The sequence below is a fragment of the Sceloporus occidentalis genome, unplaced genomic scaffold, assembly GCF_023333645.1.
Source record: "Sceloporus occidentalis isolate IW3139 unplaced genomic scaffold, rSceOcc1.0.p SCAF_5, whole genome shotgun sequence".
NCBI lineage: Eukaryota > Metazoa > Chordata > Lepidosauria > Squamata > Phrynosomatidae > Sceloporus > Sceloporus occidentalis.
Genome location: NW_028316985.1, coordinates 3,454,287 through 3,683,809, shown reverse-complemented (window position 1 = coordinate 3,683,809; position 229,523 = coordinate 3,454,287). Strand labels below are relative to the sequence as shown.

Below are 229,523 nucleotides of genomic sequence, written 5' to 3'. Positions count from 1 at the left end.
GTCACAGCCCCTTTTGACAGGTAGAAACATTGAATCTCTCAAGAGAAGCCTCTGTGATATAATAATAATAATAATAATAATAATAATAATAATAATAATAATTTATTTATTTATTTATTTGTGTTTCCCCGCCTCTCCCAATTGGATCGAAGCGGGGTTACAGACTAAAAAATCACCATACATATAATTAAAATTCTCTAACCAATATAACAATTAGATCCAACATTTTGGATGGCTTATGACTATTGGTTTGCAGAATTGGTTTCTGCAATCTTAGAGAACCAACTGAAACTTCACTGTTGATTCCCTGGAATTGCAGAAACAGCCCCTGTACATTATTCTCCATTGCCCAAAGGGACAAGAAATGGCATATTTGCAGAATCCCCATCAGTTGCAGAATGACAGTATTCAGTAGAAGGATGGTGTAGTACAGTGGGTTCTTGGTATCCAAGACCCTCTGTACATACCAAAATCTGTGAATGCTCAAGTCCCATTATATACAGTGGCATAGTGACATGATGTCCCTTATAAAGTAGCAAAATCAAGGTTTGCATTTTGAAATTTATACCTTTTTGGAAAAATTTTAAGCCATGGATGATTGAATCCTCAGATAAAGAATCTGTGGATATGGAGGGCTGACTGTACAACCATCAACCTGAATCCTGTTGTTATTCCTCACTAGAGTAAACCCACTGAATCCATGGGATTTACCTAAGTGCTGACTTACACTTCAACACTTGATTCAGTGGGGCTACTCCAGTTGAGACTAGAGGATGCCACCATGGTGTTACTGCATGAATGCAGATTTCCACAATGCAAGCATGGTGAGGGAGCAGCCAACAGACTTACTCCCACACCTGCAAAGCTTCAGCACACTGTGAAGGAATAACGAAACTGTCTGCACTACATACGCATGAGATGAGGAGGCAACACACTGTTACATAGTTTCAACTGAAGTCTCCCTTATCTGTAATTCCCTTATCAATAACTGTCCACATGGATAGCTGAGAGAATGACATCTTTGCTTTTTATGGTTCGATGTACACAAATCTTATTTCATGCACAAAATTATTAAAAATACTGTGCATAAAATTGCCTTCAGGCTATGTGTATAAGGTGTATGTTGTTGCTGTGTGCCTTCAAGTCATTTTAGATGTATCATGGGGTTTCCTTAGCAGTTTTGTTCAGAGGAGGTTTGCCATTGCCTTCCTTTAAGGCTGAGAGAGAGTGTGACTCACCCAAAGGATCTCATGACCAAAGAGGGAATCAAACCCTGGTCTCCAGAGTCGCAGTCCCACACTCAGACCACTGTGCCACGCTGGCTCTCACAAGGTGTATATGAAACATAAATGAATTCAGTGTTAGACTTGGGTTGCATCTCCAAGATAATTCATTCTGTTTATGAAAACATTCAAAAATTGGGGGGAGGGGGGGGATCCAAAATCCAAAACAATTCTGGTCCAAAATCCAGCTTCCAAAACATTTTGGATATGGGAGACTCAACCTGTAACAAGATACATAGATGAATTTGCCCTGACTTAGCAGAAAGGTCTTTGTATTAATATCTGATGACAGGACAGGATGACATTGCAGAAGCTGGGACAGAATTTTCCACCAAGAAAAAAAGATTAACAATTAACTGCATGGGGACAGGGCCACCTGGTTTCTGAGACGGGTAACCTTGTTTCTGAGGGCACCGCCAGCGGCCATTTCAGGATGCCACCGAAGAAGACCAGGCTGTCCTTCCACTATTTCTGCTGAAGGATGATTTGCTTTCCCTGCCTCATTCCTCCCCTTCCCTTTTTCCCTTTTACGTCAAAACATTTTAGCAGGCATGGAAAGACTATTCGAAAACCTTCTTTAAAAGTCAAAAGAAGCTTTCTGAAGTCTAAGGAAACTCTGATGAGGAGAATTCTGGACTGATGAGAATCTTCACAGTTTGGGAATTATAGTGCGAAATAAAATAAAATACAATAAAAATGCATGTGCTAATTTTGAGCACAAAATGGCATTTTCTGCCTAGAGAGTAATACAATCATATTTATGATATTTATCATTGTTATATACTTGCTATAAAGCATAGTGGTTTGAGCATTGGAATCCAGGGTTCAAATCCATGTAATCCACTGGGTGACCTTGGACAAGTCATGCTCTCTCAGCCTCAGAGGAAAGGAATGGCAAACCCCTTCTTCTTCTTATTATTATTATTATTATTATCATCATCATCATATTTACTTGTCAAGAAAACCACATGATTTTGCCCTAGGATCACCATAAGTCAGAAACTACTTGAGGACGCACTACTGCAACAACAAGTGTAATATAATACAATAATCCTTTTGTGAAGAAATATAGTCTGGAATTACACATTTCGAGTTACACATTGTTACACATTTGTGACTGGTCTGTGTTCACAATCCTTTGTTGTGGCGAGTCTTCAAGCCATTTCTGATGTACGGCAATATTAAGATAACACTATCAGAAGGCTTTCCTGGCAGAATTTGTTCAGAAGGGGACTGCCCTTGCCTTCATCTGAGGCTGAGAGTGTGTGACTTGCCTAAGGTCACCCAGTGGGGTTCCATAGCTAAGCAAGGATTCAAACCCTGGCCTCCAGATCAATGCTCAAAGCATTACACCATTTTGGCTCTCTGTAGGGAGTAGGTAGGGATTGTAAAAGCCCACCAATCTGGATTTACTGAGCAGCTGCTGCTGCTAGTAACCTTGGTTTGTTCTCCTATTGATCCTATTGATCTGGACAACATTTCCACTTCCATCTGAGAAAGAAATTGCAACCAGGATCCTGCTCATGACTTTCGCACTAGGGACCGCTGGAGTGGAAACATCAGGGAGCTGTATCCCGGTTGACAGGAGAACAGATCCTCTCATTTGCAGCAGCTGCTGCCTAGGAAGTGAGGATTGGGCTGGAAGACACTACTTAACTAAATAACTATGGGAGTTACATAGCAGAGGCTGCATCCACACTGCAGAAATAATCCGGTATGACACCACTTTAACTGCCATGGCTCAATGCTATGGATTTCTGGAAAGTGTGGCTTGTTTGGATGCTGCATTCACAATGCAGAAATAATCCTATATGACACACGTTAACTGCCATGGTTAAATGCTATGGATTTAACATCTACATCATCAACTATGGATTTCTAGGAAGTGTAGTTTGTTGAAGGCTGCATTCACATTGTTGACTATCCTTGGGCCCAGGACAGAACCCTGTGGTCACTTCTTTCCAGGATGAGAAGGAGGATGGCAGGGGGTTGGACTGGATGTCTCTTCTAACTCTACGATTCTATGATTCTATGATTCATTGCTGAGCACCCCTTGGGTTCGGTCAGTCAACCAATTACAAATCCACCTAACAGTCATATTGTCTAGCCCACATTTTACTAGCTTGTTTGCTAGAAAATTGTGTGCAATATCAGTTAGGCCATGATTCTTCTCTGGGTTTTAATACAACTTTAAAGGTGGTGCTGTCCAAGGTACTGAGGTTTCACTGCCTTGGACAGCTCCATTAAAGACACTCCTTTAAAAACCTTGAGTGGATTCATTACCTCATTATTTATTTATTTATTTATTTAGCGCTGTAGATTTCCACAGCGTTGTACATAAAACAATAAATATATAAGAGTAAACCTGCCTATGGTGACACTGAAGCCCCCAAGACCACTGTAATGGGAGGAGTTTTTATGTAGCCGGTGGGATAGCTAGCCACCCGTCCGATGGGCAAGGCTGACCCAATATATTTTGCTGTCTAGGCCAAAAGTCAAGACACAGAGTGAAACTGTTGTTGTTGTGTCTTCAAGTCATTCCCAACTTATGGTGAACCTATCATGGGGTTTTCTTGGCAGAATTTGTTCTGAAGGGGTTTGCCCTTGCCGTCCTCTGAGGCTGAGAGCGTATGACTTGCCCAAGATCACCCAGAGGGTTTCTATGGCTGAATGGGAATTCTAACCCAAGTCTTCAGAGTCCTAACTGCAACACTCAGACCACTACTCCATGCTGGCTTTACAAGCAGAAATAGACACACCAGGAAGACAGCAATACATTTTATTTTTATTCCATTCTTGCAAGTTAGGCCACTAAATTAAAGTCCCTTTTTTCAACAGGTTTTGCCCAACAGCTTATCCTGAAGGTCATATTAGGTATGACTTGAGAAACAGATAAGACACAGATTAACCAGAACTTGTTATCATCACTATTTTAATTTCAAGCCATGATGGTTATGAAGCCAGCTTGCTTCTACAATCTGTCATTAAGATTCACCATAGTTTTGGGGTTTGAACATAAAATTCAGGTGAGGTTATTCAAACACAGAAGTGAAAGTTTCCAAGCTCTTCCTTACAGGAATGCCAAAAAGGAAAGTCAGGGCGGGAACACACAAGACCAAGATTACTCTAGGTGTGTTTCCATCACCATAAACCATGGCTTGTTGTGATATCCAAGCTCAGCCAAACTGCAAGAAGAAAGACAAGTTGCACAAAATTCACCAGAATCATGTTGCTGTTTTATGTGCCTTGAATCGCAAAGGTCTGGAAACCACCAAGCTTTTTGAAGCTGAATACCTGAAGGATCAAAATTTGAGAACCACTGATACAGATGATGGAACCAGCTTGTTTTATATTGCTCCAGAGATTGAGAAATTAACCAGTTGGTTCAAATGATAAGAAAAGAGTTTCCACCCGAACATTAGGAAGAACTTCTTGACTGTAAGAATTGTTTGACAGTGGAATAAGCTGCTTTGGAGGGTGGTGGACTCTCCATTTTTGATGCCTATAAAACAAGGTTTGTCTAGAAACCAAGCCTTATGTTTAGGGAGCTGGATATATTTAGCTTGGAAAAGAGAAGACATGAGAAAAGAAAACCAAAACAAATCAAGAGAATAGCAGCTTTCTCCTTGCCTCTCTGCATGCTGTTGTAGCACTTCAGTTGCTCTTCCCAAGGGAGATGGTTGTAAAAGCATGCCTTTTGCCAAACGGATTTTTTTCAGTCTGACAAAAGACATGCTTTTACAACCATCTCCCTCAGGAAGAAAATGGAAATGCTTCGGCATGTGGAGAAGCACGGAGAAAGATGCTGTCCTCCCAACCTGTTTCGGCTTTCTTTTCTCATTGCAATAAGGCTCTGAGAAATGAAAGGACAGCCTTCTTTAAATATGTCATGATGTCTCAGGTGGGCTTGGCAAAAGCAGCGATTCGAGGGGGGGCACTCTTATGCCACAGGATCCTATGGGGGCATAGTCAGGAAATCACATGAAAGCCAATAGAAATTTGGGTGAAGTGTATCTGCATACAGATGGTGACTGGCTGAGAAAGTGAGTGTAGGAGGTGCTATAAAAATGGAGTAGCGACAGTAGAGGAGTTCTTGCACCTCAGGGCTGTGCTTTGCCAGCCCCTTAATAAGGGTGGCTATGGACATGTTCCAGTATCTTCATGAGCGCCACCCAGGTTTCTTCTGCAGTTGGGATGATCTGATCTGCGGGCAAAACAAAGCCGTAGCGCCCTGTGTCACGGAGTTCAAAAGTGTATGAATATTTGGCCCCATTTTCATAGGTCCAGTCAATGGTGGTTCCATCAGCTTGGTCTGCAGAGGCAGAAAACACATGGGGGAGAAACTTCTAACAAACCCATTTTTTATACTCAACACCTGAGGCTACAAATCCTTTTGTTAATCCTAACCAATTGAGTGACTGGGATTTACTTGCATTTGTTGTTGTTGTTGTTGTTGTGTGTCTTCCAGTCATTTCCGACTTATGGCAGCCCTAAAGCGAACGTATTGTGGGGTTTTCTTGGCATGATTTCTTCAAAGGAGGTTTGCCATTGCCATCCTCTGAGGCCGAGAGAGTGTTACTTGGCCAAGGTTACCCAGTGGGCTTCCAGTTTCCAAAAGCAAACTACTGCAACCTCTCCGGTTTTATTTTTTGTTTCTTCTCATTAATAACTTGTGCCATCTTGACCACATTCTGATGTTCCTTGGCCACATCTACCCCGGTTTTCTCCCCACAAATAGCATAAACATCCCTCCAAAATACACCCAAGTTGACTAGGAGTAGCGTAATGTCATTTCTGGTTACAATAATGGGAACTGGGTTGGTGCATTTGCACCCCTTCAGAGTTGCCCCAAATTGGCAGCTATGGTTCTTTCAGCTCTGGATCATGCCAAGGGGGAAATAAATGATAGTTTTGTCTTAATTTCTGCCATGGGTGAAATGCAGTGACTACTCACAGATGGTGTCAATCATACTTCCGAATGTGTATTTCGTGCCATATACTTCCTCTAAGGCGGTCACAGCCTCTTGGGCGAGTTGATTCTGTATGGAAATGTGAAATGAGAAAGGGAAGTATTAATGTTTGGATGTTACATTATTGTTGTTGCCACAGTTTTATAACCTACCAATGTTACTGACTGGAGTTTTGGACCATCAATGAACCTTACCGCATTAGTTGTGGAACGGTCCAACAGTGTTCTTAAAAGGACCGTTCCTGGAACGGGAGGCAACAGGGAACACTGTTTACCCTACAGCGGGAACGCTGCTGCCGCTGAGTGTTCCCATCCCATTCCAGAAGTGTTCCCAGAGGCAATTTTCAGGAACGCTTCTCAAGCACCAGCAGCTCTCCTCTTATGGATCAAACACAGGCTTTGGCCCCTTTAGGGTTAGGGTTACTGGTTCTATGTAGTATGCAAAGGGATGCAAAGGTCTCTTGTAGTACCTTTAAAGCGAATGAAAGAAACTGGTAGCATGAGCTTTTATAGACTTGTTTAGATGTATGGAGTGGAGGGTCCAGGGAAAGACAGACAGACAGACAGGCTGTATGTGAGAAGAGGCATAGAAATGTAAAATGTATAAGTATCGAGATTATGTGACAAGTTCAGTTTTAACTATGATTGTTGGCAGAAGGAAGGATGTTGCCTAAAACCAAGGTGAGTAGATAAAAGCTCATGCTACTGGCTTCTTTCTTTCAACTAGTTTCAAAGGTGCTATGAGATTCCTTTGCAGACTGTTTTTCCAGACCAACATAGTCTTTGGTCCTTACCAGTTCATCATGATCAGGGGCTGGTTCTTTCTTGTAGCCATAGGGGAACATGAGCATCTGGGAATAACTGTGGATGGAAAGCACGGATTTCACATTCCCATGGTTTAGGATAAAGTCCACAATGGATTTGACTTCACTCTCTGAATGAGGGAAGGCCCCGTGGTAGGTTTCTGCACAGGGATTGCTGCTCGATCCAGGACCTGCAGTAGAATCCAACAAGAAACCAAGCAGTTTGACCCCTCTTTTACAGCCAGGATTTAATGCTATGGAATGCTAGAATTTGTAGTTTTGTGAGACATTTAGCCTTCTCTGTTGGAGAGCTCTGGTGCCTCACCAAACTGCAAATTCAAGAATTTGGTAGCACTGAGCCATGGCAGTTAAACTAGTATCAAACTGCATTATTTCTGCAGTTCAGATGGAGTCGTAGTCCAAGGCTCAAGCCACTATACCATGCTGACTCCCAATTAAACCATATGGCCTTTAACTCACCCTATCCAACCTAGTGCCCTTCAATTGTGTTGGACTACAACTCCCAGCATCCCACAGTCAACACAGCCAGCTTGCTTGAGCAGATTTACAGCACACTTGCCTCCAAAACCTGCATCCCAGTTGCGGTTGGGGTCTACTCCAATGCAGGAAGATCCAGCATTGATGGACCGCGTCTTACGCCACATGCGGTTCTAAAAACCCCCAAACATAGACACAAATGGTTTATTAACAGAAAGACTGTGATTGCCCATGTTGCACAATCTGAAATGTAAATTCCACAATTCAGATGAGTCTCAAATCTCTATAGCATGCCACAAAACAGTGGGAACTTACTGTGGTGTGAGTGTAAGCAAACCCATCGGGGTTCGTGACAATCTCCAGGAAGATGTCCATAGAGTTTAGTTTGGCTGTCAGTGAAGAGTCTTTCCCAAATGAATTGGCAATCTGCAGGAGAAGGAACGATTAGCATTAATTGGCACATTCACTTGCATTGGTAGCATGAAAACCATAATTCAAGAAGGATGTTGAGAAGCTGAACGTGTCCAGAGAAGGGTGACCAAAATGGTGAAAGGTCTGGAAACCATGGAACCCTATGAGAAGGGACTTAGGGAGCTGGGTATGTTTTTCCTGGAGAAGAGAAGGTTAAGAAGAGATATAATAACCATGTTTACCTATTTGAAGGGATGCCATATTGAGGATCATGGAATCCTAGAGTTGGAAGAGACTCCAAGGGCCATCTAATCCAACCCCCTTCTGCCATGCAGGAATACTCGATCAAAGTGCCCATGACAGATGGCCATCCAGTCTTTGTTTAAAAACCTCCAAAGGAGGAGACCCCACCACCCTCCGAGGCAATGTCTTCCACTGTCAAACAGCTTACAGTGAGGATGTTCTTCCTAATTTTTAGGTGGAACTTCTTTTCTTCTACCTTAAATCCATTGCTCTAGGTCCTAGTCTCTAGAGCAGCAGAAAACAAGCTTGCTCCTTCCTCAGTGTTGGACTAGGACTCTGAAGACCAGGATTCAAACCCCAGCTCAGCCATGGAAGTCCATTGGGTGCCCTTGGGCAAGTCACACTCTCTCAGCCTCAGAGGATGGACATGGAAAAAAAAACCCTGAACAAATCTTGCCAAGAAAATCCCATGATAGGGTCACCTTAGAGTCGCCATAAGTTGGAAACGACTTGATGGCACATAGCAACAACATTAGTATATTATTTTAGCATTTCATAGTGTCATGTTTTATCATCCATTTTTGATGATATATTTTGATGTTTCGCCCTATGGTGGAAAGGGCATTATAAATAAATGTTTATTATTACTACTATGACTGCTACTATTTGGCAGGATTACCTTGTCGGCTGTCCATAGTCCTGTGGCCTGGGTGATCCATTCTCGAGAATGGATTCCAGTGTCAATCCAGATAGCCGGACGGTTCTCCCCTCCTGTGCTGAACTGTAAAAGGAATAACAGATCACTTTTCATGGTAAGATGGACTTTCACCAATACTAGGCTGATCATATTGCTAAATGGCTCTGCCATTGGCAGCGGAGGGGTGCCTTCCATGTCAGTAGGGCTTTTACTGGTGGCGCAGTGGTTAAATGCCTGTACTGCAGCCATTCACTCAAAACCACAAGGTTGCGAGTTCAAGACCAGCAAAAGGGCCCAAGCTGGACTCAGGCTTGCATCCTTCCAAGGAGGGAGCTAAAATGAGTACCCAGACTGTTGGGGGCAAATTAGCTTACTTGCTAATTAGCTTACTTGCTGTTCACCGCTATGATCTTTGGAATAGCGGTATATAAATAAAACAAATTATTATTATTTAATCCCTTCCAGCATTTAATCCAGATTTTGAAGGAGCTACCTAAGAGTCTGAAGCACATAGCTTCAAAAACATATCTTGCACTTCCAGCTTTATCACCAAACTGGTATAGAAAGTTCAGAGTTTATTTGGGAGCTAATTATTTCCACCTGGGTTAGCTCCAGAATGCATTGGATTGGAGTCACTACTCCACTGACATGGATGGTAGCAGCCAGTACTACTTTGGGTAATATTTTCCAAGGGGCTTCCTTTCAGAGACTGCGGAGTTTATCACACGTGAAGAATTTCTCTTAATTTCAAATGAAAAGAAAGTGGGGCCAGAACGCATTTACATGAATTCGCTAGTTCAGTGAATTTATGTGATTGCGAATTGCGTTCAAACTGACTTCCCATTGCCCGAAAATAGCTTGCCATTGCCCGAAATTGTGTGTGATCACCTCTCACGCAATAACTGGAAACCCCATGATTGTGTTTGGACTGACTTCCCATTGCCCAAATTTGCATGTGGTAGTCTATCATGCAATAACGTCAAACCCCATGATTGCGTTCGGATTGCCATTGGATTATACTTCCAATTTCCCTTGTCTGATAACATCCTGTTACAATATTCTCTTCCTGGAATCAGGGTTGACATGGAACTAAAGCAAAGGGGGATGCCTTGTTGAACCTTGGCTGCTGCCACATTGCATTGGACACCGCTTTAATGGCCAGGGCTCAGTGCTGTGGAATTCTGGATTGGTAGTTTTGTGAGATATTTAGCCTTCTCTGTCAGAGAGCTCTGTTGCCACAACAAACTACAAATCCCAGGATTCCGTAGACTGAAGCATTTTTGCAGATGCTTCTGGTGGTTGGGCCAGGTTGCATAAGGCAGGAAGAAGAGCAGAAAACACATCTTTTCACGTGCAAAGCCCTTTGCAGTCGACTTGCAAGATTTCATGGGACAAGGCAGAGCGATATTGAAAAGAAGCCAACAGTAATACCCAGCACTCTCAAGTAATCAAAGTGCTTAGCAGATACTCTCTTTATGCAGTTCTTCCAACAACTTTGCAGTGTAGGACATATTGCAAATATAGTGACTTTGTCTACAATCCTTCTCACCTTCAGAACATAGATGGGCCGTCCTTCATAGCTCTGTCCAATTTGGATTTTGCTCACCAGATCTGGATTTTCAGCTACAAAATCATCCATCCAGCTGTAGATCTGGAAATAAAGGCATTTCAGCTTGCCAGTAATCGTGTAGATTTTCTTTGCATTTGGGCTTCTAGAGGAATGGTCAAGTCAATCTATTCCAACAAAAAATAACAGCCTGGAGGCATCTTTAAAACCCATTTTTATATTGCAATATTGTGATGCCCGGAACTGGACACAAGATTCCAGGTGAGGTCTAGTCAAAGCAGAATGCGGAACAGGCATAGCAAAGCTTGGGAAAGTTCCTTTTTTGGACTCTAACACCCAGAATCCACAAGTGGCCATGCAGGCAGGGGTGTTCTGGGGATTACAATCCAAAAAATTGAATTTTAAGAGGAAAATAAGCTAGCAGAAATGAGGTACCTCCTCTATGGTATGGTAGGAAGAGAAGCTGAATTTCCCAGTACTTCTTTCAGACTTCCTGGAAAGCAACATGGTCTCCTTTTCCCTGTCCAGTAGATCCTGTCAATAATAATAATAATAATAATAATAATAATAATAATAATAATACAGTAATTCATTTCAAACATACTCAGAGAACTACCCCAACATGGTCTCCTCCAATTGCATGTGACTACATGTTCCATCATCCTCAGGCAGCACCGCTGCATGAAAGCTATAACCTCAATGAAATGCATGATGTTGTTGTCATTTTTGTTACAGGATGACTCTCCCTTAACTGCAGTTTTCAAATCCAAAATATTCCAAAATTGTCCACATGAGTGGCTGAGATAGTGACACCTTTGCTTTCTATTTATATGATATTTATATTAATTTATTTCATTTGTTTGCCACTTTTCTCCCAGGAGGGACCCAAGGTGGCTTTATGATGGTTCAACAGACACAAACTTTGTTTCATGCACAAAATTATTAAAAATATTGTTCATCAAATTACTTTTAGGATATGTGTATAAGGTGCATATGAAACATAAATTAATTTTATGCTTCCAGTGCCTATTGGCTCTGCTTCTCTCTTTGTGCCTTGGAGGAGGGGAAAAGGCATGGGCAACTATTCCTACTGGATGAAATTTAGGGAGATCTTCCTGTTTTTGACCGATGTCCCACCTTGGGCTCAAGCCACATCCCCTGAGATCGGTGATTGTAATAGGGCCTCACCTGGAGGTCTTCAATCATGATGGTGTAAGGAATGCCCTTCGACTCCAGAAGGACCTTGACAGCTTGGAGGCTCTGGAAGGGGACTCTCAGATCCACTGGAAGGTTGGGCTTCGATGGACCTCTCCAGAAATCAATCTTATTGGTAAAAGAAAAATATATATTACAGCTAGCGTGATCGAGATTTAGTTAAAGTTTCTAGGTTCTAGTTTATTTACAGGTTGACTTTTTCTGGAGACATGCAATGTCCTCCTATAATTTAGGATCTAAATGTTTCAACAAAATATCAGAACTATCAGTTATCATCACTTCCCAAATTTCTTTGAAAAGCTCAGTTGAGAAAGAACTTTTCTTAAAATTCTGATGATCTCAGCACAGTGGATCAGTCAAAGACATCTTTCAATGATCACCTGGAGAAGACATCTTTCGAGTTCATCAAAACATGGTCATAAATATGAACTTTGAATCCTTGACAATTAAGCAACATGTTCGGCAGCTTCAGCTTCCAAGCCGAAAACTACAAAACAGTGTAAAGGTCCTCTTCCTTCTTTTACCTGCAGGTCATCCTGTTCCTCCAGCTCCCTTAGTAAGACGAGTTGCTCCTCACTGTTTGTCTTGATACGGAGAACCTGATCTCTAGAGAAAGGGAAAGAGAATCATAACATTGTAAGGGACCACAATGGAACATCTTGTTCTACCCAATACAAGTTGAGTCTCCCCTATCTGGAATTCTGAAATCCAAAGATATCAATATTTCATCTTGCCATGTGGACAATTCTGGATTTTGGAATATTTTGGATTTCAGAATTCCGGATTACAGAGTTGTTGTTGTTGTTGTTGTTCTGTGCCTTCAAGTCATTTCTGACTTATGGTGATGCTATCATGGGGTTTTCTTGGCAAGTTTCTTCAGAGGGGGTTTGCCATTGCCATCCTTTGAGGCTGACAGAGTATAACTTGACCAAGGTCACCCAGGGGGTTTCCATGAGCTGGGATTCGAACCCTGCTCTCCAGAGTCATCATAGTCCAATGCTCAGACTCAACCTGTATTGCTCTCTTGAGGACTATAAAGCTAAACTTAACTTTTCACCTTTGCTCACCTTTCCTCAGGTTGTACTCACCCAACAAAGACCTTGTGGCTAAAAGCAGCTGTAATGAGAAGACCAAGAAACAAAAACCTCTCCATGATGGGCCAGAAAAGATTAAAGAATCCACCTGTGATTCCTTTGTGATTATATACCGGTGTATACACACGCACGCACACATGCGCACTGATGCAGGTTCAATTTGGACATTTCTCAAGGACATTCCCATCTGGGGACATTATTCATGCCCATGCCAATAACAGGATCAGAGATAACTCTGGAAGTGGGTTAATGAAAAACCAGTATCCCTGAATCCAAAATATTGTTTAGGAGAGCAACGTTGAGGGACATGCTCAAGTCCCATTCAATACAGTCGTGTAGTAACCTATATAATATGGCAAAAACACGGCTTGCTTTTGGGAATTTATATTTTATTAAAAATATTTTCATGCCATGGATGGTTGAATCTATGGAGAAAGAATCTGTGGATATGAAGGGCTGACTGTACTATGACAAACAGAGCATAGTAACCTTAGCCCATAGCAAAATGTAATTCTTGTAAGGACAGTATAGAGTAGTGGTTTGAGCAAGCGTGGAGAAAGTGTGCTCTACAAGCCACATGCTGTTTTTGAGGCCTGCAACATCCTGCATTACCCCTCAAAGTTGAGTTCTTTATACTTGCCAACATTTCATAGATTAAAAACTGGGACACATTTGGCCAACTGAATGTGGTCAAGTTATAAAATGTTATCAAGGAGGATGACTACACAAGCATACCCTCCAACTCTCCCAATTGGCAGGGACAGTCCAGATTAATTCTCTCTCGCCCCACATTTTCAGCACCTTTGAAGCACCTTACTGAGTTTCTCTCCTCCCACTTTCCCCCTTTATCCTCAACGTACTTCAGTTGCTGCAAACTGAGCTCAAAATGCAAAAGCCATTTGTACTCCATTAACTCAGCTGGGTGGAAAGGAGGCGGAGGAGGTAGATTCTTCCCCTCCCCAGGAAGCTCAAGCAAAAACAAACGGTGGCATCATTTCCTAGTTTGTATGTTCTTCCTCATCAATACATTGTGCCATCTTAACCACGCTGTAGTATTGCTTGGCCACACGCGTTCCAGTTCTCCTCTGTAAAATGTTGGAGGGTAGCCAGTGTGGTGTAGTGGTTTGAGTGCTGGACTAAAACTCTAGAGGCCAGGGTTTGGTTCCCTGTTTGGCCATGAAACCCACTGGGTGACCTTGGGCAAGTCACACACTCTCAGCCTCAGGGAATGGCAATCCTCCTCTGGAAGAAACGGGCCAAGGAAACCCCATAATAGGGTCTCCCTAGGATCCCCAAAAGTCAGAAACAACATGAAGGCATACCACTATCACCACAACGGTGCAAACCAGAAGAGGTTTGAGCTCATGGGAAGCATAGTCCAGAAACACCTGGTGTCAAATTGTCCATGCTTGTTTGGTGTCTTCCACAGGTGGGATATTTTTCTTTCTGGCAGTGAGAAAATCAGCAGCTATTGGAGCCCAGGAAGGAAGGTCATGGAGATAAGCTGTTATGAGGTCTGCGAGGACGAAATTTTAATGTTCAAGCCTCAGATGACTTCAAACCAGTGGCATCCCTTTCGGAGTGCGGATCATGCCAGGTGACACACTACGAGAGAGTGACACCTCTGCCCCTCAAACATTTGCCTTTTGGCAGAAGCAGGCTCTGAAATTCACCTGTGTCTCATTGAAATGCTGAAGAGATGGGGTGAAGCTTTGTGGGAGGAGAAAGGAGAGGCCACAGGTATTGTTTTTAAAATCATATTTCAAAAAAGAAATGTTAATTTTTAAAAAAAAAATTAAAAAAAAATTGTTTTAAAAATTCATTTAAACCACCAGAGTTTATGAATTTTTCATTTTAAGTCCATCATTGACCTTCATTTTACAATAATGGATGAACCTATTAATACAATTCCAGGATAATGACAGGATCAGCGTGACATGTATGAATGCCTTTCATGCGATCACGGTCACAAATGGGATAAGGACGGAAGAGTGATGCGCTTCACTCCCATCCCCATCTGATACTCTCTTGAGTCTTGCCCCACTCATACCATCCCTTCATCATTTTGAAGGGACACAGACAATCTCCTCAGCCCATTTCTGCGAAAAAGCAGATATTTGGGGAGCACTGGATTCACACAAATATACCTGAAGGAAGAGGTTCCTCCCTCTTTTAACTGTCATCTTGGCCTCAGAGGGAGCGATCAGGCAGACCCAGCTCCATCAGGGACAGCCTGAAGGACGAGACTTCTCCCTCCTTTAACTGTCACCTTGTATTTTGTATTGTATTGTATTGCAATTTTTACTGTACACTGCTATGATCATTGCGGAATAGTGGTCTATAAATAAAACGTATTATTATTATTATTATTATTATTATTATTACCCCATGGTTGCAGCTAAGGCTGATTTTTGTCTTTAAAGTCCTACATGGTTTCAGTCCAGGTTACCTATATCAACAGACCGGCCCTAAGGGATGGAGGAACATTGCCCCTTTCCTAGCCAGATTGGGGACATGGCAACCTCATGCTGCAGCCACAATCTGGCCTTTTAAGGGCACAAAAAAGAGCCGCAAAACGTGGCTCCTTTTTGTGCCCTCGGAAGGGCAGCATAGCTATATGGCACCCCTTTCGTGCTGCGTAATCTGGACACCATGCGCCGTGTGGAGTGGCATGAGGCGCAATGCCATCCTGGGGGGGTGGAGTCGGGCATGTGTTGTGAGAACGCTATGCCCCAACGCTGCCCACATGCTGGCCTGTCAGGCTGGTCTGTAATGGCCCTAAGTTGGCAACTGTCAGCCAGAGGACTTTTTCTGCCCCTAAACTGTGGAATGACCTGCCAAGAGAGATTCAACAGATAAATATACTGTCTGAGTTTAAAACAGCATTAAAGACCAGCCTCTTCCAGCAGGCCTATCCAGATGATTTTTAAATGGTTAATTTTAAATGATGAATTTTAAATGTGGATTGTTTTAATATGCACTTGTCTTTGAAATATATATTTTAACCTGTATTTGCTCTTTTAAATTGAAGTTGTATGTTTTAACTGATCTTGTATGTTGTATATCAATCTGTTGCTGTTCCCCACCTCGATCCATGGAGAGAGGTATGTGAGAAATCATCATCATCCTCCTCCTCCTCCTCCTCCTCCTCCTCCTCCTCCTCCTCCTCAACATCCTGTGACATTCTGGGATCTGCAGTTTGGTGAGGCCCTAGAGCTCTCTGTCTGAGAATCCCTGAACTGCAGAGCTCAGAAGTCTATTGGATGCTGCCATGGCAGTTAAAAATGTAATCACAGCATCATAACTGTGTGCTGTGGAAGGGCCTTTAATCAATACTCCAGGACAACTTGAGAGAGAAAGAAACAGGATGAATTAAAACCTTTTATTTCAGGAAATGAAGAACATCCTCATAGAAATAGCTTGCCCAGGTTAAAAACAACCCTGCCAACACCATCAATGGGACCTAAACATCCAAGACCTCCAAAATGAAGGCCTGTTTCCAAGCAAAGAGCTATTCGCCCAAGGCCACCAGTTCTTTCTGTATCTTTGGTCTGCAGAAATCCTAAGGATGAGAGAGGGTCTCCTTCACCTCCAAGTCCTGTAGCTGTTCCACGACAGATGTGCTCAGAGCATCAACTTCCTGCCTTTCTACCATTCCAAGGAACCTGTGGATAGTGTCAACTCGATCCATTTCAGCGTTTTCCTGGAACATCGTCGCCAGTCTCACCAGCTGCTTCTTCAACTGGTCCCTGTCCTTCAAGCGGCCACCTGGGATACTGAGACCTGCTATGAACATCTCCATGGCTTTGTACTTCTGTTCCTTCTTGTACAGAAGGAAGTTTCCCCAGGACAGAAAGATGGCTATCTGGAATGGTTTGCTGATTGTAGGGAGCTCGTCCATCAAGCGCAGATAAATCTCTTCCTCATATGCGGGAACCGTCTCTCCGTAGATTTTTGCTAATTCCAAGATGGGAAACACAAAGAGGAGATTGGCTTGGGCAGCGTGTTGGAAGTTCTCCTTAGCAGTCTCCAGCATTGCTGGCCTTTGTTCAGGTGATGCTTCCGGCAGCATATTATACTTATAATACATGCCAAGTTCGTAATACAAGAAATGGAAATCGGGCTCAATGCTTATGGCCTTCTGCAAAATGGAAATGGCTTGGGATACCCGTTGCGGCTTTGTGCGCATACACAGCAAGGCAGCCTCTCTTAGAACAATGGTGCAGAGGCAGTTCTGGACCACGTCCCCCAGGTGACCGTTGGCTTTCTCCTCGTCTTGATCCAGAAGCAGGTTAGCCAGGTATACTTTGGCCTCGTAGTTCTCAGGTTGGGTCAGGAGGACCTCTTCCAGCAGGGTTTTGGCCTGATCCCGATAGTCAGTGGTTTGAAAGGATTCCCGTAAGGTATACAGACAACTGGCTAGACCACCCTTGAATTCCATGTTGGATGGGTCATCCCTCAAAGCCATTTGGAAGCACCTCATGGCATCCACTTTGGCCTGAGAGCCCCCGATCAGGAGGGACCACCCTTTTTGGCCCATAATTTCAGGAGTCATGACCGAGTATAGCAGAGGACTCTTCAGGGATTGGCAGACTCTCCGGATTTCCGCCAGGTAAAATTCCACCTTGGGAAAATTGGCTAAGTAGTAATAAATCCAAGCATAATTGCCATAAGTCACCAGGCTGTAGAGGTCGAAGTTAGTTGGATGGTCCACCTTCAGAACTAACTCTGCTTGTAACAGACTGCTTAAAGCTTCAGCATAACGCCTCTGCGCAGAATATAGAAAAGCTTTCATGGCAAGGTAGATGCTACCATTTCCATAGGATGTGTATTTTGCTTTCTGAGTCAAATATATCAGGAAAAAGTCCAGGTCCAGAAGAGTGTCAAATGTAATGCCCCAGGTGAAATGGCATTGCAGGGTTTGAAGGGTCGCCATCAATATTCTTGCATAGCAAAGGGAAGAAAAACAGAAAGGAAAAGTCAAAGGTAGGTAATAGTTTAATACCATTTTAATTGTCAGTTTTGTACATTTTTAACTGTACTGTGTTTTTTAGACTCTAAAGCCACTTTGGGTCCCAATCTTGGGAGAAAAGCAGGATGATGATGATGATGCTATTTTAAGGTTCACTTTTTAAATGTTTTTAATTGTACAGGTTGAGTCTCCTTTATCCACAAATACTTGAGACCAGAAGTATTTTAGAATTTTTCAGATTATGGCGTATTTGTATTTCCATAATATCTAGGAGATGGGACCCAAGTCTCAATACGAAATTCATCTTTATGTTTCGTATGCACCTTATATCCATAGCCTGAAGGTAATTTTATAGACAATATTTTTCATAATTTTGTGCATGAAACAGAGTTCATGTACACTGAAACATCCAAAAGCAAAGGTGTCACTATCTGAGCCACCCATGAAGAAGGATTTGGATTTTGGAGCATTTCAGATTTTGGAATTCCAGGTAAGACAGACTCAACCTGGATTGTTCTTTCAAACTGTAAGACATTTGGAGTCCCAATTTTGTAAGAAAACTGGGATAGAAGTAATAATAATAAATAATAATAATAATTAGAAGTAATAGAAGTAATCACCACCACTGCCATGTGGTATAATAATCATCATCAAAATGTTTGTCTTCTGTCCAATACCATAATAATTTGTGTACATTGAAACATCAGAACAGTTCAGTTCCCCCATTCTTCCCTTTACTGATCCTTACTTTGACATCCTTTGAGCTTGCAAGGAAATTAAGTCCAAAACTCCCAGGATTGACCCCAGCCGTCCGCACTAAAGGACCTGCAACAGAAGACTAAGCAAGGGATCTTTGCTGGCAGTCAGCATGATCCTTGCATTGAAAAAGGCCTCATTTAAAGGAGTCTGAAAGGTATCAAGGTATCTCACCTGGCTTGCACAGGTGCTGGTAGCCAAAGGCCAAGTGAGAGCTCATATAAACCACAGGTGGGAATTCTCTGGGCCTTCAGAAGTTCCGAGACTACGAGTCCCAGCATCCCTCCCCACTGGCTATTTTGGTGAGAGATGCTGGGACTTGCAATCCAACAACATCTGAAATTTGTAAGATCCCATCGACTGGAAGGGCAAATGGAACATTGCACAGTGTTCCCAAACTGGTTCTCCAGATCTTTTGGACTTCAGCTCCCAGAATTCCTGACTGTTGGCTAGGCTCCCTGGGGCCTCTGGAAATTGAAATCCCAAACATGTCAAGGACCAAAATTTAGGAAACTCTGGGTTAGAGAGTTGGCCTGGGACTTTGCAAACCCAGGTTGAAATCCCAATGACATGGGCTGCCCTTGAAAATTGTCTGGAACCTGCAATGAGTACAAAATGCAGCAGCCAGCCTGATGCAGAATGACCAGAGGCCCTCCTTTTTGCCCTACATTTCAACCTTCTGTCCCGGAGAAATTTTAAAAATACTCCATTTTGAGCATGACTAAGTAGTCCATTGAGTAGCAGTGTTTGCTGTTCCTCTTTGAGAAAGTTGTCTGCTTGGCAGCCTGTACTTGCTGAAAATAGCAGAATAGGATGGGTCCTTCTAAAGCTCTTTTTTTCCTAGGAGCAGCAGTAGGCAAGATTTGCACCCGGAGTTCAGAGTGCATTTGTTTCTCAGAGGGGGAAAAGGACAGCAAATGTTTTAGGAAATGGGCTGCTTCAGGACTCAGTACAAACGTTGAAAGGGTTTCCCCCCTTAATTTCAGCACAATCGACAAATGGAATGAATCATTTAAATGTAGATTCAGTCAAGGGTTTGTTGCTAGTAAAGTACAATTTTCAGTGTTTGTTTTGCTCTGTAAGTATATTGCAAGCCAACAAGGTGATTTTGACAAAGTTCATCAGGAAAAGATGGTTGAGTACATAATAAAATATAGTAGATGTAATATGGGAAAGCTGGTGTGGTGTAGCAATTTGAGTGTGGACTGCGACTCTGGAGACCAGGGTTCAATTTCCAGCTCGGCCATGAAACCCACTGGGATACCTTGGGCTAGTCACACTCTCTCAGCCTCAAGGGAAAGCAAGAGCAAACCTCCTCTGAACAAATCTTGCCAAGAAAACCCCATGATAGGTTCACCTTAGGGCTGCCATAAGTCAGAAACAACTTGTAAGTTGGACGACGACAACATCAACAACAAAGATGCAATATAGTGGTAAATAAACATATGTAGAATTTCTATTAGCATTTTAATCTTTTAGTGTCCTACATTTTTCTTCAATGTCCTACATGTTGTGGTTCCTCGTCCTCCTTTGTGGTTAGAACATCTGGTGCCAGGTGTGCATTTTAGACACTGGTCTTACAAAAGGTTCACTGGCTTCCAATTTTCCAACTCAATTCAAGGTGCTGGTTTTGACCCACAAAGCCCTAAGCAGCTTGGGGCCAGGATATTTGAAAGACTGCCTCCTCTTACTTGAAATCTGACATCTTTATTCCTCTGTTGCATATCCCATCATCTTGTGAAGGCAACACATGCAACGTGGCCTTCTCTATAGTAGTGCCTTGACTCAAATTCCCTGCCCAAGGAAGTTAGGCGGTCCACAACTCTTTTAAGCTTCTGGCAAGCAACCAAAACAGTGCTGCTCCACATGGCATTATGTGTCTGAAATTTCTGTGTTTTCCTAAAATCCTAGAATTGGAAGAGATCTCCAAGGGCCTTCCAGTCGAACCCTATTCTGTCATGCAGGAAGACACACTCAAAGCACTCCCTGTGGCAGGTGGCTATCCAGCCTCACTGTAAAACCCTCAACATCCTTTGTGAATTGTGGTGCCCAGAACTGGACACAAGATTATTCCAGGTGGGGCCTGACCAGAGCAGAATAGAGTGTCACTAATACTTCCCTTGATCTAGACACTATGCTTCTCTTGATGCAGCCTAGAATCGCATTGGCTTTTTTAGATGCTGCATCACACCATTGACTCATGTTCAACTTGTGGTCTACTTGGACTCTCAGATCCTTTTCACATGTACTTTGACTCTTTTAAAATTGTATTTCAGGCTTGTTCTAAAAGGTTTTTTTTAATTTAAAGAGTATTTTAATGTTTTTGTTTTTATCCCTGTTTTAATTGTTTCTATTTGTTAATTGCTTTGGGGAGTCCTTGTGAGGTGGGAGTTGATACAGAAGTATTTTCAATTAATAAACCAAAATACACAACTACAGCACTCCCAGAGCCAGCATGGTGTACTAGTTTCAGCACTGGACGATGACTCTGGAGAGCAGGGTTTGAATCCCAGCTTGGCCATGGGAACACCTTGAGCAGGTCACATTCTCTCAGCCTCAGGGGAAGGCAATGGCAAACCCCCTTTGAACAAGTCTTGCCAAGAAAACCCCATTAAAGGTTCACCTTAGGGTCCCCATAAGTCAGAAACTATGCGAAGGCACGCAACAACAGCACTCCCAAAAGGTGCCCCTCAACCCCTGTTTAAAGCCCTCTAAAGAAAGGGAGTCCACCATCCTGCAAGGCAGTCTGAATCACCATTGTTGTTGAGCCTTTAAATCACTGTCGACTTATGGCAACCCTAAGGCAAACCTATTAAGGGGTTTTCTGAGGTTGAGAGTATATGACTCACCTAAGGTGAGTATGTGACTTCACTCAAGTATGTGACTCACCCAGTGGGTTTCCATGGCTGAGCAGGGATTCGAACTCTGGTCTCTAGGGTCCTAATTCAATGCTCAAACCACGACACCACGCTGGCTCCAGACCAAAAGCAGAAAAAATGGCCCAACCCCAGTTAATTTGGTGCAAACTACTTTTGTACTTTGAATTCAATTTGCAGCAACTGAAGTAATCTGGCTGAGAAAGTAGAAGGAAGAGGAGAGAAATTGGGACATTTTAAAAGCAGCTGAGAAAGTGTGAAGGCAGAGGATTAACTGGGATTATTCCTGCCAAATCAGGACACTTAGAGAATATGTGGTTTCAGCCACCCATTTCCTGCAACCTGAAGTAGAAAGACATATACTTAGAGATCCCCCAGAATCCCAGTGTGCAAGAAAGGAACTTGGAATAATTTGCTTTTTAAAAATAATAATAATGAAAATACACATAATTAAAAAGAACACCTGCTTCTATTCCTGTTATTTAAAAAGTTTTATTTCACATTTTTAATGCAAGAAACAAAAGACTTAGAAAAAGCCGTGGGTAAGCTGTGCCGGCATTGTTCCTGTGGTTTTCGTCTATATCAAAAAACAATTTATCCCAAAGATGGGAAGAAATCCCACCATGGGACAAAGGTTTCCATGGGTTAGGACCAGGATGGGAAGTATGGCCCTCCAGTATTACAACTCCCATCAACCACTGCAGATATCAGCCAGGGATCATGGGAATTTTAGTCTAACATTAAGGGATCACACATTGTTTGTTCTTGAGTCAGATGCTTACGAGCAGAATCGAGTTACGAAAGCATCCAAGTCACAAGGGGTGCATCTACCTGTAGAAATAATGCGGGTTGATGCCATTTTAAGAGCTGTAGCTCCATCCTATGGAATCCTGAAATTGGCAGTTTCACAAAGTGTGCAGGTGCCTTGTCAAACTACAAATCTCGGGATTCTGTTGGATGGCGCCACAACGGTCAAAGTGGTGTCAAGCTGCATTATTCCTACAGTACAGATGCACCCAAGACTTCCACAAGAGAGACTCACAGATGGAACAACACCTCCAAGGATTGAGAGACAGAAAAGAATCATCAGACACTTTTACTAGGGGAGCAACTTGACATAAAACAGGCTTCTGCAGGTTAAAAACAAGACATTAAAAGGATCCCTAAGTTTGCCCGCTAAAAATGAAGGCACATTCACAAAGTAAAAATGCTTGCAAACCCACCATCCTTCCTTTTCTTATTATTTTTGCCATCAGATATCTCAGCCCTTTCTCACACTACACAATTATAGCGCTATAATTCCACCTCAACTACCATGGCAACGTCTGATGCAATTCTGGGATCTGTAGCTTAGCAAAAGGGCTCTCAGAATTGCCAACCAGAGTGTTCTAGCGCTTCTTCGCCAAACCACAAGCCCCAACAGCAGACAACCATGGCAGTTAAAAGTGGAACCAAAGTGCTGCAACTGTGCTGTGTGGACGTCCCACTACAAGTTGAGCACCACTATGAACCACTGGCCTCCTGAGCATTGGACTCTGGGTGTTCTTCTGCCTTAAGCAGGGCATAGATGGCACCAGCTCGCTCCTTTTCAGAGACCATCTCAAACCTATCTGCCAGCTTCCTCAGCCGCATCTTCGCCTGTTCTCTCCTTGTCCCGGGTTCAGGGAAGAGATTGAGACCGGCCATGTATGCTTCTTGGGCCTCCACCTTCTGTCCCTTCTTATGGAGAAGGAAATCCCCCCAGTAGAGATGGATGAGATGTTGGCAGGTCTTGTTGACATGGGACAAGTCCTCTAGCAATTGGAGATAAACCTCTTCCTCATACGCAGGGTTTTTTTCTCCATAGATTTTGGCCAGTTCCAACCTGGGATAGACAAACAAGGAATCAATTTCTGCAGCCCGTTGGAAACAGACCATCGCCGACTCCAGCAGAGCTTCTCGGTCTGAGGGAGACGCTACCTCCATCTGATACCTGTAGCAGCTCCCAAGCTCATAGTGCAAGAAATAGTACTTGGGATCCAGAGTGACAGCCCTTTCCAAAACCGAAATGGCCCGGGACATCCATTTCAGCTCTGAGGAATACAAATGGGCCGCTTTTCTCAAGACGTCGGCGCTGAAGCTGTTCTGGATCACCTCCTCCAAGAGCCTCAAGGTTCTCCTCTCGTCCTTCCTGACAAGCAGGTTGGCCAAGTAGACTTTCAACACGTAGTTTTGAGGTTGGTTCAGAACCACCAGTTCCAACAGTCCTTGGGCTTTTTCCATGTACATCTCTGTCCCAGTGTGTTTGTAGGAGTAGTAAAGAGAGATTGCCAGGCCTGCTAAGTATTCCTTATTAGACCGGTCTTCTCTGAGGGCCTCCTGGAAGCATCTCAAGGCCAGCTCTCCGGTACGGAAGCCCCCAACAAGGAGAGACCAGCCTTTCTGGGCTTGGTTTTCTGCCATTATCATGGAATATGGCTGAGGGCTGTCCAGGGATTGGCAGAATCCATGGATTCGGTCCAGGTAGAACTTGACCTTGTGGTAGTTGGTCAAGTAGTAGTAAATCCAGGCATAGTTCCCATACGTTGTCAGAACCTCCCTGGCATGGTTGGTCGGATGTTCCTGCCAAAGTACTATTTCGGCTTCTTCGAACGTTTGGAGAGCCTCAGAGTAACGCCTTTGGAGGAAGTGTAAGAAGCCCTTCATGGCCAGGTAGGTGGCACGGTTATGGTGAAAGGTGTGTTTCACTTGGTGGGTCACGTACGCCAGGAAAAGTTCCACGTCTATCATGGTATCTATCTGAATGTCCCAGGTGAAATGGCATTGCAGGGTCTGGAGCTTTTCCAGCAATACTCGTCTGCTGCAAGAAAGGATGGAAGGGAAAGATCAAAATTAGACCTGGTGTAGTAGTCTGAGTTTTGGTCACTGACTCTGGAGACCAGGGTTCAATTCTCAGATAGAGCATAAAAACCCACTCTCTCAGCCTCAGATGGCAATGGCAAACCCCCTCTGAACAAATCTCACCAAGAAAACCCCAAAATAGGTTGGCCTTAGGGTCTCCATAAGTCAAACATGACTTGAAGGCACATAACACACACACAAATCTTAGAAAACCCTTTATGACAGCCACTAAAAGAGTGGTTCCCAAACTTTGGTCCTCCAGGTGTTTTTAACTTCAACTCCCAGAAAGTCCAGCCATCTTGGTGAATTGTCAGGAATTCTGGGAGCTGACATCCAAAACTATCCCAACACTTCATCAACCCAAATTTTATACCAAGCAGAAAGTTTTATTGCCAGTGTTTTCTGATGTCCTGGAGAAAAACAAATACACACTGGATCAGTTTTGGTGGGATACATACCGCCATATAGTACGTATTGTATACGTACTAGGGTTAGGAAGGGGCGGTGCTTCCGCACCCCCTAACCCTAGTACGTATACAATACGTACAAGATGGCGGCGCCCCTTCCACATGGGCGCCGCCATCTTTACGTACTGGACGCATAGCGTCCAGACGTGTCACGGCGCCTATGACGTCGCGAGTCCACGCCAGGCGCCTCGCGACGTCATAGAGGCGCCGCAAGAAGAAGCTCCGAAATGGAGCTTCTTTTTTGCTCCGCGCGGGAGCCGCGCGGTTTGACTGCTGCAGCTCCCGCGCAGAGCAAACGGCGGCGGCGGGGAAGCGCCACAAAGCGGCGGTTTGTATCCCGCCTTTGTGTGACATCCTGACTATTTCTTCCTTTTTAAAAACCATTTGCAGATACAAAGGGCTTAGCTTCCTTGGCTCCCCAACCTTCACAAAATCTACCTTGTGGTGGACCCCTTTCTCCTTTTAATTGGGAATTCTGGTTGTCATTCCCCCCCCCCCAGCTCCCCTCTCCTCTTCATTGGACATTGATGCACAAAACTGTGGTTTGCACACATGCCCTTGCAATGTTTAACAGATAAAAAGCAAGACACGTGTGGCCCAGCAACATCAGAGTGTGGACATGGTGACAAATGGGAAATAACACACAAAAGGTTGCAGCAGTTTGCTTTGGCCTGAGCCTGCAGGGAAGGGCAAGCCTCTGCATTTTCCTTTCCGTTCTCCCCTGAGTTAGTTCAAACTAATCTACTTCTCAGCAATCGCCCTGTATGCTCAAAAATGGAAAGTAGGAGAAGTACCTACATATTGAGACTGGCTTATAAAGTTAGCAGACATGACAGTGCTACATTAATTGACACCTTGGCTGAAAAATAAATCTTCCAGAAAAGCCAGAGAAGAATGGCCCCAAGTTAGAAATTATTGGAAAGAGACGTGGCCACATCTAGAAAACACTTAAGAAAATTGTGGGGGGAAAGGACGAAAGGCAACAAGATACAGTAAGAGCATTGAATATATAGCAGGAAAAAAGCAGGAGACATGTAATATGGGGATCTGCAAGTACAAAGATATCCAATGGGATTAGATGAGACATAGAAAAGAAACCAAGAAATAGCGGGAAAGGATAATAAACAGAAGGGAATTGTTATCTTTTTTTCTGTGTCAAAAAGAATATCACTTCCACCTTATGTAAATGATACACAACTGTTGTTACTGTGGGCTTTTTGAAAATGAAAATAATAAAAATTAAATTACAAAAGTAATCTAATTCTGCACATTGAACTCAATTTGCTGCCATTGAAGTAAAAGCTGGCAAAGGACGAAAGTGGGAAGAGGAGGAGGAGGAGGAGGAGGAGAGAAAATGGGACACTTAAAAAGTAGCTGAAAGAATGGGATGACAGAGGATGAATCGGGATTGTCCCTGCAAAAGTGGGACAGATGGAGAGTATGTGGACCCAGCAAACAGACACACATCCTTGCTATTCCTCCTCACTTTGCCATCCTTCAGGCTTCCAGCGAAATTTATCTGCAAAGCAGCTTCTCTGAATCTCCAAATCGCCAATGCTCTCAGTTAAATCTGACCCCAGTTGTCCAGCCTGGAAACGACTTGCAAGGAAGGGACTAGAAGCCCATCCAAGGCTTGCTGGTGCTTCTTACACCCCAAGGAAGAAAAAATGATTCCTACTTTGATTTCGATTTCAAATTAAAGGGAGACTGGAGGCCAGCAAATAATCACTTAAGATGGCTCACCTGGTTTGCACAGGTGCTGGCAACCAGAGAAGAAGCAGGAGTTGAAATGAAGTAGGCATTAGGAAGCACCCCAGAGCAGTTTTTTCAGGGTTGTAATTATTGAACTGAAATAAGAATCCCGCCATTTCCCAAATTGCTAGCATTGTGGTGACTTAAAAGTTCAGTTTGTTGTTCTTGTGTGCCTTCAAGTCATTTCCAATGACCCTAAGGCAAACATATCACAGGGTTTTCTTGGCAAAATTTGTTCACAGGAGGTTTGCCTTTGCCTTCTTTGGAGGCTGAGAGAGCGTGACTTGTTCAGTTTAGCATTTAGAAAAGCAGGCAGGATGACCCAGGGATGGATACCAAAATCTGTGGATGTCAAGTCCCATTATTAATATTATTTCATTGCAATGGCCCTTGGTATCTGCTGAGGTTTGGTTCCAGGACTCCCAGTGGATATCAAAATCCATGGATGCTCAAGTGGCATTATATACAGTGGTGTAGTAAAATGGTGTTCCTTTTACAATTTGGCAAAATCAAGATTTGCTTTTTGGAACTTGTATATATTTTTAAATATTTTCAATTCATGGATGGTTGAATCGGTGGATAAGAAATCCGTGGATACTGAGGGCCGCCTGTTTAGAAAATATAAACAGTTTTAGGTGGGAGCCATTTTCAGTGTCTCATTCTCTGCAATGCTGGAAATTTGGGGACTGGAGGAAAGTGTCACTGGGAGGCAAAATTGTTACTGGGAGCAATGTCCTCATTTTGCCCCCACACCCACCCCATAGCTACACTCTTCTTTAGGAGCCAAAGGATCTTTTTGCAGATACTACTAAAAAGTCAAATGTGCAAATGAAGCCTGAACTCTCTGTGGAAGCCAAGAGGACTAACTGAGTCTCTGGTTTATCACACTGGGGCTAATTTCAGCATTAAAGAGAGAATAAAGTGCATATAAAGCACCCCACAGATAAAGCGAAAATGGTGAGTAATTGCAGGAATGCAATTGTGCAAATAAAGGGATATCAGAAGTGCATTGTCACTGGAATCCCGAAAGTAAAAAGATGCATGTTAATGCTTCTTTGTGACCACTTTAATGGCAGGTTTTGTGTGACGTAGTGTGGAATTGTTTTGTGTAATTAAGCAATTTTCCAGGATATTCACTGGATAAACTCCCAATCTCCTTCATGTGATAAACTTCTCTGTCATACTTTGGGCATATCATGAGAAGGATGGACTCCATAGAAAAGACAATAATGCTTAGAAAGGTAGACGGCAGCAGGAAAAGGGAAAGACTGCATTACAGATGGATAGACTTAATCTAGGAAGCCATGAGCCCTGAATCTGCAAGACCTGAGCTGGATAGTTCATGACGGTGTGACCTGGAGGTCTCTCATTCATGGGGTCATCATAATTTGAAGTCAACTTGATGGCAGTTAACAATGACCCGTTACAAACGGGCATAAAAGTACGGACTGGGTCTGTACTAGGGTTAGGAAGGGGTGTCACTTCTTGACGCCCCTAACCGTAGTACGGACCGAGTCCGTACAAAATGGCGGTGCCCTATGACTACATCATGACCGTGCCACCTCTAAACGGGGCCGCGCAAGGGTGCCCTTTCTGCGGTCCCGGAAGAAGCTCCGTTTCGGAGCTCCTTCCAGCTTTGCGTTGCTGGGCGCAGCCTTTACATGGCTGTGCCAGCGATGCAGAGGAGAAAGGGGCCAAGTGACCCCTTTCTCCTCCTCCCTGCCGCCGCCGGTTGTCCTTGGGGCTTCAAGCCCCAAGGACACCCCTTTCCAGGCCACAGGGAAGCAACCTTTTGCAGCTTCCCCGCGGCCTGGAAAGTGGCGGATCGGGGCCTCGGAGGCTGCCGTTGTGGCAGTTGAGGCCCCAATCTGGCGGGGAAAGGGCCGGTTACAGGCCGCCCCAAACGGGCGGTCTGTAACGCGCCAATAACAACAATAAAGTGTTGTATACCAAGCTGTGTTTTTTAACATTTCTTCAAGTGCTGCATCATCTCCTCTTGTGGGGGGAAAGAAGCCTTCCCTTCAGGGTGACCAGATGTCCTCCTTTTCCAGGACATGACCTGCATTTCAGTCTTCTGGGGATTTGGGGGGCTGTAGTTGGCTTTTGCTACCAGGCAGATGGGTTTTGGAATCTTTGTTGGCATCCTGGCTAAATGTTAACAGCTGTTTAGGGGTATGGAAGAGTTAACTCTCCTATTAATGACTGCTTGCATTACCTTTACACTTTGAAGCTGGAGAAAGAAAGAAAGGCTGAGAACAGACAAGGGAAATGAATTTTTCTCTGTTGAAAACTGGGTGGTTATTCAGACAGTTGTTTTTGTTAGACCGACTATGCAAATAATAAGAGGTGTCTTATTCAAAGAGCTAGGACTTGTACCTAACAGACCTGATTTGTATTTGATTATTTGATTGATTTTTTTATTAGGTGATACTGTACTATACATTTCTGAAAAGGTACTTGCTTTTCCTTTAAAGCATCGATTTTAAGGAGAAAATTCTGTAAAGATGACGATTAGCTTTTGGGATAAAACTGAGCCTATGGCGGGATACAAACCGCCGCTTTGTGGCGTTCCCCTGCCGTCGCCATTTGCTCCGCGCGGGAGCTGCAGTAGCCAAACCGCGCGGCTCCCGCGCGGAGCAAAAAAGAAGCTCCATTTCGGAGCTTCTTTTTGCGGCGCACTGATGACGTTGCGAGGCGCCTCTGGCGCATTCGCGACATCATAGGCGCCGCGACACGTCTGGACGCTATGCGTCCAGTACGTAAAGATGGCGGCGCCCATGTGGAAGGGGCGCCGCCATCTTGTATGTATTGTATACGTACTAGGGTTAGGGGGGTGCGGAAGCACCACCCCTTCCTAACCCTAGTACGTATACAATACGTACTATATGGCGGTTTATATCCTGCCTATGAAAACTTTTGGATGATTTTAGCTTTGTGAACTAATGCAACGTATCTGTATTGTATCTAAGGGGGTCGATGATGTGGATGCATTCGAAGCACATGCAAGGCATGCAAAATTTTATCCTGGGTCTATTCGCATTGATTATTCACACAACCAACAAAAGTATCTTTAAAGAAAATTTGAAAAAAAATCTCCCAAAATCAATAATCCCAGGGTTTGTAGTCTTTGGGGCAGCCTGCCAAAAACCTTTAAAGGACATTTACTCCATTCAGCCAGGACTAGATTGACAACTATTCCCCTGAGGACATTTTCTCCAGCTGCCCCTAGACACTGGAATGACTTGACAGCTGAATATACTTTCCAGATTCAAAACAGTATTAAAGACCAGTCTCTTCCAGCAGATGATTTTTAAATTGTGAATTTTAAATGGGGATTGTTTTAATGTGTGTATATCTTGTCAAGAATGCAAAGGGAACTTGTTGTAGCACCCTTGAGACATACTGTGCAAAAGAAGTTGAAGTATATGTATTTTGTAGACTTGAGTCCAAAACACACTACAGAAATAATCCAGTTTGAGACTGCTTTAACTGCCCTGGCTCAATGCTAGGGAATTCTGGGAACTGTATTGTGAGACATTTAGCCTTCTGTCAAAGACCTCTGGTGCTAGGATAAACTACAATTCCCAAGATTCCCTAGCAGTGAGGCAGGGCATTTAAAGCAGTCTTAAACTGGATTATTTGGACCCTGGTCCTATGCAATCTTATCCTATAGCTTCTTTTGCATAGTTGGCCTCAAAGGTGTGACAGGGGCCCATTTGAAAAGGGCTCTTGTCACACCTTTGAGACCAACCATGCAAAAGAAGTTGTAGCATACATAAGCTTTTGTAGACTTGGAACGAAGCTGACAAAATCTATGAAAGCTTATGCTACAACTTCTTTTGCACAGCGAGTCTCAAGGATGCTACAACAAGATCCCTTTCCACACTGATACATTGCATATTGGTGTTCCAGATAGCTATGTCTGTTTTTAATCAGTACTTAGCAGAACTGTTGTTTGTCAAGGCTTTTAAAATTTTGTAAAGCAAGATGTTAATTGAATTGTTGTTTTTAGTTATTTGTTAGCTGCTTTGGGTCCCATACCAGGAGAAAAATGAGGTTATAAATGAAATAACTAGAATCATAGAGTTGGAAGAGACCACAAGGGCCATCCAGTACAACCCTCTTTCTGCCATGGAGGAATAGTTTTAATGGTTGTGGTGGGGAGAGCACATGCTGACGTTCTAGATCCAGGATTCTGCCAAGATATACAGTAGACTTGGCAGGACATTTCTAGGAGAGTGCTTAGTTTGCCTTCTGGTGTTAAGTGTACCATCCATCGCACCTTTCTGCAGGCAGACTGGGACTCCCAGAAGCTGAAGATCCTGGGAAGGATCTGGTCCACCTCTCCGAAGGCAACAAGTAGGCTGGCCGGGATGCGGTCAGCATGCCACAATACAGAGCAGGATAGAAATATTTTAATAAATTAATAAAACATTATAAAATTCGTGTCAGTGTGTAATTTCGGGAAGAGCAGCTTCAGTTTCTGGCATGTGGTTAGTGGCACACCTGTGTACAATCAGCCCTTCGTATCCATGGATTCAAGCCTCCATGCCTTTGAAATATTTTAAACTCTATAAACTCCAAATTTATATTATTATTATTATTATTATTATTATTATTATATAAATTCCTGCAACCAAACCTCAGCAGATACCAAGGGCTCCCGCTATAAGTCAATATGGAAGCTGATACTTCCTTTCTCCCTCCTCACCAACCAAAGCTCACCTGGATTTACCATGGAGTTGCTGCAGTCTCCCCTCCACAGCCATTCTGTACTTGCTGAGAATAGTGGAGGATTGGAGAAGCGTCTGGTAATGTCTGTGTAACCAGATGCAAAAGGATTACATCTTCTCTGGAGAACCTCAGTGGAGGGGTAATCATTTTGTATCTGGCTACAAGGACATAGCCAGATGCTTCTCCTATCTATTGCTCTGACCAAACATGGAAAAGCTGTGGTAGAAACTCTATGCAGTGGGCCCTCGTCTTATGCATGAGATCTGTTCCGGACCTCCTCATGTAAGGCAAATTCCGTGTGAGGTGCATCTCTGTGCACCCCATTCAACATTAGGGCTTGCCGTACGCGTGATCTCGAGTCCGCGTACAGCGTAGACGTGCTGTAGTAGGTATGGGCTTTGGCAAATAGCCAGCTGTACCTTAGTCCTATCTGTGGAATTATTACACTATGCTGAATCGTACAGGATCATACAGGGTTGTGGTCCTTGTCTCCAAAAAATTCACTCTTAAAAGAGAGAAGGAGCAAGAGAATCATGAACTTTTATTTGCTGGAACTTTACTAAAAATGAGACTTTCTGATGCAAATTCTCCAACACATTGAATAAAAGCATGGGCCTATTGACACAACACAATCACAGGGCTGTTATTCCATTTTAACTGTTGTGGTTTTATCCTGTGCTGTCCTGGAACCTCCAATTTAGGGACAGGGCATTTTGAATTCTTAGCTAGAGTGTTCCTCTAGTGCAATGGTTTCCATAATTTGGTTTTCCAGCTATTCTGGACTTCACTTCCCAGAAGCCCTTGCCAGCCTGGTCAACAGTCAGGAATTCTGGGAGATGAAGTGAAAAACATCTGGAAACCAAAGTTTGGGAATCACTGCTCTAGTGCCTCAACAAACTACAAACCTAGGGATTCCATAGGGCAGTAAAAGTGAAGTAATAGTGCTATAATTGCACAGTGTGAATGGGCTCATGGAGTCCAACAGGGACGAAGAGATCTCCAAGGAATGTCCCCTAACCAAATAAGTTCCCCTCCAACTATGATTTTTTCCCTTTACTTTTTCTTCTGTAATTCCAGACTCCAGAAATCTCATTTGTACTCCTTCAACTCCAAACTCAGTGGTTATGCCACCATGGACAACTTTGGTGTGTATCTGGACCTTGATACCCCGTGGTTTGAAATAAGCTGTAGATGGTGTCAACGCAATCCAGTTCTGAGTCTTCCTGGAATATCTTCATGAGGTCCATCAGATGCCTTTCCAGCTGGTCCCTCTCCGTGAAGTGGCCGCCTGAGATTTTGACGCCTGTCTTGTACATCTCCAGGGCCTGGTGCTTCAGTCCTTTCTTCTGGAGGAGGAAGTCTCCCCAGTGGAGATAGATGGCCTGCTTGCATCGCATGCTAACATTTGGCAACTCCTCCATCAGGTGCAGATAAACGGCTTCTTCGTGATCTGGGCCTCTTTCTCCATAGATTTTAGCCAGCTCCAACCTGGGGTCTATAAAGAGAGCGCCCATTTCCACAGCCAGTAGGAAACAGTTGGTTGCAGACCCCAGTGCTATTGCTCTGTCATCTGGGGAGGCTTCCTCCATCTGCAACTTGTAGCATAAGCCAAGGTCATAGTACAGGAGACGATAGCTGGAGTTGAGCCTGATGGCCATCTTCAGAGCAGAAATGGCTGGGGTCAGCTGTCGTGGCTGCGCACACACGCACAAATGGGCAACCTTTCTCAGGATGTCTGGGCTACAACTGTTGTGGACCACCTCCTCCAGGAGACCTTTGACCCTCTCCTTGTCTTGATGCAGAAGCAGACTGGCCAAGTACATTTTTAATTCCCAGTTTTGAGGTTGCACGGAGACCAGCTCTTCCAGAAACTCCTTGGACTTGTCCCACCTGCAAACAATTCCAGCTTGTTCCCAGGAAGCATAAAAAGCAGTGGCTAGACCTGCTTCGAATTCTTGGTTGATTGGGAGTTCTCTTAGGGCCCTCTGGAAGCAAGCAATGGCTTCTTCTCCATTCTGGAATCCTGAAGCCAAGAAGGACCAGCCTTTCTGAGCCAGGATTTCAGGGGTCATAACTGAGTATGGATGAGGACTCCCCAGGGACTGGCAGATTCCACGAATTTTATGGAGATACTTCTCCACCTTGGAGTAATTGGCTAAGTGGTAATAAATCCAGGCGTAGTTTCCATAAATCACCAGGACTTGGCACTGGTCTTTTATGAGTACCTCTGCTTCTTGGAGACTTCTGAGAGCCTCAGTGTAGTGTTTTTGCAGATGGTAGAGGAAGGCCTTCATGGCCCTATAGGTGCCATGATTATGGTAAGGTGTGTGTTCCACTAGGTGAGTCAAATGTTTCAGGAGAAATTCCACATCTACAGGGTCTTCAAAGGCAAAGTTCCAGGTGAAATGGCACTGCAGGGTCAAGAGGTTCTTAAGTAATGCCCCTGTGCTGCAAAGGAAAGAAACACAGAGAAGAAAACCTAAACTCAGAGATGCATAATACTGTGATCCCTCCACATTCGCTGGGGTTAGGGGTGAATATGGAAAAACCACCAAAAAAAAATCCTATTCTTTTTACATGAGAGACCACCTCTCTAGGAATCTTCAGGTCCTCCAGTACATCTCTATGGTCAAAATCTGCCAGATCAAAATGATGCTGGGGGACCTACAAATGCTAGAGAGGTATTTTCTCCAGGAACTTCTAGGTTCTTCAGAACAACTCAACGTCTTGTAAAGTTGTGCTGGAGGACCTAGAGATTCCAAGAGAGAACATATCAAATCTGCCCAGAATCAAATGAACAAAAATCAAAGCCGCAAATGTGGAGGGTCAAGTGTACCTTTGCAAAGACTTCTAATATGTCACAAGACCAGAGTGAGTTTTCACATACCTTGCAACATTTCACAGATGAAAACTAGGACAGATGTGGCCAAGCAACAGGAGAGCATGGCCAAGATGGCAAAAGTTATTAATAAGGAAAAACAGACAAGATAGAACAGGCTACAGCATTTACTTTTGCCTGAGCTGACTGGGAAGGACAGTCCTCTCCTTTCCTTCCCAGCCTGCTGAGTTAACTGTGCTACTTATGTGCTTTGAACATAGAGTGCATCTACACTATAGAAATAAAGCAGTTGGACAACATTTAACTGTCATGGGTCCATCGTACAGAGATGTCTGAAGACCTCGTAAAACTTCAACCTAGCTCAGGTGTTGCAAAGCTGTGAAATCTAAGGATTTCATATATTTCTACAGTGCAGATGCACCATCAGTTTGCAGGAATTGAAATAAACTGAAAACTAAGGGGGGAAATGGGAGGAAGGAAAGGGAACTGGGACAACATGGCAAATAGATTGATTCCATCAAAGGTTCCACAGCTTTGCAAGACCTGAGCTAGGTGGTGAACAACATGGTCCAGCCTATAGTTACACCTGTTGTTAATGCCATTTATTCTTGCCACTTGCACTTTAAGGAGAGGCACTCAGATTTCTCTTCCAGAGAGCTCTAGTACCTTACAAAACTATAAAGCCCAGCCTTCCATAAAATGCAGTCATAGGAGTGGAATTATAGTGTTATGCATAGTGAGAAAGGGTAACTTCATTGTCACTCAACACCTACAACAGAGTAGGGCCTACCATTTGAACTACACCAAGGTTGGAATGATGCAGCTCTCTAGATGGCATTAACTCCAACACCCAACATTCCTTTACTTTGTCTGTTTTGGTGAGAGCTACTGGGAGTTCCAGTTCACAAACTACATGTAATTCCTCTGCCTTTTACTAACCCCTCACACCCTGTAATGAAAAAACTGCTTAATTATTGTAGTTACAAAAATGTGACATTCTCCTTCGTGAAACGACAACTGTGCTATTTTACTTTTGCCTTATTAGCAGTAAATTAAAAATTTCTAACTAGTTTCTCCTTGTTTCAGAATCGTATATATTTATATGTGTGTGTCTGTGCCTTCAAGTCACCGGTTGCCTTATCATAGGGTTTTCTTAGGCACAGAGTCCTCAGAGGTGGTTTTTTCAGTTCTTTCCTCTGAAATAAAGCCTCCAACACCTGGTATTCATTGGTGAACTTCCATCCAAGTACTAACCAGGGCTGACTCTGCTTAGCTTCCATGATCAGATGAGATCTGGTGTCTTTAAGTTATTTATGCTGTATATGCATCCTTGTGTACCTTCAAATCACCTGTTGACTTACAGTGACTCCTTAAATTTTATAACGTTTTCTTAGGCTCTTCCAACTCTGTTTCTATGATTCTAACTGAGGTATACCTGTATATGCATTTTCAAGACAGTGCTCTCACCCTGAGATTCTTTCCTATCACCATGATGCCATGAGATCCGATAACATATCCTTGGCCCCCTTCCCCACTCAAGGACAAACTATTGGCTCAACGCATCCCAGATTTCTCCCTGGGTTTGAGGCACAGCAATCCATTTCAGCCTCCCCACCTCAATCCCTTCTCCTCACTTTTACATCCTTGGGGTTTTGTTCCAGGGGAATTCTCTGCAAAACGGCTCTCAGATCTCCGGAGCATCAGAACTCTCCGAGAAATGGAACTGTCCCAGCCAAAAAGGTTGGCAGGGGAAGTGCTGAACATATATACTCAACTACCTGAACATACCTATTTAACCACCTGCAAAATATAGGGATGAAACCCCCTTGTCAGGATGATCTTCTTGCTTTCTACAGGGATTTGGCCCAAAGGGAGGTGGAACTCTGTCAGATTAGTGGCTGAGCCTCATCCCTGTCTTGCACAGGTGCAGATGGTCAGGAGGCAAGTGGAAGTTCCTTCCAATTAGCCCTTAGAAGGGACCACTGAGTATAGAAAATTGAATAGGATGTGGGACAAGAAGAAATTTCATTTATTCTCCAAACACTATATAAGAATATCAACGAAATACAGTAAAAGCAAAAATAGGCAACTGTTTCAGATAATTAAAGCCATGTAAAAAGAAAAGGAAAAACAGCAAAAGGAAACAGTAGAATTAAAGAAGGGGATCGGCTTCTATGCCTTTCACAGTCATGAAAAATAGGAATTTCCAGACAGAGTGTTATGGTGGTTTGAGTGTTACGCTAGGACTCCAGGGCTGCATCTGCACTACAGAAATAATACAGTTTGACAATACTTTAATTGCCATGGTTCAGTGCTATGGAATCCTGGGATTTGTAGTTTTGTGAGATATCGCAGAGAGCTCTGGTGCTATGACAAATGACAAATCCCAGGATTCCATACGATGGAGCCGTGGCAGTTAAAGCAGTGTGGACATGCATTAATTCTGCAGTGTAGATGCAACTACAGTTGATGGCTGCATGGTGTCCCATCTTGTTTGACCCTAAGGATGACACAGAGAGCCAAACATCTCTGTTTTTATCATGTCACCTATTGGGTGAAGATGAACCAGATTGCCTTCCTCTGTATTTCCGGAACCTGATAGACCCCAAAATTCCACTTCCTGTTCAGGCAACAAGATAAGGTTGACTTGCAAAAGACAAAGTAAAGTACACTTACACGGGGAACTTGTTGGTAAAAACGTAATGATGTTTTATTTTATTGGCAATAAAAAAAGGCTAGAGATAGAGAAGTAATAGCTATGAGTGCTGGGTACAGGGTACTGTGTTCTAATTTAGTGTATTTTGCATTTTCTCGCCCTCCAAAAAGTTAATTCATCCCAAAGCTCAGAAGGAAATCCCACAAAATGGCTGGAGTTTACAAAAGTCAGAAGTGACCGTAGAAGTTGATGGGTGGAATCCAGGAGGAGGTTTTTCTACACACGTTCCATGGAAATACCAGGGGATGGCAGAGAAGGTACCAGGTTTTTTCCATTTGGAGAATATAAAGAGTAATTTCACTTATAGGGTGCATTTATGCTGCAGAAATAATGCAGTTGGACATCTCTTTAAGCGCCTTAGCTCCATCCTATGGAATTCTTGGATTTGTAGTTTTACAAGGTCTTTAGCCTTCTCTGCAAAGGAGCGCTGGTGCCTCGCAAAACTACAAACCCCAAGACTCTGTTGGATGGAGCCACGACAGTTAAAATAGTGTCAGATTGCCTTACTTCTATCAGTGATTCCCAAACTCTGGCCTCCCAGGTGTTTTTGACTTTATCTCCCAGTGTCCCAGACCATTGACCAAGATGGCTGAGGCTGAAGTCCAAAATATGTGGAGGACGAGATTTTGGGAATCAATTGTGTAGGTGAACCCATAACATGGCTTCCTTCATGCAAAACTCCTTGGTTAACTGGATCCAAGAGTTCTTCATCTGTTCGAAGATCTCCTAAAGAGCTCCCCCCCCCCCAAGACACAGGTTCTTAAACTAGTAATGTTAATTCCCAATGCTGCCAACAGCTGTTCCTTTAGTAATGTCTAGACCAGGGGTAGGCAACCTATGGCCCGCGGGCCGAATCCGGCCCGGCGAGGCCTTGGGACCGGCCCCAGCCTGGTCCTGCCGCTGATTGCTGCTGGGGCCTTTGGCCTCTCGTGCGAGGGGCAAGGGGGGCAATTGTCTATAGAAGCCTCAGAAACATGCATTTATATTAACATTTTTGAAAAAATCAACAATTTTTTTCTTATGTCCTCCATTTTTTTAAAAAGTGTCCTCCATTTGAAATTTTTGTCCTACATTTGTCCCGGTTTATTTATTTATTTATTTAATTTTTAAAAGAAAAATTATTTAATTATTTATTTTTTGCCTCTGGCCCCCGGCTCAAAAAGGTTGCCTACCCCTGGTCTAGACTCTAGAAACTCCAATGACAGGATTATCTCTAAAGCCTATAGCTAAACCACCAGAGATCTTCCCCCTGAACCCTTTGGTTCCAACATCTTTGAAGGAAGGTGTGGAGAGCATTGAAGTGAGCCACATCAAAGTCATCTAGAAAAATGCTGGCCAGATTTATCAGCCGGTCATTCAGCTCCTTGAAACGGCTGCCAGAGATTTGGAGGCCTGCCATGTACTGCTGCTGCGCCTCATGCTTCAACCCTTTCTCGCGGAGGTGGCAATCCCCCCATTGGAGTTAGAAGGTTTGCTGGCAACACTTGGTAAAATGGGGCACCTGGTCCAGCAGGTTTAGATAAACCTCTTCCTCAAATGAGGGAGATTCTGCTCCATAGAGTTTAGCCAGCTCTAACTTGGGATCTATAAAAAGAGGGTCTAGTTCTATAGCCTGTTGGAAATTCGCTATAGCAGATGACAATGCTTTTGTTCTCTCTTGGGATTGGAGCCGTCTCCATCTGGTGCTTGTAGAGGAGGCCAAGGTCGTAGTGAAGCATAGGGTAGGTGGGATCCTGAGCTAAGGCTTGCTTCAAAATGGAAATGGCAGTGGATGGCAAGGATTGCCGCCAATACAAGTGGGCAGCCATTCTCAGGACTTCAGGGTTGAGACTATTATGCTCCACCACATTATCCAAGAGATACTTGACTCTCATGTTATCTTTGTGCAGAAGCATACTGGCTAAATACACTTTGACCTCATAGTTGTGAGGGTCCAGAGGAAGCATCATTTCCAGCCATGCCTTCGCCACTCTCTCGTCCTGAGCATTTTGAGAGCTAGTCCAGCAGGCAAAAGCAGACACCGCCAGACCTGCCTGGTATTCCAGACAGAAGGCATTCTTTCTCAGAGCCCGGAGGAAGCAATTCTTAGCTTTGCTTCCATTTCGGAAGCCCCCGACCAGGAGAGACCACCCTTTCTGGGCTTCAACTTCTGGGATGTCCACTGTGTACAGATAAGGACTGAGCAGAGAGAGGCAGAATTTGTTTATCTGTTCAAGGCAGAACTTTACCATGCTATAATTGGTCAAGTGATAGTAAATCCAGGCATAATTCCCATAAGCCACAAGGAACTGGTGGTAGAAGTTGGTTGGATGGTCGGTCCTGATGACGTCCTCTGCTTCTTTGATAGTTCTCAGAGCCTCAGCGTAGCATTTTTGCTGGTTGTAGAGGAAGGTCCTCATGGCCATGTAGATGCCACGATTGTTGTATTGCGTGTGTTTCTCCCAGAGAGTCAGATACTTCAGCATGAGATCCACATCCACATGTTCTTCAAACGCAAAGCTCCAGGTGAAATGGCACTCCAGGGACTGAAGTGCCTCCAACAATATCAATGGGTTGCTAAGGGAGGAAACATAGAAAAAGAATGGTGAATGGCAGCGTCAGGGGAGACATTTATGAAGACCACTAAAAGCTTGCCAAAATGTAACACGTTTTGTTAAACTCCATACAATTAATAGTGCTCTTCCGCAAAATTGTTGGTGACAGTGTGCAAAGAAGCAATGATGACTAAACTGATGTTTTTGTATTTTGGCTATATCATGAGAAGAAAGGACTCACTAGAAAAGATTATTATGCTTCATAAAGTTGAGGACAATAGGAAAAGAGGAAGTCTTTCCAGATGGATAGACTCCAGATGGATAAAGACCTACAGAGTAGATGCTAGACATGTATGTGCAACCCCCTGCAGAATCCTAATGCTTGTTGCAACCTCCATAGCCAACAAAGCCATAACCATGAGAAGCTATGGCCATGAATCTGCAAGAGCTGAGCAGGGCAGCTGAGGATAAGGTATCTTGGAGGTCTCTCATTCATAGGGTCACTATGGGTCAAAGTTGATTTGAAGACAGTTACCATGCTACTAGCAGAAAACATCATAGAATTGGAACAACTACTAAGGAAGGTCAAAGAAGAAAGTACAAAGGCAGGCTTACTACTGAACATAAAGAAAACACAAATCATGACCACAGAGGAGCTACATAAATTTAACCTAGACAATGAGGAAATCGAAATAGTGAAAGAGTTCCTGTACCTTGGATCAAACATTGATCAGAACAGAAACTGCAGTCAAGAAATCAGAAGACTAGAATGGGGAGGGCATCCATGAAGGAACTAGGCAAGAGCCTAAGGAGCAGAGATATACAAATAAGCACTGAAGTTAGAATCGTACAAACCACTGTATTCCTCATCACCATGTATGCATGTGAGACTTGGACAGTGAAGAAAGCTAATACAGTATGAAGACAATACATTCATTTGAGATGTGGTGCTGGGGAAGAGTGCTGAGGATACCATGGATGGCCAAAAAGACAAATAAATGGGCCCTAGAACAGATTGGACCTGAACTCTCCTTGGAAGCCAAGATGACCAAGTTGAGACATAATTTGGCCATATCATAAGAGGGAATGACTCACTAGAAAAGACAATAATGATAGGAAAGCTAGAGGTCAGACACAAATGAGGAAGGCCAACGCTAGATGGAGAGACCCAACCAGAGAGGTCATGAACATGAATTTACAGGACATGAGCAAAGCAGTGGAGGACAGGTGATCTCGGAGATGTCTCATCCACAGGGTTGCCATGATCCAGGGTCAACACAAGGACAGCTAACAACAACCAAGTAAAATGGTATCCTTTACATAAAATGGTAAAATTAAGCTTTGCTTTTTGGATTTTTAACAAATATCTTTTGAAGCTGAGGATGGTTGAATCTGTGGATGCAGAATCTGTGGATATTTTATACCGTTTCCTGCATGCAAGCCCCATTGAACTCTATGGGTTTACTTCTCACAATATGTGCAGTCAATGGGCCCTTGTTGGTTTAAGCATTTTATGCCCTGCTTTTCCAGTGGTCATAGATTCACCTTTTTAGACGGGTGTTTTTGTGTTCCTTCAAGTTGTTTCCAACTTATGGCAACCCTGAGACAAATCTCTCACTGGGTTTTCTGGGGCTGAAAGTATGTGACTCACCCAAAATCACCCAGAAGGCCTCCATGGCTGAGCAGAGAATCAAACTCTGGTCTCCAAATTCATAGTCCAACGCTCAAACCACTACACCATGATGGCCCTTAGAGGTAAATCCTATTAAAAATGAATTTTCTGAATATGCCAACCACAGATGCAGACAAAACATCAGAAATAATTTCTTCCAGAGCATGGTGACATCGCCCGAAAAACTCACAAAAAAACTGAACATGAAGGGGTCTTCTTCTTGCATTGACCTCATTAGGATTGCACTTACTGAGAAGTAATTCCCATTGAGTTTGATGGCACCTCTTCCCATGGAAGCACCTTTTTGCAGCTGCTTACAAACTGATTGCAGCTGTTTTTCTTTTTTCTTTCACACTTTCAAATATAATAGCCAAGATTCATTTAATCCATTTAATCCACAGACGTCAAGTGTGCAAAGCTCAGTGTGCAGTCTCCATCTGCAACACAACAAACATGCTTCCCTTTCCACTGGACTCACCTTTGAGCTCGTCTGCCAATGCATGAATTTTAGGTCTTATTGTCTCCCCTCCTCACTCAGGACAAACAAGTGGCTGATGCATCCCTCTCTTTCTTGAGTTCTATGGGATGCAAAGACATAGAGTTCAAGCCCCAGTACATCTTACTTTTCCATCCTTGGGTTTCTTGATAAATTCTCTGCAAGTGGCCCCTCTCACACTACACAGCTACAGCCCTATGATTCCGCTTTTAACTTCCACAGCAACTGTAGCAATCCCGCTGGCAAAACCACAGGGTCATGACCCTCTCTCAGGATAGCAATGCTCATCAAGATTGAGATGTGGCAGTTCAACTTCTACAGCAACATCCTTTGGGGTCCTGGGATTTGTAGTTTGGGAAAACACCAGAGCTTTCTGGCTTTCTAAATGCCCCTCCCTGAACTGCAAATCCCAGGATTCCCTAGGATGTGGTCCTGGCAGTTAAAGTAGAATCACCGTGTTATAACTGTGCAGAGCAACATATCCTTCAAACTACAGGAAAAAGAGATTCCACCTCAACATTAGGAAGAACCTTCTGACCATAAGAGATGTTTGACGGTGAAATATTCTGCCTTGGAGGGTGATAGAGTCTCCTTCTTTGGAGATTTTGGAGGAGTCAGGATGGCCTGAATTCTTGCATGGCAGAATATATTCTTTATTAATTTGAAAAGCAAAAATAATACATGCATAATCTATCTAATTCATAGTATTCCGTAGTTACATCATACAATCTAATTTTCAACCAAAGTATAAAGTTCTTTTTTCTTTTCCCTTAAATTCCCATATTATTGATAGTTACTATTGTTTACACATGGATATCTAACATCATTTTCATATATATATATATATATATATATATATATATATTCATTCATTCTTAAATGGTAACATCTCTTTGGAGTTTATCACACAGGACAAATCCCATGCAGAAACTAAATCTAAACTAAAAACAACCCGCATTTCAGATGATGTTCGGGGTTAACTCGAATAGAAACTGGAGAAAAACGCATTTGCAGGATGTTTTTCAGATGCCATTTGCACAAAAGAGAAATAATGCGAAAATAACCCGAACGCAAAGTCATCAAAACCAGCTCCTTTTTACTTTTGCTAAATTCCAAAAGTACAAAGGCGCTTTCTGTTTGAATTATTTTCACCTTATTCTCTTTCACGCCGACACACCTGACAAACAGCACCCAGAGTTTAAAATCCCGTTTCTGCACAGGGTTTTACCAGTTCGCCCTCTGTGTGATAAACTCCTTTGTTGATTTACCCTTCGCTCAGCTTTGTTCCTCTTTGGCCTAAATATTTCATATTTACACCTGTCTTTCCATGATCTATAGCAGTGTTTTCTTTATATCCCAAACCCTATTCAGATATTTTACCATGGGATTCCATTCCTTCTCTGATTCTTTTGTTGATTTTTTTATTAATCCAAACTGTTAATTTGTCCATCACTTTTAGTTCCATTACCTTCTGTAACCATTTTTCCATGGTAGGTATTTTCTCTAATTTCCAGTTTTTTGCCAACTTGAACCTGTCGGCAGTTACTAGATGTAGGACCATTCTCCAATTTTTTTTCTCTGTTTCTCAACCCAAAAAGGAAGTCATATTTAATAAATATGATTCTGGGACACAGAAGTAGCTTATCCCCAACTCTAGGGTTCTAACTATTCAGATTTGTCAGCAAACCGTCCTGTTTAATTCTCTCATGTCCCAGTTTTTCAGCATGCTTCAATTACTGTAAACTAAGTTCACTGTGCAAAAGCATTTTGTATTCAACTCAGCAGAGAGGGGAGAGGACAGTTAAGGGCAGACTTGTGCCCTTCCCAATAGGAGCAAGCAAAAGCAAACTGCTGTATTGTCCCTTGTTGTTGTTGTTGTTGTTGTTGTTGTTTTCAAGTCATTTCCAACTTATGGCAACCCTAAGGCAAACCTATCATGGGATTTTCTTGGCAAATTTATTCAGAGGGGGTTTGCCATTGCCATCCTCTGAGGCTGAGAGAGTGTGACTTCTTGCCCAAGGTCACCCAGTGGGTTTCATACCTTGTGTGTTTTTCCTCATTAATAACATTTGTCATCTTGACTACACTCTGGGACATATATGTTCCAGTTTTCACCTGTGAAATGTTGGAGGGTATGCAGTTAAAGTAGTGTGATTCCACTTTAATGACCATGACTCTATCCTAGCCAGTCTTGGGATTCATAGTTTGAGGAGACATTAAAGCTCTCTGGGTGAGAATTCAAAATGCCCCTCCCAGCACTGCAAATCCCAGGATTCTAGCATAGTAGCTTCTGCCAGGCTGGTTAAAGTGGAATCACGATGCTATAATTGCACTGTGTGAAAGGGCCCCAAAAGTCTCCGCGAGGAATTGAGACTGACCCCAGATGTAAAGCCATGAGGATCTCCAGAGTAAACGCTGGACATATATGTGCAACCTCTTGCAGAAGCCAAATGCTTGTTGCAACCTTCGTAGCCAACATGACCCCTGCTTTAAACACTCTCATTTTGAAGAAAGGTTGAAATCTATCACATATATGGCTTTAAGTCTTGCACCTGCTTTGCCCAGCTGCTGATGGCCAGGAAAGAATTGGAAGTTCATTCCAAGAAGGCATTAGAAGGGACCAGTGAAGGACTTGTGCTGTGAATGGTGGGTGGTGGTTGAAGCAATGTACTATAGTGGTTAGAGCAGTGATTCCCAAACTCTGGCCTTCCAGGGGTTTCGGATTTCAGCTCCCAGACTATTGGCGAAAATGGCTGTGGCTTCTGGGAGCTGAAGTATCTGGAGGACCAGAGTTTGGGAATCACTGGGTATTGATGGGATTTTCAGTCCTCACTTGGGTTTTCTGTTTTAATGCACAATGGTCACCAACTCCTCAAAGACAAGAGATCCATTGCAGGAGTAACCAACAAAGGTCTGGAAACCAAGCCTTGTGAGGAATGATTTAGGGAGCTGGGTATATTTATCTTGGAGAAGACTGAGATGTGACATGATACAGTCACCTTTAAATATCGGAAGAGGTTGATCGCCAGATCGTCTGCATATACAGTGCGCCCTTTTTTATGTGGGGGATCCGTTCTGGACCCCCCCTGCATAAAAAAACCCATGTACGTTCGAGCCCCATTGAAAATAATGGGGCTTGTGCATGCGGCAGTGCACGCGCGCACCACAGACACCCCCCATTACTCTAAATGGGATGTGCCACCCCTTGTGCCCTGTGCGCTCCCATGCAGCTTTCAGCATATGCTGAAAACCACGTATAGTGTGTCCACATATGACGTGGGCGCACTGTACTCTTATTTTGTATTTGAGACCATTAATTGTAGCTCTTTTGATTTGCATCTCTTCTCTTATCTGTTTATTTAGCACTTCTAGAGATAGGATAAACAGTAAAGGGGACAGCGGGCAACCTTGTCTTGTCCCTTTTGTGATTTGGCATTTCTCCCTGTTCACTATAATTTGTATTGTTTGGATCTTATAAATATCCACTTTATGAACGCTTCACCAAAATCCATCTTTTCCATTACTTCTGTCATAAATTCCCAGTTTACGGCATCGAAAGCCTTTTCAGCATCTAAGAATATCAGTGCTGTCTTTTTGCCTGAGTTTTTTCCTCATAATACTTTATTATTATTATTATTATTATTATTAATAATAATAATAATAATATTTCTATACCACTTTTCCGCAGTGATCAAAGCGGTGTACATAGTAAAATTATTAAAACAAGATAAAATTAAAACCACATTACATTAATTACAATATACAATTAAAATCCAATTCATAGGTGTATGTAAGTGAGAGGGAGAAAGGGGATCGAACATAACTTCAGTGAACATGGGTGAATGCTTGGTTAAAGAGAAAGGTTTTAATTCTCTTTTTAAACAGTTCAAGGGAGGTAATGAGACAGAGCTCCTCGGGAAGACTACTCCAATGCTTGGGGGGCCATTATTGAAAAGGCCCTCTGAGAAGTAGTAACATATCTCGAAACAGGGACTTCGAGCAAGTTCTTCCTGGTTGTTCTGAGAGTGCGGGGCGGATTATATGGGGAGATGCGGGCCTTCAAGTAACTCTGGCCCAAGCCATGTAGGGCTTTATAGGTAATTACCAACACCTTGTATTGTGCTCGGAAGCAAATAGGCAGCCAGTGAAGATCTTTTAAGATTGGTGTTATGTGGTCAAACCTGGAACGACCGCTGACCAATCTGGCGGCCATGTTTTGTACTAATTGAAGCTTCCGAGTTTGGTACAAGGGTTGCCCCATGTAGAGCGCATTACAGAAATCCAAACAAGAGGTTACCAGAGCATGTACCACCGTTTCAAGGTCCCTTTGGCCCAGGTAGGGTCGTATCAACTGCGATCTATCAAGTGCTTCTGACCGTCGCATCAACTTGAGATGACAATTGCAGGGACGAGTCCAGAAGCACTCCCAAACTGCGAATTGAGTCCTTCAGGGGAAGTGTGACCCCCTTCAGGACGGGTGGACAAATTTCCTTCCCCGATCCTGGGGAACCTATCACTAGTACTTCCATTTTCTCTGGATGCAAGCTGAGTTTGTTTTTCCTCATCCAGCCCATTACTGACTCTAAGCAGGCATTTAGAGGAGAGACACCATCCTTAGACACTGCAGCAGTCAGCAACACAGAGAAACATATCTGGGTGTCATCAGCGTACTGATAACACCGTGCCCAGTGTCTCCGGATGATCTCTCCCAGAGGTTTCATGTAAATGTTAAATAGCATGGGGGACAAAATAGCTCCCTGAGGGACACCGGATGTCAGTTCCCTCTTAGAGGAGCAAATGTCCCCCAGCTGTACCATCTGGAATCTGCCCGAGAGGTAGGAATGGAGCCACTGGAGCACAGTGCCCCCGATACCCAACTCCCTCAGACGTTCCAGAAGGATACCATGGTCAAAGGTATCGAAAGCCGCTGAGATGTCCAAGAGCATTTACAAGGACACACTTCCCCTGTCAATGCCCAGACGGAGATCATCGACTAAGGCGATCATGTCAGTCTCAACTCCATAATCCGCTCTAAAGCCAGTTTGAAATCCGTTTCATCCAAGACTGCTTGGAGCTGGAAGGCAACCGCTCTCTCGATCACCTTACCCAAAAATGGCAGCAATGACACTGGCCTGTAATTATTTCTTATCAGGGGGTCTAGGGAGGTTTTTTTTATCAGTGGTCTGACTATTGCCAATTTCAGACTCAATGGAAACTGCCCCTCCCTGAAGGATGTGTTAATTATGCGGTGTAGCATAGATGTTACCGCAATACCACCCTGGGCCGTCAGCCATGAGGGACAGGGATCAAGAGAGCATGTTGTCTTCCTAACACTTCCAAGAATCTTGTCCACTTCATCGGTACTTACAAACTCAAAATGATCCAGTTTAATTAAGTCCACGGGCGCGCTGGACGCCTCTCCCATAGATTCTGAAGAAAGGCCAGCGTCGAGATCAGCCCTTATCCGAGAGATTTTATCTGCGAAGAAGTTGTTAAATTTGTCACAGCAGGCCTTAGTTGGTTCTAAGATAGGGTTCAGGGCGGGGGGTAGCTGTGTTAACTCCCTCATACCCTGAACAGCTCTGCAGGACGCGACTCAGCAGACGCAATACGTGCAGCATAAAAAGAATTTTTAGCTGCACCTATTGCCACTCCATAAGACTCCAAAAGAGCCTCAAGGAGTGTCTTGTCAGATAAGTGCTGATGTTTCCGCCAGCTGCGGTCTAGTCGTTGTGTGGCCCGCTTCATTTTCCTAAGATCTTCCGTATACCATAGTTTTTTATTGGAAGCAGGCCAAAAAGGACGCTTAGGAGTGATACTGTGTATAGCCCTGGAGAGATCATTGTCCCAGATGTTAGTCAGGGCATCAACAGAATCGCCGTCAGATCCAACCATATGGTTTATGGTTGGATCTGACGGCGATTCTAGGGCTTTTTGGAACCTTTTGGGTTCCATCAGTCTTCGAGGGGTGACCATCTTAATAGGTCCTCCACCTCCGGGAGGGATTTGGGTAGAAGCCTTGAGTCGAACCTCGACCAGGAAGTGATCTGTCCATGATAGGGCAGAGGTATTACAGATCTCTGCCCACAGATTGTCCATATCTGTACTGAAGACGACATCAAGTGCATTGCCAGCGCAATGCGTAGGCCCTGAGACCAATTGGGACAGACCCATGGCTGTCATGGTAGCCATGAACTCCCGAGCCGCACCTGTTAACTCTTGTGAGCTGGCCTCAAAAGGAATGTTGAGGTCCCCCAGAACAAGAAGTCTGGGAGACTCCAACACCAGTTCCGAGACCAGCTGAGTCAGCTCGGCTAGGGAGTCTGTTAGCGCACGGGGTGGACGGTAGACCAACAGAATCCCTAGACTGTCCTTGGCCTGCAGGGTCAGGTAGAAACACTCAATGAAGTCTGTTTTCCGGATATGGTTCCTGGTTAAGGAGAGGGTGTGCTTATGGACCAAGACAACACCTCCCCCCTGCCCACCTAACCTGATCTGGTCCTTGACTGTGTACCCGGCTGGGAGAGCCTGAGCCCACACTGCATTACTTTCAGTCCCCAGCCAGGTCTCAGTAATGCAAGCCAGGTCACAGTTCATATCTTTGAGGAGATCGTAAATAATGTGGGTCTTGTTTCTAACTGACCTGGCATTGCACAGGAGCAGAGACAGGGTTTGTGGTACGGTTGGATCGACCCTCGGTTCTTTTGAGTTAGGAGGGTGGATGGAAGGAGGGATAGATATTAAGCATTGATCCTGCCTTCCCTTACATTGTAGTTCTACGCTCCTACCGCTATATCTCCCCCTGCCCCACACTACTTCAATTGGAGCTCCGTTAACAAAATCAATACCTCCATGATCAAACACATCCCCATTCAATGCATCCCCAACATAACATGTATCTCCCCTAGATAGCATCATGATTCCAGAGCAGAGGAAGACCAGAAACAAAGTCATTCCTCATGCTACTGTAGCTCACTACTAATACACCAAAACCCCAGTCCCAACTTCGCAGCTGTGCACTTGCGCAGCTGTGGCGCTGTTGATGTTCCGGTGCTCCTCCAGTGCTCCTATTAGATTAACCATTATGTTTTGTTTCATATGTCTTCCTGGCACTTGTGTGATGCCCTGGAGTATCTTCCTTAGCCTTTTTGCCAGTATTTGTGCAAATATAATCTAGATTTAACAGAGATATGGGTCTATAATTTTGTGGAAGAGTTGGGTCTTTATCTGTTTTTGGTATGAGTGCAATGTTGGCTTTTGTCCAAGAATCTTGTATTCCTTTCTGTTTTGTTTCATTGAGTAGTGCATGTAAAAGATGGCATAATTCATCCTGAAGAGTTTTATAATATATTGTTGAAAGGCCATCTGGGCCTGGTTATCCATCTTCACTTCTTTTATTGTTTCAACTACTTTAAAGAATGAAATGTTTGAATTTAAAATTTCTTTTTGTTGATCTGTTATTCTGTTTAAAGCATTCCGCTTAACATAGTTTTGCATGTCTTGCAAGATTCACCAAAATGTTAGGAAGATCTTCCTGATAGCAATAGCTGTATGGCTGTGGAATGGACTGCCTTGGAGGGTGGTGGACTTCTTTGGAGGTCTTTAAAGAGATGTTAGATGGGTATCTTTCAGGAGCGCTTTGGTCGTGTGGTTCTGTGTGGCAGGGGGTCAAACTAGATGCCCTTTGTGGTCTACTAGGACTCCTTTCACATTTAGTCTTGTTAAACCAGGTGTCCCCCATCCTATACCTATGCATTTTATTTTTTGTGCCTAAGTGTATTTCTCTGTGTTGAAATTCATTTTGTTGGTTTTGGCCCAGCTTTCTAATCTATTGAGGTGATTTTGAATTTTGGCTGTCTGTTTCCCAGATTGTTCTGGTCTACCTGCCTTGTGTGCAAATCCCAAAGCAGTCTAGGCACTCTTCTGGCTATTACATGTACTTGCTATTGCTATATTCAGGAGTTCACCATGGCATTCCAACAGTGTCTTGGCTCATCTCCTTGCCACCTCTGGGCAGGTAGAGTAGGTCCTTCTCAATACCTTCAGTCTCCAGGAATCCTGGTCTACCCACAGAGACATGTGAAGGTACACTCCACTCCAGAGGACAGGCTGACACTCCTCTCTGAAGTGTCACCCAGTGCTGTCTACACCGCACCCCATACACCCTGCCAGCAATATATTGTCTTTGTTTGTTTTCCTCCTCCGCTGCCATCAGGGTCGACTCAGCCTGGCATCCTTCCGCAGATCGCTAAAAAGAGTACCCAGCTTGTTGGAGGCAATTAGCTTACACATTGTAAACCGCTTAGGGAGTGCTTAAGTGCACTCATAAGCGGTATAGAAATGTACTGTATATACTCATGTATACGTCTAGAAATTTAGGTCAAAAAATCGACCCCAAAAAACTGAGTCAGCTTATCCATGAGTCAATGTAAGTAGTGTATCTTAACTCTTATTTAAAAGAAGGAACCTTCCCCTGGTGAAAAGCAAGAGTCTAATATGTCCTGGAAGCAATGACCCCTCTAGTCTCTCATCCTTCCAGCCTTAAGAGTAAGCATAAAGAGTTATGTCTGCTGGAATTTTGTAAGTTCTTTGACATTATTTTGCTTTGCTCCATCCTTTAGATCCTTTGCTATATGCCCCTAGGTTTTGCCCTCGACTTATCCACTTATCCAGCAAAATCCATAATTTTAGCCCCAAAACTTGCCCTTGACTTATACATGAGGTCGACTTATAGTCGAGTATATATGGTGTTTGCTATTGCTATATCCAAAAAGTTACTTTTTGGAACACTTGTTGTTCTGCTTTGGATGAGTGCTCTTTGTGTCTGTTTTTTAAATTCCTCAATAGGCTGAGCCTACCGTACCTAATGCATAAAATTTCACACTGGAATCAATGTCTGCTTTCCATTTCATTGGGATTTATAATAATCTACAGGGTCTGTAAAATATCCTCTGCCCCCTCCACTCCTCCAGCCAGCCACTGCACACGTGTGAGGGAAATACAACAGTCACAGCGCTGCTCCTCCTTCTCTCTGCTCTTCCTCTCAGTAAGGATGGTCGCGCACATGCTCAAAGATGCTCTTGAGTCCCAGCCAGGTCTCTTGAGCCGTTGGGATGATCTGACTGGCAGGCAAGAGGAAGCCGTGGCGTCCGGTGTCCCTCAGCTCAAAAGCAAAGGAGTATTTGATGCCATAGTCGTAGGACCAGTCGATGCTACCTCCACTGGCTTGGTCTGGAAGAAAAAGAAGGCTTCGTTTCATTATAGACTCATAGAGTTGGAAGAGATCCCAGTGGCCATCCACTGCAACCTCATTCTGCCATGCAGGAATACACAATCAAAGCACCCCCAATAGATGACCATCCAGCCTCTGTTTAGAAACCTCCAAAGAAGGGGACTCTGCCACACTCCGAGGAAGGAGTGCATTCCACTGTCAAACAGCTCTTAATGTCAGGAAGTTCTTCCAGATTTTTAAACAAAATCTCTTTTCTGCATCCATTGCTCCGTGTCCTATTCTCTTCAGCAGCAGAAAACAAGCTTACTCCATCCTCAATAGGACACGCTTTCAAATACTTAAGCAGGGCTATCATAGGCCTTCTTAACTTGCTCTTCTCCAGCCTAAACATGCCCAGCTCCCTAAGTCTCTCCTCAGAGGGCTTCATGGTTTCCAGGCCCTTCCCCATTTTGTTTTTCCTCCTCTGGACATGCTCCAGCTTCTCAACATCCTTCTTGAATTATGGTGCGCAAAACTAGACACAGGATTCAATGTGAGGTTTGACCAAAACAGAATAGAATGGCACTGTTAGATGCTACGCTCCTTTTAATAAAATATATTATAATATATTTGAAAAATACTATATTTTAATGATATATTAACACAAACATGTTTGAAAAAGCACGAGACACTACAACGCACAACCTCCAACATTCTCGTATAGACATATATCCCCCTCTAAAAAAAACACTTAACAAAACAGTAAATAAATAAAAAGATAACAAATAGTGACTTCACATTTGCAAAGAAAAACAGCATATCCCTTAATCTTTTCCCCCATTCCTTTCATATCCTTCGCATTGAGCCATGACAGTTAAAGTGGTGTCAAACTTGATTATTTCTGCTGTGTGGATGCAGCCTATGTTGCCATTCAGCTCAAGGCTGATGTAGCACAACCTGTGTCTGAGCATAGATTTACACCAGGAAACACGAAGTGGGATCTCAGTGGAGATTACTTACAGATGACAGAGCAGATAGGTCCAACTTTATACTGGGTGCCATACAGGGAGGTCAGGGCATTGGCTGCCGTTTTTGCCACGTTGTCCTAGAAAGGAGGGAAAGACCGAGACCATTAAAGGAGAGATACTATAGAGGAGTCAGTACTAAACTATTTGATTATTGGCACATTCACTCCCAAAGGATTGGGAGGATTGGGAGCTGTGCTCGATTTGCGCAGCTTTTAAGACAAACTCAAAACATTTTGGCACCTGAGGGCCAGAGATGGTTGGGAACATCCTGAATTTTGAAGGAGCTATTTGTTGTTGTTGTATGCCTTCAGGTCATTCTTGGACTTATAGCAATCCTTTCTAAAGCAAACCTATGACAGATTTTTCTTATTTCATTTATTTTTAGTTATTTATTTATATGCCGCCTTTCTCCCAGGGCAAACTTAGAACCTGGTTTGCCGTAAATGAAATAGACCCCCCCAACCCCACCCCAGAAGCCTCAATTCTATTTTTAAATGATCAGTTGAAGATTTAAGTTATTGAAAATTACTGAAATGCTAAAAATGTGATGAGCAAAAGGAAATCTCATTTAGAAGAGAATTCTTATTTTGGAGGGAGTGTTGTTCAATGTCTCAATTTTAAACCCCTTGTAGCCACAAGATAGAGCAGGGTGTTATTGATCGTATGGCAATGAATGCCATTGCCTTACCAGTTCTGCATGATCCTTGATATTGGTGCAGGTGTATCCATAGGGGTACATCAGGAGCTGGGAGTAGCTGTGGATGCTAATGAAGGCCTTGACGTTTCCATGGCTCTTGATATAATCCACAACGGACCTCACTTCCACTTCGGAGTTGGCACTTGGTCCATGGTACGAATCGGAGCAGGGGTCGTTACTAGCTCCTGGTCCTAACACAGTGAAGGTGTAGAGGGTAGGAAATGCCAAAATAACCCAATTAACTTGAGCCCAAAAGATCTGGTGCAACATCTTGAAGACAGCAGCAACTGATTGTAAAGGGGATCAATTGCTGTATCTGTCATTATTATTGTTCAATATGTTATCCAGTAACCTCTTGTTTTGTTCTTGGAGTTTTAATCCTCTTTGTCATCCTCTGTTTAATGTAATTGTAATTATGTTAGTAGTGCATGGTTTACTGTACAGTGGGCCCTTGGTGTCCACTGGGGTTTGGTTCCAGGATGTCCTGTGGATACCAAAATCCACAGATGCTTCAGTCCCATTATATACAATGGGGCATTATTATTATTATTATTATTATTATTATTATTATTATTCAGTAGGCCTTTGGTATCTGCTGAAGTGTAGTTCCAGGACCTCCTGTGGATACCAAAATCCATGGAAGCTCCAGTCCCATTATATATAATGGAGTATTACTACTACTACTACTACTACTACTACTATTACAGTGGACTCTATCTGCTGGGGTTTGGTTCCAGGACACCCCATGGATATCAAAATAGACAGATGCTCAAGTCTCATTATATACAATGTGGTATCATTATCTTTATCATTATTACTACTACATTAGCCCCTTTGTACCTGCTGAAGTGTAGTTCCAGGACCTCCTGTGGATCCTGTGGATAGTATTATGTGAATACTAAAATCCATGGATGCTCCAGTCTCATTATATACAATGGGGTATTATTATTATTATTCCTGTCAACGGAAGTAAGCAGAGGACAAAGGGGGCTAATAGTTAGATCTCAGCCCAAGGCTGTAGATGTTTCTATCATCTGCTTGACCTTGGCAGCGATGTGGAAAATGAACAAGAGCCAATGTGCAACAGAGGAGCAATGCATGCACAAGAAGTATCAAAGAAATCATTCTTGAGGCATCATCCCAAGATGAAACCTCTGCTTCTACCTCCAAAGCCAGCATCCCAGTTCCTATTGGGATCCACTCCAACGCAAAGGCTGCCAGGGGTCTTAGATCGGGTTTTCCTCCACATGCGATTCTGCAGGTGAAGAAGAAAACAGTGTGTCATTGTATTTGTTGGAAAACAATTAAAATCGCCTTATAAAACACCTCAAAATCATTTGAAAAACAACCAAACATTAGACTTTGCTTGCGTGCTGGAATGGAACCTAAGATGGCTTAGAGTGATTTAAACCAAGCTTCAATTTGACATACTTTAAAAAAGAATTAAACAATAATGTTATTTTTTTAAAAAAAATATGTTTAACCAACAGTTAAAATACATGTAAAACATAATAACATAAAACATAGTTTAAAAAAATTAAGACACATCACACATGCTACTGCTACATGAATTAAATCTCAAAGGCCTGCTGGAATAAAAAGGTTTTCACTTTCTGGAGGAAAGCGAGCAGTAATCTGGACCCAACATTGAGCCCTTTTTATGACTCCTTTCTCTAAGGACTTTATCTCATGGGACTGATCCTGTGCAGAAACTAGATTTAAAGTGAAAATAACCCACAAAAGTAGGTTGTTTTTCACACAACGTTCGGGGTTAACCCGAACAGAAAGTAAAAATAACCTGCAAAAGCGGGTAGTTTTTCAGATGACGTTGGCATCAATGGGAAATAATGCGACATTAATCTGAACGGAAAGTCGACAAAACTTTTGGGGAGCTTCCGAGAATAAAAAGGAGGGGGTTTTGTCGACTTTCCATTCAGATTAATGTCACATTATTTCTCATGGACATCAACGCCTCTGAAAAACAACCTGCTTTTGCGGGTGTTTTGTAGACTTTTAAATCCCATTTAGCCAATTTGCCCCCAATTTGCCTGTGTGTGATAAAGCTCAGAGGATATTGGCGGAACCTCCATGTCATGGCTCCATGCTATGGAATTCTGGGAAATGTAGTTTTGTGAGATGTTTAGCCTTCTCCATCAGAGAGCTCTGGTGCAACAACAAACTGCAAATCCCAGGATCATTCCATAGGATGGCACCATGACAGTTAAAGCAGTATCACACTGCATTATTTCTGCAGTGCAATAATTGACATGGGAAGGGGTTTTTTTAGCCGTGTCCTCAGTCTGTGGAATGCTATCCCCAGAAATGCACCCTGAGATGATGATGCGACAGTAGTAGTAATTATAGTTTGAAAGAGGAAATTAAGTAAGAATTGGATTTTAGAGTCCAGTACTCACCTCAGTATGAGAGAAGACATATCCATCTGGATTTGCAACAACCAGTAGAAAAACATCCATTGTGTTTAACAGGGAGTCCAGTGAAGGATCATATCCATAATCGGAGGCAATCTGAATGTACAAAAAGAGAAGCCACAGAAGGATCTTGCAACTGTTATTCTCTGGGTGCGTCCAGTCAGACCAACACAGTTGTTGTTGACCCTTTTCCAAACAAGAGATCTGCTCCCTTCTCCCAACCAAGAATGTGGTACTCTTCATCCCTTAACACATAAGAATATCAGAAGGTCCCTGGCTTTGGATCAGACTGAGGCTCAAATCCCATTCAGTGCTGATGGAGAGCCCAATCCCAGCAGCGTGTTTTCATGGGTAAACCATTCAAAACCATTTTGAGGGGTCAGCAGCTCCTCATAGGGCATGGCTTCCAATGGGATTCCAGCCTGAAAGTCTAATCTTGACCAGCATCCTACTTAGAATCATAGAGTTGGAAGAGACCTCAAGGACCATCTAAGCAGATGTCTCCAGGAAACCCAGAAGTAGAACATAGAGGAAATGGTCACTTCCCATTGGTTGTTGCCCAGCAACAGAAGGAGGTAATTACCTTCAGGTTTTGCTTCTGGCTTTCTTGGAGGCATCTGATTGGCTGCTGTAGGATGCAGGAATGGATGGACCACTGGACCAGTCCACCTAAGCTTTATTGATATTCTTGCCACATGCAACTTATCCAGAGAACAGATGTGATGGAATCCCAAAATCCAAAATGGAGGGGTGGAATCATTCTTGGATTACAAATCCTAGAAGTCCTTCCCAGCATAACCAGTCTGAGGAATGTTGGGATTTGTAACCCACCAACAACTGGAGGGCTACAGGTTAGAACACACTATAGCTCAGTTCAAAAACTGCAGGATTTTATCCTCAAAGACCAAAAAAGAAACAAATCAGAACAATAAAATCCATCAAGAGCATGATAGCAGACTGTTTAGTCTAGGTTGTGACTCCTTTATTCAGAATTCCAAAATGGTCTGCAATGGTGGCTGAAAGAGTGACACTTTTGCTTGCTGATGGTTCAATGTACACAAGCTTTTGTTTCATGCAGAAAATTATTTAAAATATTGTGTAAAAAATTACCTCCAGGCTATGTGTATAAGCTGTGTAGGAAACATAAATGAACTTCATGTTTAGACTTGGGTGCCATCTCTAAGATTGTACAGTCGGCCCTTCTGTAGTTGTTGTTTGACTTCAAATAGCTTCCGTTTTATGGCAACCCTAAGATGAACCTGTCATGGGGTTTTCTGGCAACTTTCTTCAGAGTAGGTTTGCCATTGCCTTCCTCTGAGGCTGAGAGGAGATGACTTACCCAAGGTCACCTAGTGGGTTTTTATGCTTAAGCAGGGATTCGAACCCTGGTCTCCAGAGTCTTAGTCCAACGCTAAGTACATACAAATATCCCAAACTCTGAAAAACTCAGAAATCCAAAACACTTCTGGTTCTAATCATTCCAGATTAGAGAGACTTGGTTTCATAACCTATAGCAATATTCTCCTGCTAGAGTTTGGTTGGTGCCCAAATATCCTAAAGACACTAGCTTTTGCCTGATCTTGGAAGCTAGACAGAGATGGGAGACTGCCAACAAATACCAAGTGCTGCGGGCTCTATTTCAGAGGAAGAAATGGGCCAAAACACCTCTGAGTGTTTCCTTGCCTAAGAAGAGTCTGTGAAAAATTCATGGGGTTGCCATAAGTCAGCAGGCGACTTGAAGTCACATAGAGAAATTTGGTTCAGAGAAAAGGAGGAAATACACTGAGGAAAATACTATACATGAAAAGCCACGGACCTTTCTCGCAGTCCACAGAGCAGTCGCTTGGGTGACCCACTCTCGCGCATGGATTCCAGCATCGATCCAAATCGCAGGACGGTTCTTTCCTCCAGTGCTGAACTACAGAACGGAAGCTCAACTTACAAAACAGCCATTTATTCATATATTAAATCCTTAACCCTGTGCTTTCAACATTTTCCCCATCTCCAGGGACTCAGCAAAGCTCCTGTAATATGGCTTTCACAGGGTCCCTATGGATTATTTTTTTAATCTATTTATTCAATTTAGACCTTACTGTTCTCCTGTCAAGGCATTCAAACCAGCTTCCAAGCATATTAAAAAGAAATTAGCTAAAAAGCCGTATTGCAATCCTCTCTCTGAATTGGGGAAAAGAGCACAGGAATGGCAAGTGAGGCTTCCAAATATACCTTGAGGACGTAGAGGGGCCGCTTTTCATAGGACTCTCCAATCTGTTGCTTGCTCACCAGCTGCGGGTATTCGGCCACAAGATCATCCATAGCTTGATAGATCTAAAACTCAAACAATTATGGATTTTCACACTTCTGGCAGATAACTGCAAGCATTTTTGGGTGGTAGAGTAGAGGAGGGGACAAAGGAAAATAAAAGCATATGAGGACTAGAACCTTGAAAGCCTTTCTGCAAGCATGTAGAGGAAAAGTTCTCAGATGTACATATATATTGTGAAAGCTGATTTTCCAATAACACAAAAGGGAAGGGAAGTTAAGATCACAAAAAGCAACGTTAAAGCAATGTCCAGCTGCATTATTTCTGCAGTGTAGATGCGAGTGTCAGTGCAAGATAGGTCCTGTTGTAGTAGTAGTAGCAGTAATAGTATTTCTTACCTACCTCTCCTGAAGGATAATTTAAACACATTCAGTTAAAACATATAAACATAGGATACATTAAAATAACTTAACATAAAATTTAAAATATACCAATTTAAAATTCACTGGTTTAAAGTTCAGGCTAAAATCAGAAGTGGATTCCTGTTTCTTGACATCAGAGCCACCAATTGCCATAGGTCTCTTGAAATGCCCACAGTTCCTTCCCACACCTTGATCTGATGTTGGATGGCATGTTTGCAAGATCTTGCTTAGGTCTCCAAAATCTTCACCTTGACCTGTCATGAATTGAATGATGAAAAAGAGGAAGAGGAGGAGGAAGAGAATCTGGTTTTGACCCACTTACGGTTTCTAGGGGATGGTAAGCCCCATAGTTAAAACTGTTCCTGCCCCGTTCCTTTCGCTGGTTGAGGTCCATCTCTCGCCGTTCTTCATCCACTGCAGCCTAAGAAGAGAGCATCTTTCAACAGGGAGAATTTGATAGTTTTTTCTCAATTGTTTGAGAAAAAGAAATGAGCCTCACCTACAGCCTCAAGCTCCATCTACAATTTAAAAATTAAGTTTTAATGTTTGATAATTATGGGCTTTTCTGAGCGGGGTTTTGGAAGAAAGGGGATCAAATTGAAATTTTTGCTCCCCAGAATTTCCATATATCCTGCAAAGACCACATCATGGACATCTGCTACAGAATCCAAAGCAGGTTGGCATTGCAGGATTCCTTATGTTTTCAGGGGAATGCTACCCAATTCTACTGAAACTTTGAACTGGATGTAGAAATCCCAGTGCAGATGTTTAATGTTGTTATGTGCTGTCAAGTCAGCTTTGACTTGTGGCAACCCTCTTATGAGTTTTGCTCAATAAATATGAATACTAATATTAGACTTTGATGCATAAGGCAGGAAAGCTGTCTGTTGCTAGAGTCTGCACAAACTGGTAAGAAAACACACTGGACAGCTAGGGCTGGAAGCCTGGACCCTTGACCATTTTGGGGAAAAGTCAAGCCTTATTCTATTTTTTAACAGATTATTTTAACTATCATATGTTTGATTGTCATTTTAGTGGGGGAGGGAAGATTGGTGTATTACATAGTGTATTGTTGGAATTTTAAATTATAAGCCACTCTGGTTGTTTTTGTAACAGGAAAAAAGGATATTAATAATAATAATAATAATAATAATAATAATTAAAATACAGGCTGGAAATGTTTGGCCTACCTGGACATCTTCTATCATGATGCTGTACTTGATCTGATGGGACTCCAGGAAGACCTTCACATTTTGGAGATTGGCAAAGGGCACTTGGACATCCGCCGGCTCATTCGGGAAGGAAGGGAACCGCCAAAAGTCAAGCTGGGAAACAGAAAATCCAAATGAATTCAAGAGACATTGAAATTAAATCTGATGATCTCCAGAGAGCAGCTTCCAGGATAACCAGACTCATATCCAAGCAGGAGAGATATGGGACCACCTATAAATCCCAGATACTGAAGACAGAAAGATGGGGACTGAACTTCCAGCCAATACTGGTTTTATGAGAGGAGGTCCGATGCTAGCAGAACCCAGAGTCAGAAAAATGTCCCCTGGACTAGACCCCTAGAGTTTGCTAACCCCAGAATCAAGGTTTAAACTCTTTTTTTTAATTGAAAAAAATTACTGAACATATAAAATCAGAACAATCAGAACACATAAACACCTGAAAATACAATTTTTTGTGGGGGTTTTTCAGGTTATGTGGCCCTGTTCTCAAAGAGTTTATTCCTGACGTTTCAGCAGCATCTGGGGGTGGCATCTTCAGAGAATGCTGGCAGGGAAGAGAGTTGGGATATATATATATATACACACACACTATGTGACCCTTGGTTGAGAGCAAGTGATTTACATGTTAATCTGTGTATTGTTCTGTTGTTGAGTGGCAAGGTTTAGTGTCTGCTTCATTCGTGGTCCATTGTCTGCTGGGAAACCCCCTGGCCCTGGGTGGTTTTCATTTGCATTTTGCTGGGTCTTAATTTTGGTGTTTTTCAGGACTGGTAGACAAACTTTGTTCACTTTAAGTGTCTCTTCTTTCCTGTTGAAGTTGTCTAACTGTTTATGGATTTCAATGGCTTCCCTGCGCATTCTGACCTGATAGTTGTTGGCATGGTCTAAAATTTCAGTGTTTTCAAATAGCATTTTATGCCTGGGTTGGTTTATAACATGTTCTGCTGTTGCTGATTTTTCTGGCTGGCCCAGTCTGCAATGTCTCTCGTGTTCCTTGATTCTTGTTTGTTCACTGTGTTTGCTGATCCCTATGTAGACTTGTCCGCAGCTGCACCGTATGCGGTCAACTTCTGTCAATTCATTTTGTTAGTTTTGGCCCAGCTTGCTAATCTATTAAGGTCATTTTGAATTCTGATCTTATCCTTTGACGTATTAGCTACTGAAGTGTTGCAATTGCATTGTGTGCAAAATGACCTGGAATGTGTCACCAAATTCCAAAGGACCAGAGGCGATTGCCATACATGCAGGGATACCTCCAGCATAATTATGGCATATCTTTGCATGGGTTGAATTGTTTTACAATTGACCCATATGTGGAAAGGGCTATTAACACCCCCGTATGACATGACACACCTGGAGAGGTTGCTGGGCTCGAAGCCGTTTCAGTAGCTGGACCTGTTCCTCATTGCAGGGCTCCACCCGGAGAACCTGGTCGCTGGAATAACAAGGTTTTTATTTTGTCATCATCATCATCATCATCATCATCATCATCATCATCATCATCTTAGAATCATAGAATCATAGAATCGTAGAGTTGGAAGAGACCACTAGGGCCATCCAGTCCAACCCCCTGCCATGCAGGAAATCCAAATCAAAGCATCCCTGTCAGATGGCCATCCAGCCTCTGTTTAAAGACCTCCAAGGAAGGAGACTCTATCACCTTCCAAGGAAGTGCATTCCACTGCCGAACAGCCCTTACTGTCAGGAAGTTCCTCCGAATGTTCAGGTGGAATCTCTTTTCCTGTAGCTTGCATCCATTGTTCCGGGTCCTGTTCTCTGGAGCAGCAGAAAACAAGCTTGCTTCCTCCTCAATATGACATCCTTTCAAATATTTAAACAGGGCTATCATATCACCTCTTAACCTTCTTTTCTCCAGGCTAAACATCCCCAGCTCCCTAAGTCGTTCCTCATAGGGCATGGTTTCCAGACCCTTCACCATTTTTGTCGCCCTCCTTTGGACACGCTCCAGTTTCTCAATGTCCTTTCTGAATTGTGGTGCCCAGAACTGGACACAATATTCTAGGTGGGGCCTGACCAAAGCAGAATACAGTGGCACTATTACTTCTCTTGATCTAGACACTATACTTCTATTGATGCAGCCTAAAATCGCATTGGCCTTTTTAGCTGCCGCATCACACTGTTCACTCATGTTCAACTTGTGGTCTACTTGGACTCCTAGATCCCTTTCACACGTAGTTTCATTCAGCCAGGTGTCACCCATCCTATATCTGTGCATTTTATTTTTCCGCCCTAAGTGCAATACCTTACATTTCTCTGTGTTGAATTTCATTTTGTTAGCTTTGGCCCAGCTTTCTAGTCTATTCAGGTCATTTTGAATCTTGATCCTGTCCTCTGGAGTATTAGCTATTCCTCCTAATTTGGTGTCATCTGCAAATTTGATAAGTATGCTCCCAATTCTGTCATCCAGGTCATTGATAAAGATGTTGAATAACACTGGGCCCAGGACAGAGCCCTGTGGGACCCCACTGGTCACTTCTCTCCAGGATGAAAAGGAGCCATTGTTGAGCACCCTTTGGGTTCGGCCGGTCAACCAATTACAGATCCATTTAACAGTTCTTCATTGTCATCATCTCCACTGCCTCTTTCTTAGCTATCTCTCACCTTTGGCTTTGTGATTCCCATTTCCGCAGGAAGTTGGATGTTCCAGGATCGATTTACTGGAGGCCTTTTCACACTTGATAATTATAGCACTATGATTTCACTTTAACTGCCCTGGTCCCATCCTATGGAATCCTGGGATCTGCAGTTTAAAGTCCTCAGTCAGAGAGCCTCCCAAACTACAAATCCCAGGATTCCATAGGATGTGACTGTGGGAGTTAACGAGGAATCATACTGCTGTCATTGCACAGGTTGAGTCTCCTTGATCTGAAATGCTTGTGAACAAAAGTCTCCTGGATTTCGGAGGTATTTTTTTGTTTTGGATTTTGGAATATTTGCAAATTTCGGGTTTAGACTTGGGTCCTTGGAGAGGGGACCCAAGTCATAACATGTAGCCCAAATGTAATTTTATACACAGTATTTGAAATAATTTTGTGCATGAAATAAAGCAAAAGGGTCACTGCCAATTTTGGATTTTGAAGTATTTCAGATTATGGAATTCTGGATGAGAGGAAACTCAACCTCAATGATATGAAAGGACCCCTGGGTCTGTTTCCTTTAGAAGATAAATAACATTGGGCATAGATGCTATTTCTTTAACCACTGTTACCAAAAGTAGGTGTGCTGAATACGAATCTATTAGCATCCACAATGTCAAAGAAGGCTAACTAGGAATAGAAAACTCAAGCACCTTTGTAGGATTTGTTTGTTTCTTTGTTTTGGATAAAAACAAGTGTGGTAAGTATTATTCTATTTTTACAGCACTGAAAGGCTAAGATCTCAAGGAATGGTCCTATGGATACAGCATGCATGTTCCTTTTCCAGAAATTGTTCCACACAGAAATTGCACTTTTACTTCTATATAATCCTGAATAAGTCCACATGAGGGTGCATCCATCCTGTAGAAATAATGCAATTTGACATCACTTTTAAGTGCTGGAGCTCCATCCTGTGGAATCCTGGGATATGTAGTTCTGCAAGGTCTTTAGCATTCTCTGCTAAAGAGTGCTGGTGTGACTGCAAAACTACAACTCCTTCTTGAATTGTGGTACCCAGACATGAACACAGTATTATTCCAGGTGAGGCCTGACCAAAGCAGAATAGAGTGGCAGTATTACTTCCCTTGAACTAGACACTACACTCCCATTGATGCAGCCTACGATCACATTGGCTTTTTTAGCTGCTGTATCACACTCTGCTGACTCATATCTTTGAAGAAAACCTTTTGAAGGAAGATGAAGAAAGCATTCTGGAGTGACAAGAACTGGAAAGGTAACTCACCCAGCAAACGTTTCCAGGCCCCAGGTTGCCCCAATGAGGGTTCCCAGCAGCAGAATCACCCTCATAGTGGGAAAATGGTCCAAAACCAGAAAAATTATGATCCAACAGGCTGTATTTATATGTTTGTGCCTGTGTTGGCAGGGGCCTACCCTTAAGTCATTTTCCAGAGAGGCTCCATGTGTTTGAATTCCCATGTACCAAAGGGTTCAAGGCACCTTTCTTGATAAGAGTGAGTGTCTTATCCTTCCGTAGGTGTTGCTTGGCAGAGGGGTTTGATCAGCAAGGTTAACAAACAAAACCAGGGGAGCAACCAACCTCATCACAGCCATTGAGTGTATTTAAATGCTCTGCATGTTTCAGCAAAGTCTATTAGCCCTTTCTCCAGGAAGGCTGTTAAAAAGGTGACACACGCCAGAAACCACAGAACAGTTTTGGATTTGTTTGGATTTGTTTTCAATGGCTCCTGGCCATTTCCTGTGTGCCTGATGATCAGCAACATTGCCATAGACAAGGGAGCACATTCACACTATTGGAGCTGTGATCAAACCTACCCGTTTCAATTTAATCCACTTCATGTTCACATTCATCCATGGATCGATTCAACATGGAGTTGCGTCACAGGGGTGACCACGCCAAAGGAACCAAATCAAATTGACAGTGCGTTCACACTTAGGTTGAATCCATTCATTTTAAAAGAAGCGAGGAATGCTGTGGATTCGGAAGAACCAGTTTAGCTGGGTTTAGCACTGCGCCCCCTGCAAACCGCAACAGAATTTCGGCGCAAGTTCGAACAAGAGTCCTTTAAACCGGTTCAGATCGGTTTGAAAACCGGGTTATTATGCAGTGTGTATGAGGCCGTTATGTGTTTTTAACTGGTCTTATGTGACTATCTGTTATGTTTTAATCTGTTATTCCCCACTCTGGTGCATAGGAAAGGTAACGTAAGAAATAATAATAATCAGAGTTGGAAGAAACCACAAGCACCATCTAGTCCAACCAACTGCCATGCAGGAAATCACAGTCAAAGCACCTCCAACAAATGACTCTGTTTAAAGAAGGAGGCTCCACCACACCCCAAGGGAGCATCTTTCACTGTCAAATAGCTCTTATGGCTAATAGCTTGAGGTGGAATCTCTTTTCCTGTACTTTGCATCCATTTTCCTATGTCCTATTATCTGGAGCAGCAGAAAACAAGTTTGCTCCATTTGGGGAGGCTTTGTTTATATATTTAGCATATTTACTCTCCCTGCCCTTCAGCCCAGAAAAATGCTCCCAAGGCAGCTCCCAAATCAGTAATTTGACCATTCCCTGCCCTCTGGCTTAAAATCTAAATAAGACATGGCACACAAGGAAATGGAAATGGCAGTGGGAAAAGGGATTGAATCCATCGTATGCTCAATGCTCTCCTCTCCCAGAGCATTGGCATTAGCAGGGAAAGTCTCTGACCCACTGCTGGGACCAAGTCATCATCATGGAAAATTTCAGCTTTCTGTGGGTTTTTCGGACTAGAATCTTCTAGAACATAGCCACATGTCCCAAAAAACCCACAAAAAACTATGGGTGCCAGCCATGAAACCCTTCAACTTCACTACAGCTTTCTGCCTGAGAATTTTAAATGCACCTGCAAATCCCAGGAGGCCGAAAGAAAAAGATCACCCACCATGACAGTTACAATGGAATTGTAGTGCTCTGATAGTGTAGGCAAAGAGGTCAGGCATCCTATCACCCTATTTATTCAACTTATGTGCTGAAAATATCATAAGAAAAGCAGTTAGAATCAGGAGGAGAAGGAGTGAAGATAGGAGGAAGGAACATCAACAGCCTCCTAAGAGACGTAGATGATACCATAATAATGGTGGAAGACATCACAGACTTGGAACAGTTAATAAGGAAGGCCAAAGAGAAAAGTGCAAAGGCAGGTTTAATGCTGAACATAAAGAAAACAAAAATAATGACCACAGAAGAAATACATAAATTCAATCTAGACAATGAGGAAATGGAAATAGTTAAAGAATTCCTGTACCTAGGATCAAACATTGACCAGAATGGTGATTGCAGTCAAGAAATAAAAAGACTGGGAATTAGAAGGGCAGTTATGAAAGACATAGAAAAAACCCTAAAGAGTAAAGACATACAGTCAGCCCTTCCCATAGGCAAGCCCCGGCAAAAGTAATGAGGTACATCACGAGCATGCACCCCATTATTTTCTATGGGGCTTGGGCATATGCTCTTTTTCCCATACACTGGGGGGGGGGTCAGGAACAGATCCCCCACGTTTGGGGAGGGCAGAGTATACAACTGAGCACTAAAGATAGAATTGTTTGGGCCATTGTATTCCCCATCACCATCTACAGGTGCGAGAGCTGGGGGATAGTGAAGAAAGCAGGCAGAAAGAAAATCAACCCATTCAACATGCGGTGCTGGAGAAGAGTGCTGAGAATACTATGGATGTCCAAAAAGACAAAAAAATGGGTCCTTGAACAGATCAGACCAGAGCTCTCCTTTGAAGCCAAGATGATCAAATTGAGATTATTGTACTTTGGCCACATCATGAGAAGGCATGGAAAAACAATAATGTTAGGAAAGTAGAAGAAAGAGAAGGAGACCACAGACCAGATGGATAGACTCAAACAGGAGGGTTATGGGGAAGGGCTTACAGGATCTGGGCAAGACTGCAATGGAAGATAGGAAAACTTGGAGATGTCTCATCCACAGGGTTGCCATGAGTTGGCGTCGACTTGAGGGCAATTAACAACAACAAACAGAGTCTGTCAAGTATCCTCTCCCTTCTGCCCTCCGCCAGCCAGCCTCAGGATATGCGCAAGGGAAAGACAATGTCTCAACACTACTCTTTCTTCTCTCTGCTCCTCCTCTCAGTAAGGATGGTCGCGCACATGCTCAAAAATGCTCTTGAGTCCCAGCCAGGTCTCTTGAGCCGTTGGGATGATCTGATTGGCAGGCAAGAGGAAGCCGTGGCGTCCGGTGTCCCTCAGCTCAAAGGCAAAGGAGTATTTGATGCCATAGTCATAGGACCAGTCGATGCTATCCCCACTGGCTCGGTCTAGAAGAAAGAGAAAGCAATCATAGCGGACCCCTTCACATTCACTTTAATTAGGGATGCAGGTTCCCCAGGAAAGTGGGAAAACTGTAAATACAAAAACTATTTTTGTGGGTTTTTCGGGTTTTGTGGCTGTGTTCTAGAAGAATTTATTCCTCACGTTTCGCCAACATCTGTGGCTGGCATCTTCAGAGAATGCTAGCATGGAAGTGTGTGTGTGTGTATTATGTGATTCTAGGTTGGGAGGATTCAACTCTAGGTTGAATGGCCTTGCCTTGCCATTCAACAACAGAACAATACACAGATTAACATGTAAATCACTCTTCTCAACCTAGAGTCACACAGTGTGTGTGTGTGTATGCGCCCCACTCACTTCCATGCCAGCATTCTCTGAAGACACCAGTCACAGATGCTGCCTAAACATCAGGAATAAACTCTTCTAGTACATGGCTACATAGACTGAAAAACCAACAAAAACTATGGATGCCATTGGAAGCTGACCAAAGAATTGTGCCGGGGGACCTAGAAATGCCTAGAGAAGTGTTCTCTTTAGGAATCTCTAGTTCCTTCCAGTGCAACTTCTGGTGAACATTGGCCATAGAGTCATGTTGGAGGACCTAGAGATTCCTAGAGAACATATTAATCCATGAATAATCAAATCTGCACAAGTCAAAGTTGCACAAAATGTGGACGTCTGACTGTAATTTTATCCAACAGACAAAACTGTCACTGCTCAGGTGATATGAAATATATGAACTATGAGGTCCTCAGATTAATGCTTCTATAAGCATTAACAGCACAGTCAATGATATGAGTTATGTGAGTTGCATCCATTGGAAGGCCACATATTTCCCCGGAATGAAGAAAAATGCTTTTTTGAAACAAATAGAACTCCCAGAATCCCCCAGCTTGCATTGCCAGTGGCCACCATGGATGAAAGATTATTGAAAGTTTAGCCCAAAACAGTACATTTATCAAGCTCTGGTAAAAAAAGGACTTGGGAAATCAGATACACCACAAAGAGAAAGAGGGTCTTGAGAGATAAGCACCATTTTGGAAGCACCAGACAAAGATGAACTAGCTTAGGCAAACAGTGATTGCATCCAAACAACACAGTTGTGCCAGCTTGATGCCACTTTAATTGCCCATAGTTACAGTCTATGACATTCTGGAATGTCTGCTTTGTTGAGGTGCTTAGAATACTCTTCTGGAGGGATCTCATGCGACAGATCAGGGAAATTTTCTAGAGCAATCTAGCATAAAATCAAATTACCTCTCCTGAAACTACACATCTCTGGATATCAGACATTGGAATCATGAAATCAGATAAAGTGCTATCGGACTGCTATAATAACTCATGTGTGCACACTCTAAATCAGTGACACATTCTAAACCTTTGGGGATGCCATGGGTCCTCCTCCATCTGGGGGCCTTCCATATGTGTTAGACAGTCATGCTGGCTAGGAATGATGGGAATTTAAGTCCAACGCATCTGGAGAGCATCAAGATGGGGTGCCACTTTGGGAGAGAAGGAGGAACTGGGAGTTCTGGTGTAAGCTGAGTAAAGTTGGAACAGTGGAACAAACTCCCTCGGAGTGTAGTGGAGTCTCCTTCCTTGGAGGTCTTTAAACAGAGGCTAGATGGCCATCTGTCGAAGATGATTTGATTTGGATTCCTGCATAGCAGGGGGTTGGACTGGATGGCCCTTGCGATCTCTTCCAACTCTATGATTCTATGATTCTAAGTTTTTAATTTACTGCCCCTGACAAAGCATCCTGGTACAATTTTGGAAAGAACCTAATGAATTATCCTTATGGTGCCACACAAATATAATTCTCTCCTTTTTTAAACCATTCTGCAACTAAGGTATTTAGTTCATGGTTACACTACTAGAGTTCCATAAAAGTAACAATTTCACATGGGCTTAAATCCTATTGTTATTCCCTGCGAGAGTATGGCCATTGAATCAATTGGTTTTACTGACATACTGAGTCACCATTGTACAATTGATTCCATGGGACTACTCTAAGATCATGGATTCATAGAATCATACACTTGGATGGGATGGCAAGGGATGCATAGTGCAACCCTCTGCCATGCAGGAACCCACAACTAAAGCATTCCTGAAAGATGTCCATCCAATCACTGTTTAAAGACTTGACGGGGTTGATCCTTGCGGCTCCTTCCAACTCTTAAGATTCTATAATTCTATGTTTCCATTCAGTCCAAGGCTGATGTAGCACAACTGCTGTGTAACTGAGTACAGACTTACACCAGCAAATACGAAGTAGGATGTCAGTGGAGAGTACTTACAGATGGTAGAGCAGATGGGTCCAACTTTATACTTGGTGCCATACAGGGAGGTCAAGGCACTGGCTGCCCTTTTTGCCACATTCTCCTAGAAAGGAGGAAAAAACCATTAGAAGGAGTCAGAACTAAACTATTTGATTAGGGGCACATTCAGTCCCAAAGGATGGTAAAATCTAGCACTGTCCTTGTTTGTAAGGCAAACTCAAACCATTTTGGCACCTGAGGGCCAGAGATGGTTGGTAACTTCCTAAATTTTGAAGGAGCTATTTATTGTTGTTGTTGGCTGCCTTCAAGTTATTTTCTGACGTTTTGTACAGCGCCGTGTAGATTTACAGCACTTTATAAATAAAGCTAATAATAATAATAATGATAATAATAAAGGCAACCCTGTCATGGAGTTATTCCATTTTATTTATTTTTATTTATTTACTTCATTTATATGCCGCTTTTCTCCTAAGGTGCTTAGATCCCAGTTTGCAGCAACCAAAATAGATTTTTTCTTTCTCTTGGAAGCCCCAACTCTATTTTGAAATGGTCAGTTGGAGATTTAAGTTTCTTAAAGATTTAAGGTAGAATTCTTATCCTCTTTCTAGCCACAAGATAGAAAGGGGTGTTGTTGAATGCCATTGCCTTACCAGTTCTGCGTGATCCTTGATATTGGTGCAGGTATATCCATAGGGGTACATCAGGAGCTGGGAGTAGCTGTGGATGCTGATGAAGGACTTGAAGTTTCCGTGGCTCTTGATAAAATCTACAATAGACCTTACTTCCACTTCGGAGTTGGCACCTGGTCCGTGGTACGAATCGGAGCAGGGATAGTTACTAGCTCCTGGTCCTGGCACGGCGAGGGGGTGGAGGGTAGGAAATGCCAATATAAACAAATTAAATTGAGCTCAAACGATCTGCTGCAACTTCTTGAAGACAGCAGTAGTATGTTGTATGTATGTATGTTTATTTATGGTCTTTGACCAAAACAGACATCAGCAGTAGTTTGCAAAGGGGACCAATTGTAGCTCTCATTATTATTGCTCAACACCTTATCCAGTAATTTTTTGCTTTATTCTTGGAGTTTTAACCCTGTTTGTCATCCTGTGTCTAATGTAATTGTAATTATGTTAGTAGTACATTGTTTGCTGTACAGTGGGCCCTTGGTATCCACTGGGGTTTGGTTCCAGGATGCCCTGTGGATATCAAAATCCATGGATGCTCAAGTCCCATTATATACAATGGGATACTACTACTACTACTACAGTGGACTCTTGATACCCGCTGGGTTTGGGTTCCAGGACCTCCCTGGATACCAAAATCCATGGATGCTCAAGTCCCACTAAATACAATGGCGTAGTAAAATGGTGCCTCTGATATAAAATGGTGAAGTCAAGGTTTGCTTTTTGGAATTTATGTGAACAAGAACCAAATGAACAAGAGCCAATGTGCAACTGAGGAGCAATGCATGCACACACAAAAATCAGTGAAGGCTCTCCCAAAGTATCATGCCAAGATGAAGCCTCTGCTTCTACCTCCAAAACCTGTTTCCCAGTTTCTGTTGGGATCCACTCCAACGCAAAGGCTGCCAGGGATCTTGGATCGGGTTTTCCTCCACATGCGATTCTATAGGCGAAGAAAAAAATGGTTTGTCATTTTATTTGGCCCATACCCTGAGATGAATATTTGATTTGTTTCATTTCATTTCGTTTATAGGGCGCCTTTCTCCCAGAGCAGGACCAAGGTTTCCCAAACAGTAGATTAAAAAGTTTACAATAAAATTTAAAAAAACAATTAAAATCACCTTATAAAACACATCAACATTATTTATAAAAAACCAGCCAGTTGTGGGACTTAAGGTGGCTTATAATGATTTAAACCATGTTTCTATCTGACATATGTTAAAAAAAAGAATTAAACAATGTTATTTTTAAAAGAACATTTAACAACAGTTAAAAGCACATGTAAAGCATAATTACAGAGTAAACAATGATTAAAAATGACACTACATGTGCTATGGTGTCATACTGCATTAATTCTGCAGTGCAGATTAGACCCTGGTCTATGAAAGCTTATGCTACTTTTTTTTTTACTCAGTCTCAAAGGTGCTACAATATCCCTTTACATACTGCTATTTCTGACTAGCACAGCTATGTCCTTGAATTCTAACTGGTAGTCTGGAAAAGTGAGATGATGATGATGATGATGATGATGATGATGATGATGATGATGATGATGATGTAGTAGTAATAGTAATCATAGTCTGAAAGAGGGGATGGAGTAAGAATTGAACGTTTAAGTCCAGTACTCACCTTAGTATGAGAGAAGACATATCCATCTGGATTTGCAACAACCATTAGAAAAATATCCATTGTGTTCAACAGGGAGTTCAGGGAAGGATCATACCCATAATCAGAGACAATCTGGAAGTACGAAAAGAGAAGCCACAGAAGGATCTTGCAGCTGTTATTCTCTGGGTGTGTTCAGTCAGACCAACACGGTCAGTGCTGACCCTTTTCCAAATGGAGATCTGCTCCCTTCTCCAAACCAAGAAATCCAAAACACTTCTGGTTCTTATCATTCCGTATTAGGGAGACTCAATTTCATAATTTATTATAGCAATATTCTCCTGCTTGAGTTTGATTCATGCCCAAACATCCTAAAGGCACCAGGTTTTGTCTGATCTTGGAAGTGAAGCAGGGTCAGGCCTGGGTACTACCTGGATGGGCAACTGCCAACAAATACCAAGTGCTGTGGGCTCTATTTCAGAGGAAGAAATGGGCCAAAACACCTCTGAGTGTTTCCTTGCCTAAGAAGAGTCTGTGAAAAATTCATGGGGTTGCCATAAGTCAGCAGGCGACTTGAAGTCACATAGAGAAATTTGGTTCAGAGAAAAGGAGGAAATACACTGAGGAAAATACTATACATGAAAAGCCACGGACCTTTCTCGCAGTCCACAGAGCAGTCGCTTGGGTGACCCACTCTCGCGCATGGATTCCAGCATCGATCCAAATCGCAGGACGGTTCTTTCCTCCAGTGCTGAACTACAGAACGGAAGCTCAACTTACAAAACAGCCATTTATTCATATATTAAATCCTTAACCCTGTGCTTTCAACATTTTCCCCATCTCCAGGGACTCAGCAAAGCTCCTGTAATATGGCTTTCACAGGGTCCCTATGGATTATTTTTTAAATCTATTTATTCAATTTAGACCTTACTGTTCTCCTGTCAAGGCATTCAAACCAGCTTCCAAGCATATTAAAAAGAAATTAGCTAAAAAGCCGTATTGCAATCCTCTCTCTGAATTGGGGAAAAGAGCACAGGAATGGCAAGTGAGGCTTCCAAATATACCTTGAGGACGTAGAGGGGCCGCTTTTCATAGGACTCTCCAATCTGTTGCTTGCTCACCAGCTGCGGGTATTCGGCCACAAGATCATCCATAGCTTGATAGATCTAAAACTCAAACAATTATGGATTTTCACACTTCTGGCAGATAACTGCAAGCATTTTTGGGTGGTAGAGTAGAGGAGGGGACAAAGGAAAATAAAAGCATATGAGGACTAGAACCTTGAACATCTTTCCACAAGCAAGTGGAGGATGGAAAGCTGATTTTCCAACAAAACAAAAGGGAAGGAAAGTTAAGATCCTCTTGTTGCTAAAAAGTATGCAAATGGATCTAGTAGCACTTTGGAGACTAATAAGAGAAAGAAAAAAGCTGGTAGCATGAGCTTTCATAGGTTTGAGCCTACTTCCTTGGATGCAAGACTCAAGTCTATGAAAGCTCATACTACCAGCTTCTTTCTTTCAGTTATTCCCAAAGGTGCTCCAAGATTCCTTTGCATACTCATTTTTCCAGACTAGCAGAGCGATGGACTTTATCACTTGGGGAAAATCGGGGTTTAAACAGTCATTTTCCCGGGAAAGTCACGCGATTGAGGTGAAGGTTTTCACACAACGTCCCGATTAAAGAGGTCTTATCCCGGGAATAACCAGGGAGTAAGCAGCAACACATCTTTGTTTGTTGCTGGTTATTCCCTTTTAATTCCTGGGATAAGTCCTCTCTAATTGTGATGTGTATGAAAATCTTCACTGTGATCGTGCAACTTTCCCAGGAAAATTACTGCTTAAGCCCCATTCCCCCCAAGTTTCCCCGATGTATGATAAACTCTTATGTATTTATTTCTAAGAGTGCATGCAAAGAAGTACATGGCTATTAAAGGGAAGGAGACATATATTTCAGGTATGTAAGTTTCAGTAGCAGTATGTTCCAAAGGCAAAGGAGACAGTTAAAGCAGTGTGAAACTGCATTATTTCTGCAGTGCAGATGCAAGTCTCAGTGCAAGACAGGTCCAGCACAGAATCATAGAATCATAAAGTTGGAAAGTAGTAGTAATAGTAGTAAATCTTACCTGCCACTCCCCAAGGCTGGCAGTGTGGTACAACATAGATTAAAACACATAAAACCATTTAAACACATTTAAACACATTAAGTTAAAACACATAAACATAGGACACACAAAAAACACATTAAAACATAGGTGCATCATACAACATAAAATTTAAAATATATCAATTTAAAATTCATGGTTTAACATTGACTAATTTAAAGTTCAGGCTAAAATGCCCTAACTGGATGTTGCAACCTTGGACATTATGGTTGCAAGGTCCTGCCTTTGTCTCCAAAATCTTCAGCTTGACCTGACAGAAAGTGAAAGACAAAACGGACGAAGAGGAGGAAAAGGAGATTCAATTCTTGACCTACTTACGGTTTCCAAGGGGTGGTAAGCCCCGTAGTTGAAACTGTTGCTGCCCCGTTCCCTTCGCTGGTTGAGGTTCATCTCTCGCCGTTCTTCATCCACTGCAGCCTAAGAAGAAAGCATCTTTCAACAGGGAGAATTTGATAGTTTCCTCTCAATTGTTTGAGAAAAAGACATGAGCTCCATCTACAATTTAAAAATTAAGTTTTAATGTTTGATAATTATGGGTGATCTGGACTTTTCTGAGCAGGGTTTTGGAAGAGAGAGGATCAAATTGGATTTCCATATATTCTGCAAAGACCACATCATGGACATCTGCTACAGAATCTAAAGCAAGGATGGCATTGCAGGATTCCTTACATTTTCAGGGAAATTCTATCCAATGATTGGTTTCCTATTAAAGTCTTGAACTGGAAAGAGGGGAAATCCCAGTGCAGATGTTTAATGTTGTTCTGTGCTGTCAAGTCAACTTTGATTTATAGCAACCTGCTCACAAGTTATATTCAATAAATATGAACATTAGACTTTGATGCAGGAAAGCTGTCTGTTTCCAGAGTTGCTATGAATTGTTAGGAAAACATATGGGGCAGCTAAGGCTGCTGGCCTGGACCCTTGTCCATCTTGGGCGGGAAGTCCTGCCTTATTCTAAAGTGGAGACTGGAAATTCCCTCCAACCTCCCCACTTCTGCTGACAAGGAAATGGTTTCATTGGTGAGATCAGTCAGTGCTTAACTGTTTTGTTTAACTCTGTTGAATGGAGAACTGCCAAACTGCCCCCTTAGATTGGTCAGGAATAGGGTTTTTAGCTCCCAGAGCTTAATTTTTCTATAGAAAAAAATTCTATCTCTTAATTGTTTCATAAACTTCATTAACAGCAATGTGTGGTTGCTGATACAGTATTAGATGAGCTTGGAACGTATCTGTACATGCAGTTATAGCAGTCAGATACTGGTTTAACTGGCATGGCTCCATCCCATCCAATCCTGGGATTTGAACTTTGATAGATGTACAAATAGAATTCTTTCTGAGATTGCTCTGGTTCGTGCTGTGAAGTAAAACCATGGACAAGGAAGCTACCATCTTCCACTGAAAGGAAGGCACGAAGGACTGAGTAGAACATGAACAGGAGCAGTCTATACAGTAACATTATGTTGCAGTTCCCATTTATAGTCATATAAGAAGAAGATTGCCCAGGCTTGAGTAAAGAGTCTACAGTGGCAGAAATGTCCGGTACCGTACAAGCCTTCAAAGTTATTGCCACCGCTACAAAAGGAATTTGCTACTCCCCCTGCTGCACCCATGCTGTGTGAAGCTGACATGTTTGATACCGCTTTTCATTCACAAGTGCTGTTAAATTAGAATTTGCTGGGATGGTACTGGTGGTTTTTGCTATGTTTGGCCTACCTGGACATCTTGTATCATGATGCAGTACTTGAGGTGATGGGACTCCAGGAAGACCTTCACATTTTGGAGATTGACAAAGGGCACTTGGACATCCGCCGGCTCATTCGGGAAGGAAGGGAACCGCCAAAAGTCAAGCTGGGATAGGAAGCATAAAATCCAAATGAGTTCTGGTGCCATTGAAATTAAATCTGCTGACCTCCAGAGAAGAGCTCCCTAGATAACCCGACTGATGTCCAAACAAGGGAGAAATGGGGCCGCCTATAAATCCCAGAGGCTGAAGACACAAGGATGGGAACTGAACTTCAAGTCAATTTTGGTTTCATGGGAGAGGATCAGAAAACTGTCCCTTGACTAGACCCCTACAGTTTGCTCACCCCTCAATCAAGGTTTAAACTCTTTTTTTCTTTTTTAATTGATTTAAAAAAAAAGTTAAATATATAAAATCATAGCAATCAAAAGAACACATAAACACCTAAAATACATTTTAAGACATACATATCAAATTGATAATCTGCAATTTACAAACATCTCTCTCTTCACAGTCTACCAACACCTTCCCCACTTCTTTCTTTTATCCTTTATCCTTCCCTTCTTTTCCTTTCCTCCTTTACTTTCATACCATACCCCTCCACTCACTCCAGCCTTCCTTTCCCTTTCTCACTCTCTCGATCACATTTTGCCCTTCTTCCCCATACCTTCTTATCACTTACTCAAACCTTCATACACTTACACATACCTTCTCTAACTTACTTCATCGTTCATATCTCCTTCCTACCTGCCAATACATTTCTATTTCCTGTCCTCTCTATTACTTTCTTTAACACTATCATAGTTTTACTGAACTTCATCTATTATCATACAGAACTAATTTCCAGTATATCATCTCTTATAACTTATGTCCACAAACTTTATTCTTCCCAAATGTCTGGGCCATTTGGCAGGTGTTCCTAGTCAGACCTACTCCAACTTTCCTGATTAACCCTCTGCCATCCCACTTTTCCAGCTCCTTTTGAAATGTCCTGCTTTTGGTCTCCTCCTCCCACCTTCTTGTTTTGTCCTCACCTTACTACAGTTGCTGCAAATTAAGTTCAAAGTACCAAAAAAAATTGCACTCAGTTAGCTTAACTGGGATGAAAGGAGAGTTGTTGTTGTTGTTGTTGTTGTTGTTGTTGTTGTTGTTGTTGTTAAATGCCCTCTTGTTGACTTCAACCCATGGTGACCCCATGATGAGATACCTCCAAGACCTCCTGTCCTCAGCAACTCTGCATAGGTCATTTTGAATTCTGATCTTATCCTCTGGCATATTAGCTACTGAAGTGTTGCAACTGTGTTGTGTGCAAAATGATTTGGAATGTGTCACCAAATTCCAAGGGACCAGAAGTGATTGCCATACATGCAGGGGTATATCTTAATTATGGCATATCTTTGCATGGGTTGAATGGTAAAACATTGATCCACATGTGGAAAGGGCAATTAACACCCCCGTATGACATGACACACCTGGAGAGGTTGCTGGGCTCGAAGCCGTTTCAGTAGCTGGACCTGTTCCTCATTGCAGGGCTCCACCCGGAGAACCTGGTCGCTGGAATAACAAGGTTTTTACTTTGTCATCACCACCATCATCAGTTTCACCATCTTCATTATCATCACCTCCACTGCCACCTTCTCAGCTATCTGCTGTTTTTGACGCTGTGATTCCCATTTCCGCAGGAAGTTGGATGTTCCAGAATTTATTTAATGGGAGGCTTTTCACACAATATAATGATAGCAATATAATTCCACTCAAACTGCCATGGCTCCATCCTATGCATATTCACAGCCAGAGAGCTCAAACTACAAATCCCAGGATTCGATAGGATGTAGCCATGGCGGTTAAAGATGGGTCATAGTGCTGTCATTGTACTCCCTTATTAGACCAAAAGTATCTTTTCAGAGTTTTTCAGGTTTTGGAATATTTGCAAATACATTAGGAGATATCTTGGAGATTGGATCCAAGTCTAAACACAAAATTCATTTATGCTTCATTTACACTGTATACCTGTAGCCAGAAGGTAAATTTATACACAATATTTTAAATAATTTTGTGGGTGAAACAAAGTTTTTGTACATTGAACCATCAGAAAGCAAAGAGGTTACAGTCTCCATTCTGGACAATCTTGGATTTTGGAATTCCAGATAAGGGAGACTCAACCTGTATAATGTGCAGGATCTATTTTCTTTGTGAGAAAGAATAGTGGACATATATATTGTTTCTTTAATTGCCATATTACCAAAGGAAGGTGTTCTGAGTGCAAATCTATTAGCACCCAAAATGTGGTGGAAGACAGACTAGGAATAGGAAACTCAAGCACCCTGGAAGGCTGTGTCTCTTTAGGACAACAAAGTATGGTAAGGATTCTTTTATTTTCACAGATTTGAAATTTTCCAGAAATTCTCCCACACAAAAATTGTGCTTGTACTTCTGTGTAATCCTGAATAAGTGCACATGAGGGTGCATTTACCCTGTAGAAGTAATGCAACTTGACATCACTTTAAGTGCTGCGGCTCCATCCTGTGGAATCCTGGGATATGTAGTTTTACAAAGTCTTTAGCCTTCTCTGCCAAAGAGTACTGGTGCCTCACAAAAACTATAAATCCCAGGATTCTGTAAGATGGAGTGCTCTCCATGTTACAGGCATTTAAAGTGATGTCAAACTGCCTTTTTTCTACAGTGTAGATGCACTCTCAGAATAGCAAAGAAAGTATCTTTCACTTTCTTTTTGGAACTTTAAATGCTGGTGGAGATGTTTTCAATCAGGACATGAAGAATGGGAACAACGAAGGGGGAGGACATACATCTGCTTATTTTGGAATGAGTAACATTTGTCAAAGCACCTACGAGAGATGGCCATCCAGCCTTTGTTTAAAAGCCTCCAAAGAAGGAGACTCCATCACACTCCAAGGCAGCAGCAGCATCCACTGCTGAAACATCTCTTACTGTCAGGGATTTCTTCCTACTGTTGAGGTGGAATCTCTTTTTCCTGTAGTTTGCATCCATTGCTCCTTGTGCTAATCTTTGGAGCAGCAGAAAAGCTTGCTCCATCCTGGAAAACTGGAGAAGTACCAGTGGACTGGAGGAGGGCAAATGTTATCCCCATCTTCAAAAAGGAGGCAAAAGAGGACCCAGACAATTACTGCCCTGTTAGCCTGACATCTATACCAGGAAAGAGGCTGGATGGCCAGCTGCTGGGGGTGCTTTGAGTCAGTATTCCTGCATGGCAGAATGTGGTTGGACTGGATGACTTTTAGGGGTATCATCCAGCTCTATGAGTCTTTGATTCTCCATGTGACATCCCTTTCGATATTTAAACATAGCCATCATATCACTCCTTGACCTTCTCTTCTCCAGGATAAACATACCCAGCTCCCTAAATCTCTCTTCATAGGCCTTGGGGGTTTCCAGACCTTTCACCATTTTGGTTGCTCTCCTCTGGACACACTCCAGTTTGTCCACATCCTTCTTGGACTGTGGTGTCCAGAATTGTACACAGTATCCAGGTGAGGTCTCACCAAAGTAGAACAGAGCGGCATGATTATTTCCCTCATTCTAGACACTACACTCCTACTGATGCAGCCTAAAATTGTATTGGCTTTTTTAGCTGCTGCATCACACTGTTGGCTCAAATCTTTGAAGGAAGATGAAAGAAGCATAACAAAGAGACAAGAACTGGAACGGTAACTCACCCAGTAAATCTTTCCTGGCCCCAGGTTGCCCCAATGAGGGTTCCCAGCAGCAGAATCACCCTCATAGTGGGAAAATGGTCCAAAACCAGAAAAATTATGATCCAACAGGCAGGATTTGTAAGGGTTTGTGCATGTGAGGGCAGGTGCCTACCCTCAAGTCATTTTGCAGAGAGGCTCCATGTGTCTGAATTCTTATGTACCGAAGGGATCAAGGCACCTTTCTTGATAAGAGTGTCTTCTTCTTCCGTAGGAGTTGCTTACTGAGAGATTTTCATAATTAAAGGGCAGAAGAGTTTGATCAGCAAGGTTGGCAAACAAAGCCAGGAGAGCAACCAACCTCACCACAGCCGCTGAGTGTATTTAAGTGCTCTGCATGTTTCAGCAAAGTCTATTTAGGCCAAGAAGGCTGTGAAAGTAGTGATGCACTCCAGAAGCAACAGACAGGTTCTGACTTTGTTTGGGTTTGTTTTCAGTGGCTCCTGGCTGTTTCTTGTGTGCCTGATCAGCGACATTTTCCTACACAAGGTTGCATGAGAGTTTTGCACAGATGGGTGCCTCCTGTGAATTTTAGTGAGGTGCATTGTGGAATTCACTTAACCTTAGCTGCATCTGCACTGCAGAAATAATCCAGTTTGACACCACTTTAACCCCCATGGCTCAATGAATGCTATACATTTCTGAGAATTGTTGTTCGTTGAGGCACCAGGGAGCTCTGCCAGACAAGGCTAAATCTCTCACAAAACAAGCATTCCCAGAATGCCATAGCATTCACTGAGCCATGGCAGTTAAGTGGTGTCAAACTGGATTATTCCTGCAGTGGGGGTGTAACTAATGTCGCATCAATAGTTAATGTTCTTTACCTTCCTGTGCAAATTTACATTTATTCAGATCTAGTTGCCCTCCCTCTGCCGAAAATGCACAGCCGTCCAAATCCGTATGAAGCATACAGCCAGATGTGATATAATGTGCATTTCTGCAGATTTCCACACATACTATGGTAAAAACTGCAAAGCCTTTTTTTTCCTGGAGTTTAAGTAGTTTTTTGGCATTGCAGGATTCCTTAAGAAAACCTCAAACTCTCAAAAATCATGTATGGCCAGATTGCATTGTATTCCATTGGAATGAGGAGTACCGTATATATACTCGATTATAAGTCGACCTCATATATAAGTCAAACGCAAGTTTTGGGGCCAAAATTATGGATTTTGATATAACCTGTAGATAAGTCAAGGGTAAAACCTAGGGGCATATAATGAAGGATGTAAAGGACGAATTAAAGGGAAACAATGCCAAAGAAGTTACAAAATTCCAGCAGGCATAACTATTTTTTGCCCTTACTAAAGGCAGGATAGATGAGAGAGTAGAAGGAGCTCAGTGCTTCCAGGGCAGATTAAACTCTCTCTCTATACACACACACACACACACACACACACACACACTCTTTAAAATACAATACACTGATCTGTGGATAAGTCGAATCAGGGTTTTTTTGGGTCAAATTTCTACACTTCTACATGAGTATATACAGTATTTTAATTGTGTAGATAAGCCCCAAGGCTCTGATTTGGGTAAAAGGTGTCTGTGAGTGAGAATGGGACAGTTTTTCTTAATTTTACCTCCATAGGAATTCATCAACCCCAAGTCATCAATAATAGGCCAAAAATTAAACCAGAAATTTCATTTTCATTCCGATTCAACCCAAGGAGACGGCGCATGGGTGAAAATGAATGCCTGGTGCAGCAATTGCCCAGATCTGCCCTACGCACATGGAATATAAGGCAACCTCCTATATTCTAAATACAAGACATCCACCAAGAGAACCATTTGAAAGTGATTCCTGAACCAGAATGCTAACATTGCCCTACCTTTCAGGGCTGTTGTGTGGAATATAAACAAATGTCCATGATGCTGCTTGAACTGCTGGCTCTCTGCTATGGAATCCTGGGATGTGTAGTTTGAAGAGAAGGCTAAATATCTCACAAAATGACAAACCCCAGAGTTCGATAGCATGGAGCCAAGGCAGTTCAAGCAGTGTCAAAGCACATTGCCAGCTGCCCCTAGAATGTGGAATGACCTGCCAAAAGAGATTTGACAGGTGAATGCATGGTCCAAGTTTAAAGCAGCATTAAAGACCAGTCCCTTCCGGCAGACCTGTCCAGATGATTTTTGAATTGTAAATTTTAAATGATTACTGTAATTTTAAAATGTGAATTGCTTTACTATCTATGCGTCTTGTTTGTTCTTTTAAATTGATGGGTGATTTAACTGATGTGGTGCTTTTAACTGGTGTTGTGCATTTGTTGGTCTGTTGTTCTCTGTCTTGGTCTGTAGGGAGAAGTGGGTAAAAAAAATATAATACTAATTCCAATTCTAATAATAATAATAATAATAATAATATAATAATAATAAGAACAACAACAACAACAGGAATACAGAGAGGCATAGTAGTTTGAGTGCTGGACTGCAACTCTGGAGACCAGAGTTCGATTCCTGCTTGGCCATGAAACCCACTGGGTGACCTTAGGCAAGTCACACGCTCCCATCCTCAGAGGAAGGCAATGGCAAACCATCTCTGAAGAAATCTTGCCAAGAAAACCCCATGATAGGTTTGCCTTAGGGTTGCCATAAGTCCGAAATGACTTGAAGGCACACAGCACTACTACTACTACTACTACTACTAATAATAATAATAATAATTTCTGCAATACAGATTAGACATTAGAAGCAGCTTCTTTTTCTTCTCTTTCCTATTACTATTATTATTATTACTGTTGTTATTACCCCTTGTTAATTTTAAAAGCTATAGGCCACAGGGCCCTTCTCTACTGTGCCTTTTGTCTTCCTGCATGGTCCTTGTGGTCTCTTCCAACTCTAGGATTCTATGAAAGCCATAGCATTCCAAAATCCAGATTTTTATTTTAAATGTCAGCACTTTCAACACTCACACACTCCGGCGTGTTTCAGATTGCCTGGTTATTTGTGGGGCACCCCTGGACTCGACACAACATAGTTGTCACTAGAGTAGAGCAAAACACCTATGCAGTTTGTTGTCTCTTCCACACTTTGCTCCTGCTTGGTTTCCTCCGACAGAGTCGTGGGATCTGTAGTTTGGCAAGGAGCACTTAAAATTCATTTGGTGAGATGGGCTCTGTTAAGCATGTGGAAGAAAGTCAAATCTTAATGGAAAGATTGTATATCAGGATGCATATCTATAAATGAAGCATTTTTTTACTAAAGAGAGATGCTAATTGTTTTTTTTAAAGCGTATTGAGTTGTTTTCCCTTCTTTTTACAGTTTTTTGTCTTGGTCTTTTCTTTTTGTATAAACGTCTGAGATGTACATGGTTTTTGATATTTTGCTATTCTTAACTTTTAGGAAAATAAACTTATCAAAATTTAAAAGAAAGAAAGAAGAATTTTCTTGCCAGAAGGCTCTATTTGTGCCCTGCCAAACTACAAATGCCAGGATGGTGTATGAAGGAGCCAGAATTGTGGTAGCGTGGGAAAGGTCTGAAAGTGGGGCGACCTGCTGCCATTGCTCTCATCCTTTTGGACTAATCCTGGTCAAAGAAATGCTGAGCCAGCCATTCTCTGGTCCGCTTGGCTTTGCAGTGGGCGCAAGGCTGGGCCCGGATCCAGCCTTCCTCCGGACTCTTCGATCTCTTCTTTGCCCTTTTTGACCTCTGGCTGGAGACACTGCGGCTCTTCTCTGTCCGCGTCTTCGATCCCTTCCAGGAGGACACCTGGGACACGAAGGTCTCCGAGTCGGAGGAGTCACTGGTGCGGAAGGTTTGCTGGCTGAATCTGGAGAGGCACTTCTTCAGGGCTTTCTTGAGAGAATGGTAGGAAGCTGGAACCTCCCTGCAGACACATGCTTTCCCTCCAAACAGTTTTCTTAGGAAACTGCAGATGTTGGATTTGATGTGACACTCACAGTCGCACTCTCGGCAACCTGGCATCAAGACAAGATGGAAGAGGATGGGTTGGAGGGTGTTTTTGTGTTCCTTTTTTTTTTCTTTTAAAGAAAGGGAAAGAGACAGATTACAGTCAGCCCTCCGTATTTGCAGCTTTGACTTTTGCAGCTTTGATTATTCACAGATTCTGTTCTCAGTGATCCTCAGACTCTCGTCCTCCAGATGTTTTGGACTTCAGCTCCCAGAAGCCTCAACCATCTTGGCCAGTGGTCTGGAATTTCTGGCAGCTGAAGTCCTAAATGTCTGGAAGGCCAGGGTTTGGGAATTGTTATAGGTCCTCTAGTGCAACTCTGTGGTCAATCTCTTCAAGAAGTTGTACTGGAGGACCTAGAGAGAACAGTTCTCTAGGCATTTGTAGGCCCTCCAGCATAATTCTATGGTCAAGTTCCAGCAGATGTTAGTTACAGTTGTGCTGGAAGGCCTAGGACATTATCAAATGGAGAAAATCAGGGGTTTAAACAAGCAATATTCATGCAACTACAATAAAGATTTTTGCACATGATGACGATTAAAGATTACTTATCCCAGGAATAACCAGGGAATAACCAGCAACAAATATATCACAGGATTTCCCCATGAATGATTTGTTGCTGGTTATTCCCTGGCTATTCCTGGGATATGGCATCTTTAATCGCAATGTGTTGAAAATCTCTGGATAATGCCCACTTAAACCCCTGATTTTCCCCACGTGTAATAAACTCCCTAGAGATTCCTAGAGAATTTCTCTCAGGTAAAAAGAAATAATGCTGTTGTTTTCAATTTGAGGTTTTTCCACTTTCACAAGGGGCCTGTGTTCCTAACCCCAATGAATGTAGAGGGCCCATTGTATTAAATACAGCGGATCCTTGATATCCACTGGGGTTTGGCTCCAGGACCCTGTGTGGATACCAAAAAGTGTAGATGCTCAAGTCCCATTAAATACAATGATGTAGTAAAATGATGTCCCTTATATAAAATGGCAAAATCAAAGATTTCTTTTGGGAACACACACACACACACACACACACGCATATATATGTTAAATATTTTCAAGCTGCAGATGCTTGAATCTGTTGGTAAAAAATCTGTGGATATGGAGGACTAACTGTAATGAAAAGACAGAAGGGAATTCTGTAGCACCTTGGAGATGATCTTTGAGGCTCAAAAGAGATTTTGAGACTATGGTCTCATCTGCAGTGCAGAAATAATGCAGTTTTGGCACTGCTTTAACTGCCATGGCTCCATGCCACGGAATCCTGGGATTTGATGTTTGATGAGATAATTAGTCTTCTCTGTCTGAAAGCTCTGTTGAAATTCATAGCAAAACGTTGTCAAACTGCATTCATTCTGCAGCACAGATGCAGCCTGATCACAAAATTTACCATAGGAACGGTAATATAAACAAATATAGGAAACACCTGAACTTGGTAACTATGGCTGCATCCGTAGTGCAGAAATAATCCAGTTTGACAGCACTTTAACTGCCTTGGCTCAATGCTGTGGAATTCTGAGAATTATAGTTTTGTGAGTTATTTATCCTTCTCTGTCGGAGAACATTTGTGCCATGACAAACTACAATTCCCAGGATTCCATAGCATAGAGTCATGGCGGTTAAAGTGGTGTCAGAGTGGATTGTTTCTGTAGTACGGATGCAGTCTATAGTGTGATTAGCAATCAGGTAGCCTTCTATTGGAGCAATAGTTACTTTTATAGCAATTTGTCATGGCCTTATTGATAAATGTATACAGTGCAACAATGTAATTTTAACCAATTACAAAATCATTAACAGTATAAACACAATGTATATCTGTAAGGGAATAGTTCACATGTAACTACAAAGTTTATAGAAGAATGTGCCACCTCTGAATCATCTGTTAGCCAACAATTGTATTAAGGCATCCAAACCATAGAGGTAAGTATTTCTTCCAAGGAGTAGCTGCAGAAGTGAGAGGCTTAATGATAAAGTAGGCATTAAGTGGTATTATTATTACTACTACTACTACTGTCCTGCTTTTCTCCCAAAACTGGGACCCAAACTGGATTACAGTCTAAAAACGCAGTACAATTACAAACTTACAAAAGATCCAAAACACACTGGAGAAATAATCCAGTTTGAGGACTTTATCACACAGAGGAAAATTGGAAGTTTAAGTGGGGTTTAAACACACAATTACACAATCACAATTAAGATTTTCAGGCGCAGCGTGATAAAAGAGCCAATATCCCGGGAATAACCAGGGAATAACCAGGCTATAAACAGCAAGAAATCATTTTCAGGATTTTTCCACAAATGAGTTGTTGCTGTTTATCGCCTGGTTATTTATTCACAGGTTAATACCACTTTAATCGCTTTTCAAAGTGACGTCATGTGAAAGCTTTATTGTAATTGCGTGACATTCCTGGGATAATAATAATAATAATAATAATAATAATAATAATATTTATTTCTACCCCGCCTCTACAACAAGATTGAGGCGGCTTACCTCAATAAATCCATAAAATACAATAGAATAAAATCCCACAATCCTCCTCTCTCCTTAACCCTAAATCAACAACAGTAAATACAAACATAACAATAACTATAATAAAATAGAATTAAGATCATTAAAACAATTACTAAGACAAGAAATAGGACAGTCAATGGATAGTCAATAGGATGATCTGTGTCGACTTATTCTTTTCCAAAGACTTATTCCCGAGATGATAGCCGTTTAATCACAACATCATGTGAAAATCTTAATTGCAAATGCGTGATTTTCATGGGATAATCCCCTTTATACTTCCAGTTGTCCGTGTGTGATAAAGTCCTGGAGTTTCAACCAGTATACGTTGCATTGCAAGCCACAATTGCTGAAATTCCCTCTTTCTGCACAACCATGACAGATGCAAGAGATGCATCTTTTTTTGCCACAAGGCAAATGTAGCATTTGTTCCTTAATTAATTTCCCTTCCACATAAACATTAGGAAAATTAGGAAGTAAAACATTCCTGATGTACAGTTACATCACTTGAGCTGCTGAATAGTGGAGGATGCTGCCTTGGAGGGTGGTGGAGTCTCCTTCTTTGGAGGTTTTTAAACTGAGGTTGGGTGGCCATTTGTTAAAAATTGCGTTTTCTTGGATGGCAAAATGGGGTTAGATGGATGACCCTTGGGGTCTCTTCCACCTCTATGATTTCTCAGCATTGTGTAGTGGTTTGAACGTGGGACTATGACTCTGGAAACCAGGGTTTGGATCCCGGTTTGGCCATGGAAACCCATTGGATGACCTTGGGCAAGTCACACTCTCTCAGCTTCAGAGGACGGCTACACAAACCCCCTCCGAAGAAACTTGCCAAGAAAACTCCATGAGCGCCATAAATCGGAAACGACTTGAAGACACACAACAATAAACTCTCTCACACACATGGATAACACAGTAGAAATGCTGTGAAATTTTACCTTTTGCACTTTTCACGATCTTGCACGATATCAAATCACATTTTTGCATCCTGATCTGTACCCAGAAAATATGGGGAAAAAATACTTTAAGCTATAATATTTGGAGGGGGAAATGAAATGTTGGTTATGAAGCTGACATTAAAATATAACATTACTGTATTTTACCACAATCTACCAGCTTCAGAGTTTGGTCTATTATTTCTGCAGGCTAACTATTTCTGCCAGTGCTTTGGAGGCGAAGGCCAACTGAGCAAATCAACCGAATCAAAAAGTATATCCTGTTGTCAGAGCAAGCAATCTGATGCCAAAAATGTATTTGCTAAGGGACCTTCATGCAAACACTGTCAGAAGCCACCAAGTAAGCTAATTTTATCTGCCAACAATACAGTCCCTTATCTGGAATTAAAAAATGTGAAATATTCCAAAATACAGAACTGTCCACAGAGGTGAATGTCCAAACAGCGAGACTTCTTTATTTGAAATACTTGGGACTAGAAATACTTTGGATTTCTGAGTTTATCAGATCTTGGAATATTTGCATGTACATCATGAGATATCTTGGAGATGGGACCCAAGTCTAAACATGAAATTCATTTATGCTTCATATACATCTTATAAACATAGACTGAAAGTAATTTAAAAGCTATATATTTTTTCATTCTTATTTTTCTTCTTATAATATTTATTTCTATCCCACTTTGTTCCCAAGACTGGGGCCCAAAGCGGCTTATAGTCTAAAATGCACAATACAATTAAAAACCTACAAAACTGGCAATGAAAACGGTATTAAACTATTGCAACATTTAAAAGGTCATTTGTTTAAAAATAGAATACAGTTTTAAAAAGATAAAATCGCTCAAAACCCATATACTTTAAAACAATTCATAATTTTGTGCATGAAACGATGTTGTGTACATTGAACCATCAGCAAGCAAAGGGTCCATATTTCCGCCACCCATGTGGATAATTTGGGATTTTGGAATATTTTGGATAAGGGAGAATCAACCCGTCATAAAAACACAGACCGTTACACAAACATATTAAACTGAAATTCCAAAAATCTAAGGACGAGGAACTGCTAGACTATGAGAAGCTGAGTTCCAAGACACACTGCAGAAATAATCCAGTTTGAGACCGCTTTAACTGCCCTGGTTCAATGCGAGGGAATCTTGGTAGTTTCGCCTTCTCTGTCAGAGAGCTCTAGTATCACAACAACAAACCACAATTCCCAGGATTCCCTAGCAAAGGGCAGCGGCAGCAGCAACAACAACCCTTGAGATTTATAAATGGATGATTTTAAAGTGCGTATTGAAATATGTACTGGTTGTATGGCATCAGTGTGGTTTATTATTATTATTGTATATAAAAAAAGTAAAATCAGTTTATGTTTGGATTGAAGAAAGAAATTATTAAATATAACCTTGCTTATATATAAGGGAGATATCGATCTTAAAATGAATGGATAAAAAGAGTGTTTAAAAGAACATAGAGGTTATCTCATGAAATAAGTATAAGAATTAGATATGTATTAAAATATTAAAATATGACTTTTTATAGGTAAGGTTTAAAGATGGATAAAGGGACTAAAATACAATTAGAAAGGGCAAGTAGATTAAATTAAGAGATGAAAAAGAATTGTCATAAATCCTTGTTAAAGCGAGACTGTTTAAGTTCAGGAAGATACTGAGATTGTTGTAATATTTGTGGGTGTTGGCCATTGCTTCTTTGTTTCTGCTTGAATGTTTTTGTTTTATTTTTGTGTTTTTATATTAATAAATATGTATTATTATTATTATTATTATTATTATTTTCATTTCTATGCCGCTTTTCTCCCAAAAGGGACCCAAGGCGGCAGCTCACAGGGAAAAACATTTTAAAACAAAACAAAACATTGCAATAAAAATTTAAAGTAGTTAAAAAAACGTGTAAAAACAGTATAAGATGTACATACAAATGAGTGGTTTGAGCATTGGTCAGAAACAAGAGCCATCATCCTTTTAAACAGGGCATTGATGTGGTGACTAAGAGCATCTTACCCTGTCTATGGCAAGACAGATGATCTTTATAACACTGACAGCCAAACAGTAATAAAATAGGATTTTCCCCAAAAACCAGCAAATGTCATCCTCTTCTTCCGTATCGCAGTCTTGAGGGACTGCGCCAGGTTCGACGTTGATAACAGGGTCTATGAGATCTGTGTTCGAATGCTGGGGTGTCAACCACCCAGAGATGAATTTCAAGGCCATGGGAGTCGCTTGGTTTGAGGGACCGGAAAGGATGCCGGGTGCAGCACTGGACCCTTCCAAGAGAGAAGAGCAATAGCAACAGAGTTGGTCCCTTGGCAACTGGGAGAATTAGAACCATCATTCTTGGAAACCTAGTGACAAGGGACTTTAAGACCACTGTGCAATGGTTGCTTCTATAGGTTGAGTCTCCCTGGCCCAAAATGCTTGGGACCGGAGGTGTTTGGGATTTGGGGGTTTTTGGTTCCAGGATCCCCCTGGGCACACAAAAATCCAGGGATGCTCAAGTCACTTTGTATACAATGGGGCGTTATTATTATTATTATTATTATTATTACAGTGGGCCCTGGGTATCCGCTGGGGTTTAGTTCCAGGATCTCCTGTGGATGCCAAAATCCATGGAAGCTCAAGTCTCATTAAATACAGTGGCATAGTCAAATGGTGTCCCAAATATAAAATGGCAAAATTGAGGTTTGCTTTTTGGAATGCAGTTTTTTTTTTAAAAAAAAATGCCATCTGTTTTAACATTGTAATAATTTAATTCCATTTTAATGTCTCACTTTTGTATGTTTTTAACTGTACTGGTTTTTTTAATAATGGGCCACATAAGGCACCAGCCCCTGAATTTATTATTTTTTTTCCCTCCCTTTTCCTCCATTTTATTAAAAGGCCAATTTTAATGCTGTTGTTGTTGTCAATATATTTTTTAATATTTTCAAGCCATGGATAGTTGAATCCTTGGATAAAGACGGTTATGGAAGGCCGAATATACCTGTATTTGCAAATATGTACATAATGAACTATTTTGGAGATGGGACTCAAGGCTAAATGCAAAATAAACTTGTTTCACCTTATACACATTATTATGCAGATCATACAAAAGTAACCTTATAGAATATTGTTTAATAATTTTGTGCACAGAATTGTGGATTTTGGAACTCCAGATAAGGGATGCTGAACTTCTAAATAATATTTGTTCAGCCGTGTATCCTTTCTGGGTTTATAACAATATGCATCCCACTTTTTGAATATCATTCTGATTCTCTGCGTGATTTATTTTAGGAGAAAAGCGAGACATAAGTGCAATGAATAAATTAAATAAATAAATATTATTTTAAAAATAATCAAAGTACAAAATCCAGTTGCTTCATTTGATCAGTCAGCCTTTCATTGTATTTGACTGTCGGTGCATAAGCCACACAGGAAAATGTATTTTACAATAATAATACTATGCAGTATATACTAAATCAGTGGTTCCTAAACTTTGGTCCTCCAGATGTTTTGGACTTCAGTTCCCAGCATTCCTGACTGTTGACCATGCTGGCTGAGGCTTCTGGGAGTCCAAAACATCCGGAGGCCTAAAGTTTGGGAACCACTGTACTAAATAATAACAACAACAACAACAAAGCAAAGTGATCTTCCAGCACCTTTGAGACTAACTGAAAGATAGAAGTCGGTAGCATTCTAGATTTCCTTGCTACCAACTTCTATCTTTCAGTTACAAGCCATCCACACTGCAGAAATAATCCAGTTTGATTAACTGCCAGGGATCAATAATATGGAATTCTGGGAACTGTAGTTTGTTGTAGCAGCAGATCTCTCTGAGAGAGAAGCCTAAATAGATCACAAAACTTCTGCAGAAATAATCCAGTCTGACACCACTTTTAACTGCCATGGCTCAGTGGTATGGAATTCTGGGAACTGCACTTTTGTGAAGGCTAAATGTGTCACAAAACTACGGCTCCCATAATTCCCTAGCACTAAACCGTGGCAGTAAAAGTGGTGTATGCGGGGTTATTACTGCAGTGAGAATGGAGCCTGAGAAGTCAAACCAGAGGTGCATCTACACTGTGGAAATAAGGCAGCTTGGCACGGCTTTTAAGTATCCATCCTGTGGAATCCTGGGAATTGTAGCTTTACAGGGCCTTTAAGATTTCTCTGTCACAAAAGCTCCCAGCTGCATGGAAAGTATTGGCAAGAGAATAAAAGCTGCTCGACCGCAGTGACTAGGAGCGCCAGATTCTGCAGGCAGAAACAGTTTTGCTTCCTAATCCTTCTGCAATGCCGACAGGACCATGCAAAGGCATTTCCTTGCCTGAGGACAAGATGGCTGCTCCTTGGGCAAACTTAGCAATTCTGTCCTCCATCAAAGGGGAGAGGAACAGCTAACAGTCTGCCACCCAGCATCTGGTTTCAGAGGTTAGAGAGACATTCTCTCAATATCTCATCTGACTCCTCAGCAACCGCTGGCCATCCCAGATCCACAGGCAGCATGCTGAGCTCCTTGTTCCTCTCTCAGAAACCCTTAGTTGGAAGCTCTGCTTCTGGAATCAGGAAAATGTACAGGCAGGAATCACACTCACAGGCAGGCCTTAGGATAACCAAGATTTATTGCATGCAAGACACAGTCCTGGTGTCATGGCCAACCACGAGGAGGACTTGGAGGAGGAGGAGGAGGAGGACTCGGCTCCTTGGGTGCAGGAGGAACCAGAGGCTGTGCCAGGCCCCAGCTCTGCTCGCCCAGCCCCAGTGGATTTGGCTTAGCCAGACCCTACTACTACTACTAATAATAATAATAATGATAATAATTTCTATTTCCCGCCTCTCCCAATGGATTGAAGCGGGATTACAAGCATAAAACCACAATAACATCTAGATTGCAATAAAATATCATCACTTAAAAATACAGTTCAGAACAATAAAAACATCATCTAACATGCAGTATTACAGCCAAAAGTAGGGTTTTCTTAGGTTCTTCATATAAGATCGGGTGGGTAGTAGGCCCGCCGGAAGAGATCCGTCTTTAGTGCCTTCTTAAAAGCATCTAAGGTAGTAATAAGACAGATCTCTTCCAGCAAGTTGTTCCATAACTTAGGGGATATGGCTGTATACCAGGGGTTCCCAAGCTGGGGGTCACGCGACCCTTTCTGGGGGGTCGCCAGGTTGGGAATCCCCCCGCTTCCCCCCTCCCCTTCTCCCCGCGGGTGCCGGCGTTGGAGCAGGCATCGCACGGGGAAAAGGGGAAGGGGCGGGGCTCCCTCCTTTCCCTTCTCCCTGCGAGTGCCTGCGCTGGCGTGGGCACGCACAAAAAGGAAGGGAATGGAGGCGGGGCCGCCTCCTCCTCTCCCTGCCTTCCCGCGGGTGCAGGCACCTACGGGGAGGCAGGGAATGGAGGCGGGGGTCCCTCCTCCTCTTTCCCTCCCTTCCCGCGGCTGCCAGACAGCCGCAGAGAGGCAGGGACGGTCGAGGCTGCCTCTTCCTCTTCTTCCCGCGGTTGCCAGGCAACCATGGGGAGAAGGGGATGGGACTGCAAGCCCCAGAGGCCTTTGCGGCCAGAAGTCCCGCCCCTTCTCCCCTGGTGGCCTCCCTAATTGGTTGGGAGGCTGGGAAGGGGCGGGACTTCCGGCCGCAAAACCTGCTGGGGCTTGTATGCAGCTGAAAATCCCGCCCCTTCCTGGCCTCCCAACCTATCAGGGGGGCCACGGGCGGGACTTTCGTCCCCAATGGGGGTTGCAGCCCAACAAAGGTTGGGAACCGCTGCTGTATACTCTCTGGGGGAAGTTGTTGTTAATCTGATCTTTGAGTGTTCTAATAAATCCTTCCCTGATGGTTTGAGAGTGTGGGGCAGATTATGTAGGGAGAGGCATTCCCTCCAGTAACTTGGGCCCAAGCCATGTAGGGCTTTAAAGGTAATGACCAACACTTTGTATTGCGCCCGGAAGCTAATCAGCAACCAATGAAGGGATTTTAGAACCGGTGTTATGTGGTCTGACCTAGATGTTCCAGTGACCAGTCTGGCTGCCACATTTTGAACTAGCTGAAGCTTCCGAACTTGGTACAAAGGTAGCCCCATGTAGAGCGCATTACAGAAATCAAGACGATAGATTACCAATGCAAATATCCCTGCTTCAAGGTCCTTTCGGTCCAGACAGGGACGCAGTTGGCATATCAGCCGAAGCTGGTACCAGGCACTCCTGGCTATCGCATCCACTTGAGATGATAACTATGGAGATGAGACCAGGAGTACTCCCAAACTGTGAACTTTGTCCTTTAGGGGAAGTGTGACCCCGTCCAGGACAGGTTGACAAAACTCTGTCCCTGGACTTGGGGTACCTATCACGAGTACCTCTGTTTTCTCTGGATTCAGCTTGAGTCTGTTTTCCCTCATCCAGCCCATTACTGACCCCAGGCAGGCATCCAGAGGAGAGGTGCCATCTTTAGTTGGTGTAACAGTCGGAGACATGGAGAGATAAATCTGGTTATCATCAGCGTACTGATAACACCGTGCTCCATGTCTTCGGATGATCTCTCCCAACAGCTTCATGTAAATGTTAAATAGCATGAGGGATAGAATGGCGCCCTGAGGGATGCCAGATGTCAGCTCTCTCTTAGAGGAGCAGCTATCCCCCAGCCTCACCATCTGGAATCTACCCGAGAGGTAGGACCGGAACCACTGGAGCGCAGTGCCCCAATACCTAGCTCCGTCAGGCGTTCCAGAAGGATACCATGGTCGATGGTATCAAAGGCCGCTGAGATGTCCAAGAGCACCAACAGGGTCACACTTCCCCTGTTGATGCCCAGATGGAGATCATCGACTAGTTCTGTGGGGTCTCCTCCAGTGGAGCCTGGGGCTCAGCCGCCCAGCCTTGCCCCAGTAATAATAATAATAATAATAATAATAATTTGTTTTATTTATATACCGCTATTCCAAAGATCATAGCGGTGAACAGCAAGTAAGCTAATTAGCAAGTAAGCTAATTTGCCCCCAACAATCTGGGTACTCATTTTAGCTCCCTCCTCGGAAGGATGCAAGCCTGAGTCGAGCTTGGGCCCTTTTGCTGGTCTTGAACTCGCAACCTTGTGGTTTCGAATGAATGGCTGCAGTACAGGCATTTAACCACTGCGCCACCAGGGCTCCCAAGTAGTTCCAGACTTGGGAGACATAGAGCAACAGAGCATTGAGGTTCCTCCTTTTAGCCAGAGGAGATCAGAAAGGGTGTGCCTTCAGCGCTCCAAGAGACTTGCTGAGAAACGCTCATTAGGCAATCAGCAGCTGTGATAAGGGAGCTAGATATAAGGCACCTGGCAGACGCTGAGCCCTTGTCAGAAACTACACTCATCCCTCCATATTTGCCAATTTGATATTTGCGGGTTTGATTATTCATGGATTTGACTAATATGTTCTCTCTAGGAATATCTAGGTCCTCCACTGCAACTCTTTGGTCAACTTTAATTAAAAGTTGCACTGAAAGACCTAGAGATTCCTAGAGAGTATACGCCACTAGGCATTTGTATCTCCTCCAGTGCAACTCTATGGTCAGTGTCTGTCAGATGTTGGCCATAGAGTTGCGCCGGAGGACCTAGAGATTCCTAGAGAGATGTCCTCTTAAGTAAAAACATGGTGATTTTGTTATTTGTGTTTTTTCCATATTCACGCAGGTCTTGTGCCCCTAACCCTAGTGAATGTGGACAGACAAGTGTATTAGTTCTCATTAGTGAATGCTGCTTTATCTGACTCTTGGCTTCCTAGACCCTTGACTGCCTTTGTATCCTTGACCTCGGACCGGACCCTTGACCAACCCTCTGGCACTTGAGCTGAGAGAGGACCCTTGACCAACCCTCTGGCACTCTTGACCTCGGACTGGACCAGCTAGTGGCTTATTCTCTTGGATGTCGTTTGGCATTGCAAAACAACTGCTCGGTGTGGTTATCTTGCCCAGCAAGCCCTTATCAGCTGCGTGAGCATCTGTGTTGGCAGCATTCTCAGACACCCAGATAACTCCAAGAAACTGTATGCCGCACCTTGGAAGGCGTTACGAGGCTTTCCCTGCTCCCTCCGTCCAAAGATGTGGTGAAATACTATCAGAACTAGGCTCCTGCATTTGTTGATCGAACTCCAGAAACTCATCGATTTTATTGAGGAACGCAAGAATGCCATGAAACTGAAAGAGATGGGGCCAGCGTTGCTTGCAGAAATGCACAAGGAATCCATTTTTTGTTTTGTTTTGTTTTTTGACATTCTGGCTTTGAAATGTATGACTTCATTTTTATTTTATTTGCATTAAGAATAAACCAGCATTTTAAATTTTGCATAGAAATGTTTCTACTGTGGCAATTCAAAGGACATGTAATGCTTTTACATGTTTAGGAAGGCAACTTTTTGTTATGATGTCTTGGCTTGCATCTACTTAAAAGTTAGTGCTTTTGACATCATTTTTGTCTGACCTAAGTGGAAAGGTAGCCTTTCTTTCATTGGGGGTAAAGAATTGAAAGGAGACAGGTCCCCATCTCCGAAGGACAGTCTGGAAAACGTTCCTCTACCATCAGGAGGCTTGCAGAGGAACCATCTCCCCAAATGTTTTTGTACAAAGCAGGGACATAGCCAGGATTTTGGGAAGGGGGGGTCCAGGCTAAGTGCCACCATTATAATGGGGCTTGGGTGCGACGGCGCAGCAGCACACACCATTCATTTTATCTAATGGAAGGGGGGGTCCGGACCCCAAGAACCCCACCCTTGGCTACGTCCCTGTCCAGAGGTTGGCACCCGTAACGCAAAACCCCCAAAAGGTGGCACTTGCAATAACACCAGGAAGAGACTGGAGGAACATTACTATCATATTGTTAAATTATTATTTTATCTGTATTGTTTTTTCTGTATTTTTCATTGTTATTACTGTATTGATGTATCTTTTGTGATTATTGTACTGGCATCATTGTACATTTTATCATTGAAAGTGCAAACAAAAAGCACAGCCTCCGGAGCCCGACGCCAGCGCCTGACATTGCGCCGCAGGAGAGACTGAGGGGGATGTGCCGGTGGGAGCAGCACTACAAAAGCCAACTTGCCAGACTCCCCTTAGCCTGCCAGAATTGCACCCGCGTGTGTCCCTGCGCAGCCTCCGGAGCCCAACGCAATCACTAAACACCGTGGAGGACTCTAGGGGAGGGGCGCCGGTGGGAGCGGTGTCTTTAAACCAGCCTACCGGCTCCTCTGACATCCCATGCAAGCGCCAGAATACCACCTGGATCGCTGTGCCTTTTAGGGGGGTTATGATGATTGTGGAAGAACGAGATCATGAGGCTGTAGATTCTGGCTATGGAGTGCCTATGAGAGCAGTGTGGGCCAATGGGAGATATAGCACTAACAGTGTGAAGAGGAAATATAAGGGAAGATGACGATGATGCTTGAAATCTATCCCATCTTCCATGCACCGTTAACCCAAAAGAACCGAGGGTCATCCCAACCACACCACAGACTCTCAGCCTGCTCCTCTGTAATGTCAGGTCGGTAAGGAACAAGTCACGTATCGTCTATGACTTGCTGAAGGAGGAGACACCGACCTGGCTTGTATTACGGAAACCTGGCTGGGTGAGGATCGTAGCATGACACAGGTCAACGCCCTCCCAGCTGGGTAGGCCGTTCAGGAGCAAGTTAATTGTTTAATGGTTGTTTTAGGGCAGGAAGGGAAATAATGGGGATGAAGCCGTCCTGATTGTCTTTGACAGAGGGGCAGGGTATAATAAATAAAGTGTTGTTATTATTATTATTATTATTATTATTATTACAAATCCCAGGAGTCAATAGAGCCATGCAGTTAAAATGGTGTCAAACTACATTATTTCTACAGTTTAAATTCGCCTCAGCACTCGCAGTGTTGCCAATCTGGTGACTTTCACACCAAAATGGGTACTTTTCAGAGCCTTTGGTGTGATTTTGGTGATTGGTTTTAATGGTAATTTTGAGAGTTGAAATAAGTATTTGGTGAGATATGGGGGGGTTTGGTGAGTGAGTTTTGGCCAAGCGTCTGGGGAATTTTCTTCGAGGCTTATTGGCAACACTGCTCAGCAGCCTTCCCGCCAAAATTTAAACGGTGAGAATAAGGGGGCGGAGTTCCCTGAGACGAGTGCAGGGAGGCGCCGTCCAATAGAAACCGAGGGTGAGAATAACAGCCAATCTCCATCGCCCGCCCCCGTCGCCCCTGGCAACAAATCCCTCCCCTTTCCTCCACGCCCATAGAAGGCGTCTGTCCCCTGACGCTATTCTGCAATGCGCAGGCGCAGTACGTCTAAGGAGCCGGTGGCGAGTGGAGAAGAGAAAGCGGGTGAGTCGTTTTTGCTTTTTATGTGTCCGGGGCGCGCATGCGCACTACACTGCCCCCCTCATTTTGTGGGGAAAGGGGTTATGCTTCTTTGCCGCCCCTCTCCCTTTAATATAATGGAGGAAAGGGAAGGAGAAGTTAATAAGCCCAGGGTCTGGTGGGTTACGCGGCCGCCCATGAGGCTGTGGGACTCCATTTCCCATCAGCCCCAGGAAGCCTGGCTCATGGTGAGGCATGATGGGAAATGTAGTTCAGGAGACTTCCTCAGTGCTTCCCAAGTCCCTTCATGGTTCAAACAAGCAAAAGAAGGATGAACATTGTGTTGGCTATGGATGATGGGAGTTGTAGTCCAGCACATGTCACTGCTTGTTCATCCGTTTATTTGTTGCCACTGCGTTTTATTTTGTTTTTAGGTGGAAGTTTTTGAAGTTATGCATGGTTCTTAATCCTGAATTGCGGATGGCTTTGAGTGGGAAGGCATTTTCAGGGAAGATTTTGGTCCTGAAAAGCAGCATTCTACTACTAAGACTGCAAGTGCTGATGCTAAGCTTTGCACAAATAATACCAACGATGCTTCAATCAGGACAAGCTTGAGCGTAGTAGGATCAAAGGAGGGCAACCAAAATGTGTTTTTCTCTTTCACAACACTTTATTCATGACAACCAAATACCGGTTATAGCCATCAGATTACAAAAATAATTAAAACCCTTTAAAACTTCCACAGCCAATTAGCTCTGTAACAGATACAGCAATTTGTTTACGCTAGAATTATAAGAATATTTCATGCAAAAACATCACAATTTTCCATACTCCATTCAAATGTTTGCTGCAGATTCAGTGCAGGTCTTTATCCTCAAAGTCTAATCTAGGTTTAGCTGCTTTCACAGCAAATCTAGCAGTGTTGAACATAACAGACTTAGGCCTGTTACAGACTGCCAAAATAAAGCTGCTTCAGGTCTCTTTGGAGGTATGCTGTTTAAATGATGCATGGGTCCTCAGAATCCAGAAGCTGCACCAAAGCTGCACTCCAGTGCTTAGGAATGGAGTGTGGCTTTGGTGCGACCTCCGGACTCTTAGGACCCATGCATCATTTAAACAGCATACCTCCAAAGAGACCCGATGCAGCTTTGTTTTGGCAGTCTGTAACAGGCCATAGTTGTATTAGCTAACAAGTAAGTGATTTTCTCCAAGTCATTTAACCAAAATGTTAAAAAGCCTGGAAATCATGTTGGATGAAGAGCAGCTGAGGGAGCTGTTTAGCCTGGAGAAGAGAAGGTTAGGAGGTGACATGACAGCCCTGTTTGAATACTTGAAGGGGTGTGATATTGAGGATGGAGCAAGCTTGTTTTCTGCTGCTCCAGAGAATAGGACATGGAGCAATGGCTTCAAGTTACAGGAAAAGAGATTCCACTTCAATGTTAGGAAGAACTTCCTGACATTAAGAGCTGTTCAACAGTGGAACACACTCCTTCCTCGGAGATTGTGGTGGAGTCTCCTTCCTTGCAGGTCTTTAAACAGAGGTTGAATGGCCATCTGTCAAGGGTGCTTCAGTGGAACCATACATCTGTCAAGGGTTCTTTGATTGAGAGTTCCTGCATGGCAGAATGGGGTTGGACTGGATGGCCCTGGATGGGGTCTCTTCCAACTATATGATTCTAAGTACAAGAGATCAGACCTCTGCCTTCAGTGGGACCATATAGCAGTGCAGAGAAGTAAATAGAAGCAACTTAAGCAAAGCATGAAGGCACATTTACTTGGGCACTGAATACCATGAAAAGGGAATTGGACGATGGGAAGCAGGAATCCAGTAGCTGGTTTGGCTCAGCATGATCTTTTGTTGTTATTTCTCATGCTGAAATGAAGGTGCTCCTAGGTTACTCCTTCCTGCCTCCCCTGTTTGTCCTTCTGTGCTGTAACAGACCCACACTATTATCCCTTTGAAACATACTGGAGGAATAGTTTGGGTGAACATCAAATGTCTTTCTGTCTCCCCAGAACATCTTTCCAGACCATGCAGAGGGAGCAAAGCCCAGCAGCTTCCCTCATTGACAGAACCATCAAGATGAGGAAAGAAACTGAAGAGAGGAGAGTGGTCTTGGCGTGGGGACTTCTTAACCTGTCAGTTGCCGGCATGATTTACACTGAAATGTAAGACGGACACCCCACTCACGTAACTGTATGGCATTCATCTAGAAGCTGATGTGTGAACAGCTGATGTGTAAACAGAGGCTGGATGGCCATCTGTCAGGGATGCTTTGACGGAGAGTTCCTGCATGGCAGGGGTTGGATTGTATAGCCTTTGTGGTCTCTTCCAACTCTGTGATTCTATGTGGTACTAAAGAGAGGAGCAGCAATAAACTAAAAACCTAGTTCATATCAATGTGGAGTCTAAGGCTTTCGTGGCCGGCATCCCAAGTTTTTTGTGGGGTTTTCGGGCTATGTGGCCATGTTCTAGAAGAGTTTCTTTCTGACATTCATACTTCTTCCCATGAACTCATTAAGAGACACAGTATAGGGATTTTCATCAAGTCACCATGTCTCAAACTCAGCCCCAGGTCTGCCATATAGAGGACAATAACACAGCATTATCTTGCAGGCATCCTTACAGAATACAAAATATAGCCAGGTTAGTCTGGATCAGTCTGCAAGGGGATCTTTGCATAGTCAAAGGTGCTACAAGATCCCTTTGCATACTTGCAGACATGCAGTAAATATTGTGAGAAGACTGTCTATTTGAATTACTCCTTTAAAACATTGTTTCATAAATGACAAGATGTTGTGACTGAATAAAGGCCCTGTTCTGGTATGGTTGATGAGTGCTAAATGGAAGCAGTGGAAGTGTTAAGTTGGAAGACTTTCTCTTGCAGACCAGAGTTGGAGGAAAGAACCTGGCAAATCACTTTGGGGTCATGGGTGAAGCCCAGTTTCAACTGAGCCTTGAAGTTCATTTTGAGGAAATTATTGTCTGCCCATTGCATAATTTCAACTATATTGTGAATAATTGAGGCAGCATCTGCACTGCAGAAATATTGCAATTTGATACCGCTTTACCTACCATGGCTTTGTGCTATGGAATTCTGTGATTTGTTATTTTGTAAGCTATTTAGCTTTATCTAATGGAGAGGTCTGGTGCCACAACACACTATAAATCCCAGGATTCCCTAGCATTGAGTCTTGGCAGAATGGCGTGAAGCTGCATTATTTCTGCAGTGCAGATGCAGCCTTCGAAGTAGATGATGATGGATGACTTTTGGTTCATTCTCTTTCTAGGTCTGGAAGACTATTATGTTCATATTACAACATTTCATGCTGGCTGCTATGGTATATTGGTAAGTACTTTGATTTAGTTTTGCTTTGGAATCTCATGACAATTGAGACTGATTAAATAAACTGAAAAAGTCCAAATCATAGAACTCTTTAACTGAGTAGTTTGACTCTTGCTTTAGTTTTCTGGTTTTTAAGCCCCCTTTTCTTTGCATGTTCTGCCTGTCCCTCCAGATTAGATGACAGGTTGGTTAGAGACGTAACATGTCTTTCTTTGTCTGGTTTGCAAGTTTAAGATTAGCCTCAGGGATGCACATTCTCTCCATTTCCTCCTAGATTCTTTGGTTCACATTTCCCCTTTCTTTCTCTTGTTATTCTTTAAAATGTAATGTTACATTTCATATCCATTACCATCAACCATGACTAATGCTGACTGCTTAGACTACAGGGAAAAAATCTGTATAAATGGTTACTTTGCTCTTCTGTTTCATTCCAGAACTTGCACTTGCCTCTTTGTTCAGCCTCAATGCTTTATTTGATTTCTGGAGATACTTCAAGTATACAGTGGCTCCAACCAGCTTGGTGATGAGTCCTGGACAACAGACTCTCCTGGGGTTGCAGAATGCAGGTAGGGGTTTTCTCTGTAGCTGAATTTTCACTGCAGAAATAATGCAGTTTGACACTGCTTTAACTGCCATGCCTCAATACTGTGGAATTAGAACTGGGTTCTAACAAAAAAAAAAATGGTTTGTCCTCAATTAACTGAGGTCTAATCTGCACTGCAGAAATAATGCAGTTGACATCACTTTAACTACCAAGGCTCAATGCTATGGAATCCTGGGATTTATAGTTTGCTGTGGCACCAGAGCTTTCTGACAGAGGTTAAATATCTCATAAAACTAGTCCCAGGATTCCATAGCATTGAGTCATGACAGTTAAAGCAGTGTAGAACTGCATTATTTCTGCAATGCAGATTCAGCCCCGGTGACCTTTTAGAAGACAGATCATTCAAGGAAGAAATATTCCAGAAGACTTGAATTACCTGCACAATGTTCAATAGAAACAGCTGACACTCTGGAGAGAAGAATTCTGTATTTTGGACAATGAGGGACATAGGAGTAGTTTTCTTACTTATAATTGGGCTTCAGGTGCAAGCTATAGCTTTTTATCTCCTGCCAGGTTTCTTGGCACACAGGAAAGATAAAAAAGTATGGAAACAAGTTTCCTCAATGAAGTGTGATTTGGCAGGATGTGCAGAAAGTTTCTCAAAGATTTTGTCTGCACTCTTTGTCTGAAGGTGGCTCCCTCCCAGTTTTTAAAAAATGTCTCTCTTTTCAGCGGTACAGACAACTCCGCCATGTCAGCTGACGCCAAAGAAAACTCCTCCTTGCACTCCTTCTCCTTCTATACAGGGGCAGAGTGTGCTGAGCTACAGCCCTTCCCGCTCACCTAGTACCAGCCCTAAGTTTGCCACAGGCTGCATTTCTGGCTACAGTCCGCAGCTTCAAGGTCTATCAGGCAGCAGCGGTTCATATGGCACTGCCTTGACTTATTCCCCAGGAAGCAGCTACAATAAGGTATGGAACTCTCCCCTAGGTTCTTTTCTTCTACAATACACACCTGCATTTAAGCATGTTTCTTTTATTTAAGTTGTTTACACTGTTATTATTCTACACCACTCTGAGATCCCTGGATATGGTATGGGATTTAAAAATATTAATGAAATAAATAAACTAATAAAAAGAAAATTGTGTGCTATATAAGACACACATGAATGATTGCAGATGTGGAGAGGGGAAGCTGAGGTTTAAAAACATCTAAGGCTGCATCTACACTGCAGAATTAATGCAGCTTGACACCGCTTTAACTGCCATGGCTCAATACAATGCAAATCTGGGATTTGTACTCTTGTTAGCTATTTTGCTCTCTCTGTCAGAGAGCTCTGATGCCACAACAAAACACTACCACTACTGACAACTAAGCAGTAAAAATATATATGTTGTGTGCCTTCAATTCATTTCTGACTTACTGCAACCCTAAAGTATCCTTCTCACTGGATTTTTTGGGAATATTTGTTCAGATAGGGTTGCCATTGTTTTCCTCTCAGGCTAAGAGAGTGTGTTGACTAAGGACACCCTGTGAGTTTCCATAGCCAAGCAAGGATTTACATCTTGGTCTCCCTGTGTCTAATGCAACACTCAAACTACTACACCATGCTGGTGATCTTATCCTACTTAGGGTTTTCCTGATAAGCTTTCTTGAGAAGAGGTTTTCCCCCTTTGCCTTCCTGTAAGGCTGAGGGAGTGTGACTTGTCCAAGGTCACCTAGTTGGTTTCAGTGACTGGACTGGAATTTGAACCCTTGTCTCCCAGAGTTGTAGTCCAATACTCAAATCACTGCATCACAGTGACTCTCAAAAGCGTAAAAGGGGAAAAATAATTCCAGCCCCTTTTTATTCATATTTTTAAATTTAAAGTTAGCTTCCTAGTATGCAATGCTGCTCATTCCTTTTTCCCCACATAGGCTCCAGCCTTCAGCCCTTCATCAGGCACTTCCCCCTATCCCACCAGCATTGGGCCAATGGACAGCAGTGGAACAAGGTCACGGTACCGTTCTTCACCCATCATATACAATTCCCCTGCTGGCAAGGAAGACTATATGACAGATCTCAAGTCCCTTGACACCTTCCTTCGAAGTGAGGAAGAGAAACAGCATAGGGTTCAACTGGGTAAGCAACTCCACTCCTCATAAAACCCGTTCCTTTTTCTCTGTGATCAGCCACTTCAACAAAAGATTCTGGTGGAACTGTTACTGGAATTTTCTTGTTTTAAAGGAGCATATTGTCTTGTCATATAAGAGGTGCCGTTTTACTATGCCATTGTATTTTATGTTACTTGAGCATCATACATATTATTCTATCCACAGGGGATCCTGGAACCAAACCCCAGTGGATAACAAGGGCCCACTGTATAAATAGAGTCTCCCTTATCTGGCATTCCAAAATATTCCAAAACCCAAAACTTGTTTCATGGGTGGCTGAGAGACCCATGAGAGAGAGAACTACTTTCTGACAGTTCAGTGTACACAAATTTTGTTTCATGCACAAAATTATTAAAGTTATTATACTGTATATAAAATTACCATCAGACTATAAGGTTTATATGAAACATGAGTGAATGTTGTGTTTATACTTCAGTCCCATCTGCCATGATACCTTCGTGAACAGAGTGGATGAGCATACCTAACTTATGTTGAGTGGATTATGTTTGATTCACGTATTACTACATGTATCATCTCTGTGTTTTGTTTCTTTCTGATTCAATTATTAACAGGGAGCTCAGACTCTAGTTCTCCATCTAACAGTCCAACCTTTTGGAGCTACAGCCGATCCATGGCCGATTGTGCTCAGATGCTCAGGAAGTTCCAGTACCAGCCTGCCTGCCGATCCCAAGCCCCTTCAGCCCACAAAGATGAAGCTGATCTGACTTCCAAGCAGGCTGCAGAAGAGGTAAACTGTATACAGTTTGTCCCCTGCGAAATGGAAAAGCCACAAATATAAATAAGTACAAATAAAAATTGGGGATGCTGATCTTTTTTTTACCTGAGGGAATACTGTCGGCCCTTGGTATCCATGGATGGCAAGCCCACATTGTTCTCAATGGCAGCATGTGGCTGCGCTGCCACTAGGGACAGCCCCCATTGTCTCCACTGGTGATGCATGCATGCGGCCACACCCCCATTAGGGAGGACCCTAATGCCACATGCATGCAACGCCATTGAAGTCTCGTTCCAAATTGCAGCGCAGCCATGTGCACATGCCGCCATTGGGGATAACGAAACTCAAGCATCCGCGGATTTTGCTATTAGCGGGGGAGGGGGCAGAATGGATCCCCTGCAGATACAGAGGACCGACTATATTTCTCTAGGAACCTATAGGTCCTCCAGCATGACTATGGTCAGTACTGGAGGACCCAGAGATTCCTAGAGATAACATATGAATCAGATCTGCAAATGGGAAACCAGTGAATATAGGGAGCTGACTATATTAAGAAAGTGGTGTAGGTTTGATAAGAGCAATGTTGTCCGTGTTTCCAAAGCCTTTATATTTTTATCCTAAATCCCAGCATACCGTCAGATGCTGTTGGACTGCAGCTCTCAGCATTTCTCACCATTGGCTCTGCTATCCATGGTTGCTGGGATTTCCACCCCTATAATATATGTGTGTTTTGAAGTAAGCCCCTTTGAGGCAGTGGAACTGACCTTCAAGTAAACATGCCCAGGTTCAAAACTGCATGTCTTGTTAATAGTATGACTGGCTTGTTTTATTTCAAGAAGACTACAGGTTGAATTTCCCTTATCTGAAATGCTAGGGACCAGAAGTGTTTGGAATTTCAGATTTTTTTCCGATTTTGGAATATTTGCTTTTATATAATGAGGTATCTTGGGGTTGGGACCAAGTCTAAACATGAAATTCATCTATGTTTCATATAATCCTTATAAATATTGCCTGAAGGTACATAATATTTTAAATATTTTTTTGCCTGAACAAAGCTTGTGTCTACTGAGTTGTCACTCTCAGCTACCTGTGTGAACAGTTTTGGATTTTGGAATATTTTGGATTTTGGAATTCCAGATAAGGGAGACTCAACCTGAATATATTTTGTTGCATTCCTTTTAGCTTTATACTCTGCATGGAATTCCCATACTTAATCCATCCTTTTTCCTTGTTCAGGTTTGGGCACGAGTTTCTGCGAGCAGACAACTGCTTGATCACATAGACTCCTGGACTGCTAAGTTCCGCAACGTGAGTTCTAAAGCAATACAGGCAACTTTTCACAACTGAATCACTCTTCTGTAGTATTTACCTCCTGACTGACAAGTATATGAAAGCATTTCACTTTTTGCATCTGTTCAAAACCCCTCTATGTTTTGTTTTTCTCCCTTCCCTTGTCTTTTAGTGGATTAATGAGACAATTTTAGTACCTCTTGTTCAAGAGACTGAGTCTGTGAGCACTCAGCTGCGGAGGATGGGATGCCCAGAACTGCAGATTGGAGGTATGATCCCAACACATAAGATATAGAATCATAGAGTTGGAAGAGACCTCAAGAGCCATCAAGTCCAACCCCATTCTGCCATGCAGGAAGACACAGTCAAAGCACCCCCTGTGGCAGATGGCCATCCAGCCTCTGTTCAACAGTGGAACACACTTCTTCAGAGAGTGGCGGAGTCTGCTTCTTTGGAGGTCTTTAAACAGGCTGGATGGCCATCTGTGAGGGTGCTTTGATTGTAAGTTCTTGCATAGCAGAGGGTTGGACTGGATGACCCTTGGGTATCCTCCAACTCTATGATTCCAACACATGAGCAGTTCACACACTTTCTTAAGCCTCAGGGGAAAGCAATGGAAAATGTCCTTGGAATAAATCTTGCAAGAAAAAAGCTAGGACAGGGTTTCCAAGAGTTGGAGTCTACAGTGGTTCCTTGCCTTACGTGGGGGATCCATTCTGGACTCCTCCACCGCATAAGGGAAATTCTGCATATGCTTGAGCCCCACTAAAAACAATGGGGCTCGTGCCTGCAATTGTGTGCGGTGCACCCGGTGCTGCTTCTTCCAGCACGGCTTTCAGCATATGCTGAAAGCCGCATATGACACAGGTGTGCTGTACTTGAGTTGGAGTCTACTTGAAGTCAGCATGGTATCGTGGCTTGAATATTGGACTATGACTCTGAGGATCAGGGTTCAAATACCCGCTCAGGCATAGAAACCCACTGGGTGACCTTGGACAAGTCATATTCTTTCAACCTCAGAGGAATGCAAAGGCAAACCCTCTCTGAATAAATCTTGCCAAGAAAAACCTGTCATAGCGCCACCCTTTGGTTTCCATAAGTCAGAAATCACTTGAAGGCACACATCAGCAAGCTGTTGTCAGGATTTCTTCCTCAACCTTTGTGTTTGGCCTACTGACAGGATTTATGGTCTCCTGTTTTTTGCAGATGCCAGTATCAGCAGCCTGAAGCAAGCTGCCCTGGTGAAAGCACCACTCATTCCTACTCTGAATACAATTGTGCAGTACCTGGACCTTACACCCAACCAGGAATATTTGGTTGAAAGGATCAAAGGTAAACATTTATCTCACAGATGGAAGGTATTTTTGTGCACATTTACTCTGCACCTGGTGTTACTAAGGACAGAAAATAAATTTTTTGAGTAGGCATTTCTCCTCAAAAATACCTAATCCACTTGTTTCATGATTGATGGAAGAATGACCCATATCTTGCCATGGACATTTGTACACTCCCAAAACTTGCAGTGGATTTCACTATAGGAAAAGAAATGTGTACCCATGGAACACAGCCACAACTTTAAGAATGTATATATTTGGAAATATGGGCAAATACCCTTTAGTCAGAGTGGGAAATGTGTACAAATTTGTGTATATAAGAAGCATATGTAGCACAGTGGTTCCCAATCGTTGGTCTTCCAGGTGTCTGGACTTCAGCTCCCAGAAGCCCGAGCCAGCTGGGCCAACAGAAAATGCTTTACAGACTGCCTGAAGAACACAATGAAGGAGAAGCGGGCAGAATAGCTTCTCTATAAAGGGAGTTGCCAAGCCTGGGAGCCACCACTGAGGAGGCTCTCCTGTGTTTTCACCAGCTGTTTCCTAGTGGGACAGAGAGGAGGCCTTACCCTGAAGATCTGAAAACCTTATATGGGAGATTATACTTCAGATAGCCTGTCAAACAGAGTTACAGGACCAGTAATACAGTTGTTTGTTTCTTCCAGTCCTGTCACAAAATAATCTTCTCTGCAATTCTGTACCCCACACAGAGCTTTCTCAAGGAGGGTGCATGAGTTCATTCAGGTGGAATCGAGGCGGAGACTTCAAAGCACGCAAATGGGATACTGATTTGCCAACAGACTCGGCAGTAAGTCTTGAATGTTGTCCGCTGTGAATGTACTCCACTAAGACTCTATTTCAGTAGTAGCAGTAAGAATAAGATGAAAAGTTTGAACTACAGTGCTGAGAAGCAGGGGCCGCCATCTATTTCATTTTGGAGGCGGGACTAGACAGTGAGGTCAAAAGGTTTATGAGAGTCCAGTGTCACAAATGTCATTGTCAGTCAGTCATAATTTATTATGGTCCATAGACCCAAAAATTTACACGTTCAATAAAAATATACATATCATCAAATTCCCCAAAGTAAAATTGCCAGCAATAATGCAAGAGTAGCTGAAGTTGCTAAATCTAACTCTAGCTCAACTCATCTCAACTAACTAGCTCAACAGTGCATGTATGGCATGGAATCATAGAAGCAGGGGGACTACAGAATGTGGTCAGACAAAAAATTAATAATAATAATAATAATAATAATAATAATAATAAAAATAATAATAGGTTTTATTTATATACCGCCCAATCACTGGGAATCCGAGCGGTTTACAATAGAAGGGATAACAGAGAGTTCCCTGCCCACAGGCTTACAATCTAAAAGACACGACACAAAAGGAGAAGGGAATGGTGAGGGAGGGAAGGAATCAGGTCCAGCATTCTTCTCTCCCTCTGAGGCCTGGACCAAGGCAGATGGACCGGAGGGAGGGCTCTTCTTCTTCAGGCTAGCCCCTGATGGAACTGGGCCAGCCTACTCTCTCCCTCAGAGGCCGACATTCTGAAAGAAACAATGGCATTAATGAAACCAATAATGATCTCACTAATGCCATTCATTGTCTCTCTCAGAATGTTCTGCATTTAACTTTTTGACTGACCACACTCTGTAGTCCCCCTACCATACATGTATTGTATATATACCTGAAATGCTGAATAGCGCTTCATCTATTTGTTTGCTTTATGTTTAACATTAGGCCGCCTGAGCCAGGTACTGAACTGCATTCCTCTTTCCCTTCAGATCATTATGCATGTGTTCTGCACATACCTGGATGCCCGTCTACCACCTCATCCAAAATACCCTGATGGCAAAACATTCACCTCCCAGCACTTCATTCAGACACCTGACAAACCAGGTAATGGAGATACTCAAACATTTTTATTGGGGGGGTTAGTTTGCTGTCCTGCAATGACTATAGTGCCTACACAGAGGCTGTGGTGATCCTTCCTCTTCCCACTCTTGAAAACCTGCCGACACCTTCATCTTGTGCTTGAATAGTGATGATGTCTTCACTTACATGGAGTTCTGTATAGATGTTGGAGCTTCATAAAGACAGTAACTTTGGTCCAAGTCTCAAGTCCTTACAAGATACTTTCAAGTCAAGTCTGAAGTCTAGGAGCCAACTTTTAACAGAAAAAAAGGAGGCGGGGTGCATTTCTTGGAGGAAACCGCAAATGCATTAGGCAATGGGCTTGAAGTGAGGGTTGAAGTCTGCTCAGCAGCTTGTCCCTGCTTGCATATCAGGGGAGCCTTCTAAAGCTTTTCAAAAGCTTTAGAAGGATCCTTCTACCTCAAGCCCACTGCCTAACACATTTGCTGGTCCCCTCCAAGAAATGTGCCTCATGCTCTGGGGAAGGGCCTTACCTGCTGCTCCAAGTGAAAGCATCAGCAAATCAGTCACTAAAAATATACAAGTCTCAAGTCAAGTTGAGCTAGTGTGTCATTTTGCCAAGTCAAGTGACTTAAGTTCAAGTCAGTTGACTCAAGTCTACATCACTGCATAAAGCTGTCAGTCCTGGCATTTATCTATTATCGGTTTTATTCCACACAGTAACATTGTTTTTTGGTATCTTAAAAAGGAAGGCGATAGAGGGACCATTAATTTTAAATAAGTAAAATGATGGATTTGTTATTCACAGATGTTTCAAACGAAAACTTGTTTTGCATCTATCAAAGCAGCATCAACCCTCCCCACTATGAACTTGTTTACCAACGGCAAATGTACAATCTTCCCAAGGTAGGAATGCAATTACTTCTCATAGATTCCTCCCAGAACAGTGGAAAAACACAGAAAGGCTTAAAATGGTGTCAAAAGGTATCAGTGAGGTCACCACTAAGTGGAAACTTGGACTGTCCATAGTAACTGGATATTTCCATGAAATCTACACCTCCCCTTTTAAGCTGTCATTTGCCTGAGGAAGTTGCAAAGCTAAATTCCCTAATATCATGGGTGTGTTTCTGTTAATTTGCTGGGATGCCAATCACTGTTCTTCTCCAGTAACCAGGGCTGCCAAATTTTCTGCCTTGTAAGTGGGATCTGCAAGAAATATAGCAGTATAGCACACTCCTGTTCAAGGTGTTGGCCATCCTTTTCCAGAATATGGAATACAGTGGGCCTTCGATATCTACTGGACAAAATACCCCAGAATTCAATCAGTGCAAACTTGTTTTTAAAAACCACCTGAATGAGATACATACCCCAATAAATAGCAAAAAAAGCATACTTGAGGCCAAACGCACTCTGTGCCAAAATAATGGGGACCATGTTCCCAATTTTGTGACTGGAATAACTTCAGCAAACTTTTGGTGCAATATTTGCTGTTGTGTTGGTTCTTCTGGCCAAAATACTTTTCAGTATGTTTCAAGCTGCTTCTCTCCTACAGGAAGGTGAAATTGCCAAGATACTAAATTGTGTATCAGATCTTGATAATGTCACATAGATTGGTGCAATGCGAACCTAGGAAAACGAAGCCACTTCCTGTGGACTTGATTGTCTGTAGCTCATAGCCCTTTTGGGCTAAAAGAAAAAGTACCAACATATAAGGAAGTCAGCAGAAGTAATCTAAGCATCCATTGTGTGACTCCTCTCATTCATTCTTACTCCTTTCATTTCTGGATTTAGGGCAGAAACAACTTGTTCCACACCTTGCTTATGTTCCTGTACATCATAAAGACCAAAGAGTCTGGAATGTTGGGGTACGTATAGTGTACTATATATGCTTGGTGTTTTTATTGTGTGCATTCAAGTAGTTTCTGTCTTATGGCAGCCCTAAGGTAAACCTGTCACAGGGTTTTCTTGGCAAGATTTTTTCAGACAGAATTTGCCTTTGCCTACTTCTGAAGCTGAGAGAGTGTGACCTGCCCAAGGACACTTGAGTGGGTTTCTGTGGCTGAGCAAGGATTTTAACCTAGTCTCCAGAATAGTAGTTGTACGCTCAAACCACTGCACCACACTCTATTCAACATAAATTTCCTTGCATTCTCTTTGAGAGGGAAGGGACAAGAGGAACATGCTGGGGGCATTTCTTGTTTTTGCAAACCTTCGTAATAACTAAAGATCATCTTGGAAAAGTTGCCATTTTTAGATTATAATTCCAAGAATCCACTAAATCAGCCTGGCCTGTGACTAGAGTATTCTGGGAGTTGTAATCCAAAAAAGTAACTTTTCCAAGCTAGCAATATCAAATAGTTGTGTAGCTTTATACAGAGAAGAATAGTACATGTTCACCCCTTCTTAGCGCTGCCTTGCCTTTCAAGAAATTTAGGGTTTTATCTTCTGATTTTGTGGGAGGAATTATCTTTATCAAATTGGCTCCATTAAAGCCAACTTGTATGAAGAAAACTGAACAAAGAGGCTTTTCTTTCTTAAGTGCTGTTCCCTTCCATCTCATCTTCTGCTCTTAATGTATATAACCTACCAATATATGTAACCAACCAACGTATTTTGAAGCATTTGAAACTAAGACCACTGTTGAGTTAAACAGATGGACTTTGTCTCTTGCTATTTGTCACTCTTAGTTCTTTGGGGGGAGCGAAATCAGAATTTGATAGAAGTGGCTTAAGAAAAGTTTGAATTTTTAAAAAGGCTTCCATAGTACTGGCCTGTAGGCATTTTGAAGGTCTTTTATCCCTTGGCCTTGATTTACAATTGTTTATTTAATAAGAAAGAAAGAAAAATCCATAGTGAACCAAACCAAAGACCTATCTAGATGCTGAGACTTTTAGGAGGCCTGGAATTCAAATGAGGTTTGGGTTCAAATCTAATAATGAAAGGGATAACAGTCTGTATTAATACAAAATGTATAAATTTATGTTTGCAGGCGTGTCAATCTCGGTTTATCTGGTGTGAACGTTCTGTGGATTTTTGGTGACTAGTTAATTTTCCAGTTATTGTAGAAGAACTGCTGGACAGAGGGGGGAAAACATCTCCATCTGTTGAGGGAAGAGAAGTTGGCAGCTTGTTATAATCTGCTGTCTTGTAAGCATGATTTGGGTACAAAGTAAGAGTTCTTCAAAACAAAACAACAAATCCAACACTGTATTTGAATGAATAGGAAATACTTTTTAACACTGAAGCCAAAGCGTCCCAGTGCTCAACATCACTTGAAGATCATAGCAGGAAAGTTTCACTGTTTGCGGATTAAGAGAATTGTAGCTTTGGCTATCATTGCATCTGCTGAGAGAAATAGGTTCTTCTAGAGAGAAGGGGAGAAAGATGCCTTCAATGGAAACTAATTTGCCCACCCACATCTGTCTCCAAAGACGCACAAATGAACATTACTGAACTGGACTCAGAGCATCCAAGTGTGGTGTGAACTCGGTGTTTTACTAGAAGAGAAAACGGGTCAGAAAATGTGCATCTGAGTGCAAGGCCTTAAACTGTGGGAATACAATAAAGCCAGGAACATCCAGGTACTCTTGGTCAGAAAGGTATGTGTGATACATTAGTAGTACATAAGTGACTTGATGTACTTTGTTTTTAAAGTGACAGTACTATAGTTCACCCAGCAGCGCTACAGCTCTCATTTTCTCTGAAAATACTGAGAACAGGATTCTCAAGAAGAATATAACAAGTGTTATTTTCAAGAGAGGGATTGCTGCCACCCTTCAGTACATCAGGGGTGTGTGTGTGTGTTTCTGAAAGATGGGAAGGTAGGAAGGGAATACCAACTACATAGAATTACATAAAAGGGCATGTTTTAAAATTACATAGATTTTTTTTCCTGTCTGAATATCTCAATATTTTGGGAGAATATTTTGGACTCAAATTTTGGATTGGGATTCTCTCCCACGCCCCCCTTTAATTGGCTTCTAAATCTCTGGGAGGGTTTCCCTTTTTTCCACACTGCATTGCAAATACAAAGCTTTCCATTAATCCATGAACTAAGCAGATAGGCTGCATTCCTATTTACATGATAACAAGAAATGAAGCTGTCCCATAAGTCATACTATCCAGAAACCACTAGCAATCATTTTTTCTTTTAGAAATAAGTGGGGGTGATTGGGAAATAAAACTTGACTGAACAGACATCCATTCCTTTGGTTGACCTAGAAAAGCTTTATAATCAGCTGGATGGGCATAGTCCACCAGGAATGTTTCCTGGCCAAGTCCTTTTGACTTTTTCATGCCAGCCAGGGCTGCTAAGAAACCTTCCCAGTGAGTTTGGGATATCTTGAGGGCCATTGTACAGCTGTACACTTCTAGATCCTGAGTGATGAGAAAAACATTGCTACCCACCGTGCTTGAACATGGAAAGGCACTTTGCTGTTAAAATTGTGGTGAAAGAAAACCCAAACAGAAAGCTAGCATATACATCATAATGTGCAAGCATGTGACACAAAACTATTTCAAGCCTTCAAAAAAACAGTAGTTTTTAAAGCTATTTTTTCTTAACTTTTACGTTCATTTAATTATTCTTACTTAGGAGGTCCAGGGAATTACAGACATGAAACTTTGGGGCCAGAATACAATTCTGTAGAAGATTGCCAAAAATATTTCTCAGTGGTTGTGGCAAGCTCTGAGTCATACATAATACTTGTCATGGCCACTGTGTAAGTTTTGCCAGTGGTGTGTTCTCCACTGTATTTTGTACACATAGGCAGGTTACAGACCGCCAGAAAGTACGCGACGAGCGCATACTAGGGTTAGGAAGAGGCGGTGCTTCCGCACCCCCCTAACCCTAGTACGCGTTCTGTGCACACAAAATGGCGGCGGCCGTTCCACACGGCCGCCGCCATGATTACGTCACGACCGCGCCGCCTCCACAGGAGGCGCCGCGGTTGTGACGTATTGAGGCCACACCACAGCGCATAGTGCGCTTTTTCTCCGGCCTCGGAAGGAGCGCGATTTCCGCGCTCCTTCCTCAGAGTGTCCGGGAGACACAAGGTGTGGCAGCTGCAGCTCCCGGATGCTGCAAGCGGCGGCAGCAGGAGAGCACCGCTTCTCGGCGGTATGTAACCCGCCATAGGCAGGCAGAGGAGATGGCCATGGGCGTCAGATGCTGCTTTGGTAGCTAATAATCTTTTATATCCCATCAGTGTGACAGTGGCCTTTGACTGACACTTTTCCATCACTCCCATGCTTTCCTCAAGGAGATGGGACCTTGGCTGATATTTCAGTGCTGTCATTAAATGGACTATTTTTTGTTAACACCTAATTTGATTTGTGTCTGTGTTCTTTTCCTAGGATCCCAATGGTTTATTCTGCTGATAGAACTGATTTCTCCAGTGGTATTGGGGGGTGAGGGTGTTCCTGTGTTTGATCCACGTTGTGGCTGGCCCTTGTACACTCTCACAATGTGTGGGTGCCCCTGTACATCCACACACCCTGGGGAGCTTTCTGGAGCAGAAATGAATTACTGGTACTTTACAGCCTGTAACAAACTATGAAGTCTTTTCAACCTGACTGCATGCACAGTCCTGTATTACAAAGCCATCTGTCTAATATGCATGGTGCAAGTAATGATTCCTTTTTGGCCATATGCAAGTAGCAAACTACAAGAGTGATTGGACATTCACCATCCATATTTTCTTTGTATGCTAAGATTTACACTCTTAACCTCAATCTCTACATCCAGCTAGCCTAAATTCTTTGTTGCCTTTTTTTGTGGGCACCCAGTAGGCCATATATTATGCCCACCACATGACTCAACATTGCAGACTTTCTTGCTCTCCATGACAGCATCCACTTCTCTGTTGGTCTTGTTGACTTCTCAGTCTGAGCTGCCATGTTTTTCTTTGCCACAGGGTGGCAAGGGCAGACCTGGTCCTGCTCATCACACATTAGCTGGCATCCTGTTAGTGGGATATACGGGCATATCTTTTTTATTTAATGTATATCTCACCTTTCTCCCATATCTCACTTTGTAACCAGATTCAGGGCTTATCCCAGCTCCATGTGTTATTTGCGGGTGACACAGTGAGGCTAATATTTTGGTGTCTCCCAACAGAAATATATACTGGAATAATTGAAAAAGTTAAAAACAACCTAAACCCATGTAAATTGGGTGGTAGCTGCCTTGTGTCCCTGTATCAAGTCCTGAGGGCCCAAATCCTTTAGGACTTTAAATGTCATGACTAGCACTTTGAATTCAGACTGGAAAGTCTTTGCAGCCAGTGCAATTATTTTTAAAGCCAGGGTTTTGAGGTGTCTGTGATGCTATCTGCCATAAATATATCAAATGGAAGCCTAGAAGCAACACAGTCCCCCAAAGCTGAAAATTTGTTTGTGTTCTGTGTCCACACATGAAGACTTTTCAAAGGTTGACTTCAGTTTTCTTAATTTATGGGTAGCAATTGCAGAATGAAAGCACACCCAAAGACACACACAACAGCCAGTGGAGCTTTGAAAGCTTGCAACATGTATATTGTGCATTTTGGTTGTCCCGATAAAGGTACCACTATTTGGTGGATTTTTGATGTTACTGGATTTGCTATATGGCCAACACAGCTATCCCTGAATGTTAGCCAAACCTGCAGTTTTCCATCGCTTGTCTTTGTAGAAATGAACTATGCACCTTCTGCTTGCAACAAAAGATGCCAAGCCCTCCCATACCCCTTTTATCTGAATGCATTGCCTGTTTCTTTCATTAGACTGACTGTGTACAAAACTTTCTTTACAAAATGTTCTTGCAATCTTTTAAAGAACTGGATAGGCTGGCTTTTCAACAGTTGCTGAGAGAATTCACAGTGCAATGTCATCTGCCTCTTGTTATGGCTCCTAGTGTCCTTTGTCCGGCTCTTTCCATGCGCTGGTACGGATTCATACAGGGCTGTCAGCGGAATAAGCCATTGAGAACTCAACCGCTGATGGGCTCACAGTCTTTTTGCAGATCAAGAAGAAAGCATTGCTGTCACCATTGTGCTCTTGACAAGCTGTCTTCTGTGATTACTGGACTCAAAATAGCCTCGTGGGGTGCATTTGCACTGCAGAAACAATGCAGTTTGACACTGCTTTAACTGCCTTGGCTCAATACTATGGAATCCTGGTATTTGTAGCTTGTTGATGCACCAGGGTCCTCTGCCAGAGAAGGTTACATATCTCACAAAACTACAAATTCCAGAAATCCGTAGCATTGAGCAATAGCAGCTAAAGTCAAGCTGCATTATTTTTGCAAAATTGATGCAGCCTCAGCAAAGAAAACCATAGAACAGGATTAGACAAAGTGTGGCCCTTTTTGTTGGAGTGTACCTCCTAGCAATCCTCTCCATTGGCCACTCTGCCTGGGAGTTTCAATCCAGTAGCATCTAGAGAATCGCCCTATTGCTTTTGTAGAATGTAATTTTGAAGATTGATCAGCAAAAAGGAGTTGTATTGCATGGAACTAGGTGCAGAAGTTTATGTTTGGACAAAAATGGAAAACAGGACTACAAAGTTGAAAATTATTTAATTTATATCCTGCCTTTCTTCCTCTATGGGACCTAACGTGGCTTACAGGTTACAATAAAATACTATTAAAACAATATTGTTCAAAAGTTTAAAAAAGATTAGGCAATTATATTAAAACATTTAAACAGCTTAAAATACATATACAGTTGGCTCTTGGTATCTGCTGGGGTTTGGTTCCAGGATCCCCTGTGGATACCAAAATCCACAGATGCTCGAGTCCCATTAAATACAGTGGCATAGTAAAATTGTGTCCCTGGTATGAAATGGCAAAATCAAGATTTGGTGTTTGGAATAGTTTCAATCCATGGAATGCCCTCCTCCCTAGAGAGGCCAGGCGGGCTCCATCCCTGCTCTTTTCGGCAGCAGATAAAAACATTTTTATGCTGCCAGGCTTTGTCACACTGACTTGAGTGCTATACATGGTTGTATCAGAGTTTTATCAAGAGTTTTTAAATTTTAATTATGTAATGCTTTTAACTTTTTAAAATTGCTTACTTGTTTTTTTTTTAACTTTGTATCTTTAATGCTTTGTATTGTTTTAACTTTGAGTCCCTATACAGGGAGGAAGGCAGAATATAAATAAGTAAATAATAAAAAAATCCATGGTTATGGAGGGCCAACTGTAATTTCTAACTGATGGCAACCATATCATGGGATGTTCTTGGCAAGATTTGTTCAAAGGAGATTTGTCATGGCTTTCCTCTAAGAGAGTGTGACTTGCCCAAGAGGTCACCCAGTGGGTTTCCATGGCCAAGAGAGGATTCGAACCCTTGCCTCCTGGAGTCCAACACTCAAACCGCTACCCCAAGCTGGCTCTCCCCTAGTATCCACTGAGTCTCAGTCTGGAATGAAAGGTCAGGTAGTGCCAGCTATCTTGTGTAATTTTATTCTGCAAAAAGAAGCCCTGACGCCACTTAGACTGGAACCTGCCACTTTTCCACAACTTGAGAGAATCTTGTTAATGTGTGGTTTGCATTTGCCATCTTGTGACAGTTTAACATTTTCTTTGGTCCTAAATGAAGTCTTACTTTACTGTGATTTTCACATTCTCCCTCTGGAATGCATTTCTCAAATCAGTGAGATGTACACAAACGTGTGGATGGCTTGACAGTAATGGAGTTTGTTCAGACCTCTTGGCCGGGGAGGTAGAATGGATTACAAGACACTCAAAATCCTGGTTTTATTTTTAAAAATTCAGCTAAATTAAATAATAAGCCACAATAACAAAACTTCCTTCCGATGTAAAAGTTTGCCTTTGACTGTCCAAAGGCAGGAAGAGTTTGCACTTGTCAACAGAAGCATTAGGAACGAGATTTACTTGGATATAAGCTTTAGTAGATTAGCTCTCACTGTGTCAGATGCATTCGAATTCCCCTTGGAGGACAAATACAGACGGAGGAAAACAATATAAGCCAGTGGTATCAAATAGGCATTAGATACAAGAGGTTCAGGCTATAATGATGCTATATATAAAGGCAGGTAAGTATGTTGACTTAATTCAATCTTCCTTGCTTTGCTGCACTAACTTGAAATCAGAACAGGGAAAGAGTTCATCTTGAATGACTAAAATCAAACTTGGTGATAGATTTCCTTTTGTTGTTGTTGTTGTAGATGTTGTTATCCACTCTCGAGTCAATCTCGACCCATGGTGACTGTGTAGATGGGACATCTCCATTACTCCCTGTCCTCTGCTGCTCTGCTCAGGTCCTGCAATTTCTGTACCTGTGATCTATTTTATAGAGTCCATCCATCTAGCATCTCTTTGTTTCTCTCCACCTTTCCTAGCTTTATTGTTTTCTCCAATGATTCATGCCTTCTCATGATGTGGCCAAAGTACGACAGCCTTAGTCTAGTCATCTTGGCTTCCAGAGAGATTTCTGGTTTGATCTGTTCAAGGACCCATTTGTTTGACCTCTTGTCTGTCCATGGTATCCTCTGCACTCTTCTCCAACACCACATTTCAAATGAATTTATTTTCTTCCTGTCTGCTTTCTTACCTGTCCAGCTCTCACCTCCATGAATGGTAATAGGGAATACAATGGCTTGTATGAGTCTAACTTTTGTGCTCAGTTGTATATCTTCACATTTTGGGGTCTTTTCTAGTTCTTTCATAGCTGCCCTCCCCATTCTTAGTCTTCTTATGCTTTCTTTGACTGCAGTCTCTGCTCTGATCAATGTTTTATCCTAGGTTCTCATACTCTTGCTATTTCTATTTCCTCATTGTCTAGGTTGAATTTGTGTAAATTTTCCATGGTCCTTATCTATGTTTTCTTTATGTTCAACAATAAGCCAGTCCTTGTACTTTCTTCCTTGATCTTCCTTAGTAGTTGTTTTCTGTAATGCTTTCTGCTAGTATTATGGTGCCATCTGCATATCTTAAATTGTTGATATTCCTTCCTCCTATTCTCACTCCTTCTTCTTCTGTGTTCAATCCTGCTTTTCTTAAACTATGTTCTGCATACAAGTTGAACAGGTAGGGTGAAAGGATACAGCCTTGCCTTTGCTGACTTTCAAAGTATAAATTAGAATTACAAATTGCAAGGAAGTAAAGGGATCTTGTAGCACCTTTGAGACTACAAGATGCCTCTGGGAAGTAGACTTGAGTCTGCAAAAGCTCATGCTATCAGCTTCTTTCTTTCAGTTAGTCTCAAAGGGGCTACAAGATCCCTTTGCAGACTGATGGTCCAGAATAACATGGCTATGTCTTTGAAAATTACAAGGAGGCACTTCTTGATACTAAAAGCTGTTGGATAGTGGGTTGCCTCAGAAGATGGTGGGCTCTCCTACTTTTGATGCTTTTAAAGAGAGGTTGAATGCCACAGGTCATGGATGCTTTAGCTCTGGATTCCTGCATGGGAAGGGGGTTATATGAAGGTCCAAAACACACTGCAGAAATAATCCAGTTTGAAGCCACTTAACTGCCCTGGTTCAATGCTAGGGAATCCTGGGAACTGTAGTTCTGTTAGACATTTAGCTTTCTCTGTCAGAGAGTTCTGGTGCCATGATAAACTACAATTCCAAGCACTGAGCCAGGGAAGTTAATAATAGTAATAATGCTAGTAATAATAGTAATAATGCAGTTGGACACCACTTTAATGGCCATGGCTCCATCCAACAGAAACTTGGGATGTTTAGTTTGGTGAGGTACCAGCCCTCTTTGGCGGAGGAGGCTAAAGACTTTGCAAAACTACAAATCCAAGGATTCCCATAGGATGGAGCAACAGCACGTAAAGTGCTGTCAAACTGCATAGTTTTTACAGTGTAAATGCACACTAAGGATGTCAGTTTTGCTGGAATTTATCGCTAATTTATTGTAGTGGATTACAAAGAAATAATTTCCTAAAAATAAGCAAAGTGCCTAAAGACACTTCTTAAAAGATAAAACAGAGTTATTGTTCCATAGGTACAAAACATACTGCAAAAATAATCTGGTTTGAGAGAACTTTGCTTTTGGGCCACTACAAACATCAGTTCCCAGAATGCCATAGCATAGAGCCAGGACAGATAAAGAGGTCTCAAACTGGATCATTTCTGCAGTGTGGATGCAGCCCTAGACTATTTTGCTCTGCAAAGTCTGTAAAGCATTTGCCACCAACTTGGAGTGTTTTTCCAGCCCATCAGTTCAGACTCGTGCTAGAAATCCAGGCCTGACCCCTGCTCTTCAAAATAACTACTACAAGCTTGTATTGGGATAAACCTATTACTACACTTAAGACAATAGATTACCAGCAAAGCTGACATAATGAATGCTAGTGAGCCAGCAACCTAAGTTTAGCTATTATGAGTTGAGTCTCCCTGGGATTAAACGCTTGGGACAAGAAGTGTTTTGGATTTTGCAATACCTGTCTTTGCAAATACAGTTGGCCCTCTGCATTTGCGGAGTTGATTTTTGCGGAGTTGATTATTTGCAGTTTTGATTGATACGTTCTCTCTAGGGATCTCTGAGTCTTCCAACGTAACTCTGCCAGAAGTTGACCATAGAGTTGTGCTGGAGAATCTACAAGTCCCTAGAGAGAACACTTCTCTAGGCATTCATAGGTCCTCCAGCATGTTTCTACCTCTGGCAGATGTTGAGCATAGAGATTCATTGAGAGGTGTTCTCTCGGGTAAAAGAATAGTGTTTTTTATTTATGGTTTTCCACATTCATGGGGTCCTTCACCCTGAGCTCCAGTGAATGTGGAGGGACCACTATATATATATATATATATATATATATATATATACACACACACACACACACACACACACACACACAACATAATCTTGGAGATGGGAACAGCATCTATAAATACAAAATTCCTTCTATGATTCTGTGTATATTTCATGCACGCCTGACACACAGAGCCTGAAGGTAATGTTATACAATACTTTAAATATTCTCATGCATGAAACAAAATCTGTGTACACTGAACAGTCAGGGAGGATAACTGTCACATCTCAGCCGCTCTTGAAAACGGCTTCAGTTTTTGGAATCTTTTGGCGTTCCAGATAAGAGGGACTCTTCCTGTATAGTCAACATTGCAGGGTGTTTTGTAAATTCATGCAGAGGATACTTGGAAACAAAGACAAATGCAACTGCAAGGGCCTCTGTACTGAAGCTCTCTGCTAGCAGCCTTGTTTCATTCTTTAGTGAGTCCCTGTAACTAAGGCCATTTGTAAACCACTATTGATCCTCCTTGCAAAATAAGGTGTGTGGGGGCTATTCAGTTTCAGGACTGCTGAGAAAACAAGGGAAGGAAAATCATTCCTCAAAATGGAAAATTTAAACTTTGCCTCAGGGCCTGAATTGAGATTGCAGTTTGCTGACCACTAGGTCACACAGCTCTTAGTGGCAGGAGCCTTATTTACACCCACCTTTCCCCCAAAACTGGGGCACTTAAAACCAGATAGCTAAAAATATATACAAAAGATCAGCATTAAAAGAGAATCAAAAACGACCATTTAAAACATTCCGTGGGCCCTTGGTATCTGCTGGGGCTTAGTTCCAGGACCCCCTTTGGATACCAAGACCAATGGATGCTCAAGTCCCATTACATGCCAGGGGATGATGATGATGATGATGACGACGATTGTGGGAACCCCTGTGGATACCAAAATCTGTGGATTTTCCTGCCTCCCCAAAAGTCTTGCCATACTCCCTGCCTTTGTGCGCCCTTTTTATTTTGCATTCACACTTTGACCATTTCCAGGTTGGTAGAATTGGGAGCCAGCTGGCCTAGTGGTTTGAGTGCTGGGCTATGGTTATTGAAGTTCATTTACCCTATGGAGTGCTGTAAGTTTTACATGCGCTTTCCCATAGGGAAACCCTACTGGCCCATAGGGAATAATTTGGGGACCGCTTGCCCTTAGGGAACCAGTGGGGAATCCTGGACTTGCCCATAAGGGACCCTTAGGGAAACATAGAGGAATGCTTGTCCATAGGGAAACCCTACTGGCCCATAGGGAGTCATAAGGAGATACTTGCCTATAGGGAATCATTGGGGAACGCTTGCCCATAGGGAACCATAGGGCAAGTATTCAATGGAGGGCCTCATATACTAAACCAAATGGCAGTCCTTGCCCATAGGGAATCCTTGGGGAACGATAGAGGAATCCTTGGCCGGTGAGTCTTCCCTCTGGGCCAGGGCTGGGCTGGCCTTTCCTCGGAGGGCCTCCCTTTGGAGGCGGAGGAGCCGTCGTCGTGTCCCGTGGGAGGATGGAAGGGGCTCAGCCCTCCAGCAGCATCCCCAGCAGCAGCGCCTCCCGCATCGTCTCTCCTGCTCCTTCCATGGAGGCTGTTCGTGGGAATGGCTTCCCCCCCGCCATGGCCGCCTCCAGCAGCGAGTCCGACCCGCTGCTCCTCCGCCGAAGGAGATCCACGCAGGACAACCCCGGTCAGGCTGGGCTGGGGAGCCTCCTCCTGGGGGGAAGGGGGCGGGAGACCCTCTTTGGGAACCAGCCTTTCAGCCCCCTTGCCCTCTCTCGCCTGGAAGGGGCTCCTGGGCTCCATCCTGACGTGCGGAGAGACGCGTGTCAGCCCCGGCGGGGCCCCCTCCCTGCCTGCTTTTCCCACCGGCGCGGATTCCATCCTCCCCAATGGCGTGTTTGCCCCCCCGAGTTGCGCGTGTCTTGGCAGTGGCGTGTCGCGTGGCCTTTTCCCACCCGCGTGGACCTTGCTTCCTGACCGTTGCCTGGATTGCTTTCCTCTTGCACCTTCCCTGCTTTTCTGCTTCTTTCTTTCCACTTGCATCTTCTCTGTTGCATTCTTGTGTGTGTGTGTTGCGAGTTTTCCCCCACCAGCATGTTGTGTTTTTCCCACTATTGTGTTGCATGTTTCTTGCATATCAGGTGCTTCTTTCCACTTGACTGTTGTGCGTTTCTTTCCACTTGTGTTGTTGCGTGTTGCATTTTGCTGTCCATTTGCAAGTGGTGTATTGCATGTTTCCTTCCAGGTGTGTGTTGCCTGTTTCCCCCCTCCCTCACCTGTGGCGTGTTTCTTGCATGTGCCAGGCCTCTTTTGACTTATGTGCTGCACATTTTCCCCACCTGTGTGTTGCTTCCACTTGCATGCTGTGTCCTTTTCCATGTTTCCTGAATATTCCCTGTTTCTTTCCATTTGTGTCTTGCCAACTCCTCTCTGAAAGGAGCAGAAAGTACATTTTTGGGCGAAAAGGCCAGCTATAAATCCCATAAACCATGAACTGTATGGTATTTTGTGTCTTTTCCTCCTCCTTTGCGGCTGCAAAATGTGTGAATGGGAGGCGTTGCCCTTTAACTCTGGGTCTAAACTGCATCCACACTGCAGAAATAATCCAGTTTGATACCACTTTAAGTGGCCTGGCTCAATGCAAAATTGTAGTTTGTGGTGGCCCTCTGGGGCCACCACAAACTACAATTCCCAGAATTCCATAGCAGTGAGCCAGGCCACTTAAAGTGGTATCAAACTGGATTACTTCTGCAGTGTGGATGCATACTAAAACTGAGCTAAACCAACATTATAGTAGAAGCCCTCCATCTTCTTTCCCTTTGGAGCAAACAATGCTAGAGCTCTCACAAAGTTACTTTGCGGAAGGACTACAAGTCCCAGAAGCAACAGGGTCAGTAGACCTGCAAAAGTAACTTCCCTGGATCATTTATCTAGGATGATCCATCCACGGTTGATGCACTTGTAGGGCTTAGCCCTGACCTACTTGGGGCTAAGCATGATGGGGATTTCTTTGCATTTGGTTGGCCCCATCAAGGTATCCCTGTTTGGTGGATTTGGGATGTTGTTGTACTTTGGGATCAGTCGGGATTGCCTTTGAATAGACCCTTATGTGGAGCCAGCATCGCATAGTGCTTTGAGGGTCAGACTGTGACTCTGGAGACCAGGGTTTGAATCCCAGCTCAGCCATAGAAACCCACTGGGTGATCTTGGCAAGTCACACACTCTTGGCCTCAGAAAACGCTGTGATAAGTTTGCCCTAGGGCTGCCATAGGTCAGGAGCGACTCGAAGGCACACAACAATGGGGTTACCCTACGTCTGAGAGCCAGCCTAGTTTAGTGTTCAGAGTGTTGGAGTAGGAGTCTGGGAGTTCTGGGTTCGAATTCCTGTTCGGTTGAAGAATCATAGAGTTGGAAGAGATCCCAAGGGCCATCCAGTCCAACCCCATTCTGCCATGCAGGAAATCTCAATCAAAGCATACCCAACAGATGGCCATCCAGCCTCTGTTTATAGATCTCCGAGGAAGGAGTGTGTTCCACTGTCGAACAGCCCTTACTGTCAGGAAGTTCCTCCTAATGCTGAGGTGGAATCTCTTTTCCTGGAGCTTGCATCCATTGCTCCTTTGTGTCCTATTCTCTGGAGCAGCAGAAAACAAGTCAGCTCCCTCCTCAATATGACATCCCTTCAAGTATTTAAACAGAGCTATCACATTACCTCTTAACCTTCTCTTCTCCAGGGTAAACAACCCCAGCTCCCTAGTGCCTTTGAGCAAGTCACACTCTCTCAGCCTCAGAAGAAGATAAAATGGTAAACCCCTTCTTAACATACCTTGCAGAGAAAACCTATAGGTTGGAGCTGACTTGGAGGTACGTAACAACGGAGGATGCCAGTTCAGCAGTGACACCCAGATCTTGGGGGAAATTACTTTTTCTGAGATCCAGAATCCTCTACCCAGCATGGCCCCTAAGAAATATTTATCTTTCTTATGGGATTCAAGATCGTCAAAGATTCAGGACAGGTATCTCAGACCAGACCTACCTACACCAAAGGTACCTGCTCCAAAATTACCTGGGATTTTTCTGCATGCAATTCACACATCTTAGGAACACTATGGCCTGATACAGACAGGCCAAAATAAAGCTGCTTCGAGTCACTTTGGAGGTATGCTGTTTGAAAGATACGTGTGTCCTAAGAGTCCGGAAGCTGCACCAAAGCCACAATCCAATCCTAAGGACTGCAGTGCAGCTCTGGTGCAGCTTCCAGACTCTTAGGACGCATGCATCATTGAAACACCATACCTCCAAAGTGACCTGAAGCAGCTTTATATTGGCCTGTCTGTATAGGGCCTATGTGTCACCGGACTGTACTCTGCAAAGGCTTATGCCAGATAAAACTTTTTAAAGCTGCTATAAGACTTGTTGCTGAAATCATGAAAGCTTTAGTGATCAGGTGTAAAGAAGTAGTGTTAAAGATGAATTCTCTTCATTGAGGAGGGAGCTAACTTGTTTTCTACTGCTCCAGAGACTAGGACCCAGAGCAATGGATGCAAGCTCCAGGAAAAGAGATTCCAGCTCAACATTAGGAGGAACTTCCTGACAGTAAGGGCTGTTTGACAGTGGAACAGACTCCTTCCTCGGAGTGCAGTGGAGTCTCCTTCTTTGGAGGTCTTTAAACAGAGGCTGGAGGGCCATCTGTCAATGGGGATGCTTTGATTAAGACTTCCTGCATGGCAAAACAGGTTTGGGCTGGATGGCCCTTGCGGTCTCTTCCAACTCTATGATTCTATGTTCCGTTGTGGTACAAGTTGTCTCCCTTATCTGAAATTTGAAATACTCCAAAATCATCCACACGGGTGGCCAAGGTAATGACACCTTTCTTTCTGATGGTTCAGTGTGCACAAACTTTGTTTCATACACAAATTATTAGAAACTATTGTATAAAACTACCTCCAGGCTATGTGTATAAGATGCATATGAAACTTAGGAGCTGTACATACAGCCCCAAAGGGATGGTCTCCAGCCGCCCCTTTCCTAGCCGGATTTGGGCCATGCCAACCTCATTCTGCAGCCCTGATCCAGCCTTTCCATGGTGCGAATTTCACCCTAGAAAGGGTGCAATAGCCGCAGTAGCACAGCTATCCATGCTCCTTTGGTGCTGCGTCTTATGGACACAGTGCCAGAGGAGCACAGTGATGCTGCACGCCGTGTGGAGCAGTGCGCAGCATCACGGCACCCTGGGGACGGAGTTGGAGTGTGCATCATGAGGATGCTACACCTTGACTTTGCCCCCATGCCGGCTCAAAGTGCCAGTCTGTATAGGGCCATAAAAGAATTGTGTGTTTAGATTTGGGTCCCATCTCCAGCATATCTCATTATATACAGTACATAGAATAATAAACTCATAGAGTTGGAAGAGACCACAAGGGCCATCCAGTCCAAGCCCCTTCTGCCATGCAGGAACTCTCAGTCAAAGCATCCCCGACAGATGGCCATCCCGCCTCTGTTTAAAGACTTCCACATATCTGCATATACAGTGGTACCCCGGGATACGAATTCACCGCGTTACGAAATTTCCGGGGTACGAAAAAGTTAGATTTAAAAAAACTGTTCCGGGTTACGAAGGATTTTTCGGGTTACGAAAATCTTTTCGGCGCGAAATTCAAAGCGCGGCTAGCGGCTAGCGGCTTTCCAGCGGCTTTTCGGGTTGTGAAATGTATCGGGTTACGAACGGCGCCGCGGAACGAATTAAATTCGTAACCCGAGGTAGCACTGTACAGGTATTCCAAAATCCAAAACACTTCTGGTACTAAGCTTTTCAGATAAGGGAGACTCAACCTCTACATTTCAAAAAACCCAGGGAGTCACACTTTTTCATGTTTGTGTGCATCTATATTTTTTGCCTAAAGCATCAATAGACAGATCTGTGGGGTCTAGTACAATTTTGTTAAGATGCTCCATGATGTCTGTTCATCACAGTTCAAATGGATAGAAGACGGATCGGTAGATCCCATTTTCTAAACTAGCTCCCTTTCCAGACAGCGAAGTGCAAACTTTTTTGTTATGCAGAATGCTTCTAACAGCTGCAAGAATCCCATATTTGTGCAAAGAGAAAGGCATTCAGAAAGTTGGCCCAGGCAAATGCCATCAACTGAGGTCAAAGTACCCAAAACAGTAATATCTGGTTAATCTAAACTTCCTTTCTCTTTCAGTCTCTTCTAGCTTGGCTAATGCTGCCTGTGAAGTTGAGCTATTTCTTTGGTTTTGTGTGCTGTCAAGTCAGTTTTGACTTAGGGTGACCCTGGTATAAAAGAGACCATGTTGTAGTTAAAAACCCTGTTCAGATCTTGTAAACTAGTCTGAGCTTCCTTGACCAAGTCAATCCCTCTGCAACATGGACTTCTTATTTTCCTACTGCCTTCTGCTTTACCCAGCATTGCAGGTTGAGTCTCCTTTATCCAAAATGCTTGGGGCCAGAAGTGTTTTGGATTTCCAGTTTTAGAATATTTGCATGTACATACTGAGATATCTTAGAAATGGGACCCAGGTCTAAAGGCAAAAATCATTTAGGTTCTATATATACCTTATACAGAGACAGTGTGGTGTAGCGGTTGGAGCATTGAACTCTGACTCTGGCTTCAATTCCCGCAGGGTAATCTTGAGCGGGTCACATGCTCTCAGCCCCAGAAAACCCTGTGATAGGGTTGCCTTAGGGTCAGAAATGCCACGAAGGCACACCACAACAGCAACGTATACCCTATATAGCCCAAAGGTAACTCTATGCTGAATGTTTTCATATTTTTGTGCATGAAGCCAAATTTGTGTACACTGAACTCTCAGAAAGCAAAGATGTCACTATCCCAGCCACCCAAGTGGACAGTTTTGGATCTGGAGGATTTTGGAATTCCGGATAAGGGAGACTTAAGTTGTATTGTCTTTTTGAATGAGTCACGTTACCTCATGATGTGTGCAAAGTGTGTTGGCCTCAGTTTAGTCATTTTTGGCTTCTGGGAGAGAGTTGAGATGTGATCTTCTTGGACACATTTATGTGTCTTGCTGTCACATTTATTCTCCAGAGCCACATTTCAAATGAGTTAAAAACTTGCCTCGCTGTCAGTTTTTTACCAGTCAGTGTCTAGCTTTCAGGGCTGTTTCATACGCAACCTTCACTTTCTCCTCCTCCTTGTATTGTTAAAGCATAAATCTTCATGGTTGGTGAAGCTCTCAGTCCTTATTGCCCAGAATGGCTGAATGGATGCCAAGCAGTCCATCAGGATGGGCAAAGGTCCCATCTTTAGGAACTTGCTACCTCAGATTTACCGTGGGTCACACAATATTTCTAATTTGATCCCATACCACCAAAATAGATGCAGTTTTCTTAGAGGAAAAAATCACAGGCCATAGGGAGCCTGATTCTCCTTTAAAACAGGGTATGTGTTTTACCTTGAGTACCTTGTGTTAGCTACTTCGAGTCCCTATGTTGGGAGAAAGGTGGCATCCATCATTTTCTGTGGGGTTTTCAGGCTGTGTGGCTTTATTCTGGAAAACTTTATTACTAACATTTTGCCTGCATCTGTGGCTGGCATCTTCAGTTAATAGTAGTAGTAGTCGTAGTAGTAGTACCACCTTGTTTTTCAAGAAAATTGGTGATGTTTTTGGTGACAAAGTCAGAGGCAGCATGGATCCTTAAAACAAGCTTGTTAAAGGGGTTGGAGGATTTTATCTGAAATCTAAGGCTGCATCTACACTGCAGAATTAATGCAGTTTGACATCACTTTACTTGCCATACTCATAGAATCATAGAGTTGGAAGAGACCACTCGGGCCATCCAGTCCAACCCCCTGCCATGCAGGAAATCCAAATCAAAGCATCCCTGACAGATGGCCATCCAGCCTCTGTTTAAAGACCTCCAAGGAAGGAGACTCTATCACCTTCCGAGGAAGTGCATTCCACTGCCGAACAGCCCTTACTGTCAGGAAGTTCCTCCTAATGTTGAGGTGGAATCTCTTTTCCTGTAGCTTGCATCCATTGTTCCGGGTCCTGTTCTCTGGAGCAGCAGAGAACAAGCTTGCTCCCTCCTCAATATGACATCCTTTCAAATATTTAAACAGGGCTATCATATCACCTCTTAACCTTCTTTTCTCCAGGCTAAACATCCCCAGCTCCCTAAGTCGTTCCTCATAGGACATGGTTTCCAGACCTTTCACCATTTTAGTCGCCCTCCTTTGGACACGCTCCAGTTTCTCAATGTCCTTTTTGAATTGTGGCGCCCAGAACTGGACACAATATTCCAGGTGGGGCCTGACCAGAGCAGAATACAGTGGCACTATTACTTCTCTTGATCTAGACACTATACTTCTATTGATGCAGCCTAAAATAGCATTGGCCTTTTTAGCTGCCGCATCACACTGTTCACTCATGTTGAACTTGTGGTCTACTTGGACTCCTAGATCCCTTTCACACGTAGTTTCATTCAGCCAGGTGTCACCCATCCTATATCTGTGCATTTTATTTTTCCGCCCTAAGTGCAATACCTTACATTTCTCTGTGTTGAATTTCATTTTGTTAGCTTTGGCCCAGCTTTCTAGTCTATTCAGGTCATTTTGAATCTTGGTCCTGTCCTCTGGGGTATTAGCTATTCCTCCTAATTTCAATGCTATTGAATTCTGGAATTTGTAGTTTTGTGAGATATTTAGCCTTCTCTGTCAGATCGCTCTGGTGTCACAACAAACTACAAATCCCAGGATTTCATAGATTAAAGCGGTACCAAACTGCATTTATTGTGCAGCCCAAATGCATCTATTTGGAAGCAAATGTCGTAGACCAATTTGTGTGAGAGCCAGACAAGAGACACTGTCTGGCCATGAAATTGGAGTGAACTAGAGAAGTGGTAGGTCCTGGTTTGGGAAAAGTACTTTTTGGTGCTTTGGGTATCCTTGGCATAAGTGTGTGATTCATCTGCAATACTATGCAGCCTCTCTGTGTGCATAACATTGGAATCAGACTTTGAATGTTGATGTTGGGGTGCATCTGCGCTGTGGAAATAATGCAGCTTGACACCGCTTGTAAGTGCTGCAGCTCCATCCTATGGGAATCCTGGGGTTTGTAGGTTTTTTTAAAAAAGGTCTTTAGCTTTCTCTGCCAAAGAGTGCCAGTGCCTCACCAAAGTATAAATCTAGGATGCAGCTGTGGCAGTTGGTGTCAAACTGCATTATTTCCACAGTGCAGATGCACTCATACAGAGCAAGCAGAATGGTCAATGGTCTGAAAGCCAAGCTCTGTGAGAAACAGTTGAGGAAGGTGGTTGTCTTTAGCTTTAGAGAAGACCAAGTGGTGATGATGGAGTGAACTTGTTTTTTGCTGCTCCAGAGACTAGAATGAGAGCCAATGGATTCAAATTACTGTATATACTCATGTATAAGTCTAGAAAGTTTAGTAAAAATATTACTCCAAAAACCTGGTCAGTGTAAGTACTGTACTGTACTTTAATTCTTATAAAACAGGGAACCGTCCTCTGGTGAAAGACAAGAGTGTCGTCTGTTCTGGAAGCACTCACACTCCCTTCGTATTCTCTCATTGATGAAGCCTTTAGTATGAGCACAGTCAGGCCAGCTGGAATTTTGTAGGTTTTTTGGCACTGTTTTCCTTTGCTTCATCCTTTGCATCCTTTGTTACACACCCCTTTGTGTTCTTCTCAATTTATCTGCAAGTCATATGTAAATCCATAATTTTGGCCCCAAAACCTGCCCTCAACTTATACATGAGGTCAACTTATAGTTGAGTATATATGGTATAAGAAAAGAGATTCCACCTAAACATTAGTTGTGATAATGATGGTGATGATGATTTATTTATAGCCCGTCCATTCACAGAGAATCAGGGTGTGTTACAACAGAACTTTATTGGAAGAGCTGTTCAACAGTGGAATAGACTGCCACAGAAGGTACTGGACCACTCTTTACAGATCTTTAAACATAGGCTGGGTGCCCATCTTTTAGGAGTGTTTTAGTTCTGTATTTCCTATGGCAGGAGGTTGAATTAGTGGTCCCTTCCATCTCTGCAATTCAATGAAAAGGCAGCCAACAACCAAATCCCTGAATACTTTCTAATACCTATTATAGGATACAAGACTCAAATAGTAAGTGTTGCTCTGTTGCAGAACTGCATAAATATCAGTGGAATTATTTTGCTTGTAAATGATATCAGTAGGAATTCTTTCAAGGAGAACATGTCCAGAATTAGTTTCTTAACTTAGTCTATGCACAATGTTGATCTCCTTCCTACACATCTGGCTTCTTTCTGATTGCATTGCTTCATTTTGTGGGTTGGGCATTTTGTGGAAGTAAAACAAGTTTAATGTGCAAATCCTGATTGCAAGAGTCTTGATCCTCCAGTGAAAACATGTTAGAATTCAAAGTTCAGTCTTTCCAAAGGTAGACTTTGACCTTTAGGTTCAGTAGAGCTTCTGTACTCATTTAAGCATATACAGAATTCTAGTCCTAATATCGAGGACTGTATCTACACTGCAGAATTAAAGCAGTTTGACACCAATTTAACTGCCACGACTCCATCCTATAGACTCCTAGGATTTATAGTTTGGTGAGGTATTCAGCCAGGGTTGTCAGAGAGGTCAAGTGCCTCACCAACTACATATCCCAGGAGTTTGTAGAATAAAGTCTTAGCAGCTGAAGGGGTATCAAACTAAGCAGTATAAGACATAAATAGAATAATGGGGAGAAACCTCCAATTTGATAAGGAGAGTTGTTTCACTCTGAATTTAAGAAAATTCTGATTGAATAAGACAGAAGATTACGTAATTAAAAAATCTTTTAATAGCGGCACACTCTGTAATAGCATTGGGATGGAAAAACAAGCAATATGGGGGAATTGATTGCATTATATTGCAAAATATCTTATTTGCTTATTTAAGAGAGAGAAAAGGAAAATATAATTAAGTTAAGGAAACGATCTGGTGGGAAAAATTGAGTTGTTGGATCGAGAAAGTTAAAGCTGAAAAGGGGTACAATGAAGTTAGGTAAACTATTAATAAAATATTCCACATTATAGGTACTGAATACTAAATCACTTGTTTATAGCCATTGGAGGAAAAGGACATTGAGAAACTGGAGCGTGTCCAAAGGAGAGCGACTAAAATGGTGAAAGGTCTGGAAACCATGCCCTATGAGGAACGCCTTAGGGAGCTGGGGATGTTTAGCCTGGAGAAAAGAAGGTTAAGAGGTGATATGATAGCCCTGTTTAAATATTTGAAGGGATGTCATGTTGAGGAGGGAGCAAGCTTGTTTTCTGCTGCTCCAGAGACTAGGACCCAGAGCAATGGATGCAAGCTACAGGAAAAGAGATTCCACCTCAACATTAGGAGGAACTTCCTGAGAGTAAGGGCTGTTCGACAGTGGAACAAACTCCCTCAGAGTGTAGTGGTCTCCTTCCTCAAACAGAGGCTGGATGGCCATCTGTCGGGGATGCTTTGATTGTGATTTCCTGCATGGCAGGGGGTTGGACTGGATGGCCCTTGTGGTCTCTTCCAACTCAACGATTCTATGATTCTATGTGAAAAGTATGTGGTGTGATAATGGTAATATTTAGTAAGGATTTTATAATATGTTGTATGGTATGGACCATAAAACTAATAAATAAAGGGGGGAAAGTGGTGTCAAACTCCTTTAATTCTACAGTGTGGCTGTATGCCTTTTTGTTGTTCTTCAACGTTAAACTACAAAGATTGTGTCGAAATCAGTCTGTAAGATAATGACAAAGAAACAGACCCCATAAAACAAATCAAATATGACAGAGCCATACCATAAAAACACATATTACAGTATACAGTGTGCTGTAATGTCTCGGCAATTTATCTGACCAATTTATTTGTATCAGTCAGTTATTTGGGTTTTTTAGTTCTTTGTGGGTTTTTCAGGCTATGTGGCCATGTTCTGGAAGAGTTTGTTTCTGACGTTTTGCCAGCATCTGTGGCTGGCATCTTCAGAGAAATTGGGGGGGGGGGGTCCTGCATCAACCCAAGACTACTATGCCATTTTAAAAATACCACTGTTGGCACACTTTTGGAAGTTTAGTTGCCTTGTGTCACAATGCTGGGTGGAAAATTTCCAGGTGGATGCGGAGGCAGGTAAGATTTGATGGATAAAGTCACTGAGCTGATGATTCACCTGAGATGCGATGATGAGGCATAAGATAAGATGGACTGAAGTCCATGGAAAGCTTGCACCATAATAAATTTGTTAACTCTTTAAGACACTTGGTTGGATTTGGATCTTTGCTCCATGGCCAGCTACTCTCTTATCTGGATAATCCAGGGATAAATCTACACAGAGTCAATATGGTAGTTTACCAAAAATTAAGGGTGCCTCTGTTGTTGTCATTTCCAATGTGTGGCAACCCTATAATGGAGTTTTCTTGGCAAGTTTCTTCAGCGTGGGTTTGCCATTGCCATTTTCTGAGGCTGAGAGTATGTGACTTGACCAGTGTCACCAAGTGGGTTTCTGTAGCCAAAGAGGGATTCAAATCCTGCTTTCCAGAGTCATAGTACAACGCTCAAACCACTACACCATGCTGGTTCTCTCAAGGGTACATCTACTCTGTAGATATAATGCAGTTTCACACTATTTGTAAGTGCCATTGTTCCATCCTATGGAATCCTGGGATTTGTAGTTTTTAGAAGAGAATCAAATCGTTATTACTATCATAGACCAGCACAGTAGTTTTAACAAAGTATTTAACCTTCTCTGACAAAGAGTGCTGGTGTCTCACAAAACTACAGAGCCCAGGATCCTGTATGATGGAGCCATAGCAGTTAACGTGGTCTCAAACTGCATTATTTCTGCGGTGTATATGCACCCTTATTCCAAGGCACCTTTTAATTCTACATCACTGGGTATTTTTGGGCAAGTTCCACTCTCTAAGCCTCAGAGGGTGGCAATGGCAAACCCATTCTGAAGACACTTGCCACGAAACCCCTGTGATAGGTTTGCCTTAGGATCGCCATAAGTTGGAAATTACTTCAAGGCACACAACTCACACAGAGAGACACAAAATCAGCACATGGTTGCAAAAACGTCATGCAAGGCACCATATTTTCATTCAGTGTGCTGTATACGGTAGAGGTTGTTCTTGGTGTCATCGTGTGCAGCTGCTTTACATTTCTTAATTGCAAATCCTTATCTTGTCTGGTAATGACAGCAGCTGAGCAGGTGGAAAACGGTACATTGGGAACACAGCAGGGGACAGGATCTCTGGTCATATTTTGCACTCAAGTCTTCTGCATCTTTTTGGAGGCATCCTTGATTGAAATGATGACTAAGTAGTGTGAGGATTTTTGCATTCTCAGAGCTAGAAGGATGAGCTCATGAAGCAAGGTCTGGAAAGCACCAAGCCCTGTGAGGAGCGGCTTAGGGAGCTGGGTATGTTTCGCCTGGAGAAGAGATAGTTGAGAGGTGACATGACGGCTGTGTTTAAATATTTGGAGGGATGCTATAATGAGAATGGAGCAAGCTTGTTTTCTGCTGCTCCAAAGACTAGGACATGGAGCAATGGATGCAAAATACAGGAAAAGAGGTTCCACCTAAACATTAGGAAGAACATTTTGATGTAAGAGTGATTTGAAAGTGGGATATGTTACTGCCTCGGAGTGTGGTGGAGTCTCTTTCTTTGGAGGTTTTTAAAGAGAGGCCGGATGGCCATCTGTCGGGGTGCTTTGATTGTGTATTCCTGCATGGCAGAAAGGTTGAACTGGATGGCCTTTGGGGGTCTCTTCCAACTCTAGTATTCTATGATTCTGTATTAGCTGTGCTTCTGTTTAGCCAGTCAGTCCAGACTTTGCTAGATTAACAGATTTCTGCTTCCATCTTGGTGTTTAGACTCCACCATCTCCCAGTTTTGGAACCCAGAGGTGAAAGACAAGATTTTCCTTGCAAAGCAACAACCTCTTCCTCCCGACCCTCTCAAGATTGCAATACCTGAAATATTTTTCCAGCTGGACATGCGACTTCTGTTAAAGGATTTTCACAAGAAGCTTGGCTTTATCTTGATGGCCTTCCTTCTCAAACAACCCAATCTAAACTGGCCTATTGTTTGTCTCCCTGCGGAGAATGCGAGGGAACACCAATATGGCTTCCATGGCGTCATTTGAAGGGCCTTTGCAAATGACGTCATCTTTGTGTTCAGAATGTGTGTGACCTCGCACGTCTTATGTGTTTGCTCGCTTATCCAAGCAAACCATCCCTTCTGCAAGGCTGACCCCAGATTTTAGCTGAACTTGCACTCTTTCACCCCTGTGGTACACAGAGTGTTGTTAAAGCATTAACAGTGAGTGCTTTGTACGCATTCTTGAGCTATTCCTTGCAACAACTAGGCTGATCCTAGGCTACATCTATAGTTGTAATCGTGTCTAGATCAATGGTTCCCAAACATTGGTCCTCCAGGAAATTTTGGACTTCAACTCCCTTAAGTCTCAGCCAACTTTGCCAACTGTTAGGAATTCTGGGAGCTAAAATCCAAAACATCCAGAAGACCAAAGTTTGAGAATCACTGGTTCTAGTTCGAAGGAGGGGGGTAGTACCACTCTATTCTGCTTTGGTCAGACCCAGAGTGACCAGACATCCTCCTTTACCAGGACATGTCCTACAATTCAGCCCTTTGTCCAGGAGGAATTCCAACATGACTTCCACTTTGAGCATGGCTAAGAAGCATGAATTTACATTTATATTGTTGTGAGCTTTTGTTCTGTTCCTTGAATTACCCTCCTTTGGGGTTACAATATTTGGTCACCCTCGTCAGACCTCACCTGGAATACAACAGGCCCTTGGTATCTGCTGTGTTTTGGTTCCAGAGCCTTTCTGTGGATACCAAAACCAGTGGATGCTCAAGTACCATTATATACAGTGAAGTAGTAATATAGTGTCCCTTATTAAAAAAATGGCAAAACCAAGGTTTGCTTTTTGCAATTTATATATATTTTAAAAATAGTTTCAAGCCATTGATACTTGAATCCATGGATTAAAAAATCCATAGAAATGGAGGGCTGACTGTATTGTGTCCAGTTCTGGGAATCACAATTCAAAAAGGGTGTTGAGAAGCTGGAGTGTGTCCATAGGAGGGTGACCAAAATGGTGATGGGTCTGCAAACTATAAATCCCTATGAGGAGAGGCTTAAGGAGCTGGGTGGGGTTAGCCTGGAGAAGACAAGGTTAAGGGGTGACATGATAGTCATGTTTAAATATTTGAAGGGATGGCATATTGGGGATGAAACAAGCTTCTGTTCTGCTGCTCTAGAAAGTAGGACCCGAAACAATGGATGCAACCGATAGAAAAACAGGTGGTTATCTTTAACTTGGAGAAAACTGAGTGGTGATACGATAGCCATCCCTAAATTTCTGAAAGGACATCAGGTAGAAAATGGAGCAAGCTTGTTTTCTCCAACTCCAGAGACGAGAACACAGATCAGTGGATTCAAATTATGAGAAAAGAGATTCCACCTCAACATTAGGAAGAACTTCCTGATGGTAAGAGCTGTTAGAAAGTGGAAGACGCTGGCTGGAAGAGTGGTGAAGTCTCCTTCTTTGGAGATTTTTAAACAAGAGGCTGGATAGTCATCTGTCACAGGGAAGGCTTCTATTTTGTATTCCCACATGGCAGAAGAGGGGTGGATTGGATGGCCCCTGAGGGTCCTTTCCAACTCTGATACTAACTCTGCAAGGTAGCTAAATACATCTCTTAATAGCAAATGAGAAAGCTGGTACTTGCTAAGGATGCTCTAACTCAGTGATTCCCAAAGCATGGTCCTCCAGATGTTTTGGACTTCACCACCTAGAATTCCTGAACTTTTCCCAAGCTGGCAGGGACTTCTGAAAGTTGAAGTCAAAAACTAAAGTCCTCTAGCTGCAGTTCCTGCATTGAGCTGTGAGTTGGACTCTATGGCCTATCTATGAGGCCCCTTCCAACTCTGATTCTGTGGTTCGCTATTGATAAATACATAGCATTTATTGTTATTTTCCTAACCTTTTCTGGTCTATTGTTTCTTTTGGAGTAAACTCTTAATAGAATCCTTCCTGGACTACAGTGAAGGATTTGCAGAATTCCTGCTATACTCCTTTATCTGTTCCTTCAGGAATATTTATAAATGGCTGGATCTGGAGATTTTAAGGAGCTGTACAAAAATAATGGACAGGCCAAACTCCCAGTTAGATTAACCCTCTTTCAATCAGTTGCTGAATAAATGAATCACTGCTTACATAAATCATATTCATTTGGTGAATCTGCCCAAGTTTGAAAGCCATAACAGATGCACTAAGGTTTGCAACAAAGGAAACGTTTTAAACATATGTCTAAATAGGAAAGATTTATGGAGCATGTCCAATTTCATAAGGAAGGGTATTCACAGACTGAGTGGCACGTTCGAGAGAAAGACGTTGCTCCTTCCAGTCCTTTCTGGCTTTTTAAACTGGTAGAGGCTTGTTGGTGTAATTGATTACCTTGGTGCACATCATATGAGCCTCATATTGGCAGGATGTGTTTGCTTCAGCATCTTAGGAGAATTGTTTTGGCTTCGTTGGGCAAAGTGTTGACTTTGTTAGTTTATAAGGGGTTGCGTTGTGTCATGTGGGTCTGGGAAGAAAGGCAAACTGGAAATCCCCTTCATTCCACGTTAGTATCAGTGCAGTCTGCCTGGAACACGTTATCTTCTCAGCGCTGTCTTTCTTAATTGTAAAATTTATATGCAACATTTTAGGGCCTTTTGGAAATAACATGGAAAGAATAAGGGTAGGCTGCTACACCACACAAATGAAAAACAGTATGTGCGAAAGTGATCTGGGAGTCTTAGTAGACCACAAGCTGAACTTGAGTCAGTAATGTGATGCGGCAGCTAAAAAAACCAATATGATCTTAGGCTGCATCAATAGAAGTATATGTTTAGATTGAGAAAAGGAATAGCGCCACTCAGAATCATAGAATCATAGAGTTGGAAGAGACCGCAAGGGCCATCCAGTCCAACCTCATTCTGCCATGCAGGGAATCTCAATCAAAGCAACCCCAAGAGATGGCCATCCAGCCTCAGTTTAAAGACCTCTAAGGAAGGAGACTCCACTACACTCCAAGGAGGGAGTTTGTTCCACTGTTGAACAGCCCTTACTGTCAGGAAGTTCCTCCTAATGTTGAGGTGGAGTCTTTTTTCCTGTAGCTTGCATCCATTGCTCTGGGTCCTAGTCTCTGGAGCAGCAGAAAACAAGCTTGCTCACTCCTCAATATGACATCCTTTCAAGTATTTAAACACTCCATTCTTCTTTGGTCAGGCCTTGCCTGGAATACTCGGTCCAGATTCTGGTCACCCAATCCAACCCAATTCCACCAGACAGGAATGCACAATTAAAATACTCCTGACAGATGGCCATTTAGCCTCTGTTTAAAAATCTCAAAAGAAAGACTCCAAATCAGCGTCCTCCACTGTTGAACAGCTCTTTCTGTCAGGAAGTTCTTCCTAATATTGAGGTGGAATCTCTTTTCCTGTAGCTTCCATCCATTGTTCCAGGTCCTATTCTCTGGAGCAGCAGAAAACAAGCTTGCTCCATCACCCTTTCAAATATTTAAACAAGGCTATCATATCACCTCTTGACCTTCTCTTCTCTAGGCTGAACATACCCTAAGTCTCTCCTTAGAGGGCTTTATGGTTTCCAGACCCTTTGCTATTTTGGTGGCCCTCCTCTGGACACACTCCAGCTTCTCAACATCCTTTTTCAGTTGTGGTACCCAGGTGAGGCCTGACTAAAGCAGAATAGAGCGCACTATTACTTCCCTCTAGACATTGTATTTCTCTTGATGCAACCTAGAATCATGTTAGCTTTTTTAACTGTTAACTCATAATCAGCTTGTGGTCTACTAAGCCTGATGTTCTTAATGTTGAAGTGGAATCTCTTTTGCTGTAGCATCTATTGCTCTGAGTCCTATTCTCTGAAGCAGCAGAAAATAAGCTTGTTCCATCCTCAATATGACATCCCTTCCAATATTTAAACAGGGCTGTCCTGTCACCTCTCAACAGTCTCTTCTCCAGGCTAAATATACCCAGCTCCCTAAGTCTCTCCTCAGAGGACTTCATGGTTTCTAGACCCTTCACCATTTTGGTCCCCTTCCTCTAGACACACTCCAGCCTCTCAACATCCCTCTTGAATTCTGCTGCCCAGCACTGTTTGTCAATTATTTGTCTATGTGACAACTGCAGAAAAGTCTCTTGTGGTCTCAGAAACCACAGTTTCTTGAGGCTCCTGGCACATGCACAGTGCGTAACCCAAATAGCAGGGTGGGTGGGTGTGATTTGTGTGGCTTGCTTTGCACACAGCAGGATTGTGAGGGGTTCCGCCGCTTGGCCGTCTCAAATCTGTGAGCCCAATTCTGGAAGGAAAATATGTATATATCAAGTCCTAGAGTGCTTTTGAGTCAGATATCTTGCCTTCCAGAGTTCCCCAGAGATCTGGAACACAAGTCTGAGCTTCACCGGAGGGGGTCTCTCTGCGACAGGCATTGCGCAGCCGTAAACAACCCCCATGGAGAGCTGGGGGACATGCACTCCGGGTCCCATCACTACTGCCATGGCTTCGTTACGCCCAGGATGCTTCCAGGTAAATGCAGGGGACGTAGTAAGGCATGGTACCTTTGGCACTTGGATTTCCCCAGCTGGACAGGTGCAAACACAAAAAGAGAAAATCCAGAGTGCCTCCGCTCTTAGCTCCCGCTAGTATCAGATGGCATCAGTCAGGTGGCACAGAGTCCGCTCTGGGTCATAGTCCAAACTTTAATGATAATCCATCCTCTACACTCAGTCTTCTGGTTGACATTTACTCCATTCAGCCAAGACTAGGTTGGCAACTGTCAGCTAGTTCCCAAAATTCAATAGTACTGCTCCATGGCAGTTAAAGTGTTGTCAGACTGGATTATTTCTGCAGTATGGATGCAGTCTTAGTGGGGGTTTTTTTCTTGATGTAGATGGTTGGTGAAGTCATTTCTGCTGGCCAGCTTTTTCTGACAATATTTTTTTTGTGACTTTACATTGACGCAAATGCTTTATGCAGGTGGTTTTAGTTTCTTAAAGGTTGTACAAAGTTGGCATCTTGTTCAGGGCTGTACAGGACTACAGGAGTGTGGCCTAGGAGGTACCGTAAGTTTAGCTTTTAGCAAGGAGTGCGGAGCTGAATCAGCTTTTGTGCATTGAAACAGTGCAAGGCTGAGTTTGCCTTTTGCACAATCGGTTCCACAGTGGTGAGATTCAGTGCTACATAGTTCCCTTCCACCAGTATAAAGATATTGCTGTGTCCCTTGCCAAAGTTTCACGGTCTCCCACTTTCTTCTCAGTGATCCCAAGTCAGTCTTGTTGCCCTCTTCACTCCGAGGAAGTGCAGACATGTGATGCCTGTCTGATGAAAACCACCATCACGGCCGAGAACGAGGTGGAAGCTCACAAGCTCTCCAACAATTACAAGGTTTGTATGTTCGCCATTAATGAGGGAGTCAAATGGCGGTATGTGGGGGAAGATACAGGAGATTATCACACTAAGGCCAATTCCACAACAGTCATGCTATTGGAAGTGAACAGGAGCATTGTGCTATCATGATCTAAATTTCCACACAGTTTTGCAACTGCGATATGACACCGGAACAAAAACACAAGAGGAGCGCATTTACGTTCCACATATCAAAATCGTTCTCATGGCTGTATTGTTCGTGTATCATTATTGCAAAGTTCTATGTATGTGTCCCTTTACCTGCTATAATGGGACTGTGCGTGTCCGAAAAACAATTTTCCATCTCAAACAAAACTAAACAAAATTCAATATTCACTATTTAAGAACATACAGTAATTCTTCTCCAGTTTAAATAAAAACGTGCTCTGTAGTGAGAAATAAGACAGAAATCGACTCAGAGAATGGTCTTACAAGTGACAAGGAAGTCCATGTAATGAACAGGAGTCTGGGAAACAGAAATGATGTCAGATCCGCAATAGTGTGCATGCATCATTAATTGCTTCCACGCCTCTGCAGTCGCATGAACGGAGCGATATCAGCAGATCGTTTATGGAGTTTACCCATTAATAAGAAGTTATGAGATGATTCTAGCTGGGAAAAGTACTGGATGCGTGTGGTGTTGTGTGAACGATTGTGATATAATGACAACAGTATTTCCTTCCATTTTATAACCCCATGTGATAATCTCCACAAAGATGGGAGACTCCCACATATTAAAGAGGAGAGGTGCGCATCTGTTCTGTTTTCCTTGTCTGGAGCATTCCTCTTCACTGTGGAAGAGAACAACTAGGTTTCTCTCCTTGACCATCTTTGGCTGATTTTGGTAATATGCAACAGAGAGAGAGTGAGGTTCACTAATCAGTGCATATCAACTCCAGTTCTGCTGCTGTTGCTGATCATCATCATCATCATCATCATTCTTATATAAATATATATAAATATAAAATATTAATTAGTAAAACAGAGAGGTTCAGGTTCTCTTGGCATATCTGTTTTGAGATGAGGTTTCTTGAGTTTGCCGAGCATCTTTAACATTCAAAACTATAAATAGTGCGGTACCCTTTAACTACATCTTCAAATGGTGCCATATCCATTAACTGCATTTAACTGCATCTTCCTCTTCCACCAGTCCTAGGAAATGGAGTTCAGCGTTGAGAATTGTGTGGCCCTTTGTTGCACTGCAACTCCCAGCAGCCCCAGCCAGCATAGCCAATGGTGAGGAAAACTGGGAGTTACAACCCAAGAACATCTGTAGGGTTGCATAGTTCCCATCCCTGTTGTAGCCAAAGGTCCTTTAGCCCATTCTCCCCTGACCTGTAGATTTCCAGATGTTTTTGGACTATAGCACCCATCACATGAAGCCAGGCTGGAGGTCTGTTAACCTAGCTTCCCCCAAACTGTGGTCTTCCAGATGTTTTCAGAGTACAACACTTCTCACCTGAGGCCAGGCTGAGTGGGGATGATGAGTGTTGCAATCAGCCAGATTGGTGCTGGGAATGCCAGATTGGAAATCCTGCCTTATTAACCTCCATCACAGACAGAACTATAGTTACCAGTGATGGGAATGGCCATACTGTATGTTTAAACTGTATTTTAGCAAATGCATATTCTACGCTCCCTCTTACAGTTTGGCTTTAAGAAATGGAAGAGTCACGTCACGGAACGACCCTGGGAAGACCGCTCAGAAATCGTGAAGGAGCTCTACTCAGACCTGAACATTGTCAGAAGCCCTTCAGGTATCCCAAACCAGGCAGCTTCCTCTGATCAGAGCATGGGAAAATTACTTTTAAGGACTCCCAGAACTCTCCATCCAGCAGGACAAGAAACTAAGCTGGCTGGGAAAGACTGAGAGCATCAGTCCAAAGGGTACCTTTTCCAAGCTGTATTCCAGCCCCTATTTTAGCATAGCAACCATCTGAATAAAAAGATATAAAGACGTCCTGCATCATCTTTGAGAGGAGCAGAGAAAAATATATTTCTAGCACATGCTTTTGTGGACTCCAGTTCACTGCATCATAGATTCACAGAGTTCGAAGAGACCCCTCCAGGGACATCCACTCCAACCCCTTTCTGACATGTAGAAAGACACAATCCATGCACTCCCTGCGACAGATGGTCATCCAGCCTCTGGTTATTATTATTATTAAAATTTTAAAACTCTTCAAAAAAGGATACTTTACCACTCTCTGAGGGAGTGTATTCTACTGTCAAACAGCTCTTACCCTTACTGTTCATTGTGTCTCAAAATTATGACATTTGTGAGGGTGAAACATAATAGAATCATGGAGTTGGAAGAGACCCCCAAAGGCCATCCAGTCCAACTCCATTCTGCCATGTAGGAAGACACTATCAAAGCCCTCCCTGTGACAGAAGGCTATCCAGCCTCTGTGAAGTTGAAGGCTTTTATGGCTAGCATACATAGTTTTTTTTTTTTTTTTTTTTGGGGGGGGGGTTCTGAGCTATGTGGCCATGTTCGAGAAGAGTTTATTCCTAACGTTTCGCCAGCATCTGTGGCTGGCATCTTGAGAGAATGCTGGCTGCCTCTGATTGAAAACCACCAAAGAAGGGGACTCTACCACTCTCCAAGGGAGCATCTTCCACTGTCAGACAGCTCTCACTATCAGGAAGTTCTTCCTAATACTGAGGTGGAATCTGTTTTCCTGTAGTTGTAACCCATTGCTCTGGGTCTCTGGAGCAGCAGAAAATAAGCATGCTCCATCCTCAATATGACATCCCTCCAAATATCGAAACAGGACTATCGTATCGCCCCTTAACCTTCTCTTCCCCATGCCAAACATACCCAACTATTTAAGTTGCTTCTCACAGGACATAGTTTCCAGACCTTTCACCATTTTGGTCACCAATTGTTTGAATGTTTGAAGCCATGATAGCCCTGTTTAAATATTTGAATAGATGTCATATTGAGGAGGGAGCAAGCTTGTTTTCTGCTGCTCCAGAGAAAAGGACACGGAACAATGGATGCAAGCTGCAGCAAAAGAGATTCCAGGTCAACATTAGGAGGACCTTCCTGACAATAAGGGCTGTTTGACAGTGGAACACATTCCTTCGGAGTGTAGTGGAGTCTCCTTCCTTGGAGGTCTTTAAACAGAGGCTGGTTGGCCATCTATCAATGGGGATGCTTTGATTGAGAGTTCCTGCATGGCAGAATGGGGTTGGACTGGATGGCTCTTGGGGTCTCTTCCAACTCTATGATTCTATGGCTAGAGTATGCAGGAGCAAAAAGACTTACTGTTTTTGCGATTGTTGTCCTCATTTAGGCTCTATGTTGACGTGTGGAAATGTCTTCTACTTGCTGTTCTTTGGATGGTGGCTATCCTTGCTCTACATCCTGCTCTCTCTCGTGATGTTCCTCACAGTGCTGGGTGCTCCCTATGGTGAGTAAGGGGACCAGAGGACTCCTGGGAGAAAAGGCCTGGCTGCATGTTGGCTGTGTGTTGAGGGGAAAATAGCCTTGTGTTGGAAAATCTCTTGAGATAAAAGTAGTGGCTGTGTGTCAGCTGCATGTTGAGCGATCCCAGAATAAAGGTAGTGGCTTTGTTTTGGTTGCATGGTGAGGAATCTCTTAGAATAAAAATAGTGGCTATGTTTCAGCTGCATGATGAACACTCTCTTAGGATAAAGGTAGGGGTTGTGTTTCAGCTGCACGTTGAGGAATCTCTTAGGATTAAAGTAGTAGCTGTGATGCGGCTGCATGTCGGCTGTGTGTTTAGGAATCTCTTGAGATAAAAATAGCAGCTGTGTGGTGGCCGTCTGTTGGGGTATCTCAGAGTTTGATTTCTCATTCAGCCATGAAAACCCACTAGGTGACCTTGGTTAAGTCACACTGTCTCAGCTCCTGAAAACCCCATGATAGGCTTGCCATGTGTCAGACATGACTTGAAGGCACACAGCAACATCAACAAATGGAAAGAGCACGAGAAAATGCAGCTAGGTTTAGACTACGGAGTCAGGTCATGAGCCGGTTTGGTCACAGGATTCACATCATAATTAACTTATGAGAAAACATTTGAAGAGAGAGGAGATCCCCTACATGTTCTACACTTGTAGAGACACAGTTGCGTGTGTGTGTTTTTAAAGGGACTTTCCCAAATTGCATTCCTTCCTCCATTCTCCCAACTTCAGTCCAAAGGGGGTATGGTTCCTTCTTCTGAGTATTTCAGACTACACCACTTTGCATCTCTAACCATGAATCCTGCTGGCTGGGGGAAATGGGAGCCGTAGTCCCAAACATGTGGAAGGCAGTAGGTTGAGAGCATTCACTTTAGGTGGTAAGATAAGGAAAAAGATAAATTTTTTGATTTGGAATGTCTTTCTCTTTTTCTCCATAACCCTACACCTGCTGACATCCAGGGAAACTTTGTTGGAAACTTGCTGGGTACTTCCTTTGGCCTTTTGGGAAAGTGATTCAAAAGGTAAGTGCATAAGAGAGCAGGGAGCGATTCTTGCCTCATAATTTTTGTGATCCTTCCCTGCCTCTCGAGTGTGCTTCTCTCTTTCCTGCCATATTCAAGTTTTCAAAAATAAATAAAATTTCAAGCATACATTTAGAAGTTTGTCTTCTTCTTACCTGACTTTCAACCATACAATGTTCTTGTACCTAAATTTACCAAATAAATTTTGAAGTTTGCCTTCTTCTTGCTTGATTTCCAAATCTTCAGCCTTCTACACAAAGTAGATTATTTTGGCTTGTTTAACCTATATATATATATATATATATATATAGAGAGAGAGAGAGAGAGAGAGAGAGAGAGAAGCAACGTTAGTTTCTGTTTCCTCCTTATTCATGTCCAGACTTAAATAAGCAGAATTCTTATAACCTTATTGACTCTCCTTTGATGGTGATTGTCCTTCTGCGTGATTTTGTGTGTGTGTGTGTGTGTGTATGCGCATATATGGATTATATATGGATAAACTTTAAAGTAAATATATAATCTATATACCTGCACAATGGGCCCTTGATATCCGCTGGGATTTGTTCCCAGTACCCCCACATGGATACCAAATTCTGTCCCATTAATTCTGTCCCAAATTCAAGTCCCATTAATTACAATGGCATAGTAAGGTGTTGTCCTGTATATAAACTGACAAAATCAAGGTTTGCTCTTTGAAATGTATACTTTTTTTGAATATTTTTAAGCTGTGGATGCTTGAATCGGTGGATAAAGATTCCATTGATCTGGAGAACAGACTGTATATACATTTTGATACTACTGTTTGCACTTCAGTTAAGACTATTACATTATTAACACCATTATCTCTCTCTCTCTCTGGCTTTTCTTCACGAACACCATTATAAGCCTCTACCAATTCTGAAAGAGCTTTTTGTTTAGCTCATATCCTTCCAATATTCTAGGATATTCTCTCGTCTTTTTTTTTTGCAGATGAAAACTTGCAATCACAACTGCAACGTGAAGTTCAACAAATACGACATCATTGCCGAAGGGAACGAGGGAAAGGAGGCCACTCCACTTCTCACCCGGCCGGAAGAGTCGGCTAACCCTGACCCAGACACACATTGGGTAAGGGACTGGGACCAGGTTGCAAGCCACCACTGCACCCCCAAAAAGGTTTGATAAGAGGCAACATTTTGGCCTTAATAATCCTTCCAGGGCATGTGAGTGCTTCCATGTACACCAAGGGTGCACAGCTTTCAGAAGCACATTAGTAGGAGAGTCTGGAGAATGGCCCTTCTGGGGGGAAAATGAAGGAAATACTCCCAATCACCCATTTCTTGTGGCATTTTAGGCTGAGGATGGTTGTGTTGTTGTTGTTTTTTCAGAGAAAGGCTTCTTGAAAACAAACTCTCCTTATTAGTTCTGGGTGCCCATCTGGGACCCTGGTATTTGGATAACATGAGCCTAAAATAGACTGGGAGGGGGGCAAAGGTGTGTCAGAAATGCTCCCCAAACTGCCTAGGGGACATTTAGAAGGCAAAAATAATAATTAAAACATTCCACCCCAATTTATTAACACTTGGGGGACAAAAATATGTTTGTGGGGAACCACATTTGGTCCGTGGGTTTCCCTATCCCATGTATGTCAAGAATCTTCCTTTGCTATAACTTCCTACTTTCTTGTTCCTGTATTATCATGCTGCTTCTTCTCCTCTTCTTCCCTTAATAAAATGCTGCAAATATCGTACTTTGGAAAGAGATATCCAGAGTATTTCTTCCCTGGCTAATTCGGATGCAAGAAGGGCCTTTAGGTCATTGGTGGGGCAAGCCAGATGGTCCCAAGTTCAGTCCCCACCAGCATCACCAGCTAGAGCTGGCAAAGACCCCTGCCAGAAATCTGGGAGAGCCATTCCTTGTTTGTGTATACAAGACAGACCTTAGTAGGCCATACTGTCACACTCTCCAATTGTCCCAGTTTGTCAGGGAAAGCCCTGGTTAATCCTCTGATGCCCCACATTCTATGTTGTTGTTTTGCCTTTAAGCTGTTTTCGACTTATGATGACCCTAAGGCCATCACGGGGTTTTCTTGGCAAGTCTCTTCATCGTGGGTTTGCCATTGCCATCTTCAGAGGCTGAGACTTGCCTAAGGTCCCCCAATGAGTTTCAGTATCTGAGCCAGGATTCAAACCCTTCCCTCCAGAATTACAGTCCAAACTCAAGCCACTATACCACACGGACCGACTTTTGGTGCTGCTTTGAAAATATCTCAGTTCCTCTCTCCTCTCTTCCTGCCATTATTCCCTGTGTATAAACTTGCTTCAATTGCTGCAAACTGAGTTCAGGGGGTTAAAGAAGTTCATACTCTAATAACTCAACCAGTGCTAGAGGAGGGAAAGTGCTCTTGGCCTTCCCAGTAGGCTCGGGATTTTCTAACATACTGTATATACTCATAGATAAGTCTAGAAATTTTAGTCAGAAAATTAGCTCCAAAAACCTGGATTGACTTATCCACGGGTCAATGCAAGTCCTGTACTTTAATGCCTATAAAAAAGGGAAGCATAATAACTTTTTTTTCTATCACACTTTTTTGTAGCAAGACATTCAAAGTGGCTACCAACTAAAACATCCATATTTAATATTGTACATAAAATTATAATCCCCCCTTAAAAAGAATTAAATATATTACAGTTAAAAGAGTTTTCAATGTATTAATAATAGCATAACGTGGGCAGGGTGGTGGTAATCTGTGGTGTGAGGGGTATCAGTCTGTGGCTGAGGAGTTTTACTCAGGAAAGGCCTGCCAGAAGAGATCCGTCTTGACAGCTTTCTTGAAGCTAAGTAATTTGACGGATCTTGTCCAGCAGGCCGTTCGAAAGTCGAGGGCAAAGCTATAGGGACAGTGAGTCTGAACTATTAATTAGCTTACCTACTAGATCATAGAATAGTCCTTAGAAAAATCTACAACATTATCAGTTAGGCCAGCAAAAGACCTTTAAAGTTGTGGACTATTACAGTTTGAAAATACAAAGATTCAAGTCATTACAGTCCAATTGAAACATGAAAAAGTTACCTCCAAAATAAAATAAAAAAATACAAAGCACAAACCACATAAGGCATATAAACATAAACTATAACACTTGAGAAAAAATATGCTGACATAAACAATGTCTCCAATTGTTAGAAACCGACGATCTGTCTGCATGATAGCCATTTCAGCTATGGAAGCAAGGAGAAACATTATAAATCCACAATATAGACAGCACTATGTTTCCATGGATTCATTATCCATGGATTCAAATATCCATGGCTTGAAAATATTTTTCAACATATATAAATTGCAAAAAGAAAACCTTGATTTTACCATTCATATAAGGGACGCTATTGTATTTAATGGGACTTGAGCATCCACAGATATCGGTATCCATGACCTGGTCCTGGAACCAAATCCCAGTGGATACCAAGAGCTCACTTATCCAGAGCAAACCCAAAAGTGAAACAGACCATGGGACAGAACAAAATCAACCTCAGGAAAGGCCTGAATAGTTTGGAGGTTTTCAGGATCTGCAAAAGTCTGACCTGCTTTTTGCTTATTGATGTTTCCTTTCTCCCCCAGCACCGTCCCAGCACCTACGTCTGGCTCCTCACTGGATATCCTTTCCTCTCCCTCATCCACGCCCTGATTTGCTTGGTCTCCTGGCTCCTGGTCTTCTACATCCCCATCGCCAAAATGAACGTCCGTATAATCACCAAGGTCTTGCTCATGCCTCCAGAGCAGGTCCATATACAGAGCCTCCGTAAGGTAAGGAAGCAGACAGGGGGTTGGCTACAGAGGAGGGCTTTGGGGGTGCATATCTACCCAAGGTCTTCTGCCTTGGATGCTAAAGTTTATTTCACTGGGGGTTTGGACTGTTGTATGGTAGCTGGACCCTGAGACTCAGAGAATGAAAATGTTGCCTCGCTGGATTGCAACTTGGGCTGCATCCGCACTGCAGAAGTAATCCAGATTGAAAATCCAGATTCTAGTCTGCATTAATAGAAGCATAGTATCTAGATCGAGGGAAGTAATAGTAGCACTCTATTCTGCTTTGGTTAGGCCTCACCTGGAATAATATTGGCCCCATACTGACAGGCCAAACTAAAGCTGCTTCGGGTCACTTTGGAGGTATGCTGTTTAAATGATGCTGCGCTAAAGCTATGCTCCAGTCCTTAGGATTTTGGCCAAGGAAACCCTTGGATAGGGTTGCCGAAAGTCAGATGTCGATTTGAAGGCATGTAACAATGACCAAACCCAGAACAGGATGGCGACCCTCAAGGTTTAAGCTCTGGGTCTTCCAACTGATTAAGATTTGATAGCCATTCTGGACCTCTGTAGTGGTTTGACCTTGAACGATGGAGTTTATCACACGAAGGAGTTCGGAGTTTATCCCGTGAATATCCTGGAAAAATCATGTAAATACTCAAAATGATTTCACACGACATTGCACAAAATCCGCCATTACAGTGACAAAGAAGCATTAACATTCATCTTTTTACTTTTGAGATTTCAGCCACAATGCATTTACGATCACTTTATTTGCGCAATTGTGTGTGATAATCATTCATACAACTACTCGCCATTTTCACTTTATTTAATCTCTCTTTAATGCCAAAATTATCCTCAGTGTGATAAATTCCTATGTCTCTGGAGACCAGGGTTCGAACCCCTGCTCAGCCCTGAAACACTGGGTGACCTTAGGCAAGTCACACTCTCTCAGCCTCAGAGGATGACAGTGGCAAACCCCCTCTGAAGAAACTGGCCAAAAAAACCCTGCGATTAGTTCATCTTAGGGTCACTGTAAGTCAGAAACTACTTGGAGGCACCCAAAAACAACAAGGTCTCTGCCAAAGAGCAGTGGTGCCTCATAAATCTATAAATCCCAGGATTTTGTAGGATTAAGCCTCAAACTGCATTATTTCTACATTGTAGATGAAATCCAAGACCTGAGTGACCAATGTCATTTGTCTTGTCCCTGCCTTCCTTCCATTCTTCCTTCCATTCTTCATTCATTCATTCATTCATTCATTCATTCATTGTTGTGTGGTCCAGACAGCTGTGCTCCTGGATGCTGAAGTTGTCCTTTGCTGCTACCGAGCTTGTAACGCTTACTATTACAAATACGCCGTGGATGGGATCAATGTTTTTGCCGTCAGTATCCTTTTCGGTATTGGGTTCCAAGGATGTCCGTCTGCGTATTTTGTTCTCACACATGGCAATAACAAAGGATTTCAGACCCCCCCCCCCCCCCCCAATTATCCAGACTAAGGCTGCTGCCACACTGCAGAATGGATGCATTTTGACACCGCTTCAACTTTCATGGCCCCATCCTATGAGATCCTGGGATTTGTAGTTTGTTGTGGCACCAGATTTTGACAGAAAAGGCTCATTATCTCCCAAAATTACAAATCCCAGAATTCCATAGCATTGAGCTATGGGAGTTGAAGCGGTCTCAAACTGTATTATTTCTGCAGCACAGAGGCTTCCTAAGTGAGATTGTGCACATGTTGCATTTCAGGGTTTTTCCTGCCAACGTGTTGTGAATATTTTCTTGGGGCCAACAGTTTTGTGGTGGGTTGTTGTTGTTTTTGTGCTTTTGTTTGCACAGAATACTTTGTCTCAATGGCAAAAACAACAGTTCGCTATAGTAATTTCAACCATTCACAATATTATTTTTTCTTACTTGGGATAAGGAAAATTTAAAATAATCTTTAAATCCCAACTGGCTCTGATTTTTCAGAGGACACAGGTGTGAAAGACGGTCTGTATTTGTGGCCAGCTTCCTTTAGTTAGACCGAGAGACATATTCAATAATGTCCCCCTGACTTATTTATTAATCTGGTTTTTATCCAAGCTACATAACCTTGCAATTAAATTAAATTCAGCACTCTGAAACAGTTTTATAACGTTGTGTAGTGGTTTGAGCATAGGACTATGACTGTGGAGACCAGGGTTTGATTCTGTGCTCAGCCATGAAAGCCACTGGGTGAACTTGGAAAAGTCACACTCTCTCAGCCTCAGAGGAAGGCAATGGAAAAACTCCTCTGAAGAAATCTTGCCAAGAAAACTCCATGATAGGGTTGCCTTAGGGTTGGCAAAGTCTGAAACAACTTGAAGACACACAACAACAGCAACAACAAGCCTTTTTATTGTCTTTCAACTTCCTTCCAAACCATGCAGAAACACAAGGTTTCTTCAACCATGGATAGAGAAAAAAATGTTCCTCTCATGGTTTTGGACTTCAGCTGCCATGAAACCCCAGCCAGCATGGCCAGCGGCAAAGAAATGTGGAAATTGTAGTCCAAAAATGTTGTTGCTGTTGTTGTTGTTGCATGCTTTCAGGTTGTTTTCGACTTATGATGACCCGGGCCAAAGGCAAACCCGTCACAGGGTTTTCTTGGCAAGTTTCTTCAAAGGGGGGGGGGGGGGCTGCCCTTGCCATCCTCTGAGGCTGAGAAAGTGTGACTTGCCCAAGGTTTACATGGCCAAGCATGTTGTTGCTGTTGTTGTGTGTCTTCAAGTTGTTTCAGACTTTACTCTATTGCAGAGTAAAACTTTATTCCAGAAAACCATAGGTATTATCAGGAACACATTTGCAGATAGAGGTGCCATCATCCACACACATTGGCAACACATTAACAGTGTCCCTCCCAAAACTTTGTGGGCTTCATCTACATTTGTTTACTGATTAAAACATAACAACCCTCTCTTCCATATCTGGAAACCATGCCTTATGAGGAGAGACTTAGGGAGCTGGATATGTTTAGGCTAAGTCTTCAGGAGACCAGTATTTAAATCCCTGGATATACAGATGACACTCTACTATTAGCAGAAAACATCACGGATGTGGAACAATTAGAAAAGAAGGTCAAGGAAGAAAGTGCAAAGGCAGGCTTAATGCTGAACATAAAGAAAACAAAAATAATGACCATGGAGGATCTGCATAAATTCAACCTAGACAATGCTATTGCTATAAATAGAGTTACTGTACCTTGGATCAAACATTGATCAAAAAGGAGATTGCAGTCAAGAAATAAGAAAGCTAGGAATGGGGAGGGCAGTCACCAAAGAATCAGACAAGATATTAAAGAGCAAAGATATACAGTTGAGCACTAAAGTTAGAATCATCCAAGCCATTGTATTCCCCATTACTATGTATGGATGTGAGAGATAGACAGTGAAAAAAGCAGATAAGAAGAAAGTTAATTAATTTGAGATGTAGTTCTGGAGAAGAGTGCTGAGGATACTGTAGATGGCCACATTTTTTTAAATGGGTCCATAAATAGATGAAGCCTGAAAACTCCCTGGAAGCCAAGATGATGAAACAGAGGCTGTTGTACTTTGGCCACATCATGAGAAGGCACGAATTATTGGAAAAGATAGAAAGCAGTAGAAAGAGAGGAAGGCCGCATGCCAGATGGTGAGATACAACCAGGGAGGACATGGGCATGAGTCTGAAGGCTCTGCATAGAGAGGTTGAGGACAGGAGGCTCTTGGAGATGTCTCATCCACAGGGTCTCCATGAGGTCGACTTGAGGGCAGCTAACAACAGCCCTGGAAATGCACTGGGAGACCTTGGGCAAGACACACTCTCTCAGCCTAAGAGGAAGGCAGTGGTAAACCTCCTCTGAATTACTCTTGCCATGAAAACACTACAATAGGGTTGCCATAGGTCACAGTTGACTTGAAAGCACATAACAGTAGATGTACAGTATGTTTATCACTTTGGCTCCTCAGTCATAAGGACTAGAACCCTTTTCCCTGGAAACATGAGAATATCTATGCGTTTAGCTTCAAGATTCTATTAAATTCTGCTATGGAGCTTGGAAATGCTACTTTTTAGGGGAATCATAAATTCCAGAATCTCCTAGCCAACATAGGTAATGTTTCCAACTTTGCTTTGGTACACCATAACTGTAGCAGATTTATTTCCGGACCTCTTATTGTAATATTACAACCTCATGCCTTTGGTTCTTTTCATTTAGCCAAAACTGAAATTGGCTATTTATTGCCCAGCAAAAACTCAAGTGCGACAAGTGGCTGGACTTGGAAAAGAAATGCATACATGTTTTCCTTAACTATTTACAATCAGATCTGCTTCCTTTGGTTATTGTGACGCTAGTTATTGGATATGGAGATAAGCATAACTTTTATACCAGCTCAGTAACCAAGTTTACATTGGCTCTGCTCTCCATAATGCCCCTGTCCTACTACATAGGAATGGCAATCGCCAGGTAAGGTTATTAAAAAATAATAACAATATTACACAGATGTAAAATTGGGCTGTAATGTTAGTTCTGGCTGGGGGATTCTGGCAGTTGTAGTCCAAAAAGTAAAGCTCCTCCTCCAAAGCATTTGTGTTAACTGTCCATGCCAGACAGAAACTCTCCACCATCCCCTCTTGTCTATGGAGTTTATCAGACAAGGGAAATTGGAAGTATAATCCAATGACAATCCGAACACAATCATGGGGTTTCCCGTTATTGCGTGAGAGGTGATCACACACAATTTCGGGCAATGGCAAGCTATTTTCGGGCAATGGGAAGTCAGTTTGAAGGCAATTTGAAATCATGTAAATTCGCTGAACTAGTGAATTCACATGAATGCGTTCTGGCCCCACTTTCTTTTCATTCGAAATTAAGAGAAATTTTTCCTGTTTGATAAACTTGTTTCTCTCACAGCATTTCTGCCCAGAGCAACTTTGCGGTTGGAGCGGTGGTCAATGCCACCTTTGGCTCCATCACGGAGCTGACCTTCTACATCACGGCCCTCATCAAAGGCGCCCGGGAGAAGAACAAGTGCTACGAGGAGATTGTCAAGTCCGCTCTGACAGGGACCCTCTTGGGTTGCGTCCTTTTCATCCCGGTAAGTCCACTCAAGGGTCGGCAGTCCATACCTTGCTCTTAGTGTTACGCCTGACCTGTTTGCATTTTCATGTGCCTTTTAGAGCTTTTTCTGCTGGTCTGGAATTCTGCAGTCTAGAACACAGCCTGCTCTGCAGTGTGAATAAATCATGCAAATCAGATTAATTGGTTGCGTATCATTTATCCGGAATTCCAAAATCCAAAATATTCCTAAACCCAAAATTATCCACATGAGTTATTGAGATAGTCACATCTTTGCTTGCTGATGTACACAAACTTTGTTCCATGTACAATTAAAAAAAATACCATATATACTCAACTATAAGTCGACCTCATGTATAAGTCTAGAGCAGCTTTGGGGGCCAAAATTAGGAATTTTGATATGGCCCATGTATGTTGAGGGTAAAACTTAGGGGCATGAAACAAAGGATGCAAAGAATGAAGGAAAGGAACATGATGCCAAAGAATGCTTCTGTTTTCCTGTCCAAACATTCAGAAAGGCCAGAAGCAGCATCACAATGGAGAGAATAGAGGAGGTTGGTGCTTTTTTTGGGTTCTCCCAGGAAGGACTAAGCTCTAACCTTTTGCCACTCTACTCACAGAGGGAGATGGAGCCTATTTTGAGTTAAAGTACAGTACTGACATTGACCCGTGGATAAGTAGACCCAGGCTTTGGGGCTCAATTTTTGACTCACATTTCTAGACTTATACATGAGTATGTACAGCACTACATATAAAATTAGCTTCAGGGTATGTTTATAAAGGTGCATATGAAACATAAATAAATTTCATGTTTAATCTTGGATCCTTTCTCCAAGATGGTTCATTATGTATATGCAACATTCCAAAATCCAAAGCACTTCTGGTCCCAAGCATTTTGGATGAGGGAGACTCAACCTGTATCTCCTTTCCAAATCTGATTTTTGTGACTAGCAGGAACCATATTCATACCCCCATTCTCCCTCTTAATTCTCTTTGTGGATCTTGCAACTCACTCAATGATTGAGTTTTCCTTCCCTTTTTCCTTCCAGGGGCTGTGTATGGTGATCGGAGGGATCCGGCACCAAGAACAGAGATTCAATAGCCGATCGGCTGGAGTAAGCTCTGCCCTTCTCTTCCTTTCTGTTGGAGGTAAGTCCTTGGGAGAGGGAAGGAGTCTTGTTGGTCTTTTCTGTGCCCCTTTTAGCAGATGGTCTGCCTTTGTGTTGCAACTATTGTTAGCCCTCTGCTGGGCCTTGTCCAGGTATTTCTTACATTTAAAGTGTGTGTATGTGCCTTCAAGTCATCTTTCGACTTATGATGATACCATGAATTTTTCATAAGGGTTTCTTAGGCGAGGAAAACTCAGAGATGGTTTGGCCAGTCCCTTCCACTAAAATATAGCCTACAGCAGACAGAGAAGACTAAGTATCTTACAAAACTACAGATCCCAGGATTCCATGGTACTGAGCCATGGCAGTTAAAGTAGTGTCAAACTGGATTTCTGCAGTGCAGAGTAGACCTAAATTGTTATGTTATCTTCATCATCATCATCACTTTTATTGATAACCAGCCTTTTCCCCAAAACTGGGATTCACGGTGACTTACAAATTAAAATGATTGCAATATCATTAAAAACATACATAGAATTAAACAATTAACAGTATTAAAACATGTGTGAAGTTGAAGGCTTTCATGGCCAGCATCCATAATTTTTTGTGGGTTTTTTGGGCTATGTGTTAAAACTATTTGAAACATGCACCTTAAAAAAAACAGAACGGTTAAAAAGCAGTCCAGCTTAAAACAATACAGCAACCTCATAGGAACTCTTTCCTTACAAATCTTCAGTTCTTAAAGCATGGCTGAATAAAAAGGTATTTGAGGCTTATCTCATGTTCTCACCAATTGTATCGGTGATAGTGGTAGGACTGAAGGAAGGGTCTGTTCTGAAGATCTTTGGATTTGGTCAGGTTCATATAAGAGATATAGTTTGTCAGATGAAGAGGATGCCAGTTTAAAAACACATAATATCAGTTAAAAGAGCACATGAGACCAATACATAAGCTGGCTCTAAGTTATCAAAGAGACCTCACTAGGGCTGGTGTCACTAGGGTTGGCATCACAAGGGCTGGTGTCACCCAGTGCAGGGGGAGCAAATTGCCTTGTCCCCACAGCTGGCCAGACCACTGGCTCCCCCAGCCTTCAGAGTCCTATGTAATGGCTAACTCCATAGGCGCCTCCACCCGCAGCCACTACTCAAGGGGACAGCAGTGTGGCCTTAAGAAAGTCTGTTTAGGGTTCAGTGTGGCTGCTGGACAAGCAGAAAAATGCCCTTTCTCACTTGCCCAGTAACCATCCCAGTCTCTCCAAGTATACCACCAACTGAGTAACCCGCCCCCCAGGGTGTCACCCAGTGTGATCCGCATCCTTTGCACTCCCTAGTGATGCCACTGGTTGTCATCATCATCATCATTTATTTATTTATATAGCGCCATAAATTTACATGGCTCTTTACAGGTATAATCAAGTCAAACATTAATCCTGCCAAAGGCATGCAGTCTAAAATAGTAAATTGTGATTGTCTTTCCTTTTTCTGCCAGGTGTGTTTGCTCCCACTCTCTTCTCCAAAGTCTACGGGAGGCTGGTCTGTGGGGAATGTCAAAACATCACCCATGAACCACCTGGGCATTACATCTGCCAGAGCTGCCACTTCGACTTGGTGAGTAGAAGCTTCTGGACTTCACCTGGGGCTGGTCCACTCTGGCCAGAATATTCCAGGCTGCTCCCAGAGTATTCTAGCCCCAAAACTGCTCCAAATTCCCCCCATTACCTCTGCACTCTGGAGTGACGTTGGGTGGCATGTTCCCCACTGTGCTGCCCACTGTGACCCACTGGAGGCAGAGAGAAGCCAAAATTGCCCCCTGCTATTTATTTACTTATTTCAAGGATTTATATCCTGGCTTTCTCCCACAATGGGACTCAAGGAGAATCATGCTAATCATGGAGTTGCCCACTTCTATTTAAGAGTGTATAAATTCTGTTACAGCTATGTCTGACTTTTAAATTATCTCTTGGCAGATGGAGAACAACGGTACCTTGTATTACAGCCATGTTGAGTAAGTATCTCCTAACCTTCATTTGCAGCGGTTTAGAAAGGCGATGTATTGCTATGTATTTTATATGTATTATCCTACTAGAGAGGCCCCTTCCCCACCACCACTCCCTTCTCCTTTTGTGTCGTGTCTTTTTAGATTGTAAGCCTGAGGGCAGGGAACCGTCCAATTAAAAAGATTGTATGTACAGCCCTGTGTAAATTTACAGCGCTTTACAAATAAAGGTTAATAATAATAATAATAATAATAATAATAATAATAATAATAATAATAATTTTAAGAACATAAGGAGGCCATGTTGGGTCAGACTAGAGGCCTGTATTATTATTATTATTAGTAGTAGTAGTAGTAGTAATACTACTACTACTATTTCTTTACCTGCCTCTTCCTATGGATCAAGGCTGGGAGCAACAGTAGATTAACAAATATACATCAGTTAAAAAGATACATCAGTTTAAAAGAACAAATAAGACACATATATAATAAAACAGTTTAACTCATCAAAAGAATTTAGGGAATGCTGTGGATATAGTATATCTTTATTTCAGTAAGGCCTTTGACAGCGTTTCCCATGACATTCTTGCAAACAAGCTAGTGAAATGTGGGCTAGACAATGTAACTGTTACATGGATTTGTAATTGGTTGACCGGCCGAACCCAAAGGGTGCTCAACAATGGCTCTTTTTCAGCCTGGAGAGAAGTGACCAGTGGGGTCCCACAGGGCTCTGTCCTGGGCGCAGTGCTATTTGACATCTTTATCAATGACTTGGATGACAGAATTGGGGGCATAGTTATCAAATTTGCAGATGACACCAAACTAGGGTGAGTAGCTAATACTCCAGAGGACAGGATCAAAATTCAAGATGTCCTGAATAGACTAGAAAGCTGGGCCAAAGCTAACAAAATGAAATTCAACACGGAGACATGTAAGGTACTGCACTTAGGGCAAAAAATGAAATGCATAGATATAGGATGGGGGACACTTGGCTTAAGGAGATTAATATGTATGAAAGGGATCTAGGAGTCCTAGTAGACCACAAGTTGAACATGAGTCAACTGTGTGATGCGGCGACTAAAAAGGTCAATGCAATTTTAGGCTGCATCAATAAAAGTATAGTGTCTAGATCAAGAGAAGTAATAGTGCCACTGTATTCTGCTTTGGTCAGGCCCCACCTGGAATATTGTGTCCAGTTCTGAGCTCCACAATTAAAAAAGGATATTGAGAAACTGGAGCATGTCCAAAGGTGGGCAACTAAAATGGTGAAGGGTCTGGAAACTATGGAGCCCTATGAGGAGCTTATGATAAACTCCATAGACTTTTTATGTCTATGGGAACCAATTGTAGGGAGTTTGTTTTTGCCCTGCCTGTTTTCCTACTCCTTTTGGTCATGGAAAGCTCTGGCTGTGGATAATCTGCTCCAAGGTCACATTCTTGTCACATGCAGGGCCCTCCTTCATAATGGACAATTTGTTCATGTTTTGTGAGGGTTGGGAATGGATTTTCTGCCTCTGTCGCATGATAGAGTCAGATGGCATCTGTCCTGGCATGTCTGCCTCTTCAGCCATGCTAGGACCATTGCTAAGAGCCCATGCTTTAAAGGCCAGAGATCCCAGATTCGCTTCTTGGAAATCCCCTGTTTGTCTCCAAAGCAAGAATGACCTCTGTCTGGAATGTTACAGGGTTGCTGCCAGCTGGCATAGAGGTTGGGTGTATCCGGGCTACATATTTGAAGCACTTTGGTACCACTACAACTATCACAACCTAGGATTTGTAGTTTGGTGAGGGTTGTCAAATTATCTGGTGCAGAGTTCTAGCGCTGGTCTTCATAGACTTCTAGGTCCCTCACCAAAATTACAAATCTCAGGACATCAGTGAAGAGGTCTGAAACTGGTACAAGTTGAAATCTCCCATATCCAGAATGTTTGGGACCAGAAGTGTTTTGGATTTTGACCTTTTTTAGATTTTGGTTATTTCCATATACACAATAAGATATTTTGGAATATTTGCCATATACATAATGAGATCTCTTGGAGATGGCACCCAAGTCCAAACCTCAAATTCATTTATGCTTTGTATATACCTTATACACATAGCTGGAAGGTAAATTTATGCAAAATACTTTTAATACTTTTGTGCATGAAAGAAAGTTTGTATACACTGAATCATCAGAAAGCAAAGGTCTCACTATCTCAGCTGCTCATGTGGACAATTTTGGATTATTTTGGATTTTGGCAAATCCCAGGACACCACTAAAGGAGCATGAAACTGATATACTTGTATAAAGCAGATACACTTGTTGGCATAAGACAGTTTATATTTTCTTTTCTTTTTTGGATCTCAAAGGGAAAATCTTTTTTGTGCTGCTAATAGATTTTAATCTTTATTTCCTGAACTTAAAGACTGGCCAAAAGGGAGGAATAGCCTCTGTCTACATATATATCCCTCCATACCATTTTAACTGAGAACAACTACATCTTTTCAAAATGTAGGCCTGTGACTCTAACATGGTCATATTTTTCTTTCTCCTGTACAATTTTTAACATCTTTGCCTGATGAAGAAGCAGCCAGTGTAGCTTCAAATGTTTACATTTATTTTGTGCATTTTGGTTCCAATAAAGGCATCACTGTTTTGGGGATTTTGGATGCTATTGTACTTAGCTGTGTGGCCAACAAGGCTAACCCTGGATGTGTCTATAGATTGTAAGCCTTGTTCCTTGTTCTTTTTCTTATAAAGCACAGTGTGACGTAGTGGTTTGAGCACTGGACTATAATTTTGGAGACCAGGGTTCGATTCCCAGCTCAGCCATGAAGCCCAGTGGGTGACCTTGGGCAAGTCACATGCTCTCAGCCCAAGAAACCCCAAAGATAGGGTCACCATATAAGTCAGAAACAACTTGAAGGCACACAACTAAACAAACAATGAGGGCACTATATAAATAGATGATGTTGATGCTGATGTTATTATTGATATTTTCTGGCCCAAAAGAGTGGGAACCACTGCCAACTAAAAATGTTTCCCCATCCCTGCCTTAAGGTTCAGCTTTAGAGCCTGGATTCTAGTGGAAAGCAGAGAAATGAGGGTATGGACAGTGGGCTTTTCTGAACCCATGAAATGTTTTGCTTTTGCAGGCCCCTAGTGTATACCGTGTGCCTGCTGCTTCCAGTAGCGTACATCATCGGTCTCTTCTTCGCCCTGAAGACTCATTCCCACATCTATGACATCCATATCAGCGACTGCCACCGTAAGTCATCTTCAAATCTAATTCCTGGGAGGTCAGAGGAAAGGGCTGGGAGAAGATGGCTCATCTTTCAGCCAACCTGCTTAGAAGGTGCTGTATCTTTGACCCATTAAGTGAATGATTCCCAAGCTCTGGTTCTCCAGGTGTTTTGGACTTCAACTCCCAGAAGTCTCTGCCATCTTGTCCAGCCTGGGATTCTGGGAGCCAAACTCCAAAACACCCAGGGTAACCAAATGTCATAACTTGCAAAGGAGGACAGGGAACTGCAAAATGCAAATAAAATGTAGATGACTAAACAAAAGCAAAAAATGCTCTTATAAATCTAAATCCATGCTTTTTGTGGGTTTTTTGGGCTATGTGGCCATGTTCTAGAGGAATTTATTCCTGATGTTTCACCTGCATCTTTGGCTGGCATCTTCAGAGTTCACATAAATCCATTCTTCTTAGTGATACTCAAAATGGAAGACATTCTGGAATTCCTCCTGGATAGAAGGTTGAAATGTAGAACATGTTTTGGGAAAGGAGGGTGTTGAGTCACCCTGAAAACACCTGGAAGAACAGAGCTTGGGAATCACTGCATTAAGTCTTGCCTGCCTTGGAAATCCTGGGACCTAAAGCAGCTTTTCCTAACCTGAAGGGATTTCTAGACATGTTGGACTACAAGTTTTATCATCCCTTACCATCCTAGTTTGGGATGATGGAGCTTGTGGTCCAGCTTCTCTGCAGAGGCCCCCACACCTTGGAAAGTCTGACCTGGACCAATGCTTATTCTCATATTTTCATATCTCTGCCTGGAGAACATTGCCAGAAAACCTTCTCTAAGTATAGCCTCCACAAGCTGAAATCTGGAGGATGGATGTAACACGGGGTGACCCGATGTCATAACCACAAGAGAGGACAAGGCACCATAAAATGTCGGACATTCAGGAACAATGTAGGGCATTACCAAATAAAAACTAAAAATAGTTTTTTGTGGGTTTTTCGGGCTATGTGGCCATATTCTAGAAGATTTTGTTCCTGATGTTTCGCAAGCATCAGATTCTCTGAAGATGCCAGCCACAGATGCTGATGAAACATCAGGAAGAAAATCTTCTAGAACATGGCCACATAGCCCGAAAAACCACAAGAAACTGGATGCTGGCCATGAAAGCCTTTGACTTCACATTAAAAACTAAAAACACTAATATAAATATAAATTCATGTTTCTTAGTCATGCTGAAAATGGAGGACATTTTGGAATTCCTCCTGGACAGAAGGTTGAAATGTAGGACATGTTCTGGAAGAGAAGAACATCTGGTCACCCAGATGCAACAGCAGTGGGCTCTTGGGTGGTCTTTGTCCACCTGGGAAATGCTCTCTACTTTAAAATTGCTTTGACATCAAGCTGTGATTGTGTGTGACTACATTTGGCTCTCTTTTCCCCACAGTGCCTGGCCACCATCACAGTGCAGTGGTCCATTGGTCCCGCTGGAGGGCCATGCTCATCCTCCTGGTGGCCACGCTTTGCATGTCTGCCTGTGCTGACCTGGCGACGGAGCACATCAGCCCTATCTTAAATAATTCCCCAGTGTCTCAGGTAAGGAGTGGAGCAAGGTCCAGAGCTTAGAAAGGAATTTGGTATTAGTCTGTGGGCTCCCCAAAGTAGTCAGTTACCACTATAGTTTGTTGTTATCCACCCTCGAGTCAATCTCGACCCATGGTGGCCATGTGGATAAACATCTCCAAGACTCCCTGTCCTCCACTGCTCTGCTTAGTTCTTGCAAATTCATACCTGTGACCTTCTTAGTAGAGTCCATCCATCTAGTATACAATCTTTCTCTTTCTACTTCCCTCCACCTTTCCTAACATTATTTTTTTCTCCAGTGAGTCCTCCCTTCTCAAGATGTGGCCAAAATACGACAGCCTTAGTCTAGTCATCTTGGCTTCCAGAGATTTCTGGTCTGATCTGTTCAAGGACCCATTTGTTTGACTTCTTGGCTGACCATGGCATCCTCAGCACTCTTCTCCAACACCACATTTCAAATGAATTGATTTTCTTCCTATCTGCTTTTTTGACTGTCCAGCTCTTGAAAACACTATAGTTACGTTCCTTTAAATACATACATACATGCATACAATTACTGCTATATTGACATTCCTTTAAATATGACCTTTTATTCTCTGTTTTAGGGAGGGGAGGAATCCACACATACAGGTTTGAGTCTCCCTTATCCAGAGCTCCAAAATATTCCAATGCTCAAAACTTTTTTCATAAGTGGCTGAGATAACGACACCTTTTGCTTTTCTGATGGTTCCGTTTACATAAACTTGGGCTACATCTGCACTGCAGAAATAATCCAGGTTGACCCTCCTTTAACTGCCATGGCGTAGCACTATGGAATTCTGGTATTTGTAGTTTTGTGAGATATCTTTCCTTCTCTGTCAGAGAGTCCGGGTGTCACAATAAGCTACAGATCCAAGAATTCCATAGCATTGAGCCATGGCAGTTAAAGTGGTGGCAACCTGGATTATTTTTGCAGGGTGGATGCAGCCTTTGTTTCATGCACAAAATTATTTAAAGTATTGAACAGTAGGCCCTTTGATATCAAAATCAAATCCCATAATGGTGTCCTTTATATAAAATGGCAAGGTTTGCGTCTTAATATTTATAATTTCTGGAATCTTTTCAGTCCATCGTTGGTTGAATTTGTGGATAAAGAATCTGTGAATACTGAACGTCGACTGTATAAAATTACATTGTGTCTATGTGTATAAGGTGTATCTGCAACATAAATAAATGTTTACACTTGGGTCCCATCTACCAAGACTTTCATGATGCACATATATCCAAATACAGTTATTCCGAAACAATTTAAAAAACAATCGGAAATCAAAAACACCAAAAAAATCAAAAAAAGGAAGACTCAATCTGTAGCTGCCCAGAAACAGACCAGAAAACCATGTGTCTTCCACCCTCTGACACATACGTTGACCCTATTTTTATTTTGCCACAGTTCCATTCTTGCTTGAATATCAAATTTGTTAGGAGCTATAGTTTCAAACACTCAACAGCATCTGGGATCCAGTTTCAAGGCTTCACTGGCCATTTTTTGGATAGTCTTTCTGAGATTTCTTCCACTCTTTTCTTAACTGGATTAATCATCTCAGACATTTCATGTCTCGGTTATTTAATCTGATCGCCAGCTGCAAGTAGTGGATCAGAACCTTCCTTACCATCTTTTGATGGCCATCTCCCACCTGGATCTGAATCATACACTGAATCTCCTCAGTGCCTTGTCATTTCTTCCCAAATTAGTCATCTAAGCATTAATTGCTATTGTCATGATGGGCCTGATTCATATATTTATAAATAGATAATTTGGGATGATTTTTTTTTGGCTTAAATGATAAAGTTGATTAAATTATTGGTGGGAAAGAGATGAATTGACCACATCAACATAACCATTTTGGATCATGCCCTCATAGTACATAGATACTCCAGAAATTACACGTTACCAACATTGGTCTCCTTATTACACACACCTTAAAAACAAAAGCTGGTTCATCTCCATTGAAGTGGCAGTCTTACTTTTCAGAGACATAGCCGTGTTAGTGTGGAATATCAGTATGCAAAGGGATCTTGTAGCACCTTTGAGACTAACTGTGCAAAAGGAGTTGTAGCATAAGCTACACTTGGTCTGAGGAAGAAGACCAAGGTGCATCTGCACTGCAGAATTAATGCAGTTTGACACCACTTTGCCATGTCTGTTTCCTACAAAGTCCTGATATTTGTAGTTTATCGTGACACCAGAGCTCTCTGACAGAGAAGGCTAGGTATCTCACAAAATTGTAAATACCGGAATTCCATAGTATTGAGCCATAGCAGTTAAAGTGGTGTCAAGCTGCATTATTTCTGCAGTGCAGATTAGATCATAGCTTAGTTTATAGCTGCTCGTAAAGTCTTAGAAGATTACTGCATGAGATGCTAGTGATGGAAATGAAGTGGAATTACAACCTGTGAGTCCCTCTCCTTTTGACATGACGGTGTCACTCATCTGTTGCTGATCCGCTGTTAGACCGTTATTATCGTGCAGTTTTGCATCAAGGAACGATACCTGTCAATCGAAAATTGCACAACGATAAAGGTATAGCAACAGATCAGCAACGGATGAGTGACGACGTGCAAAAAGGAGAGGAATCACAGGTTGTAATTCCACTTCAGTTCCATCACTAGCACTTTGTGTGGTAATCTCCTATGTTTCACCTCCATACTACTAGTTGCATGCTCTTGCAGTTGGCTGGTTTAGTATGGTCCTCCTAGGGATGCGAGATGAAAAGATGGTTGAAAACAAAGGCTTCTCTTTCTTAGTATTTCATAGGTGTGACAGTGCTTGCGATGGTTCCAGAGCTCCCTGAAATAGTCAATGGGATCCAGTTTGCTCTGCAGAACAATCTCAGCTTGAGGTGGGTATACAGTCTTGAGACTGGCTTTGGAAAGCCTTCTTCAATGTGACAAGAGCAAGAGCTTGAAAAACTTCCTTTCCTTTGGACAACTCCTCCTAGAAGCCCCCAGCCAGCAGCCATGTTGTCTGGAGGAATTGGTGGGGGTGTGGTCCAGAAAAGTAACTTTTCTAAGCTCTGGTGACTGTTCTTCATATTCTTCCACTGATTTGAATCCTATCAGTAGATCCAGCTAGTATTTGTTCTTGTTGTGTGCCTTCAAGTCTTTCCCAACTTATGGCGACCCTAAGGCAAACCTATCATGGGGTTCTCTTGGCAATTTTCTTCAAAGGAGGTTTGCCATTGCCATTCTCTGAGGCTGAGAGAGTGTGACTTGCCCAAAGTTAGCCAGTGGGTTTTCATGGCCAATTGTTCTCCACGCATTAGGTCTTCCAGCATGATTCTGTCATGGCAACCGGATGTCCTCCTTTCCCAGGACATGTCCCACATGTCAACCTTCTGTCCAGGAGGAATTTCAAAATGTCCTCCACTTTGAGCACAATTTAAGAAGCATGAATGTGCATTTAATATAGTGTTTTTAGCTATTATTTGGTAACGTCCTTCATTTTGTGGCACCTGGTCACTCTGGATCCTATGGTATATGTCCAGGTGAATTTGACCATAGAGTCATGCTGGAGGACATAGAAGTCCTAAAGAAGCATTCACTCTCAGAATCTTTAGGTCCTCCAGTGCAACTCCGTGGTCAACTTCTGCTGGAAGTCATTCATTTCAATAGGGTTTGCTATTATCTGTGGTTTCATGTTTCCACAATAAGTCCAGAAACATATTCCCCGTGGATGCAGGGTTTGTAGTGTGTGTATGTGTATATAGATATATAGCTATGTATGTACACATTTTTCAAGGCAGTGCTGTCGTCCAGAGATTCCTTCTCTTTGCCCTGAGGACTACAGAAAGGGGTCTAGGCTTTAGATATGGGGACTCTAGCTGACTCCAACTTAAACAGAGAGATGAATATACACTGAGTCAGATCATTGCACCACCTTGCCCTGTATTGTCAACTCTGGCAGCTCTCCAGCAAGATTTTTTTCCTAACTCTACCTGGAGATCCCAGGTATTTCCTGATTAACTTCCTGTTCGCCAGGTCTAGGGTTGCCATATCCCGCCGGGGGGCGGGACAATCCCAGTTTGGGCGGTGCTGTCCCGGTCCCGGCCCGGTTTGGCGCCCAAACCGGGACGGCCCCGCCCACCGCGGCCACCTCAGGCCCCGCGGCGGCTCCAAGGCCTTGCTGAGGCCTGGGAAGGCTCTCCGCGGTTGGAGCTCCAGCCGCGGAGACGCTCCCTCGCGGGCCCCAGCGAGGCCTTGGAGGCAGCTCCGCGGTCGGAGCTCTGGCCGCGGGGTCCTCAAGGCCTCCACGAGGCCAGGGAGGAGGAGGAGGAAGCCTGGCACCGTGGCGATCGCCGCGATGCCAGGCTTCCCCCCGCCCTTCTCGGCCTGGGAGCCGGCCTAGGCTCCCTCCCAGGCCGGGAGGAGGAGGAGGAAGCCTGGCACCGCGGCGATCGCCGCGATGCCAGGCTTCCCCCCGCCCTTCTCGGCCTGGGAGCTGGCCTAGGCTCCCTCCCAGGCAGGGAGGAGGAGGAGGAAGCCTGGCACCGTGGCGATCGCCGCGATGCCAGGCTTCCCCCGCCCTTCTCGGCCTGGGAGCCAGCCTAGGCTCCCTCCCAGGCCGGGAGGAGGAGGAGGAAGCCTGGCACCGTGGCGATCGCCGCGATGCCAGGCTTCCCCTCGCCCTTCTCGGCCTGGGAGCCAGCCTAGGCTCCCTCCCAGGCCAGGAGGAGGAGGAGGAAGCCTGGCACCGCGGCGATCGCCGCGATGCCAGGCTTCCCCTCGCCCTTCTCGGCCTGGGAGCCAGCCTAGGCTCCCTCCCAGGCCGGGAGGAGGAGGAGGAGGACAAGGTTTAAAAATCTAGGACTTTTTTTTTTTTAATTTCCTAGCCAGGAAATTTAAAAAAAAAAAATGTCCTACATTTTCAAACCTTGTCCTACATTTGTCCCGGTTTCGAGGTCCTCCATTATGGCAACCCTAGCCAGGTCTGACCCTGCTTAGCAGACCAAATTAGGGGCTAGGAAGGGTAGTAAGTGGCCTTTCTGGACCATAGGCCAGGTGTAAGGTCTAGCATTTCTTAATTCCATGTTTCCCCTTCTCCCCTTCTGTGCATTCTCTGTTGCAGCATCGAGATTGGGAACAGCATTGCCGTCCAGGTTTGCATGCTACAGATACCCATCGTGGTGCTTTTCACCGTCTTCTATGTAAGTGATGGTAAAGGGAACAGGGACACATTCTTAGCCTTAGAAAAGCTTACTGTTTTGGGCTGCAGCTCCCAGCATGGCCAGTGATGATTTTTTAAAAAGCACTTTTCAAAGCTTCTCTTCAGAACTTTTCATCCTTTGAACCACCAAAAAAATAAAAATAAAAAAATCCCAGTACACCTGGGTCCAAACAAGACTAAATCCACACTGCAGAAATAATCCAGTTCGACACTGCCTTAACTGAGCTGGATCAATGCTAGGGAACTCTGGGGATTGTAGTTTGGTGAGATATTTAGCCTTCTCTGTCAGAGAGTTCTGGTGCAACAATAAACTACTACTCCCAGGATTTCCTAGCACTGAGCCGGGGCAGTTAAAGCAGTGCCAAACTGGATTATTTCTGCAGTGTGGAGTCAGCCTAGGTAAACAGTACAGAGGAAAGAAATATGCAGACCAATGAGAAGTCCAATTGCTTGGTAGTTACACAGACAGAGGACGCCAGCAAGTTCTGACGATGCTCTGGGATTTATTTGCCAAATTCCTGTTAAGCTTCTGCAGGTGAATTCATTCTGGAGGAGGTGGTTATTTTAATGAATTTGGCTTGGAAAGGGTAAAGTTCATCGTCCCCCTTTTCATCTGGATTTGTAAGAATGAGGGTCAGTGAAACCGAGGATCTTCCAGCATCAGTTTCCTCTAAACCTCCACTCTGGGTGTCTGTTTATTCATCTGTTTTGCTCACTCACCCATTCTTCCTCTCTGCAGCCTACGGATTTCATCCTGGTCTTCAGCGACCTCCATGTCTATGCCAGCATCTTCAGCGTGGTCCTCATTAATTATATCTTCATGGATGGCAAGTGTGACTACTTCCAAGGTAATGGCTCTTGGATTTCTCAAGCCATATTCCAAGACCGCCACCTGTGTGTGCTGTTATTATTAGCTTCATTTATACCCCACCTTTCCTACAGACCTAGAACTCTGTGTGGCAAAAATCAATTGCAAAATGATATGTTTAATAGCGTTAAAGAAAGAAGCTGCTAGCATGACCTTAGGCAGACTTGAATCACTCAGGTCTACAAAAGCGCATGCTACCAGATTCTTTCCTTGAGTTAATCTCAAAGGTGCTACAATATCCCTCTGCAGACTGATTTTTCCAGACTATGTCTTCGAAAAGAATTCAGAGATATGGCTGTGTTAGTCTGTAGAATCAGTATATAGAGAGATCTTGTAGCACCTTTGAGACTGTAACTGAAAGAAAAAAGGTGGCAGAACGAACTTTCACAAACTTCAGTCTACTTCCTCAGATGCATTTGGTGGAGTGCCAGCCACAGATGTAGGCAAAACATCAGGAATAAATTCTTCCAGAACATGGCCACATAGCCCCAAAACCCCCACAAAAAACTAAATGTATCATTGTTTGGTGGATTTTTTATGTTATTGGATTGACCTTAAATGTTCATCTCTTCTCTTTGTGCTCCCCTGCCTCAGGTACCGTCCTGGTGATGGTTTACTTCATCCTCCTGGCCGTCTACTACTTCGCTCCCTCACCTGCCGGATGCTGAAGTGTTCACTCTGCTGGACTCCATTTATCCTGCCTTTTTGGAAAGGCAGCTGCCTCCCAAGAAGCCATCTGTTCCAAGGAACATCTCTGTGATTTGGCTGCATATGGCATGTTTAAAAATCTTGGGAGCCACCAATGCGTTCAGCAAAAGAGCCTCCCGTAAAGTCTTCCCCCAAACATTGAACTGTTTTTAATGAAGTGTTGCGGGAGTCACAAAAGGGTGCGGTGTCCCTTGGATTTCACCAAGAAGGTTCCAACAGGCCAGAGGACTTCAGAAAACGTCTGTTGGGATCGTCTGTCACCTCCATCCATAATGGCTACCTCAGGTCCTTTTGCTGCTGGTGGGCAGGAGCATCTCCAAGTTAAAGCTCTTGCACAGCTTTAGACAGAGCACAATAAAAGAAGTGTATTTTGAATATACTCTCTGCAGTTTGTCATTGGCTGGAAGCCTGTTGGTGTCTTCACTTGTGCAAGTTCACTTAGACATGCAGTTGTGCAATGGCTGTGGTTGAGTAAGTAGCATTCCACAAACATAACCATTTTGTTATTGTTGTGTGCCTTCAAGGCATTTCTGACTTATAGCGACCCTAAGGGTTTTTTTTTGGCAAGGTTCTTCAGAGGGGGTTTGCCTAAGGTCACCCAGTGAGTTCCCATTGCCAAGTTGGGATTCAAACCTGGTCTCCACAGTCATAGTCCAACACCCAAACCATTACACCATGATAATCATTTCACATGAGCCTAAATCTTAGGTTGAGATCCACTGAATCAACTGGATTGAGCTATATGTTGACTTACCATTCAACAATTAATTCAGTATGTCTGCTTTAGTTGGGAATAACTACTAGAAATGGTTTCCATATTTTCTGCCATTATAACCTTTATGTTGCACACACCCCACTATAGACAGTAGTTGAATAAAAAATATTTTATATTCAGTGTGCATATTTTCATTCACACATTCATGTGCAGATGTTGCAGATTTGCTTATTTGCAATTTTGATTAATATGTACTCTCCAAGAATCTCTAGGTCTTCCAGCGCAACTCTACCAAAAGTTGACCACAACTGGAGAACCTAAAGTACCTAGAAAAAACACTTCTCTAGGCATTTGTAGGTCCTCCAGCATGATTCTATGGTCAACTTCTGGCAGATGTGGACCACAAGGTTGCACTGGAGAAGAAGTTCTCTCAGGTAAAAAGAACAGTGTTTTTTATTTGAGATTTTCCTACATTCACGGGGCTCCTTCATCCCTGACCCCAGCAAATGGAGAGGGACCGCTGTATATTCATATTTTAACATGTTATAAGGGAATAGCACTCTTCCTCTTCTGAACAGGCAAAGATTGGGAGGAGTTGGGGGGCTTCCAAGTCTCATTCCCCCTCCTGTTTGAGAACCACTGATCACTTTCTTGGATGGAGCGTGACTTTTCAATAGTACCTCCAGTGTTTCTCTTGATTCACTGGGATTGTAGAAAATAACCACAGTGCTGTCCCAGTCAAACAACAGGGCAATATATAAGTAAGTACACACAGATACACCTACCTGAATACAAACCTGTACACCCAATGGTGTAACAGAACCACTATCTAAATGTAGATTTTCTCTACAAAAGCACAATGTACAATCATGACCCCTATTTTGTTTAGACATCAGAGCCAGCTGATGTGATTTGAGTGTTGGTCTATGACATTAGAGACCAGGATTAGATTCTCAACTTAGCCATGAAGACCATGGCATGATCTTGGGCAACTCATGCAGTCTCAGCCTCAGGGGAAGGCAATGACAAACCCCTTTGGAACAAATCTTGCCAAGAAAACCCCATAAGTTCGCCTTAGGGCCATCATAAGTCAGAAATGACTTGCAGGCATACAACAGCAACAGACAGTCTTGTTAACCAGGTCACTATAAGAGGCAATATCAGGTGTTATAAAATTTTAACCTAAGACATTCAGGGATTGTTACAGCCTTTAAAAATTGTCAGCCAATCCTAAAAAATGTTTCAGAGGTCAAAGAAAGTCTAAATGTCAAGCTAGTTCAATACTGATTCACAAATGTGTGTTCCAGAACAACAACAAAAAATACAGAAATGCAGTTTCCAAAAAATGCAGTTTGGCCAAGAGCTTGTTGCTGTTGTTCTGTGCCTTCAAGTTGTTTCTGATTTATTGTGACCCTAAGACAAACCTATCATGGGGCTTCCTTGGCAAGATTTGTTCAGAGGGGATTTGCCGCAGACTTGTCCAAGATCATCCAGTGGGGAATCAAACCCTGGTTTCCAGAGTTGTAGTCCAACCACTACATGCACCATGCTAAGAGGTACCCCACAGTATTTGAAGGATTGGTCTCAAAACCAGTCTACATTTTCAGTTTTGGTCCCACCAAACCAAGTTTGGCAACTCGGATGAAATATGTGGATTGGTACAGCATGACAGATAAACACATTAAATTGTAGCTATCTGAAGGATAAACTTGCTAGGATAGAGAGTTATGTACCTCTATGCCATTTTTACTGGTAGTCATCCCCCTAAGAACTTTGTTATCCCCCCCCCCCCACACACACACCTATTAATATATTTTTAATTAAAAAAAACAACTAATAGCAAATCATAAACCTTTTGGCATCAAGCAATCCTAATGTGCTGTAATTTATTCATTTTTTAATCCCACCTTTCTCCTTTAAAAAAAAAAACATTCATGGTTGCACACACCGTTAACTAAATGGTAAACATTAAAATCATCACAGTCAAAACCATTACAATATTGCAAGGATCAATCAATATAGTTTAAAATGCCAATCTGAAGAGATTGTCAGGAAAGCATGGATTCTTTTCAAGTCGGAGGTCTTTCAGTGCTTCCTACGTCTATTCTTTTGCACCCAATAGCCTCCATTTTCGGGAGGACAGACTACTGCCAGCATCCTGGTGTTCCTTAGACGGATATGAATACTGCTACCCAAGTGCTGCAAGTTTTCTAGGAGGTTATACAAGGGGACCATGCCAATCTGGACCACATCGGTGGTGAAAACATTGCTCAACAGGTGAGCATGAAGCTTTCTGGCCAGCTGCACTATTGGTTGTGCAGTTATATGATCCAGTACAACTCTGGTCTAGCTTTTGTTTGCTTTCAGTGCCATAAGTTGGCTTTGACATATGCCAACTTTACAATGCCACTAGATCCTGTTACATCCCTGCTCACATCTTGCAAATGGGAAGCTGCGACTTCTTGGTGGGAGTCCATCCACCTGAACGGCAGTCTTCCTCTTTATCTCCTGACTTCCACTTTTACTGAGGATTATCATATTTCAAGTCAGTCCTGATGTTTCCAAAATACAATAGCCTCTGTTTAGTCAATTTGGCTTCTAGGGAGAGTTCAGGCTTGATTTCAGACCCACTTACTTGACTTTTTGCTGGCCTAATTATTCTGGCATAAAGTTATACTCAATTGTCACTGTGTAAGATCTCAGCCTTGGTTTATGTCTTTCATTTCACTGTGGTAGGTAGATCCTGAGGTTCTAATACAAGGGAGTAGTAACAAAGGCTAGAGATAGAAGAAAAAACAGCCTGCTTGTCTTTTTTTAACATACAGTGAGTGGAACTTCAGTTATTTAAGTCATTTCCAAGATATGGCGACCCTAGGGAAAATATGACAAGGATTAATAGTACGAGAGCCAGCATGGCATGGTTTGAGTGTTGACTCTGGAGACTAGGGATTGATTCCCGCTCAGCTATGAAACCCATTGGGTGACCTTGGGTAAGGCACATGCTCTCAGCCTCAGGGGAAGGCAATGGCAAACCTCCTGAACAAATCTTTCCAAGAAAACCTCATGACAAGGTCACTTTAGGCTCACCATAAGTCAGAAATGACTTGAAGGCACACAGCACACATACAGACCAAATACTGAGCAAGTGTGGACAAGGTTCAGCCCATAAAGTTCGCCCTAAACTTCGTTCGGGGTGTGTGTGCTTCTTCTGCAGTCGGATGCTTGAAGGAGCAGAAAATTGGCTCCCTCAACCCTGCACAGTAGCCAACCCGTGGCATAAAAGGGAGCATCTTGAGAGACCCCAGTAATGTGCATCTACTTTACACAGTGTTTTGTGTGGCATTAGCCCCCAAACCAGGCCCTTCAAGGCTCCTTTGGCAAACCTGTCATTTTTAAATGGCTCCCAACAAAAGAAAGCGGGGGGGAGGGGGGGATTTGGCTACTAGCGAAGAATCACCTGATTGCATAACTTTCTAGTCTACCTGCTCTCCATCTGTATGGAACAAGGAAATAATGGCTTAAAAGAAAAGCTGTTGCTATTCATTTTGAGTGACAGAGTTGGAAGAGACCACAAGGTACTTACACTTGATCTTAGCCAAAAAGCCAAGACATGACCAAGACCACCACCCAGCCCAAACCCAAATGCCTGAAGAGACTATCAAAGCATTTAAAATGACACTTAGGGAAGCTAAAATGGAACCACAAACAGATATGGGCACCACCTTCCTTAGCTGCTTTAAGATGGTTGGTGACTAATGAATTCGCAACTACAAAAGGTGTGAAAACTGTTTCCGATATCTGGCAGGTATCTGAAATCTCCTCCTCCTCCTCCATAGCTCTGCAGATTTCAAGCCCCACAGCTTCTCTTAGGGTCTGTGGGCTACCACAAAGGGCTAGTTTATACAGTTAGTATCCACTGACTAGAGCTATTCCCTTTAGGCAGGATAGAAGTTACACATCTGGCCACATCACCATACACACAAAACTCCATGCACCCTGAAAAACAGTGTGGGCCTGAATAACATATAAGGCAAAGTGAATGAGCACTGGGGAACCTTGGGCCACAGCCAACAAGGAGGGAGTGGCGGTCAGAGCCTAAACAATGGCCTGGTGTTTCACATGAATATGCTGTTTAAATAGCCTCCTCCCACCGCTACCACACACAATCTGGACAGTCTACGTAATTGAGTTTTAAAAAGGACACATGACAAGAAGCACCAGTGATATTTCATGTACAATTTTAAACAAAAAGAATGCACAAATAAAAAAGGATTAAAAAACCCAGCCTCTGGAGCCAGGCACAATGCTTGGTTTGATGGCTGTTTGGCATACATTCTACAGAACTGATTTTCACAGCCACTTGGAACAAACACTTAAGACAGAGTCACAGTTTCCTTTTTCCAGCATTTCTGACGAAGAAACAAGGCGAATACTGTTTGCAGCAAAATGTCAGGCATCTTGCCCATGCGCAAGAAAGGGAGGACGTAGCAGTGCCAATGTGGCATTTCCTGGGAATGAAGGAATGAATGGCCCGTTAGTATGAAACCTTTGGAAAGGCGGTGGCAGCGGCAGAGGGATAAAGTCCATTGAAATTGGGATTTTTAAAACAAACCAACGCTCAGAGCAAAAGGGAAAATCCAGAAGCCGGTGGAATTTAGTGCTGTACCTACAGAAGAAAAAACAGGGCTGATGCAACAGTTACAGCGCTAAAAATTAATTTCCAAGTTCTCACGTTGACATGTTTGTGACGAGATGGGGGAAAACAACAAGCTTTCACCTCTTCATGGTTTTCTTTCTCCATTAATTCTTCTTGGGTGCTGAATGTGAGTAGGAACACGCTCTGTCCCTCCATGCCACAATTGGGATAGAGAGCAATATTGTAATCTACAGGCAGTCAGCTGTGAATTCCAGTTGGGTATTCCAATATGAAAAGGCAAGAAATAACAATACATTTGAGAAAGCCACAACACGCTGTGCCAGTGACATCCGGCTGAAGCCTTTGTCAGAGAATGGCCTACAGAAGACATGATTTGTTCACTTTTGAAAAAGGCCAAGTGCTGTGGGTGCAAGCTAGGACAGATTCCACATCAAGCCAACCTGGACCTGCTGCAGCATATTCTATGCATTTAAGCAGATCTTACAAAACAATATCAAGGAGCTGGAAAAGGGAAGGCAGGACATTGTGCCCTCTGCTCACTCCTCTCCCTTCTGAGACAACATGCATGCAGCAAAAAGCACAAATTAGTTCAGTAACAATATCGTTTCGTTCATGATGTATTTATAAGTATCCATAAATTAAGAAAAAAATAAGCTGACTTCCATAAACTTTAAAATAAAAATTCACAAGAAAGGCATCTGATGTATTTGCTGAGTAAGGCTTTGGAGCAGAGTTCTCCATTTCCTTAGCAGCATCCTCTGCGTACTCATAAATAGAGGGAGAAAAAGGGGAAGGGGCAGTGAGAGAAGGAGAGGGAGAGAAAGAGAGAAGGGCAAGAGGAGTCACTTCTTAAATTAGTGTTTTAAGAGCAGAAGATACTCATTTCAAGCGCTCGATGAGTCCCTGTGTGAGTCCAAGGTGCAAAAGCTGTGATCTGGGGAGCTTTGCTAAATGAGGAAAAAAGCCCAGAAGCTTCTCCCAAGACAGTTCGAGAAGGCTAGGCACAACCAGCCACATCTTAAAGAGAGAGCCAGTCCGTCTGTTCCTGTGGATGTCCACCACACCTCCATGGACGTACATGCAGCCAGCCTGTGTGGAAACAGAACAAAGGACTGTGGACACATACAGCACTTCAGTCCAAGATCGGTTTGCAAACTATGCACAACATACGCTCTTAAAATCCCTACTGAGAGAAAAGTGGGGCAGAAATTGAATGAGCAAATAAATAAATCAGGAACATTTCTGCAATTATTTGAGAGCCGCCACCTTCATGAAAAGAGCATGCAGGGGAGCTGGCATTGTATGTATTACTCAATAGCTCGTGTTTTTAAAGCTGGGCATCAACATGTGCAGCACCCTAGTCCTGAAGACTGTGATTGAATAAGACTTCCTGTCCAAATAATACACTTTATTTGGTATACTGCAAAATGGATGGTTTCCATCCATCTTCATTTCCCGCCCCACACACTTTTCAGATGGCAAAATTATGATGTAGCACTCTCTCTTTACCACAGGGTAGATTTCATTGTTTTGCTTGTTCAAAACGGAGGCTTTTTAAAAAACAAGCAAAAGCAACAACAACAAAAAACCCCAAAATACTGTGAATGTATGAATGCAAGCTCACCAAGAAATACCAACTCGAGGGCCCCTTTTCACACGGCATAGTTACAGCACTTTGATTCCACTTTAAATGCCATAGTGCCACCTCATGGAATCCTGGGATTTGCAGCTTACAAATCCTGGAAGAGTACTTATAACTCTTAGCCAGAGAACTCTACAGCCTCAACAAATTAAATGCTGGTCCCCTTACCTTACGTTCATACTCAGCAGTGAAGGGAAGAACACTGCTGAGGAAGTACAAGCCCCAGAATCCCCCAAAGTACTGCCATGGCAGTAAAAGAAAAACCATAGCTCTAGAATTCTATAATAATGAAAGGGCCCTGAGTAAGGCTTATTTATCCCACCAAACTACAAATGTACAGTGGACCCTTAGTATCCACTGGGGTTCAGTTCCAGGAGCCATGGATACAAAAATCCATGTATGCTGAAGTTCCACTGAATACAGTGCATAGGAAAATGGTGCTCCTTATCAAAAATGGTAAAATCAAGGTTTTCTTTGGGAACCTATATACATATTTTCAAGCTGTGGATGGCTGAATCTGTGGATATGGAGGGCCAACTGTACTTAATTCTACACCTAGAAGGCATTCTGACTGCAACAAACAGGAAATACAGAAAATGTGATGAGGAGGAAGGAAAAAAGGAAGGGTCTTTTATCCTTTATCTGTGATCTCAAACTGCTTTTGAAATGGACAAAGGCAAAAGTGCCTAATGTGAGCCTAGGAGAGGTGAACATGCAAGAAATGGCTGTTTACAGCCCTCTTTTCTTCTGCATATGCAGCAGCCCTGGGATTTATTGGATGCCAACCTATGGAAATCTATTTCTCTATCTCAGGAGGTTAATCCAGTGACCTACACCTTGGTGGCCAATTTTTGTGGGAAATTACTGAGGCATGTGGGTTTGTGTGAAGTTTCACAGCCACTTACCGGAGTCACAGCAGCACAGTGGAAATAGACTGGCTCGGGCATAACAGCTGGGAGTTTCACCCACTGGAAAGTTTGCAGATTCAGCTTCCAGATGTCTCCCAATATCACTTCTCCATTGTATCCTCCACAGACAAAGACATCTGAATTGACAGACCACACAAGGGCTTAAGAAGACAGATTTTCCCCCTCCCTCAATGAACAGACTACTGCAAACATGGCCCAGAATAGATCTGACCCCTTAACAATTTGATTATTTGTTTTTCAAATAGGGCAGTTGCTTCTGAAGCAACAACAAAGACTCCAATTTCATCTGGAAGCTGCAGCTTCTAGCACACACTGTTATCATTCAATCCAGTGTATAGTAGCCAGAAATAGCCCAGGGAGGTCTAGACTCAAAATATCCACTAAGCCAAGAACCTCATATCTTCCCAGCCTAATATAACCTCAGAGAGTAGTTGTGATGATAAAATGAGTAGGTGAGTGAATCCAGTCTGGAGGCCTTTGGAGGACAGGTGGAATGAATGAGTACAACCAACTCTAAATGTGTGACGGGGGAGGGAAAAGGCTTGGAAAAGTTACTGTTTTGGACCACAACTCTCAAAATCCCCCAGCAAACAAAGCCAGTGCCCATGCTGGCTGGGGTATTCTGGGACTTGTTAAAAAACGCAACACTGGCTACTTAGCATGAAAATTCTTCTTCAGCTGCAGATACAAGGTATTGTGCTAATTGTAAGGAGCTAACCCAGATTAAGATACCCTCCTCCAATGATGGAAAGTGTAACTTTTCCAAGCTTTGACTTTTCTCCTCCTTCCTTCCTGCCCCCCACCCCACCAGGGACATAAAAGCTTTCAAAATCAGCTGCAACACATGTCCTGTATTGTTCCTAGGCTCTGTGTATAAAATCAGCAATCCAATTAACATTCAGTTTCTCTCACCCCAGCTGTTTTGGGTTTTCCCAGCACTAACTGACTTTCTCCTTCAAACAGCAGAATGTTCATTAATAGTCCAAGACATCCCAGCAGCTCATGGTGTATGTATGTGTACTGATGGGCTCACAGGCAAAAAAAGTTCTAAATCAGAGATTTCACCCACCATTAAAAAGAATGTCCCATGCCAGCCACTCTTACCATTTTTTATCTGTACACAGCTGTGACATCTTCTGGCCGCTGGGAACTCTGTGTAACAAAAAATGTGACTGTTGGCAAGTGAAACAGAAGAAAAGACTGTTGAGTAAGACAGCTCTAGCACAGACACAGAAGGTGGGGAATCCATAAGAAAAAACAGCACTTTATCTTAACAGTCAGGAAAGTTACTGGTTCTTCAGCCTGTTTAAGGTCATTTAACATCAATTGCTTTTTCATCCCCATGGGTGAAAATATAAAAGGCAAAGATAGAGAAACTCTTCTACTTCTTCACATCATGCTTAAAGGAAAGAAGGTGTACGTGTTGGCTTTCTGTGGAACCATAGGGAACTAATTCAAGATGTTGTAGCATGCCAGCAAGATCTAAAGGGGGCGGGAGAGGAATGAACACACTCTTATGGAGCACTTTGGCCACCTGCCTTGAAACAGAAAGGAGAAATTCATCTACAGAAGTTCAGTTTTAAAAGTATGTTAAGAACAAGGTTACATTCCAAGAAAGGTTACAGGATGTTAACTAATGGATTGATTTAACCTTCTAAACTGAGTAAGGAGAGTTCTCTGCATGGTGCATACCATGCATGATCAGAGCTAACGGTAACTGAAATCAGGAGTGCTGAGCTTTAAAACGAACATCCCACTTCCACAAAACATTTTTCAAAGAAAGAACTTTGTTAGTCTGTTCCAGCATGAAACGGATAAGAAGGAATTCATTAGCACTTCTGAGATTGATTTATTTTTATGGTTTTGTGGTTATCAATTTCATGGTTATCAATTAATTTCTTCAGGTGCACATACGAAACAAGAGGACTAATATGATCAGTTAGTCTCAAAGGTGCTAATCAATTCCTTTTACCCCCCATTTGATACTGAAATAGTGTCAATGGTGTTGCCTGGCTCCTGATCAAGAAACATTCTCTGAAGAGTCAGATTTCTAAAACTCAGTCTAAAATTCGACAACAAAACCCATGTTAGCAACAAATATGGGACATGGGGGGAAAAGATCCAGATATTTATCACATATCAACCTATATGGGTCTATGCAACTTGTTGGTATATGGTCCAGATTAATCTATGGGACTTTTTTTAAAGCACACAAAGAACCAAAAATATGTTCTCAGCTATAGATTTCTTCTGAAGCTGTAACTGGCTCACAAACATAAACTTGCTTTCCACCTAAAAAGATGCTCCTTTTTCCAACCCTTCCCAACAAAAGCTGTTTTCAAACGCTTACCTTTTTTCTTATAAGGCTTTGTTGCGATTTCCTCCCAGGTGTTTGTTTCAAGGTTGTAGGCATGAATCTGAAGCAGTCAAAAAGAATGCAATTATAGCCAGATGGTTACAATGATGAGAGAAACAGAAGAAAGCAATGACTAAGCCTCAGGCTTCTGGCAGCAAGTTGTCAAAGGCACAACACGGCATTGCCTGCAAGAGGTATCCTAGTTCAGAAAACGTGCGCCAACATTGCCTTTTGGTGTTCAACTGCAAGAGGAAGGACAGGAATCTGGACAGGCTGGTCCTGAAGGAAGGTGGGACACAATCTCTTGGGCAGCTGACCTGCCTGGCCCTCCGACTCTCTCAAAGGACTTTTTATTATTTCACTTGCTTCTCTTTGGGTAGATATTCCAACAATACAAGGAATGGGCACATAAGTGTTGGAGAAGAGGACCTACTTAAAGGAAGAACTGAATCAGGGCTGAGCAACTTTGAAACTGAAACCCCACTGATTTCTCATTCACTTTTGGCTTCAATTTTTCACATTTCAGGGGCTTTTGGAGGCCCAGTGTTCCTGAAAAGTGCAAAAACCCAAAGCCTCAATTCCAGGATGCCAGCCCAGAAATACACAGGTTTTTCACATTATAAAATGGGGTGAGGGGATGTCAGATGTTCTGGAGGAGGCACAGGACAAAGGTACAAACCAAATGATGAGGCACATAAAATACAAATAAGATATAACTCTAATCCTGAGATATCAGAAGCCTGGCTTTGTATTCACTGACTTGTCCAGAGAAGCATGAGCTCCAATGATAATGCAGATTAAAATCATCTGAGGCTACAAAAGAGCCCTCTTCACCCAACTAAACTATGGACTTCCCTCTCACAAACAGAGGTTAGAGACACATTTAGAAAGGATTAGTCAAATTCACAAAAGGTTATAAACGGCTACTATTCTCAAGGATGAGAAGCTAACAGCAGGAGTAGGCTATGCTCTCATGCACTGCCTTTCGGCTTCCCAGATGCATTTCATCGATCATGGTGGGGAAGAGGATGCTCAGCTAGAGAGTGCTTTGGTCTTACCCAGCAGAACTCCTTAGTTTTTTTCCTACTGACCATGACAGTATAAGAAACAAAACAACAAAATATTTATCATTGAAATATTTGTCAGTCTGCTTCATATTATATTACATTGGTTTTTGTATTTCTACCTGGGTAATTTTTGTACTGCATTAGTTTTACATTTGCATTTTTCCTTCATTTGTGTGTGTGTGTTTGTATTAGACAATATGCCTTTGGTAGGGCTGGAAGTTTTTTTGATCTTGTTGTTTTACTCTGTAAAGTGTCATGTACATAGTTGGTGCTATATATAAATCAATCAATAAATCAAATAACCAACATTCTACTTTTTAAACTCCTCTACTTCCTTGCACAGTACAAGTTACCCGTCTCTCTCTTTCTCTCTCATCTTCTTGGCAGCTAGAAATCAAATTGCTAAGCGGCTCCTTACAGTTTCACATTACCTTGTCCAAGGAATAGGCTGTCCATGATGTTCCACCTCCCAGGATGTAAATCCTCTGCCCATCGTGTGCAATTTCGTGTCTATATCTGAAGGAACAAAGCCAGATGTGTTACTTCTACCTTCACTAACCTGCTCATTATATTGTTCCTTTAGGGTATAATCACTTTCTTCAGTTTATTCTTCCAGCAAGGAGCCCTGCTAGCAGGGTCATACAAAATATTTCCAAATTCAGGAGTAGCAGAAATCAGTCTTATTGGGATCAGTAGAACTATCTACCTTGCCTATTGTAAGCAGGCACATGCAGCTATAGTAGGATTGACTTGGGAGAAACCCATTATTTTTCAGCTCTGGCTTCATTGCATTACTGCAGACACACTACCGCAGCCCAGAAACTCAAAAATCTGTGTTCCTCGAGTCCTTCTTTACCACCTTCCAAAAACTGTTTTAAACAATTCCAGCTAGACACAGAAAGAAAAAAGGAGGGACTGGGTGGACAGGAAAACTTTATTTATTTATTATTATTATTATTATTATTATTAACCTTTATTTATATAGCGCTGTAAATTTACACAGCGCTGTACATACAATATCCTGCCTTTCTCCCAATATAGGAACTCGAGGCAGCTAACAACAAATTGAAAACCATACAAAACTTTTTAAAAGTATAAATATGTTTAAAAAATAAACAAAGTAAAAAATCACACATTACAAGAATATAATGTACTTCAAAACTATATACAAACCTTAACATCTGAATCACATAGCATTTAAAAGCCTAAACCTTATCAGTCTGAAGAAGCCTGATGGCATAAAAACAGCCCTCCAAATAACCCTGGAAGAAACCTGTATAGGGCTTTATATGTCAAAAACAGCACTTTGAATTGTGCCTGGAAATGGACCAGATCCCAATGGAGCTGTTGCAACAAGGAGTTGTGTACTCCCTGTAGCCAGCTCCAGTTAACACTTGGCTGCAGCTCTTTGGGCCGTTATTATTATTATGCTTTATTTATATAGCGCTGTAGATTTACACAGCACTGTACATACAAACAACAAAATGGATAAAGTAAACCTTCCCATGGCGTACAATCTAAGAATTAATACCACAATACATATAAATAATACAAAACAATACAGGAAAGGGTTCAATAAAGTAAAGCAGGCAACAAATTAAAAACATCAAATAACAAATAACAGTGAGGTTTCTGAGCACTTTTCCAAGGCAGCACTGCATTGAGTGCATTACAGTAATCCAAACAGGATGTAACCAAGGAATGTGGCCAGATCAGACTTCTCCAGCTTCTTTGTCAGAGACTTTATTAACTGAGATATAGCTGTAAATGGGTCCAAGAAGAGATCAAGCCTGAACTCTCCCTAGAAACCAAGATAACTAAACGGAAGCTATCATACTTTAAACACACGAGTCATTAATGCCAGGTAAAGTTGAAGGCATTAGGAAAAAGATAAAGATTGTAATACAGGTGGATAGACTCAATCAAGGAATTCACAGCCCTGGCTTTGCAAGACCTGAGAGGGCAGCTGATTGGAGGTCTCTCATTCATAGGGTCATCATAAGTCAAAGTCAACTTAACAGCAAAGAAAAATGACAACAAATAAAAAAAAGGTTTTCTCAGTAGCAGCTGAAGATAAAATTGGGTGGGAAAACTCTCATAGTTGAGGTTTATGTCTAGATAGTGTGAGAACAAAGATGTCAGTTAAGGAATAGCAAGCCTCACCACATCCTTTCCACAAGAGCATTTGTCTTATTGCAGCATGTCCATACAAAATGAATGAAGGCAAAGGTATTATCAAAACATCAAGATGGTAACAGGAATCAAGAGGGGTCACCTTTGAACCTATCAGAAAGATAACTCATGTCCTGGTCAAGCTCACCTTTCCTCTGGCATGTCACAGTGCATATTGTTTGGCTTCAGCTGGGTCCACTCCCGGGTATTCAAGTCCAGCTTGTGTAAGTCTGTGCTGTAAATGTAGCCAGTTGTTCCCCCAAACACATATAGGGATCCATTAATGATTGCCATTGCCTGGCAGGACAGACAAAAGAGAACATTCACAAGCAGATCAACAAAATGTCCCTTTAATCCACTCTAAAAAGGACATGGTAGAGCCTCCAATCCTAGGGTTTTTGGGGGTCTGTGTGTTGGAACTCCAACACAGAGCTCACTAATTTCATTTCTCTCCACAAACTACTTTCCCCACTGGGCTGGAACTCAAGGCAGCCTTCCTTTCTATCTCACCAGCCTTACAGGTACATCTGGTGGGAACAGGGAGAGGGCCTCTTCAGCAGCTCCCTCCAGGCTCTAGACTCTCTCCCCAGAGAGGTCAAACTGGCATCCTCCTTGCTGCCCTTCCATAGGAAAGTGAAGAACTTTCTGTTTCAGTAGGCCTTTGAGAACAGCTCAAGAGGAATGGGCTGTATTGTCTATATTTCTTTTTGGTTTTTTAATAGGTGTTCTTTTAGCATGCTTTAAAATCCATTGGTAGTTAACTGCATTTAACTTTTGTACACTGTGAACTCTTACCTGCATCCATTGCAGCTTTTGTAATCCACCTTGAGTTCCAGGACTCAAATAATGATTATAAATAAATAAAATAATGAAATAATAATGATCACAGCTTGGTGTGGCTCCAGGTCATTGTTTAGGAAACATGGGCCTGCTGCCTCCCCTCATGTCCTCAGACCAAGCTCAATTAACTGTGCCAATCCATAACGATTTTTGCTCTGGTCCTATAGGTCATTGACAGCACCAGGCATTGACTGCTATGACCTACAGCTAAAACAGCTCAGAAAGACAGATGAATATATAGGAACTGAGGAAGAAAGTACCTGCTCCTCCCTGATATAAAGCTCCTAAGATCAAAACCTTGGCTATCAAGTCCCCCACAAATTGCTTATGAAGAGAAGAGGTATTTACACTCACAGAATAATATTGGGTGGTTTAGTCTCTGTCACCAAATATTTGCTAATCTGTTTTTTCCAAATGCTTTAGCTAAATCAGGAATAGACAAAGCATAGCCCTGGGGCCTCAGGCAATCCACAAGATTGCTTTTGCAGCCCTTCTCCTCTGGCCAAAATGTCCCTTTTCTGACCACACACAACACACACACACACACACACACACACAGAAATTCTGAAGAAGTCAGGCAAGAGGGAATAAAGATGCCTGCTGCCCAGGATGCAGAAAGGCCAAGCCCCTGAGCAAACAGCTGAGCACTGCCTGGCTTCAGAGCCAGTATTACCACAGACCTGGAGTAGTAACTGCAGAGATTGCTGTAAAACACTCCAATGCTGAAGTCATTTCAATCACAACAGCAGCAAAGGTGGCACGACCCTGGTAGACTGCAAAGAGTCCTCCAAAGACCATTTATATCCCAAGCCTGCCTCACTTTCTGTAATGCTTTTCAAGAGAACACAGCCAAGGACCACATCACTTACACTACACAATGTTCAGACACTATCATTGTGAGGGCAGCAGTACCATCTCCCCCCCCCCCCCCCGCCCAGTAAATCTGTTTTTTTTATTACTGTGAAGCACTCTGAGAACCACCATAGGGGATAAGTGCTATTTAAATAATGTCCAAAATAAACACTACATTTATCTGCCTAATCTTAGAAATATGGGGACTAATTATAAAAAAATACCTGGTTCAAGGCAGGGTTTTACAACCTTATGATTCTGCAAGAGGGTACTAGGGGCTCTGCAAGAGATCGTGACTTGTGAGGAGAGACAAACTTTTCTTTTTTGAACTTTAGATCTAATGCAGGGATTCCCTGAGACCTGAAAATTATTTCAAGAATTCTTCGGCATCATTTTCCTTTGCTTCAATCTTTACATCCTATGCTACATGCCCCTAAGTTTTATCCTTGAGTTATCAGACCAAAATTCAAAAGGCCCCTAAACCTGCCCTCAACTTATACTTGAGATCGACTTATAATTAAGTGTATACAATAGTCCCTAAGTTTTAAGGGAATTTCCCAGAGCAGTAATTAATAGATGCTGCAGTTGTGCTCGAGAATCATTCAGTACCTGTCCATAGATGCGATTTGGTTTCTTCCCTCGACAATTGAACAGGGCCCAGCGTTTGTATTTCACATTGCAGACATGGACATCATTGCCATTGCTCTCGCCAAATGGGATTCCAGTGCCACCAAAAACCAAGAGGTTATTCCCATGCAGCACAACTAGCAAAACAAAACAAAACAAAACAAAACAAAAAGCACTGAAGCACCATGGCTGGTATGCAGAATTACAACTTCAAAAAGTTATTTTAAGATTTATCCCTCCCTTCTCAACTACTCCAGTACAACCAAAAATAATATCATGGTGTAAAGTGTGAAGAGAAGACGTGTCCTGTTATAAGTTAACAGCTAACCTACAGGAATGATCCACATGGAAGTACACTGTGAAAGGGGTTCTGAGCAGTGCAAATGTCATACATACGCATTGAGTGGATGTACAAACATATTAAAACACACAAAAATGTGAATGATTTTCCCTGGTCATCCATTATTTTGAGTCTCAGTTAATTGAGTATCAAATCCTTGACAACCAATTTTTAGAGAAAAGCAGGATATAAACAATAACAATGATTTGTATAAAACTCATGGCTTCAAACAGAAATAATGCCCCTCCCCATGTCCCTTCTATCTCTGAATTTCAAAAGCCTGACACAAATGGCACAAATCCCATATCCATGGAAGTAAGAGCTTTTGAGGACTCAAGAATAATACCTCCACATATGATTTTTCCCCCTCAGAGTCATAGGATGACACATCTATCATGGCCCAAACTGTAGCTTTCCCTAAGAAAAAGGGGATAAAAATGGCCTCCAAAAACATAACCTCATGATCATTGTTAGGGGCACACTTTTCATAATCCTTTTAGCCACAGCTGGGGCACAAAAATATAAAATGGTTCTTTCATAAATGCGTTCATGGTGCACATTTGGCACAGAGGAAAAAACTACTAGCCAACAACTCTGTGAAGTGAGGTTGCTTTGGGTCCATTGAAGTCTACAAATGGGCTTTAACACATCATCGTAGACACAGGAGTTGGAACACAAAATGACTCAGGACAGTGTCCCAGTCTTCACTCCTGGCGTAGTCCTCTCATGGACAGGAAAGAAGAGCCTCTCTATTGCATTCTGTCCTAAAGGAGTATGCCTAGTAAATTCAATAATGAAGTGGCACTTACGTGACATGGAGGCCAGCTCTCGTGGCATGTAGCCTTCTGTGCCCATTTGATGCCAGATGCCAGTAGCGAAGTTGTATCGCCAGAGCTCTCTGAACAGTGGATAGTCCTCATTCTCTGGCCCTCCAGACTCGTCATAGTCAGGATTGTATCCTCCAAACACGTACAAGTTGGCATTGTCTGCTACACAGCGGTGGCCACTTCTGGCAGGGGGGACTCTGTGGCCTAAATGAGGAAGACAATGGTTTAATAAGCAAAGAGAAAGAAGGCTGGTTATTGCTGTGAAAAGGGACACATTATGGAGCATAATAAGAGTCGGCCATCACAGTCAGAAGACAAACTGCTCCAGCTCCATGAAGTCCAGGACAAATCCCTGATTAACTCAAGTTCACTGAAACAAAAAACCCAACAATTCCTAGACTCCATGATTCAATCAGAGAGCTGCAAATTGTATATCCTAACAAAGAATCTGAAACAAACCAGTTGGATTTTTCAGCCACCTCTGGCTGAATAAATATCCTGTGGGCCTCCCTCCTCTTTCGTGGCCAAGAGGTTGGGCTATGGGGCTTTTTATTGTTAGTTTGTTTTCTATGTGTATTTTATTTGAGTGTGTATTTTAATTTGTTTGTATTTTAATATGTTGTAAGCCGCCCTGATCGGAGGAAGGGCGGCATATAAATAAAAATTTTATTATTTATTATTTATTATTGTCATGTTTTGGAAGTTTTTATTGAAACCTTGGGGCCAAATCTTTATTTTATTTTAAAGAAATTTTATTTCTTACCAAAAAAAAAGGGCAGAAAACAATAACAAATACAAACAAAAACAAGCTATAATACAGGTCTTTAAAAACTAACTTCAAAAATTCAAGGTCAGATGGGATGTAAAAGGGCAACATTACATAAAAACAGGGATGGACTCAGAAGACAGAGATACCTTCTTTGCACCAGTTCAATCATCGAAAGGGAGTCATATTACAAAGGAAGACCCACTTCTGCTCCAATGGTGTTGAGATAAGATGTAAGACCATTGTTCTTCAAAAAGCAGAGGGAGATTCCACCCCCGCAACCTTCTAGATTGATCAGTGAGCTATTTTTTAACTGTGCAGTTATGGCTTTGCAAGGTCCTATATACATTAAAGACACCAGATCTCATCTGATCTAGAAAACTAAGCAGGGTCAGCCCTGCTCAGTACTTGGATGGGAGACCACCAAAGAATCCCAGGTCCTGTAGGCTCTACTTCAGATGAAAATGTACAGTGCAATCCTGTACCTGTTCACTCAGAAATAATCATTTGTTTTACAAAGGGATATTGTAGCACCTTTGCCAATTTCTTCGTAGTTGACCTGGAACATTTCCTTAACTGCTGTACCCAGAAACCTCTCCTTTACCTTAGATACACTGATGATACCTTTATCATTTGGACTCATGGAAAGGACTCATCCAAGATATTTGACCAGAATGTCAATGACTTCTACACCACCATCACCTTATCCTGGAACTATGGACAGAACAGGTTTATTTTCTCGACACTGGCATACAGCTCCACAACTGACATCTAAGTACCACACTGTATTGCAAACCCACTGACGGGTACATGTGCTTACATGTCTCCAGTTTCCATTGTGAACATACTACCAAATCCATAGTTTAAAGCCAAGACCTTTGAAACAGTCCCACAAGACAGGGATGCCAAACTCACAGAATTACAGCCAGCATTCTTCAAGCTACAGTACCCACCGTATGAAGTTAAAAAACAAATCAACAAGGCAAGACTAATCTACTACAGGACAGACTAAAGACAAGAAATGCAGAACCCCCTCCCCCCCAGTAGTCACATACAACTGCCAACTCAAACAATTACTTGCCTATAGGAGGCCACACAACGCAGATGGGGAGATGGGTACAAGACTTTGCCACAAACTAGATGTCAACTATGCTCACATATTTATTCCGGAAATGTCATCACAGGCCCTAAACACATCAACCACATTAGAGGGACTTATACTTGTTCATCCTTTACTGCAGTGGTTTCCAACCATGGGTCCCCCAGTTGATTTCAGACTTCAGTTCCCATAACTCCTGACCCTGGGCTAAGTTGGCTGGGGCTTCTGGGAGTCTAAAATAAACAGAGGACCAAATGTTAGAAAAAACTATATGCCATTCTCTGTCAACAATGCCTTTCAGCATTCTACTTTAGACAAACAGGCTAGTCTCTGCACCAGAGGATAAATGGACATAACAGGCATCAGGAATGGGAATGTACAAAAAAACCCAGCTGCAGAACACTTTGGTCTTCCTGGACATGCTGCCCTGCACCTCAGAACATCAATCCTTGAACAAAAAAGGCCAAAGGGAGACTGGAAACAGTAGAACTGGGATATATCCACAAACGCCAGTCCACTGACAATGAGTTGAACACAATAGACATATTATAACACTAGTAACAGCCTAGACTCATGAATGCTCTCTCACTGATTTTGTCACTCTTCCTTTCAGGTTCTCCACCATTCATGTGCTTATCTACTCATCTTGGTTTCAGACAATATCTTTTCCTCCCAACTTTGTCCCCCAAGGACCACCACCCATTGACCCTGTCACCTCATCACCATGCCCACAAGTTTTGCATTCCTATTACTATTCACAAACACACCTGCTCATTCATGAGCACAAATGTCTGTACATAGGCACCTCACTCCATGCGTCTGATGAAACTGACACAGCCTACAAAAGTTTATGCTACAAACTTCTTTCTCTCAGTTAGTCTCAAAAGTGCTGCAATATCCCTCTGCAGGCTGATCCAGATAAAGAGTTATGACTTTGAATCGTACAGTGGGCCCTTGGCATCTGCTAAGGTTTGCTTCTAGGACCGCCTGTGGACAACAAAACTGTGGATGCTCAAATCTCATAAACAATGGTGTAGTAAAATAGTGTCCCTTACATAAAATGGCAAAATCAAGCACTGCTTTTTGGAATGTTTTTAAAAATATTTTCATGCCATGGATGGTTGAAACGGCGGCTGCAGAACCTGTGGATACCAAGGGCCGACTGAACAGGATCGTACTGCTAACAGCATAAACTGGAATCAGGATGGACTGGCCTAATCTTGAAGGGTCAGAATGTGTGATATGCAAGACCCACAAGCCATTTTCAGCATTCAGAATATAAGGTGTACAAGTCTGTAATAGAAATGGTTACTGGCTTGCGTTTGCACCTTATGCACCAGAAACATTTAAAAACAAGGTGATCTGCAAATGATCTGCATTGACCTTACTGAGGAAAAGTGGAACCAAAAGATGGTTTATCAAGCTGTAGATGGATACAGAAATGGACAAAAGTGGGCCAAAGTATCAGAATTTGCTGCAAACTGTGTGAGATTACCACACAAAACAAGCCCTAGATATAGACAGGTCAAGAGAGGACAGGATGCAGAATCAAATGTTATAATGGCAGAGAGATTTTCAAGCTTGACTTGCAATCAATAAACTAAATTAAAATGAACATTCAAGATGCTATTAATGTCGAAATAACTCCAGCATAAAACCGTACATGCTTATTTACACTTTCATGGAAGCCACTTTCATTTTTGTAGTCAAACAATATTACATCCAGGTTCAGCTCAGCAACATCCATTGCAGAGTGCTAACCTAGATGTTTAGTCCAGCTTTGGATAAAAACCTCTTTAAATACTTTGTCTGATAAAGATGCCAAAATGATGTGCACTGAAGCATTTTATGGACGGGGTTAACAGCCAAAATTGGTCCAGCACTGAAAGGAAGAGCTGCAAAAAATGAAGTTACATACCAGTATATTTCAAAAGACTTCTCTTATGTTATTCTGTCTTGTTATTTTGTCCTGGCTTTTTGTTTGCTCATTCAACAAATTCACTCAAGATAAAACAGCCAGCATCAACACTTATAAAGCATAATGTCATACTGATATCAGTCTTCTACAACTCACACAGTCGTGGAGTAAAACCTCCCAGGGTTTCCCACATTAAAGTTGCAAAAATTCCAAACATCAACGGCACAAAATAATCAGTCTGGTTTTCATCAAAGCCTTTCACAAACAGTGAGTTCTTTTTTTAATGTCATTTACTAGTTTAGCAATCAAACTCTACAAAATAACCTGAAATATTTTGCCTAAGTGACTGACAGCGGGTTGTGCTTCTAGACACTTCTGTCAGGTACAGCCTTGACCAGAACTGAACCCTTCCGAACTCTCTTCACTAGGGATGGAGAGAAATTTCATGGGACTCAACAGTTATGATAAAAGCAGCATTTTCTCACCTTCCAAGGCTTGCTGCAAGACGTGCAATTTGCCCTGAGCATATCTGCAAGGATTTTTTGAGAAACAAAGTGCACATAAAGGAATGAAGGTATGTTAAAATATGAGTGGCCAAACTGTGCACAGTTGGAAAAAAATACAAACACTTCGATCAGTCAAGGAAAGGTGCATAAACCAGGTAAACTGTGGCAGAAATAAATGTGCACATTAGGAAAAATGCTTCCAAAACGTACACAAATCTGAGTGATGGAAACACAAAGTCTCACCGCCCAAAGCGAAGAAAACTTAGATGGGATTGGAAGAAACACGTTGTGATTGATGCTGAGGGGTTTTTCATATCCCTGCTCCTCACAAGAAAGACAAGATGCTTCAGCAACACTCTTTTGCCCAGAGGACATACATAGGCAGGATTTAACAGCTGGGCATGAATGTCTGAGCAGAGCCCAAGGGCATCTCCTCTGATATCAGCGGGAGAAATCCCAGCCCCCCAGCCCAAGAAACGCTGAAGAGGAAAAGCCTGACAATCTATCTGTCCTCTCTACCAACAGCATCTCAAGGAAGCCTAAACTTACCCTCAGGGTTCTCAGGACCTGTTTAGGTCAGAAAGGTACACAGTGCAGGAAGCAAAGGTAAGACTGCTTTCACACTTGGCCAAAGAAAGCATGATGCCTAACAAGCTGTGACTGAATCTTCCCTAATGAATCAGTGAAGCCTGAGATCTCCTGCCATGGAAAGAGACCCTCAGGAACATTTCAGTTAGTCTATCTGCAATGTAGAAAATCTGGAGTGAAGCTTACAACCAAAGGGAGAGGCTGGTCTACATCCATTTCCAGCTCAAAGATTCCTAACAGTGCTAGTCTGCAGAAAAATCCTCCCAAGGCCTCATTCCCTGTCTTTTCTCAGAAATGTTGTGAGCTGCAGGTTTTCTACAGGAGTCATCTTGCAGGCAAGATCCACTTGACCAAGTATGAACAAGTCTAATTTAATGCTCAAACACTGAATTATTGCAACTTGCTTTAAGTGAGACAGGACCACATTTAGCAGTATATTACAGTGGGTCCTTGTTATCCGTTGGAGTTTGGTTTCAGGATCCCCCACAGATAACAAAATCCGTGGATGCTCAAATCCCATCAAATATAATGGCAGAGAAAAATGGTGTCCCTTATATAAAATGGAAAATCAAGTTTGCTTTCTGCCATATATACTTTTTAAAAATATTTTCAAACCACGGATGCTTGAATCCATGGATAAAAAACCCGTGGATAAGGAGGGCTGACTCTAATTCCCTGGTGTGCCAATTACAATGGCCTCTGACCTATCTAGCTAACCAGGGTCAGCCCTGGTTAGTATTTGGATGGGGACCACCAAGGAATAGCAGCAAGTGCCGTAGGCTCTATTTCAGAAGCTAGAAATGTCAAAGCTGACTCTTCCTTGTCTAAGAAAACCCATGGGGTCGCCATAAATTTGACAGGTGACTTGAAGGTACATATAAACATACACACAATCCCACACAGGTCACCAAAAATGAAAGGCACAGATCTGTGTGTGTGTGTGAGAGAGAGAGAGAGATTCTTGTGATGCATTGGGGGCCTTCCATGGCCTTCCATCAGGGAAGTAAATCTACCATAAATATCCAAGTAGCCTAAATACACTCAAGGCACCAAAAGAGCCTGTCTGGCCTTAGAAAGCTAAACAAGGTCAGCCCTGATTAATACTAGGAGGGAGACCACCAATGAATCCCAGGAGCTGGAGGCTCTATTTCAAAGGAAGGCACTGTCAAAGCAATCCATATGTCCACAAAGCAGTCTGAAGGCATATATACACATGGCCTAAATACACTATCCCTCTGCATTTGCTGGGGTTAGGGGCACAGGACCTCCGTGAATGTGGGAAAACCACAAATAACAAAACCACTATTTTTTACCAGAGAGGACACCTCTCTAGGAATCTCTAGGTCCTCCGGGGCAACTCTGTGGTCAACATCTGCCAAACACTGACCCCAGAATTGCTCTGGAGGAGCTATAAATGTCTAGCAGTTGTCTGTGAAGTTGAAGGCTTTAATGACTAGCATCCATAGTTTGTTGTGGGTTTTTCAGACTCTGTAGCTGTGTTTTGGAAGAGGCCATTCCTGACGTTTCGCCAGCATCTGTGGCTGGCATGGAAGAGAGTGGGGTATATATATATACAAGTGGTTTCCATGTTAATCTGTGTTGTTGAATGGCAAGGTCTCAGGGGGTCTATCTAATTACAGAACCGCTGTCCGTTGGGAAAACCCGGCCCCTGGGTGGTTTTCATTTGCTGGATCTTGACTTTAGTGTTTTTCAGGGCCGGTAGCCAAACTCTGTTTCCTCCAAGGGTTTCTTCTTTCCTGTTGAAGTTGTCCAGGTGTCTGTGGATTTCAATGGCTTCCCTGTGCCTCCTGACATGGCAGTGGTTGGCATGGTCCAGAATGTCAGTGTCATCAGTGTTTTATGTCCAGGTTTATAACATGTTCTGCTGCTGCTGATTTTTCTGGCTGACCCAGTCTGCAATGTCTCTCCTGTTCCTTGATTTGTGTGTTTGGACGCTGCATTTGGTTGTCCTTATGTACATATACCCACTCTCTTCCATGCCAGCGTTCCCTGAAGACGCCAGCCACAGACGATGGCAAAATGCCTGGAATAAACTCTTCCAGAGCACAGCCCCAGAGCCACAAAAACTCTGCCCAGCGGAGTCTTCTCTCTAGGAGCCTTTAGGTCCTTTGGTGTGACTATGGGCTAAAGTTGACCATAGAGTTGCACTGGAGGACCTAGATATTTCTACAGAGAAGCTGTTAATAAAACCCATGAATCCTCAGATCTGCAAAAGCCAAAGCTGCAAAAGAGAGTACTCCAAGGGCACCAAGCCCTTCTGATCTTGGGAGTGATGCCGGTTCAGGACCACCAGAATCCCAGGCACTGGAAGCTATGCTGCAGAGGAAGGAATGGGCAAAACCGTCGCTGAGTCTTTCTTGCCTACGGAAACCTTATGAGAAGCCTATGGGGTGGCCATAAGTCAAAAGGCGCTTCGAAGGCAGAGGTGGGCGCATGTGCGCCTGATCTTGGGCGCTAGCCAGGGGCAACCTACTTACTCTTTGGGTGGGAGACTGCAGAGGAACCCCAGGCGCTGGAAACTCTTTTTCAAGGGAAAGAACTGGCTAAGCAGGGCCAGTCCTGGAAGGTATTTGGATGGGAGACCACCAAAGGCTCCTGGGCTCTTTTTCAGAGGAAAGAGTGGGCGAAGCGGGGCCAGTTCTGGGCGATCCTGAGACGGGAGACTGCTAAGGAATCCCAAGGGCTGGAGGCTCTAGTTCAGAGCAAGAGCTGACTAGGTAGGGCCAGCCCTGGATAGCCTTTGGATGGGAGACAGCCACGGAATCCCAGGCTCTTTTTCAGAGGAAGGAAGTGGCTAAGCAGGGCCTGCCCTGGATAGTGTTTGGGAGGGAGACCGCCAAGGAACCCAAGGTGAGAAGCCCTGGGAAGGCCCCCTTCGAGTCTTCCTTGCCTCGGGACCTTCGCGGGGCCGCAGACTCACATCCGAGGCTCATTCTCCTCCTGGGAAGCCCAGGGGTCCCCAAAATGGCGCCCCTTCCCTCCGCCTCTCACCGCCTCGTCCTGGGCCGGGAGGGAGCCTGACGAACCGGTTGAGGAGCCCCCCGCCGCGAGGGACGGGAGCCGCCAGACCGTCGCCCCTGCTGCCGCCTCCGCGCTGCCGGTTCCCTTCCCAGCCTTCTCCGTCCGCCGCCGACATCTTGGCCGGGCCTCCTCTCCTCCTCCCTCCGTTTCCCTCAGAATTGCCACCGTCGAAACCTTCACCGGCAGCCAATCAGCGGCAGGTTTGCTCAGAGCGAGCCAATAGACAACGAGTTTGTTGAGGGGTGGGAGAAGGGCTGAGGCGAGCATCGCGAGAGAAGGGGCGGAGCAAAACGCAGGCCTGAGCAATCGATCTCCGCCGTCCCTCTGAGGTGGCTCACACAGGCAGGAGCAATCGAAGCCAGAGCAGCATCGATGGCCAGATGGAGAAGAAGCCAGAAGCAGCCCAGGAATGCCAGGATTTTAAGTCGGAGGCCACTTTTCCGTTAAAGGGTATGTAATGGTTATAGTTTATAGTATTTAGTGATGTGTTTGTCGTTTTAGTGCTTTATTATTTCTGTCTCCTTGGACTGCATTTTAGTTTGTGCTTAGGTTTTAGGGAGCTCCCTGGTTTAATGGACTGTGCACTGAACTTGGGGTACATCTACACCTTAGAAATAACCCAGTTTGACGCCGCTTTAAGTGCTGCAGCAACATCCTGTGGAATCCTGGGAATTTTGTAGCCTTTGGCCTTCCTTGGGGTGCCTCACAAAACTACAAATCCCATGATTCTGCAGGATGGAGCCATGGCTGCAGAAATAATGCAGCTTTAAACTGCTTTAAGTCCATCCTATGGAATCCTGGGATTTGTAGTTTGTTGTGGCCCCAGAGCTCCGCGACAGAGGAGGCTGAGCGTCTCAAGAAACTACAAATCCCAGAATTCCATAGCACTGGGCCGTGGCAGCCAAAGCGCTGTCAAACTGGATTATTTCTACAGTTCAGGTGCAGCCTTGGGTTCGAGAGACCCGGGTTCAAATCCTCCTCAGCCATGGAAACCATTGGGGAAGTCACACTCTCTCAGCCTCAGAGGAAAGCAAAGGCAGTCACAGAATCATAGAGCTGGAAAACCTTACTCTGAGGAAATCTTGCCCAGAAACCCCCATCAAGGGTTTGCCTTCGGGTCGCTGTGAGTCTGAAATGACGTGAATTGTAATAATAATTATCATTATTTGCTTGCCAAAGTCATACCAAAATACATACAAAAACCTGCCAGCGGCATTCAATGTAAAATCAGAAGCAGCAAAATATAATCTAACAATTTATCGTCAAAATAACTCTAAAAGAAGAGACTATAAAACAATATCAGAAGTCGGGCTGTAAGCCGGAAAGGAAAGCTTCCCTAAACAAAATCGCCTTTAGCTCAGACTTAAAACTGGATAAGAGGTAACCGTCTGTAAATGTTTGGAAGGAGCTTCATGTAGTTTTTGGGTGCTGGGTTTTGGGGAAAACGCAACAAAAATTTCATATCACACACAGTTCTTTCACAAATTCAGTGTTTTTGTCGATTCGTTTGTTATTCAGCTTTGATTAAGTGCAGACACTGATGTTCCTGTGCAATTTCTTCTAGGGATTGTGAATAGATTTTTGCATTTCGGATAGAAGCACAGAGTTGGAAGAGACCGCAACGGCCGTCCGATCCAATCCCCTGCCATGCAATGTCTGTGAATTAAAGTGGATTGAACGTCTGTTAAAAGATGTTAACCTCTTTCTTTCTCTTTGCAGGATCATTTTATTCAGTCATACATTATTACGACACAGAAACATCAAGCAAGTTTTGAAAAAAGGGTACATGATGGAGCAAATCTGAAGTCATTTTTGGATTTAAAACCCCAAGTTCTTACCAAAGCAACATAGGGTTTGTTTTTTTTAATGTTTGTATGACCCTCAATTTTGCAGGCATGTTAATGGCCTCAGCGTGCCAGAGTAGCCATGCTGGCCATCTGGAAATGCGCAAGAGAAGCCGAAAAGTGCTTCCTTTAAGTGAAAAGATGAAAGTCCTCGACTTAATAAGGAAAGAAAACAAATCGTATGCTGAGGTTGCGAAGCTCTACAGCAAGAACGAATCGTCTATCCGTGAAATTGTGAAGAAGGAAAATGAAATCCGCGCCAGCTTTGCTGTCGCGCCTCAGACGGCCGAAATGACAGCCACAGTGCGAAATAAGTGCTTAGTAAAGATGGAGAAGGCGTTAAGTTTGTGGGCGAAAGACATGACCAGAAAACAAATTCCGGTTGACGGCAACGTGTTGCGGCGCAAAGCATTGAGCCTATACGAAGACTTCTGCAAGGGATCGCCTCAAACGATATATTCCAAGCCATTTACTGCGAGTAAGGGATGGCTACACCGGTTCAAGAAGAGGTTTGGACTGAAAAACGTCAAATTTACGGGAGAGGCTGCGTATGCCCACGAAGAAGGCGCTGCTACATTTCCGGCGGCGTTGCAGAAGTTGATTAAGGAGAAAGGCTACCATCCAAAGCAAGTCTTCAATTGCGATGAATCCGAGCTCTTCTGGAAGAAGATGCCCAACAGAACCTTCATTCATAAAAACGCAAAGGTGGCCCCCGGGCACAAAACGTGGAAGGAGAGATTGACTCTGGTCCTCTGCGGCAACGCTGCGGGGCACATGATAAAGCCAGGCGTAGTGTACAGATCGAAGAACCCCCGGGCTCTCCAAAACAAAAACAAACATTATCTGCCCGTGTTCTGGCAGCACGAAAAGAAAGTGTGCGTGACCACCATCGTCTTTATGGAATGGTTCCACCAGTGCTTCGTCCCACAAGTGAAAAAATACTTGGAAGAGGAAGGGTTGGAATTTAATGTCCTGTTAATAATAGAAAATGCCCCTGGTCATCCTGAATCTGTTTGCTATGAAAACGACAATGTCGGGGTTGTGTTTTTACCTCCAAATACAACCTCGGCGCTCCAGCCCCTTGACCAAGGCGTCGTTCGGTTTGTCAAGGCCACGTACACCCGCCTGGTGTTAGAGCGCATTATATCAGCAATGAATGCGGACCCTGATGTGGACATCATGCAGTGCTGGAAATCATTCACTATTGCCGATGCAATCATGTTCATCAAAGCTGCAATGGACGAATTAAAGCCCGAAATAGTAAGTGCCTGCTGGAAAAACTTATGGAGCGAAGTGGTGGATAATTGTAAGGGCTTCCCAGGGATCGATGGAGAGGTCAGGAAAATTATTCACGCAGCAAGACGAGTTGGTGGAGAAGGATTTACTGACATGCTTGAGGAAGAAGTGGAAGAACATATTGATGGCCACCAGGAAGGGTCAATGAGTGAGGAACTGGAAGAGCTTGTTAACTCATGTACAGAGGAAGGGGAGGATGACGACGATGAAGAAAGTGAAGCAGAACCAGCAATGTGGACATTACCCAAATTTGCCGAAGTGTTTCGGATTGCACAGACATTAAAGGACAAAATTATGGAATATGATCCTTGGATGGAACGCAGCATTGAAGTCACCCGGATGATCACCGACGGATTGCAACCTCTGCAGCAACACTTTGATGAGCTAAAAAGAAAGAGACAAAAATTTCCGATTAGAACGTTCTCCCAAAAGAGTTTGGCAAAAAAACGTCCGGCGCCCCGACAACTGATATTGTCAGCGTCGGCACCATCAACATCATCATAGCATGATGATCCAGGGTCACCTAAAGCGGATGATCCTCCTCCTGATGTATCCAAGATTTTGCAGATAAAAACCAAGATACGTGTGGCCAAGCAACACCAGAGTGCTGTCAAGATGGCAAAAGTTATTAATGTGGCTGCATCCTCACTGCAGAAATAATCCAGTTTGGCAGACTTTTAACTGCCGTGGCTCAGTGCTATGGAATTTTGGAATCTGTAGCTTGTTGTGGCACCAGAGCATGGCTACAAATTTGGACAACAAATTACACAACAAACTACATGATCCCAGAATTCCATAGCATTGATTCATGGCAGTTGAAATGGTGTCAAACTGGATTATTCCTGCAGTGTGGGTGCAGCCATAGTCTAGGAGAGACTGCAGTGATTTGCTTTTGTGGGGGTTTTCTGGGAAGGGCAAAATCCCACTCCCTCCTCTACTCCCTGCTAAATTAGTTCGGCATAAACTACTTTTACACTTTGGACTCAGGCTGTATTTACACTGCAGAATTAATGCAGTTTGACACTGCTTTAACTGCCATGGCTCTTTGCTATGAAATGCTGGGAGTTTGATGAAATATTTAGCCTTCTCTATCGGAAAGCTCTGGTGCCACAACGAACTACAAATCCCTGGATTTCATATGAGGGAGCCATGGCAGTTAACCCAGTGTCAAACTTCATTCATTCCACAGTGTGGCAACAGCCCTAGGTTGCATCAACTGAAGCAAAGTGAAGGCAAAGGGAGAAAATGGGTAGGATGAGAGAGACACTGGGACATTTTTAAAAGCACCTCAAAAGTCCCACTCTGTTCTGTTTTGGACAGACCTCATCTGGAATAATGCATCCAGTCCTAGGCACCACAGTTCAAGAAGTGTATTGACAAGCTGGAACATGAAGGCCGACCAAGATATATATCTAGATGTATACTTATAGTTTTACATTTTATTGTTCTTGATTTCAATTCTGTATGTTTGATGTTCCACCCTTTGGTGGAAAGGGTGTCAAAAATGAACATTTTTGTTTCTGTTGATGATGGTACAGCCAGCCCTCCTTATCCACAGATTCTTTATCCATGGATTCAACTATCCACTGCATGAAAATATTCCAAAAGATAAAAATTCCAAAAAGCAGATCTTGGTTTTTCCATTTTATATAAGGGGCACCATTTTATATTGTCCATTGTATATAATAGGACTTGAGCATCCATGGATTTTGGTATCCATGGGGGTCCTGGGACCAAACCCCAGCGGATACCAAGGACCCACTGTAATAATATCAAAGGTCTGGAAAGCAAGCCTTAAGAGGAATTATTGAGGCAGCTGGCTATGTTTAGCTTGGAGAAGTGAAGACTGAGAGGCGACATGATAGCAATCTTTAAACACCTGAAAGAATGTCATGTAGAAGATGGAGCAAGCTTGTTTTCTGCTGCTTCAGAAAACTAGGGCATGGAGCAATGGGTTAAAATTACAAGAAAAGAGATTCCACCTAAACATTAGGAAGAACTTTTTTATTGTAAGAACTATCCAGCAGTGGAACAGATTGCCTCATATGGCTTCTCAATCTTTCGAGGTCTTTAAGGGCTGTAATTGTGTTTTCCTGGATGGCAGGAGGTTGCCTAAATCTTACTGGAGATTTAAAGTAGACCCATTAAATCAGTTTAATGGATCTACCCAATTAAAGTAGACCCATTAATACATTCAGATTTATGTAAGTGTCAACTTACCATTCAACTGTTGATTCAACAGATGTACTCAATTTGTAGCTAACCAATAGGATTATGTGTTATTTGGCTTTAATACTGCTACATACCTTCCCAACTGTGAAGGAATTATATAAGTTCCTGAAGTGCAAAGATATATCACTGAATACCAAAATCATATTCATCCCAGTCTTTCCAATTTCAGTGTATGGATGTGAAAGGTGGAAGGAGGAGGAAACCATCATGAAGAATATAAACTCATTTGAAACGCAGTGCTGGAGGAGAGCTCTACAGATCCCATGAGCTGCCAAAAGGACAAATCCATGTGCCTGAACTCTCCATAGAAGCCAGAATGACTGAGGATAGATGCCATATAAGATGGCAAGACTCATGAAAAAGAAGATACTCCTGGAAAATGTGGAAGACTGTAGGAAAAGGGAAGACCGTGGCTGCATCCGCACTGCAGAAATCATCCAGTTTGACACCACTTTAACTGTCATAGCTCAGTGCTATAGAATACTGGGAATTGTAGTTTTGTGAGACATTTAGCCCTCTCAGTCAGAGGGCTCCAGTGCCCCAACAAATGACAAATCCCAGAATTCCATAGCATTGAACCATGGCAGCTAAAAGTGGTGTCAGATTAGATTATTTCTGCAGTGTGGATGCAGCCCACATTGCAAACGGATTGACTGAGTCAAGGAACTGATGGGCCAAAATCTGAAAGCTCTGAGAAAAGAGCTGCTGAAGAATTCTCATTCATAAGTCTAACTAAGCTGACTTGTAAATAACAACAAAGTGCCACATTGTTTTGGAGTTATTGCCATTTTTGTGAACAGCCAATGTTAATAAGATTGTTGTTGCTTTCGCTACTTTCTTAATTTTCCACGAATGACCCGGTCTGCAGTCCCACCTGCCACTGTGGTCGATTCTGCACAGCAGAAATAAGGCAGTTTGATACAGCTTTAATTGCCATGGCCCCAGGTATGGAATCCTGGGATTTGTAGTTTGTTGTGGCACCAGAGCTCTATGACAGAGAAGGAGAAATATCTCGCAAAAAGACATGGCAGTTCAAGTCAAACTGCATTATTTCTGCCATGCAGATTAGACCAAGGTCTACTGCATTTATGAACCTGAGCCTCTGGTTTAACGCTCCAGGTGTGTAATGAGTTAAACCCATGCTACAATAAATGTATATTAACGATAAACAGAAGGAGAGGAGCTAAAGGAGTCTTGGGGGCCCTTTAAAAGTCATTGATTTATCTTATATGAGCTTTCACGGATTACGGTCCAGTTACTCAGATGCAATGATGGAGCACAGTATTCACACCTGTGGAGTTACCTATGGGATCAGAAAGGAATAAGATGCACAAAAAGCTGGTTATAACTCCTTTATAAATAAATTATTAATAAAAACTCTTTATAAAAAGAATTGGTTTGGCATAAACGTTCTGGCATCTATAACCCAGTTCATGGATGTTTCTGGCTGTTAATTGTCTCTGAAGTTTAAAAACCATTTCAGGAAAGAATTCTGTTGAAGGAAGAGCTTGGTATAGTTATCCTCTAAAAGGCCTTCTAGAAGAACCCAGGTTGCAGTAATTCTAATATATATTCTATGTTAAAGAAGGGAAGATCTTGATCATTTCCCATTTTCCCCCACCAAAAACTATAATCCCCAGCAGCCTTGCCAATTAAAGGACAAAAGAACATATAAAGGGTGTCCCTGAGGAAGGTATATATACCCTTTAACAGCTAGTTCGGGCTGAAATGCTCAGGACCAGAAGGGCTTTGGATTTTAGATCTTTTTTTCAGAAATAGTGGCATGTGTACAAAGCAATATCTTGGAGACAGGAGCGAAGTCTGGACCTGAAATTCATTTATGTTTCCTATACACCTTATATCCTGACAGTCATTTTATGCACAGTGTTTTAAATATTTTTGTGCATTAAACAAAGTTGGTGTACACTGAACGATCAGAAAGCAAAGGGCTCACCCTCTCAGCCAACCTTGGGGATAATTTTGGAATTCCAGGTAAGAGACCTGGTTATTACTTCTAAATAAATACATTTATATTGAAGACCAAATGTTATAATAACGATTTGATCAGTGTTATAAATTCCATCTCAAATTGCTTTTGGAAAATGCAAAATTATAAACTGTTAAGAGTGTATACAGTGAACACACTATATAAAAGGACCTTGAACGTTTTCCTAGACTTGAATCTCCTTCCTCAATCTATGACTCAGGTCTGCGCAAACTCATGCTACCAGCTTCTTTCTTCCAGATAGGCTGCATCCGTACTGCAGAAATAACCCAGTTTGAGACCTCTTTAACTGCCTTGGCTCAATGCTAGGTAAATCTGGGAAATGTAGTTTTGTGAGTCATTTACCTATCTCTTTCAGAGTGCTCTGAAGCCACGGCAAACGACAGTTTCCTAGAATTGCATAGCATTGAGTCGTGGTAATTGAAACAGTCTCAAACTGGATTATTTCTGAAGTGCGGATGCAGCCTTAGTCCCAAAGTCACTACAAGGTTCTTGCACATAATGATTTTCCAGATTAATACCTCTGTCTTTGAATACTGAATACATGTAACTGTCCTGTCCTGACAATGACACCTTTCTTGGGCCAACCAAAATGCACAATACATGTGTTGCAAGCTTTCGAAGCTCCACTGATGTCATCAAGCAAGATGTTACAAACCAAACGGGAGAAAAGAAAATTGAAGATGTTAGTCCTAGGCCTGCCTTTTGCTGTTTCTGTTCTTAGTTCAGATGGCACGGAGGGGCATCTCTTGCAGGCTGGCACCTCCTCTTTCTGGCTGTGTGGCAATTGGGAGATTCTCAAAGTCCAGGAACTTTTTAAAAAATGATTTTTACTGATGTTCAAATCTTTATAGGACAGTCAAATATTACAGGTACACCATGCAACTAAAGAAGTAAGAAGAAAAAGGAAGAAACAAGAACAAAAAAATGGAACCGCAGGATGTGATGTTGCTCAATGATCGCTGGCCTGCAGGATCCCACGGATCATGCGACCCATCTGGAGTAAGCCTAGTCCTTGCACTAAGTTGTAAAGCATCCTTCCAGGAGTTGTTGTGAGAGTCCAGAGGTTGCAGATGTGATGATGAGAAGAGTCATTTACACAGTCAATAAAAAGTCCAAGAACTTTCACATCCAGATGTGGACAGGAACCTTGCTATTTGAGGTTTCTACCTCCAAAAAAAAAAAGGTAAAACAATTTCCCCCCTGATACTAGGACTGGATTGGCATGTTTTACCTCAACACCACCTTAAGTTTCCCTGATGCAAGGCATGAAGGCATCTTGAGAAACCCAGTGTCCTCTGCCTAACAAAGTGGCCTGTGGCCTCACAAGGATGGAGACATACTGCCTTGCAAAGGAAGTGTCTTTGTTGTGATGCAAGTGGATGTTAAATTTCTTGGACTTTCAGAATCTCCCGGTTGGTTGCCACATGGCCAGAAGGAGTTTCAAGCCTGCAAGAAATGCCCCTCCATACCATCTGAACTAAGAAGAGAAACAGCAAAATGCAGGCCTATGAGTAACACCTTCAATTTTCTTTCTCCTTTATGGCTTTTAACATCTTGTCTGATGAAGAAGACGGTGGAGCTTCAAAAGCTTGCAATATGTATACTGTGCATTTTGGTTGGTCCAGTAAAGGCATAATTGTTTGGATGTTACTGGATTTGGTATATGGCCAACAGGGCTACCCCTGGATGCCCTGCCCTGAATCATACAAGACCTTTGGGAAAGCATCTGGGGAAGCAGACTTTATTCTAGGAAAGCTCATGCTGCTAATTTATTTCTTTCAGACTTAGTCTCAAAGGTGCTACAAGATCTCTCTACATACCAATTCTACAGACTAACACAGCTATATCTAAATATGCTACAGTATATTACAGTATACAGTACTGTATACTAAATATTATCTGAGCAAGTAGGCTTTAGTCTATGAAAGTTCACGCTGCCAACTTCTTTCTTTCAGTGATGAGTTTTATCACATGGGGGAAATTGGTAAACAGTGATTAACTGGTCAAAATTGTGCAACTGAGATTAAAATGTGGTTAAAATGCAATTAACACAAGAGCCATTATCCCATGAATAACCAGGCAATAAACAGCAAAAAATCATTCGTGGGAAAAACCCGTGAATGATAATAATAATAATAATTTATATCCCACCCCTCTACAAGATGCAATCGGGGCGGCTTACAAAGATTAAAAAGCATATAGTCCAACACCCTCAATCCCCCCTCTTAATGATTTGTTCCTGTTTATTGCCTGGTTATTCATAATGTCACTTTAATCACGGTTAAGCTTGATGTCATGTGAAAACCATTTGTGCAATTGCACGATATTCCTGGGATAATAGCACTTTGAACGCAACGTCGTGTGAAAACCATTAGCATAGTGGCGCGATTATGGCAGGTTAATCCCCATTTATTCTTCCAATTCCCCCCTCCCCCATGTGATAAACACCTTAAGTCTCAATGGTGCTACAAGAATCACTGTACAGTAGAGCCCTGGTGGTGCAGTGGTTAAATGCCTGTAATGCAGCCATTCACTCGAAACCACAAGGTTGCGAGTTCAAGACCAGCAAAAGGGCCCAAGCTCGACTCAGGCTTGCATCCTTCCGAGGAGGGAGCTAAAATGAGTACCCAGACTGTTGGGGGCAAATTAGCTTACTTGCTAATTAGCTTACTTGCTGTTCACCGCTATGATCTTTGGAATAGCGGTATATAAATAAAACAAATTATTAATTAATTATTACAGGCCAATTCTACAGACTAAGGGAACAGACAGATAGGCCAAAATAAAGCTGCTTTGGGTCACATTGGAAGTGTGCTGTTTAAATGATGCATGCGTCAGAAGAGGCCGGAAACCGCCAAAGCCACACTCCAGTCCTAAGGGCTGGAGCACACCTTTGGCGCAACTTCTGGCCTCTTAAGATGACTGTGTCATTTAAACAGCATCCCTCCAAAGTGACCCACAGCCGCTTTATTTTGGCCTGTCTGTTTGGGCCCTTAATGGAACTGTATCTTTGAATTCGACCCTTAAGGGAGGGGGCTTGTTTCAGATTATGTTTTTAACTTTCCTGTGTTTTAAATTTTAACTCTGTAGTGTTTTAGTTAGTTTATTTCAATTGTCTTTTAAATTGTTTTAATGCGTTTTTATATTGTGAGCCGCCTTGGGTCCCTTTTGGGGAGAAAGGTGGCAGAAATAATAATCTTTAAAAAAGACTGTTGATTATTTTAATTGTTTGATATTTTATTATGTACAGTTGGGGGGAGAGGAAATGACAGAATGTATTTTAATGTATGTTGTATTTTATTGTATTTTATCTGATGATGTAAGCCGCCTCGATCCTGCGGGAGAGACGGGGTGAAAATAAAAAAGTATTATTATTATTATTATTATTATTACTGTTTAAAAAAGGAAAAGTTACTCTTTTTTGACTGCAACTTCCAGACTGCATTAGCCCATAGATAGAGCAGCTTGGCCTAGTGGTTTGAGGGTTGGAGACTATATGACTCTGGAGACCAGGGTTCGAATCCCAGTTTGGCCATATAAACCCACTGGGAGACCTTGGGCAAGTCACACTCTCTCAGCCTCAGAGGAAGGCATTGGCAATCTTCCTCTGAGGAAACTTGCCAAAAAAACCCTGTGGCAGTTCTGCCTCAGGATGACCGGAAGTCGGAAGCAATTTGAAGGAACACAAGAAGAAGAAAAAGATTCTGAGGCTGTATCCAAACTGGAGAATTAGCCCAGTTTGGGACTGCTTTCATAGTCAAGGCTGTGGAATTCTGGGAGTTGGAGTTTGTTGTGGGCCCAGAGCGGAGCGGAGCTTAAGGAAGGAAGGCCCCACAACAAACGCCAACTCCCAGAATTCCACAGCCTTGACTAGGAAAGCAGTCCCAAACTGGGTTAGTGAGACCCCGGAGCCAATATTCCTCGGAACGGAACTTCCGGTCCTAACCGGAAGTGGCCGCGTCGGAGGCCTTTTGAGCGAGGGACCAAGATGGCGGCGCCCATCCCCGCGAGTGCGGCTCCCGCCCCTGAAGCCGAAGAAGGCGTTTTAGGGGCCAAAAGCAAGGCTCCTTCCGTCACCCCTCAGAAGATCCGGGAGCTGATCGATGGAGGCATCGCCCCGGAGGCGGAGGCGGAGGCGGAGGAGGCGGAGGCAGGGCCCGAAGGGTGAGCGGGAGCAGGGAAAGGGAGGGCCGGGAGGAGCCAAGGCGAGGGAGCCCAGCATAGCATCCCAGAGTTGGAAGAGACCCCCCTCCAAGGGCCAGCCACTCCAGCCCCGTTCTGCCATGCAGGAACTCTCCGCCAAAGCATCCCTCACACTATAGAAGACACTATACTTCTATACTTCTATTATGCAGCCTAGAATCTCATTGGTCTTGTTAGCTGCCGCATCGCACTGTTGACTCATGTTCAATGTGTGGCCTACTTGGGCTCCCAGATCCCTTTCACATATAACTCTCATTCAGCCAGGCCTCCCCCATAATCCTATATCTGTGCAGTTCATTTGTTCCCCCAGCCTCACGTCACTGGAGTAAACAGCCCTTAACACAGGCTAAGCTGACCTCCAGGTTATCTCTAGCAAGCCCTGGCTGTTTAGATGCCCCACACACTCCTTATTTTCCCCCTGTCTCTGCTAGTTAGCAGACCCACATCCGACGTGAAAAGGGGTTGCCTGGCTGAACCCACATAACAGGCTCCCCATTTGTGCATCAGGTGGGGCCACAGGTTTGCTTCCAAACAGAGATGCAGGGGGAAGGTAAGGAGGATGAGCACATGAACACCCATCATCCCCATGCTGGCCTAGGGACCAACTCAGATTGGCTCCTGGGCCAGGCAAGCACAGGCCAAGCCCCTGCTTTCCTGGCCCATATGCTCAGGATCCCGGTCTACTTCCTCAGATACATAGATTAAGCGAGTAGACCAAAGCCTACAGAACTTATGCTACAACTATTTTCACTCAGCCTCAAAGGTACTACACAATCATTGCATACTGTTATTCCAGACTAACATAGCCATGTTTCTGAGAGGTAACTTGATAGCCATGCTTAAATATCTGAATCGAAGATGTTGTATTGAGGATGGAGCAAGCTTGCTTTCTGATGCTCCAGAGAATAGAACCCAGAACAATGGACTCAAGCTCCAGGAAAAGAGATTCCACCGAAACTTTAGGAAGAGCTTCCTGATGGTAAGAGCTAGTTGACAGGGGAACACATTGTTATTGTTATTATTATTATTAACCTTTGTTTATAAAGCGCTGTAAATTTACACAGTGCTGTACATACAATCTTTTCAATTGGACGGTTCCCTGCCCTCAGGCTTACAATCTAAAAAGACACGACACAAAAGGAGAAGGGAGTGGTGGTGGGGAAGGGGATGAGGACCAACAGTCCCACATTCCCTCAGTCTTTGGAGATTTTTAAATGGAGGCTGGGTGGCCATTTGTCATGGGTGCTTTGCAGAATGGAGCTGGACTGGATGGCCCTTAGTAGTCTTCTTCTATTCTATGATTCTGTTATTCCATGGATTGGGTCAGGAAGCTGTGACATGGTGGATTTAGAAGAGGGAAATAATTAAACCTATGATGGAAAATGTGATTAAAAGAGATTTAAACAACAAAAACACCATCTGAGCATCTTTCTTGGGTTGACGTAGCAACTAAGAACATAAGACAAGCCAGGCAGACTCAGGTCCAGTAGTCTGTTTTTACAGTGGCCAGCTGGATACCAAAAAGGGAAGCCCACCCAGGAGACATAAGGGCAATAGGTCCCTTCTGCTCTTGCTGCCCACCTGCTGATATACAAAGAGGCACTTTGCCTTTTGTACCAGAAAAGGGATGTTCATTTTCTAAAGCTGACTGGTAGCGCTTCCCCATCATTTTTAGTGTGAGTCAGGTCATATCCTCAGGATGCTGGATTACTAGAAAGATTGGGCTGAAAATGGTGCTTAGTGAAAGAAGCATTTTAAAAATGTACATCTCTTCCTAAGAACAATTTGATGAATATCATCACTTCGTGTCACTCTTAGGAGTATTCAGAGTTTGTTGTTACAGTGTGTGTTTTAGAGAAACGTGAAAGATTTTTTTAACAGTGACTTTCCAAAGAGATAAATGTGTGAGCCATTTCAACATAAAATGGAAAAGAAAGACTCATGAGGCATTGCGAAGTCAAAGGCTTTCATGGCCAGCATCCATAATTTTTTGTGGGTTTTTTGGGCGATGTGGCCATGTTCTAGAAGAGTGTATTCCTGACATTTCACCAGCATCTGTGTTCTCTGAAGATGCCAGCCACAGATGCTGGCGAAACGTCAGGAATACACTCTTCTAGAACATGGCCACATCGCCCAAAAAACCCACAAAAAACTAATCATGAGGCATCTTTGAGACTGATATATTTTAGCATGGGTTTTTATAGAAATCTGCACCTTGCAAATGCATTTCATGGGTAAATTCATCTGAAGAAGGGGCTGATATCAACAAATTGGTTAGTCTTGAGGCCTTGTCTGAGACCTTTGGAAGAGATTAACTGGTTTGTTTTTGGCATGAACTTTTGTGGCTATCAGACCACTTCTTCAGATGCACTTATCCATGACATACATGCATGCATGACAAGAAGCAGATTTTCCATGAAAGCTCTTGATAAAATAACCTCAAAGGCACTGCTTAACTTCTCCCTTTCCGTCTTTCTAGTGACATGCAAACACTGAATGAACAAAAGATCTGGGCTTGTTTCATTCATAGTAATTACTGTCCTGGGTAAAAGCTCCTGGGTCAGCAGGCCAGGATTGCTAGTCTTAAACTTTCTTGAAGAAAACAGTGAGGAGACAAGCTCCAAGCGCTCTGAGATGGTCAACTGTTCATTCAGTATTTATAAAATGCCCAATGCATTTCGGCCTTAGTTATAAAAGGCCTTGTTCAGAGGCTAGAAACAAATACATATCTATTATAAGTATTAAAAAGACTATCTTGGCAATTTTAAGGTTTTATGGAAAGGGAAACTTATTTCCATTGCTGCTCTGAACAGAAAATTGTCATAGTTTATGGTCTCTTTCCTGCATTTCAGAAAGGAGATGTCTGCCTTTTATGAAGTGGCAAATGGGTCTCCCCAGACTGAAGAGCTGCATCTTGAAGCCACCAGCAAAGAAGCCTTCTTCGGCAGAGTAGAAACATTTACCATATCCTTTTCTCCCTACTAACTGATATTGATGTATCATTGATGTTATGGGGGGTTAAATAAACCTAGGAATGGGTAACTTCAAGGGATCTGGAAGCCATTTTTGCTTCCCTGTTGACTTCAGCAGGACTCATCCACTCTCATCTTTAATACTGCATGTAAAAATAGCCAGTTTACCTTCAATAGTGCCTCCAAAGCACACATTTGGATATTTAGAGGTTATTTTTCTGTAGCATGAAGGAAGTTAGGCTGGCCCCATCTCTTTCAAGCTTCTTGCAGACAACCAAAACAATGTTCCATGTGACCTTTAATGTCTGAAATTGATTCCTGAAATTGTTAAACTTTTGAAGTACAACTGGTCACTTCTAGGCTGGTCTCCCCATCAACATGGGACAAGGGGGAGCCATATATGGAGCCATGGTAGCTTTACCCTGCCTATGAAGCGAATGAGCTTGTGGAGGATAATCAAGACCCGCCTAGTAAAACACTGGGGATTATGCCTGCCATTTGGGGATTTGAAAAGTGGCAAATGGAAGGAATTGCTGACAGTCTTCACAACTGCATTCCCATTCTGTGAGTGCTGAGAGGCAGTGTGGCATAGGTTTTGCCAGGGACTGTCAAGCCATATACTATTAGGGCAGGAAGGGAAATGCTGAGTTTCATCTGCAGAGCTCTTACACTGCACTGAGCCATGTAGGCATACTGAATGAACTTGTAAAACAAAACCTTGGTTCTTGATGTTATGTGGTGCTGGTTTTGAAGGGTCTGCATATAGTCCCCCCCCCCAATGTTTTGAAAACATTTTAGTATTTTTTATTGTTTTAATGTATGATTGTTTAATTGTATATTTTATACTTTCATTTAACTTTTGTATTGTGTTTAATCTGTATTGATTTAAAATGTTGTTAGCCACCTTGAGTCCCATTATTGAGAGAAAGGCAGGATATAAATGAATAATAATAATACTGTTTTTGAGAGCTAATGTGGTGTAGTGGTTTGAGTGTTGAATTACAACTCTGGAGACCAGGGTTCAATTTCCCGCTTGGCCATAAAACCCACTGGGTGTCCTTGGGCAAATCACATGCTCCCAGACTCAGGGGAAAGCAATGGCAAACCTCTGTTGAAGAAATCATGCCAAGAAAACCCCATGATAGGTTCACCTTAGGGCTGCCATAAGTCGGAAGCAACTTGAAGGCACACAACAACATTTTTTCTGTATTTAAAAGTTTTCTGCTTTGCCCTTCTACATCAGAAGATTTGAGAACAGTGTACAATTCTTTTATTTATTTATTTATTTATTTATTTATTTATGGGATTTATATCCCACCTTTCTCCCAAAATCGGATTCAAGGTGGTTAAACAACTTCAAATTAAAACAGTAAAAGATCAACAGTCTTAAAACATACTAAACAGTGTAACAGGTTAAAAATGACACCTGTGCATGTACAAGTTGAATAAAATCACCTTGTTTTGAACTGTACCAAGTTCTCCTTAATGCCAGCACTCTCTCAAGTGGGCAGGGAAACCCCATGAGTTGTCTCCCCTGATCTGTGCCAAGTATGGATGGACCAATGTTGAGTGTGACATGTTGAAGTGTGCCAGCTGCCAGGCTTACCTCTGCGCCAGTTTGCAACTAGCCTTCGACTTCAACAAATGTAAGAACTTGGCAGTGTTGAAATTGATAGGCAGATCTAGGCCCTGCTCTAGACCCTGCGATTTGAGTGAAATGAGTACCCAGCTTGTTGGCGTCAATTAGCTTACACATTGTAAACTGTCTTAGGGAGTGCTTAGTTTAATGATAAGTGGTATAGAAATGTACTTGCTATTGCTATATTGCAGATTTTTCAAAAGTACACATTCTTCTCATGTGCATTTTTAAAAAGTACACACATTTGTTTGGAATCTGATTGCAAATTCAGAAATACGCAGATCTCTGACTGCTAAATGTATTCATGTCCACTTTTGCGTTATGGAGATGTGAATCATGTAAGCTCATGTAATCATGCAAACCCAGCCAATTTCTCACTCATAACTAATTTAGAGGCTGACACTAACACTGAAAAAAACCAGCTGTTTAGTAACACTCAGTGACAGAATAACAGGAATACACAAGCATTAGTAGAGCCTCCCTGGATTGATCAACCCAATGGCCTGTTGCGTTTAACATTTTGCTTTCCAGAGTGGCTGATGGGAAGACAAAAAACAGGATAAAAATATTACAGTAACATAAATGGAGCCCCCAGCAACTGGAATTCACACTTAAGTCTCCGACTGATGCAGTAACTAAGGATGGCATCTCCCCTCTAGATGCCTGTTTGGCGTCGGTAATGGGCTGGATGAGGGAGAACAAACTCAGTGTGAATCCAGGGAAAACGGAAGTACTGGTGATAGGTTCCCCAGTTCCAGGTGGTGAGATCTGTCACCCGGTCCTGAATGGGGTCACGCTCCCCTTGAAGGACTCGGTGTGCAGCTTGGGATTGCTCCTTGATTCGTCGCTCCAGCTAACATCTCAGGTGGATGCGACGGTCAGGAGTGCTTGTTATCAGCTTCGGTTGATACGCCAGTTGCGTCCCTACCTGGACAGTAGGGACCTTGAAACTGTTGTACATGCTTTAGTAACCTCTCGATTGGACTTCTGCAATGCGCTGTACATGGGGCAACCCTTGTACCAAACCCGGAAGCTGCAAATGGTGCAGAATATGGCAGCTAGACTGGTCGCTGGTAGCTCCAGGTCGGACCATATTACACCCATCTTAAAAGACCTTCACTGGCTGCCTATTCGCTTCCGAGCTCAATACAAGGTGTTGGTTTTGACCTATAAAGCCCTAAATGGCTTGGGCCCAGGGTACTTGGAGGACCGCCTCTCCCCATATAATCTACCCCGCACACTCAGAACATCTGGGACAAATCTGTTGGAGGTCCCTAGGTCACATTTCGTGAGGACCTCACAGAGGGCTTTTGCCATCATCGCCCCCTCTCTTTGGAATAAGCTCCCCATGGAGCTCCGCTCCGCTGCATCGTTAGACACTTTTAAGAAAAAGTTAAAAACGTATTTATTTCGGCTGGCATTCCCACCTTAGTCAAATTTTTTTTCTCTGCCCCTTGTTTTTCCTTTTGACCCCGGACCATTGTAAATCGATTTTTCCATTTCCTGCCCTTGACATACGTGTTTTATACTGAATCCTGTTCCCTTCCTTGTAGCAATGTTTTTAACTTTTATTGTATTGTTTTTATCTTATATTGTAATCTTCTTAGCCCTTGTAAGCCGCCTTGATCATCTTTTTGGAAAGGCGGGGTAAAAATAAAAATTATTATTATTATTATTATTATTATTATTATTATTATTATTATTATTATTAGGGCCTGTTACAGACTGCCAAAATAAAGCTGCTTTGGGTCTCTTTGGGGATATGCTGTTTAAATGATGCATGCATCCTAAGAGTCAGGAGATTGCGCCAAAGCCACACTCCATTCCTAAGCGCTGGAGTGCAGCTTTGGTGCAGCTTCCGGATTCTTAGGATGCATGCATAATTTAAACAGCATACCTCCAAAGAGACCTGAAGCAGCTTTATTTTGGCAGTCTGTAACAGAGGCCATAGTCTGATCTTGGAAGTGTCATATTACCAGCATCTTTTTATTGAATTAAATGTATATTCCACTTTTCTGGCAAAAATGTTACTCAGCAAGAGTCTAGTCTGCAGAGTACACAAGACTTCTTCAGATGTTTGTTCCTCATCTTGGAAGGTGCTTTTGCTCAGGATATGTCTTTCTCTTCCAGACAAGGAGAGGTGTTTAGAGTTGAAGAATGCTTTATCAACAGCTCATGAGAAGTTCTGCTTCTGGCCAGACAGTCCCTGCCCAGGTAAGTGATATGACACTGAAGGAGAAACTTTCCCAGTTTTGCCTTCAAGAATGGAGGCATAGTGAATAGGCAACATCAGTTTATTTAACAACAGAGTGAAGTCTATATGGTAGTAGTGAAGCTGAGCAATCTGGCATCAAAGCAAATGTACACCATACCATTTATAACAGTTTGGAATAATCTGTTCAGCAACAGCATACAACAACACATACCACATCATTGAAGATATGTTTGCCAGTCGTGCAATAGTGGCATTAAGCTGTAACAGAATGTTACCACGTAAAAACTATCCATGATGAACCTTTTCCTTACCTATTAGTAGAAGTGCTGGTTAGTTGGTGCCAAAGTTTAATTTGCTTTTTTCTTGAGATTTCAAAGAGCTTAATAACTTTATTCAGGGTTTCTGCCCCTTGACTGAGAATACTTTTCCTTTAGTATGGCTCTTCTGTACTTTGGTCTTATGGTCGCCTTCTGGCCTTTGCCTTCCATACTAAGAAGTGGAAATTAAGAGGAAGAAGCAAGGTCATGCCTGAAAATAGGGATGCTCCAGCTATTGACAAACCCCCACTTTTCCCTTTGGGAGAAAGAGATGCACTCTGAAGGGCAGGCTATGATCTGGCATACATACATATGTGTATGGAGATACACAGACCATTCCTCAGTATTAAGGTTCTTAGGGTCACTTGTCTTGTGACTAGGAGCCTCTAGAATTAGTGTTGACTCTTTTCTTCCAAGAAAGAAATGGACACTGACAGCGCTGTGGAGTCAACACACCAAATCTTTGAATCCAGTTCCGACTCCTCTATTTTTCTATTCTTCAACTCAGACTTCTTTATCAATAGCAGATGTATATTAATACTAGTTGAGTCTTCCTTATCTGAAATTTTTGGGACCCAGAAGTGTTTGGATTTTGGGTTTATGTATTTATTTGCTTTTGGAATACCTGTATTTGCATATGGTACATAATAGATAAGATTTCCCGTCACCATGTATGGACGTGAGAGCTGGACAGTGAAGAAAGCTGATAGAAAGAAAATTGATTCATTTAAAATGTGGTGCTGGAGAAGAGTGGTGAGCCCTTTGAAATGGGCTTGACATGGATAAAAATTTACACCTGAACAAAATAGAGAGCTGCTACAGATGACCACTCCATCAGTTTGTTGCCCTTCCATTATCTCCTATGAAATGATACAGTTGATGTCCTTTTTTGCTTTGTTTCTTCTTGATCAGATCGCTTTTTTGTCTTGTTGGTGGATGAGCCCCTTGCCCTTCTCAGTGATTTTCAAGAGCGCTTTCAAGGCCTTTGCCAGCTGGAGCTTCAGCTGCCCTCTTTAAAAACAGAGGATCTCAAGAGCATGGTATGTTTTTGTGTCCTCCACAATCCCCTTACAGCTGATGGGAGGGAGGAGGTCAGAATAGGGGAGGGTCTTTTTTGGTAATAGGCTTTAAATATCCAGTTCAGGTATTAGTTTGACATTGCAGAAACAGCATCAAGTCAGCAACAGCTCAACAGCTGGTTATTGTTGTGTGCAGAATTTTTCTCCTCATCTACAAGACACTTTTTGTCAAGTCTTATGAGTCTTCACCATTGCAATAATGGTTTTCATGCAAATTCTGTAATTATGGTATTTGATGCCTTCTTGCATTGCCTCCTGTAGCCAAACTATGGTATTTCATTCCTCCTTGCATTGTCTTCTGAACTTTCAGTAGCAATAGAAATAGCAAATACATTTTTATACCGTCTATCAGTGAACTAGCACTCCATAAGCAGTTTACAATGTGTTAGCCAAATGCCCCCAACAAGCTGGGTACTCATTTTACCAACATACAAAAGGATGGAAGGCTGAGTGGACCTTGGAGCCCTCCTCTAGGATTGAACTTACAATGTTGTGGCCACAGTGCTGGCATTAACCATTGCACCACCAGGGCGCCTTTCAAAGGGTCATTCACACTCTTCGGATCAAATGTCCAATCTTTCTGTATATGTCTTCTTTTTTTTTTGTCTGTGTTTTGTGGTATTAAGGAAAAGTAATAAGTTTTTGCACTGAGACATTTTCAGCAAATTGCAGAAATTGCAGATGCTTTGATGTCAGGAAAGTAATTGTTGTCTTATTCATCTACTGGAGGCAGGAAATCTCAAGGATGAACAAACTCTGTGGCTGTACAGACAAGCCCCAAAGAGGCGGCCTGCAGCCACTCCTTTTCGCACTGGATTGGGGCCAGGGCAGCCTCACCGGCAGCCCTGTGGCCCCAATCCGGTGTTTTTCTGGGCCACAGAGAAGCTCCCTGATCATAGTAAAATAAAATTTGAACCCACTGTTTTGATAGGGGTGTCTCTCCAGTCTTTGGCATGGAGCCATGGCAATTAAAGTGGTGTCAAACTGGATTATTTCTGCCGTGTGGATGCAGCCTACAAAATCTTATGTTAACAACTTCTTTCACTCAGTTAGTCTCAAAGGTGCTACAAGATCCCTTTGCATGCTGATAGTCCAGCCTAACTCAGTTATGTATCTGAATTCTCCCCTCACTGCTATTTGTTATTGCTTGATTGGTTTTCCAGTTCTTGACAGAGGAGAAGATCAGCCACCTGCTACAGCTTATTGAGGAGGAAGCTAACTACAAAACAGAGGATGAGAAAAGCCCAGTCAAGCGGGCTTCAGACCACTTCCAAATCCACATCACGGCTTGCGTCTTGGCCCTCTGTGGCTGGACTAGTAGGTATGTAGGCAACACAAGTTAAGCTTATTCATTAATCACTCCCTGTCCTTCTCTAATTCTGTGATTCCAAAAAGTGTTTCTGGACGTCTTCCCAAAGAGGCTGGACAGCTACCTGCTGGGGATGCTTTAGCTGCAGGTCCTGCATTGAGCAGGGGGCAATGAAAAGGCCCTGTCTCTTGTCACTATCAGCTGTGCCTCTGTCTTAAAGGGAATGCCAAGAAGGGCTCCTCCCTCTGATCTTAGACACATCTGGGAAATTCTGGCAGTTGCAGTAAAAAAAGTAACTTCTGCTTCTGAATTTACCATGCCATGTAGAATGCACAGTCTAGTCATTAGATAGCAAAGTTATGCATTGGCTTAGTTAGGATTGATTTCCTTAGCATTGTGCATGAATATAGTTATGCAGTTGGCCCTCCATTTTTGTGAGGGATCAATTCCAGCCCTTCCCTCCCTCCCTGAGAAAATGGAGACCTGCCAATATTCAAGCCCCATAGGCTTGAAAGGGGTGCATGCCTGCAAGCACGTGCAGGGTGTGCATTGCAGGGGCGTGCCCCATTGAAAATAATATAGATCTTCTGTGAATATTCAAGACCGAAGACCTCAAGTCCATGAGAACAGAGGATGACTGAATATATTTAAGATACCATAAGTCTTGATGGAGGATTTAAAAGGCTCTAAAGCAGAAAGTGGTAGCTTTCAGACCTCATTGTGTGTGCGTACAAACCTCCAAGTCCCTTGTTGACTTAGAATCATAGAATGACAAAATTGGAAGAGACCCCAAGGGTCATGCAGTCCATGCCTATTCTGCCATGCAGGAAGACACTATTAAAGCGCTCTAGACAGATGGCCATCCAGCTTCTGTTTAAAAACCTTCAAAAAACCTTCCACCACACTTGGAGGCAGTGCCTGGGGTTTTCTTAGACAAGAAATCCTCACAAGGTGGTTATGCCAGTTCCTTCCTCTGAATTAGAACTTATAAGCACCAGATATCCGTTTGCAGTCTCCCATCTAAGTATTAGCCAGAGCTGACCCTGCTTAGCTTCTAACATCAATCTGGATCTGGTGCCTTGGGGGCATTTAGGCCTTTTTAGACCTCATTACCCACCCCTTCTCCAAATGCCAGTTTTATTGCCCACATGTTAATTCAGCCCTCAGACTCAGTCATTAGCACAAGAGCCAGAGCCAAACTCTTAAGCACCAAAATGGAAATCCAATAGCATCTTGCTTAAAATGCTTTCAGCAGAGTGACCCCGAAGATTGGGTGACAGAAGCCTCTTAGTATTTGGCAGACAACTTGGCACTGCAGGGCTCTCAATTTCCAATTAGAACCTTTTAGAAAAGTGTTTTTTGTGGCTCAGCAGCAGAGTGGAAAAAGATCCCTGGTTCATTCTTTGGCATCTGCAGGAGTGGACAACTTGTGGCTCTCCGGGTGTTTTTGCTGTTTTTAAAAATTTATCTCCCATCTATTCCTTAGAATTGGGGCTCAAGGTGGATTACAAATGTTAAAATAGATTTTAAAAAATATTGGTAGAAACATGTGAACAGTTGTCAAAAAAATAAAGCAGCAGTAAAGTTAAAAAAGAGGAGCAGCATGTCATACTGGTTTGAGTGTTGGACTATGACTCTGGAGACCAGGATTCGAATCCCCGCTTGGCCCTGGAAACCCACTGGGTGACCTTGGGCAAGTCACACACTCTCAGACACTTTTCTTAGGCAAGGAAGACTCAGAGTGGTTCTGCCAGTTTCTTCCTCTGAAATAGATCCTACAGCACCTGAGATTCCTTGGCAGTCTCCCAGTCAAGCAGTCACCAGTGCTGGCCCTGCTTGGCTTTTGAGATCAGATAGGATCTAATATTTTTATGATATTTGCTAAAAAAAAAACTTAAATTACCCCTCCTACTATGAAAACTGGGAATGGCAGAACCATGGACTATGTCTAAGTAACAAATTGTAAGCCGCTTTGATAGCCTTAGCTGAAGAGCAGGGTATAAATAATAATAATAATAATAATTATTATTATTATTATTATTATTGACATCAGGTTGGAGGGAGCTGGTAAAAGGCTTTGTATGGGTGAGTACAATCTAGGGGTCCCTTTTAACCATCTGTCACTTCTGATTTTTTTTTAAAAGAGGGGGAGTTGTGTTGGTTACCTCTTGCTCTAGAGGAGATCTGCTGCTCCTAGAGACTTCCAGAAACAGTGTTTGTCATATTTTAGCAAGAAAAGAAACAGGATGGGTGGGTGGGGTTTGAAAGTGTCCAGGAGTGGCCCAAGGGTTGCACAAATAGTCATGGGGAACATGCTACAACCTCTATGCTTCTCTGAGGTATTTTTGTGATTGTTATTTGCCATCAGTCGACTTCGACGTATGGCAATCCTATGAATGGGAGACCTCCAGGATCCCCACTTATCAACTACCCTGCTCGAGTCTTACAAATTCAAGAGCTGAATACACTGTCCAAATTTTAAAAACCATTATAGGCCAGTCTCATCCACCAGACTTTTCCGGATGATTTTAATAATGAATTTGAAATGATGAATTTTAAATGTGGATTGTTTTAATATCTTCTTTGTCCTTTTAAACTGGTGTGTATTTTAACTTATATCTTTTTAGCTGATGTTGTTTGTTGATATTGTTCCCCGCCTCAATCTGTGGAGAGAGGCGGGAAAGATATTATTATTATTATTATTATTATTATTATTATTATTCTCAGGGATGTGGGCTCCTTGATTGATCCCTGATATACAGTCTGCCCTCCACATTTGTGGCTTTGACTTTTGCAGATTTGATTCTGCACAGACTTGATTAACATGTACTCTCTAGGAATCTCTAGGTCCTCCAGCATGACTCTGTCGTCAACTTCTGCCAAAAGTAACACTGGAGGACCTAGAGATTCCTAGAACACTTCTCCAAGCACTTGTAGATCCTCTAGCGCAATTCATGGTCAACGCCTGTCAGATCTTGACCACAGAATTGCCCAGGGGGACTTACAGATTCCTAGTGAGGTGTTCTCTCAGGTAAAAAAAAAAGTGTTCATTTATTTGTGGTTTTTCCACTTTCATGGGGGTCCTGTACCCCTAACCCCAACGAACTCCAGTGGGGGGGTCCCCTGTATAGTGTTAAATTGATGGATACAGGGTGCTGCTTTAGCTTCTCACTTCTTCTTTGGTTGAGGTTTTCTTCCTCTTTCCACATAGCCCTTCTTCTGGCTCCGTCCATCTCCCCTTGATCACCTGTTGCCGCTGCATGAGGAAGGCAGGGCTGTGGGGCTTCCACCAGATTGAATCTGCCCTTCCTGAGAGCGAGCCATCCCCAGGCTTTACCAACACCCCCAGCACTACTCCAGATGGGCGCTCCGATAAAGTCCCTACGGTGCCCACCTCTCCTCGCCGGATGATGACCCGAAGCCGGGATCTGAATGTTCCCTTTGGATCTGAGCAGGTAGGCCTTGGCTCTTGTGGTTCTCCAAATCTTGGAAAGGTAAAACATTGAATTGCAGTGAATGAAACTAACCAGAAGTGTTATGATCCTTGTCATAGCTGATATAATAACCAGGGATGTCAGCAGACAGGTAGCTGTGTTAGTCTGTTGCAGCAAAAACTGGTGGCATTTTGAAGCCCCAAAAGTTTTGTTTGCCATAAGATGCTGTGCTGTGCCAGTTAGGGCAACCCTGTCCTAGGGCTTTCTTGGCAAATTTGTTCAGAAGGGGGTTGCCTTGGTCTTCACTGAGTGAGAGAGAAGGTGACTGGTCCGAAGTCATCCAGTGAGTTTCCTTGATTGAGCAGGGATTCGAACTCTTGTCTCTCAAAGTCCCAATTTAATACCAAAACAGTATACCCTGCTGTTTTTTGCTGTTGTGTGCCTTCAAGTCGTTTCCAACTTACAGCGACCCTAAGGTGAGTCACCTGTCACAGGATTTTCCTGGCAAGTTTCATCAGAGGGGGTTTGCTGTTGCTATCCTCTGAGGCTGGGAGAGTGTGATTTGCCCAGGGTCAGCCAGTGGGTTTTCAACCAAGCAGAGAATCAAACTCTGGTCTCCAGTGTCCTAGCCCAACCCTCAAACCTCTATGCCACATTGGCTCTCTGCACCCTGCTGGCTTGCCCATAAAAGTAAAAGGTAAAGGTATTTCCCATTGACAAGGTTGTCAAGTCATGTCTGACCATACAGCTGGTGCTCATCTCTGTTACTAAGCCAAAGAGCCAGCGTTGTCAGAGATTACTCTGTGATCATGTGGCCAGCATGATCCACTTGCATTTGCATGCTTTCGAACTGCTAGGTTGGCAGAAGCTGGGACTAGTGATGGGAGCTCACTCCATCATGCGGCACCTGGGCCTCAGACTGCCAACCTGCCGGTCTTTCAGTCAACAGAATCAGCGTCTTAACCACTTGAGCCACCGCATGCCATAAAAGCTGGCACCAAATAAAGATAGTCTTTAGGGTGCCATCTTTTTAATAAGAGGCAGAGTAGGGATGCGTTCTATCACAGTGAAGTCGAAGGCTTTCATGGCTGGCATCCGTAGTGGGTTTTTTGGGCTATGTGGCTGTGTTCTGGAAGAATAAATTCTTCCAGAACACAGCAACATAGCCTGAAAGACCCCCCCAAAAACGTTCTATCAATCTTTCCTGCTAAATGCCTTCAAAACATTTTTTATTAGGGTGTGCGTGTGCACGTCTAGAGCTCTCCCCTTTTAACTCAAACCTCTGCTTGCCAGGAGAAGAGTCCATCTCCAGTGATCAGCCGCATGCGGAGCTGGGATGGCTCAAACCCAGGTGAACGCATGGACACAGAAGCAGCCAGCCCCACCACCAGGAGCCGTCCTGTCACCCGCAGCATGGGCCAAGGCGACGTCTGCGGCCTGGGGGCGGAGATGCCCTCCAGCCCTCTCAGGAAGGCCAAGCGGGCTCGCCTCTTCTCCTCCAGCAGCACAGTGAGTGCTGGGCCAAAGTTGGGTCTCTGCCACTAGGCAGATGGTTTTGGAGCAGTGCCTTCATTTTGCAGCCAAACCTGCGAACTGGATTTTGCAGGGAGTGCTTTCCCTGTCTCTCCCCTACTCCCCCATCTTTCCCTCTGTGGCACTGAACAAGTGGGCCACTCCCAGTGAAACAACTTTCCCTCTCTGCCAGGATTCCTGCGCCCGAAGCTTCTTTGACCCTGTCTCCCAGCACCGCGACTGGTGTCCTTGGGTCAATCTTGTGAAGGAGAGGCCATCCTTCGAAGCCACAGGGGACCACACAGAGGAGGGAAAGGACAATCTCGGTTGGCAAATGGTCTTGAAGGCTCTCCTGTCTACAAAGCAGTTGGAGAGGGCAGCAGATACGGATTCTGAGGTGAACACTTCCACTCAGGGAATTGCTGGTGTGCCCAGGTGTGGTATAGACCAGATTTGGGCATCATCTCTTCCCCATAGGGCAGGGTGGGCATAGCTCAGCCCTTTAGATGTTGGCTGCACTGTTGACTGAGCTTCTGGGAGTTGCAGTGAAATGTGTGTATTACATTTTTATCTTGTGTCTTTCAAATGGCTTTTTGCAGTTTCAAATCATGGGTGTTTTTCTATAGTAGTTAGTTGTTTTAAAATTTTTGCATCATCAGATTTGTAGTTGTAACTTATTTTAACTTATTTGAGAGCTGCCTTGGCTCCCTTACTGGGAGACAGGCAGGAGCAAAATAAAAGAAAAGGCCATTTCCCATTGGTTGTTGCCCAGCAACAGAAGAATTCAATAAAATAAAAGACCATCTCCCATCAGATTTTGCTTCTGTCCTTCCTGGAGGGATCTGACTGGCTGCTGTAGGATGCAGGAATGGATGGACCACGGGTTTGGTCCAGCAGGGCTCTTCTGATATTCTTACCACATATGTTTTATCCAGCAAACTACTATTGCATAGTTTCCCCCCCCCCCCCCCCAGTATAGTTTTATTTAGTTGGAGATGTCCTTCTAGGTCTTCCAGTACTGGATTAGGGAATGCATAGACTTCCAAATATACCTGGACTGCAACTCCTATCATCTTTCATTATTAGCAATATTGGCTTGGGCTACTAGGAGCTCTACTCCAAGAAAGAAACTTTTCCAGGCTACACTCTAGGTGTTATTGGACAGTAGTTCCCTATCAGATTGAACCAACATAGCCAGTGATAAGGGATTATGGGACTGGCAGTACAGCAATATCAGTCAAGAATATTACATGCTCCCCAATCCTGACCTAGTCTAGCCTTGATGCCAGACTTTGAGCATCGCCCAGTGATGTCTCTCCAGCTTCTCCTTGAAGACCTCCAGCAAGGGAGAAAGCACCACTGTTCAGGTCCAATCTCTCATTGGTACCATTGGCCAATACCAAGAAGGTTTCCCTAACATTCAGCCAGAATCCATCCTCCCTCATGTAGGACTTTAGATAAGGGTAGCATGGTGTGGCCTGCATGTGGCATTCTGCCTCTGGACCTCTCTTTTTCTGCCTCTAAAGTGCCAGTCCTTCAAAGACCCCTAAACCACCAAAAACCTCTTCTTTTTTTAAAAGAAGCTGGGTTTTACTTTTGGGTGAAAAGCATCCCCAAATCCACCAAACACACTAAAATGCCCTCTCATACTCCTAAGCATTCTCTACCTACCAAAAATAATTCCATTCTGGACTGTATCCTGGCCTAAATTGTGACCAGAAGCACCATTATCTCACTTCTGGCCTTCATTTTGACCAGAATATGGTAAACAACAGACTTTTTTTTCACCCTGTCAATCAGGAATGGCTAACGTGGGAGTCAGGGAAACTACCCATCCCAGTTGCTTCCCTACCTCATCTGCAGGCCAGGATCTAGTCCTCCTCTGTAGGATGTATTTGCCTATTCTATGTAACAGCACTTCAGAGAGTTGAAAAATTCTCTCATATCCTTCCTCCATTTTCTTTTCTTCAAGCTAAAGATGCCTAATTATTTCAACCTTTCCTAAAAAGTCTTGGGCCAGTTATCTTATTTGCTCGTCTCTGAACCTGTTTACTGACATCCTTCTTTTAAAATCTGGGCCCAGAACTCAGGGTAGTCCTTCAGCAGATACCTAACTAATGCAGAACTAAAAAGGAAATTATGGTGTCTTGAAAATAACACAGCCATAAATCCTGTTTGCCTTTTTTGCAGCGGCATCACACCGCTGCATCCAGAAGTGAATAACACAGTTTACCTTTTGGCTTTAAGGTATGTCTCTCTTTCTTTCATGGTGCAGAGTCTCTCAGCGAAATCCCGCAAGGTGTTCCGGATTTTCCGCCAATGGGAAGCTGCTTGTTCCTCTTGAAGAGTTGAGCCTTGGACAGCATTGGGGGTCGCTCAGCATGACCAACGGGTCTTCTCCCTTTTCTGCTGGTAAAAAGAAGAGGACAGGAGGAAAAGAGATTATTATTTGTATTGGAGCCAAGGCTGTCCTGGAAAAACCTGCCTAGCCCTCCAAACTTGTGTACAGGAGCAAATCAAGAGGACACTGCCAACTGCCCAGAGAAGATGGATAAACTACAGTCATTGCTAGCCATTTCAGTTCCTCTTTGGCTCTGTTTCTGGAAGAAGACAGGAGAGGAGGACATCTTCCCCACGTAGGTGTGTCCTGGCGGCAGAATTAAATTGGTTTCACTCTTGCAGATCATTTCCTGTTGCCCTGGTGCAAAGGATTCTGAGAACGGTAGAACTGCAAAGTGCCTACAGGTGTCACTTAGACCTCAATTCTAAGCAAACTACAGTTCCCATCATTCCTCTGGGCAAGGAAGCCATGACATGGAAATGAAATTAAAGCCAGTGTAAGTTTTTAATGTGGCTCTGGCCTTTATGTTGAGTTTGGTAGCCAGGCTCAGACCTGGTCTGTTGAAGTCATGCTTGGGAGGCTGTGTTGTTAGCTTTTCATAAAACATTTTGTTGTTTGTTTTTATTCTTAAAATAAATAAATGAATGAATTTGATTTATTCATATAAGCAAGAAAAAGAAAAAGAACAAATGATGTTATAAGATTGACTGTGTATTCTCTGCTGAGAAATTTCATATGCCTTAAAAATCAGCTTCAGTTTGGCAATTTGTTGTTCCAAACAGCATCCTTTCACCTGGATACATTTAAGAAGTGTAAGGGCTCTTCTACACTAAAACAAGAGCTTATGTTGTCTAGTTATCTCAGCGTTGTTGTTGTTAATTTTATTTCTTTCCACCTCTCCTCAAGGCTCAAGGCAGGGTACAACATGTTAAAATACAAACACATATTAAAAAAGAAAACACATAAAACCAGCATATAAAATACAATACTGTAAAACTTTTAAAATGCACTAATACCAATGAAAAAGCCATGATTTAAAATTGACTGGGTAGGCCTGCTAGAAGAGACATGTCCTTAACGTTGTTTTAAATGCTGTCAGCATTTCCAGCTGTCGTATCTCGTCTGGTAAGTCATGCCATAGTATGGGGGGCAGCAGACGAAATTAGACTAGGACTCTGGGAGACCAGGGATCAAATCCCTGCTCAGCCATGGAAACCCCACCAGGTGATCTAGGGCAAGTCACTGGAGGAAGGCAAAAGCAAGTCCTCCAAAGAAATCTGGCAAAGGAAAGACTAGGAAAGGGTTACTGTAAATCAGAGATAATCTAAATGCACATAACAAGCGAGCCAATGTGGCGTGGTTTGAGTGTTTGTTTGACTTGGACTATAGGAGACCAGGGTTTGAATCCTTATTCAGCCATGGAAACCCCACCAGGTGCCCTTATGCAAGTCCTACTCTCTCGTCCTCAGATGCATACAGTGGCAAGCCCCCTATGAACAAATCTTGCTCCTGAAAAACATGGCCTTTGGGTCACCGTAAGATGAAAATGCATTGAAGGCATACAATATAGCAGTAGCAACAAAGATTCCCACCCACCCACTCACTGAAACCAGGAGTAAGCAAGCTCTGAAGGTCCAGGGATCCTGTAAATATGTGGACATCTTGTCTCATAAATGTTACTCGCCATTCAGGGGGGTGGGATCCATAACTTTTCATTCCAGATTTTCCAAAGGAAAAAACAAGTGGAAAAGGTTGGTTTTTTCCCCCCAGGCCTTCACATTCCTAGTTCTGCAGAACATTGGCCCACAACCAGTTGCAGTTGCCCATCCTTGTTTTAGGGTGCCAGATTTAGTAGGGAAGAAAAACAACACAGAGACAAAGGCTAGCATCCTGTTAATTATTATGATGTTAGAGTTACAACCACATTACTGTTTTGTGTTCACATTTACAATCATGGAACCAATATCATGCTCATAAATGCTCCCAAACCCACCTCAAAAGCCAAGTTGGCAGTCCCAAGCAGCAGAGATCTCTGATGCTGGTGAGTGGGGCACTTCAGCATGACAAGACCAACCCCCGCCTGCTAGTGAACAATGGGGTGAGAAGCAGAAGCAGAGATCCTTGTGGGATCCTTTCATAACTGGTGAGAGAGCAACTGATTATGGCATCCCACAGCATCTTGTTCTTTCTTGCCACAGAGCTCTATTGCACAGTATAACTGGCTGGCTTTTGAAGTGGATTTCACAAGTTAGATCTAGAGATGGAGCATATAGTTGGCCCTTTGAATCCATGGATTCTCCATCCGCAGATTCAATCATCCATGGCTTGAAAATATATATGTTATATATATATATATATATATAGTGTGTGTGTGTGTGTATACACACACACACTGAAAAGCCAACTTTGATTTTGCCATTTTATAAACAGGACACCATTTTAGTATGCCACTATATAATGTGACTTGAGCATCTATGGTTTTCTGGCACACTACGCAAATTAGAGTATAATACTCGCTAACCTTCCAGCCTCATGGGGGCTCTCTTGGCCAGTTCATCACATCTCCTTTTTGACTTCCATACTAACTATATTTATATGGTTATCTACTAACCTTGGCTGTTGCCTTGTCCCCCAACAGTTAAAACTGAACTTGTCACCTCATCTCCACACTCACAAACCTTTGCATTCCTATAGACATTCTCATACATGGATTGCTATATAGGTCTGTCCCTAGGCTTGCCACTCCACCACATGCATTTGAGGGAGTAGTCTCAAGTCTACAAAAGCTCACATGACCCACTTCTATCTTTCAGTTAGTGTTAAAGGTGCTGCAAGATCTCTGTGTACTGGTTTTTCGGAGACTAACATGGCTAGTTCTTTGAACTCTATATCCATGGATTTTGGTATTCATGGGGGGGGGGTGTCTTGGAACCCAACCCCACTGGATACCCAAGTGCCCACTGTACTATGATATTTTAGCTACATGTTTGATGTAGGATCTGTGCCAAGAGGAGCATGCTTTATCTGTGCTTCCATTTCTCTTTGTGGCTTGAATCAGTGATCCCTTGATGGGGCAATAGACACACTGGTGGAAGGAATGAGAGTCCTTCTTGTTGGTTTATGCCATGTTGTGGGTGAAGCCCAAGGTGGGTGGTGACCCTGTGGAAGCCTGGTATCTCAGCAGCCCATGCCTCAACTGTGTTTCCTGCTCTTGGCTTGATATCTCATTGGGAGGCTTCCCACAAAACACACCGTTGTCAAGCAAAACAGCTGTTCCGTTTGCAAGCCTCTGGCAGTTTCCTTAAACGTGGCTTGATGTTGTGAGGAAGTTTATCAGTGCTTTCAAACATCTGCTGAGGAACTCCCCCATCATTGGGCTATTTGTTCATTTTAAATTCCTTTAGAAGTGTCAGGACATTCAGGTCTGCATCTTTGCAAAGTGCAGCTTCCAGAAGCAGAAAGGAGCAGAAGATATACTGGCGTTTAGAAAAGTCGTATGTTGGGCTGCAACCCCCAGAATCCCCCTGCCAGGGGATTCTGAGAGTTGCAGTCCAAAGAAGCAACCTTTTTGACTTATGAATCAGAAGGGATCAAGGACTGACCTCCAGTCCCACAGCAACAAGGAGTGCTAAATTCCTTGCAAGTTTTACAGTGGGAGATGTGGAAACCTACCATCTGGAAGGGGCTTGTTTTTTTCTTTTTGCTTCCGTTGCCCATCAGTTTCCCCCAACATGGCCAATGGTAAGGAACTATGGGAATTGTAATCCAAAATATCTGGAGAGCCATAGGTTCCCCACCCTTCCTTCAACAGTATACACTGCTGCAGGACTTCCACTTGAGTTTCAATTCCAGGAGGGTTGCCGTCTGTGAAATTTGTTTCCTTGCTTGAGCTCTTTATTTCTGTTTTGGTCTAGCATACCCCTGGTAAAAGTGGACAATTATGGCAACCCTTCAAGACCTGTAACAGCAGGCCTTTGTGAGATGCTCAGATGTGGTAAAGTGGAAGGGGAACCAGCATTGTGTAATGGCTTAAGCATTGGGCTTTGACTAAGAAGACCAGGGTTCAGCCATGGAAACCCACTGGGTGACCCTGGGCAAGTCACACCCTCTCAGCCTCAGAGGAACATAAAGGCTCCCCACTCCAACAAATCTTGCAACGAACCCATGTAATAGAGTTGCCATAAATCAGAAATGACTTGACATAAAAACAACAAAATGGAAGGCAATATGAGAAGAGCATGATAGGTAGATCAACTCAGCAAGGAAACCACATCCCTGAGTTGCCAAGACCTAGCTAAGCAGGTTAGTTGAGGAAGGGCTCTTGGACATCTCTCATTCATAGGTTGTTGTAAGTCAGGCATGACAACTAACAACAAGCAACAACACTTCTTTTTGAAATACCAAGCAATTCAGCATTTTTTAAAATATAAAATATTCATCTGGACAAGCAGCTACATGTGATTGCATTTGGGGATACCTTGCTCTGCCTGCATTGCTTTCAGGTTTCAAACTGGTGCCCACTTTGGCTTGTCAAAGGATTAGGAAAATTGAGACAGATAATTACAGTTTACAGATAAACCCTGTAAACTGAGCTGACTAATGGATGGAGGCACAACCAAGGAAGCAGGAGATAATGGAGAATCTGACTAAGGAAGGCATGACATTGGGGGGGGGGGGAAGAAAGCGGGGGATTAATGATCACTGTTAATAAAATTATTACAGTGGGCCCTTGGTATCTGCTGGGGTTTGGTTCCAGGACACCAAGATCTGTGGATGTTCAAGTCCCATTAAATACAATGGATATAAATTGATGTCTCTTATATAAAATAGTAAAGTTTTCTTTCTGGAATGTATGTATTTTTCAATATTTTCATGCCATGGATGTTTGAATCCGAGGCTATAGAGGGCCAACTCTATTAATGCTGCTGTCATCCTGAGGTTATTTTTGTAAGATAAATATTTATTCATTATTTATTTAACTACATTTTTGCCTTTCTCCTAGGGCAGCCCACATCAGCTTAAAACAACTGCAGCTAAAGTGCATTTGATACAAAAGGTTTTTTTGATAAATTAAACAGTTCTAGTAATAGTACTAAATGAAAACAGGTTAAAAGATACTGAAAGGATAAAGCATAACACACACATTAAAAGATCCTCCTGCCATAGAAAGAAATATTTGTAAATAAAGGCCTCATGAGGTGGCTAGCATAAGAATGACAGAATACAGTATAGTAATTCAAAGAGTAGAAGTGCATCTCTTTAAAACACTAGTCTTGAAAACAGTTGATGGGCAACGGTGCAGAAAACTGGTCCCACGGGAAAAGCTGGCAGGAGCTAGGGAGCATCTTTGGGATGAATCATTCCCAGGGGATGAACATGAAAAGGGTTCCAATTGTCCTAAAGGGGATAGAGCAGAAATAGGCCATGCACACACAGTAAAATAGGATAGCCAAGGAGCCATGGCAGAAAACACACACCTTCAGAGACATCTGGAGAGGGACGCTGTCTGAGGAAGAACAAACACACACACACACCATGTATATATTCATTTGTTGAGCCCAGATGTAGGGATTTGTTTTATAGGAGAATACAGTACTGATATGGTACTGATGAGAAATCTATACACGACAAGAGGCTATGCTTAGAACAGAATATGGAGTAATCTCAGCAGAATGGTTCGTAATTGGAAAAGAAGTCAAGCAAGGATGCATCCTTTTACCCTATCTGTTCCACTTTTATATATCACCATATAAAGAGCAGGTTTAGGCTTAGAAGGAGGAGGAGTAAAGGTAGGAGGAAGGAACATCAACAATCTATGATACTCAGATGACACCATACTATTAATGGAAAACATTACAGACTTGGAACAATGGCTAGGAAAGGTCAAGGAATAAAGTGTAAAGGCAGGCTTAATGCTGACTATAAAGAAAACAAAAATGATCACAGAGGATCTATGCAAATTCAGCCAAGACAATGAGGAAATCAAAATACAGTAGTAAAGGAGTTCCCATATCTTGGATCAAATATTGATCAGAATGGGGACTGCAGCCGAGAAGTAAGTAGTAGACTAGGAATGGGAAGGGCAGCCATGAAAGAACTAGAAAAGATCCTAAAGTGTAAAGATATACAACTGAGCACAAATGTTAGGATTGTCCAAGCCATTATATTCCCCATCACCATGTACGGATCTGAGAGCTGGGCAGTGAAAAAAGCAGATTGAGAAGAAAATCAATTCATTTGCAATGTGGTGCTGCAGAAGAGTGCTGAGGATACCAAAGATAGCCAAAAAGACAAATGGATCCTTGAACAGATTAAGCCGGAACTCTGCCTGGAAGACAAGATGATCAAACTGAAGATATACTTTGGCCACATCATGAGAAAGCATGACTCACTAGAAAAGATGATAACACTAAGTAAGATGATAATAGTAATAGGTTTATCACACTGGGGCTGATTTTGGCATTAAAGAGAGATTAAAGTGCATTTAAAGCATCCTGCAAGTGAAGCAAAAATGGCAAGTAATTGTGCAAATGATTATCACATGCAATTGCACAAATAAAGTGATACTGGAAATGCATTGTCGCTGAAATCCCAAAAGTAAAAAGATGTGCATTAATGCTTCTTTGTGATTACTTTAATGGCACATTTTGTGTGAGGTTGATGTGAAATCATTACGCGTAATTACACGATTTTTCCAGGATATTCACAGGATAAACTCCTAGGAAAGGTTAAAGGTAGTAGAAAGATGGTTTATTATTATTATTATTATTATTATTATTATTATCATCATCATCATCATCATCATTATCATTATTATTATTAACCTTTTATAAAGCGCTGTAAATTTACACAGCGCTGTACATACAATCTTTTTAATTGGACGGTTCCCTGGCCTCAGGCTTACAATCTAAAAAGGAGAAGGGAGTGGTGGAGGGAAAGGGGGATGAGGGCCAGCAGTTCTTCTCTACCTCCGAGGCCTGGATCAGGGGAGATGGACTGTAGGGAGGGCTTGGCTTCTTAATGGATGGGTAAACTTCTTCCAGGGAGGCCTGTTGGAGTTAGCTTGCCTCTCTAGTAGGATAATACATATAAAATACATAGTAATACAGGAAATGATTCAATAAAACAGGCAACAAAAGAACATCAAATAGCAAGTGACAATTATGCAATGCCTGGGAACGCTTCTCTGAACAGGATGGTCTTCAACTCCGTTTTGAAGCTGGTTAAAAAAGTGATGGCTCTTGCTCGCGGGGGAAGAAGGTTCCAGGAGTGAGGGGCAGCGAGTGAAAAGGGGCAAATCCGAGATGGGGCAGAGGAAATCCTGGGCTGGGACAGCAGACCTTGACTACCAGAATGGAGGGCCCTAGTGGGAAGGTGAGGAGAAAGAAGGTCTGATAAGTAAGGAAGGGCCAGCCCATGGAGGGCTTTAAACGTTGACAGCAGGAGCTTATACTGAATGCGGAAAGGGAGTGGGAGCCAGTGAAGGGATGCCAACACAGGAGAGATGTGGTCAGAGCAGTGGGGGTATGTGATAATGTGTGCAGCTGGATGCTGGATAGAGATTAAAGGACGGAGGTGAGAAAGAGGAAGCCCAGCCAGGAGGACGTTACAGTAATCAAGTCGTGAGATCACTAGGGCATGGACCAGGATCTTGGCAGTAGAGGCGGAGAGATATGGTCGGATTTTGGCAATATTGTATAAAGAGAATCTACAAGCCTTGGCTGTGGTCTGGATCTGAGGGATACACGACAGAGAAGAATCAAAGATAAAACCAAGACTGTGAGCTTGCTGGACTGGTTGAATAGAAATGTTGTCCACAGAGACAGAAAAGGAGTGTTGAAGGGTGGGCTTAGGAGGAAAGACAAGAAGCTCCGTCTTGGACATGTTGAGCTTCAAACGCCGATGGCGCATCCACTGCAAGACAGCTGTGAGACAAGACGAAACTTGCTGTTCAAGCCTTGGAGAAAGGTCAGGGGTGGAAAGATACAACTGGGTGTCATCAGCATACAGATGGTAGGAAAGACCAAAAGAGCTAATGAGTTTTCCTAAGGACAGTGTGTAGAGAGAAAACAGAAGGGGACCCAGAACAGAGCCCTGGGGAACTCCAACAGATAAGGGAACAGGAGATGAAGTCTGACCCCCTGCAACTACTGCAAAAGATCTGCCAGACAAGTAAGATCTAAACCAGTCGAGAACAGAGTCTGAGAACCCAAGGTCAGAAAGTATATCCACTAGAAGACAGTGATCAACGGTGTCAAAGGCTGCAGACAAATCAAGAAGGATGAGAACAGAGTAAAGGCCATTAGCCTTGGCCTGTAAAAGGTCATTTGAAATCTTAGTGAGAGCTATCTCTGTGGAATGCCTTGGGCGGAAACCAAACTGAAAGGAATCAAGAATGGAGTTGGCTTCAAGAAACTCAAGACAGCGAGAATAAACAACCCATTCCAAAAATTTAGAAAGAAAGGGAAGAAGAGAAATCGGACGATAGCTAGACAAAGAGGAGGGGTCAAGAGAAGTTTTTTTCAGAATTGGGGAAATGAGAGCATGTTTGAAGTCTGATGGGAAGGAGCCAGTAGAAAGAGAGAGATTGAAGAAATGGAGAAGCGCGGGCAGAAAAGGAGGAGCTATAGAAATTAGAAGACGAGTAGGAATTGGATCAAGAGAACAGGTTGCAGGTTTGCAAGAGTTCAGAAGTGTAGAGAGTTCATCCAAAGAAGCAGGAGGAAACAGAAATTTTTTTAGGCGAGGGTGAAAGAAGATTATGAGCAGAAGAATAATCAGGAGGGACTATCTCAGAGCGAATAGTGGTGATCTTTGAGATGAAGTAGTTAGCGAAGTCATTGGGAGAGAATGATGAAGAGACAGGAGAGGGAGAGGGAGGTTTAAGCAAAGTGTTGAAGGTGGAGAACAAACACTGCGGGCGCCTCTCATTGACGGAGATCAATGATTTGTAATAATTCTGTTTTGCCATAGACAGGGCGTGTGAGAAAGAAGAAAGAATACATTTGTAATGAATAAAATCAGCCCACTGTTTGGACTTTCTCCAAAGATGTTCGGCCGCTCTAGAGCAGGACCGGAGAAACTTAATGATGGGGGTAAGCCAGGGCTGAGGCCTAGTCTTAGAGGAAGAAGTGTGTACAGAGACAGGGGCAAAGCAGTCAAGAGTCGAGGAAAGAGTGGAGTTAAATAAAGACATTGCTGAGTCAGCAGAATCCCCAAGATTTAGGGAAGAGAGAGATGAATCCAGGGTCTGACCAAGATGGTTAGAGTCAACAGACCGAAGATCACGAAAATAGCATTGAACAGTGTGACGAGGAGGTGGAGTATAAGTGAGAGCAAAGGAGATTAAGTGATGATCAGATAGTGGAAAGTCAAGTGCCAGGTAGTCAGAAATGGCGCAGTTTGCAGCAAGAACTAGGTCAAGACAGTGACCATGAGAATGAGTTGAAGAGTTGCAGTGTGGTTGGAGGCCAAAAGAAGCTAGGAGAGAGTTAAAGCGAGAGGTTGTAGGGCTATTGGAATTTGATTATCATATCACCTTTTAGTTTTCTCCAAGCTAGACATGCTCAGCTTCCTCAACCGTTCTCGTAGAGCTTGGTTTCCAAAGCCTTCTGATTGTCTTTATGTTATTTATAACACAACAACAGCAACAGCAAAACCTGAAACCCAGAGACTCAAAATTGTCAATTGGGGGAAGGGGGGGGGTCACATCAAAGTTGAAGGTTGTTTAAAGAGAACTGAACTTGTCAGGGGATCACAGATAAAGAGGAACACAAGCTTAGCTTTTGGGACAGAGAGTTACACGTACAGAGAATTGCCAAAAAGAAAGTCCGCACACATGCTGACAACCAACTATACCTCTGCAAGGAACAGCAGCTGATCTGAAAGGAGGGTCACACGGAAGGAGACAGCCCTGAAAGTTGGACATTCAAGTTCCATTTTATTATTTACAGGTATAGGCCATCAGAATGGGAAAGGAAGCAAAAATATCAATAACAGCAGCAGCAGCAAGACCATATTGAAAAGAT

General features: G+C 42.9%; 11 protein-coding genes and 1 pseudogene across 29 annotated transcripts; 3 read left to right on the top strand and 9 right to left on the bottom strand.

Annotated features, from left to right (window-relative positions):
- Window positions 1-5,407: 5,407 nt before the first annotated feature.
- Window positions 5,408-12,839, bottom strand: LOC149311581 (carboxypeptidase A1-like). Of its 2 annotated transcripts, XM_089526648.1 has the most exons (11): window positions 12,775-12,839; window positions 12,211-12,292; window positions 11,660-11,794; window positions 10,907-11,005; window positions 10,454-10,555; window positions 8,887-8,988; window positions 7,869-7,979; window positions 7,636-7,726; window positions 7,047-7,246; window positions 6,238-6,322; window positions 5,408-5,595 (listed from the first exon to the last, which is right to left on the bottom strand). In XM_089526648.1, the coding sequence occupies exons 1-11, from the start codon at window positions 12,837-12,839 to the stop codon at window positions 5,408-5,410; spliced, it is 1,260 nt and encodes a 419-aa protein (XP_089382774.1). The 2 variants fall into 2 exon arrangements, with proteins under 2 accessions (XP_089382774.1, XP_089382775.1); XM_089526649.1 differs by lacking the exon at window positions 10,907-11,005.
- Window positions 12,840-16,342: 3,503 nt separating this feature from the next.
- Window positions 16,343-17,716, bottom strand: LOC149311580 (interferon-induced protein with tetratricopeptide repeats 5-like). The gene has a single exon (XM_089526590.1). It carries the CDS (start codon window positions 17,714-17,716, stop codon window positions 16,343-16,345), a length of 1,374 nt encoding a protein of 457 aa, XP_089382716.1.
- A 5,171-nt stretch (window positions 17,717-22,887) lies between these two features.
- LOC149311579 (interferon-induced protein with tetratricopeptide repeats 5-like) lies at window positions 22,888-31,252 on the bottom strand. The gene is made up of 2 exons (XM_089526589.1): window positions 31,209-31,252; window positions 22,888-24,223 (listed from the first exon to the last, which is right to left on the bottom strand). Exons 1-2 carry the CDS (start codon window positions 31,250-31,252, stop codon window positions 22,888-22,890), a joined length of 1,380 nt encoding a protein of 459 aa, XP_089382715.1.
- Window positions 31,253-32,332: 1,080 nt separating this feature from the next.
- LOC149311578 (interferon-induced protein with tetratricopeptide repeats 5-like) lies at window positions 32,333-38,171 on the bottom strand. The gene is made up of 2 exons (XM_089526587.1): window positions 38,008-38,171; window positions 32,333-33,665 (listed from the first exon to the last, which is right to left on the bottom strand). Exons 1-2 carry the CDS (start codon window positions 38,169-38,171, stop codon window positions 32,333-32,335), a joined length of 1,497 nt encoding a protein of 498 aa, XP_089382713.1.
- A 63-nt stretch (window positions 38,172-38,234) lies between these two features.
- On the bottom strand, window positions 38,235-48,557 carry LOC149311577 (antiviral innate immune response effector IFIT1-like; annotated as a pseudogene).
- Window positions 48,558-50,517: 1,960 nt separating this feature from the next.
- Window positions 50,518-62,721, bottom strand: LOC149311576 (carboxypeptidase A2-like). The gene is made up of 11 exons (XM_089526647.1): window positions 62,657-62,721; window positions 60,110-60,191; window positions 58,715-58,849; window positions 57,847-57,945; window positions 57,066-57,167; window positions 56,656-56,757; window positions 54,825-54,935; window positions 53,575-53,665; window positions 52,402-52,601; window positions 51,706-51,790; window positions 50,518-50,705 (listed from the first exon to the last, which is right to left on the bottom strand). Exons 1-11 carry the CDS (start codon window positions 62,719-62,721, stop codon window positions 50,518-50,520), a joined length of 1,260 nt encoding a protein of 419 aa, XP_089382773.1.
- A 2,779-nt stretch (window positions 62,722-65,500) lies between these two features.
- LOC149311575 (carboxypeptidase A2-like) lies at window positions 65,501-77,959 on the bottom strand. 2 transcript variants are annotated; one of them, XM_089526645.1, is made up of 11 exons: window positions 77,895-77,959; window positions 75,672-75,753; window positions 74,172-74,306; window positions 72,777-72,875; window positions 71,362-71,463; window positions 70,952-71,053; window positions 70,322-70,432; window positions 69,545-69,635; window positions 68,660-68,859; window positions 68,028-68,112; window positions 65,501-65,717 (listed from the first exon to the last, which is right to left on the bottom strand). In XM_089526645.1, the coding sequence occupies exons 1-11, from the start codon at window positions 77,957-77,959 to the stop codon at window positions 65,530-65,532; spliced, it is 1,260 nt and encodes a 419-aa protein (XP_089382771.1). In that variant the 3' UTR covers window positions 65,501-65,529. The 2 variants fall into 2 exon arrangements, with proteins under 2 accessions (XP_089382771.1, XP_089382772.1); XM_089526646.1 differs by lacking the exon at window positions 72,777-72,875.
- A 2,846-nt stretch (window positions 77,960-80,805) lies between these two features.
- SSMEM1 (serine rich single-pass membrane protein 1) lies at window positions 80,806-90,542 on the bottom strand. Of its 3 annotated transcripts, none has more exons than XM_089527428.1 (4): window positions 90,245-90,542; window positions 87,322-87,584; window positions 85,286-85,340; window positions 80,806-81,845 (listed from the first exon to the last, which is right to left on the bottom strand). In XM_089527428.1, exons 2-4 carry the CDS (start codon window positions 87,529-87,531, stop codon window positions 81,448-81,450), a joined length of 663 nt encoding a protein of 220 aa, XP_089383554.1. In that variant the 5' UTR covers window positions 87,532-87,584; window positions 90,245-90,542; the 3' UTR covers window positions 80,806-81,447. The 3 variants fall into 3 exon arrangements, with proteins under 3 accessions (XP_089383554.1, XP_089383553.1, XP_089383555.1); XM_089527427.1 differs by having other exon boundaries at window positions 90,257-90,542; XM_089527429.1 differs by lacking the exon at window positions 90,245-90,542 and adding an exon at window positions 89,892-89,972.
- Window positions 90,543-93,204: 2,662 nt separating this feature from the next.
- On the top strand, window positions 93,205-109,962 carry TMEM209 (transmembrane protein 209). Of its 3 annotated transcripts, none has more exons than XM_089527425.1 (15): window positions 93,205-93,561; window positions 97,623-97,775; window positions 98,898-98,956; window positions 99,388-99,519; window positions 100,230-100,468; window positions 101,415-101,619; window positions 102,224-102,399; window positions 103,624-103,695; window positions 103,850-103,946; window positions 104,884-105,009; window positions 105,719-105,816; window positions 106,795-106,909; window positions 107,694-107,791; window positions 108,677-108,750; window positions 109,875-109,962. In XM_089527425.1, exons 2-15 carry the CDS (start codon window positions 97,639-97,641, stop codon window positions 109,927-109,929), a joined length of 1,683 nt encoding a protein of 560 aa, XP_089383551.1. In that variant the 5' UTR covers window positions 93,205-93,561; window positions 97,623-97,638; the 3' UTR covers window positions 109,930-109,962. The 3 variants fall into 3 exon arrangements, with proteins under 3 accessions (XP_089383551.1, XP_089383549.1, XP_089383550.1); XM_089527423.1 differs by lacking the exon at window positions 93,205-93,561 and adding an exon at window positions 95,585-95,630; XM_089527424.1 differs by lacking the exon at window positions 93,205-93,561 and adding an exon at window positions 95,747-95,854.
- Window positions 109,963-110,429: 467 nt separating this feature from the next.
- Window positions 110,430-166,526, top strand: LOC149311572 (uncharacterized). 11 transcript variants are annotated; one of them, XM_089527419.1, is made up of 20 exons: window positions 110,430-110,484; window positions 137,103-137,264; window positions 137,995-138,122; window positions 139,792-139,900; window positions 141,443-141,559; window positions 142,536-142,597; window positions 143,567-143,704; window positions 146,193-146,378; window positions 147,666-147,768; window positions 150,706-150,847; window positions 151,295-151,478; window positions 152,509-152,608; window positions 154,057-154,175; window positions 154,535-154,572; window positions 157,699-157,811; window positions 159,236-159,384; window positions 162,157-162,251; window positions 164,477-164,555; window positions 165,315-165,423; window positions 166,038-166,526. In XM_089527419.1, the coding sequence occupies exons 2-20, from the start codon at window positions 137,207-137,209 to the stop codon at window positions 166,109-166,111; spliced, it is 2,103 nt and encodes a 700-aa protein (XP_089383545.1). In that variant the 5' UTR covers window positions 110,430-110,484; window positions 137,103-137,206; the 3' UTR covers window positions 166,112-166,526. The 11 variants fall into 11 exon arrangements, with proteins under 11 accessions (XP_089383545.1, XP_089383540.1, XP_089383546.1 ...); XM_089527414.1 differs by lacking the exon at window positions 110,430-110,484 and adding an exon at window positions 115,854-115,921; XM_089527413.1 differs by lacking the exon at window positions 110,430-110,484 and adding an exon at window positions 120,203-120,316 and having other exon boundaries at window positions 143,600-143,704.
- Window positions 166,527-171,087: 4,561 nt separating this feature from the next.
- On the bottom strand, window positions 171,088-191,249 carry KLHDC10 (kelch domain containing 10). 2 transcript variants are annotated; one of them, XM_089527409.1, is made up of 9 exons: window positions 191,065-191,249; window positions 183,158-183,379; window positions 181,991-182,145; window positions 179,838-179,986; window positions 177,949-178,033; window positions 176,445-176,511; window positions 175,199-175,246; window positions 174,071-174,210; window positions 171,088-172,612 (listed from the first exon to the last, which is right to left on the bottom strand). In XM_089527409.1, the coding sequence occupies exons 1-9, from the start codon at window positions 191,207-191,209 to the stop codon at window positions 172,403-172,405; spliced, it is 1,221 nt and encodes a 406-aa protein (XP_089383535.1). In that variant the 5' UTR covers window positions 191,210-191,249; the 3' UTR covers window positions 171,088-172,402. The 2 variants fall into 2 exon arrangements, with proteins under 2 accessions (XP_089383535.1, XP_089383536.1); XM_089527410.1 differs by lacking the exon at window positions 191,065-191,249 and adding an exon at window positions 190,994-191,021.
- An 11,152-nt stretch (window positions 191,250-202,401) lies between these two features.
- Window positions 202,402-220,149, top strand: ZC3HC1 (zinc finger C3HC-type containing 1). 2 transcript variants are annotated; one of them, XM_089527407.1, is made up of 10 exons: window positions 202,402-202,638; window positions 205,530-205,641; window positions 207,145-207,295; window positions 209,419-209,502; window positions 210,733-210,860; window positions 212,063-212,220; window positions 215,420-215,663; window positions 216,936-217,151; window positions 217,348-217,551; window positions 219,430-220,149. In XM_089527407.1, the coding sequence occupies exons 1-10, from the start codon at window positions 202,463-202,465 to the stop codon at window positions 219,496-219,498; spliced, it is 1,542 nt and encodes a 513-aa protein (XP_089383533.1). In that variant the 5' UTR covers window positions 202,402-202,462; the 3' UTR covers window positions 219,499-220,149. The 2 variants fall into 2 exon arrangements, with proteins under 2 accessions (XP_089383533.1, XP_089383534.1); XM_089527408.1 differs by lacking the exon at window positions 202,402-202,638 and adding an exon at window positions 203,456-203,656.
- Window positions 220,150-229,523: the final 9,374 nt, after the last annotated feature.

What these genes read in the sequence shown, in the direction of transcription:
- LOC149311581 (XM_089526648.1), bottom strand. Translation starts at nt 12,839, where the DNA reads ATGGAGAGGTTTTTGTTTCTTGGTCTTCTCATTACAGCTGCTTTTAGC. An exon ending in AGCCACAAGGTCTTTGTTGG is followed by an intron (nt 12,293 to 12,774) that starts GTGAGTACAACC and finishes CCCTTTCTCTAG; the next exon opens with AGATCAGGTTCTCCGTATCA. An exon ending in AAGTATGATTGACACCATCT is followed by an intron (nt 5,596 to 6,237) that starts GTGAGTAGTCAC and finishes CTGCCTCTGCAG; the next exon opens with ACCAAGCTGATGGAACCACC.
- LOC149311580 (XM_089526590.1), bottom strand. Translation starts at nt 17,716, where the DNA reads ATGGCGACCCTTCAAACCCTGCAATGCCATTTCACCTGGGGCATTACA.
- LOC149311579 (XM_089526589.1), bottom strand. Translation starts at nt 31,252, where the DNA reads ATGGCTGTGGAGGGGAGACTGCAGCAACTCCATGGTAAATCCAG. An exon ending in CAACTCCATGGTAAATCCAG is followed by an intron (nt 24,224 to 31,208) that starts GTGAGCTTTGGT and finishes CCTTTCTTGCAG; the next exon opens with CAGACGAGTATTGCTGGAAA.
- LOC149311578 (XM_089526587.1), bottom strand. Translation starts at nt 38,171, where the DNA reads ATGGCAGGCCTCCAAATCTCTGGCAGCCGTTTCAAGGAGCTGAATGAC. An exon ending in GTTCAGGGGGAAGATCTCTG is followed by an intron (nt 33,666 to 38,007) that starts GTGGTTTAGCTA and finishes TTTCCTTTGCAG; the next exon opens with CACAGGGGCATTACTTAAGA.
- LOC149311576 (XM_089526647.1), bottom strand. Translation starts at nt 62,721, where the DNA reads ATGAGGGTGATTCTGCTGCTGGGAACCCTCATTGGGGCAACCTGGGGC. An exon ending in CTTACCATCCCCTAGAAACC is followed by an intron (nt 57,168 to 57,846) that starts GTAAGTGGGTCA and finishes TTTGAGTTTTAG; the next exon opens with ATCTATCAAGCTATGGATGA. An exon ending in CTGGGATGCTGGCTTTGGAG is followed by an intron (nt 52,602 to 53,574) that starts GTAGAAGCAGAG and finishes TCACTGTGTTAG; the next exon opens with GACCAGGAGCTAGTAACGAC.
- LOC149311575 (XM_089526645.1), bottom strand. Translation starts at nt 77,959, where the DNA reads ATGAGGGTGATTCTGCTGCTGGGAACCCTCATTGGGGCAACCTGGGGC. An exon ending in TCATGATACAAGATGTCCAG is followed by an intron (nt 72,876 to 74,171) that starts GTAGGCCAAACA and finishes CTTTCTTCTTAG; the next exon opens with GCTGCAGTGGATGAAGAACG. An exon ending in CTGGGAAACAGGTTTTGGAG is followed by an intron (nt 68,860 to 69,544) that starts GTAGAAGCAGAG and finishes TCGCCGTGCCAG; the next exon opens with GACCAGGAGCTAGTAACTAT.
- SSMEM1 (XM_089527428.1), bottom strand. Translation starts at nt 87,531, where the DNA reads ATGGCCTTGAAATTCATCTCTGGGTGGTTGACACCCCAGCATTCGAAC. An exon ending in TCTGTCTTGCCATAGACAGG is followed by an intron (nt 85,341 to 87,321) that starts GTAAGATGCTCT and finishes TTCTGGGTACAG; the next exon opens with ATCAGGATGCAAAAATGTGA. An exon ending in GATCGTGAAAAGTGCAAAAG is followed by an intron (nt 81,846 to 85,285) that starts GTAAAATTTCAC and finishes TCTTGATGCCAG; the next exon opens with GTTGCCGAGAGTGCGACTGT.
- TMEM209 (XM_089527425.1), top strand. Translation starts at nt 97,639, where the DNA reads ATGCAGAGGGAGCAAAGCCCAGCAGCTTCCCTCATTGACAGAACCATC. An exon ending in ACAGCATAGGGTTCAACTGG is followed by an intron (nt 101,620 to 102,223) that starts GTAAGCAACTCC and finishes AATTATTAACAG; the next exon opens with GGAGCTCAGACTCTAGTTCT. An exon ending in AAAGAGTCTGGAATGTTGGG is followed by an intron (nt 108,751 to 109,874) that starts GTACGTATAGTG and finishes TTATGTTTGCAG; the next exon opens with GCGTGTCAATCTCGGTTTAT.
- LOC149311572 (XM_089527412.1), top strand. Translation starts at nt 120,211, where the DNA reads ATGGAGGCTGTTCGTGGGAATGGCTTCCCCCCCGCCATGGCCGCCTCC. An exon ending in CCATATCAGCGACTGCCACC is followed by an intron (nt 157,812 to 159,235) that starts GTAAGTCATCTT and finishes TTTTCCCCACAG; the next exon opens with TGCCTGGCCACCATCACAGT. An exon ending in CAGAACAATCTCAGCTTGAG is followed by an intron (nt 162,252 to 164,476) that starts GTGGGTATACAG and finishes TCTCTGTTGCAG; the next exon opens with CATCGAGATTGGGAACAGCA.
- KLHDC10 (XM_089527409.1), bottom strand. Translation starts at nt 191,209, where the DNA reads ATGTCGGCGGCGGACGGAGAAGGCTGGGAAGGGAACCGGCAGCGCGGA. An exon ending in TCCCGGCCCAGGACGAGGCG is followed by an intron (nt 183,380 to 191,064) that starts GTGAGAGGCGGA and finishes TTCCTCATTTAG; the next exon opens with GCCACAGAGTCCCCCCTGCC. An exon ending in CAAATCGCATCTATGGACAG is followed by an intron (nt 179,987 to 181,990) that starts GTACTGAATGAT and finishes CTGTCCTGCCAG; the next exon opens with GCAATGGCAATCATTAATGG.
- ZC3HC1 (XM_089527407.1), top strand. Translation starts at nt 202,463, where the DNA reads ATGGCGGCGCCCATCCCCGCGAGTGCGGCTCCCGCCCCTGAAGCCGAA. An exon ending in CTCTGTGGCTGGACTAGTAG is followed by an intron (nt 212,221 to 215,419) that starts GTATGTAGGCAA and finishes CTTTCCACATAG; the next exon opens with CCCTTCTTCTGGCTCCGTCC. An exon ending in TTCCCTTTGGATCTGAGCAG is followed by an intron (nt 215,664 to 216,935) that starts GTAGGCCTTGGC and finishes TCTGCTTGCCAG; the next exon opens with GAGAAGAGTCCATCTCCAGT.